The sequence below is a fragment of the Notechis scutatus genome, chromosome 13 (genome assembly GCF_049901735.1).
Source record: "Notechis scutatus isolate UNSWTSFEM ecotype Mainland chromosome 13, rNotScu1.2, whole genome shotgun sequence".
NCBI lineage: Eukaryota > Metazoa > Chordata > Lepidosauria > Squamata > Elapidae > Notechis > Notechis scutatus.
The window spans coordinates 7,995,473-8,281,142 of record NC_142021.1 but is presented as its reverse complement, the minus strand read 5'-3'; the positions used below and the strand labels follow the sequence as shown (position 1 = coordinate 8,281,142).

The window sequence follows — 285,670 nt, the reverse complement described above, 5'->3', positions numbered from 1 at the left end:
TCAATTCCAATGCAAGGCTGTGTCAGGGATTTAATTGGAGCAATTAATAACTCAACAGCCAGGTGGGGAATCGATAGCCGGATTTCCAAACAGGGAGAGAAGGAAAGCAGCAAGGGAAGGAAGCGTTTTCCCCCACCCCAAGACACACACACACACACCCCCCTCCCCTTCTGTAATGTGGCAGCTGATGGTTGGATGTTTGCACTTCCTTGATTAATTAACCTCCCCCCGTCACCCTCCAACGCTTGATAGATAATTGAGTTGTGTCTTTTTAAAAGGCTTTTGACCTGATTACTCCGTACACCGGAATTGTCTTTGTGCTGTTGATTTGAGCCATCCCGAAAGGCCCCCGAAACACCCCAGCCAGCCATTAAAATGCCTTTTTTCTGCCTGCGGTTTTGATTTATTTGTTTTCTTTTTTTAAAAAAACAACAACAACAAGAACAACAGTGACAGGAAAAGCAAAGCTTGTCTTCCTTTTTCTAGTCAATGGCCTCTTGCATCATGGGTGTGGGAAGCCGGTTAGCCTCTGCTTAAGAGCCAGATCGAAGGGATTTAACCCTGCTGAGTTTTGATCCGCATTCAAGGCCCAGATTAAAAAGCCGCCATGAAACTTCCAATCTCATTACCGAAGCCGCTTCTGCCATCGGTGCCTGGGGTCGAAAATCCCATTTTAAGCCCTGCTCTGGGTGCTTGGCAGCCGCGGACTTCCGTGCAAACATGGCGTGACTTCATTTTTATTTTATTTTTGCCTTTTTTTTCAATCTTGTCCCTCATTCCCTCAGTCCAGGGCCTGCTTCTATTCATTTCTCCTGAGGTCTTTTGTTGCATGCTTCCAGATAATCCCTTCCCCGGGAACATCTTCAAGGCCTATAGAAGGACAGAGCTCTCCACCAGGGTCCGTAATTGCTGCCAGAGGCACTTTCAGATGAACAGAGTTGCAAGGGACCTTGTAGGTCATCTAGTCCAACCACCCCACCCAAGCAGGAGACCCTTACACCATTTCTGACAGATGGCAGTCCAGCCACTTCTTGAAAGCTTCCAGTGATGAAGGTCCCACAATTTCTGAAGGCAACTTCTGTTCCATTGGTTGATTGTTCTCACTGTCAGGAAATTCCTCCTTATTTTCAGGTTGAATCTCTCCTTGATCAGTTTCCATCCATTCTTCCTTGTCTGGCCTTCAGGTGCTTTGGAGAATAGCTTGACCCCCTTCCTCCTCTCTGTGGCAGCCCCTCAAATAATGGAAGACTGCTATTCTGTCTCCTCTGGTCCTTCTCTTCCCTAGATTAGCCAGGCCCAGTTCCTGCAACCGTTCATCGTATGTTTTAGCCTCCAGTCCCCTCATCATCCTGGTTGCTCTTCTCCGCCATCTTTCTCAAGTCTCAACATCTTCTTTATAGCGTGGTGACCAAAACTGGATGCAGTATTCCAGGTGTGGTCTTACTAAGTAAAATGAGGATCCAGCTTGTCGGGGACAAGAAGCTGACTCTGTAAACTGCTTAGAGAGGACTCTAAAGCACTGTGAAGCGGTATATAAGTCTAAGTGCTATTGCTTGTGGTATTTCCTGCTCGCAGCATCTGAGCTAACTAGTGCAAATGTCCTTTTGTCGTGCATCATGTGTCCAGCTCAGCCACACCGCTAAGACTTTCACGAGAGCAGACCTCAGGCATCTCACGAAGGAGCTTAGAGGGCGATCGAGTTTCCTTTGAGTAGATTATTCCTAAATTTGGAGGGCGCTCTTTGGAAAAGGGCCATCAATTAAATTCATCAAATGAGCTGTAATCCATTAATCCAAGGCAGCTGCATGACTTTGGGGTGGGATTACAGCAGTTGGTTTGGCGACAAAAGAACCCATTTTCGAGACAGCGTAAACCATGCACGTGGGAGCCGGACGTTGTGTTGGATTTGGTTGAAAAGAAAGGTTCTGGAGCAGATGGGTAGGAGAAGCCAGCATCTGGGTGGAAGAAGCTTCTGCTTACAGCCTTACTATCTTGAAAACAGATGTGGCTGCTTTAATGAGTCGCAGAGAGTATTGTCGCCCGCCAGCAGCTGACGGAGCTGGCATCAGAGTTGGACAGTGAGGAGATTGGGGAAGAACCTGGGCCAGTCCTGGAGGCTGAGGAAGGCTCGGACGAGGGCTCTGCGTCAGAGGCAGAGATGGGACCAGGGCAGGCTGCCTTCGGAGTTAGACAACAGTGACGCGGAGGAGCTTCTCCAACCAGTTCCCAGCCTATGCATGAGCAGAGCTGCCAAAAGGAAGGAAGAATTAAGAACTCAGGGTCGACTCCGGAGTAAGGCCACACCTCTGAGATGATTGGCCCCTCCCATAGGACACAAAAGATGAGCGAACGGGACAGGAGCTGTTGCAGGAAGCAATTAGTTCTTCTGGCCGATTCAAGATTCTGTTTGACCCTGTGTCAAGTTTGGCCTCGCCCTGCGCTTGGCCATTCGTTCTCTGGCAGCCTTCCAAGTGGGATAAGGTGGGTGTTTATCAACGTTCCCCTGAAAGACTGTTTGTGAAGCCATTCAGGCTGTGAATGGATGTAATTCACAGCCGTGGAAGTAAAAGAGGTTTTTGCCGGGACTAAGGTTGTGGTTTATGCTTTCTAAAGGAAGCCCAGGTCAGAACAGAGGGAGGCTGCAATTCATGGTCTCTCCTTAATTAGCTTCCATCCTTTGCTGTTGTACTGGTGCTTTGGGGAATAATTTGACCCTCCTCTTCTTTTTCTCGGCCGCTAAGATACGGGAAGACTGATATCCTGTCACCCCTAGTCCCAGAGGTGAACTAGAGCAGGGGTCCCCAACCACTGGGCCCCGGACCGGTACCGGTCCGTGGATCATTTTGCACTGGGCCGCAAAGAATGAATAATCGTGATTAAAATATATATAAAAATGCGTTTTTGCTTCCGGGTGTCTTATTTTGAAAGACAAACACTTCCGCCCTCGCCTAACTTCCGCGCTTGACTCTTTGGTGCGTATTTATCCTGCATCAGCAATGCAGGAAGAAGCTTCTGCTTACAGCCTTACTATCTTCGCAAAATGAGCCAGAAACAGAGCTCACTGGAGACTTTTTTTTGGAACGGGTAAGTTACGGGTTCATCGCTTATTTATTTACTGTTATTGGAACCTTCACACCCCTACCCGGTCCTTGAAAAAGTGTTTCTGCGTGAAACTGGTCCCTGGTACAAAAAAGGTTGGGGACCACTGGACTAGAGGACCTCCCGGGTCCCTTCCAACTCTGTTCTTCTGTCCCTTCCCAAGGCTCCGTGGCTTGTTACAGCCCCACCGACTGCAATCTAGCAGGTTAAATGATTTTAGCCGCACAGTTTATTAAAACTGGCAAGTGCTCGCTCCAGTTCTTTTCCTGTTCGGCAAGGCTGTCAGAGAGAATAATTGACAGTGGCAGCTGTTCAGGGATTGTTTTAGATGGGGCAGGATGATGACTCTTGATGGACAGCTCTGCGCAAAGGAAGAGAAGGGTTAGAGGTGGGATTTGCGTCGGGCTCCAGGAGAAGCATCGTCCTTAGAAGGAGCAAATGTGTGTCTGTGGGGGGGGCAATGCAAAAGGAACTCAGCACAATGTCCCCTATGCAGGATTTGGATTGGAAACAGACATCCCCAAACCCACACCAGAATTTTAAATGCTTCTTTTTGAATCCAGAACCTTCTTGACATTGCTTGGAAAAAAACCGCAATGGAAATATTTACGTAACTGTGGGATATTCTGTCCTTTCCCCAGCCATCTGGGGACACCGTTTTCCAGGCCTTCTCCTTGTTAAATCATGATCCCTATTTCACTAAAGCCCCACGGAGTTTCATGATGGTGCATCCCAGTTTTAGAACTGCAGTGTTTTTACAGATTAACAGAGTTGGAAGGGTCCTTGTAGGTCATTTAGTCCAACCCCCCACCCCACCCAAGCAGGAGACCCTACACCATTTCTGACAGAGGACAGTCCAGCCACTTCTTGAAAGCCTCCAGTGGTGAAGCTTCCACAACTTCCAAAGGCAACTTCTGTTCCATTGATTGATCTGACTGTCAGGAAATGTCTCTTTATTTTCAGGTTGAATCTCTCCTTGTTCAGTTTCCATCCATTATTCCATGTCTGGCCTTCAGGTGCTTTGGAAAATAGCTTGACCCCCCTCATTCTCTCTGTGGCAGCCCCTCAGATATTGAAAGACTTCTATCCTGTCTCCCCTGGTCCTCCTCTTCCCTTAGACCAGCTATGCCCAGTTCCTGCAACCGTTCATTATATTATTATTATTATTATTATTATTATTATTATTATTATTATTATTATATATTTGTTTTCTTAAGTTTTCGCGGGTACTTACATGTATGGTATTCAGCTTTGTTCGGGTATTTTCCCACGTCATTATAGTTGTGCTTTTAAAGTTATAGCAACGTTTCGGCAGAATCTCATCTGCCATCATCAGGCTTCTGTATTGTGTTCGTCTGTGAGTCAGACTTTCACAGCCGTTTCTGTTTTAAATTTGGTGCTAGCCTACTGCTGTGCCAGAATGGTTTTTTCTTCATCCTAATTGGTTGGGAGTCTTGGTCTGTGTTTATTGGTCTTGGAGTTTACTGTGTTCTGCTTGATTGGTGTTTCTAATATCTTCTGTCTGTTTTGTGGCTTTTTTTGTCTTGATTGGCTGGCAACATTGTGTTTCCTGTATTGGAGGCTTTTAGTGCAGCTTGGCTCCGAGTAAATGGACGGCTATCATTTATTAGGAAGCTAAGTTTCGTCTGGGTGCCTGGTTGGTGTGTGTTTGAGCTGGAGGTATCAGGAGGAGTCTGTTTGTGCCCAGGTGTTTGCCTGGCTTATGGTGTGGATATTTTTTTGTTTGAGAGTGCAGGCTTCCAGATAATTGACAGTCTGGTGGAGTCATCTATTCATGCTTTCATATATATAATTTTAGTTTCCAGGCCTTTGATCATCTTAGATACATTCAGATTAACAGAGTCAGAAGGGACCTTGTAGGTCATCTAGTCCAACCCCCCCACCCAAGCAGGAGACGCTACACCATTTCTGACAGATACGTATGAAGAACGGTTGCAGGAATTAGGCATGTCTAGTCTAGTGAAGAGGGACCCGGTGGCTCACTGGCTAAGACGCTAAGATTGTCGATCAGAAAGGTCAGCAGTTTAGCGGTTCGAATCCCTAGCACCACGTAATGGAGTGAATTTTCGTTCCTTTTCCCAGCTTCTGCCAACCTAGCAGTTCGAAAGCACGTAAAAATGCAAGTAGAAAAATAGGGACCTTCCCTTTGGTGGGAAGGTCACAGTGTTCCATGCACCTTTGGCATTTAGTCATGCCGGCCACATGACCACGGAGACGTCTTCGGACAGCGCTGGCTCTTTGGCTTTGTAACGGAGATGAGCACCGCCTCCTAGAGCCAGAAATGACTAGCATGTATTATGTGCGAGAGGAACTATTACTTTACCTTTTACAAGGAAACTCACTGAGCCAATGTCTCACTTAACAACAGAAATATTGGGCTCAAATGTGGTAGTAACTCGAGGACCCCCTTTATCCTATCCATCCCGTAGTGGAAATAGCCTATAGTGTCCGCCTCTACAAGGAGAATTGCAACTCTCCTCTCTACTTAGTGGAAATCTCACTGGGAAAAAATACTTTCTTCAGATGTTGCAATGAAAAGAGGCAGGATCGATATAAAGCCACATGGGAGATGTCTCGGCTGCCGGTGTCGACACGTCTAATGGGATGTAGGAGATAACATGGTGCCTTTTTGTTAAGGAACATTTGGTTGTATCTGAAATGCCTCTGGTGGACATCTCGGAAGAGCAGCTAAGATGATCAAAGGCCTGGAGACTAAACCATTTGAAGAACGTCTGCAGGTTTGGGGTCTGGCTAGTCTAAAGAAAAGGAGAATTAAGGGGTGACATGATATCAGTATCCCAGTATTTGAGGGGCCGCTGCCCCCCAAAGAAGAGGAGATCAAATTATTCTCCAAAGCACCAGAGGGCAGGATAAGAAACAATGATTGGAAACTGATCAAAGAGAGAAGCAACCAGGAATTAAAGGGAAACTTCCTAACAGTGAGGATAATTAACCGGTGGAACAGCTTGCTTTCAGAAATCATGGGCGCTCCATCACTGGAGGTTTTTAAGAAGCGACTGGACAGTCACTTGCCTGAGATGGTATAGGTTCTCCTGCTTGAGCAGGGGGCTGGACTAGAAGACCTCCAAGGTCCCTTCCAGCACTATTCTATTCTAAATCTGTCCTGCCAGGGGGTGGGGGGAAAAAAACTATATTGGCAACGTGTTTCTTGATTCTAATATCTCCTGGGAAGTTTCTAAGTGGTCTACTTGAGTTAGGAAGAAAAGAAAGAGCTTTATCTAATCCCTAACCGAGTTTGTGCCAAGACACAATTCATGATAACTGTCAAGCAGGCTTGTGAAGGGAAAGAGCCGAAGCTGATGTGAATCCAGCTTTAATTAAGGTTGAAAAATTGGAGTTGACTGCTGAGTCTTTGGCAAATTAGCTCAAGTGTATTATTGCGATGGAAATTAACTACTCTAGAACTTGGGGAAAATAAACAACGTGTCTGCCTTTGCAGGGTTTCCATAGAATTGCCAGCTTGTTTAGGACTGGGCTGGAAATCAGGAAGGCAGAATTGGGACCGTCAGATGCCAAGATGGAAGCAGAAGCTCTGGATATGTATTTTTTGTTGTTGTTGTTGAAAGCCTCCAAGACGTTTAAGAGAGCCAGTCATCCTTGGGGCTCTTCCAGACTATAATGATGAAAAATGGAAAAGACCATCTGTTAGGTGATTTATCTTTGTGTAGTTAACAGCAGGTTGGCCCGGAAACTAGTTTGCAAAGAGGTTCACCTTGACCCCCTCTAAAAAAAATAAAAAAAATAAAAAGGAACTTGGCTTGTCAAATGTAAACAAGGTTTCTAGAGGTTTTCCCTGTTCTGTAGCAATAGCACTTAGGCTTATATACCGCTTCACAGTGCTTTCCGGACCTCTCTAAGCAGTTTGCAGAGTCAGCCTCTTGCCCCCAACAAGCTGAGTCCTCATTTTTGGTCAGGATTGAACTGCTGGCAGTCAGCAGAATTAGTCTGCAATACTGCATTCTAACCACTGGGAGGGAAGGAAGGAAGGAAGGAAGGAAGGAAGGAAGGAAGGAAGGAAGGAAGGAAGGAAGGAAGGAAGGAAGGAAGGTCAATAGCAATAGCACTTAGACTTATATACCACTTCCCAGTGCTTTACAGCCCTCTCTAAGTGGTTTACAGAGTCAGCCTCTTGCCCCCAACAATCTGGGTCCTCATTTTACCCACCTGAGAAGAATGGAAGGTTGAGTCAACCTTGAGCCGCTCAGAATCGAACTGTTGGCAGTGGGCAGAGTTAGCCTGCAATACTGTATTCTAACCACTGCACCACCACAGCTCTGTACCTATAATACGAATGCTGGAAGCTAAGCTTCTTGTACGTAGAGTGAAGGAGAAGGTTTATAAAAGAATAGCAGAGTTGGAAGGGACCTCGGAGGTCTTCTAATCCAACCCCCTGCCCAAGCAGGAGGCTGCCATTCCAGACAAGTGGCTGTCCAGTCTCTTCTTAAAAGCCTCCAGTGATGGAGCACCCACAATTTCTGGAGACAAGTTGTTCCACTGATTAATTGTTCTCACTATCAGGAAATTTCCACTTAGTTCTAGGTTGGTCCTCTCCTTGATTAGTTTCCGTCCATTGTTTCTTGTCTTTCCTTCAGGTACTATGGAAAATAGGCTGACCCCCCTCTTCTTTGGCGGTAGCATTGTTTGTCCTAACCTGTGGAAGACATGATCCATTTTGTAGAAAGGGGACCTTCCTAGTTTGGAGATGATGAGAACTTCCTTGATCGATTTCTTCTTGATGGTTCTTCCTGCAAATAAACCTTCAATGAGCATCCATTCCGGTTTTAGTTTTGCTTTTGAAACAGGAATTGAAAACCGCTGGGATCCATCTTTTAAGTTGAAAGCAAAGGATGTTGTCGTGGAACCATAACAACAAAAGAAGAATAACCTTGTTTGAATAATGGGATGTTCTCTCCGGCCACAACTTTCCTTCCATGAGCTGAGAAAAAAAAAAAAAAAAAACTTGCGTGTAACCTTTTTGCTTTTATATCCCCTTCCCCTGTCTTCTTGTTGTAGGTCCAACGTCGAATGACAAGGCCGAAACAAAAGCAGGAAACCTCCCTAAAATCTCCGGGTTAGAACGCAGCCAGGAACTGAACACAGACCTGCCATTCGTTCTACCCCTCTCCAGCCCGCCACCTACCGCAACCATCGTGACGTCCAGCTCTTCGGTACCCACGTCAAGCACCCGGGCTAGCCCGCTCTTGAAAAAGGAACCCTTGGTCCCAGCACCAGCACCTCCGAGGCTCACCCCTCAGCCACAGCCTCGTCCGCAGTCACAACCTCAGCCTCGTCCGCAGTCGCAACCTCAGTTGTTGCCCGAGCTCCGGACACAGCTGCCGAGTCATATCCCCCCACCTCTCAGTTATCAGGTCCATCACCAAGTGGCCCACAACGGAATCAATAATATCAGGTAGGGACCGCCAAGGTTGATTGGAAGGCGCTCTTCTCTGCAGCCTTTGTGTGTGTGTGTGTGTGTGTGTGTGTGTTTGCTTTTGCGTGTTTTCAAGCTAGCACCCAACTCAAGGGTTTGGACCATCGTTGGCAAGGGCAAGCAACCAGGACAGCTCCAAGATTGGGCCAGATACATTTCTTTATTGTTGATCCACCAGTTTACAAGAAATTCACCAGGCTGTCTGCCTCCCCTTGGGAAAGGCACATATATAGACCTAAGGATTTGACTTCAAACACTTCCTTCCCCAATTCATCTCTAAGCTGGAATGTCTTTTAACTCCCCTAACCAGGGCCTCCAGCCAGCGGTTCCACCACAATCGTTTCCTGGATTCCTACCCCAAATTCCTCAAAGTTTGTGGGAGCAGGAACGTGGCAGTGAAGGTTTTCTGTGGATTTTGCAAACCCTTCTCTATCTCCATGCACCGGGCTTGAAAAATCACATGAGTTTTTGACAGCATTAATAGAATAGAATAGAATTCTTTATTGTCCAAGTGTGATTGGACACACAAGGAATTTGTCTTGGTGCAAATGCTCTCAGTGTACATAAAAAGAAAAGGTACATTCGTCAAGAGTCAAGAATCATAAGGTACAACACTTAATTATAGTCATAGGGTACAATAAGCAATCAATCATACTAGGAAACAGTCAATATAAATCGTAAGGATACTAGCAACAAGGTTACAGTCATAGTCACAGGTGGGACGGGATGGGTGAAAGGAAGGGAGGATTTATACTTATAGTGTAGCGTAGGCTTAGTAAATAGTTGGACAGTGTTGAGGGAATTATTTGTTTGGCAGAGTGATGGCGTTCAGGGGAAAACTGTCCTTGTGTCTAGTTGTTCTGGTGTGCAGGGCTCTATAGTGTCGTTTTGAGGGTAGGAGTTGAAACCGTTTATGTCCAGGATGTGAGGGGTCTGTAGATATTTTCACAACCCCCCTTTTTGACTCGTGCAGTATACGGGTATAAAGAATACAGGGGAGTTTTTCCAGGTCTCCCAGCTCCTGGTGGGTTAAGTGGGGGGATATGATAAAGGTAGAGGAGGCAAGTGCCAGGATAAGGAGACCAAAAGTTGTGGAGGATATTTCTCATTCTGTTCTTGAGGGAAGACCCTCAGAACATCACGGTTAACCCGAGCGGAGGATAAAATATCACGAAGAACGTCAAGTTGGGAACAGCGAGTCCATCTCAGATGCACCGAACTGGAAGGAAGGTTCAAGGAAGAAGAGACTTAAGGTCATCCGACTAACGCCGGACCTAATTCAGTTGTCAGAAGGAGCATTTCTCTGTGAGTTCTGGAACAAGAGTGTCCAGAAGTTCTAATTCTGAAAAACCTGAAGTCCAAGAAGAAGGCTAGTCTACCCACTGCAAAAACTTTTGTTTTCTCGGCGATAGAGTGCTTGGGATGCTTTCAAGAATGAGGGTGTTATTTTGTAGACTACCTGGTCCTTCTCTAACCATGTTCTTCTTCTTCTTCTCTCCTCCCCCCCCAACCCCGTTTCTTCTGTTTCTCTTCACAGCAGAAGCAGCAGCGCCAGCAGCGCCACGAGCATTAGCCTCCCCAAGCACCTTTCTCTCTCCCCACAGATCCCACCCCACCATTCCTCTGGCCCCGTGGTGCCCCTTTCCATCTCCAACCTTGCCGCTTCGCACTTCCCTCTCCGATCGCAGTCCCAACACCAGCATCATCCGGCCATGTTCGCCACCCCTCCCACGCTGCCGCCCCCACCTCCAGCCTTGCCCACCAACAGCCTTGTGATCCCGGGACACCCTGCAGGTAAGTCCCACCTGGCTCTCTGGACGCTAGACTAAGATACGTTGGCCACCCCTTTGAAAGAGGTACGTGATTAAGTACCTCGGTCAAGTACGTCACTAACCTTTGGGCCCAAGAGACCAGGTCCGTGTGCGAAGGTCCAATTGAACTACTCTGTTGCTAAAAGACCGCGCGCAGGAATCTTCTCAACTCACGCTAGGAATCAAGAACGGGAATCTTCTCAGTTTCTGCTAGGCATGAGATAGGAGTCAGCGGAATTTAAGGGACGTTGTTCGCTTGTAACTACATAGGGATTCGAGGCTGATTCCCCCTTTTCACTCTGCCCTCAGGTTCTGCCACTCCTCCTGCAGTAACAAGAATCAAAACCAGCCAGGAAAAATGAGACAAGAAACTAGGGCTCTTTTGAGTTTTAATCTCAATGTCAGGCTTCTGAGTAATGCTGAAAGCAAAACTGAAAGCAAAACTCCGAGGCAGGTAGATTCCTCAAAGAACAGGTCTATTGGATACACCGTACTGGCGCCACTGGCGAAAACCAACTCTAAAAGTTCCTGCAGTTTTCACCTAATTAAAAAGAGAGTTATTTTTTTCCCCTTTCCCCAAGCCATCAGCCAATAGAGTCCAATAGAGATCAATCAGCCACATGGTCCAATAGAGATGCTGGCAGGTTGCTTGGTTACTCCGCTCCTCCTCTCTCAGCCACCTTTTGGAATGACCTTGGATCCCACAAGAAAAACTTGGCTTTGACGGCAAAAGCCAGCTATTTTCCCCCTTCCCTGTCCCCTCTTTTGCCTCGAGGCAACTATGACGTCGCAAACATGGCCTCAGCCAGGTTCGCTCCAGGGTTGACACTCAACTTTCTTTGAACAGACATAACCCCGCAGTGGCTCAAAAAAAAACAACCCATCATCTCTTTTGAGTTAAATGTTCCACTCTGTCCATCCTTTTTTTTTCCTGCAAGTCTCGGCCTCTGCCCCCGGATAAATAGTAGCATGCTGCTGGAGCAGAGAAATGCTTAGCCCCGTGGAGTTATAAAATAGGAGTGAATTAAATCTGATATCCTCCAGATGTGTGGAGCTTCCTAGCCAAGATGGGAATTGGGACTTGAGCCATGAAATTCCAGCACATGTGGAGAAGCACCGAGAAGTTTTGCATCAGAGATGCCATTTTACATAGAATTCCCCTGTTCTACCTAACATGCAGGTTTCATCCTTAGTAGTAGATGGACCATTTAAAAAAAAAAAAATTAAACCTTACCACACATCCCTTTTTTGACAATTCCTTCCCAGCTGCAAAATTCTTCCAGCAAAAACACTGATTTTTATGTGCCATCACTGTGGGAAAACAGTGAGACCCGGCATTCATCGTTATTCATTTATGGATGCAAAACGAATTCCACAATAACATTCACAGTTGGGAATTAATCAACGTACGCAAATGACATTGCTATCCTTTTGCAGGACAAGCGAAAATTCAGGATTGAGCCTACATATGAAGCACGGCTAAACTAGGAAATATGGGGGGAAATTGTTTTGGTGGACAGCAGTCCTTCCTCTAGAAGGCAAATAAACATAGACAATAAACATTCACACATGCAATAATATTATTTCTCCATGTTCCAGATTTTGGGCACATGCTCCCCCTTATAAAGCTGGACACCTGTATTCCTGGAGGAAGCAAAACTTCTATTGATTTTTTGATTCACAAGATTTGAAACTTTCCCTGCATATTTCAAAGTATGGGTGCATTTCAGGGCTGTCTGTGCCCTGTAAGATCCCCTTTATAGTTTTCCATTGCCTTACATTTGTTCCTGCAGCAGCTGGGATCTCTGGTGGATTTCTCCAGAGTTAAAGGCCCCCTTTTGATCTGACTCTGTAATTCACGCATTCGGATTAAATGGTGAAATCCACACACGCACAAAAGCAACAGTCCTAAAACACCAACAAGAGAGAGAGAGGGAGAGAGAGAGAGATTGTAGAGCGAAGAAAGAAAACCAGATCGCTCGGGGATTAAAATAGCTGCCCATGTATGCCAACACCTTCTCCTATTTCCTATGCAAAGCTAGTTCCGAAGTGAGAAAGAGGAGCTTGGAAGAGGGAGATTTATAATCACTAATAGCAATTATGATTTTTGGTTCTCCCATTTCCTCCTCGGAAGGTTTTGCAATTCAACAGATAGGAAATAAGAGAAGAAAGTGGCCGTCGCGGTGCTGTAGGCTGAACTTCCGTAGTTCCCATCTCCATTGGACCTTTTTCTTATAAGTTTGCCTTCAGTCCCGGAGACTTAAATCAGAAAGATGTCGGACTGAATTTGTCCATCCAGACCTGCTTATCCAGAACCTTATTCAGTGGGGCAACTCCAGAGTGGGGCAGAAATGTTGAGGTAGAGCCATGATGGCAGGTGCCACAGGTGGCACTTAGAGCCATCAGTGTGGATATGCGAACCCCAGCCAAACTTACCTGCACTGCGCATGCGTGCGCCTCCTAGCTGATTTTTGGCCCATTTGAGGCCATTCTTGCCCTCCTGGAGGCTCAAGGGCAGCCTTGGAAGGCTGAAAAATGGGCCTTCCAGAAAGTGAACTGCCGAAACTGGCCTGCCAGCCTCCCGAGGCTACAGAGGCTTTCCTTGAGCCTCCAGGAGGGTGAAAACGGCCTCCCCTGGGCTCCAGAGGCCCTCCGGAGGCTGAAAACGGGCACTTCTGGTATTTCCGGAAGGCCCGTTTTTCAGCTTCCCGAGGCTGCAGAGGCTTCCTTCGAGCCTCCGGGAGGGTGAAAGCAGCCTCAAACGGACCGAAAATCAGCTAGGAGGCACACGCATGCAAAGTGCAGGTAATGGGATGGGGTGGGGGGTGTTGTGCGTGCATGCGCAGGGGGCAGCACATTGTATGGTGGGTGCCGGCACGTGTGCATTTTCGGCACACCACAACCAAAAGGTTCGCCATCACTGAGGTAGAGGCGGGATGACCCATCTATCAGGGTTTCCTCCCCTGACTAAGGTTGGATATGACGCCTCCTTCATTTCTTTGAGCTCAGGGATCCTAGCACTGAATGATGGGTCAGGTAGCAGGTGAGGACCAAGTCCTCGGTCTAGAACCCTGCAAAGCTGCTGCTAATCAGGGTCCTCACCAAATTGTACTACTTTAATAATAAGCCCATTTTCTGTTCACCTCCCCAAATCGCTCAACATTGCTGTAGCGAGGAAGTCCTGTTTTCTGACCCGGCTCCCAAACAAGACAAACCCACTGTAGTTAAATAAATGTTCCATTTATTAGGAGCGCCAGCAGCCCTGGGCAAAAAGTCTTTCTCTCTCACCACAGGCTAACAAGTCTGTCCAGCAGGGAGATGAATAGTTTTCTGTCACATCTATTCCTCTCCGCCCCCTGCCTTTTATCCCCAGAGCTAGCAGCAGTGGCTCTTCTGTCCCAAGGACCGGCCCATAGATTTCCACTGCTCTCCTCTCCTCTGCTTTCTGTGCATCCACGCATCAGACACTGGACCCAGCTGTTCCTCCTCTTCTTCATCAGCCACCTCCAGACCTGAGGGCTGTTGACTCTCCATCTGAGAGCTGACGGACGGCCCAGGCTCCGCCTCTGTCTCTCTCTCTCTCAGCCAGCTCCATTCCTTCTTCCCCTTCAGAGCTCTCAGGTTGCCTTGATGCTGCCCTGATTCCCACACCACCTCCTCCTGATTTAGCTGCTGGAGGAGCCGGTGGCCAAGAGGCCACACAACAGGTCCTGAAAAATTGGTTCTGACCCAGTTTAAATCATTAATTTGACTCCAATGCACCATTCAGGTCTCTGGCATTTGTTTATTGGTACAATCCGATGCTTCAAACCCACATCACTTTAGAGAAACAAAAATCCAAGGCACGAGATCATCTATTGCCCAAAAGGAGGCTTGGGAACAACCTCATTGCAACCCAAGTCACATCACATTAATATTTCATCCGGGTATTTCCAGCAACGTAAGAAATCTGGATTTCAGGTTCAAGCCACTTTGAGGACTCTTAATGGCTTTTATCCATCGCTTGGGAGATAACTCTCAGGTCTCCATTTCAATGCGGCTTGCAATGTTGGCTTTGCATGATCTGGAAGGGGTTTTGAAGGGCGGCTTTGAAAAGATGGACATGCAAGGAGGGAGTGGGGTTGAGTGGGGTTTGGAGGGAGTGGGGTTGAGTTTGGGTTTGGGTTTGGGAGGTCCACTTCTAGAAGAAGATAGGAGAAGCCATGACTTAGTTGTTTTTCCCTGGCCCATTAAGGACACGAAACATAATCTGGTTGATGGGCCTTATCTGTCCCACCAACCTGAAACCAAAGTTGCAAGGAACCATGTAGACTTTTAAGGACCAACCTCTTATTCATCGCAATGCATGAAGTTCCTCCAGAGATGTTGGTGGGGTTGGAAGAAGAGATGGAGACATCGCTGGGTTGCCCTTCTCTCGGCTCCCAAATTTGTTCTCCCGAAAGCAAGATCAGTCATGACCCCTCGGGGTCTCTGGGGTTGGTCAGTGGTGGTGGGAAGGGGCTGAATGTTGCTAAAAAAAACAACCCACCCCCCAAAAACTGTTTTCTACTGTGGTGGCTCATTGTATTCTCTCTTGTTCTTTAGATACCAGCCTGTTGATATCATTCAACCAACCAATCATGTATTGCCAGCCTCATTCGGGGATTCTGATTGGTACATTGTCACAGGCATCTCTCTTACCTCCACCAATGAGTTCTCACGTAGAAAACCATCACAGCATGACGTGCAGAAATAGGGAATGCCAGGTGAATGTTTTGAATTATTTTACCTCTACGTTTTTTGTGGAACTCACAGGCTGCTGGGCCCTGGTGTCTTTGTTTGTTTGTTTGTTTTCCCCTCCTCTCTCCTCTCTCTTTCTCTCTCCGCCTCTCCGTCCCTCTCTCTTCCTCTTGCTCCCTCTCTCTCCCTCCTCTCCTGTCCTCTCTCTCTCTCCTCCTTTCTCTCTCTGCTCCCTCTCTCTCTCTCCTCTCTCTCCCACTGTCTCTCTCTCTCTCTCTCTCCCTTTCTCTCTCTCCCTCTCTTTCCCTCTCCCCTCTTTCTCCCTCTCCCCCTCTCCTTCCCTCTCTCTCTTCTCTTTCTCCCTCTCTCTCCCCTCTCCTCCTCCTCCCTCTTCCTCTTGCTCTCTCTCTCTCTCTCTCTCTCCCACTGTCTTTCTCTCTCTCTCTCCTTTCTCTCTCTCCTCTCCCTCTTTCTCCCTCTCCCCTCTCCTTCCCCCTCTCTTCTTTTCACCTCTCGTCCTCTCCCTCTCCCCCTCTTTCCTCTCCCTCCCCTCTCCCTCCTCCTCTCTTCCTCTCTCCCTCTCTCTCCCACTGTCTTTCTCTCTCTCTCTTTTCTCTGCTCTCCCCTCTCTCCCTCTCTCCCTCCCCTCTCTCTCTTCTCTTTTCCCTCTCCCCTCTATTTCCCTCCCTCCCCCCTCCCTCCTCCTCCTTCCTCTTGCTCCTCTCTCTCTCTCCTCTCTCTCCCACTGTCTTTCTCTCTCTCTCCCTTTCTCTCTCTCCCTCTCTCTTTCCCCTCTCCTTCCCCCTCTCTTTCTCCCTCTCCCTCTCCCTCTCCCCCTCTCTTCCCTTCTCCTCCTCTTCCTCCTCCTCTCTTCCTCTCTCCTCTCTTTCCCTCTCCCTCCCCCTCTCCCCTCCTCCCTCCCCTCTCCTCCCCTCTTGCTCCTCCCTCTCTCCTCTCTCTCCGCCTCTCCTCTCTCTCTCTCCTCTCTCCCTCTCCCCTCTATTTCTCCTCCTCCTCTCTCTCTCCCCCAATCTCCCTCTTTCCCTCTCTCCCTCTCTCTCTCCCTCTTCCCTCTCTCCCCTCTCTCTCTCTCCCCCTCTCCCCTCTTCCCTCTCTCTTTCCCTCTCTCCCCCCTCTCTTTCTCTCTCTCTTTCCTCCCCACTCTTCTAGATCACGAGCTGCTTAGACAAGAACTGAACAATCGGTTTTTGATTCAGATTGCGGACAGGACTGGCGGCTTGCTCGGTCTGGTGCCGATGCTGAGGGCGGAGTTCCATCAGCACCAACACACTCACCAACACACCCATCAGCACACAATCAATCCTTTCCCGTCCAGCCTGCCCCAGAAGCCGCACTCTGCACCTCCCCTGGTGCGTACCCCTTCCCCAAACGTGTGGATAAGTAAGAAATGCCTCTGGTTGACCCTGGTTGAAGGATGTCCCAAACTGGTCTCTTTCCGCTAGTCCAAAGGATGTGTTGCTTTTAAGACACAGTTGTGGTTGCAGCTTTTTGCCACAAAACAAACATGGGGTAATTTGCTACTGCCATTTCTTAGTTATTACCTTTATTTTATCTGTTTGCAGGCAGGAGGGAGGGTTGTGGTCTCCGATATTCTACTAAGGCAGACCTGGGCATTTAGATATGTCTAATCTAACCCTTGGTGTGACATGATAACAGTATTCCAATATTTGAAAGGTTGTCACAAAGAAGAAAAGGTCAAATTACTCTCCAAAGCCCCTGAAGGCAGGACAAGAAGCAACGGCTGGAAACAAATCAAGGAGAGAAGCAACCTAGAACTAAGGAGGAATTTCCTAACAGCGAGAACAATTTAATTAGTGGAACGAAGTGGCAGTGCTCCATCACTTGGAGGTTTACAAGTAGAGGCTGGACAACCATTTGTCTGACATGCTATCGGGCAGGGGTGTCAAACTCAAGGCCCGGGGGCCGGATCCAGCCCGCGGTGCCAGAGAAATTGGAGCTCGGGAGGGCTCCTCCCAAACTCCGTTTTCGCTGGCCATAGGTTGCAGGAGGCCATCGCAGCTGAAAACGGAGCTCGGGAGCCGCTCAGGCCACCACAGGCGCCCCCGACACGAGTGACGCTGAGCTGGCCACACCCACCCAGCCTCCCAAGGTCAAACACAACCCCGATGCATCCCTCAATGAAATCGACGCCCCCCCCCCCCTATAGAGTCTCCTACTCCATCAGGGAGTTGTGACTAGAAGACCTCTCCAGGTCCCGTCCAACCCTTTTGTTCTAAGCCCCCTGAGAATCAGAAGAGCCAAACAAAGAGAGTCTTGAATGGCGAAAGGCATTTGGCGTGTCGGGGAAACCCGCAACCCCCCGGCATGTTCTTAAAACTCCAGAGCAGCCATCTTCCTTCCTTTCATGGGGCCCCCTCATCCTGCCGTAATCATCCAGCCGCCCGTGAAAATATTCTCCCCTCCGTTGCTATCCCAATCAGTGCCACCCAGTAGCAGTGGGAACGTTTGTTTCTGTCCCGAATGTTAATATTTGGCTTGAGGAAGCCAAGACCCCATCAATAAGTGTCTGTACGTTCGACACTGACCAGGCTCTGTGTGGCTGTTGTGTTTGTTTACGGCACGGCTGAAAGGCTAATTCAGGTATTCGGGTTATTTGAACGTTTCCTTCCCAAGAAGCCCGGCTAGTCGAATTGCTGCCCACCCACAAGCAACTTCCTGCTTTGCCCCCCCCCCCCACCCCCAAAATGTCACAGCCCGTTAGGGTCCAAATTGGTTGGTTGGAAACACAGCGACTCTTTGACTCGGCGGGGAAGGGAGATCGCTTCTCCCGTCCTTTGGCCTTTTTTAAAAAAAAGAAAACTTCACAGCAACTTCTGTGCCTTTAGAAAAACAGGCTACCGGAATTGGAAGGGACCTTGGAGGTCTTGTAGCCCAACCCCATCGTTCCATTAGGAGACCCTATACCGGTGGTGGCTAACCTTTTTGGGCTCCTGGGCCAAAAATTGTGCCTGGGCTGGCACTTGCACGCTCACGTGCCAAGACCCAGAAGGCAATGCGCGTCCCCCGCACGCCCCCTGCACATGTGCACACAATGCCCCCAAGCCGCCGCCCCTTCCCTGCACTGCACCTCACAGCTAATTTTCAGCTGGTTTGAGGCCTTTTTCGGCCTCCCGGAGGCTTGAAAAAAAGCCTCTGCAGGCCGAATAGGCCCGTTTTGTCACTTCCGGTATTACGGGAAGTGACAAAACAGGCAGGGGTGCGATTCAAATTTTTGACAACCGGTTCTGTCCGCGTGGCTTAGGTGGTGGGCATGGCTTGGTGGTCATGTGACTGGCTGGGCATGGCCAACTCCAATATCCCTCACATCGAGGCACGCATCTCCTCGCCTGGCCTCTCATGACTGTGGGGATGCTGCAACAGTCATAAGTGAGGAAAATGGTCATAAGTCACTTTTTTCAGTGCCATTGTAACTTTGAATGGTCACGCCACACAAGCAAAGTGCCAGCAAAGGAGGGGGAAAAAACTCCAGAGAAGTTCCTGAGACAGGAAGTCTAGTCCTGCCAAGAATGTAATAAGGGTTAACCGAGAGGCAGTTTCTGTAAGCAACACCAGAATGTTTCCTTCCTGCCTTCCTTACAGGATTAGCCCTGTAATTTCTTCTAACAACCAGTTCTCCCAACTGCTTAGAATGTTAACAACCGGTTCTAGCGAATAGGTGCAAACTGGCAGAATCAAGCCTATTCTATTCTCTTGTTTTCTTTTCTGAAAACAAGCCTATTCATCCTGCAGAGGCTTTTTTCAAGCTTCTGGGAGGCTAGAAAAGGCCTCAAACCAACCGAAAATCAGCTGTGAGGCACGCGCATGCACAGTGAATCCTGTGGCTCGCATGCCAGCACAAATGGTCTCCGTGACACCTGTGGCATGCGTGCCATAGGTTTGCCATCACGGCCCTATACCATTTCACATAAACGACTCTCCAATCCCTTCTTAAAAAACCCCCAGTGATGGAGCACCCACTCTTATTTATCACGGTTTGTGTTCATTGGCCCAGGTAATTATACAACATACTATCCACAGGCTGGAAGGGACCTGGGAGATCTTCTAATCCAACCTCTTGATCGAGCTGAAGACCCTATACCAGGGGTCTCCAACCTGTGACTCTGGAGCTGCATGCGGCTCTTTGGGCCCTCTGCTGTGGCTCCCTGTTGGGTGATCCCACCCCTGGCTGGCCCCGCCTCTCACCCTCTCCTCCCAGTCACTCCTTTCCTGGCCTGAGAAGGTAAAACACAAAAGACAAAAATGAGAGGGAGGGACGGGGAGAGAGAGAGAGAGAGAGAGACCCATTTCCCACAGAAAACACCGGGAGCCACAAAACCTGGCTAGGCAAGGCGGGTGTGTGTTTGTGTGTCATGTGAGTGGGTGAGAGTGAAATTGAGTTGGCCATGCCCACCCCGGGTTTGTGGCTCCTGGTGTATTTTGTTTTCTGTGGGGAACGGGTCCAAATGGCTCTTGGAGTGTTTAAGGTTGCAGACCCCTGACCTTTTCCAGCAGTGGGGAACCTTTTTGGCACCGAGTGCTGAAAGCACGCACATATGCAAAATGCAACACACACACACCCCATGCATGCATGCATGCACCCCGCCTCCCGTGCATGCACGACAGAGGCCCGAAGACCAGCTGGCCAGCGGGGAGTACACATGCATGCGCGTTGGAGCTGAGCTGGGGCGACAGGGCACGTGCCCACAGAGAGGATTCCGCATGCCACTTGTGGCACGTGAGCCATACGTTTGCCACCATGGTCCTGTACCATTTCAGACAAATAGCTGTCCACTCTCTTCTTTGGAGCATCCTCAATTTCAGGAGGCCAGCCCTTCCACTGATTAATTCTTCTCACCGTCAGGAAATTCCTCCTTAAATCTCTTTCCTTAATGATTTTCCACCCATTACTTCTTACCCTGGCTTCAGGTGTTTTGGAAAACACGTCAACCCCCTCTTCTCAGCCCCTCAAGTACTGGAAGACTGTTATCATATCACACACACACACACACACACACACACACGGTCCTTCTCTTCCTTCGTTCCCTGTAAAACGGGGCAAAATTCACTTTACAACTCTCTCACTTAGCCCCAGAAATTTGGGGCTCCGTTGTCATAAACCGAGGACTCCCGGTAACTAAATAAAATGTGACTGACTCCTTCCCCGGCCCCTCAGTCCTGCCTTTAGCAAAGGCCGGGCTCAACATTTCTTCCCAACCCTGTCAAAACAGGGTTCAGGGTTTTGCAACTCTGCGTATTATTATTATTATTATACACAAAAACGACAGTATACACAGCAAACGAGATAACCATGCTGGGTTTCGTATCACAAATCACTAGTCGAACCCTTCCCGAGAGTTTATGATTGCGTGATGTATCGGCGGATTATGCGAGCAGATCCCAGTAAGGTGGCCTTTCTGCAGCTGACCAATGGTGATCTTGTCAGCGCCAATTGTTTTCAAGTGCTTGCCTAGGTCTTTAGGCACAGCACCCAGTGTGGCCAGTACCACTGGAACCACCTGCACTGGTTTATGCCAGAGTCTCTGCAGTTCGATTTCTCAAGTCCTGATATCTGGTGACTTTTTCAAGTTCTTTCTTGTATTATTATTATTATTATTATTATTATTATTATTATTATTATTATTATTATTATTATTATTATTATTATTATTATTATTTTCCCCAGCCTCCTTCATTTGGGGGAGAGTCAACCCGTGGGAAATGACACTTTATCCTTTTCTTCCCCCGCCTTGTCATCCGTTTGGCGGCACTAATCCGCTTAAACCCAAAGAACAAAGAACAGTTTCATCCACCCTCGGAGCACCTTCAGGTGTTTGAACGCTGCCCAAGGACCACCTTTTTTTTTTCTTTTTTCCCTTTCCTCCTCCCAAGAGAAACACAACAAGCTCGGCATGACATTTTTAAGAACTCAGTCACCTGATCCCTTTGCGCCACCCACGCCCCACAGATGTGGGGCGAAGAGCATTAAACACACACACACACACACACACACACACACACACACACACAATTGTGCCCCCTCTTTCCTTGTGACGCCCGATCTCCCGTTTTCCCGATCTTCCACTTGGCAGGTTTATTAATCCGAACACTGGAAAGGGGAGGAGGGACTCACCAGCTGCATGTGTTTTAGTAATTTCTGGCTATTTACACTGGAGGGTACATGACTCCGATAATCACTGTAATTAACCCAATTGCAAAATCTGCACTCCAGCACGGTGGAGGATGCACAAGGGAGCATGACAATTTGGCTGTGGGGGGGGGGAAAGAGGGAGGGCATTTTAGGGAGACCCCTTTCTTCCCATGGTAAGGACCTCTTCTGCCTGCTTGAGGGTTTAATTGTTCTTGGGGACGTGATCAGAATACTAATAAGGAGAGGAGGGTGTTCGGGTCAAACCGAGCATGGAGAGAGGAGATCAAATCGCAGAATAAAACTAAAGAGGGTCGAAGATCCACCGCGGCACAAAACCTCTGACTTTTGCTGCCTCCTTTGTTAGGCTGACCATTGTGCCATCCCCTGCGGCCACGTGGTCAACAGTCAGGCGCTTGGCCACTGCTTCATGTTTGTGACAGTGGCAGCATCCCGGAGTCAGGGGTTTTTCGTTTTGTTTTTTGCGACTTTCCAACAAACAAGCCAGATTCACTAAACAACCCTGTCCCTAACTAAACGACCAGGAGTCACTTAGCAATGGGGGGGGGGGGGCAAGGAAAGGCCATCAAATAGGGAAAAAACTCACTTAACAATGGTCTGGCTTAGCAACGGAACATTTGGGCTCAGTTGTGATCGTAAGGCGAGGACTACGGTGCTATCTGTTGTAGCACTGTTGTCGGCGTCCCAACTAACCAACTCCAAACCAATAAACTCCGAGACAGGCATTTTCTCAAAGTTCCATTTTATTAAGAGTTGTCCTAATAAATCTGAATCTGAGAGTTCCGGGTTTTCCCTTCCCCAAAAGAAATATCCAAGATCCATCCCCCCCTGCGCCCATCAGTCCATCACATGGCCCAACCAGATCTTCATCCCCGTTGGAGACATCCCTCCAGTCACTCTCCTCCAGGTGCAGAGCAACACGTCCTTGACTCTCTGAGAAAGAATGTTGTTGTCTCTAATCTTCTACTCGGTGGGATTCAACCAGTTCGCACCAATTCAGGACAACTGGTTGTTAACTTTCAGAGCAGTTTGGTGAACTGGTTGTTGGGAGAAATAATTAGGACACAGAACTGATAGTTAAATTATTTGAATCCCCCCACTATGAAATCCCCCCTCCCATATTTCCAGGCACTGAATGTAGCAGCCTCGACGCTTCTAAGTAAAAAGTATGGCTTCCAAGGCTGATGACTGTGGCTGTTGACTCACTGCCTGTCAAGACCCTCAACTGCCTGTCTCAAAGACCCCCCAGCAAGCACACACACACACAGACTGATTTTCTAGATCAGGAAGGAAGTCGTGTACTTTGCTAAAATGTTTAAAATGCAAAGTGAAACCCAACTCATTTAGTGACGGTCCATCGTCACAACGGCCCTGAAAAAAAGTGACCTAGGGCCGTTCTTCACGCTTACAGGCTCCCCGTGGTCACAGGATCAAGATTGGCAACTGTTTCATATTTAGGATGGTTGCAATGTCCCCAGAGTCACCAGATCCGCTTTTGCGTCCTTCTGACAAGCAGAGTCCATGGGGACTCACTTAATGACCGGGTTCCTAACTTAACCCAAATGGCAGCAGTTCACTTAAGGACTGTGGCAAGAAAAGCTGTATCACAGGGCAAAACTCACTTAACAAACGTTTCACTTAGCAACATACATTTCGAGCTCCATTGTGGTCGTAACTGGAGAACATCCTGTAACAGCAACCCACCGCCACCGTGTCTACGAACTACCCCCAAACCATCCTCCTCCATACTGTAGGTTTGGTGATACTTCAGTTGCCTTCCAAGGCTTATAGCAAACCAACCAATTTTTCTTCGACTTTCTCTTTTTTTTTCTCTCCAGTTCGACAAGTACGCACCCAAACTTGAGAATCCTTACTTTCGACATTCCAACGTAAGTGCCTTTTATTCTTAATATCCTTAAAACGTGTTAGAGTTTGTTCTGTGCTTGATGTTTTCCTTACCTGTTTTCAATGCAGCTTCACCTGCGTGGGTTTTATTTAGGATTAAGAAAAGAACAATTTTAAAAAACGGTTATTTTCATTCTTGGAGAGTTTTTACAATTGTCTGTGTCAATAGTTTTTTATTAGTTTATAATATAGCATACACAGAAAAGAAGCATACAAAGAAAAGAAGAGAGTAAATCGTAGGGAAAATTGTTGTGGTTAGCTGGCAACAGGTGTGGACGGTTGAGGAGAGCGAGGACTCAGATGAGGGGCCAGGACCATCAGGGAGTGGACTGCTGCCTTCAGAGGTTGTGGGGGCTGGCAGCAGCGATGAGGAGGTTCCCGAGGAGCCTGTGCCAAGTGCGCGTGAGCACAGGATTGCTCGCTGGAAAGAGCAACTGCAACAGTACAGGCGACCCAGGAGTAAGGCTGCAAGATAATGGCCCCTCCTTCAAGAAGATAAAAGCCAGCTGTGAAACTAACCTTCTTTGCAGAAGGCAAAGACGTTTTGAAAGTACAGCCTCGTGGACATTCTAGTATCCTGAGTTTGTATTTGAAGATTCTTATTTTGCAAATTATTTCTTGTTTGTTATCTTTTGGCAAGTCTCGCACAGTTTGGCAAGGCTTGTGCTGATCACAGCTAATTATTTTGTAAAAGCATTACAAGGTTTCTGTTCTATTTGGATTGTGTTTGATTTGCCGGAAAAGGGCGTGGGTCAGAACAAAAATAGGGAAGGGGAAAGGAAAAGCGAGGGAAAGAAAAAGGGGAAATGAAAACAAAGGCATTGACTTCCAACTCCCTTTGGTGCAGTAGAATAAGGCATTAACATCCAACCTCAACTTTTTACTTTTACACAATAATATAAGCTAGCCATTTCTATGACAACAAATCTATCAAATCGGTAAAACCCAAAATCAAAGTTCCTTTTTTTTTTTGTTCACCTCAAGGACAAAGTCCTGAAGCATTTTTCAAGGAGAAATAAAAGTATCTGTATTTTTTTCCCCCCGCTTGATCAAAACAGCCATTGTACAACTTCTTTCCTTCTCTTGGACTTCTCAGTTCATTCTGCCTTTCCAGATAGATAGGTTCTGTTTCGTATCTAATCTGTGATGTGTTTCATTTTTTTTTCCCCTGGAGACGTTTTGTTCATCCAGATCCTCAATCACTCTCTCTCTCTCTTTCTAGCACTCCAAACTTCAAATTGGGACTTGTCCAGAAATCTCCCCCAAAAAAAAAATAGCAAATCAGGAAAGGTTAATATCCTGTGACTTGGCATCTGATTTTCCATACAGAGTCCGGAAGGCAAGCTTATGACCATATCAATTGAATGGCTATCAAATTGTAATTCAGAGCCCTATATATTTGGGATTAAGTGACTTGCAAGCCAAAGGCAGGTTTATATAAAGCAGAAAGATAGTTGACCAAGGTGAGAACAATGTGTTAGAAAAATGCGGGGGGAATGGTACAGAATTTGCAGGATGCTTACCAAATTTGAGCCTCTATAGTAGAGTTTATTCATAAATAAAAGTGGACAAATGTCATTTTTTTTCATAAGTGATGTCCGTTCTGCATTTTTTTAAAGCAGCATTCCCTCTTGTGAGTTACTGAAAAGTTTTATGGATCCAAGAAGCTTTTTAGTTCTAACTGAAAGGCACAATGGTGCATTTCCCAACATTCCGAAGTTTTTTGAGATGAGAAGTCAAATGTTTTGGGAAGAAAACACTTAAGAAAGTCCAGTTCCTTTTGGGAAAAAAAATATTTGGGACAAATCTCAGTGTTATATCCCAGTTTATGGAAGCTGCTGATTTCCAGAACCTACTTTTGAGGAACCGGTTAGACTTCGAAAGTTTGAAAACCGATCATGCACAATTCATGCCGAAATTCCCCCTTGGCCTTGCCGTGACACACCGAAAGACAAGACAGCCCATAAAAGGAACAAGGGAGACCAACATAAATCTACATTTATGTCTACTTTCTGTTAAAATGAAATCGACTTAATGCAATTACACTCTTGAGTTGCGCATTTAATCATTGTTCCCTTCCACGACTTGGGGAAAAAAAGATAATAATCAGAATTTGATAACCAGTCTCAGATTACTGGTTCTTTGTGGTGAGCCCCTCTGCCCTAAGGATTTTAGACATGTTTTTGAAGAATTATCTATATTTTAAGGTTAATTAACTTGGTGAGTACAAGAGGGCCTTTCCATCTATCATTGCAAGCCTTCAGAAAGGCATTTTATCCCAAATGTTCATTTTTTATTTTTGGTGAGAAGTATATTTTCCTTCTGGTAATTGGTCTAATCTTCAATGATTATTATTTTTTGTTGTTGTTAATAATAATCATCATCATCATCATCATCATCATCATCATCATCTCAAGGACATTGGTTGGCCAAACAGGGCTGATTATTACAGCTCTGACATTATTTTTATTTATGTTACTTTACTTGGGATGGGCTTTGGTAGATGGCAACACCTGGACAAACCTTGGACGTTTCTGGAATTGGCTACAGATCATCCTTGTGTTGTGGCCTACCGGCGGCTAGCAGAGCTGGCAGCAGAGTCAGACAGCGAAGAGGTTGTGGTGGAACCCGGGCCAGTCCTGGAGGCTGAGGAAGGCTCGGATGAAGGCTCTGCGTCAGAGGCAGAAATGGGGCCAGGGCAGACTGGCAGTCATCAGCTGCCTTCGGAATTGGACAGCAGTGAGGCAGGGGAGCAGCTGGAGCCCGTTCCCAGCCTACACATGCACAGAGCTGCCAAAAGAAAAGAACAAATATGAACTAAGGGTCGATGTGGGAGTAAGGCCACAGGTAGACAGTGAATGACCCCTCCCGTAGGGATTAAAAGAGGAGGAAAAGGGGAGGGGGCTTTTGCAGGAAATAATTTGTTAGTTGCAGCGGTGTGAAGATCTGTCTGTGCGTCTCAGAGACTCTGTGCTGAGCCCTTCCTTGTCAGCACTGCGATTGGAAATATTTCCTTGGCATCTCTCCAGGCTAGATAAGGTCTGTGCTCCTAATTATCCCTTTGAACGACTGTTTGCCAGGCCTTTGGCTGAAGGTGAATGCAAGAAATTCACCTTTGTTTAATAAAAGAGGTTTTGCCGGGACAAAGTGTCAGTTTAGTGCTTTTTGGGGAAGCCTAGGTCGGAACACCTTGGATGAGAGACTATCTCTGCAGGGAAGCCCATGGCTGTCGAGTAACCTTGGAGGGTGAAGAGAAAAAAAGACATCGCAAGGAAGGCAGCATCAAAACACATCAGTGTCACTGCCAATAAAACTGCACAATGTCATCTCCAACAGCTTATCTCAAGGATATTCCTTTTTTTTTTTTTACAACCGTATGAGAGAAGCTGACTTAACAGAATTGCAGGATACCAAAGTTGGAAGGGAACCTCGGAGGCCTTCTAGTCCAACCTCCTGCACAAGCGGGAGACCTTGGACCATTCTAGCTTGCAGAGAAAGATGGCCAGGCGTTCTCAAAAACAGACATCTTTTAACCCCGTGGGCATCAGGAAAGGGAAGTCTAGACAGAACCTCCTGCCTTCCTTGTTTTCTGTCAGTCGGTTTCTCGGCTGGCTGCACCAACAGCAGCACTGAAGGAAACCAAGATGTGGTTTAGGTAAAAGTTTGGGCTTCTTGGCTGGCCCCTGTGTGAATGAAGATTAAAGGGTTGGTCTGCAGGAGGCTTGTGAAGGCCAACCCCAAGGGAAAAGTGGCCGAGTGAAGTATCTTGGCTTACGTCAAAAGAGCATCAATGGCGCAGAACTGCTGCTTCAGTAGAAATTGGGAAGAAGGGACAGAGGGGGAGAAAGGGAGGAGAGAGGGAATGAAGGAAGGAGGGAATGAAAGAAGGAGGGAGTGAAAAGGGAGGAAGGGGGGAGGTAGGGGGAGAAGGAAGGGTGAGGGAAGGGAGAGGGAGGGAGAAAAAAGGAAGAAAGGGAGAGGGAAGGAAGGAGGGAGGGAGCGAAAAGGAAGGAGGAAGGAGGAAAAGGAAGGGAGAGAAAAGGGAGGAGGGAGAGGAAGGAAGGAGATTGCATAACTCTATTCCTTCAGAGCTGGCTACCTGATCTTAAATCTGGCTATATTATGTTATCCTGACCTTGTTACTTTGTAAGTAAAAGGAAGGAGGGAGGAAGAAAAGGAAGGAAGGAGGGAGAGAAAAGGGAGGAGGGAGAGGAAGGAAGGAGATTGCATAACTCTGTTCCTTCAGAGCTGGCTACCTGATCTTAAATCTGGCTATATTATGTTATCCTGACCTTGTTACTTTGTCAGTAACTCAAGGCAACAAACATATATAATTCTCCTTCCTCCTCCTCCTCCTCCTCCTCCTCCTCTTTTTCCCGAAACATCAATCCCGTGAGCTCCGTTGGGCTGAGAGAGAGAGAGGTTCTGGTCCACATTTAAAAGAAGAGCATCTTGTTGTAGATACTGTTTTATTTTTATTTGGACTCTTAAGGAGGTACGAGAAAAAAGGTCCCTTCGGAATCTTGCTTTTTTGATGCCAGCTTCATTACCACTTCCGGAAAAAATGAAAAGTTTCACCATCTGTGTAGCCCTGTTTTACGATCTAATGCACCTTCTCTCTTTTTTTCCCCCTCTCCTCAGTTCTTTCCAAGTTACCCCCCCAATGTGCCAGGGATGCCTTCCATGCTCCCCCACCCAGGCCCTTTCGGGTCCCTCCAGGGAGCTTTTCAACCCAAGGTAAATATGGACCGGGTTTCTTCTATCCAAGCTGCTTTTATTTTATTTTATTATTTATTTGGTTCTTTCTCCAAACAAATCGGGGCAGAGACTCAACTGGCGCGTTCAGAAATGGTTATTAATGGAGAAGAAAAAGAGGAAGAGGAGAAAAGGAAGAAGGAGGGAAGGAAGGACAGAGAAATGAGGAAAGGAGATGGGGGGAGGGAGGAAGAAAGGAATGAAAGAAAGGGAAGGGAAGGAAAAGAGAGAGGGGGGGAAAGGGAGGAGGAGGAGGAAGCAGGGAGTAGATTCTGAACGCATGTGGCCAGAGTCTTTAATGAGCCTGGGGCTTTGCAGGGCAAGAGGCCTCCGGCAGCTCTCAAGTCAGCCATCAAATTGATGGCTGCAGTGAAACCAACCAAAAACACAAGGCCATCTGTGAAACTGATCAGTTAACAGCAGCCTCTTTCCCATTAACCCTTCTCTCTCTCCCTCTCCCCCTCTTTGTTTCTCTCTCTCCTTCCTTCCTTCCTTTCTCTCTCTATGTCTCTCTCAATCTCTCTGTCTCTCAGTTTCTCTCTCTTTGTCTCTCTCTCTCAATATGTCTCTCTCTGTCTCTCTCTCTCTCTCTTTCTGTGTGTCTCTGTCTCTCAGTTTCTCTCTCTTTGTCTCTCTCTCTGTCTCTGTCTGTCTCTCTCTCTCTTTCTGTGTGTCTCTGTCTCAGTTTCTCTCTCTTTGTCTCTGTCTCTCTGTGTGTCTGTCTCTCTCTCAACCTCTCTCTCTCTCTCTCTCTGTGTGTGTGTGTGTGTGTGTGTGTGTGTCTCTGTCTCTCTTTCTCTCAACCTCTGTGTGTGTGTGTGTGTGTCTCTGTCTCTCTTTCTCTCAATCTCAATCTCTCTCTCTCTCTCTCTCTCTCTTTCTGTGTGTTTCTGTCTCTCGCTCAACCTGTCTCTCTCTCTCTCTTTCTGTGTGTCTCTGTCTCTCTGTCTCTCTTGCTTCCTCCCTCCCTCTCTCTCTTTAATAATTTTAAAACTTTTTAAAGGAACTTTTTCCTTTCCAAAGGAAAAAGAACTAATACAAACAAATGTAAGCAAGAAAAAAAAATCATAGCTTAAAAGCACAAGAAAGAAAATGTAACCACAGAAGAGATGGAAAAAACGTTAGGCTCCAAATGGATGGATGGAGATAGATGGATGGATGGATAGATAGATAGATGGATAGGTAGATAGATGGATGGATGGATGGATGGATGGATGGATGGATGGATGGATGGATGGATGGATAGAAGGATGGATGGATGGATGGATGGATAGATGGATGGATGGATAGATAGATAGATGGGTGGATAGATGGATGGATGGATAGATGGATGGATAGAAGGATGGATGGATGGATAGATGGATGGATGGATAGATAGATAGATGGGTGGATAGATGGATGGATGGATAGATGGATGGATAGAAGGATAGAAGGATAGATGGATGGATGGATAGATAGAAGGATAGATAGATAGATAGATAGATAGATAGATAGATAGATAGATAGATAGATAGATAGATAGATATAAATGGATGGATGGATGGATTGATTGATTGATTGATTTTCTATTGTACTTTAAAAAGTGCATGAATGAAAGTAGATGAAAAAACATAAAGTTAAGGAAAAAAGAGATGAAAGAAGAAAGGACTGAAGGTCCACTTTTGATGCATTCCAATGGCTGCCAAAAGAAATTCTCACTCAACTGAAATCCTGTAGAAGCCGTGTAGGATTGCAACCGGCCGTTAAAACCAAGGCAAGGGATGGCTGGTTTCACACATGTGGCTATGTAACGTTCTGCATACCATGGTTTATGGTGGAGACACACCACAGTAAATAAATCAGGGCTTAACAAACAGACGGTGGCTTGTCCCCCAAACAACCCAGTTGATCAGGATTGATTTTTTTTATGCCAACACGTTTCAGCTTTGGTTCTTAGTGACTGCGCAGACAGGCGTTTTCTGGGATGGAAACAACCTACTACTAAGCCAAATGTGTGAACTCAATCAATGAATGCTTCCTCCCCCCCAGTTCAAGCATGTGTGGAAGATACATTGCCTCACACAGCTCTCCTAACTGCCCATGAATCTTTTGCCTTGAGAGTTCCCATCTTTTTTTTTGTTGTTGCTATATTTTTTTTTGCTATATTTGGCTGCACTTACATTATCTCTAACTCTCGGTGCAAGAGAAGGGACTGAGAGAGACACAGATAAAGAGACAGAGAGAGAGCACAAGAGAGAGAGGGAGAGAGAGGGAGGGAGGGAGAGAGAGGGATAGAGCAAAAGAGAGAGGCAGACTAAGAAAGAGAAAAAGGAGAGGGAGACAGAGACAGACATGCAGAGAGAAAGAGAAAGAGGGGGGACAGAAAGAAAGAGACAGACAAAGAGAGAGAGAAAGAAAGAATGAAAGAGGGAGGCAGAGAAAGAGAATGAAAGAGAGAAAGAAAGAAAGACAGACAGATGAAGAAAGAGACAAAGAAAGAGAATGAAAGAGGCAGCGAGAGAGAGACGAGAGAGAACAAAAGAGAGAGACAGAAAGAGAGGGGGAGGGAGAGAGACAGACAGACAGACAGAGGGACAGAAAGAAAGACAGACAGACACAGAAAGAGAGAGAGAGAGAGAATGAAAGAGGGAGGCAGAGAAAAAGAGAGAACGAAAGAGAGAAAGACAAAAAGAGAGACATACAGACAGAGACAGAGAAAAAGAATGAAAGAGGCAGAGAGAGAGAGAGACAAGAGAGAGAACAAAAGAGAGACAGAAAGAGGGGGGGGAGGGGGAGAGAGAGAGAGGGACTGAAAGAAAGAGAGACAAACAGACAGAATGAAAGAGAGAGGCAGAGACAGAATGAAAGAAAGAGAGATAGAAAGAGAGAGACAGACAGAAAGAATGAAAGAGGCAGAGAGAGAGACAGAGAGAGAGAAGCAGAGAGAGAGACAGAGAGAGAGATCGTGATTAATCCCCTTGGAAGAGAGACAGAATGCAAATCTTCCAAGCAGAACCAAACTCTGCACAAATCATTCTAACCTTTGTTGTAAGGCTCAAACTTTCCCTCTTTCCTCCCGGGCGGCCCATGACTTTAGCTCTACATCATCGTGACAGACACGTCCGGGAGGGCTGACTGGGGGTGGGGGGAGGTGAGTGGGTGTGTGTGTGTAATGAATCCTCTCTCTCCCCTTGCCCTCCGAAGCCAAGAGTTTGTTTTGGTTTCCCTGCCTTTGGTGTCCCGTCCCCAAGGCCTCGCCTGTAAATCCTGGCCCGAGTGAGCCCAGCCCCGGAGTTGCGTTTTCCCAAGGGCCGTTTTCTCATGAGCTGAGAACTCGGGAAAGGTCAAAAGTATTCAATTTGCTTTGCAGAAGGAAGCTTTCCCATCTGTCTTGGAATGGAGGGCTGGAGGGGAACAGAAGACTTGCGGGGAGGGGGGAGGACTCTGTTATCATTCACACTATTAATGTAACATGACCTTAAAATACATCGCAGCTGTTCGTTTGGCCTCCCCTGCCCATCAGTTTGGAAAAGGATCTGATGATGGGGCTTTCTCTGCTCGGGCGATAGAGGCCGAAGGTCCACCACATCCTTTCCTTCTTCCCCCAGCCCTGCTATTTTTTAAAAAACCACTCCTTGATCCCTTGAGGTTTGACCCTGTGATCAGGCCACTCCGAAAGACCTTCCTCTTTGCAAACTTGACAGGGATTTGGCTTGGCTTGCAGGGGAACTTGACGGCTCTCCATCTTGGAAGAGGGGGAGCAGGTGCCAGGGCTGTGGCAAGGAAGAGCTATAGTGGTTGGCTCGGAGTTCTTGCTCCATTCAGAGAAAAAAGCTGGCACAGGGGCTGCCGGTTCCAGAGACACACACACACACCCCAAAAAAACAACCTCATCACAGGCAACAGCACGTAGGAGGAGAAAGATGGTTGAGGTAGCCTTGAGGGATGATTGCAGGAGCTGCAAAGAGAGAGGAAACTGCTTAGTCCTGGGGTGAGGGAGGGAGGGAGGAGGGAGGAAGGAAGGACAGTGGAAGGAGGACAATGGGAGGGAGGGAAGGAAGGAAGGAGAATGGAAGAAAGGAAGGACAATGGAAGGAGGGAGGGAGGGAAGGAAGGAAGGACAATGGAAGGAAGGAAAGGAAGGAAGGACAGTGGAAGGAGGACAATGGGAGGGAGGGAAGGAAGGAAGGAGAATGGAAGAAAGGAAGGACAATGGAAGGAGGGAGGGAGGGAAGGAAGGAAGGACAATGGAAGGAAGGAAAGAAGGAAGGAAGGAAGGACAGTGGAAGGAGGACAATGGGAGGAAGGGAAGGAAGGAAGGAGAATGGAAGAAAGGAAGGACAATGGAAGGAGGGAGGGAGGGAAGGAAGGAACGGCAATGGAAGGAGGGAGGGAGGGAGGACAATGGGAGGGAGGGAAGGAAGGACAATGGGAGGGAAGGACAATGGGAAGGGAGGACAATAGGAAGGAAAGGTAGGCAGGTAGGTAGGTAAAATAACCACACCTGGATTCTGTTTGTCTAAGAAAAGACAAAGGAAAATTCAGACAAACTTTCACGCTTCTGTTATTATAACCAGCAACATTAATGTGGCCTGAACTTCAGCTCCCAGAATCCCCCAGCCAGCAAAGAATGCTGGGAGTTGTCCACACACCTCTTAGAGTTGCTATGGTTGAAAAACACGGGCTGTCCTTCCTGATGTGGCTCAACTTCCTAATATTATTTATTTATTCAACATTTCAATGTTTAAAAACAGTTTCCACTCTTTACAACGATTCTGTAACAGTGTTCACACTGATTAACAAAGTCTATAACTATATCGATTACTTCTCCATTCTGTTTACTTATACTGTTATTTCCCAATTTAACTTATAACACTATTAACATATATGTGTGTGTGTATGTATGTGTGTATGTGTATGTATATGTATATGTATATGTATATATATGTATATGTATATATATGTGTATATATGTATATATGTGTATATATATATATATATATATATATATATATATATATATATATATATATATATATATATATATATATATATATATATATAAAACATTAAATAACAACTTCCATGGGTGACCCATTCATGGGATGCAGCCTTGTGAGTCATCTTAACTACAGCATTTGGACCATTTCTGAGCCACTCCCGAGAGCGGAAGAAGACTGATGTACTCTGCTTTTATTTTTAATTAAAATTAAAACAAGGAAGCGGAGGAGATCCATTTAACTTTTTGTGGAAGGAATTAACGTCTCTGGAGCCGGCTGCATTTAGCTGACCTGGCTTGATTCCTAAAGAGCTCAGCAAATCAAACCTGATTAGCCTTCAGTTGGCATCTTCCAGTTAGGCACAAAGGCTGCAGGCGAGGCTGAGATGTTGAAAAGGGAGAAAAAGAAATGCCAGATGAAAGAAGGGATAAAGCTGTTCTGCACGGCTGCCAAGACCAAGTCGTCGAGGGTGGCAATTAAAAGGGGGCGAATTAAAAAGAAATTCACCTGGATCCAGCTGGGGCACAGCTAATATTTCCAAGAAAGCAAAAGTCCCTTTTAAAAGGGGAAATGGAATTGACACAGTTCCAGGCCTCTGAACATTACAGATTACAGATAATCAGAGTTGGAAGGGACCTTGTAGGTCATCTAGCCCAACCCCTCTGCTCAAGCACCATTTCTGACAGAGGGCAGTGAAAGCCCTCTTGAAAGCTTCCAGGGATGAAGCTCCCACAACTTCCAAAGGCAACTTCTGTTCTATCAGTTGATTGTTCTCACTGTCAGAAAATTCCTCCTTATTTCCAGGTTGAATCTCTCCTTGGTCAGTTTCCATCCATTGTTCCTTGTCTGGCCTTTGGGGGCTTTGGAAAATAGCTTGACCCCCTTCCTCCTCTCTTTGGCAGCCCCTCAAATACTGGAAGGCTGCTATCCTGTCCCCCCTGGTCCTTCTCTTCCCTAGACCAGCCAGGCCCAGTTCCTGCAACCATTCATCGTATGTTTTAGTCTCCAGGCCAATGATAATCTTACATAGATTAAGATTAACTGAGTTGGAAGGGACCTTGTAGGTCATCTAGTCCAACCCTCCACCCAAGCAGGAGACCGTACACCATTTCTGACAGATGGCAGTCCAATTCTTCTTCTTGAAAGCCTCCAGGGATGAAGCTCCCACAACATCCGAAGGCAACTTCTGTTCCATGAGTTGATTGTTCTCACGGTCAGAAAATTTCTCCTTATTTTCAGGTTGAATCTCTCCTTGATCAGTTTCCATCCATTGTTCCTTGTCTGGCCTTCGGGTGCCTTGGAAAACAGCTTGACCCCCTCTTCTCTGTCATCTTCAACTTACGACCACAACATGACAAGTCGTCCTTGACTTATGACCGCAACTGAGACCAAAATTTCTGTGGCTAAGTTGAGATTGTTGTTAAGAGAATTTTGCCACATTTTTAGCACCTCTTTTCCCACTGTTGTTAAGGGAAGCACCACAGTTGTTAAAGTCAGCAACGTGCTTGTTAAGTGAATCTGGCTTCCCCGTTGAATTTGCTCATCTGGAAGGTGGCGAAAGGGGATCCCGTGACCCCCTGTCATAAGTGGCCAAGCATCTGAATTTTGATCACGTGACCAAGGAGATGTTGCAAGGGTTGTTAAGTGTGAAAAATCACTTTTTTTCAATGCCGTTGTAACTTTGAACGGTTGCTAAAAGGAATGATTTTAATTTGAGGACTATCCTTATTCTGGATGGATGGATGGATGGATGGATGGATGGATGGAAGGAAGGAAGGAAGGAAGGAAGGAAGGAAGGAAAATGAAATTTTGAGCTCAATTGTGGCTTTATTGCTCAGGGTCGTTGAATGTTCCTTCCTGTTTGCTAGCGTCACATCGAAGCATTTTGCTAGAACGGTAAACTCACCGACATTTTCATTTTTTTCTTCTTCTAGACTTCGAATCCAATCGATGTGGCCAGCAGGCCTAGCACGGTGCACCACACGCTTCTGCAGAAGACACCAGGGGTAAGTACCAAGTCCAGTGAGGTTCTTTCAGGAAAATTATAGATATAGTTTTTAAACAGATCTGTATCCGGAGTTACGGGATAGACTGAAATAAAGGAATTGCACACTTTAGAATTAGAAATATTTGTTTTCTAAGTCTTGATGCAATTATGGTCTTAACGCTGAAATAAATAAGGAGCACTTTTCACGCTTGTTCCCTGGCTTGTTCCACACCCTGAATTTTTTTTTTAAAAAAAATCCTTTTTATAATCCAGGTTACGTAAAAGGTTGATTTTTTTCCCCCCTCATGTTTTCCCTAGGTGGCGGACGCCTATCGGGCTCCTGTACGAGTAAGTAAGGTTTGTCAGGGATTTTATTTTATTTTTTAATCTATTTTTTATTTTATTTTTTTTTAAATTGAAGGGAGGGAAAGAAATGACACATATGAAGACTCTTCAAAATGCTTTCCTTAAAAGGGTGAGGGAAGAAGATGTAATTTTAAAAATATTCAATTGCGCAGAAATAGATAGACCGACATTAAAGATAAAAGAGAAGGAAAATGCAGAATACTTTCAAATATGGGATTTGTTTTATAAATTTTTGGATAATAGAAGTAGAAATGAGGAGCTGGGAAAACTTCATTATGTAAGCAACTGACCCAGACAATACACCCACACTTCACAAAGCACATATAAATATGTTAATTGAAAATGTATAAATAAACTATATACATAAAAAAAAGAACGGGTGAGATTATAGATTGCAGCTAGCTGACATTTGTCAATTTCACTAAACGAACTGTTGTAAGTGGACTGTCAACTCATAAAATATTTCTATGGTCTTTTTAGAATAGAAATAGGAACAGAACAGAATAGAATAGAATATTGGAATAGAGTAGAACAGAACAGAACAGTATAGAACAGAACAGAACAGTATAGAATAGAATAGAATAGAATAGAATAGAATAGAATATAGAATATAGAATATAGAATAGAATAGAATAGAATAGAATAGAATAGAATAGAATAGAATAGAATAGAATAGAATAGAACAGAACAGAATTCTTTATTGGCCAAGTGTGATTGGACACACAAGGAATTTGTCCTGGTGCAAATGCTCTCACTGTACATAAAAGAAGGACAGAGTTACTTTTTTTTAGAGTTGCCAACTCTAAAAAAGCAAGGGAGAAAGGGGGTTTGAAAGAGCAGTGCAGCAGCTTGGAAATCAAAAGTGCATTCCATAAATAGTTTTCAAAGATAGTAACTAGGTGACCAAAGTTTCTGCCAGGCAAAATTCTAACTGGAGAACATGATGGATGGCTCTTGGCTATGGATGTGTCCCATTGGAGAATATGAATTACGATACACCCAGGGGGTGGGGGAAAACCAGGGTCAAGGGTGGCAATGAATGATGTGTCTCAGAGTCAGCTACACCCAGGCAGTGTAGGACATGTTAACTCTCAATAAATCCTTTTGAAGTTTTGGAAGTTTGGCTCGAGACTCCTGATTTAAATGGGGGTAACTGCTGGAATCCTGACATATTAGAGTATTAGGATATTAGAAATATTAAGGCAGCCTAATCTACGCATTAGGGCAGCCTTTAAATCAAACCAATGATTTCAGGTAGTCCTCGACTTACAACAGTTCATTTATTGATTGTTTGAAGTTGCAACAGCACTGAAAAAAAGCCACTTACGACTGTTTTTCACACTTACGACCGTTGCAGCATCCCCCGTGGCCATGGGGGTCAAAATTCAGACCCTTGGCAACGAATTCATATTTACAACGGTGGCCGGGATCAGGGGATCCCCTTTTGCGACCTTCTGACCAACACAATCAATGAGGAAGCCAGATTCACGTCCCCATTTTACGACCTTTCTCACCACGGTCGCTAAGCAAATCACTGCAGTTGTTAAGTGAGGAGCACCTGGCTTCCTCGTTGGACTTTGCTTGTCAGAAGGTGTTGATCCCCGGGACACTATAACCCTCATAAATACAAGTTTGTTGCCAACTCGCTGAGCAAACGTCTCACTTAGCAACGGAAGTTCTGGGATGAATTCTGGTCGTAGGTCAAGGACTACCCGTAGTCAGTTGTACAAAGGAGAGAGAGCGAGAGAGCAGTGGACACCACAGCTGCTTAAAATTAAATCTCGGTCCTTGTTTTATTACAGAAGCCCGGGAAATGGTGCGCTGTCCACGTACAGATTGCTTGGCAGATCTACCATCACCAACAGAAGATAAAGGTAATCAGGCAGATTTATTCAGAAAACCAGCGCTTTTCTCTTCTGGCTTTGAGGCTGACAATTCCCATTTTCACCACCCCTGATTTGCAAAGATGTCTTATTTTTCACACTGTTGCTTTCCCTCTGTAAAGCATGGAAATTAATTAAGCCTTTATATTTCCGAATATCAACCTAAGAAATCTTAAATGGCTGTGTTTCTCTGGTGAGGCAGGGCACCCTAGCAGCAATCCTACACAATCCAGAAGAGGAGATCGGAATACAAAATAACACAATTGGAAGGGACCTTGGAGGTCTTCTAGCCTAACCCCCTGCTGAAGCAGGTGGACCTTATCCCACTCCAGACAAATGGCTGTCCAGTCTTTTCTTAAAAACTTCCAGTGTTGGAGCATTTACAACTTCTGGAGGGAAGTTGTTCCCCTGATGAATTGTTCTCACTGTTAGGAAATTTCTCCTTAGTTCTAAGTTGCTTCTCTCCTTGGTTACTTTCCATCCGTTGCTTCTTGTCCTTCCTTTCAGGTGCTTTGGAGAATAGCTTAACTCCTTCTTCTTTGTGGCAGCTGCTCAAATATTAGAACACTGCTATGTCTCCCCTAGTCCTTCTTTTCACCAAACTAGATATAATCCCAGTTCCTGCAACCGTTCTTCGTATGTTTAGCCTCCAGTCCCCTAATCATCTTCATTGCTCTTCTCTGCACTCTTTCTAGAGTCTCAACATCTTTTTGACATCAAGATGATCAAACCTGGATGCATTATTCCAAGGGTGGCCTTATTACCAAGGCCTTATAAAGTGGTATTAACACTTCACGTGATCTTGATTCTATCCCTCTGTTTATGCAGCCTAGAACCATGTTGGCTTTTTTTTTGGCAGCTGCTGCACACCACTGGCTCCTATTTAAGGGATTGTCCACTCGGGCAATTTTGCTTTCCTTTAAAAAGCGTGGAATTAATTAAGCCTTTCTATCTTCGAATATCTATTTTAGAAATCTTAACTGGCTGTGTCATCCTAGTAGCAATACCAATCCTACTCAATCCAGAGGAGAAGATCGGAATACAAAATAACCCAGTTGGAAGGGACCTTGAAGGTCTTCTAGTCTAACCCCCTGCTCTAGCAGAAGACCCTGTGCCATTCCAGACAAACGGCTGTCCAATCTTTTTCTTTAAAATCTCTACTGATGGAGCAGCCAGAACTTCTGTTCCACTGATGAATTGTTCTCACTGATCAGTGATTCCTCATTAATTCTAGGTTGCATCTCTCATTAATGATCTTCCGTCTGTTATTTCTTGTCCTGCTTTAGGGACAGGAGAATAGGGGTTGACATCTTTGGGACAATAGGACATCCCCTCTTCTCTGGGACTGCCCCTCAAATATTAGAAGACGGTTGGAGATTGCCAAGAGTCCTTTTACCCTTTGGAAGAATGACAGGTTGGAGAACATAACAGAGTTGAAGCCGAGAGAAACTTTGTGGTAGCGCCTCTGAAACTGAGATATCTCTCATCACGAGATGCTTCTGTGGTGAGGGAGAAATTCTGAGACAAACCAAGCACGAAATGGCAGAATTCAGAGTTTTGGCCCCAACCACAGAAGTCAACATCTAACACCCGGTGGTTGGTGGTTGGTTGTTGTAGAAGCCGCTTGGGAAATGGTTGGAGAACGCCCAGTTGTTTTGTGAAGAGGGTGGTTGCAGAACCACCCTGCTTCTGAGGAGGTGGATAGTCAAGGAAGTCACTTTGACAGCCTCCTCCCTATTGTAATCACCACAATCTGTGTTTTGTTCCGTGGTTCCATCCCCATTGTTTACCGCTCTAGTTGAGTAACCACAAAGCGGGGAGGGGAGAGAAGCAGAAAATTGGTCAGGTCTCCTTCCTTATTGAATTGTTCGAAGAAATATCCATCTGGTTCAGTTCCAAGTGGGGAGAAAGACACTGGAAACATGGAGGCTGATTGGGAAGATGGTTTATTGACGGACAGGACCACATGGGTTTGAAGTCCTGGGCAGCTGAACACATGGAGTTGAGAGAGAGGGGTATTTATGCCCTCTCTTGGGCCTTGTCCTTGAGCTTCCTGTTCCTGTGCAAGAAATGTATATTCTATTAGTTGTCAGACTCTCATGGAGCTATGCAGGGGTCATAGCCAACTTTTTAGGTTGTCTGAATTAAGTTTGATTGAAGTCTGGGCACTCTGAGATGATGTAATGAGGAGGCTTGTGTCCTGAAAGGGTGTTGGACCATTTAATCTATTGTGTCTTAATGGCTTTCCTGGTTTGGATCTTGAGCCAGGGCTGATCCTACCATTCTACCTAATTCTGCCTTTGTTCAAAATATCCTGTCTTGAATGGATTACCAAATCTGCATGTCTAAAAGCTGGCCTCTCTGCTTGGGGGACAGGGAACTGTGACTCTGAGTTTTTGTTTCCTTTAAGATTTCTATTTCTCTTTGAGGGGCAATATAATATTCTGCCTTTTTAAATATTTCTCAAAAGTGTTTCATTCTTTTAGGAGAGGGGTGGGTGCTAACTTTCTACAGTATCATTCTGATTTTCATGGAACTTTGCTTCTGGTGTCAAGAGATTAGAGAGTGATCCTTTGATTTAGGAAGTGGTTTGAGGAGCAGATCTACTCTTTTGTAAGCATGATGAAAAACCAACGTGGCTCAATTTGGCTTTTTTAGCAAGTTTCCACATTACAGAGCTCTCGGTACCAATTATGCCGACCTTACCTGGTTTTACATCCAGTGGTAATCAAGGAGAGGATGGAACCAACATGTACAACACCAAGCCCAGAAAATAGAAATGGATAGTGAGAGGTTGTTTTTTCTTTTTCTTTCTTCTTTTGACAGCAAATGCAGCTGGATCCCCACAAGCTTGAAATCGGCGGAAAACTTGACCTCTTCAGCAGACCGCCAGCTCCCGGCGTCTTTCCTGGTTTCCATTATTCTCAAGATCTTGCCCGACCCCTCTTCTCCAGCACAGGTGAGGGAAAATCCCTGTTGATGCACACATGTCTATTCTGTTGCCAAAAATAAGGGGTGGGGGGCTAGATCAGGGGTCTCCAACCTTGGCAACTTTAAGACTTGTGGACTTCAACTCCCAGAGTTCCTCAGCGTTCTGACCCAGGCTTCCCCAAAAAGCAGTAAGCTGACTCGTTGTCCAGGCAAAACCCTTTTTATTAAACGAAGGTGAATTTCTTGCATTCACATTCAGCCAAAGGCCTGGCAAACAGTCTTTCAAGCGTGTAATTAGGAGCACAGACCTTATCTAGCCTGGAGAGATGCCAAGGAAATATTTCCAATCGCAGTGCTGACAAGGAAGGGCTCAGCACAGTGTCTCTGAGACGCACAGGCAGATCTTCACACTGCTGCAATGAACGAATGGTTTCCTGCAAAACCCTTTTGCTCCTCCTTTAATCCCTATGGGAGGGGCCATTCACCATTCACCACCTGTGGCCTTACTCCCACATCAACCCTTAGTTCATAATAGCTCTTTCCTTTTGGCAGCTCAGGCTGAGAACCGTCTCCTGCTGCTCCTCCACCTCACTACTATCCAACTCCGAAGGCAGCTGATGACGGCCAGCCTGCCCTGGCCCCATCTCTGCCTCTTATGCAGAGCCCTTGTCCGAGCCTTCCTCAGCCTCCAGGACTGGCCCATGTTCCTCCCCAACCTCCTCACTGTCCGAGTCTGCCGCCAATTCCACTAGCCGCCGGCGGGCCACAACACTCAGCCAGCAAAGCTTGGCTGAGGAACTCTGGGAGTTGAAGTCCACAAGTCTTAAAAGTTGCCACGGTTGGAGACCCCTGCCCTAAATCAGCAGCCCTCAACCTTTTGGGGACCATGGACCGGTTCCGTGGAGAGAGATCTTTCCACGGACCAGAGAGGGCCTGGTTTGGTGTGTTGCCTGCATCCCATGAATGGGGCCTTGCTTGTTGGTGGGGCCCGTTTTCTGGCATGCCGTAGTTGGTGTTGGGCCATAGACCAGAGGTAGGGGACTTCCCTGCCCTAGATCCTTCAGGAAACGAATACAGCATCTTTAACGAGTTTGGCAGGTGTGTTCCTGATGCTCTAAAATATCTTCTCAGAATCAAATCCGAAGCCCCGTGTGGCTTATAAGTTATGCCTTTCCATCTGCGAATACCCAAAGCTGCACTGGGCAGTAAATCTCAATAAAGTTGGCTATCGTCAGAGAAGAGGTGGAAGGAACTTGGTTGACTCAATGGAAAGAGGCATAAATCTGTGGATTTCCAGCTTCTGAGGTTTCCTCCTGGCCTTGTTGAAGGAGAAGCCATGGAGAAGCCCAGCTTCTCCAGGCTGTAGACGTTGCCGCCAAAAGCATTAAGTTATCTCAGATTCCCTCGTCCCTGGGATGGATGTACAGCTGCAGGCAAACATTCAGTTTAATAGCTTCCACAGCTACATTCCTGGTTTTTACTCTGGAGGAAGCCTCTCCTTCCCCTTTCCTCCTCCTGACGATTATCAGCCCGGAGTCGTCAAGGCGCAAAGAGGTCTCCTTCCAAGAAATCACCTATTTGTGATGCACCTTCTGATATCCTAAAGGATTTACGGGGTGACAGCCTCCATCCATCTCAAAGTACGTCGATAACAATGGGTGCCATTCTCCAGGGCTGCTTTCAACACACACACACACACACAGAGAGAGAGAGAGAGAGAGAGAAATGATTTCTTCTTTGAGTTGTTGGGAACCAGTTCAGTCTCGATCACTGTTAGATCTGATGATGGAGAGACCATGTGGCAACAAGTCCGAAGGACGGCCTGATCCTTTCTCCAGCCTTCTCAAAATCCCTTCACAATCTGTTTTGACCAAGGCTTATTGAGACACTAACAAGCACACGTTAGTTCCAAAAAAAAACTTTTTTTTTTTTTACAAAATTTCAACGGCTGTGAATTAAAGTCAATCACAGCCCATAATGAGTCTCAAACAGTTCCACAGAAGTGTACCAATATCCTTCCCGATAAGCCCGCACCTTTATCTTCCTTGAAATGCTGCCAATGACTAAATTTCCAATTAGTTGTACGAGGCTAAGCAGAGCACAAATTCAACCCAGAGCTTCAGGTTTCAAACCGACGAGTACGAACAAAGTTGCTTCCTGCAAAGATTCCTGTCCCTTTGCTCCTCCTTTATGTCTTATGGGAGGGCCAATCACCTCCACGCCTTACTCCTGAGTCGCCCCTTTTGTCTTAACTGTTCTTGCCTTCTGGCAGCTCTGTGCACAAGCACACTGGGAACAGGCTCCCCTTGCTCCTCTGCCTCGCTGCTGCCAGACTCCAGAGGCTCTGAAGGCAGCACCCCACTCCCAGATGGCCTTGGCCCCATCTCTGTATCAGACACAGGACCCTCGTCCAAGTCCTCCCCAGACTCCAGACTGGCCCATATTCCTCCCCACTGTCCGACTCTGCTGCCGTCTCCGCAGGCTGCCGGTGGACCACGACAGAATCTTAGGAAGGGTTTTCAAGATGGATGGGGAGCGGGGCGGTGAAACAATGGCAGATAAGGTTCTTTCAGCAGGGGGATTGCTTTGTTATAATTCACTCTTGTAATGTTATATGGGAATGACCTTTGCAGACAAGAGTGAAGAGATGCTCTCTAGGGAATAGTCAGATAAGAGTCATCGGCAACCCGCAGCCTCTGGAGCCGCATGTGGCTCTTTCATCCCTCTGCTGCAGCTCCCTGTCACCAGCTGGTGCCACGATTTTGAGATTAGCTTCCGGTTAAGTGGTGGGGGGAGAGGAAGCACGGCGCTCCAGGAGGAGACTCTATGGCAAGGGACGGGTTTTCCGGTTCGCTCCACAATTGATAGGGCATTCGGTTAGGACAAGTAGAGGAAAAAGGACACCATGCTAGGAGGAGACTATGGTGTGGGAACCGGACTTTCGGTCAGCTCCAGAATTGAATGGGGGGCTTCTGCTTAGGACCTTTGTGGCTCTTTGAGTGTTTAAGGTTGCCGACCCCTGGTGTAGCCCACAATTTCATAATGGGTGGAGAGAGAGAGAGAGACTCAAAAGAGTCCCTACCTAGTTTCTTATCCTGTGAAAGAGGTGGCGATAACGCTTGTGAGAAGAACTTTGGGAGGTGAAGGGAGGAGATAGCTGCCTCTGGAACAATCAGATAAGAGACGGCATAGTCCTCAGCTGTATAATGGGCCAAGCAAGAAGCTCAGGAGGGACCCTCCCTAAGTTACCAGGCTGTAAAGACGATTCTCAGGTGCTGCTACAAGCTTATTTTGCGGTTGCTGTTGTTGTTGTTGCAGGATCTGCTCATCCAAACTCCGCTCCATTTGGATCCTCGCCTCATCATAGCAGCTTCCTGCCCACCAGCCATTTGGCAGGTAGGTGTAAGTACACCTTATTCTTCCGATTTACTAGCCTTTTGATATATGCCTTGACTTTTCCTACATCAGACCACTGGTGGCGCAGTGGTGAGAATGAAGCATGGCAGGCTAATTCTGCCAACTGCCAGCAGTTCGATTCCCCAGTTGATTCAGCCTTCCTTCCGAGGTCGGTAAAACGAGGACCCAGATCGTTGGGGGCAATAAGCTGACTCTGTAAACTGCTTAGAGAGGGCTGTAAAGCACTGTTTAACAGATTAACAGAGTTGGAAGGGAATCTTGTAGGTCATCTAGTCCAACCCCCAACCCAAGCAGGAGACCCTACACCATTTCTGACAGTGGGCAGTCCAGTCTCTTCTTAAAAGCTTCCAGTGATGAAGCTCCCACAACTTCTGAAGGCAACTTCTGTTGATTGTCAGAAACTATATCCTACGAAGCAGTACATAAGTCTAAGTGCTGTTGCCATCAGGACCTGGGAAGGAAAAGGAAGACAGGTGTGCAGAAGGGTGGTGATAATTTTATCTACCTCGAAGAGCAATTCCTGCGTAACATTCCTGGGCTTGGAAAATATTATTTATAGATCAGGTTTAGAACAGAACAGAATACCAAATACAATTACCCTCTTAAAGCTAAAAAAAAAAAAAACCAACAAGAACAACCTTCTTTCTAAATGAAACGGATTTATTTGCCATTGGGGGAAAAACCAGCAGTATCTGAAAATCTTGATCGTGTTTCTGAATCAACGTTTGAGTTCTCCCAAGGATTGGGGAGCGGGACACAGATTTGAAGAGGCGATGTGTCCCAACCTTTCAGCCCAAGTCTCTTTGGTAGATCACACCTTCTGCTTTAAACTGTGTTGGCTTCTTTGGGTGAGCCATTTAAGGACAAGCTAGGTGCACAGCAAATAGGAGATCTTCAACTACCATTGCTAGTGAATGGTGAAGGACACAATAATTAATCCACAATCCTGAATCATTAAGGGAAGCTGTTGATGCAGCTTGTAAAAAAAACAACAACAACACACACACATCCATTTCAACCCAGCTGGTCGTTTAGCCAGAAGTATTCTTTGTGGATAAAGAATCTCTGTGATATAATTCACGGACTTTCATCAAGCGCGCCACGCCGGCCCTAACCATCTGGCCTGGCTTTAAAATTAAGCTTAGGAGAGACATCATTTTGGCCTAATTAAATTATTAATCGGTCTGTTTCCCAGAGAGAACCCGGTCTCCATTTCCACAAGCTCCCAATTTGTTATTCCGAGCCCGCCAAGCAAGGCTACGTTCATTGGAGTGGTGCGGTGGGCCTAGAGCGCCACAATCAGGAGGCTGTGAGTTCGATCCTAGGTAGAGGCAGATATTTCTGTCCCTGGGCTGCTGAACAAAACTCCGCGTTGGCAACAGGAAGGGTAGCCGGCCCTTCAAACAGTCTGCTAACTCCATTTCGTCGTCCAGACTCCTCTCCGCAAGGGATTATGGGGTCGTTTAATGAAGATGAAGCAAGGCTACCCTCAAAAACTAGAACATGAGTTTCAACCATCACTCCATCGCACACCTGTGTGTCTTGTTTGCGTTGCCCAAATAAGAATGTTTCCCTCTTTGGGAACCAAGGGGTCTTTTTGTAGTAGACTATAAAGTATCCGAATGAGGAAAAAAAGCTTAAAACGATAGGGAATAGGTAGATGCTACAAGAACCCGGTTTTAATTCAAGAACGTGGTTTCCAGGTGATGCCGCTGTTCCTTGCCACCCCCAAATATCATTTGTAGGTTCTGTCCAATTCTTGCTCTGTGATTCAACCAAGACGATGAAGGAGAGGGCTGGGGAAGAGAGAAAGAATCGGTACAGGTAGTCCTCAACTTAACAAAAGCTCATCAAGTGACCATTCAACGTCACAACGGCACTGAAAAAAGTGACTCGTGACCATTTTTCACACTTATGGCCATTGCAGTGTCCCCCATGTTCACCTGATCAAAATCAGATGAAGAATATCAGAGTTGGAAGAGACCTCGGAGGTCTTCTAGCCCAACCCCCCGGAGCTTGGCAACTGACTCGTATTTATCACGGTCGCAGTATCCTGCGACCGTGTGTTCCCCTTTTGGGACCTTCTGACGAGCGAAGTCAACGGGATAAACCAGAATCACTTCACAACCCTGTTACTTACTTCACAACGGCAGTGATCCACTTAACAAACCATGACAAGAACAGTCAAAAAAAGGGGGCAAAACTCGCTTAACAATTGTCTCACTTAGCAGTGGAAATTTTGGGCTCAACTGTGGTCGTAAGTTGAGGACTACATGTATTCCAAATGTCTCCATTAGGCCTTCTTGAGATCTTCTCATGAAGATCACTGGTTGTTGGGCCCTCCATAACAGGGGTCTCCAACCTTGGCAACTTTAAGACTTACGGACTTCAACTCCCAGAATTCCTCAGCCAGCAAAGCTCTGGGAGTTGAAGTCCACAAGTCTTAAAGTTGCCAGGTTTTCAGATCCCTGAGGAATTCTGGGAGTTGGAGTCCACGATTGGCTGAGGAACTCTGGGAGTTGAAGTCCACAAGTCCTAAAATTGCCAAAGTTGGAGACCTCTGCTCCATAACACATTCCCACCAGAAACTAGTTTCCACCTTCTTACTTTGCTCTCGCAAATCTGACCTTCTCGGATTCCATCTCGGTGGCCACCTTAGTCCTCCTGGCTCTTCAGCCTCAAACATTTGGTTTCTCCCTGGCACGCTGAACCTCCAGCACCTGTTTCCATGTTAACAAGTTCTCCGACCCACTCTCCGTTTTTAACCCGTCAAGAATGTTCTACGCAGAGGGCCCCGCCAGGGAGAAGGATTAGCTGAAAGCCTGGCCTTAATCCCACTTGGGATTCAAACCATGAAATAAAACAAATCAACAAGGGGGCGGGTAGGAAAAAAAAGGGGGTACATTTAGTTTTCCCTTGCATTCTTGGCTAAATGCCGGCTAAAACCCTGTTTGCCTTTCCAGATCCGTTTACAAGGTCAAGCACCTTCAGCGGCCTTGGAAATTTAAGCAGCAATGCCTTTGGCGGATTAGGCAGTCATACTTTGAGTAAGTACGGATGGGTTCCTCAGACTAGCTTCTTTCCCAGAGAAGAGAGCCATGTTCCTATCGAAAGCAACCGGTGGCCGTTTGTTTGAAGCTTCTTAAAAACATCCCCCCCAAACAACGGACTGAGGCTACAAATATTCGTCCGTAGAGGACTTTCCCATAATTGATGTCCCAGGTCCATCAAGAATGGCGACTTCAGCTCACTTCTCCAGAGAAGGAGTGGGGGAGTCCAACAAAATTTATCCCTCCCCCTTTAACTATTCTTTGGGGAGGGGGGTGTTTCAAGTCCAAGGTTTGAGGAAGTAGTTCTTCAGGATCTACCATCTTACTGGAAGAACTGAAGAGAAAGTATCAGGAAGATCTCAAAGGGGCTTTTAACTGGACTTTCTGGGTTTTTTTCTTTGAAGTCGTTTTGCTTCTCACCCAGGAAGCTTCTACAGTTCATGAACTGAATTGGTTCTCATCCAAGAACTGAAGAAGTTCCTTGGATGAGAAGTGAAACATCTTCAAAGAACAAAAAAAAAACACCAGAAAGTCCAGCTGCTTCTTGAGAAAAAGCACCTTTGGGACAACTATGACCTGGATGATTGAGAATCTCCATAGACGCATCAGGTAGATACCCATAGCACCCGTTAAATGGCATCACTGTAGAGCAGCGGTCACCCACTGGTGGGCCGTGAGAAAATTTTGGTGGGCCACAGAGAAATCTCACCCCCAGAGCACCCTCCCCCCCACAAAGCAATTAATCCAGGCTGCACCGAAACACAAGGCTGCTCAGCCCACATGGCCCACGGGAACCCCCCCCCCCGCCCACTTACTCCTTATCCAGCAAACTTGTCTGCTAAGTTGCTATTTTTCCTTTTTCCGACCATCATCTGTTCTGCTGTGCCGGGAGATTTAGATTAGCTAGGAAGCAGGAAATGGTTGGATTTTCTAGCTTTCTAGTTAAGCACAGCCGAACCTCCCTTAGGACTGAAGGTTTGTTTGCAGGCAAATTCAGTGCAGACTCACGGCAAGCAAATTTGAGAGACTGAGCTAGCCGATGGCAGATAGATAGATCCCTGAATGATTCTGTGAGCAACTCAATCTGCCTGCCTGCTTTGCCTGATTTTGGATAAAAGTTGCTTTTTTTATTAAAAAAAATCAACATTTACATGCATGGTATGTTGAGTTAATTTTGTGAGTTTGCTTGCAAGCAAATTTTATGTGACAGGTTGAGCTAGCCAATGGCAGATAGATAGATCTCTGAATGAATCTGTGATTCTGTGAGCAACTCAATCTGCCTGCCTGCTTTGCCTGATTTTGGGTAAAAGTTGCTCTTTTTTAAAAATAAAAAGTTCAATATTTACATGCATGGTGTGTTGTGAGTTAATTTTGTGAGTTTGCTTGCTAACAAATTTTATGTGACAGACTGAGCTAGCTAATGGCAGATAGATTTCTGGATGAATTTGTGATTCTGTGAGCAACTCAATCTGCCTGCCTGCTTTGCCTGATTTTGGGTGAAAGTTGCTCTTTTTTTTATAATAAATTCAATATTTATATAAATATTCATAACATTTACATACAAGCCATGCCCAGCCAGTCACATGACCACCAAGCCACACCCACAAATTAGGCTATGCCCACAGAACCAGTTAGTGGTCCCTGGGATCTAAAATTATGAGTTTGGTGGTCCCTGAGGTCGAAAAGGTTGGCAGCTTTAAGTCTTGTGGACTTCGACTCCCAGAATTCCTCCTCCAGTCATGCTAGCTCAGGGATTCTGGGAGTTGAAGTCCACAAGTCTTAAACTTGCCAAGTTGGAAGACCCTTGCTGTAGAGGCAAGAGAACATACGGCTTGGTACGGGGTTTACCTGGGGCACTGTCTGCTTCCAGTCATTTCTACCTGTCCAATCTGGTCCAGTAAGGATGGGCATGTTCCACTCCTGGAATGGTGGCTGGTGGGCACTAGGGAGTTTGCCTCTTCTGCCATAGTCTGAGTTCTGGAACATCCTTTCTCCTGAGATTAGGATGGCACAACTCTGTTGGTCTTTTGGAAGGTTTCTGAAGATCTGTTTACGTGCCCAGGCCTGGAGTCCCGAACACATGAATGTTCCTATTACCTGGGGAAGCTGATACCGATAGATTGTAATATTTCTTGGCTGCTGTTTGCGTTTAATTTCTTTGTGTATCGTGTTCTCATTGTTTTTATGAATGCTTGCTGCCTGCCTTGAGTCACTGGTTTGAGGTGGATATGATAGAGAGGCAGACAGACAGATTATCAACTCTGTAGTTTCAGTCAAGGCACCACGTTCTCTTAACTCCATTTTGGAGGGGGAGGGAACTGGATGATCCCCCAGATATTTTGGACCGTCCGTGCTGAGAGGCTAAGATGGCTTCCTTCATTGGGTTGAGCTTTCTGAAAAGAAGACCTGCTGGAATGGGATTCATAAGGAAGGGAGCTGACATCTGGAGGACATCTGGTTGCCAAGCCTAGGCCTGCATAGACCAGAACTACGGATCCCAAGATAGAAGTGTGAACGTAGAATGATTGACCCAGACAGCTTGAACTCTGCTGTAGCTCACCTTTTCCAACGTAACTTATGCGAGCATGTGCAAAATATACGATAGGGAAGGACAGAACGCTGGGGCGTTCTGTTTTTTCCTTCAGGTCACGCTGTCCTGGATGATTGAAGGGTGTCTCGCCCATCCCTCTTATTCCTGGTTGATCACATGGTCCTTGGAAAATAGCTGCACGTGCCGATTGTTGTCTCCAGAAAAGAATATAACTAAACATAGACTCAGACGCTTGAATTCCACCTCTGCAAACGTAAGGGCTGTTCCGGTGTTCTTGTGTCTTCCAAAAATACCCTGGAGGTCATTAGCATCGTGAGAGGTTAACAAGGGTTTCTGTAACCAAGGCCAGCTTCCTGGAGAGACGGTCTGCTGGATTGAGGCTCATCAAACTAGAAAATAGAAGGAACTTGAAGGGGTGAATCTTTGTGGAAGGAAAGTTAAGCGACCAAAGAGACACTGGAACACGCATTGCTACATGTGTTGAGACTGGAGCTGTCTACATGTTTTCAGGATTATGTTTCGGTGTGCGGTCGTAAATACAGACCCCCCCAAACCAAGAATTTTCAAAAGCGTCCAATTTATTTAATAACAACCCCCACCCTTCCAAAAAAAAAAAAAAACCCAGAACACATGCCATAAAGCTCTCCATCCTTGGGGACAATTTCATGAATACAAAAAACTTCTAGTAGATGATGTTCTTCAAGAAAGCTCTGTCATCTTCCTCAACGTCTTTGAGATGCATGGAGACAGGAACTCCTCAATTTAACCACTGCTCCCAGTTAGGGATTTGGGAACGGTGTTCCCAGCACAACTGGGGAACGCCAAGCTGGATGGCCAACAGAATTAGGAGCACCGATAAAAGAGAGACTTTGTAGCTCAGGGTTCAGCTGTGGGGTCCTTGGCACTCTCGGAGCTTGTGGTGTTCCTTGCAGACGTTTCATGATCCAATTGGGTAACACTATCAGTGCTAGAAGGGAGTGGAACAGGGAGCAAACCCCACTCTCTCTAGCACTGATGATGTTACCCAGTTGGGTCATGAAACGTCTTCAGGAAAACCGCCCAGCTCAGAGAGCACCAAGGACCCTACAGAATTGAGAGAGAGAGACGCTTGTGGCAGATCTGGATTATTGTGCTTCCGTTCAGCCTATTCATGCCCCCAATAAAGGATCTCAATCCCTACTTTATCTGATGTTGACCCTCTTCCATGAGTTGCATTTTCACAATAAACATCCATAACCATCCCCATCGGCTCAGTTTAGCTCTGGGTGTCCCAGCAGCAGCGTGATTTGGGATTCACCTGCAAACTTTGAGACCAAATACCCTCTTCACCAGGGGTGGGATTCAATTTTTTTTTTACTACCGGTTCTGTGGGCGTGGCTTGGTGGGCAGGGCAGGGGAAGGACATACTGCAAAATCCCCCTTCCCTCCCCACCCCACTAACCTGCTTTCCAGCTCTGTTCTCCTGTGCAGGGCAACCAAAGGAGACCAAGCCGATCAGCTGGGACTCAATGGAAGGCAGAGAATAGATGGGGTTGGCGGGGCCAGTCAGAGGCGGCATTGGCTGGTTCTCCAGAACTACTCAAAATTTCCATTACCGGTTCTCCAGAACTGGTCAGAACCGGCTGAATGCCACCTCTACTCATCACCCCACTAACCTGCTTTCCAGCTCCGTTCTCCTGTGCAGGGCAACCAAAGGAGACCCAGCCAATCAGCTGGGACTTGGGAGGCGGAAAATAGATGGGGGCAGGGCCAGTCAGAGGTGGGATTTGCCGGTTCTCCCAAACTACTCAAAATTTCCACTACCGGTTGTCTAGAACCAGTCAGAACCGGCTGAATACCACCTCTGCTCATCACGTCCACGTAGTTATGCAGATTTCTTTGCCGGCCGAGACTTTCGATGGGTCCTTGTTCCTTATTGCTATTTCCAAGGGTTTTTGTTCCTTCCCCCCCCCCTCCCCTTCCTCTTTTTTCCAGGCCGAAAAAGAATAAAATAAGTGCACTTTTTTAAAAAAAACAATTGGCCTTTTTTTTGTTGTTGTTATTCAACGTCCTTCCTGTCACCCAGGAGCGAATCCAATCTTTTCTCCCGCTTTCTCTCGGTCTCCAGGTCACAGCAGCATCTTCGCTCACAAGGACGGGCCGAACGTCCAGAGTTTTGGCAGCCCCCACGAGCCCTGGAACCGTCTGCACCGGACGCCGCCCTCTTTCCCTACGCCGCCTCAGTGGCCCAAGCCGGGGGACACCGAGCGGAGTTCCTCGGTGACAAATCACGACAGAGACCGAGACTCTGAGAAGAGGGAGCTTTCCTCCAGTAAAGAAGAGAGAGAGAAGGAGAGGTAAGGGAGGTGGCCTTTGCAAAATGGACTGGTGTCCATGGCTTGGGGGAGGTTCAGTGTGTTGCGGGAACTCACCTCTTGCCTGCTTCTTTCCTCTCTTCCTCCCTCCCTCCTTCCTTCCTTCTCTCTCCCTCCTCCCTTCCTCTTTTCCTCCTTTCTCTACCTTCTTTCTTTCTCTTTCTCCCTCCCTCTTCCTTCCTTTCTCCCTCCTTTCTTCCTTCCTTTTCTACCTTCCTTCTCTTTTTCTCTTGCCTCCCGCCTTCCTTCCTCTCTCCCTCTTTTCCTTCCTTTCTCCCTCCTTTCTTCCTTTTCTCCACCTTTCTTCCCTTTCTTCCTCCCTCTTTTCCTTCCTTTCTCCTTCCTTCTTTCTCTTCTCTCTTCCTCCTCCCTTCCTCTTTTCCCTCCTTTCTTCCTTCTCTCTCCACCTTTCTTCTCTCTTCTCTCCCCTCCCTCCCTCCCTCCCTCCCTCCCTCTTTTCCTTCCTTCCTTCTCTACCTTCCTTCTCTTCACTTCACTTCTCTTCTCTCCCACCTTCCTTCCTCTCTCCCTCTTTTTCTTCCTCCTTTCTCCATCTCTTTCTCTCTCTTTTCCTTCCTTTCTTCCTCCCTTTCTATTCTCTCCACCTTGCTTATCTTCTCTCCCCCTCACCCCTCCCTCCCTTCTGCTCTGTTTTCATGCCATCCATCTTACTAACTAGACCGACTTAGCCTGTGATTTGAATCAAGCCATGTATTATAAGAATACATGGGCACATCACATGTTTTTTTCCACTGGCACACATTACACATACTCAATATATATAACCACGTTTACGAACTCTGTTGAATAATAATGCAAAAGGGTTTTTTTACGGTGACACCCATTGTCTCAATCTCCTTCCCTCCAGGGATCTTCTGGACAAAAGCAGGCATTCAAACCGATCCTCACCGGCTTCAGCTCCCGTGACCCACCAGATCAGCAACCTCATCCGTAGCAACAGCCAGGCGGCGAGTGATTCCAGCCGGCAGGTTGCCCTCCTGGAACGAGACCGATCTAAAGATCTAGAGAGAGAGATTCCCGACCGGCTCAGAGATCCCCCTCCGGTGGTAGAGCAGAAGATCAAAGAAAGCCGCTCACCGGTGAAGGAACCTCCCAGCCATGAAAAGAGATCCCTGGAGGACAATACCAAGCCCGTAATCCAGTCGGTTTCTCCCTACAGCAAGCCGGCCTTGAGCGAGAGCTTGAAACTCAGCAGCCTGATGAACAAGGACGTGGAGAGGAAGCCGGAGCTGCTGGCGGACCTCCAGAAGATCAAGAACGACGTCAAAGTCAAAGAAGAGCGCAAAGAGGAGAGCGATGTCTTGGTGGTGAGCTCGGAAACTTCGCAGCATCCCCGCGGCGCCGAGCACCCGCCACCTCCTTCTCTCCACGGGTTGCCCCTGCCTCACACCATGGCGGCCGCCATGCCCATCTCTATGGGCAGCGTCCATCAGATGAACAACATGAACGTTTTGGAACGTAGCCGGATGATGACCCCACTGATGGGCATGAACCCGCTTGCGGGACGCGAGAGGCTACCCCACCCGGGCTTTTCCTGGGACCCCATGAGGGACCCCTTGCGCGACGCCTACCGCAGCTTAGACCTCCACCGCCGGATGGACTTCCAGCTCCGATCGGATCCCATTCACCGGTTTCCCGCCGCCTCGGGATTTTATGACCACGAGCGCTCTTACCGGGACCGCGAACCCCACGACTACAACCACGAGAACCTTCTGGAAGCGCGCCGGGAGCAGGAGCGTCTCCGGCAAGCGGAAGAGCGGGAGAGGTTGCACTTACGGGAAGAACTCGAGCGTGTCAGGATGCACCACTTGCACACCTCCCCCATTGAAAGCCACCTGGCCCACATGCCTTCCTTCATGTCTCATCTCAGCAGCATGCATTACCCCAGGCTCAGCCCTTCGGCCGCCATGCACAACGGGATTTTGAGCCGGAACCCGCCCACTGCCGCGCTCAGTGCTCCACCCCCATTGGTCCCAGCGAGTAGTACGAGACCCTCCTCCCCCCGTCGGACTACCCCGCTCACAAACCCGGAATCCCGGGATTATTCCCCTTCTAGCAATGCCAAAGAAGTCGAGGCACGATAGCTCCCGGCCCGCCTGCAGGATAATTGTTTTTTTTTTTCCAAACTTACCTGTATAAATAATAGAGGAGGACGGGGGAATGGGGTTGGGGGAACCCCCTTTTTAAAACAAAAAAATGCACTGCTGTAAAACTTTTTTTAAAAAAAAAACTGTAAAATTTGTAGAAATGAAGCACAGTTGCGAAAGGCGATGGAAGGGAGGGGAAGTGGGGATCGCGCAGAAGGAGGCATCCGAAGGTTACAAACCTTTCGAGACCGCACGGTTGCTGACAAAGAAAAAGAAATGGAAAATTTTAATATATAGGTCTTTGGTTTTTTTTTTTTTTTTTCTTGTTTCCTGGTTTTATTCTGTTCTTTTTTTTTTTTTTTCCTCCTCCCCTTTTGCTTCTGTGCTGAGTTTAAACTATTACCAGGTTTGTACATTTTATTTTATTTTTATTTTTTGTTGTTGCCCCAAATGCCAGGAACATTTTTAATGAATGTATTTTTTTTTTAATTTTGTGCTCTTTGTTCATACACACACACACACACACACACACACACAACACATGCAAAAAGAAAAAAAAAGGAAGTTTTTGTTTCTAGTTTAAATTTTGTGGCCTCAGATCCTTAAGTAAAAGAAAAAAAAAAAAAACCATACATCCAGGGTTTCTTAAAAGTATTATTTATGGAGATTAACTGTAGTTTCATACAGTCCACTGTGAGGTTCCTGAATTGAGGCCACTGGTTTCTCTGGTACTTTGAAATTGAAGTTACAGATATATATTAAAAAAAATAATTAATAATAATAATTAATAATAATGTACAAAAACTGTTTGTTTTTTGCCTTATATTATGGAGAAAATTAGAGTTTTTTGACTTCTTGTTTTAAATACAACAACAAAAGAAAGCAACATGTAAATATTCTGTTAATATAAATGTACACCAATATTGAATTCTTAACATAGGTAGACTTTATAAAAAAAAAACGGTTTCTAGAACCACTCTCTGGTTATTGGTTAACGTTATTCCAACTCAGTCTTCTTCAGTGTCTCTAGGAGAAAAAAAACAGAACCACTGATACAAATGCAATCTAGGGATTAATTAGAGCATATAACCTAATTGTATGCATATGCAAGAACCTTGCATATTAATACAGGTAATCCTCAAGTAGGTAACATCAGCAGAGCTAGAAGTGGGTGGGGTTTGTGGAGAGGAGGGGAGGAAGACAGGAATCCTTAATACTCTCTGAGATTGATTGGTTGTTTCTTTTTGCAGGCGTTTCATGACCCAACTAGGTAACATCCTCAGTGCTGGAAGGGAGTCATGTTTTTAAAGTGAAGGAGGGGAGGAAGATGTCCTTGGTGCTCTCTGAGCTTGGCTGTTTTCTTACAGACATTTCATGAGCCAACTAGGAAACATCAATTCTGTCAGATTAACACCGCTCCCTTCTAACACTGATGATGTTACCTAGCTGGGTCACAAAACGTCTGCAAGAAAGCAACCAAGCTCAGAGAGTACCGAGGAGCCCAACACAGACCAATGTTTTTACAAAAACGTTTCAATTTCTACTTTCTACTTTGAGTAGAGAAACTGGAAGGCACAATTGGGTTTCTGCCCCAAATCTTTTGTGCTATCCTTTTGTAGTCATTACTCACAATTTATATCAATTTTCACATTGTCAGACTAACGTATATTTATATATTTATCAGTTATTAATCATCCATGACTAAACTATTTATTCCATCATTTTATACGAGATATTCCAAATTCCAGCAGTTCCTCGTTTTTTGAGGGTTTTTTTTTTTTTTTGAAACTGCTACCAGAGAGTGAGCCACAAAGAGTTTGCATAACATGGGATCAATCCATTGTGAGTAAAATTCACTATCAAATAATCCTCCAGCTTTTCGCGAGGTTCTGGAAATGGGTTAGCTCCAACTGACCCATTTTATTCAAAGGCAAAAAATTCTCAAGATCTCGTTCCCCACCGTCGAATGCAGAGTTGAGGAAAAGAGACTTGAATTCAGAGCAAGGTAATGCTCAGTGGTGGGATTCAAAAAAAATGTACTACCGGTTCTGTGGGTGTGGCTTGGTGGGTGTGGCATGGCTTGGTGGGCAGGGTGTGGTGGGTGTGGCAGGGAAAGGTGACTGCAAAATCCCCCTTCCCTTCCCTCCCCAACCCACTAACCTGCTTTCCAGCTCCGTTCTCCTGTGCAGGGCAACCAAAGAAGATCCAGCCAGTGATCAGCTGGGACTCAATGGGAGGCGGAGAATAGTTGGGGTTGGTGGGGCCAGTCAGAGGTAGCATTGGCTGGTTCTCCGAAATACTCAAAATTTTCACTACCGGTTCTCCACAACCGGTCTGAACCAGCTGAATACCACCTCTGGCGACACTGCACCAAAACCAAAGATTTTTATTTTATTTTATTTTATTTTTGCCGGCTGAGCAATTCTCTTTCCGCTGCCTCTTCCAATTTCCTTGAAAACCCCTGAAGGAAATTGGAGCGCATCAAAGACGGTTGCCAGAGCTGAGTCCGCCACTTTATAAAAGCTGCTGGGATCGATATTTTATCAGGCTCACGCTGCTTCTAGCAAGCGCTCTGCATTAGCAGGGAAGAGAAAGGACTCAGGTGAGAGGCAGCAGGAGAAAATTACAGATTTCCATTTTGTAAAGTAATAGAACATCCGAACTTGAGGAGAAGGAGAGCAGGAAGCAAAGGTGCTTAGCGCCTTGACGTAAAAGGAAAATAAAGGTATGAAAGCTACACACAGCTTAAGCAGAGGAGGTTTAACTTCCTGCATCATAAAGCCGGTTATATTATACAGGTAGTCCTTGACTTGACCCCAATTGACCCCAATTTCTGTTGCTAAGTGAGACACAGGTTAAGTACGTTTTGCTCCATTCTGCGACCTCGCTTGCCACCACGGTTAAGCAAATCGCTGCAGTTCTTAAGTTAGTAAGACGGTCCTTAAGTGGACCTGGCTTCCTCACTGGACTTCGCTGGTCAGAAGGTTGCAAAAGGGAGAATCCCCTAACCCCAGGATGCCGCAACCCTCATAAGTCGGTACTTAACCCGTACTTAACTCACGGTTCAAGGTGACTGTGAGCCCCATCATCCCCAACCTGCTTAGCTAAAGGGGAAGAGAGATGATCCTGCAACGTTGGAAGAATCATAGGTGTGGATGTTGGATTTGGTTGTTCTCTGGGTTGGTGTTTTGGCTATTGGAACAAAAACCACAAGGGCTTGTGGCCAAAACGACAGATGAAAACCTAGAACCCAATACAATTTTTTTCTCCCAAAGTTATCTTTTCCTGACACTCTTCGAAGTCGGGAAGCCGAGATGACTTTCTTGAACGTTATTTCTTGAACACCAGCTGAGGAGCATTAATTACTAGCTAAAAGATGAAGATTGTTCTCCCAGCAGATGGCCAACAAGGACATTTATTAGACTTGCTAGGAAAAAAAAAATCCAGTTAAGAAAGTGGGGGGAGGGGCCTGAACAAAAATCAAACCTTAATTTTCCAGAAAGTCCCTTAAGAGAGGTGAGCAAGCAAGACACGAGCAAAAGATGGACATAAATCCGAACATTGTTAGCACAGTGTGATGTTGCAGCGTGACGATTCATAAAAATGGTCCCTCACTTTTCAGATGATGACTTATTTCTAAATTGTACAATGTAGGACTTTTCAAAGTCCTATAAACAAGAGAAGCAATAATTTGCTTGCTTCTAAGGTGCCGGTTTTTCCCCTTGACAATGCAATTCAAGAATGCAGAAGGCATTTTTTTGGGTGGGGGGGAGAACATGATTTTACCCAAGGTTTACTCAACTGATCCATCCATGGCCACATCTACAAGCAGCCAATATCAATCGACTCTTCTTTAGATCTTGATTGGCTATCCAGCCGACAGATTTCTGAAAAAATCATCCATGCGTTTCTGTAAGTTACTATAGGGGAAGGCCTGAGGGTGGAGTCAAGAGAGAAACCAGCCTAGAATCCCTACATAGACACAAGCAAAGACTTAAGTCCAACTTCCCTTGAATTCCACTGACCTTCTCTAACTCCTAGCAGGTGATAAATGTTAGTTGAGAAGATTCGTGTGCATAGGCAGGAGTAGCAATAAATCAAATGGGACTTTCAGGCAGAGAACTGATCTTTTGTGCCTGACAGTTACAAAATTTATCTTGACTTCCATCCAGGTCTGGAAAGGACGGACCCAAATTCTTTTGGAATGAGAAACTTCCAGCCTGGTGCTGAGCACATAAAAAAGTGTTTATATTATCCAAAATAGCCAGGACAGGATAAGCCGCTGATACTTTATCCCTCCTTCTATTGACCTCAACGTTTAGGGAGTTGGTATGAAGCCCAACTCCTGAATGGAGACATCCAAATCAGGGGTCAGGCCATTTAGCCTCTTACTATCTGCCTGACTGCAACCACTGGAGTCCCAAGCTGTTTATCCTGGCCTTGTAAAACTGGACTACATTTTTCAATCTTTTTTTTTTTTCCTCCTCCCTTTCTTGAATTTCTGGCAGCTTTGTAGGTAGCTCTTTAGCTCATTAGCTGCTGATGCAGCTCAGTGTAAAAAGGGATTATTGACTGCAATTCACACCCAACGCAAACCAAGTTTATTGTCGGAACCAGTGGTCTTAACATATAGCCTCCCATAAAACGCAGTGCAATCGTGAGATTATAAAATAAAACAATAAAAAAAAGAGTACAAGATGTTAAGAAGAAGAAAAAAGACTGCTGTAAGATGAAGTCAAAGCTACAACTAAGAACTTCAGTATTTCTATGTTTCCATGGAAGTGGCTGAATATTGGGATCAAGAGGGGTCTGGGGGCCTTTGAGTTCAGCTACCACCAATAAGTTGGCCCTGATCTTATTGTAAACCGAGTAGCGGAGGTGGTAATGGTATGTGCAAAAGTCCTTGAAAGATGGGGTGAAGATGAAGAGCAACCAGGATGATTAGGGGACTGGAGACTAAAACCGATGGAACAGAAGTTGCCTTCGGACGTTGTGGGAGCTTCATCCCTTGAGACTTTCAAGAAGAGATTGGGCTGCCATTTGTCAGAAATGGTGTAGGAAGGGTTTCCTGCTTGGGCAGGGGGGGTTGGACTAGATGACCTACAAGGTCCCTTCCAACTCTGTGAATCTGTAAACTAGGGAGGGTCCATTTTGAGCCTCTTTCTCTGCCCACTGTGCAGCTGTGGGCGATGTCCTGCCTTATCGGAATATTCCCTTGGCAGTATTTGTTTTCTCCTCTCTCAACATTTTTTCTCATGTATCGTTTAACAGATGTAACAGATAATCAGAGTTGGAAGGGGCCTTATAGGTCATCTAGTCCAACCCCCTGCCCAAGCAGGGAGACCCATTTCTGACAGATGGGAGTCCAATCTCTTCTTGAAAGCCTCCGGTGATGAAGCTCCCACAAACTTCTGAAGGTTTCATGGGTTGATTGTTCTCCCTGTCAGAAAGTTTCTCCTTATTTCCAGGTTGAATCTCTCTCCTTGTTCGGTTTCCATCCATCGTTCCTTGTCTGGCCTACAGGTGCTTTAGTTACAGGACAATATTTAGTTACAGGACAATATTTAGTTACAGGACAATATTTAGTTATAGGACAATATTGCAAGGATAGAGACTTTGTTGGGCCGGGAACTCACAAAAGCTCATTTCGAGATAGGCCAGAGGGGAAAGGATGTTAAAACCCTTCTCAATGAATGAGCCATTTTGAAACTTTGGCAAGACCACAGTGCATTCTGGCTACATCAGTGAAGCCAACTGATGTAGGGGTGACTTTCCAAACAAGAAGGAAAGTGAGGCAAGGATAATTCCCCCAAACTGACCTCAATTCCCTTGACACAAAAACCTGCAGATTTCAGCCTCCCGTTGAGTCCTAAGGACCACGTAGTCCTGTTCATGATGTTTCATCGTCCTCCCAAATCTTTTTTTTTTTTTTAACGAGGTCTAACCAGGCCTGACCTGCCTGGCTGGTGTTGTTTGAACTCTCCCAAAGTCAACCACATGCTGCTTGCGGAAAACCACTTTAATGTTTGTTCCCGCACGTAGGCCTGCTCTTTCTTCCCTGTGTGAAAGAAAGCAAGAGTCAAATTAATCTTGGCATTCCGCTTGAAGGCTTCCTTTAAACAGGAGCAAGATAGAGAGCAGGATTAAAGGGTAACAAGGCAGCAACCTCAGCACAGCTGGATAGATACAGTGCATGTGTGTGTGTGCATATGTGTATGTGAGCACACACACACAAACACACATAGAGGACTGCTTGGATTGGAGAGAGAAACCAACCACTGTCTGTATCAGCATTATCCAGAAAAAGATAACGCCCATTCTTGACTGTGCCTTTTTCTAGATAATTGTGGGAGAGAGAGGAGAGAGAGAAAGAGGGAGAAAGATGACAACGTAGACAGAATTACAGAAAAAGATGATGCACATTGCACAAGAGTCATAAAGGATGGATGGATGGATGTTGTTAGTTGCGAAGTCATGTCCGATCCATTGCAACCCCATGGACAATGTTTCTCCAGGCCTACCTGTCCTCTACTATCCTCCAGAGTCCATTGAAGCTCAAGCTGACTGCTTCAGTGACTCCATCCAGCCACCTCCTTCTCTGCCATCCCCTTCTTCTTCTTTTGCGCTCAATCATTCAGATGGATGGATGGATGGATGGATGGATGGAGTGGTATGGTAGAAGTGGAGCTCTAGCGTCACAATCAGGAGGCTGTGAGTTTGATCCTAGGTAGAGGCAGATATTTCTCTGGGCACAATGGGAATAGATCTGCTGGAAAAATCTCCATATTGGCAACAGGAAAGACCAGTAAACACTCAGCTCCATTCAGTTGGCCAGACTCCACCCCGCAAGGGATTATAGAGTTGTTAAAAGAGAATGATAATGGATGGATGGAGAGAGAGAGAGAATTGGAGAACTGTATCAAAGAAAGAGAAAGATGGATGGTGGAAATGGCTTAGTGCCTTGCTCCCAACCTACATACAGAGCATTGACACATTAAACCCAGCCATAGTCCATGGTTTACCAGCCACGTTAAGCTACACTGAACCCAAACACTGCACAGTCTTGTTCATAACGCATAACGTAGGAACCAAGACACTCCTCCGTAATTCCCCAGGTGCTGTTTAAACGTTTCCCTTCCCTTTGCAACGTCGCATGACTGGAAACAATGAGGTGGTTGTTCAGCTCATTCAAACAGAGCCTCGAGTGGGAACTTCAGCCCAGACTCTCGTAATGTTGGTCAAGTGAGGCTCTTGACGATACCCAGTCAATGCAAGACTTTCTACCTTGGCGCTGAATGGAAATTCAGCAGACAGAGACGAGAGAGAGATTTTTTTTCCTTTTTGCTAGAGCTTCGCAAAGTCTCTCTTCACACAACCTGGCTCTCGGTAGAGAGGTGACAAACGCTTGAAATGCGCCTTCAGTGCTTGGTCTTTTCACAGTTTTGCTAAACCAGAGGGTGGAAAATTGGCCGTGGGCGAAACCCCAACGGGTTCAAAAATGCCGCAGCAAAACAGCACGTATTACACCTCTTGGGTCATAAGCTGCATTGCTTGACAGTTTGCCTCTGAGCTCAGGTTAGGACATCCAAGAAATCACCAAGATCAGGCTATTTTCCATTTCACCCCAAGTGAGATATCAAGCCTTTGGGGCACTGATGCCACGTGTTGTGGCTAGCCAGCAGCAGGTGCTGTCAGCTGTTCGTCTTCTTCCTCGGATTCAGACTCCGACGGGGGCCTGACGCTGCCTTTTGGACAGGTGCTGGGCCCAAACTAACTCATTTGCAGAACTCCAGAAATATTGAAAGGCAATGACCGAGGCCATTAGAAAGACACACCAACACAGGGCAGGCTGTTCTCTCCAAAAAACAACAACCCATTCCTTCTAAAAGGTTGCAACTGCCCCCTTTCATCTTTGGCAAGGCTAAATAAGAAATGTCAAAGGTCCCCACCCTCTCGCTTTTCACCACCACATTATTAAAGCAATAAAGCTACTTAAAAGGTGTGGTTATTGGAGCCAAAAAGCCCCTGCAGGGGATTGCTCCTGGCCCCCAGAAACATTTTAATCGTGCTGGGTTTTTCTCCTCCTTGTTGTTAAAGGTTTTTTCCTCTGTGCGTGTGTGGTTTTTTTTTGTTTTTTTTCCCCTTCCCACAGTCATTCCCCATTATCTAATTTTGGAAAACATGTGCGGGAGGCTCCTTCTCAGCACAAGGGATCTCAGGGCGAGTTAAAATGACTGCAAATTGGAAACAACTCCTGAAAAGAGGGTTTCCCTTCTGGGTGGACACAAAGAAAGCGTGAGGGGAATGGAAGCAAACAGGAGACACTCCCCCCCCCCTGAACCCGAGAACTGTCTCTGAAAAGGGATTCTCTTTCAGGTGCCATGTGGAGGAAGGAGGAAAGAGAGGGGAGAGGGGAGGAGAAGGAAAAGAAGAAGAGAGGGAGAAAGGGGGAGAGGAGGAGGAGAAGAAGAGGAGGAAAAGAGGAGAAGGAGAAGGGAGAAAGAGGAGAGGGAAAAGAAGAAGAGAGGGAGAAAGGGGAGAAGAGAGGAGGAGGAGGAAGAGAAGGCAAAGAAAGAGGAGAGGAGGAGGAAGAAGAAGAGAAGGAAAGGAGGAGAGGGAGAAAAAAGAAAGAGGAGAAGGAAAAGAGAAGAGGGAAAGGGAGGAGAAAGGGAGGAAAAAGAAAAAGAAGGAAAAGATGAAGAGGAGGAGAGGAGAAGGGGAGAAGAAGAAAGGAAAAGAAGAGGGAAAGGAGGGAGGAAGGAGGAGGAGAAAGAGGAGAAGGAAGAGGAGAGGGAGAAAGGGGAGGAGGAGGAAGGATGAGAAGGAAAAGAAGAGGAGAGGGAGAAAGAGGCAAGGAGGAGAATGGGGAGAGGGAGGAAGAGAAGGAAAAGAAAAGAAGGAGAGGAGGAAGAGAAGAAGGAGAAAGAAGCAGGATGCTTCAGTCTTGCTCATGTCATCTAAAACAACAGCAAAACCCTTGGGGAACACCATGGTGCCCAATGCTCTTGGCTGGCTGGAGTTCTCTTGCCCCAGCAGCCCGAGCCTGCTGGGAACCGGACTACATCGAGTCCAGCCACCGGCCTTGGCCGTTCCAAAGGGGCCCTTCCTCTCCAGAGGACCTCCATTGCCTTCGAAGCGGCGAGAGAGGCGCATCCTTTTTCGAGACGGGGAAAATTGACTTTGAGAGAGTCCGCCAGCCTGACTTGCGAGCATCACGAGCCGAGATGCTTAAATTCGTGCTGACAAGCCGAGCCACGTGCCGCCAGCAACGTCTTTGCCTGCCAGGATGAATAACGGCATGTCTTCTCCCTCGTCTTTCCCCCTGGGGGTCCCCTCCCCTCCGCCTGACATTCTCCATCACCTTCCTGTGCCGTCACCAGAAATTATACATTTGTTTTAGCACCTGCTGGGGTGTGAAAGCCACAGCTACTTAGCACCATCAAAAACACCCCCGTGCGCCGTCTTGGTGTTTCAAGAGCAGGGCTGAACAGAAAGGAATCCCGCATCGCTGAGGCTACTACAGTTGAAGCTCTCCTCTGGGGGACATCGCTCCACAAGCTCACCTGGATGCTACCTATCCTTCCAGGCCTTTGCCCTTCTCGGAGAAGGTGTTCTGACCAAGGCTGATTGAGACACTAACAAACACACATTAGTCCCAAAACCCTTTTTTCTTTATTTCAACGGCTGTGAATTTTAGTCATTCCCAGCCCGTAATGAGTCTCCAACAGTTTGTAAATAGTCCCATAGAAGTCTGCCAAAGTCCTTCAGGATAAGTCTGATAAGCCCGCACCTTTATCTTCCTTGAAATGCTGCCAATGACTAAATTTCCAATTAGTTATACAAAGCCAACCGGAACACAAATCGACCAGTACGAACAAAGTTGCTTCCTGCAAAGGTTCCTGTCCCTTTGCTCTTCCTTTATGTCTTATGGGAGGGCCAATCACCTCCAAGCCTTACTCCCGAGTCAATCCTTTTGTCTTAACTTGTACACATGCATGCACTGGGAACAGGCTCCCCTTGTTCCTCTGCCTCACTGCTGTCAGATTCTGGAGGCTCTGGAGTCTGCACATAACTCCCAGATGGTCCTGTCCCCATCTCTGTATCAGATGCAGGACCCTTGTCCGAATCCTCCCAAGACTCCCGGACTGGCCCATGTTCCTCCCCACTGTCCCAACTCTGCTGCCGTCTCCACAGGCTGCCACAACAGGAGGGACAGATGGACCCTCCCATCTCCAGAGGTCGGGGAAAGAGAAGGAAGAGATTGGTCCTGCAGCCATTTCAAGACGCCAAGTGTGAACAGCTTGCCACAACTGTTAGGCCAGGGGTCGGCAACCCGCAGCTCTAGAGCCGCATGTGGCTCTTGCATCCCTCTGCTGCGGCTCCCCGTCGCTGGTCGGCTCCAAAATTGATAGGGCTTTCGGTTAGGACAGGTAGAGGAAAAAGGATGCTGTGCTAGGGAGGAGACTCTGTGGTTGGGGAACCGAACTTCCGGTCGGCTCCAGAATTGAATGAAGGGGGGGGTGGAGGGCTTCCGATTAGGACCTTTGTGGCTCTTTGGATGCTTAAGGCTGCCAACCTCTGTGTTAGGCAAGTAACTGCAATTGTCAAGTTAGTCACACGGTTAAGTGAATCTGGCTTCCCCCATTGACTTCCCTTGTCAGAAGGCCGCAAAAGGGGACCCATATGGGACACTGCAACTGTCATAAATATGAGTCAGTTGCCAAGCTCAGTTTTAATTTTGATCTCGTGACCCTGGGGATGCTGCAATGGTAGTGACTTTTTTTTCCAGTGCTGTTGTAACTTAAAACAGTCACTAAATGAATTGCTGTAAGTCAAGGACTATAGGTATTGCTTTGTTAACCCTGTGCAAGATTCTCAACGCCCTTGACATGTGCTTAGGAACCCACGCAATTCCTTTGTACCCCTTTGTGCTCACCAAAAGCAGAGCTATTAAGGCGGGCTGAAGGGGTCTGGAGGTTGCAGCTGCTTTTAGAAACGCAGGGGAGAGGGGAAAATCTGTAGTTGTTACAGGGGTGTAGATAATGAAGGTGGTTGAGAAATTCAGCCTGGGGCTTCCTTTCCCCCTCCCCTATTCTCATTTTATCTGTAAAACTGCCAGAGGGCTTACAAAGAGTTTACAAGAGGAGGAAGGGGAGGGAAAGCCGAGAAGATAACACACAGCCAAGCCCGAAAGGGCTAAATTGAAATCTCCAGAAAGAAGGAAAAGACTATTTTTTTTTTTTTTTGCAAAAATAGGATGGGTGAGAGTTTCAGAAGACCCACAGTGCCATCTAGTGGCCAAGGTGCTGCATTAATGCCTTGCCTTAGCTTTGTGGCCTGCTGTGACTTTTGCACATTTGTGACCAGGTGCATTTACAAACAGAATGGCTTCATTCGTCCAAAAGTTGGCTAGGAAGACATGATCTCAGGACGCTACAACCATCCTAAATACATGGTTGTCAGGTATCTGCATTTTGATCACATGACCACGGGGTCAACAGTCATAATGCAAAGACCAATTGTAAGTCATCTTGGTTTCTTTAGCGCTGTTGTAATTTCAAGCAGTCATTAAACACATTATTGTAAGCCTAGGAGTATCTGTACTGCCTCTTGGGAGTATATAACCTCCAGTATTAGACAAAGCAACTGGAGATGTGAATTGTAATTCACCTCTGGAAGGTGGGCTGTTCCCCACCTCTGTAAAGTGGTCTTCCATACTTGGTTAAAAAGCTAAGACAAGTAAAAACCAGAATAACTTCTGACATGGGACTTTTTAAAAAAAAATAAAAAAAACAGCAACCAAGATAAACCCTGTTTCATGATGGGGACTGGAGGCTAAAACATATGAAGAACGCTTGCAGGAACTGGGCATGGCTGGTCTAGTGAAGAGAAGGACCAGGGGAGATAGGAGAGCAGTCTTCCAATGTTTGAGGGGCTGCCACAGAGAGGAGGAAGGGGTCAAGCTGTTTTCCAAGGCACCCGAAGGCCAGACAAGGAATAATGGATGGAAACTAACCAAGGAGAGATTCAACCTAGAAATAAGGAGAAATTTTCTGACAGAGGACAATCAACAAATGGAACAGCTTGCCTTCGGAAGTTATGGGAGCTTCATCCCTGGACGCTTTCAAGAAGAGACTGGACTGCCGTCTGTCAGAAATGTGTAGGGTCTCCTTGTTGGGCATGGGGTTGGACTAGATGACCTACAAGGTCCCTTCCAACTCTGTTAATCTGTAAAGGAAAATGATGCAGTAAAGCTGAGTGTTCCCAAAGAGAACCATTTCCCTTTTGTGGGTCTTAATCTCTGTTCAATCCCTTTATGCATCTCTCAGCCGACCAATGCAGAAGAGAATGAGAAAGCCAGATAAACCAGGTTAAAAACCTGAGAAGAAGGAAAGGCTGGCAGAGAAATCTTCTGTTAACCGAAGCTGACTTTTTATCTCTCTGCCTCTTTCGACTGACACTACATTAGGGAAGCTGACACCCCAAATCCCTGGAGGTCCAAATCCAATTTGAAATCAAATGGAAAAGACCAGCCTAGGTTGGAAGAGAACAAATTGATTCTGTCAGGAGAAAAATTAGCACAGAAACAGGTTTATCTCTTCTTTCGAGACTCTTAAAATAACCGCCTGGAGGCTTTAATAAAAGGGAGGGAAGGGGTCAGTCAGTCAGCCCTGACCTGATTTTAAAAATTAACAAGAGTTTCTAAGCCTGAATTTGACCAAGCTGGAGGTCACAGTCCATTGTGTGAATGGGAAGAGAAGTTGGTTAACTCTGAATTATATTTAGAAGAAAGAGAAGCTGTCTCTTAATGCTGTGATTTGTATTCAGCGGACAGGTTTGGCTCTGATTAGCAAGCCATCATTGGCATCCCTCTCCTCCATCCATCAAAAACCTTACAGGCTTCAACCATTCATCAAAGCATCACAACCAGCAATGTTGGACTCTATCCCACAGGCCTTCCTGGTTCTGCAAAGCCACGGATTAGATATAATAAAATGGAAAAAGTATGATCTGTCGGGGATCATCCTGAATATATTTTTAAAAAGATAGTTGCCAGCTTTTGCTGGTCTCCTAAAATACAAGCCCTTGCTGAGTTTAGAACACCTGAGGGGTGGGTGGAATTGGACTTAATCCCAACATAAAACCAGTAGTTTATGTTTAAGAATTTACTAGGATTATTATTTTTCTTCAAGAATAAAATTTGGAGACGAGTCTTACCAGACCCCTCCTGGTTTTGGATCGTCCTTCAAGGTCTACAATATCTTCTGGTATTTTTCAAAAGAGAAATCTCTCCACCTTTACAATGCTACAAAATTAATTGTTTATGTGCCATCAATTTGTTGTTGACTCTTCAATAGATACATTTCCCCCCATCATGTCAACTTTTACATTTTTTGATCCCTGTGGTTTTGTTGGCTTAAAAAGAAAAGGAGTTTAACCACTGTCATCTCTTGCAAAAGTCTGTTCCAGTGGCACCAGTATTGGTTGGGAGACAACATTGCTGGTTGTCTTGGTGGTTTCTTGATCAGGGTGTCGTTTACCGGAGCCACCTAGAACTCTCCCACCAACACAAATAGGGCAAGCCACTGGAACAGCACAAACCCCACTCAGATGTCTCCTGGTTGGGTCATAAAACGTTTCAATGTTTAGCTGTCTGGATTCTTCAATTCATTCTCTTTTTTTTGGCCCCAATAATTAACCTTGGCAATAGCCAGCAGCTGTTTTCATTCCAAGTCCCTCCTTTTAATTTTCACAGCCAATGAGGGAACAAGGGAGAATGGACTCTTAATTTGTATTTATATAAGAAGCCTGCCTTGCTAATCCTAGTTGGGATTGGTGAATGGTGGTTTCTTTTTTCTCTGTCCTTGAGACCTGGAAGCATTGGGCCAGAGTGATACTTTGAATAGGTTAGTGCATTTGAGCGTATAGCTGTATTTCATGTGATTATGTTATTAGAAAATGCTATTATGGTACACAAATGGGATTTCTAATTCTTGGGGATTGATGTAGTTATCTAAATGCTATGTGAACAAACTCACAATTTATCAGATATAACATACTGTATAAGATATATATTTCAATATATCTATCACCCATTTGAATATATTATACAGTATACAATATATGAATGATTGTATTTGTATTATATAATCATACTTTGCATGTATATTACAATGGTTTAATTCATAAAATGTGTGTATGTATATGTATGTATATGTATGCATATATATACACACATATACATATACACATACACATTTTTATGAATATATATACACACAAACATACATACATATATAGACATATAGACATATATACGTGTGTATATATGAAAACGTGTATATATGCGTGTATACACACATACACATGCGTACATCTGTTTATATAAAAGATATAGAGGTATAATAGATGCACATGTCTTTGACCAAAGAACGCCGCTCTAGCGTCCCCTCTATGGCCCTCGCGGGACGCTCTAGCCTCCGCCTCGCGCACGACCGCCGCCGCCGCCGCTTCCTTTCCCCGCCCCCGCGGCGCCACGCAGCCCTGCCGGCCAATGAGCGCCGAGTCCCCGCCCCAGGCCCCGCCCCTTCGGATCAGCTGAGGGCTGGCCGGGTCTGTTGACAGCGGCGGCGGCGGCGGCGGCGGCTTCCCGGCCGACTGGAGTGGGGCGTGAGCGGCGGGGCCCGGCGCGGCTCCCTCGGGCTGCTCTTGGGCCGCGCTCCCAACGCGGAAGACGCCGGAGGGAGGCTCCGACCGGCCGCCCCCGCCTTCCCTGTGGGGCAGGACTACAGGTCCCAGCATGCACAGCCAGCGGGGGCTTGCTGGTCAGGGAGGCCCGGGAGGGGAGGGGCGGGGGAGGAGGAGGGAGACACCCCCCCCGAAGGGGCTGAAAGAGGCTGGGGGGGAGGAGAGGGAGGCCAGCCCACTCCCAGGACCCCCTGCCTGGAAAGAGGGGGCCGAGCTGGGCTTGCAGAAGGCGGTTCAGGCGGCTGGGAGGGCGTGCAAGCGTGTGCAAGGCGGACGAGTGTGCAAGTGTGCAAAGGGATGAGGAAGAGCCAGCGCAGCTGAGAGGGCTTCCTTAGCAAAGACATTTCTTTTCCCAAGTGTGTGTGTGTGTGTGTGTGTGTGTGCAAAATGTGCAAAGGGAAGGAGACGAGTGTGTAAATGTGCAAAGGAATGCGGAAGAACCAATGCAGCTGAGGAATATGAGGATGGAACTTCCTTATCAAAGTCATTTCTTTTCCCAAGAATGTGTGTGTGTGTGTGCAAAATGTGCAAAGGGAAGGAGACTAGTGTGCAAATGTGCAAAGGGATGTGGAAGAGCCAGTGCAGCTGAGGAATATGAGGATGGAACTTCCTTATCAAAGTCATTTCTTTTCCCAAGCATTTTTGCAAAGGGAAGGGATTAGTGTGCAAATGTGCAAAGGGATGTGGAAGAGCCAATATGGGGGATGGGGCTTCCTTAGCAAAGTCATTTTTCATCCATTATTAGTCACACACACACACATGCAAAGGGAAGGAGACAAGTGCGCAAATGTGCAAAGGGAATGCAGAAGAGCCAATGCAGCTGAGGATTATGGGCTCGGGGCTTCCTTAGCTGGATCCGTTCTTTTCCCAGACGAACGTGTGTTGTATAGGTATGTGTGCAGGGAGTTGTGCGTGAGTGTGTGTTGTGTGCGTGTACAAATATTTAAAAAGCTGGGCCCTCTCTCCAGGTTGTAGAGAAAATAGATGTCATTAGGTGTGTTTGAGTGGAGCATATATCTGTGTCTTTGTATAAAAGGCAGGATAAAAATGCCGTTGTGAGATTAATTTTAGCCTATATGACAATATCATGCAAATATGAGATAATCTAATTCTTATATTTGAAAGTGTGCAAAACTAGGAACTGGCAAGATCCTGCGCAGAACCTTCAGACTCCCAGCCACGCATAGCTCTGAGAAGGGAAATACCTATGTAAATGCCTATGTTTCAAATGCATATATTTGCCCCTCCCATATATATGGTTCTGGGCTGCTTACAATGGGACACCCCATCTTCCTATAGCTCAGCTTTTCAAACGCATGAAAGCGGTTGTTAAAACCCACCCCTCTCTTGCATCCAACGTATTTCTTCCCTTCCTTTTGCAGATGTAAAAAGTCCAGATGGAGCACATGGAGCTCGGAGGGCAGATACAACCCGTCGGAAAACCTCAACCTTGGGGGAAGCTGATCCGGTTGGGGGTGGAACAAGCCGAGCCCCACGTGTTGCTGATGAAAAATGAGTGGACCATCGGCAGAAAGAAAGGTGTCCAAAACTCTAGTCTTTCTTTTTTTAATAAAACAACTTTTATTAAACAATTGTTCTTATATGCAACATCATTTCCATTCATTACAACGCTTTTGTGACAGTATGCATACTTTTACATAAATCTTGACTATCTATACCCTTTTCTTGGTTGCTTTATCTTTATCCACTGTATCTTTTATCTTATTATCTTATTGCCTTCTTTTCTGTTTAACTTTATATCTATTATTTAGCCAATCATACAGTACATTCCACGTCAAATAATAATCCGCTTCTTCTCTTTCCTTTATCTCCATGGTCAATTTATCCATCTCAGCGCACTCTAGTATTTTTCTTATCACATTTTCCTCTGGTGGCATGCTATCATTTTTCCAACTTTGTGCATGTTATTCTTGCTGCCATTAATAAACGTAGCATTAAATACTCTGTTTTCTTATCATATTTTCCCATTATTATACCTAAGAGAAAACTCTCCGCTCTTAATTCAGTTTGTTGTTTATTATTTCTTCTATCCATTTTTTTTTGTCCTTATCCAATATTTTCTTGCTACAAACTCTAGTCTTGCACTCGTTGCACGGCACTTCAGTGATGAAATCATGTGCAAAATTGGGGGTATTGGAGAGAAATGGCAGGAGACTTTGTTGAATGTTCGGGTGAAATTAGCAAACTTAGCAATGTTCTTTTTTTTTTTTTTTTACCCCTCTCTCTCTTTCTATCCAAGGTTGTGACTTATCTTTCCCTGGCAATAAATTGGTGTCTGGTTATCACTGTAAAATAATAATGGATGAAAAATCGGGTCAGGTTTTGCTACAGGATACCAGGTCAGCACTGTTCTTATCCTTTTTCTGTGGTTCTTCGGGTCAAAACGAATGTGTCTTGTGTGTCTCTTTTGTAAGGCTTGATTTTTCTTTGGAAATGAGCTGGCTGGGTGAGCTTCCTTGTATTAATACAAGTGGTCCTTGGCTTAATGGCCACCATTTTGAACCCAACATTTCTGCTGCTCATCCGTGTGTGTGAGTCTGCGTACCGAGATGAGGTAGATCGGTTGCTTTCGTGATGTGGAGACAATAACTTGGTCCTCAACACTAATAAGACCAAGGAGCTTATAGTGGACTATAGAACAGATCAGACATCCAGCCCTTGCTTATCAATGGAAACCAAGTGGAGCACGTGGGCAGTTTTAAATTTCTGGGTGTTACCATAAAAGAGGGTGCTCACATTGCATTCCTGGTCAAAGGGCCCAGCAGAGATTAGACTACCTGAGACTTCTCAGAAAACAACAACTGAATAAAAACTGCTGGTGATGTCCTCTTTTATGGTAACACCGAGAAACTTAAAACTGTCCACTTGCTCCACTCCGTCTCCATTGATAAGCAAGGGCTGGATGTCTGATCTGTTCCTTCTATAAGCCCCTTGGTCTTATGGGTGTTGAGGGCCAAGTTATTGTCTCCACACCACAAAAGCAACTGGTCCACCTCATCTCAGTAGGCAGATTCACACACACACACACACCGGAGGTGAGTCCCACCACTGTTGTATCAAGTTCCTTTGTAACTTTGAACAGTCACTAAACGAACTGTTGTAAGTTGAAGACTACCTGCAGCGACATTAACCTAGATCAGCCGCGGTAAAAAGAAGACTGGATGACCATCTTACGATGATCATTATCATCTTTACGACAATTATGGTCATGATTTATCACTTATAACTTGTGTGGACAATGAGAGCTTCTGCACTGAAGACACATTCCCTGCGTGTCCAATCACACTCGGCCAATAAAGATATTCTGTCTTGATAGCATTTCTTACTTTCCCTCTGCAGCACGAATGGAACAGTGATCAACAAACAGAAAGTGGTGAAGAGACAGACCTGCCCTTTACAAACTGGGGACGTGATCTATATTGTTTACAGGAAATACGATCCAGAAAACAGTAAGAGAATCTTATTCCATCCCCTGTAACAGCTTTATACAATAAGGGAAAGGATTTGGCAGCTTTAAGACGTGTGGATTTCAGCTCCCACTTCCTCAGCCCCAGTTAATGTGGTCAATGGGAGTTGGAGTCCAAAGGGTCTAGAGGAGTACCAATTTGTCTGCCCTTGCTTTGACTGTTGACCCATGTTGGCTCAACATGAAGTATTGATAGTTAACCAAGTTCTTGGTTACCATTCAACACTATTGTATCAGGGCTGATTATGGGACCTTCAGAGGTTTGGGGTGCTCAGATGAAGGTCTTTTGGAGCTTAACGGGATGATCAGACTTACTCATTTGCTTGGTAAGAGTTTATAACGGAATAACTGATTTGGAAGGGACCTTGAAGGTCTTCTAGTCCAACCCTCTACTCAAGCAGGAGATCGTATACCATTTCAGACAAATGGTTGTCCAATCTCTTCTTAAAAACCTCCACTGTTGGAACACTCACAACCTGTAAGGAGGGCCATCTTGCTTTGGTCTGTTGAGCTCCACCATCTTCTCTTCTTTCAGATGTTGCATACCTGTACGAATCTTTGCACCCCAATAAGGATGGAGCTAATGATCCAGGAGGTGAGTAAAGACTAATGGCATGAAAGAATTCAGCCATGGACCTACCAAGGAAACATTTCAGCTCCTTGCAGGTCTCCTGACCTTGTTGAGGTCACACACTCTCTCTCTCTCTCCATCCCCAGAAGCCAAGGTTGACAGTGCGTGCCACACAACCAAAGATACCTCAAGCACCAGAGAAAGCAATGATGGGACCTCAACAGCATTGCCACTGCCAGCTTCTCGGACAAGCTATGAAGAACCGCAGCCATCCACTTCGACGTCAAACCTCTTCGAAATTGTTCCTACCTCTTCCACTGAGTCCACATCCACTGAGAAGGCGAACCCTTCAGTAGTTGGTAAAGGTTGAGCCTCTTTGGCCCAAGGTTGAATCACCCTTTGAAGGGTTGATCATAGTATTGCTGGAGGTAGAAAGGGATGAACAGGCAAAGATTGGCTCGGGAAGTCTGTAGAGATTCTCAGTCATCCAGGTCATGGTTGTCCCAAAGGTGGTCATTTGCATCCTTTTAGAGGGTCGTTGAAGCTACTTGGAAGTTTATCTGTGTCCTCAGGGTCACCTGAGTGGTGCTTCTGGTTCCTGTAGTCTGCAATTTTTGTCCTCTGGAAATCTGTTCCTACTCCCACACCATTCAAAGAGTGTTCATCCCAAACTGTATAGCTAAAAGTCTGTAGAGATTCTCAGTCATCCAGGTCATGGTTGTCCCAAAGGTGCTTTTTCAGGAGGCATCTGGGCTTGTTTTCCTTTTGAAGACGTTTTGCTTTTCATCGAAGAAGCTTCTTCACCTCTGACTGGATGTGGGGGGCGGGAAATGGAAGGGTTTATATTCCTTGCTGACAGCGGGTCATTGGCATCCTTTTAGAGAGTTCTTGAGGCCACTTGGGAGGTCTATCAGTGCCCTCAGGGTCACCTGAGTGGTGCTCCTTGTTCCTGTAGTCTGCAATCTTTTTTCTCTGGAAATCCATTCCACGCCATTCCAAGGGGCTTCATCCTTCCATTCCCCACTATTCTGTCAGAGCTGAAAAAGCTTCTTGGAGGAGAAGCAAAACATCTTCAAAGAAAAAAACAAAGTCCAGTTGCCTCCTGAAAAAGCACCATTGGGATTGGCTCAGAAAGTAGAGACAGGGAACTCTTCCTCCAGAGCAGGGGTCTCTAAATGTGAGGGACTTCAGCTCCCAGAATGCTGACTGAGGGATTCTGGGATTGGAAGCCCAGAAGCCTTATTGTGGTCAAGCTTGGAGACCCCTGCTCCAGAGTATTTGGTTGTGTCCAAAGTTCCTTCACCATGACCCTCAATTCTTTCCATGATTGCAGGACCCCAATCTTGCACCTTAATTTTTGCACCTGCTTTGATCAAATTGGTACCATCCGGACCAGAGACATTGCTTCAACTCAGTCAGCCTGTTGTAAATACAGAAACATCTGGTGCTTCTTTGAGGGACCCGGAGAAAACAGCCATGTTCCAGCTTTCGGGAAGGGAAGGAAATGATTCACCCTACCCCGTTAGAAAGAAAATCAGAAGAGGTTGGTATATAGGACGAAGTATTTTTGAGTTCTGCAGAGAGAGATTTGATACCTTCTTAGCAGCAGCTAAGATCACAACCCTTAGAACATGGAACATAGAATCATTGGGATCTTTGAGATCTTCTAGCCCAACCTTCTGCTCAAGGCAGGAGACCTTATACCATCCCGGTCAAATGGTTTTCCAGTCTATTTTGGACAATCTCCAATTATGAGCCCCCACAGATCTGGAATTTAAGCTATTCCATTGATTAATCCGGGATTGTGAACATTAAAGAGCTGCCCTCATTTCTGTGGCCAACACTCAACCTCTTGATTGTTGAGCAACAATGTGTTGGGTTCCATGCTGTCTTTCCTCTACATGCCTTCCCCAATGTGACATAAGAACCTCTCTTGCAGATGATGAAGCCAGCTCTGCCCTTCAGGTGGTCACCCCAGACGGACACGTGATGGGACCTGACCCCGGAGATGCCAAATCAGCAACCATGAAGCCTGACAAAATGGGAGAAAGCTTAAGCTGCATCATCTGCCAGGAACTGCTTTATGACTGTGTCAGGTATAGATGGATGGTCAGTGATCATAGGTTGACTAAGAGAAAAGAGAAAAATCCATATGAGCTGGAAAAAGTATGTCTGGTGGAAAAAATAAAGCGAAGAAGGTTGAATGGAGGGAAAGAGTTGAACTAGCTCATTTTCACCCCAGTAGAACTTCAAAGAGAAGCAGTCTTTGTCAGGAGGACAGTTGAGAACCTTGGTTATACCTCACCTGTGTAGCCATTGAATGGGATTGAGAATAGACAAGGTTGCCCTGCTGCCTCTATTTTTGTCTTGAAGCCCAAGAGCCAAATGTTGGTTCAACTCAAGCAGCGTTGAGTTGATTCAACTCAAGATGCATTGAGTTGATTCATCTTGAGAAGTGTTGAGTTGGTTCAACTGAAGATGCGTTGAGTTGGTTCAACTCAAGAAGCATTGAGTTGCGTTGAGTTGATTCAACTCAAGAAGTGAAACTCATGTTTCTTGGGAGGGACCTGTGAGTCACCTAGTGACCATAATGCTTAGGAAGCCAAATGCTGCTTACTGAGGTCTAAAGCAAAACAACCTGTGATTTCTGAATGTTGCTGAACCACTCACAGAGTCTGGAAGAAGCAGGCTGAATGGAGAAGACTGCTAGGGGTAGTAGCCCAGGCATATTTGGAATGCTACAAGTTCTCAATTTCTACTCAAGGTTTAAAATTTGCACACACAGGTTGTTTTGGCTCTTTCTCCTCCTTGAGGACTCCCATCCTATCGGCAGTTAACCCTCTCTTTCTTCACTTGGACTATATGTCCAGTTTAGGTCCTTAATCCTTCTGCTTTTAGCTCCCTTAGGTTCATCGCCTCACTTTCTGTAGGGTCTTTTTTCCCCCAAGCTCCACTTTCCCACCCAAGGGTTCCAATGCTCCTTTGCTCTGTGGCTACTTCATAGCCCTTCTCCCTTGTTGCGTCAGTTCCATGCATGAGCCATGGAACATTCTGAAACGGGCCTTCTGGCTCAGCCAGTCAGTTTCCAATTTCAGTGGACAATGCAGTGGGCATTCCTGGTTGACCACCTAATTATATGTCAGCCACGTCATGAGAGCCAGTGTGGTGTAGTGGTTAAAGTGTTGGGCCGAAATGCCACCAGTTGAAATGCATTGGGACAAGACAAAATTCCAGACCTTCTCAACCATGCGTGTGTTTTGATTGTGAGAATTAAATGCACAGCCATTATACATGGCCATGAGATGAACCTTGATTAACATGTGAATCAGCAGTGAGTACTAACTTCCCATTTTTTTAAAAAAAAAAGTTGAATTTTGTAATATAGGTGATTTGCTTTGATGGTGTATGGGGATGACCTTTGGAGACAGAAGGCGGTCTTCTAGCTGAGGCAGCAAATTTTCTTCCTGTCTCCCAAGACAGACAGACAGACACACAGACAGACAGACACTGACTGACTGACTGACTGACTTTATTGGCCAAGTGTGATCGGACACACAAGGAATTTGTCTTGGTGCATAAGCTCTCATTGTACATAAAAGAAAAGATACATTTGTCAAGAAGCATAAGGTACAACGCTTAATGACAGTCATAGGGTACAATAAGCAATCAAATCATACAAAGAAATAGTCAATAAAAATTGTTAGGATACAAGCAACAAAGTTACAGTCATACAGTCACAAGTGGGAGGTGAGAGGTGATAGGAACGATGAGAGGATTGATAATAATAGTAATGCAGACTTAGTAAATAGTTGGGCAGTGTTGAGGAAATTAGTTGTTTAGCAGAGTGATGGCCTTCAGGGGAAAAACTCCCCTTGTGTCTAGTTGTTCTAGTGTGCAATGCTCTATAGCATCGTTTTGAGGGTAGGGTTTTGAGGGTTGAAACAGTTTATATGTCCAGGATGTGAGGGGTCTGTAGATATTTTCACAGCCCCTTTTTGACTCATGCAGTATACAGGTCTTCCATGGAAGGCAGGTTGGTAGCCATTGTTTTTTTCTGCAGTTCTAATTCCTCTCTGGAGTCTGTGTCTGTCTTGTTGGGTTGCAGAACCAAACCAGACTGTTATAGAGGGGCAGATATGACAGACTCAGTCATTCCTCTGTAGAACTGGATCAGCAAGGATTAGACTGTTGACCAATCAGGTCCTCCTTCAATTCATTTTTTTTCTTCCCCCCCCCCCCCCTCAATCTTCCTGTTTTTAGTTTGCAGCCCTGTATGCACACTTTCTGCGCTGCTTGCTACTCAGGGTGGATGGAGCGATCTTCCCTCTGTCCGACATGCCGCTGTCCTGTGGAACGGATCTGTAAAAACCACATTTTGAACAACTTGGTAGAAGCCTATCTCATCCAACACCCAGGCACGTGAGGAAGGTGGAATCTCTGCAAGCGTTCTTGCCGTTAACAATAGTCGGGTTATTTTTTTTTTCGTCGTTAACAATTCAACATTGCTTTGGACGTAGGGTGATGTGTGGACGAACAACGAACCCAATAATTGGCACTCTGGGTCCGTTTTTTTAAAAAGGAAAATTGGGAATACTTTGGGAATGGACTACAGGTAGTCCTTGAATTACGACCACAATTGAGCCCTTCCCCCCCCCAAAAAAAAAATTCTGAGAAATTTGTTAAGTGAGGTTTGCTCCCCATTTTACGATTTTTCTCACCACATTTTGTTAAGTGCGGTTAGGATAAGCAACGTCGTTGTTAAGTGAACCTGGCTTCCCCATGGATTTTTTTCGTCAGAAGGTCGCAAGTGATCAAATGGCCCCAGGTCATAAATGAGTCAGTTGCCAAGCACCTGAGTTTTGATCACATGACGATTGGGGATGCAGTGGTCGTAAGTGTGAAAAATGGTCGTAAGTCACTTTTCCAGTGCTGTTGTAATGTCGAATGGTCACTAAACCAGAACATCGCTCAACTGCTTTGGGACTTAATCCCAAGGAAGTGCCACTGAGATCCAAAGCGACAGTTGTCTATGGAGATTCTCGGTCATCCAGGTCATGGTTGGCCCCAAAGTGCTTTTTTTTTTCAAGAGGCAACTTGGACTTTCTTATTTTTCTTTGAAGACGTTTTGCTTCTCATCCAAGAAGCTTCTTCAGCTCTGGCTGGATGATGGGGAACGGAAGGATTGATATTCCTTGCAGACAGCTGGTCATTTGCATCCTTTTAGAGGGTCCTTGAGGCCACTTGGAGGTTTGTTCGTGTCCTCAAGGTCACCTGAGTAGTGCTCCTGGTTCCTGTTGTCGGTAATTATTTGTCTGGAAATCCATTCCTACTCCCACACCATTCAAAGGGGGTTCATCCCAAACTGTATAGCTAAAGTTCTGTAGAGATTCTAGTCATTTGCATTCTTTTAGAGAGTTATTGAGGCCACTTGGAGATTTGTCTGTGTCTTCAGAATTGCCCGAGTAGTGCAAATGGGTGTGGAGCCTTCTGCATTTACAACACAGTCCTTTCAGCAGTTCCAAGAAGTTTCCACACCCATTTGTACTATTCAGGTGACCCTGAAGACAACCTCCAAGTAGCCTCAACGACCCTCAGGAAGAGTACTAATGACCAGATGACTGCAAGGAATATAAATCCTTCCATCTTCCACCCTTCAGTCAGAAACTGAAGAAGCTTCTTGGATGAGAAGCAAAACGTCTTCAGGGAAAAACCCAAAAGTCCACTTGCCTTTTCGAAAAGCACCTTTGGGACTAAGCAACAGTTAGTTCTCTGACCTGCATCTTGACCATAACAAAAGTCTCTTATCTTTCTAGATAAGTGTCGTAACGAAGAAGATATTAGAAGTATGGATGCCCGGAACAAAATCACTCAGGACATGTTACAGCCGAAGGTGCGAAGATCCTTTTCAGATGAAGAAGGAAGTTCAGAAGACCTGCTGGATCTGTCGGATGTAGACAGTGAATCTTCTGATATTAGGTAAAAAGATCACGTGGGTAGCGGATCTGTCTCGGTGGGTTGCCTTAAAACCCAGGTGTCAGCATTCCAGGTAATAACACCCATAGCAAACAGAACTCCGAGGCAGGTGGATTCCTCAAAGAACAGCTTTATTTGGAGAGATCATATTGGCACAGACTGGTGAAAACCGACTCTAAAGTTTCCCGCGGTTTTCACCTAATTAAAAGTAAAAGTTATTCCCACTTTCCCAGTCAGTCAGTCCCATGGTCCAATCAAGGTGCTGTCCAGTTGCTTGGAAACTTGACTCCTCCTCTTTTCAGCCACCCGTGGGGGAATGTCCTTGGTTCTCAGGGGAAACTATTTTATTTTGGCTACAAAAACCCAGCTATCTCTCTTCCTCGCCTCCTGATCCTTCAGAAGCACCATTGTGGCACACACCGAAGCCTCCAAGATGGCTCCTCAGTCAGGCCAGCTTCAGTTGACTCCAGGCTGATGTTCTCAAATTTGTAAAAAACCATTTCCATAAAAGCAGAACAGGTAGTCCTTGACTTCTAACAGTTCACTGAGTGACTGATCAAAGTTAACAACGACACTGACAAAAATGAATTGGGACCGTTTTTCATCTTTACAACCGTGTAATCCCCCTGGTCACATGATCAGAATTTAGATGCTTTGCAACCGGCTCATACTTACGACGGTTGCAGTGTCCCGGGGTCACATGATGAACATTTGTGACTTCGTTGGCATCCCCTTTCTGATAACTGCAATAGCCCGTTGACTTATATACCGCTTCACAGTGCTTTCCAGCCCTCTCTAAGTGGTTTACAGAGTCAGCCTCTTGCCCCCAACAATCTGGGTCCTCGTTTTTCCCACCTCAGAAGGGCAGAACGCTGAGTCAACCTTGAGTCAGTCAGGATCGAACTGCTGGCAGTGGGTAGAGTTAGCCTGAAATCCTGCATTCTAACCACTGGGAGGGAGGGAGGGAGAGTAAGAACAGAATCTGTATTGTTAAACAAATTAAATACCCAGAAAAACACAATGTTTATTAAGCAATTGTAAAAATGTAATAAATATGAAATTAGTAAAATTTATTTTTAAAAAAGCTGCTCCATTTTGCAGCGTCAGGGTGGGACTTGTGATCTCGGAAGAGAGATCAAAGTAGGAAAATTAGAGTCCAATTAAAGTCTGGCAGCCTGAATGACTTGATCATTCAGCTCTGTTTTGCATTGCCTTAAATCTCTTCCTTAAAAAGTTTACAGATAGAGAGAGAATCCTTGACTTACGATCACAGTCGAGGCGAGAATTTCCATCGCTAAGCAAGGCAGGTGTTAAAGGAAGGACACCCGATTTTACGACCTTTCTAGCCACCCTTGCTACGCAAATCTGCCTTCCTGAATTGACTTCGCTTGCACTAAGCTGGCTGGGAAGGTTGCAAATTGGCAGTCACGTAACCCCGGGAATCCTGCAAGCGTCAAAAAAAAAAAAAACCTGTGGGCTGCCAACTGCCCAATTTTTGACCTGGTGATGTTGCAACTTCAAATCTGGGCCCTACGTAAATCCTTCATATCTTGGTCTCTTAACAACTGGTTGCAAGTCAAGGACTACCTTGTAGAAGTTTCCAGACAAGGAAATCACACAATGACAATTGAAGTTGCTGCTTAACAGAATAACAGAGTTGGAAGGGACCTCGGAGGTCTTCTAGTCCAACCCCCTGCTCAAGCAGGAGACCTTCTAACATTCCGGACAAGTGGTTGTCCAGCCTCTTCTTAAAAACGTCCAGTGATGGAGCACTTACAATTTCTGGAGGCAAGCAGTTCCACTAGTTAATTGCCCATTTTGTAAATGCTGTAATGAACCAGTTAGACTTCAAGGCGACTGGAGGCTATTTGGGCTGGACCAGAATTTAGTTTGTGGCAATTACCTCGTCAGTTTCATGAACGTGACTCTCCTTTTTTTTTTTTTTGCAGTCAGCCATATGTCCTATGCCGGCAATGTCCTGGTTATCTTCGGCAAACCGTCCTGCCTTTAACCTTTCCCGAGCAGGAAGAAAATGCAGCACCTGGGCAGGTTCCTGGAGATTCCCCATCGACTTCTTCCAGCTTCCCAACAGGTGAGAGCATCCAGGTATTATCTTCTGGGGTTCGAAAGGTGAGGTGGGGCTTGTACATTTCTGACAAGCATATCAAGATCTTGGCTTCTCTGGGTGCACCATTCAAACATGAATTGGTGCTGTTTGTTCTGCCTTTGCATAATATTTCTGACATTGCGCTGTGCTGGTGTGCATTTGTGTGCTCCAATGCTGCACACAATCCTTCTTGGAAATAGTCATTGGAAGTAGAGAACGGAGATGAGCTTTCTGCAACAGCAAGGCAAGTCGTTTAACGTGGGAGCTTCAGCACTGGAGGCTTCCAAGGGGAGATTGGATGCCATTTATCAGGAATGGTGTAGGGTCTCCTGTGTGATGACCTGGGGTGTGGCACAAAGGCAGCACAGCCAGATAAATAAGTATGAGCTCCTTTATTAGCTCCAACTTTGCCCCCAACGTTCCGGTTACTCTCCGGTCTGGAGAAAAACTTACCCACTAACCTGCAACAGCCTTTGGCTGCAGATACTTCAGTCCGAACGTTGTAAACAGAAAACTTCAAATTATAAATCCAACAAGGCAAGATAAGGTAATAAATCCCGCAGAACAAGATAAGGAGTTCCAGAAGTGAAGTAACACGGCAGTAAATCAAACCAGTTGGGAGGATGCCAGGAACTCAGATAACAGCAGCCAACACTAGGTGTTTGTTCCTGACAACTACCCCCCCATCTGACTCTCCTTTAAACTCCATTCCCAGGTGTGCCTTGTGAAGGGAATCAGGGCCCTCTCCTCCCTCGTAAGCCATGCAACCCGCATTGCTCCCTTCTTTGTTCTTCCCTGCATGCCCTAGGATGAAGAGGGAGTGGGCCTGGGTCTTCCTCCGAACCCCCTCTCCCTTGTTCTACCTCTCCCCCTGCTCTGCCCAGCCTGACTTTGCCCTTCCTCTTTGGTTTCCTCCACAGCCAACGGAGCCACTCTCCTGCTCCCTGTCAGCTGTTCGTCTTCCTCCTCGGATTCAGACTTCGATGGGGGCATGACATCCTGCTTGGGCGGGGGGTTGGAGCAGATGACCTACACGGTCCCTTCCAACTCTGATAATCTATGTGATGCGAAATGCTTATCAGCGGCTGGATCTGAAACCGTTTTGCACAACCTGTTCGTGGTCATTTCTCCTCCCACAGCAGTCCAGGAATATGTCTGTCCAGCTCAAGGGAGCCACATCTTCTGCACTTGCTGCTTCCAGCCCATGCCGGATCGTAGAGCGGAAAGGGAACAGAACCCGAACATTGCCCCACAGCAGTGTAAGCAAGAGAGCTTCCCCGGGGAACATGTGGGCCTTTCAACCTGACCAGCGATGGAAGGAGAAGCAGATGTCTTGAACACCGCCATGGCTGGCCAGCCCAACTTCCTAGAAGCCTTTTTTCTTCCACTTCCTACTCCATCTGTGGTCAGATCTTTAGTTAGAGCCAGGTCTAGTGGTTAAGGCACCAGGCTGGAAAGCCAAGGATGGTGGGTTCTAGTCCCGCCTTAGCCATAATAAAAGCCAGTTGGGTGACTATGGGCCAATCTACCAGGAGATGGTGAATTCCAGTCAGTGATGGGATTCTAATTTTTTGACTAGTGGCTCTGTGGGCGTGGCTTAGTGGGCGTGGCTTGGTGGGCAGGGCAGGGGAAGGATACTGCAAAATCCCCATTCCCTTCCCCACCCCACTAACTGTCAACTATAGATGGATTAGATAGCTAAAGCTTCTGCCGCGAAAAAAATCTAATTGGAGAACATTGATTGATGACTCTTGGCTATGGACGTGTTTCGTTGGATGATACACCCAGAGGGGCGGGGGGGTGGGTGGGGGGAAGCAGGATCAAGGGTGGCAGTGAATTACGTATCTCAGAGTTGGCTACGCCCAGGTTAGTGCCGGACGTAGAACGGTAGCTTCAAATAAATCCCCTTTTGTTTTGGGAGCGTGGCTCGAGGCTCAGGTTTTAATTGGAGTAACTGCCGGAACCCTGATACTAACCTGCTTTCCAGCTCCGTTCTCCTGTGCAGGGCAACCAAAGAAGACACAGCCGATCAGCTGGGACTCGATGGGAGGCAGAGAATAGATGGGGTTGGCAGGGCCAGCCGGAGGCAGCATTGGCCGGTTCTCCGAACTACTCAAAATTTCCACTACCAGTTCTCCAGAACTGGTCAGAACTGGCTGAATACCCACCTCTGGTTCCAGTCCTGCCTTAGGCATGAAAACTGACTAGGTGATACTGGGCCAATCACCAGGAGACTGGGAGTTCTAGTTCCACCTAAAAATGTTGATGATATTTTCAGTCCGGGTGGGTAGGGGAATCGTGCCAGTAGTATATCTATATATTTTTCTTTTCCATGCTCACAGGTACCATTTGTCTGCAGTCCTTCTGCCATCTGTACTGGGGATGTGTGCGCGTATCCTGCCTGGGCTGTTTAGCCCCATTCTGTGGTATGATCTTGTTTGCAATCACCCCCTCTTCCCCCCTTGCAAAAACCAAACTGTTGTAATTTATTGGCACTTAGGATATTCTTCCGCTCCTAGGGGTGCAAGACTGCCTTTTGCAAGAGCATTCTGACCCAAACCCTTTTCCAGTAACACAAACACGAACCAAAGGGAACAGAAACCTTTTAATGAGTCTTACGAATCCCCGGTTAAAAGACTGCTGCAAACTAATTAACTTTGATAAGCACAAACCTCGCCAAAACTGTGCGAGGCTGCCAAGAATCACAGATAAGAAATATTTCACAACACAAGCGTCTTCAAATACCAAATTAAGATGCTGTAATGTCCACGAGGCTGAGTTTAAAAACGTCTTTGCTTCCTGCAAAGAACGTTCGCTTCACAGCTGGCTTTTATCTTCTTGAAGGAGGGGCCATTACCTTGTAGCCTTACTCCTGAGTCGCCTGTGCTGTTGCAGCTGCTCTTTCCTGAGAGCAATCCTGCGCGCACACGCACTTGGCACAGGCTCCTCGGGAATCTCCTCATCGCTGCTGCTAGCCCCCACAATCTCTGAAGGCAGCAGTCCACTCCCTGATGGTCCTGGCCCCTCATCTGAGTCCTCGCTCCCCTCAGCCATCCACACCTACTGCCAGCTAACCACAACAAAGAGGCAGTTAGCTTCCACGAATAAGTTTTTACCACAAATAAAAACTGGCTAAATGAAGTAAATAGAATCCCTGTTCCTTAATATACAAATACAATACAATACAATTCACTATACAGAAGCCTGATGATGGCAGATGAGATTCTGCCGAAACGTTGCTACAACTTTAAAAGCACAACTACAATGACGTGGGAAAATACGCGAACAAAACTGAATACATAATATAAAATATATTAATATATATATAAAATATAGGATAGAGCCTTGGTGGCGCATTGGTTAGAGTGCAATACTGCAAGCTACTCCTACTGCAATTTGGCAGTTCAAATCCCACCAGGCTCAAGGTTGACTCAGCCTTCCATCCTCCCGAGGTGGATAAAATGAGGACCCAGATGGTTGGGGGCCATAGGCTGACATTATAAACGGCTTAGAGAGGGCTTTAAAGCACTATAAAGCGATATATAAGTCTAAGTGCTATTGCTATATACCGGCAGCATCTGTTTTGGGAAAACTGCAGCTCAGTCCTAAGACCTGCCTAATTCAGTAAAACACCTTGCAAGCCTCTTCAGGGTGCTCAAAATGTTCTTTTTCTTTTCTTTTTTAAACAGAACTCAACCTTGGGGACAAGTGTTTAGACGGCGTTCTTAATGGCAATAACTATGAATCAGATATTCTAAAGGTATGGGCAAGTTTGCAAAAGGTTGAGGGTGATAATTTTGGGGTTGCTTTTTTTTGAGATAAGCATTTTGTAAAAAAAAAACAAAAAAAAACGCCCGAGCTCCACTCTGTTGTTTTAGGGATGGTCACTTTTATTCTCGCCTGTTCCCGAGGAGTTTCAAATCTCCACTTGAAGTTCTTTTGAACAGTTTTAATTTTAACCTGTCTTCTCTTCCAGGATTACTTGCAATCTAGGGGGATGACATGGAAAGACATGCTGAATGAAAGCCTCCTGGCTCTTCAAAAAGGAACTTTTATTTTATCAGGTAAATCTTTCTTTTCAAAAAAGTTTTTTTAAAATTTTATATGTACAATAATTCCATTCCATTTCAACCGTGTGTCGACTAGGTAAATATTTCATGTACTTACAATTATAGTGAATCCTTTTCTTACCAATATATCAATAATCACATTTTCTTATACATTTTATACATCTTATCTAATATATCTATTTTTAGCATCTTATTACTTTATATATTCATCTAATAGAATAGAATAGAAAGAATGAAAGAATAGAATAGAAAGAATGAAAGAATAGAATAGAATGAAAGAAAGAATAGAAATAGAAATAGAATTCTTTATTGGCCAAGTATGATTGGACACAAGGAATTTCTCTTGGTGCATAAGCTCTCAGTATACATAAAAGATACATTCGTCAAGAGTCAAGAATCATCAGGTACAAGACTTAATAATAGTCATAAGGTACAATAAGCAATCAAATCATACTAGGAAACAGTCAATATAAACCGTAAGGATACAAGCAACAAAATTAGAGTCATACAGTCACAAGTGGGAGAGGATGGGAGATACGGAGTGACGAGAAGATTAATAGTGATAGTAATGCAGACTTTGTAAATAATTCATGTAATTTGTTTTATTTTCAAACCATTGATAAAAAATAAATCCCATACCATGTAATACTCCGTTTCTTCTTTTTCTTTAAATAACAACGTTTATCTGTTCCATTTCTGCACATTCCAATATTTTCTCAATTACTTTCCCATCTTTCGGTATCTTATCGCTTTTCCAATTTTGAGCAAATAAAGTTCTAGCTTCTGTTAATACAAGTATGATTAAATATAAACCTTGATCCCCTCCAACCACGTATTCCTGAGAGACATTTTTCTGGATTCTGCTTCTGTTTAGTCCAAGTGTTAATGCCACTTTGTAACGCCACTCTGCAAGACCGCCCTTGGAATATTGTGTCCAGTTTTGGTCGCCACGCTATAAAAAAAGATGTTGATACTCAAGTAAGAGTGTAGAGAAGAGCAACAAAGCTGATTAGGCTAAAGCTAAAACACATGAAGAACAGTTGCAGGAGTTGGGTATCTCTAGTGAAAAGAAGGAGTAGGGGAGACATGGTAGCATCATTCCAATATTTGAGGGGCTGCCCCAAAGAAGAGGGAGCCAAGCTATTCTCCAAACCCCCTGAGGGCAGGACAAGAAGCAACGGGTGGAAATTAAATCGAGGAGAGAGGCAACCTAGAATTAAAGAGAGGTTTACTGACTGTTAGAACAATCACTTGGAAGGCTTGCATTGGGTCCTCCATCACAGGTTTTTAAGAAGAGATTGGACAACCATGATCTGAATTGGTATAAGGTCTTCTGGTTGAGCAAGGGGGCTGGACTAGATGACCTCCAGGGTCCCTTCCAACTCTGTATTCAATCCTGTATTCAAATATTTGCAAGCTCACAAGGACACCTCCTAAGCCCAGCTCACCTGCCGAATTCCTTCCGAGAGGCTTATTCTTATATATGCTAATCGATCCAGTTCCCAGTGTGGTAACGGCATTGTACAGGGTTGTATGAATGGGTTCAGATGTACATTCATTTAGTGTCCAATTTATAAGAGGTAAGTTGAGGTCACCAAGGAAAATAAGAGGGTGTGGGCAAGAGGCAGCCCACGTCAGTAATGTAGTTAGCTTGTTTGCATGAATTATATATCATAGTCAGGGGCTCGATAGCAAAAGTAAGAAGCAGATTGAGGTGTTTTAAGGACAGTTCACAGACGATGGTCTCGCGAAGAGCTTGTATAGTTTGGATCTTTTTTTAGATTTGGGAGGCTTTTTATAGAATATTGCAACTCCACCACCTCTACGGAATTTGCGATCAGACCGATAAACTTGATACTCTCTTACAGTGGTAATGGATGCATTCAACCACGTCTCACAGACAAATATAATGTCGAATGTGGCTGTGCTTAGAAGGACGAGGAATTCGTGCATTTTATTCGCCAGGCTTCCTCAAAAGAATATCCTCAATTTTCTCCTTTCAGATTACCGAATCACGGGAGAAACAGTGATCTGTTATTTTTGCGGCCTGCGGACTTTCCGAGAACTCGCTTATCAGTACAGACAGATTATTCCTGCTTCGGAATTGCCAGGTAGGAGGAGAACGAGCGAGGCCCTCACAGAGCGATGGAGTCTTTGTTTTTTTTAACCATGTCTATTGGCTTATGATATTACATACCAACAAAAAACAAACAAACACAAAAGCAAATAGTAAGAAAAACAGGGAAGGGAAAAGTGTGGAAAAGAAGAGGACGAAAGAAAGAAAAGTTTGTAGAGATTCTCTGTCCTCCAGCTCGTGGTTGGCCCAAAGGTGCTTTTTTTTTTTTCTTGTTTTCCTTTGAAGATGTTTTGCTTCTCATCCAAGAAGCTTCTTGGATGGTGGGGAAGGATTTATCATTTACAGTTGGTCCTTTACATCCTTTTAGAGGGTCCTTGAGGCCACTTGGAGGGTTTATCTGTGTCCTCAGGGTCACCCGAGTGGTGCAAATGGTTCCTGTAGTCTGCAATTCTTTTTCCCCTGGACATCCATTCCTACTCCCACACCATTGAAAGGGTGTTCATCCCAAATTTTATAGCTAAAAGTCTGTAGAGATTCTCAGTCATCCAGTCCCTGGCTGTCCCAAAGGTGCCCTTTCTGGGGGCAACTGGACTTTCTATCCTGTCAGAGCTGAAGAAGCTCCTGCTTAAGCAGGGGGTTTGACTAGAAGACCTCTGTGGTCCCTTCCATCTCTATTCTGATTGAGTTGGATGCTATTATGGTCACAAACGCGAGGACCTATTTGTAAGTCCCCTTTTTTCCCCCAACGCCATTCTATTAATTTTATTTAATGTTTTATTTTAGTTTATTTTGTTTATCCTAACTACCCATTCTCCACATGGAGGGGCTCTGGGCAGGGATTTAAGCTTTAAGCTTTTCAGAGTTTTAACTTTGGGACGGCTGCTGGTTGTAAATCAAGGACCAGCTGTAGCACACCTTTCCATTTTTTGCGCATGCAGAATTCTTGCTGCGGTCAACAATATCCCATAACACGTTCCAGATTGTTTTTTCCAAGTTCCTTGTTCAGTAGTCCTGAAAGAAAAATCTGTGGTTTCCGTTTGAGATTCCATTCGAGAACCTTCTGCAAATAAATCTGGGCCCCGATCTTATTTTACTTTTACCACAAGTCCACCAAAGATCACATTCCCCTGGGTTTTTTTTAGCCATGCATGAACTCTGTGGGTTTTTTGTTTTTTTTGTCTTGCAGCCACCATCACATCCCGTCCCGACTGTTACTGGGGTCGCAACTGTCGTACTCAGGTGAAAGCCCACCATGCTATGTGAGTGAGCCTCTTCTCGAGCTCAGAGTTTGCAGGCGCAAAAGAGATAAAATTTTCTCATCTGGACCGAATAGAATTCTGTTGCTAATCTGTTTATCCACCTGAAATCAGTAGATTTTATTTATCAAATTTATTAAATAGATGGGCATGGAGTGAAGGTTATCTCTCTTCTGTCTATCTGTCTATTGCCTAAATTCCTATATCTATCTATCTATATCTTTCTATCCATCCTAAACTCTCTTCTCTTTTTCTCTCTCTCTCTGTATCATCTATCTCTATCCCCTCTATCATCTATCTTTATCATTTCTTTCTTTCTATCCATCTATCTATCTATCTATCTATCTATCTATCTATCTATCTATCTATCTATCTATCTATCTATCTATCTAAGATAGATAGATAGATAGATAGATAGATAGATAGATAGATAGATAGATAGATAGATAGATAGATAGATAGATAGATAGATAGATAGATAGATAGATAGATAGATAGATAGATAGATAGATAGATAGATCTATCTAATCTCTATCCCTTCTATCATCTATCTTCTATATCATCTTTCTTTCTACCCATCCTAATTATATCTTCTACTACTATCCCCTCTATATTTTATCTCTATCCTCTCTATCATTTATCTTCTATAGACTATACCATCTATCTATTCATCCTAATTCCTCTATCTCTCTTTCTTTCTTTCTTTCTTTCTTTCTGTCTGTCTGTCTGTCTGTCTATCTATCTATCTATCTCTATCTATCTATCTCTATCTAATCTTTATCATCTATCTTCTATATCAATCTTTCTTTCTATCCATCCTAATTATATCATCTATCTCTTTCCCCTCTATCATCTATCTTCTATATCATATCTATATCTATCATCTATCTCTCCTATTCTATTCTATTCTATTCTATTCTATTCATCTATCTATCTATCTATCTATCTATCTATCTATCTATCTATCTATCTATCATCTATCTATCTATCTATCTCTCTCTATTCACCCTCCTCCCTCTCTTCTCATCTATCAAATCTATCAAATGTATTGGCAGTTCTTGGCAGACTGTCCTGGCTGTTGCAGACTGTAGATATTCAACCCAGAATCGCTAGTAGTGGTATGCAAAGTATTTTCAGCTGTTCCAGTTTTAGCAAAATTATTCCGAGCTCAGAATGGGTCTAGAATTGAAGGAACGAATTAAGAGGTGCCAAATATTTGGAGGCCCCAGGGTATTAATTAGGAAGCCAAGCTGCTCTCCGTTGTTGAAAATCTCTTTCATGTGACATTCAAAAAAAAAACCCAAAACCCTAACTAACTTTCTCTTCTTGGGTTTTTAATTTCAGGAAGTTCAATCACATCTGTGAACAAACACGATTCAAAAACTGAGAAGGATTCCCGGGGCGTTTTAACTGGTCTCCCTGCTTGTAGAGGATGGGAAAATTAAACCAGAAACGCCAACTCTACAGTTTTTGCCAGGTTGTTCCCACAAAAAAAAAGGGGGGGGATTGGCAACTTTTTACATCAGGTACTCTGATGTGCTTTTTTTCCCCCTCCTTACCATTATTGTTTTGTCATTTTTTTTCTGCCACCCTGTATTCTCCTTGGCTTTATTTTTTTTTCTTTTAAAAAAAGTGGTTTTGTTTTGAAGGCCAGAAAGATGTGGCTGCCCCTGTTTTCTTCCTGAATTTGAGCGACTCTAGGAATTGAAGGACTCGCTGCACGAGGCTGAATGGTAGAAATGGAACAATTCTCGGGAACATTGATTGTGGAACGAAGCAAGGCCTTATTGAGAAGGCAAGAAGGAAGCATGTCCTCGGTTCCTTGTTGGGCATTGCCGTGCGTCTTGTCAATTTCTTGGACCAACGCAACATCTTGCCGGAATTGACGGCCTAGACTCCTTGGCTCCTCGGTCAAAGATCACAGCTGGATTGACCAAGGTCTGTCCAACACTAAGCACTGACTGCTTAAGGCCGTATTTCTCTGCCGTGGGCATGTTGACATGAGGACTTCAACTCCCAGACCTCCCCAGCCAGCCATGTTGGATAAGGAACTCTGGGAGTTGGCAGTCCACCCGTCTAAAAATGGCCGCCGTTGAGAAACACAATCTTAGGGTGCCTTGTTCTTCCTTGACACACTCCACATGTCTCTCTTAAATGCTGCTGTCCAGTATTTGTCTAGCCTCCTTTGATAGGAAAGATCCAATTGTTTCATTCTTTTCTCTTTTTATTCTAGTCTTTTTTTCCTTCTTCCTCAGATCCTGTCGTTTCTTTTCCTCCTGCTCAATTCTAGGATTCAGACTGGTGCTGAATTTCACCTCCGCCACCTTTTCTTTGGGCTCCAAGAGAAAGTCCCCACCCCACCCCAGGAATTTCTGTTCTTAGCAGTTGGGAGTTATGCTTCAAAACAACTATGCATCCCCCCCTTACTGGTCAAATTCCACTAGAAATTCCTTTTTTAAAAAAAAAATCCCCTGATGATAAAGAAGTCTTCACGATGGAAGGGGATTTGGCATAATCCAACTGATACTGAAGACTCTTCAATACCGTTGCTGAGCACAGGACGTGAATATTACCAGCTTTTATCCTGATTTCTCCAGGGCTATTCCTGATTTCTCCAGGGCTATTTTTGTTGTCCCTAAAATAGAAGCAGCACCATCAATTTTGGAGGATGGTAAGACAGGAAAGTGTATCTCTGCATATATCCATATCCATTGTTTTAATCAGGTCAGAGTGACCTCTCTCCTAACTTAACGTTTAAGGCTGTCCTTCAACAAGAGCAACTGTGAATAATGGATAACTTGCATAACCAGAATTGCTTTTGAAATAATTTAGTGCTTGCACAGAGTTCTGCTTCCACTGTTGGGCACATTTTAAGGAGAGAGAGGGAGAGAAAGGGACCAATGTAACCCTTAGGAAGCCTGGATAAAGATAGACAAGCCTTTTTCCCTCTTCTTACAACTCCCAATGTAGCTTAAATTCAGCCATAACTGTATCCAAAATGGATCTTTTCTAACCTGGAGTCTTTCAGATGTGTTGGGAATTCCATGCACCAGAATCCTGAGATAGTTTAACCGTGGCCAGGACAACTCATTGATTTGTAAGTTGCAATCTCAAAAGCTTACCGATTGATTGGGAGAAGGCTATGCCGAATCCCATTTCTCTGCAGTCTTCCTATTGTTTAAAACATTTGCATCTATACGCTGGTTCCGTAGCCAGGATCTTGTCTTCCTTTATAGCTGTGTTTCTTAACCTTGGCCACTTTAAAGATGGGTGGACCTCAACTCCTGGGGGATTCTGGGAGCTGAAGTCCACCCATCTTAAAGTGGCAGGAGAAACACAACTTTATAGTAATAGGAGCCTCATTTCCAATACACTAAAGTTACACGCTATTTTTTTTTCCTCTGCTCTCAAATTCAAGAGGATTTAACAGAATAATGTGCTGGGCGCAGTTATTCAACATTGAACCCAATCCGCCTTATATTTTTATGCACTGAAATAGTAATCTTTCAGTGCTTGGTCTTGAAGAGCTAGCGTGAGGAGTGGTCCAAAGAGAAAGCCACAGGTCCCTCCAAGATTTAATGCCCTTTATGTTAAAGATGTTCGGTAAGGATTGGTTCGTTTTTCTATCTGCAGACTTTTTTTTTGCTCCCCTTTAAAAAAAATATAGAGCTTCCAAGGATTATCCTGTTACAGCAGGGCTCTCCAAAATTGGAAACTTTAAAACTTGTGGACTTCGACTTCCCCGTGCTGGGGGATTCTGGGAGTTGAAGTCCACAAGTCTTAAAGTGGCCAGATTTTTTTTGGGGGGGCTTTCTTTCTAATCATGAGCCTGTTTCAGTAAAAAGCCACGTAAAGGCTTCCACAGCCGTGCCTCCTTGTATTCACAAACCATGTTAAGTGGACTGCTAGACACACAGCCTGTCTCTCAGACTTCCACGCTGGCTGCAAGAGAATTACAAAAGCAGGATCTTGCAGCCATCAATGTTGGCATGGAACCGTTGTTACAACGGGTGCGTTTTTCCCGTCTCAGGGAATGGAGAAACAACGGAGACTGCAAAAAAACCACACACAGCCATGTCGGTTTCCCCCAGGTTAGCTGCTGGCTAGGTCCAGGTGAGGTGAAGGAGAGAGAAGAGAATTCTGTTCTCTTCTCTCCGTTGACGTGGCCGTCCAACTGCCGTGTCTCTCCGTAGCCAGCCAAAATGTAAATAGAAGAATAATAAAAACAGCGGTTTTGGCTTTTCCCACAGCTAAATTTCCCCTTTCCTCCCTCATTCCAATCATACAAGTGTCTTCCAGGGGATTTAAGGGGGTCCACCCCACGCTTAGGATAGGCGGTGGGGACTTTACAAAGTTTTGTTATCTGCTCTCCAGAAGAAACGTTTTGCTCTTTTGTTTCCTTTGTACGCGAGGTGGCGGCTTGGGGAAATGGGGTGGGGGAGAAAATTCCAATAACTGTTGGGCTTTGGGGTTCATGATTTATCTTTGGAAAATATTAAAATGCACAATGTTTGACTTCATTGCTTTGCTCGTCCTTGGATGTCATCTCAGGCTTGGGTTCATTGGGGGAGACCTTAAATGCACCCCTGGGGCTGGCTCTTGCCTTCCAGGCCAATTCCCATCAAAATATTTCTGTGTGATTGATGGAAACGCATCATTATAGTTGTGCCATCCCAAACAAATATTGGCTTGATAGACTTAGCCGATGGGAGGGAGCTTGCTTGCTCTGTGGATGAGAAGACCACCTCATGAGTGCAGGTAGTCCTCCTTGTATGACCCCCATTGAGCCCCCAAAATTTCTGTTGTTAAACGAGACAGTCCTCAAGTCATTTTGGCCCCGTTTTACAGCTTTTCTTGCCAAAATTGTGAAGCGAATCTGGCTTTCCATGAACTTTGCTTGTGCAGAAGGTTGCAAGAGGTGATCACATCATAAATACAAGCCAGTTTGCCAAGCATCTGAATTTTGATCACCTGCCTATGGGGATACTGCAACAGTTGTACGTATGGGAAAAACAGCCATCGATCACTTTTTTTGAGTGCCGTAGTCGTTACTCCAAATAGACAAACTGTTGTAAGTTAAGGACGACCTGTAATAAGAAAGGGAATTGTTGGCTATGCCACTCGCCTCTCTGTCCGTTGACACTAAAATTTATTTCTGTAGATGCTGCTTCTTCCCTTTTACAAAAGAGTAAATCAGAGGTAGGCACTTCCAGAATGTTTAAAACAAAAAATTTTCCCCTTCCTATCAAGAATGAAACTAGCATCTTTTGCATTGCAAAAGGCAGGCAATACTCAACTTACACCCATTACGGAAACTAATCGAGGAGAGAAGCAACGTAGAATTAAAGATAAATTTACTGATCGTTAGAACAATCCGTGGAAGGCTTGCATTCAGAAGCTGTGGGTCCTCCATCACAGGTTTTTAAGAAGATATTGGACCACCATGATCTCAAGATTGGTATAAGGTCTTCTGGTTGAGAAGAGGGTTGGATTAGAAGACCTCCAAAGTCCCTTCCAACTCTGTATTCAATCCTGTATTCCTCCAGCTGTTTGAAGTTATAACAGGACTGGAAAAAAAGTGACTTACAACCAGTCTTCCATTTGTCCTGCCTTCTGGTACTTTGGAAAATAATTTGACCCCCTCTTCTTTGTGCCAGCCCCTCAAATACTGGAATACTGCTATTATGTCACCCCTAGTCCTTCACAACATCCCCACGTTCATAAAAATTTGGATGTTTTGGCAACCAACGTTTATTTATGGCGGTTGCAGAATCCCGGAGTAATTTGATCACCATTTGCAACAACTTTCCTAGCCAGCTTCTGATAAGCCGTCGATGAAGTCAGCTTCGTTGAATGACGGCATAACTCATTTAGCCACAGCTTTTAACAACCATGATGCAAAAAAAAAAAAAAGTCATAAAATCAGACCTGATTTTCTTAAAAGCCTTAACTTGCCTTACTTAGCAAACCGAACTTCTGATCCCATCTGCTGGTTAGGGAGCTACCTGTGGTAACCTGTGGGAGAGATTGCACACAAGTGACCCAGTTCTTGCCCTGTGTGTGGCTTAGAATTTAGACGCACAAATTTGGAACTGCATGCAACCAATTGAGGCAGTTTTACAAATATGGACTCCGTTACCAGCTTGCTTGCTTTCTACCCAAACCAATAATGTATAAAAGCTGGAAAGTATTTTAGGAATTTTGTATTTTAAGTTTTTTTTTTTTTACACATAGGCATACCTTCTGCACTGATCACAGAGCTATAATGTGTGAAAATGTCTTTTTTTTTTTAAACGTACAAATACAAAAACAACCCCCCCCCCCAGCTTTTTGGAGAGACAAGAAAACTCAAACAAACTTCTTATAAATTGAATTATTATATTATTTTTTTTGCAAAAACAGCACGAAACAGTAGGGGGAAGGAGAATCCTTCAATTTGATTGTCCTGCTGAAACCAAACCGGAATTCCTAGCAATGTTGAACGATTAAAGTCGGATAGGAAAAACTAGGTTTCAGTTCAAAGGCACTATAAATTCTGCTTGCATTTCCCCATACTATCATCAAATCTTCTGCTGCTATAGATGCTACTTCATTTCAAAGTGCAAATGTGCACACAACACACACACACATAAAAATCTTAAGCCTTTCCACAACTGTGCCCGGTATTCTACGCTAGAGCAGATGAAACTTAAAACAGCAGGTGAAAACAATGCATTAATCTGAGTTAAGCATTTTAGGAGCCAGTTTTAAAGCTCCCAGACAGCGCCTGAAAAATGCTAACAAAAAAATGCTCTATTTGATAGAGCTGGATTTTTCCCATTCCTTCCCTCAGCACCTGTTTTTCAGCCAGATATTTCAGGGACTTTCTCCAACAGCTGCCTGAACCAAATGCAGGGCTTGGATAACATTCCCTTCTATTCCAGCCTCAGAAGAGTCTGAAAAGCTAAAAATCACATTCCAGGACAAGGCCATTAAAATACCAATCAGGCTGTTAGATGCAGCCGGGTTTAAAAAAAAACACCAAAACACCTTTGTTTTGATTCAGGTATGAAGTTGTGCGATTAAGACCCAGAGGTGCCCTGTTTTAGTGGCCCATGGAGAAACTTTACAGGTAGTCCTCAACTTACGACCATTGCGGAGCCCAAAATTTATGTCGCTAAGTGAGAAACTTGCTAAGTGCCCTGTTTTACATCTTTTCTTGCCACGTTTATGACAGTGAATCTCTGCCATTGTTAACATTAGTAATAGTTAGATAATTTGATCTCCCCATTGACGTTTATCAGAAGGTCGCAAAGGGGGATTGTATGACCGACCGTCATAAGTGCAAGTCCATTGCCAAATGTGTGAATTTTCAACAGGGATGCTGCAACGGTCGTATGTGTGAAAAGTGGTCATAAGTCGCTTTTTTCAGTGCCTTTGGTCACTAAATGAACTGTTGTAAGTCAAGAACTACCTGTAGTTGCTAAAAGTCAAGGATCTTGCAAATAAAACATGCACCTTGCTGTAAAAATCATAGCAAAGTTTACTTAGCATCTTATCCATCACCTACCGTTCAATTCAAAACCCTCAACCAACACAAATCTGGAGTGTGCAACCCCACATTCTAATAATACTGTAATTCCAAGTGCAATTTATTAAGGTGTCACGGACTGATCCCCTTCTTAAAAATCTTCTCGAGTGAGGAATTTGAATCAAACACCAGGCTTAAAAATGGGGAGCAGGGTCGATTCAAAATATAGTGCGTTTAAAACGGCAAACCTTTAAACCAGCCGCATCTCTTTCCCCGGATTCTGTCATTGTGCGATCCCCGAAAAGATGCAGCTGCTTTAAAGAGCTACATAGGTAGGCGTGGCGTGAGAACCATCGTCTGCTCCAAAACATATCGCGGTCTTCAGATCTGAAGAAAGTAGCCTTCTCAAAAAAAAAAAAAAAAAAAAGGCTTAGCCCCGTTTTCAGAATGTCACCGAAACGTCCTTCCTTGGCACGGTAACATTTTGGCAATCTCACAACTTCGGCGGATTTTTTTTTTTTTGAGCGCATTGCGACACGCCAACCCACCCAAACTTGAATCCAAGTTCACACCAACTGGGCGTGATGGGTGATTGTGCGAATTGCAAACCCTGTTGGTGTGGTGGCGGTATTTTCGTTGGCTGGCTTTGGAATTGCTATCCACAGAAACGGCATCTTCTCACTGTAGTGGCGGGGGAGAGAGAGGATTCGCAAAAGCCGGCGCCTTTGAATAAAACATGTTAATCTAAAGTTCTCCCCCAATTGCCTTCTCGCGTGCATTGTTTATATTTTTAGTTATCCCCAGAGGTGGGCTGCTGGGGTCTGCAGGGGTTCGGAAGAGCCCCTAGCTAAGATTCTGTGCAGTTTGGAGAAGCCCCACATCCCACTCCTGGCTGGCCCCGCCCACCCCTCCCAAGGAGTCCCCACCTGGCCCGTTTGGGATGCAGGTAAGTGCAGGGCACATGAGGCTTGGGGAGGGCGAAAAACAGGCCTCCTGGAAACTCGGGAAGGCCAGAAATGGGTCCATTTCTGGCTTCCAAAGAGCCTCTGTAGCCCGTTTTTAGCAAGGGTTTCTCTGCCCAATTGCTGGGTGGGCGTGGCCTAGTCAGCCTCCAGAGCCCAGGGAAGGCAAAAACGCCCCTCACTGTGGGGCAGGAGGCCAACTAGGCCACGCCCACCATGGCCACGCCCGCCCAGCAACTGGGCAGAGAACCCCCTGCTAAAAATTTTGAAACCCACCCCTGGTTATCCCAGCTCTGTCCATAAGTTGCCCTCTTTTTTTGAAACTATAGTCAAGCCTCAGTAGACCGTTCCATCCATCGTGGCCAGAATTTGGTGGATCTCTTGCTAAGGATTGTATCCAGAACCGTCTCTTTTTACCTAAAGCCCGATAGGCTTTAGATCTGGTCACGCACCCCAAATTCAAACACAACTTTAAAAAAAAATAAAAAGCTTATTTCAGAGGTGGGGAAAAAAAAACATCAGGCGGGTCTTTCTTGCATTCAGGACCGGAAAATGGTGCTCCGCAGCCACATCCGTCGTCATCGTTGCATCCAACTTAAGACAAAAGTTTTTGGGCAAGCGCTGTGGAGCGCAGCATCCAAAGGCCGTCTCTCTGGATGTCTGTGGGCAGAACCACTCAGTTCCATCTCAAAAGGATCATTCGGTCGTCTCCACTTCCAGTTCCACAAAACAAGGACCCTTCCCGATCAAAAGAGCACGTTCGGACAAGCCGTCGAATCGAAACGGGCTGGGAGCTCTGGTTTTGGGCCTGGAGCATAGGTTTCAACCCCGTCGCCCAGAAAATCATCTTGGGAGGAACTGGAGGAGGGGTCCCCCCACAGACCCATGCCCAACCTGCTTCCGGGGGCCTCCTCTGAGTCTTCTTCAAGCGATAGGTCCACCATCTGCTCCTTTCTTGTGGCCGGTCTGCCTTCACAGAGGACTGCGTTCGTCTCGGACAAAACGTCAGCGCACTGATTGGCGTGCTCTGCCAAAACCAAAGGCTGTTGATCGTCTCCTTCTTCAGAAATCGCAAACACCACTTTGGGCCTGTCCACATCTACAGAAGCCTCCTTGGGCTTGGAAGAGTTGACGGTGCTGCTTTTCAATCGGAAGGCGGCAGCGTCCAGGGCATCCTTCCCTCCCAGGCGGGGATTTCGGACAAGGGACAGAGGGGCCTCAACTTTGGAGTGCTCAGGAAGCCTCGGGTGGCTGCAACCAGGAGAACCGGTCAAGAGATCGAAAGAGGGGTTTGTGAATTGGGACCTCCTTGAGTTAGAACCACTGGTCAGCTTGTGCGGTTTCTGGGCCAAGGGTGTCCATGGGTTACTGGCCAAACCTTCCAAGCGGGGCCCTTCGGACGTTCCTTCAGCTTCTCCAGGGGAGGTAACTTTCTGAATTCTGATGGGCTGGTTTGGGGTGGAGGTCGAAAAACCCTGGCAGGGAAGAGAAGATCCGTGTCAAGAACTTTTTGAGAGAAAATGGAGAAGCAACATTCCTTTAAGGTGTATGGATTAGATCAAGTTTTAAGACTTGCGGACTTCAACTCCCAGAATTCCTGAACTAACACGAATGGAGGAGGAATTCTGGGAGTTGAAGTCCACAAGTCTTAAAGCGGTCAAGTTTGAAGACCCCTGGGTTAGATAGTTACAGATGAGAGAGAGGAAGAAATAAAGATGGAATAGAGAAAGTGTGAGGTTGATAGATAGATAAATGGATGGATGGATGGATGAATATGGATGGATAGTTATGGATAGAGTTGTAAGTAGAGATAGACAACACAGATATGGATAGCTAGCTATGAATGTAGACAGATGGGTGGATGAGTAGATAGATGACAGAGTTGATGGAGAGAGAGAGACAGAGAGAGAAACAGAGAGAGAGACCGGTAGATAGATAGAGATACAGAGAGAGAAATATACGTATATGTATGTATATACACAGAGAGAAAGAGAGAGAGAGATGATAGAATATACGATATATATGCTGGAGCATATAATGCCAGTTTGGTTCAGCACAGATTTTGTTACACTCTTATGTACAAGTAGAACTTGACGTACGACTTAGAACATCCATCCTTGAGTTGTGCCTGATTTTACGGCCATTTTTCTACAGCCATTAAGCGAATCACCTTGATTATTAGGCCAATCCAGCTTCCCCCACTGGGTTGGCTTGTTGGAAGGCCCCCAAATGGAGATCCCACGTGATCCCTGGATGGTACCCGCCACCGTCAACGCGTGCCAGTCCCCAAGCTCGATCCCGTGACCATGAGGTTGCTGGGGTGGGTGGATCCCCAAGGCGAGAACGGCCGTTAAGTCGAGGACTATCTGTGCCTTGAACCCATGGTGGAACCGCTGGTTTCAAGCCCCTGGATTCACGCCTGCCTCCTTTCCTCCCCAGGCACCAATACTCACTCCACTTTTGTCCGCTTTGGGGAAAGGACCATTGTGGCTCCAGCGGCCCCATTGCTCCTGCAGCTGTGGGAAGGGAGCCAAGAGATTGTGGAAGGTCCGTGCGCGCCACGCCTGCTGCTTCAGGGAGTTGGACATTTGGCTGCCGGGCTCCGTCTGCTTGGGGATCAGCCATTCCGACACGGAAGTCGGGCTGGTGATGCTTCTCGTCAATGCCTTCTCCTAAGGAGAGAGGGAAACCCCCCATGGGAAGGTGGTGTGGGGTTTTCAGGCAGCGCACGTGGCTGGATGGAATGCTTTCTCTTGAGCCATGGCATGTCTTTCTGGGGAAACGGAGGGTCACTGCAGCCAACCGGTCCCCAGACAATCCCGTCTGTTTGGGTCAGAGCAGTGGTGAGATTCAGCCGGTTTGCACTGGCTCAGTAAAACCAGTTGTTAACTTGCTGAGCAGTTTGGTGAACTGGTTGTTGGAAGAAATCATTAGGGCAGAGAACCGGTTGTTAAATGATGTGAATCCCACCACTGGGTCAGAGTAAGAATCCATGCAGGAAAAATATGGCTGGATATTTATTTATGGATGAAATGCAAGGAAAACCAAAACATTTGGCTGGCAAAAACAAGATTAAAAGCAGGCAAAATCTAAACAAGGAAACCACCTTTCTCTCTCTCCTTCTATTTCTCTCTTTCTTTACCTATTTATCTCTCTCTATCTCTCCCTCTCTTTCTCCCTTCTCTCTTTCTATTTCTCCCTTTCTTTACCTTTTTATCTCTCTTTATCTCTCCCTCTTTCTCCCTTCTCTCTTTTTCTCTCCTATTTCTCCCTTTCTTTACCTTTTTATTTCTCTTTATTTCTCCCTCTCTTTCTCCCTTCTCTTTTTCTCTCTCTCCTTCTATTTCTCTCTCGTTATCTTTTTTCTCTCCCCCTTTCTTTCTGCCTTTCTCCTTTATTTCCTTTTTCTCTCTTGCTTGCTTTGTCTTTCTTTCCCTTTTTCCTTTTTCTCTCTCTCTTTCTCTTTTATTCTTTCTCTTTTTCTCTCTTTCTCTTTCTTTTCTTTCTTCTTTCTTTCTTTCTTTCTTTCTTTCTTTCTTTCTTTCTTTCTCTCTCTCTCTCTCTCTCTCTCTCTCTCCCTCTCCCTCCCCCCTCTCTCCTCCCCCCTGTTCCTTACCTGTATTTTACAAGAGGTAAAACTCAAGCGACCAGGTTCTGGATTGGCAGAAATAATGAACACCTCATCACCTCCCATCACTGCTGAGATTGGAGGGGAATCTAGATCAATGATGGGTTCCAGATTGCCAGGGCAGGAAGTGACTGGAGAAAATACCAAAATGTATTCATTCGCACCAAAGAAATAGCAAGCACATTTTCAGAATCATTTGTAACCTATTTGGCATTCTTTTCAGATGCTTTACAGCCGTGCTTCTCAACTCTGGCAGCTTTAAGATGGATGGGTTTCAACTCCCAGAATTCCCCAACCAAGTTCATCCAGAGTTTCATTCTTCACCACCACCACTCTTTGCTGGGCTGGGAATTCTGGGAGTTGGAAAGCTTACTCATCTTAAAGTTGAGAAATACTTCTCAATAGTCACGGATCTTCTCTAACAATCATGAATCTTCTCCTTGGAAGACTTCCAGAGTGCCTCTTCATGTCTTCTATCAACTTTCCCTAATCTTGTAGGACCTCTAGATACATTGGACTTTGCTTCTCACAATTCCCTCGCAGTGGTTCAAAATAACCAGATACTATTATAGGATGTCTCTAATGTATTACCGGTAGCAGATCATTCCTTAATCCACACACAAGAAATTCGTAATACTCTTTGGTTGCGTGATATCACAGCAAGGATGAAATGGACTATGAGGTCCTAAACAAGAACTCTCTAGTTACAAAGATGGGACAACAAAGTCTGCTCACCCGCGCCATTTCCCCCAAGAGAATGATTGTTGTTTTCATTTTCTTGACATGGGATCACCAGCTGGAGTTCACTGATGTCAACCCCGGAGTTCTGGATCTGATTCTACAATTCCAAACATTTCCAAGTTCAAGCGATCGAGTGGCAACCAGGTTCAAAATTGGTAAACAAAGTCCACAGAAGGACCTGAAATAATTATACTTACTTCTTGATCACTGTGGACTTCCAGAGAACTTCTTTTGAGACATAACCTCCACCTGGAAAATAAAGGAACAGAAAACACATCAAATCATTTAACATAGTAACAGAATAACAGAGTTGGAAGGGACCTTGTAGGTCATCTAGTCCAACTCCCCACCCAAGCAGGAGACCCTACACCATTTCTGACAGGTGGCAGTCCAGTCTCTTCTTGAAAGCCTCCAGTGATGAAGCTCCCACAACTTCTGAAGGCAACTTCTGTGTCCATGGGTGGATTGTTCTCACTGTCAGGAAATTCCTTCTTATTTCCAGGTTGAATCTCTCCTTGGTCAGTTTCCATCCATTATTCCTTGTCTGACCTTTGGGGACTTTGGAAAATAGCTTGACCCCCTTCCTCCTCTCTGTGGCAGCCCCTCAAATATTGGAAGACTGCTATCCTGTCTCCCCTGGTCCTTCTCTTCCCTGGACTAGCCAGGCCCAGTTCCTGCAACCGTTCATCACGTGTTTTAGTCTCCAGACCTTTGATCATCTTAGATAGATTCAGATTAACAGAGTTGGAAGGGACCTTGTAGGTCATCTAGTCCAACCTCCCACCCAAGCAGGAGACCCAACACCATTTCTGACAGATGGCAGTCCAGTCTCTTCTTGAAAGCCTCCAATGATGAAGCTCCCACAACCTCCGAAGGCAACTTCTGTTCCACGGGTTGATTGTTCTCACCGTCAGAAAGTTTCTCCTTCTTTCCAGGTCGAATCTCTCCTTGCTCAGTTTCCATCCATGATTCCTTTGTCTTGCTCAGCCACATAAATCCTGGGCTCAATTGTGTCGTAAGCTGAGGACTTCCTGTAAGTTGGCCGTTTTGGCTATTCCACAATTTGCCAAGTTGGGAGATCTTTGTGGGCAACTTCTTTGTTTGTCTTCGCCAACGAATCGAAATGACCCCATCCTGGATTCTACAGGGCATCCATGGTTTGTATTCACGAAGGTGACCAGATGAATTCTGGGGCCAGAAAGCAATTAGAAGGATTGGCCAACCAACAAGGGAAGCTTTCATTCCTTCTCCAACCGGTACACAAAGGGAGCAGTGTGGCAAAAATCTTGGAGAATCCCCAGAGGGTGGTGGAGGAAAATGAATCTTTGGACATTTCACTGGCTTTTCCTCACCCCCCACCCCACCCACTCATTTACACACACAAACACACACTATTTGAATAGTGTTAGGTGACCACCTACACAACCAGAACTGGAGAAATATGTCTGGGACAGGTTTGCCGACTGGGACCAAGCTGCTACTTTTTAGCCTCACCAATGAATACGAGGAGGAGGAGATGATGGAGAGGAGGATGGAGAGAAGTAAACTCCGCCGCGGGGTGGCTGCTTGCTGAGGCTTCGGAAAAGCACGGCGGAGCAACAGGGAAGGAGAACATATCCCATGCTTCCCAAAACTGATTTTGTTTTCCTTCTATCACTGAGCAATCAAGTTTGGGACTTTCAGATCAGTGTTGCACCAAGGAAAGGAGCTTGAAGCTTGGGGTCTCCGAGAATCAATCATGAGTCAATCCGGAGGGTTGGACTGGATGACCTACCAAGGTCTCTTTCAACTCTGTTAATCTGAATCTATCTTAAGATGATCAAAGGCGAGGCTAAAACTTAAACAGTTGAACAGTTGCAGGAACTGGGCCTGGCTAGTCTTGTGACAAGAAGGACCAGGGGAGACAGGAGAGACAGGAGAGCAGTCTTCCAATATTTGAGGGGCTGCCACAGAGAGGAAGGAAGTGGGTCAAGCTGTTTATCAAAGCCCCTGAAGGCCAGACAAGGAATCATGGATGGAAACTGAACAAGGAGAGATTCAACCTGGAAATAAGGAGGAATTTCCTAACAGCGAGAACAATCAACCGATGGAACAGAAGTTCCCTTTAGAAGTTGTGGGAGCTTCATCCCGGGAGGCTTTCAAGAAGAGACTGGACTGCCATCTGTCGGAAATGGTGTAGGGTCTCCTGCTTGGGTGGGGGGGGTTGGACTAGATGACCAACAAGGTCCCTTCCAACTCAGTTAATCTCTTAAGACTGAAAACACCAAACGGTGAAGAATCTACCACCTCTCACTTACCTACATGCAATGCAGAGTGAGGACAAAAGAACCATCGCAAAGAACAGGATGCCCGTGATGACCACCAACATCATAGTATTCTCTTCTCCATCCTTAATGTCGTTTGTGGGCGTCACCTCCGTCCCATTCTTGTACTCAAAGAGCATGGCGAAGCCTCGCCCACGGTTGGTTGTGGTGATCAGCTCCACAATAACTTCCACCATCTTAAGAGAAGACCCAAAGGTCATGTTTTGATTCAAGGGCGATTTGGTCCCACAGAAGCGAGAAGAAAAAGCAATGAGGTCTGAGACGTACAAGACATCATCTGGACAAAGATCAGCGGAGAATGATGGCGTGGAAGAGATGTTGAGTGGCAAGATCACGGTTGAAATGGCAGCCTCATCTCCAAAAATCACCTTTCCTACATGTTTCTGAGCACCTTCAGCGTTCTCCTTAGCAGGGTAGCGAGCAAAGAATATTTTGTCCAACAAGTCCTCCTTCTCCTGTTTTCCACCTTGTCTCGTCAAGGTATCGTTGGTTCCTTCCTGGATTGGAAATTTACTTGGTTGAGTGACAGCTAAGTCTTTGGGTTCTCCACTTGGATGCAATACTTTCCACTCAAGGTTTTGAGAAGTGGCTTCCGGAAAGCCATCATCAAGATCTGTTGAGTCAAGATGAGGGTCAACCGAAGTCTTGGTTGGAACGACGGTGCTTGAATACTGTGCGATTTCTTCTCTGGGCGAAGAATCCTTGTTTGTATTTTGGGTTAAAGCAAAATAGCCATCCCAGGCGTTTGGGTCTTCATCACTGATGCTTTCAAACACATCGAAGTCAAAGATCTCCAACAATAAGTAGGCCTTAGCAGGGATAAGAAATCGCCAGACGCAGTGCATGCCCGATGAATAATTGTTGGGAAAGCCAGGAGATAAAATCAATCCTCTTTCCCAGGAACTGAACTGAGCCCCACAGGAATAATAGACCTGAAACAACAAAAATTTAAATATGAGCCAGCCGTGTGCTGCAGCTGCCAAAAAACAACCAACAGTTCTAGGCTGCATAAACAGAGGGATAGAATCAAGATCACGTGAAGTGTTAATACCACTTTATCATGCCTTGGAAATGCCATACTTGGAATATAGCATCCAGTTTGGGTCACCACGATGTAAAAAAAGATGTTGAGACTCTAGAAAGAGTGCAGAGAAGAGCAACGAAGATGATTAGGGGACTGGAGGATAAAACATGAACGGTTGCTGGAACTGGGTATGTCCAGTTTGATGAAAAGAAGGACTAAGGGTGACATGATAGCAGTGTTCCAATATTTGAGAGGCTGCCAAAGAGAAGAGGGTGGGCTCAAGCTATTCTCCAAAGCACCTGAAGGCGGGACAAGAAGCAACAGATGGAAACTAATCAAGGAGAGAAACAACTTAGAACTAAGGAGAAATTTCCTGACAGTTAGAAAAATTAATCAGTGGAACAACTTGCCTCCAGAAATTGTGAATTCTCCAACACTGGAAGTTTTTAAAAAAGATGTTGGATAACCATTTGTCTGAAGTGGTGTAGGGTTTCCTGCCTAGGCAGGAGGTTGGACTAGAAGACCTCCAAGGTCCCTTTCAACTCTGTTATTCTAATATCCTAAAATGAGGAAAATTCATGCTCATTTCCTTCAACAGAAGCATTTGCTCTGTCAACTGACCAAGTTCTCCTCCTTTTGGCCCCATCAGTTCTAAGTTGCTCATGGGTACAAAACAAAGTTTTTCCTCTCTTGAAAAAAAACATTGGGACTCATGCTGGTTCAGTCTTTCAAGACCTGCAACCCAAACACAACTGGTTGTGTTGAGGAAGTCAGTGGAACGGCTTGCCACCAGAAGTTGTGGCTGTTCCATCACTGGAGGTTTTTAAGAAGAGACTGGACAGCCACTTGTCCCAATGGTATAGGGCAGGGGTCCTCAAACTTGGCAACTTGAAGACTTGTGGATTTCAACTCCTAGAAGTTGAAGTCCACAAGTCTTCAAGTTTGGAGACCTGACTGGGGAATTCTGGGAGCTGAAGTCCATAAGTCTTCAAGTTGCCAAGTTTGGACACCTCTGGTATAGGGGGTCTCCTGCTTGAGCAGGGGGTTGGACTAGAAGATCTCGAAGGTCCCTTCCAGCTCTATTCTCAATTGAATTGAGGAAAACTAGCCAGTGTCTTCTCCATCAAGAGAAGAGATAGTCTGTCTGATGTGTTAAAGCTATAACATAAAAAAAATCTACAGGGAGTCCTTGAAATACGACCACGAGCCCAACGTTTTTGTGGGTCAGTTATTGAGTTTTGCCCCATTTTACATTTACTTGCCACCATTGCTGAGTGAACCCTTCAGTTGTTAAGGTAGCAACACAGCTGTTAAGTTAATCTGGCTTCAAGTGTCTACATTTTGATCCCATCGCCATGGGAGAATGCTGCATCGGTTATATGTGTGAAACTCGGTCGTAAGTTGCTGCATTGAGTGCCTTGGTAACTTCAAACAGTCACTAAATGAATAGTTGTAACTCAAGGACTGCCTGTATGTTTTACGGTGAGGCTTCAGTCCAAGGATACAAAACATCCATGGAATTTCAGCCTCAACCAAAAAGATATAAACCCTCCTATATTTTGCTATTTCCCCACTCACTATCAAGCTTGGATAGAGCGAAGTTATACATTAACAAGACTTTCTTCTATTTTATTTTTAGTTATTTATTATTTGATTTGTCAATCACTTACAAGGTAATAGGTATAAGTATAAACATGAGTAAGAATACAGGAAATAGGTACGAATAAATGGGGACAATAGGATAGGGATGGTAGGCACGATGGTGCACTTATGCACGCCCCCTTACAGACCTCTTAGGAATGGGGTGAGGTCAGTAGTGGATAGTTTGAGGTTAAAGGAGTGGGGGGGTTAGAGGATGTAACAACAGAGTCAGGTAGTGCGTTCCCGGCATTGACCACTCTGTTGCTGAAGTTGTATTTTCTACAATCAAGTTTGGAGCAGTTAACATTGAGTTTGTATCTGTTGTGTGCCCTTGTATTGTTGCAGCTGAAGTAGTCATTGACTGGTAGGACATTGTAGCAGATAATTTTGTGTACTACGCTTAAGTCCAACCGCAGGCAGCGTAGTTCAAGATTGTCCAAGCTCCATCTGTTCTCTGACATTAATTGTGGAGGAAAAGAGGGTTTAAAAAAACAAAAACTACACAGGGATTAAGTCATTTTTAGTCTGTTTAAACACAAATGAATCTTGGCAGGAGAACAGAGAAGTCACACAGAGTTTGTATATAAGCCCAGATGTGAAAATATTGCAGATTCTTTCCCCTTCAGTCGGAAATTAAAACTCGCTGGAGAATAATAGGAATAACAGGGTTGGAAGGGAGATTGGAGGTCATCTAGTCCAACCCCCTGCTCAGCAAAGACACCCTATACCCTCCTGGACAAATGGCTGTCTAATCTCTTCTTAAAAACCTCCAGTGATGGAGAGCACCCACAACTTCTGGAGAAAGTTTTTTTTCCCCCCAAGTTTTCTCTCAGCTTCATACACAGAGCCACCTTCTTCTTCACGTCATGGTTTGTTTCTGCTCCAAATCATATTATTTGGCTTAGAACAAGGATTGACCCAAGATATTTGATTGTCAGAAAAAGAGACAGTGATGAAGCCCTCCTTCTCCATTCCAGGGTAAGGCAGTTCTCTCGGGACTGATCCAAAAATATACTTTACTAGCTGGATACCTGTGCTTCACTACGAAACAATGTGATTGGTGCTTAGTTTTTTGGGAGGAAAATAAAGAGGAAAAAATTCTGCCTCTGCCTACCAGCATCCATCAGTATTCATCTGGCTGGCGTCCTGTCAGTGTGTGAGAGAGTTGAGGGCTGTTTGGAAACTGAAAGAGTATTTGCTGTATGAGCAAGGAGCCAACAAGGAGCCTGGGTGTGGCTTAGCTCAACTGTTCTGGACTAATGCTGTTTGGTGCTGTGAAACCGAAACTCCTCTGCTTGTGTTTTGCATTTGGAAATTTCTTTTTTTCAGGTGGGGAGGGGGAGTAGAACTCCTTAGCATCAGAGCGTGTTAATAATAATATACGAAATACTAATGCTCTGATGGTCATTTGGAAAAATCCTTTCTTAGTGAGCACCTAGAAGCCAAGAGGAACATAGGTGCCAAATTTCAAGTTTGTAGGCTTTACAATTCTGGAGATTTTGTGATGATGCGTGAGGAGCATTTCGCTTTTATATATATAGAAGAAGAAGATTTACAACACCTGATGCCTCTTGATGTTCTTTTGGAATTATCACCCCCCCCCCCCCAAAAACAAGTTTTCTTTTTTAAAATCATTGGTAACGAATGTGGTATTTTAGGATTTTATTGTTTCTCCTATTTTTTTCTTGAAGACCCAAACAATTCTGGTATCAAGATTGATACCCATTTTACGGTAATGAGATGCAAAAATCTATATTATATGGTGTAAAAATATCAGAGTGGTGCGGTGGCTTAGAGGTGCAGCTCTCACCTCACAATCAGGAGGCTGTGAGTTCGATCCTAGGTAGCGGCAGATTTTTCTGTCTCTGGGTATACTGAGAATATATATCTGCTGGGGGGAAAAACTCCGCACTGGTGACAGGAAGGGCATCCGGTCCGTAAACACAGCTTCATTTAGTTGCCCTGACTCTACCCCGATGCAAGGGTCATTAAAAGAAAAAGAAAAATAGTGTATAATATAAAATGGCCACAAGATGGAGCCAAAGAGTTATCCCAACATGTCTCTGCTGCCATCTTGTGGTCATGAAGAGTTTTACACCCCCCGATCTGGTACCCTCTGAGCTTGCTGAAGATCTGTCCCCAAGAATAAGAACAGCACTGCTTACATCTGATGCTGTTCTTATTCTTATTTGCTCGAAGCCACACTAGCTGGTGTTCCGCAACATCGTGTGATCTTCTCTTCTTTCAAATCTTTTACACAGAAATGCTTAGAGATGAGAAAGCGTGGAAGCCTAATTAAATCTATTAGATTTAAAAAAAAGAATTAAAAACCCTAATCCAATCTAGTAGATTATCATTGTGTTTATACCGCCTGCTTTGCATCGTAACCAGATGGATTTTATACAGTTAAATGCCACTGTCTCTTTAATTAGGAAAAAGCCCAGCAAGATTTAGAATTTACTTCTGATCTTTGGGCTTAGCCAGAAATTATTTTTTTCCCCCATAGCACCAAATTACTTGAGCTTAGTTGACATGTTTTTCTCTCGCTGATTACAGCTTCAGATGCCAGTAAAGTCTGCCTGGTAATTGCACAGAAAGAGAAAATTGCCCGTGAGTCAACGCAGACTGGCTTACTCATTCAGAAAAGGTGTGGTTTTCTTCACAACCACCTTGAATATCAAACAGCTTGTTGTTTCCTCGTGAAACTTTTCTTTCTTTCTTTTTCTTCCTAGTGGAGGATTCCAAACACAGGTAAGTCCTCGACTTGCGACTTCAGTTGAAGCCAGAATTTCCCTGGCTAAGCAATGGCATTCAACAAGCCATACCAATGTTACAACGTTTTTTTTTTTTTGGGGGAAGGTTTTGGCACAGTTGTTCAGCAAATCACTGCGTTGTTAAATGACTCATGCAGTCATTAAGCGAATCCAACTTCCTCTTCAGGTAGCCTTCCACTTAACAACGGTTTGTTTAGTAGCCGTTCATAATGGCACTGAAAAGAGTGACTTACGACCGTTTTTCACCCTCACGACCGTTGCAGCATCCCTGTCCTTGCGTGGTTAGAATTCAGAACGTTTGACAACCGACTTGTATTTATGACGGTCGCAGCGTCCCCCGGGGTCAAGTGATCCCCTTTTGCGACCGTCTGACCAGCAGAGTCCGGGTGGAAGCCAGATTCACTTAACAACCGGGTTACTAATTGAACAACTGCGATGAAATGACTTGACAAGGGTGGCTTGAAAGATCGTAGAACGGGTTAAGACTCACTTAAGAAATGTCTCGCTTAACAACGTGACTGTGCTCAATGGGGGGTCGTAAGTCGAGGACTACCCCATATTGGGCGTTGGTTGTCCAAATCTGGCTGGGATGGTCGCAACTGGCAATCTCATGATCCAAAACAACAGCTAGTTCCGGATTATTTCTTCCCTGCCTTGTTGAGCGTAACACAAAGTTTAATGCAAGAGCGATCTTGCAGAACTTAGATCGATTTACAACATTAAACTTACTTCCTTATAGGTGGTCCTCAACTTACAACTATTCGTTTGATTATAGAATAACAAGAGTTGGAAGGGACCTTGGAGGTCTTCTAGTCCAACCCCCCCTGCCTAGGCAGGAAACCCTATAGCATTTCAGACAAACAGTTTTCCAACATCTTTTTAAAAACTTCCAGTGTTGAAGCAGCCACAACTTCTGGAAGGAAGTTCTTCCACTGATTAATTGTTTTGATTGTCAGGAAATTCCTCCTTAGTTCTAAGTTGCTTCTCTCCTTGATTAGTTTCCCTCCATTGCTTCTCATCCTGCCCTCAGGTGCTTTGGAGAATAGCTTGACCCCCTCTTTTTTGAGGCAGCCCCTGAGATATTGGAAGAGTGCTATCATGTCTCCCCTAGTTCTTCTTTTCATTAAACTAGATATACCCAATTCCTGCAACCGTTCTTTATATGTTTTAGCCTCCAGTCCCCTCATCATCCTGGTTGCTCTTCTCTGCACTCTTTCTAGAGTCTCAACATCTTTTTTTACATCGTGGCGAACAAAAACTGGATGCAGTGTTTCCAAGTGTGTCCTTACCAAGGCCTTATAAAGTGGTATGAACACTTCACCTGATCTTGATTCTATTCCTCTGTTTATGCAGCCTAGAACCATGTTGGCTTTTTTTGGCAGCTGCAGCACACGACTGGCTCCTATTTAAATGATTGTCCACTAGGACTCCAAGATCCCTCTGACAGTTACTACTATTGAGCAAGGCATCACCTATACTGTACCTGTGCATTTTGTTTTTCGTGCCTTTCTTGCTTCCTTGTTTGAAGCCACAGCACTGAAAAAAAAACAAAAACCTTTGGCTGTTTTCTACCCTTATAAGCTTCCCCATGATCAAAATTGGGATGCTTGGCAACTGGCTCATCTTTATGATGGTTGCAGTGTTGCCCGGGTTCGCGTGTTCCCTTTTTGCGATGAAGGCAACGGGGGTGTGGGGGTGTGGAACCAGCTTCACTTAACAACTATGTTCCTAAACTTCAACGATTGCTGTGGTGAGAAAGGTTGTGAAATGGGACAAAAAACAACTGTCTTCGCTTGGCGATGGAAATGTTGGGTTTATTTGCGGGCGTAAGTCAAGGACTACCTATGGATATCTTGCAAAGCTTGCTCTGTATTCCTGGCGATTTGGGAGGCAAAAAAAAAACAGAGAGTTCAATACTTAGGACAATTTCGATGTTGGAATCTTTCATAGATGTTTCATTGTCCTCCAGGCAGCCTTGCCTCAATCAATCAAAACGAGCGAGAAGGGAAAAACTGGGTTGCTGTATCAGAATAACAGAATAACCAAGTTGGAAGGGACCTTGGAGGTCTTCTAGTCCAACCCCCTGCTCAAGCAGGAGACTTTACGTCATCCCAAACAAATGGTTGTCCCATCTCTTCTTAAAAACTTTCCGTGATGGAGCAACCCAGAACTTCTGGAGGCCAAGTCATCTCACTGGTTCATTCTCTCCCACTGTCAGGAAATTTCTCCTGAGTTCTAAGTTGCTTTTCTCTTGGGTAGGTTTCTTCTAATTAATTTATCAATTCATAATTTAGTGGTCTTCTCTTCAGGAAACCCAGTCCGGCAGATCCCCTTCCGTGATCACAATCCTGGGAATCTGCTGAGAAAATCCCAAGCAATGCTCAAATCAAATCCTCAGGGGAAATTATAGGAGAGGCTCTTTGGGAGTTGTGTTGGTTTTTCAAAGCTCAGTTCATTCCCTTCCCTTCCCTTCTCCTCTCACCCCCATGCTGAGATAAAAACAGAAATTGTACTTTGTTTTCGAAGAGCGCAAAGTAGACTTTCTTTCATGTAGACCCCAGGATGTTCCCACATGTTGAGCATGCTACAGAAGGCCACACGGGTAAGAAAACAACCCACATGTGGGAAATGAAAAGGGCCAGGCCGTAGAAGATCATTTTGATCACTTCCTCTGGCTTTCAACCTCCCCAAATACCTTCAATAATTTTATGTCCCCTCCCTGCTTCCTCTTAAGAAAGTTAAAGGTTCCCCTTGCACCGAATATGTGCTAGTTGTTTCTGGCTCTAGGGGGTGGTGCTCATCTCCGTTACAAAGCCGAAGAGCCAGCGCTGTCCGGAGACGTCTCCGTGGTTATGTGGCCGGCAGGACCAAACGCTGAAGGCTCACGGAACGCTGTTCCCACCAAAGGGGTCCCCGTTTTTCTACTTGCATTTTTTTTACGTGGTTTCGAACTGCTAGGTTGGCAGAAGCTGTGACGAGGAACGGGAGCTCATTCCATTACGCGACGCTAGGGATTCGAACCGACGAACTGCCGACTTTGCTGATCGACAAGCTCAGCATCTTAGCCACCGCCTCCCTTAACTTAACTTAAAAAGTTACGGGCCACCAAATTCTGGAGTTTTTGATCATACATTGTTTTGATGAATATTGGTTTTGATGAACGTTAGTTCCTTGCATTAGTTTTAGTTGCAGCTCTACAAGTAGACCAACTTGCTCTTACAGCAAGTACAAAAACACTGGTTCCATCCTGGATTTCCCAAAAGAGGAACTCAAAAAAAAAAAAAAATAGCATCCTTTCAGCTCCATGCCTCCGTCTCCATATCACGAGTCTTTACTGAGAAATCTGGGAGTCGAAGTCTCCCTTATCTAGAAGGTCTCCAAATTGAGAAGAACCAATATGGAGATGAAAGTAGGACAATCTGACTTTTATTTGAGGAACTGGAGTGGATCCACTCTACTGAGTGGATCCAGGATATCAATGCCTTGCTGAAGGCAAATTTTCTATATGTTGGTCATTCTTGGTCATGGTTGACCCAACCTCTCTCTTCCCCCATTGTGTTGTTCCTCATTGTGGTGGTCTTGTACAGATGTACCGATTAACAGAGCTGGAAGGGACCTTGTAGGTCATCTAGTCCAACCCCCTGCCCAAGCAGGAGACTGTACACCATTTCTGAGAAATGGCAATCCAATCTCTTCTTGAAAGCCTTCAGTGATGAAGCTCCCATAACTTCCGAAGGCAACTTCTGTTCCATCGGTTGATGGTTCTCACTGTCAGAAAATTCCTCCTTATTTCCAGGTTGAATCTCTCCTTGGTCAGTTTCCATCCATTGTTCCTCGTCTGGCCTTTGGGTGCCTTGGAAAACAGCTTGACCCCTTCCTCCTCTCTATGGCAGCCCCTCAAATATTGGAAGACTGCTATCCTGTCTCTCCTGGTCCTTCTCTTCCCTAGACTAGCCAGGCCCAGTTCCTGCAACCGTCCATCGTATGTTTTAGCCTCCAGTCCCCTAATCATCTTCGTTGCTCTTCTCTGCAGTCTTTCTAGAGTCTCAACATCCTTTTTTAGTGACCAAAACTGGATAAGGTACTACAGTACTTATCTCACTAAGGCTTTATAGAGTGGTACGAGTACCTCACTTGTAGTCTTTGTTGGTTACAAACAACCCTACATCTATTATAAGCCAAAGGGGCCCATTTTTACCACTTGGCCGGCATTATTTATTGCATAGATTTGGCTTCTATTATTTGCTTGGTTGATCTGGCAAGAGAGCTAATACAGCAAGCTGTGATCCCGGCCTGGCTGCCAGATTGAATAGCTGAAATGTCAAAGACTTTATTAATCAAACTGCATTCTTTGCTAATTGAGGGACATAGTTTCAGAGTGGAAGGCATTTTCCCCCCCCCCTCTAACCAAATATTTTACTGAGCTTAGGAACAAGGCTGGGTGGAGGAAGGGAAAACAAAATCCATCTTTCTTCGCAATGCTTTCTTATTAGGGTTGGTCACCCAAGCCAGCTAGATGTTTAGACTGCAGTTGGTGTTTCTGTCATCCCCCGTTGATTCTTTCCCAAGGACCCTGGATAGGCAAATGTGGTCGTTTGGTGGTGTGAAAGGTTTCCTTGCAGGATGTCAGCTGTTCCAAGCCAAGCTGCCTTCTTGCAATTGACTTGTGGGGATTTTGTCAATGTTGATGGTGCTCAAGGGTTCCTCCAGATGTTTTGGGATGGGATTGCATCCAGGGTGCCTGTCACTTATGGGCGCTGTCTTGGCTTTCTTTTTTGGCCATAGTTGTCCCCTTCTATTGCACATCTTTGTATTTGGTGATTTTCCCTCCCTCCAGTTCTTTCTCTTCTCTTTTGCTGTCTCCAGCTAATGCCACATCCACTGTCCAGTATTTTTGTGTTTCCTGTCAACAACTGTTAAGTCTGTGGTGTTGTGTGGCAGGTGCTTGTTTGTATGTATTCTAAAGTTCCAGTGCACTTTAGGTTCTCCTCCTCCTCCTCCTCCTCCTCCTCCTCCTCCTCCTCTTCTTCTTCTTCTTCTTCTTCCTCCTCCTCCTCCTCCTCCTCCTCCTCTCTTCTTCTTCTTCTTCTTCCTCCTCCTCCTCTTCCCCTCTCTCCTCCTCTTCTTCTTCTTCTTCTTCTTCTTCTTCTTCCTCTTCCTCCTCTTCCTCTTCCTCCTCCTCCTCCTCCTCCTCCTCCTCTTCTTCCTCTTCCTCTTCTTCATCTTCCTCTTCTTCTTCTTCCTCCTCTTCCTCCTTCCCTTCTTTTTCCTCCTCCTCCTTCCTCCTCCTCATCTTCTTCTTCCTCCTCCTCTTCCTCCTTCCCCTTGTTCTTCCTCCTCCTCCTCCTCCTCCTCCTCCTCCTCCTCTTCTTCTTCTTATTCCTCCTCCTCTCCCTCTCCCTCTCCTCCTTCTTGTTCCCCTCCCCACCCATTATTTTAATACTTATTATTTTGTCTTTTCTGTAGTCCCACCAGTTCTTATTATTATTTCCAAGAAGCTCAATAGGCTGTAGATGACCCTGTTTTCCCCTTCCTGTGCATGGGTTCACAGGTCCCTGGAGGCTTTCAAGAAGAGAATGGACAGCCACTTGTGTGGAATGGAATAGGGTCTCCTGCTCGAGCAGGGGGTTGGACTAGAAGACCTCCAAGGGCCCTTCCAGCTGTCTTATTCTGTTCCATGAAGACGCTAGGTCGGAATTTTTCCCATCAGTAGAACATCCACTCAAGTTAGAAACCGTTGGGTTACCTTGTGGGGCCAAATCGATTCTAACTTTCATACTTCAGTGGAGATTTAAATCCAGAACTGCTCCCACTGACCTGGGTTTTCAAGAACCAAAACCATAACAAGACCAGAGCACACAATAGATACAAACTCAAGGTTAATCGCACCAAACTTGATTGCAGGAAATACGACTTCAGCAACAGAGTGGTCTATGTCTAGAATACTCTACCTGACTCTGTGGTTTTTTTCCCCCAAACCCCAAAAACTTTAACCTTAGACTGTCTACTATTGACCTCACCCCTTTCCTAAGAGGTCTCTAGGGGGCGTGCATAAGCGCACCAACGTGCCTACCGTCCCTGTCCTATTGTTTCTTTTATTTTTCTTATATGCATCCATGTATTCATAACTATGTTTTTACTTATACCTATTGTCTTGTAAGCAATTGACAAACCAAATAAAATAAATAGAATAGGAAGCTGACAACTCTTGGCTATTTTAGGGCGCTAAATTAATTGCTCCCCATTCCACCCCTCCATCAAACCATCTCCTGCTTCCTCTTTCTCTGTTCATCCCTTGAAAAACCTCCAGAAGGTGGCTAGTCCGTGGCTTGCAATGCCATGGCCATGGCGCGGGTACAAGCCAAGGCTTTCCAGCACCGTCCAAGCGGGAAAGCGCGCTCCGACGCCCCCGCAGCCTTCGCCCCCTCCCCAAATCTGCCCTGGCTTCGTTTGGGGGAGGAATTTGAAACCAAAGGGAGTCCTGTCCGCCTCTGTCCTCCCCTCCCAGCTCAAAGGATCGTAAACAACCCCGAATGGCTCTTCCTAACAACCCCCCCCCACACACATACACACCCGTTTCCTCCTCCCCACCCAATTTTCCTTTTCAATGAAAGCCACATGGGCCCTGTTTGGAAATCCAACCTCCCCGCTCTCGTCCGGCTCTACCTCTCCCCTTGTCTCCCGCACGCAACTTTCCATCGAGCCCCAGGAAACGGAGGAAGATTGGGGGTGGGCGTTGGGGTTGGGGAGAGAGAGAAGCCACCCCGACTTGTCCGGATAAACTCCCCCTCCACACACACACACACACACACACACACATTCCCCACTCCTTCCTTCCCTTGCCCGCTCGCCCAAAGTCTCAGCAAGGCGAAGCGCAATTACGCAGCGAGTGCGGCGCTTTGGAGAGGGTGCCCCCGGCTCTCGCGGTCGTCGGGAAGAGGCTCTTTCTTTGCAAGGTTAGGGGGTTGCGGGTAGTTGGTGGCAGAGTTGTTGTTTTTTGAGGGTGGGGGGGAGAACAGGGGAGTCCCCGGCGTCGGACAGTTTTGCCAAGGGGAGAAAAAGCAGCTTTAGAGGAAGAGGAGAAGAAGAGGGCAGAGGAAGAGAAGCGAGAGACCGAAAGGGGAGAGAGACCGAGACCGAGAGACAGACACAGCACACACACACACACACACAGAGAGAGAGAGAGAGAGAGAGAGAGAGAGAGAGAGAGAGAGAGAGAGAGAGAGAGAGAGAGAGAGAGAGAGGGAGGGAGGGGGAGAGAGAGAGAGAGAGAGAGAGAGAGAGAGAGAGAGAAAGGGAGGGAGGGAGGAAGAGAGGGAGGAGGGAGAGACAGACAGAGAGAGAGAGAGAAGAGAGAGAGAGAGAGGGGGAGGGAGGGAGAGACAGAGGAGGAGAGAAGACAGAGAGAGAGAGAAGAGAGAGGGAGGGAGAGAGAAAGGGAGGGAGGGAGAGACAGAGAGAGAGAGAAAAGAGAGAGAGAGAGAGAGAAAGAGGGAGAGAGAGACGCACACCCCCGCTTGGCAGAACCCTTTGCCCCCGGGTTACCTGGCCTTGAGCCCCCAGGACCAGCACAGGGCGGCCGCTGTCAGCAGAGGCAAGCAGGCGGGACGGCCCATCCTCGCTCCTCCGGTTGGGACGCTGCCTGCCTGCTGGGCGAAGCGGCCAGTGGCCGCGGAGGCTCAGCCCCTTATTCGCTCGGGCTGGCTGGCTGGCGGGCGGGCGGGCGGAATGGGTGGGCGCCCCCGCCCGGCTCCCCTCTCCCGTCCTCCCCCGACGCTGCCCGGTTGTCCGCTTCTCCCGCGCTGCTGTCCAGTCGCCTTCCTGGCCGCCTCCCCGGGGCGGGCGGGTCACCTGCGACGGGAGGGGTGGGGGCTTCGAGATCTCCCTCCCCCCTTCCTCTACCCAGCCCTGTTTGAGGCGGGGGGCGCGGGCGCAGCTTCGGTTAACGGGAGAAGGAAAGGAGGCGCCGTTGTGCTTGTCCCGGCCGGCTGCTTGGGGTCCCCCTTTTTCTGTTTTGGGGTTCCTTTTTCTTTCTATAGAGTCTAAGAAAGAAGGGAGAAGTCCGTCCCGCCCAAGGTGGCCCCTTCCTTCCCCTTCTCTTTCCCTTTTTTTTCTTCCCGTTTTCTTCTACTGCTTGTTTTTACTTCCTTCTCCCCCTCTCTCATTCAATTTTCCCTTCCTTCTCTCTCCTTTTCTCTCTCTCTCTCTCTTCCCCTTTTCTTTTTGCATCCCTTCCTTCTTCCCTTTCATCCTTTCTTTTTCTTTTTCCCCCGTTTCCCTCTTCCCTTCCTGCTTTCTCTTTTCCCTCTTCCTCCCTTTCCCTCTCAATTCCTTTCCTCTTTTCTTTTCTTCTCCCGATTATACTATTTTCGTGTACAGCTGGGCCACCTTAAGACCAACAAGTGAGGAAAAGGCAGAAAGTTTTTAAAGACGCCCCTTATGTCTGAAATTTTTAATAGCGCAAATAAACCAGTAACTGGGGGCTTCTCCCTTATTCCCTTAGCACATCTATTGAGGAACATGAGCCATCGTGTTATTTCGTCTTCTGCACATAAATATATATATTTTTTCCCCTCGATGTTTCTCATTCCAACATCCACCACAAATTTCAGAAGCAGGAAAGAGGAAGGGAAGAAACAAGAAGGCTCTGTGGAAGCATTGCTAGAAAAAACAGAAGACAACGCTCAGCTTTGTGCAGAAATTATGTTAATGTGCAGGTATAAATGACCCCTTAGAAATGACAACTGCGTTGAGAATAGAAAGGCCACCCATCTTGTGTTGATGGGACCAACTCAAAACCTCTTCCTCGGATACCACCAACCGTGAAAGGGTTTTCATGGCATATTTTTTTTTTATTTCCATCTTACGGTTCTTATTGCAAGTTAGACACCTTCTGCTTTGACTCACGGCAGGCTGAGAAGATGCTCATTGCCCGGTTACAATTGAGGGAGGGGTCAACTCAAAGAGGGGGATTTATCCTTTGGGTTGATGGTGACCCCCCCCCCAACTGTTAACAGAATAGAAGAATAGAATAGAATAAAATTCTTTATTGGCCAAGTGTGATTGGACACACAAGGAATTTATCTTTGGTGCACATGCTCTCGGTGTACCTAAAGAAAAAAATAAAATACGTTCATCAAGAATCATAAAGTACAACACTTAGTGACGGTCACAGGTTACTAATCAGCAATCAGATCATACATAGGCTACTAATATGCAATCAAAACATACTAGGAAAACAAATAAAACAATATAAAGTGTAAAGATACAAGCAACACTGGAAGAAATAGGTAACAGGAAGGATGAGAAGAAGAATAGTAATACAGTCTTGCTAAGTCATTTGACAGTGTTGTGGGAGTTAGTTGACTCCGTGGTGGTTGAACCAAGTTCAAGTCCAGGAAAATGATTGGCCTTCTTCCAACAGGAGAGAAGCTCTGTTACTCAGAGTTACTTCTTGTTGTTGGTATGATATTAATCCTGGGATTCATCTATGCTCGTAAAGGAGAACAGTTGCGGCTCAGGGTCCTTGGTGCTGTCTGAGCTTGGTGGTTTTCTTGCGGATGGTTCATTACCCAACTAGGGAACATCATCAGTACTAGAAGGGAGTGGACATTGTGGAGAAAAACTGTGGCATCCTTAGTGCTCTCTGAGCTTGGTTGTTTTCTTGCAGACGTTTCATGACCCAACTAGATCACATCATCAGTGTTAGAAGAGAGGGAAGTTGGAGGAGGAGGAGAACTATGGGGTAGCTTGGTTGTTTTCTTGCAGATGTTTTATTACCCAACTGGGTCACATCATCGGGGCTAGAAGAGAGGGAGGAGGAGGAAGAGGAGGAAAGGAAGGAAGAAGAGGAGAGCTGTGAAGTCCTTGGTGCTCTCTGAGCTCGGTTGTTTCCTTGCAGACATTTCATTACCCAACTACGTGACATCATCAGTGCTAGTGAGTGTGGGGTCCTGTTGTGTAGAGCAGGGGTCCCCAACCACGTCGCGGACGGTACCGGTCTGTGGAACAACTCCTATCAGGCCTGGCTTGCTGGCGCGCCATCTTTTTGATGAAAAGTGCTTCGGTGAGCTTTTCGGGTAGAAAGCTCACGGGCATTTTCATCAAAAGATAGCGCCCTCGTGAGCTTTTCCGGGTAAAAGCCATTTCTCCGGAAGCTCACGAAGCTAGCGCCATCTTTTTGATGAAAAAGTGCTTCCGGTGAGGTCACGGAGCACTTTTCATCAAAAAATAGCTGATCCGGTACCGGCGCGCGCCAGCTGATGCGGTACCGGCTGCGGCGTAAAAGGTTGGGGATCACTGGTGTAGAGTTGTAATTGCAGGAATGTTCCAATCTCGGATGGCAAACCTCAGATAAAAAATACAACTCAGGCAAACAAAGTCACTAATCTAAAGGAGGATTAGAGAGAGGAAGTAAACATATGTTAGACTTTAACTAGAGATAATTAATTGTATTAATTACTGTGCTAAACAGTAACGAAAGTTAAGCAGTAACCAAAGTTAACCAATGATGGAGGATAACTAAAAATGTGTATAAATGCAAGACTAGACTCCAATAAAGATCATCATGATTCAGTTGTTCATGATCAAACAACCCGACTGCCTCGTCATTACAACACTGTTGTCCCCACAAGCTGCTTAAAATCTTAGTGGGCAGAAAATGCTGGCCTCTCCTACACAACACCGTTGCTTGGTTGTGGCTTTTAGGAAACTGCAGACTTTTTCCGAGACTCTTGAACCAAGAGTCCTGGGTGACTTTCTGAGTTTTCCTGGGGACCCTCTCTTGTGTCAACATTCAGTCTTAAGAGAGAGATGAACCGAATTGGAAGGGACCTTGTAGGTCATCTAGTCCAACCCCCTGCCCAAGCAGGACGGTACAGGAACTGGGCTTGGCTAGTCTAGTGAAGAGAAGGAGCAGGGGAGACAGGATAGCAGTCTTCCAGTATTTGAGGGGCTGCCACAGAAAGGAGGAAGGGGGTCAAGCTATTCTCCAAAGCACCCGAAGGCCAGACAAGGAATAACGGATGGAAACTGACCAAGGAGAGATTCAAACTGGAAATAAGGAGGAATTTTCTGACAGTGAGAACAATCAACGAATGGAACAGAAGTTGCCCTCGGAAGTTGTGGGAGCATCATCACTTGAGACTTTCAAGAAGAGACTGGACTGCCATTTGTCAGAAATGGTGTAGTAGGGTCTCCTGCTTGGGCAGGAGTTGGACTAGATGACCTACAAGGTCCTTACCAACTCTGATTATCTGTTATCTGTTATCAGGAGACCCTACTACACCATTTCTGACAGATGGTAGTCATTCTTGCGATCAGGAGAGGAAAAGAAATGGAGGCTTGAGCTGGAATTTTGAAAGGACGCATCACGAGAAGGGGCCACTCCATGCTTTCAATGCCTTAATCCTCCAAAGCAACATTTCAGAGAAAACATTTTGACATCTTTCGGGTGACAAGCTCATAATTTGATTGGAATATCCTGGTGAGTCCAGAACAATTAACAGAGAGAGGATGTTTTTCTAAAAAAAAAAAAAGCAAAAACTGGCCTTCTTTGGATCTGAAAACCTTCCCAGGGGTTTAGCAGAATAACAGAGTTGGAAAAGACTTTGGAGGTCTTCTAGTCTGACCCCTCAAGCAGGAAACTGTTTCAGACAAACGGTTGTCCAGTCTCTTCTTAAAATGTAATTGCAGGACATTTTCTGGTGTTCCTTGAAAACAGACCCCACTTTGCAGTGCCAAAGGTGAGGCATTCGGACAGCTTCCACCGATCCAATCTGTGTCCTTTGTATCTCGGCTTAAGCAGCTCCCAAACCCAGGATTTCCCTCTTCTTGCAAATGCTTCCAGTTTTGTTGTGGTTTTTAAGGGATGCCAAGAAAAAGAAAGCGTCTGCTTATGGACTAATTTGGAAGACATGGGAGTGGAATACATCTCATTAGCAGCTCTCAAGCAGAATAATAGAATAACTCACTTAGCAACATACATTTTGGGCTCAGTTCTGGTTGTAAGTTGAAGACTATCTGTACGATGCAACCTACAGGGCCATCCTTGCAAAGATCTTTTTTAAAAATAATAATAATTGATTTTTGTATTAATTACATTTCTTAGTGCTTAATAAACATCGTGTTGTCTGGGTATTTAATTTGTTTAACAATTCTGATTATATTCTTAAACTCCACCCCATTTTTCCCAACCATTGGTAAAATAAATCCCATGTTTGATAGTATTCTGTGTCTTCTTTCTACTTAATTTTCCATGTCAGTCTATCCATTTCTGCACAGTAGAATAGAATAGAATAGAATAGAATACCTTTATTGTCATTGCATTCCATGAATACAATGAAATTTGAAAGCTACTCCAGCACAGTGACCCAAACACCACATCACAATCACACTACAAAGTTTTAAAAATTAAAAATAATTATAATAATAGGACTAGATCACAAATGCACTGTTTGATTCAAGACAATTACTGTCTTGGAAAAGAAACTGTTTCTCAATCTATTAGTCCCCATTTTAAGACACCTATAACGCCTCCCTGATGGTAACAGATCGAAATAGGAATGTCCAGCATGAGAACGGTCTGTGGAGATTTTTAGTGCCTGGTTAGTATCTTCTTAATTATCTCTTCGTCTCACTGTGTTTCTTCATTTTTTCAATGTTACGCGAATATTATAACATGTAATATTAAATACATACTTTTCTTATCCAATTTTTCTGTTATTATACCTAATAAAAACAGTTCTTGATTGACAACCTTCAGCAGAACCAGATCAGTTCTATAGCCACTTATCCCAGGATTGCAGAAATACAGAATAGGAGTTAGAAGGGACCTTAAGAGGTCATCTAATCCAACCCTCCTGCTCAGGCAGGAAAACCCTGTTTTCATTTCAGACAAATGATTGTCCAATCTCTTTTTAAAAACTTCCAGGGTTAGAACATCCTCAGCTTCTTCTGGAGGCGAGCCTTTGTTCTTTTATTCCACTCGTCTTTCCAGAACACAGGTGACCTGAAAGAGTAAAATTGTGGTTTAAAAAGAAAATAATAATTGGTGATTAATTGTTCTACCAACCAATGTTTAAAGTACCAAAGTGTTTAGTCCTCCAAAGTTGCCTCCTCCATTTTGTGGGACAGATTCATCCTCTCCCACCAAGTCTCAAATATGTGGGTGCACAGATGCTTACATAGTTGAGGAAATTCCACAAATTCCTGCAAGGAGAAGTAGAAGCATTTGCAGATATATGTCTCCAGCTGTTCCAAACGGCTTAACCTTGAAGCAAGGATGGAGTAAAAACATTGGGTGGCCTTACAATATCTCGGTAACTCCTAGAATTGTCCAGACTCCTACAATAGGCAAAGCACCCATGAATCAGGTCATAAATTTGACCACCCGGTGTAGAAGATACCTTGAAAACTCTCCAGAAGACAGACCTTAATGCCTTCGACAGCTTCATTCGCCCCATTATAAGTTTCTTGAAATTGAGGGAGAAGAAAAAGAAGGCAGTTTTAAGGCTGAGAAGAGGTACATTCTGGATACCTTCAAAAATCTTGCTTTTTCTCCAAGTGTTTTTGGCTTTATTCCCTTTTTAAAAAATGCATTCCTCAAGAGCAAACAATAGATACAAACTCAAGGTAAACCGCACCAAACTTGATTGCAGGAAATACGACTTCAGCAACAGAATGGTCAATGTCTGGAATACTCTACCTGACTCTGTGGTTTCTTCCCCAAACCCCAAAAACTTTAACCTTAGACTGTCTACTATTGACCTCACCCCTTTCCTAAGAGGTCTGTAGGGGGCGTGCATAAGCGCACCAACGTGCCTACCGTCCCTGTCCTATTGTTTCTTTTATTTTTCTTATATGTATCAATGAATTCATAACTATGTTTTTACTTATACCTATTATCTTGTAAGCAATTGACAAAAAAAATAAAAAATAAATAAAAATAAAGAGTCTTGAGCATCTCCAATACTAACTTATTATGGAGAGACAAATCTCGCAACTCATTTCAAAGGAAAAGAACAGTGCCCTCTAGTGGACAAGGTTCTATATATCATCAGGTTTGGTTGTTTTTTAAAAAATTGTTTTGAAAAAAAGGAAGGTGTGTGTTTGTGGCTCTTTATATATATGTATCTCTGTGTGTGTGTGTCTACGTATAACTGTGCACTTATCTGTGCATATGTTTGTGTATATATGTGTGTGTGTGTGTGTGTGTATAACTGTCCTACTGTCCCCATTTATTCGTATTCATTTATTATGTACAGTATGTATGTATACCAATTTATACTTATGTTTATATGTTATGTTCATACTTATATTGTTTTCTCATACATGCTTGACAAACAAATAAAATAAATAAATAAAAATATAGGTGTGTATAAACTACGTTTCTGTGTATTTGTGTATATCTGTGTGCATACATATATATGTGTGTGTAAATATCTATCATCTACTTATCTATCTCTATCATCTATCTATCCATCCTCCATCCATCCTTTCCCTTCCCCTCTCTAATCTCCATCATTCTATCACTCTATATCTACTCTATCTATCCCTCCCTCCATCCATCCATCCATTCACCCACCCACCCACCCATCTGTCTTTAACTTTCTGTCATTCACCTCTGTCTGTCTGTCCGTCCATCCATACCTATTTGTCTATCAACTATGATCTATCTACGTATATCTCTGTCCCTCTCTCTGTGTGTGTCTGTATGTATATGTATATGCATATGTATTTGCATATGTATAAGTAAAAATGTGTTTATGTGCATGTTAAACTGTACATGTATTCATGTGTATATTTTGTGTATATCTGTGTGCATACATATATATGTGTAAATATCTATTATCTACTTATCTATCTCTATTATCTCTCTATCCATCCTCCATCCATCCTTTCCCTTCCCCTCTCTTATCTCCATCATTCTATCACTCTATCTACTCTATCTATCCATCCATCCATCCATCCACCCACCGACCCACCCACCCGTCTTTAACTTTCTGTCATTCACCTCTCTATCTGTCTGTCTGTCCGTCCATCCATATCTATTTGTCTATCAACTATGATCTATCTACGTATATCTCTGTCCCTCCCTCTCTCTGTGTCTGTATGTATTTCCATATGTATAAGTATAAATGTGTTTATGGGCATGTTAAACTGTACATGTATTCATGTGTATATTTTGTGTATATCTCTGTGTGCCATATGCACATAGGCGTACTCATGCATATAAGTGTGTGTCCCCGTGTGTATGTGTATTTATATTGCACGTGTGTGTGTGTGCGTGCATGTATGCTTGTATATACAACTTCCAAAAAGGCTGCTGCTCCATCGCTCCGTCCTGAAAGCAGCTTCCCCAACCTGGCGCCCCGAGATTTGCTGTGGGAGGGGGACAACGGAGACCCCAAACCCTCTTTGCAACGCTCCCTGCGCGGCAGCCAAAAAGAACTCAGCCACCAGAGGGCGCCCCGTTGGGGAAAGACTAAGCTAAACCTTCCCGGAGGCGGAGAGGAAGCGGAGGCGGGGCAAACTCAGAAGGCGGGGCGAGGGCGCGTCATCCCCCCTCGCTCCTCCTTTCTTCCTTCTCTCTCTCCCCCCTCTCCTCCTTCCCGGAAGTTCCATCGCCAAAACCCATCCGACGCTCGGGAGGAAAAAGCGCCCCGCTCCTTCCGTTCCGGTCTCCATTCGGGCCCCCCCCTCCCCCCCGACGCTGGTTTTCCCCGATATCCAGGCAGGTCGTCGGTGCGGCCGCGGAGCGTCCCGAGGCGCCTCCGGGCGGGCTGTGGGCGGAGCAGGAGGAGGAGGAAGGGGAGGCCGTCCGGCGGGGAAGGGGGCGGCGTCGCCCCGCCTGCGCCCCGCCTGACTCCGGCGCCACGTCTCGGAGGAGGAAGGGCGCCTCGGGCCGAGCCGAGCCGGGCAGGTCAGCGGGGCGAAGGGCCGGGCCGGACTTGGGAATAGAGGGAGCGGGGGCTGTGGGGCCTGCAGGGCTGGGAAGGGGGCTGTATGTGTGTGTGTCTGTGTGTATAAAAGTCACACCCTTGTGCAAACACACACACACACACACACACACTTCGAAATAACGCCTCCCTGTCTGGGGAGACTGGAGGGGGGGCTGTCTCTGGCCATGGGGGGTAGGTGGGGATGGCCTGCACACGTGTTTTGCAACACACACGCGTGTCTCTGGGTGTGTGTGAGAGAATCTGTCTGGGTCCTTCCCTTGTGGGGGTTGGGTTGTGTGTGTGTTTGTGTGCTTTGTAGGTTGCGTTGTAGGACAAGGGCTTTATGGGCTCTGTAGAGCTGGGTAGGTGTGAAGTGGAGAATAGGGTTTTGTGTGTGTTTCTATGAAGTTGGTTTATGGGTTTTATAGACCCTGGAAGGTTTAAAGGTTTGATGTGGGGTGTGTGTGTGTGTGTGTGTGTGCTTGCTTGCCTATCTGTCTGTCTGTCTGTGTATGCATCTACATTATGAAGTTGCTTGATGGGAGTGATGTAGAGGGCAACTTGTGGGTGTGGGTGTATTTGTGTGTATCCATGTACAAAGTTGATTCATGGACTGTAAGGTTTGATGTGTGTGTGTACATTAGTATGAAGTTGATTTATGGACTATATAGAGCTGGGTAGGTGTGATGTAGGATGTACATGTGTGTGTGTGTGTGTGCCTGTGTGTATGTGTATAGGCCTGGGAGTGGGAAGGTTTGATCAGTGTGTGTGTGTTTGTGTCTCTGTCTGTTTGTGTGTGCATCTATGAAGTTGCTTTATGAGCCGTTTAGACTTGAATAGGAGGGATGTAAGGTGTGTGTGTGGGTGTGTATTTGTGTGTAACAGTGTACAAAGCGGCTTCATGGACCAGGGTAAGTATAAGGTTTGATGTGTATGTGTGTACATCATTGTGAAGTTGATTTATGGATTATATAGAGTCAGGTTGGTGTAATGTAGGGTGTGTGTGTGTGTGTATATAAAGTTGGTTTATGGATTAAATAAACTTGGGAAGATTTAAGGTTTGATGTGGGGGTGTGTGCATAGGTGTGTACATGTATGAAGTTGCTTGATGGACCATACTATAAAGACCAGGTAAGTGTAAGGTTTGATGTGTGTACATCTTTGAAGTTCATTTATGGACTATATACCTGGATAGGTGTGATGTGTGGTCAAGGACTCTGAAACTGGTGGTTGTTTTAATGGATGGGTGGATTGAACACAACTAGTGAGGTCATCCATAGAGGTTAAAAGTCACTGTTGTGAAGCATTTGTCAGAGACTGGTGTTGTGAACAGAGGCTGGCAATCTGACCCCAAAAGGGGAGGTTGAGTGTGCCAATGGCTTTGACCCCGCTCCTTTCCCAAGGAACATGGGCTTGGATACACCGTCCTTTCCCTTCTTCCATCCCAGCAAGTGGTGTTAAATTAAAGCTTCTTGCCTCCAGAAGTTGTGAATGCTCCCATACTGCAGGTTCATAAGAAGAGATTGGACAATTATTTATCTGAAATGGATATAGGGTCTCCTGCTCCAGCAGAGGGTTGGACTAGAAGACCTCCAAGGTCCCTTCCAACTCTGTTTATTTTACGTTCTATGTTCTAAAGCCCGCCTGCCAAGAGAAGTCACCTCTTCCAAGATGGACATCAAGGCTTGAAATCTTGAGCATCTAAAACTGTTTTCTAAATCAGGGATCCCCAACCTTTTCGGCGCTGCGCCCGGTTCCGGCGTCAGCTGGGCGCCGCGCCCGGTTCCGGCGTCAGCTGGCGCCGCCATCTTTTTGACGAAAATCACTTCCGGTGACATCACGGAAGTGATTTTCGTCAAATCAGCGCGCCAGCGCTCTGGTGAGCTTTTTCGGGTAGAAATGGCTTTCTACCCGAAAAGCTCACCAGGCTGGCGCCGCCATCTTTTTGACGAAAAATTGCTTTTTTACCAAAAAGATGGCGGCGCCAGCAACCAGCGGCCGGTAAGGCTTGTTCCGCGGCCCGGTACCGGTCCGCGGACCGGCGGTTGGGGACCCCTGTTCTAAATGACATGAAGGAGAGGACTTGAATGTCTTTCTAACACATTTCTAAGAGATATTTTAGGTTGGCCAGTAAACATGGAACTTCTTGAGATCTTCAATAAGGTCCCACAAAAATCTTCTCCTCTTAAGTGCCCCATTTAAAGACAGCCATTGCTAGTTGCTTTCTGCATTTTGAGTAAGGAAAATCTATAATTTACCCTACCTATACTGTTCTAGGTAGTCCCCTTTACCTTGATTTTGGCTCTAGAATTAATTGTATGTGAGTTGATTCTGAGGTTCTTAGTCCTTCTTTGGCAGGATTCTTCTATACAAGTAGTCCTCGACTTAAGACCTCAACGGAGCCCAACATTTATGTCGCTAAGCAAGACATTTGTCAAGTGAGGTTTGCCCCATTTTACAACCTTTCTTGACATTTGTTAAGTGAACAATATTTGTTAAGTGAATCCCTGCAGGTGTTTAGTGGGTAACCCGATTGTTAAGTAGCTTCTCCACCAACTTTGCTTGTCAGAAGGTCGCAAAAGGGGATCAAGTGACTCTGGGATGCTGCAACCATCATAAATATGAGTCAGTTGCCAAGCATCTGGATTTTGATCACGTGACCATGGGGATCTGCAATGATCATAACTGTGAAAAATGGTCCTAACTTGCTTTTTTCAGTGCCGTTGTAACTTGAGACAGTCTCTAAATGAACCGTTGAAGCTTAAGGACTACCTGTCATCTTTATCTCTTTGCTTTCTTCACGCAAAATGAAGCAACCTTAACAGGCCATAGGCCTCTTTTCCCGTCCTCGGTTAGTAAGGCACGCATCTGCAAAAAGAGGTATTTTAATCTCTGCCAAATCCGTAGCCTCGTAAACAAATGCATGGTCCTATAAATCAAACTGCCCCTGTGCTTGTTGGGATAAAATAGTCCGGCTGGCAGTTGCCCTGATGAAAATAAAAGGCAACTGGTAACACGATTAGGAAGTGAAAATAGTTTTTTGTTTCCACTCCCCGCAGGAGCGATCGAAAGGGCCCCGATCCAGCCTGCATCACTCATAGGCAGCCACTTCAAGAAAACCTGGATGAATTCCATGTGTGGCTGAGAGGTCCGTACGCATCCTGCAGGGTTGGATTTGATTTAAATCAAGTCGATGATTTAAATCAACGATTTCAATCCATAGTTTAAAAAAAGGGGGGGGGCTTGATTTAAAATCAACTCCATTTCAATCCTAATTTTTAAAGAGCCACCGTCATCTCTGTCCCCACAGCGACCCCCCTTCCGACCCACGGTTGACTGGCAGACCGTCCCAATATTGCAGAATCTGCAGCCTCATGCTGCACAATTAAAGCTCCATTTCACGCCGAATAAACTAAATTATTAATGGATCTTAAATAGAAAGCTATCTTTAGATAGATTGTTTTTTTTACTCCTTTTATTGTTAAAATAAATTCGATACAAATAAAAAACAATTTGGTTTTAAAAAAAAATAAAAATCTGAATTTTTGGAATTTTTTTTCATTGATTTTTATCCCCCCTGAGTCATCCTGAAATGTTTAGTTTGTGAATTTCCTCTCCCCGAGCTCCTTAGTTTTACCATCCAGGCTGAAGAAAGTCCAAACAAGCTCCCACCCACCCATTATTAAGATGGTGCCAATTACGTAAGGATTGGCACTCGGTGAGATCAGAATTATATGTGGCAGATGTAGGTGATCTCCGGAAAAGAAAAGAAAAAAAAAAAACCCACAAGGAACTATTTTTAAAAAGGAGTGTCGTCCTGTATGTGTGTGTGTGTGTGTTTGTGTCTGTTTATCTCAGCGTTGTGATGTAACCCCAACCATTGTTTGCTTTTCCCTTGCAGCGACTCTTAAATGATTTCCAGAAGTTCTTCAGTCGTCCGTCAAGTGGGCTGGAACTAAACCAAATTGCTTGTGGCTGGGAAGGAATTGGTGCAGAAGCCCCCTAACAATGTGCAGGCTGTTTGGGGGGCTCCTAGCGGTATTGATGGAGAAAAAGTGGACTCTGTAGGTTCGCTTGGAAAGTTTTCCGCCGGGGAAATATTTTCCTTGGACCGTATCTCCCATCAGCCATGGACTCCTCAGTGGTCATTCAGGAAGCCAGCCATGGTAACCTGGGCAGTTCTGAACCCCAACCAGACCCGGAGGTCAAATCGACGATGGAAGGAGAGGATCTTAACTGTAAGCAAGTTTCTTTGGATATGGATTTTTTTTTTTTAATGAGCATTTTTGTTACTGTTGTTGGATTGTAATGGTGGGGAAGGTGAGGAAGAACTTGGACAGAGGAGGTTGTCATTCCAGATGCATTTGGAAGGTTCAAGGCGGTAATTGCTCCTGAATTTCCCTCCTAGTGACTAAGTCAGTGGTATGTCCCAGAGGTGCTTTTTCAAGAGGCAACTGGACTTGCTTGGTTTTTCTTTGAAGGCGTTTTGCTCCTCATCCAAGGAGGCTTCATCAGCTCTCAGGGGTATCTTTCATCATCATCATCATCTTCATTTAATGACTCCATAATCCCTTGCAGGGTGGAGTTTGGGCAACTGGAGCTTGCAGAGTGTTTGAATGGCCAGATGCCTTTCCTGTTACCAGTACGGAGTTTAGTTCAGCAGATATATTCTCGGTGTGTCCAGAGAGAGAGAGAGATATCTGCCTCTACCTAGAATCGAATTCACAGCCTCCTGATTGTGAGGCGAGAGTCACTGTTACCACTCCATGTCTTTCATGGCTAATGCTGTGGAGATATCTACCATTGTCCATGTATTCGTCTATTGCAAAGTAGAAGAGGAAGAAGGTCTTAGAACTGTGTCTAAACTCCAGATGTGGTTCTAAGAAAAAAAAACTTTGTTTTTTCCACCCACTTCTTCTTCCATCCTCCCTTTTTCTCTGGAAAAAGCTGTGGCTGCTCCATCTCTGGAGGTTTTTAAGAAGAGACTGGATAGCCCTTTGTCTGAAATGGTATAGGGTCTCCTGTAGAGCAGGGGGCTGGACTAGAAGACCTCCAGGGTCCCCTCCAGCTCTATTCTGATTCTAATCCTGTTAAATCAGCACTGGATTGGGGTGGGGGGGGCTTTAGTCAGAAAGGTCTCTGTCTTGGAGTTGCATCTTAAAATAACTCAAAGTAATGAGGAGTAGAACGAAGTAGAACAAAGTTGAAAGGGGCCTTGGAGGTCTTCTAGTCCAACCCTCTGCTCAGGCAAGAAGCCCTACACCATTCCAGACCAACGGCTGTCCGGTCTCTTCTTAAAAACCTCCAGTGCTGGAGCGCCCACAACGTCTGGAGCCAGCTTAAATTTTGGCATTTTAAGATTTGAGAGCCACAAATGCCCGCTCTGCCTCCGAAGAGCTGACTCACAACCAGCCAGCCTGAAGAATGACAACCAGGGAGGAGAAAGGGTGGCCTCAGAGCATCTGTTTTTATCAAACCCCTCTGTAATTAAAAGAAGAGCATTAAGGGAGACAGGAAGAACATCTGCCTGAGACAGTCTCCTAACTTATTGCCCATTAAGATGGAGGATACCAAAGCGCATGGATCCGAATTAAGAGAACTCTATTCCCTCTGCCTGGTGAGGTTTTAGAAACATCGGGAAGGAGGGAGAAATAAATTGACTCTCGGACCCAGCGAGGGGAGGGATGTGCTAGACATTATGGTTGATGCATAAAACAAATCTCATCTCCCTGTCCAATACTTCGGAACGTTTCCAGATTTTTATTTGCAAGAGTCGTGTGGTGCAGTGGTTCAAATGCAGTGTGGCAGGCTAATTCTGCCCACTGTCAGCAGTTCGATCCTGACTGGCTGAAAGTTGACTCAGCCTTCCCATCCTTTCGAGGTCGGTAAAATGAGGAGACCCAGATTGTTGGGGGCAAGAGGCTGACTCTGTAAACCACTTAGAGAGGGCTGGAAAGCACTATAAAGCGGTATATAAGTCTAAGTGCTATTGCTCTTCCTTCCTTCCTTCCTTCCTTCCTTCCTTCCTTCCTTCCTTCCTTCCTTCCTTCCTTCCTTCCTCCCTTCCTCCTCCCTCCCTCCCTCCCTCCCTCCCTCCTTCCCTTCCTCCCTTCCTTCCTTCCTCCCTTCCTCCCTCCCTTCCTCCCTCCCTCCCTCCTTCCCTCTCTTCCTTCCAAAGTTGACAGTGGTTAGAGTTTAGTTTTGCAGGCTAACTCTGCCCACACACCAGGAGTTCAGTTGTGACCGGCTCAAGGTTGACTGGGCCTTCCATCTTTCCGAGATCAGTTAGACGAGGACCCAGATTGTTAGGGGCAAGAGGCTGACTCTGTAAACCGCTTAAGAGAGGGCTGTAAAACCCCGTAAAGCGGTATATAAGTCTAAGGGCTATTGCTATAACCGTTAATGTTTTTATTTGTTAAGCTTGCTTTCATCTGCAGTGATGCTTAAAGCGATTTAGAGTATATTGGGTGTTTCTGGGTGTTTGTTCTCTCCGTGGCTTCCTGAGCATAGGAACAGGTAAGAACATGGCACCCATCCTTAACCCCTGTTCTTTTTTTTTTCCCCCCACCCCAGTGTTTCGTGTAAATAACGGCCGAGGGTCAACCGAAGGGGACACCTCAGCCCTCAAGAGCACCCAAGAACCTTGCGCAAACGGACCGACGTCTTACGACCCCGAACAGCCTGTGCCTCTGGGCCCCACCGAAAGCTCCCGGGTGAAAGAACCCGCTTCAGGTGTGCCTGGTTTCCGTGAGCACCTAAAGGCGTCTCGGGGTGATAGTGATGAGAGCTTAACTCTTAGGAAGGACGCCCTGCAGTCTCTCAAACTAAGCCTCCCTTTGCAAGAAACTGAATTGTGTAAGCATCTCTTCACAGTGGAGCCCACCTGTTTCTTTCTCGCTCCGCCTCAAAGAAGTTTTTTTTCCCCTTCCTCTCTTCCTCCTCATCTCCATTTCTCTGCCTCTGCAGAATTTCTTCTGAATGCTGCTGCTTTTGAAGCACGAGCTGATCCTTAACCCCTAAGCACGTCTCACCTTGCCTTTAACGAATTGGCTTGATTTTTTTTTTTTTTTTTAAATGAACCTGGTGGGCTCGGAATCAAGGTTGCCATTTGCTATTTCTCTTAAAATCAAGGTGTTTTCCACCCCCCTCTGATCAATGTGGTTACCAAATTCCATGCCAGGGGTGTCAAACTCAGGGCCCTGGGGCAGTGATGGGATTCAATTTTTTTTTACTATCGGTTCTGTGGGCGTGGCTTGGTGGGCGGTGACATAAGTTACACGCCGGTTGCCAAGCGTCTGAATTTCGATCATGGGACCACAAGGGGGCGGCCTGTAACGGTCGTAAAGTATGAAAAACGATCATGAGTCGCCTTTCCTCAGCGTTGTAACTTTGAACGGTCGCGAAACGGACTGTTGTAAGTCAAGACTCTATATGTGGTCGTTTTCTTAATTGTCGAGACGGATGGTGCTTGGTTTGGGATTTGTCGCTGAGCGGCCACTTGAAGTTCCAAGGGAGCTACTTGGGGGTTACTAAGAACCTAGATTTGACATACAGACAGACAGACAGACAGACAGACAGACAGACACACACACACACATCAGATTTTGTATGCTTGGCAACCGGGCTGCATTTACAGCCCTCTGCAGCGTCCCATGAGGCCACATTTTACTTCTAAGTTGACAATCCTATTTCGATTTTAAACACCCAAACAAGGATGAAAAATTGAGTCACGCTTCTCCGGTGACACCTTGTGTGTCATCCATGGTCATTTCCCCGTGACTCTCGGAGGCTTAAAAAAATTCCAAGGGGGGGAAAAAAATCTGCCAGCAGTCTTCATGCAGATTAGACAGTGGTGCAAAGCTTCCGTTGGGCTGGAAGGGCTTGCTAGACCCTGTTTTGAGCGGAGGGGCAACCATTATTCACAGATTGATCGGTTGAATCTATATAGATATAAAAGCAAAATATCACTCACGCATCATCCCAAAATCTCCAGAACCATAAAGCCTACAAACGTGACATTTGTCACGTATGTTCCTCTTGGCTCCTAGGGGCTCACTAAGAAAGGATTTTTCGAAATGACCATCAGAGCATTAGTATTATCTATATTATTATCATTAACACGCTCTGATGCTAAGGAGTTCTTCTCCCCCTCCCCACCTGAAAAGAAATCTCTTCCAAATGCAAAACACAAGCAGGGGAGAGGAGTTTCAGTTTCACAGCACCAAGCGGCTTTAGTACAGAACAGTTGAGCTAAGCCACGCCCAGGCTCCTTGCTGTCTCCTTGCTGACACAGCAAACACTCTTTCAGTTTCCAAATAGCCCTCAACTCTCTCACACCCTGACAGGACGTTAGCCAGATGAATACCAATGGATGCTGGTAGGCAGAGGCAAAAATTTCCCTCCCTAATTTTCCTCCCCAAAAACTAAGCCTGACCACATAGTTTCATAGCGAAGCACGAGTATCTTTCTAGTCGATGTATTAATTAATGGTCTCCCATCTCATGAATGAGACTTTGGGTGGCTAATCACGCCTTGACAGTTAAAAGTGACGTTAGCAAAGAATAAAACAATGGTTCCTTTGAGGCTTTTGGGGCTACAACCGTCATCTGTCTCACTTGGTCAGCTAGCAAACGAAGACTCCTTCCTGGCTTGAGATTTTTCCAAGATTATGCTTTATTAGAGCAATAAGTGGCTAAGAGAAGTGGAATCTGGTGAATTGGCGTGAAAACTTTACAGCTAACTTTTCCCTTCTCCACCCCCCCCAGCCACTCCCCCCCTGCAATCAGTCAGTGTCCAATTAGCCATGCTTATTTCGTTTTGGGAAAGCAGATGCCTCCTTGCCCGACCCAATGTGGATTCCAAACACACAGACACACACAGAGAAACCTCCTTCCTCCCACATTCCAATTTCCCGTCCCGTTGCAAAGATCGTCAGGCTGACAGGTTGCAAAGCGAGCAGGCTGACAGCGGTGATGGTAATATCCTAATTAAGTTAGTATCCAAAACATTTGGAAAGCATGTGGCTGTCGCTCTCTGGGATCCTGAAGATCCCAGCTCTCTTCTCTGGCTCTCTCCTCATGAAATACCTCGCTCCAGCAAAAATCAAATCCCCTCTTGAGAAATTTTGAACCTCTTTTTTTTTTTTTTTTTAAACCTGGTATCTAAATTTCTGGCGACTTTGCAAAGAGCGCTTCCTGTCTGTCCTACCTCCTTGTTTATTGTTTATTGTCCCCGAGCGACTTAACTTGCTCCTTCTTCCTCGCAGGCTCAGCCGATGCTCCTCTCCCGCTGGAGAAGGAAGAAGTGATCCGACTTCAGGCCCGGAAGCGCTTGGAAGAGCAGCTGAAGCAGTATCGCGTCAAGAGGCATCAGGAGAGAGTAAGTGCCTAGCAAAAAAGATTCCGGAGGTGGGTTGTTTTTTTTTTATTCCTCTGCGTGGTCAGCCAGATGTTGAGGCTGGAACTGGCATTTTTTTGTCCACTGAATTTTGAGTCCTTCCCAAGGATCCCAGAGAAGCACAAGTTGAAGTTTAGGAATTCTTGCAGGATGTCAGCTGTTCTGAGTAAAGCTGCCTCGGGCAATTGACTGATGGGGATTGTGTCAATGCCGCTGGTGTTCAAGTGCTGTAGTTGACCAGTGGTGGTGATGTCAATGCCAGTGGTGCTCGAGATGTTTTGGGATTGCACCCAAGGGACCTATTCCCTATTGGCACTACCTTTGCTTTCTTTTGCCGCAGTGGTTCTAGTTCTGTCTTATCTTTATATTTTGTGATTTTTTTTCTTCAGTTTTCTGCTATCTTTAGGTATTGCCACATCCACTATCCAGACTTTTTTGCCTTTGTAATGGACAATTGTCAAGTCTTGGGGTGTTGTGTGGCAGATGCCTGTCTCTTTGAATTCTAAACTTCCCGGAGCACTTTAGCTTCTTCATTTTCTGTGACTTTATTATGTGGTCCCACCAAGTCTTGCTTGCAGTCAAGTGGTATTTCTTGCATCATCATCATCAACATTTAAATTTAATCTTCAGTTCGATTCACAGTCTGGGATTGATTAAAACTTAAAGAGTTCAAATCCTAACCAAGGACCTAAGAGCTGTTGAGGTCATTTCTAAGTATATATTACTTAAGATTTAATATTCAATTTGGGACTAGTAAAAACTTAATATTATTATTACTATTATTACTATCATCTTTTATTCGTTAAACATGAAACTCAGTCAACTGAACGTTTAAAAATGTATCACAAATATTATTAACTGGTGCTGATGGTTGATATGGGTTGCTGCCAGCATCTTAGGTATCAACCAAGTCTCTTCTTAAAATATACGATGTTCCGAGTAGCCCAGTTTTTTGCACTTCCGCTGGTGTTATTGTAGGAAGCTGCAATTTCTTGATGTATTTTATAAAATTCTTGGACATGGTACTAAGTGCCCCGATGACAGTGGGTGTCACTGTTACATGTTCCATCCATAATCATATCATTTCGATGGCCAGGTCACGATATTGCGTGATTTTTTTCCAGTTCTTTTTCTTCGACTCTGGCATCTCCTGGTACAACGATATTATTATTGTTGTTATTGTTAATCTTTAGTGAGATTCACAGCCTTTGGGGGCTGGTTGGTAGCTCAACAGCTCGAGTCCTAACCAAGGACCTAGGAACCGTTCAGGTAACGTCGGAGGATATAAGCTGTTCCAAGTAGGGTGGTTTTTTTGTAGAATCAGGGTATTCAAGTCTGATAAATTCAGGATTTCCAAATAGCGAGGCAGCCTTTTAAGTATTGCTCCAAGGGCTCCAATTACAATTGGGATAAGACACGATTCTTTTTCCAAAGTTGCTTAACTTCAATTTGTATGTCCCGATACTTTGTGATTTTTTTTCTTGCTGCGTGTCTTCAATTTGTGCATCCCCAGGTATTGCAATGTCTAGTACTACTACTGTTACTATTATTATTATTATTTACTTTATTCATTAAACATGAAACTTAGTCAACTGAACGTTTAAAAATGTATCACAAATATTATTAACTGGCATGATGGTTGATATGGGTGGCTGCCAGAATCCTAGGTATCAACCAAGTATTTTCTTAAAATATACAATGATGATGATTTATTGTTATTACTATTTCTTTTACTCCAGCTGTTTACAGCTAAAAGCCGCCCCTCCAGCACCCTGGATCCTGAGCTGATGTGGAATCCGGAGATCTTACCAAGGGCCAGCACTGTGGCGATGACCAAAGAATACTCCTTTTTGCGAACCAGCGTCCCACGAGGACCGAAAGTGGGCAGCTTGGGCCTCCCAGCTTCCTGGAAAGAGAAAAAAAGTTCCAAATCTTCCCGTACAAGCCGGATTCGGTCGCTGGCAGATTATCGAACGGAAAACCCAGACGGAAGTGCCGGCGGGACCATGCCGGTGGCCGATTGCTCGGGCGGATCTCTGAAGCCGAACTCCAACAGCCTGACCTCGGTGGTGTCTTCCATCAGTCTGAGCCCCGATTCAGACGACCGGCTGGAAGCTTTGTCCTTGACGGGAGACAGCCTGTCAGAGGTGGATGGCAGCGAAGCGGGGATGAGGCTGGACGGCAACGAAAGCGACAGCTCGACCTACAGTAGCGTATCGGGAAGGGGCCTCGCTTCCTTCAGCCCCCGAAGCAAGCCGGGTATGGCCTTCGCCGTCAACGGGCAGGAGGTCCCGTTGGATGCTGTTGGGCAGTTCCCTTCCATCAAGGAGGTATTGCAGGCTGCGGCAACAGAGCAACGGGCTCAAGACCAGGAAGTCAACGGGGAAGCCAGAAGCCGGCGGGACAGTATTTCGAGCAGGTAAAGCTGTTATGGCATCTTCTCCAACTCTGAAGGCTCCAGCTTGGACTCCTTTTGTCCCAAAGGTGCCTTTTCAAAAGGCAACTGGGCTTTGTTTGTTTGTCCTGGAAACAAGGAAAACTCCGTCCTCCTTTCAGTTCTGAACTGAAGAAGCTTCTTGGATGAGAAGATGTTTTTCCTGGAAGATGTTCCATTTCTCATCCAAGAAGCTTCTCCAGTTCAGTTCTTCTCATCCAAGAAGTTTCTTCATTTCAAATTCTTCTCATCCAAGAAGCTTCTTCTTCTCATCCAAGAAGCTTCTTCTTCTCATCCAAGAAGTTTCTTCAATTCAGTTCTTCTCATCCAAGAAGCTTCTTCAATTCAGTTCTTCTCATCCAAGAAGTTTCTTCAATTCAGTTCTTCTCATCCAAGAAGCTTCTTCAATTCAGTTCTTCTCATCCGCAAGAAGCTTCTTCAATTCAGTTCTTCTCATCCAAGAAGCTTCTTCAATTCAGTTCTTCTCATCCAAGAAGCTTCTTCAATTCAGTTCTTCTCATCCAAGAAGCTTCTTCAATTCAGTTCTTCTCATCCAAGAAGCTTCTCCAATTCAGTTCTTCTCATCCAAGAAGAAGCTTGTTCAAATTCTTCTCATCCAAGAAGCTTCTTCAGTTCAAATTATTCTCATCCAAGAAGTTTCTTCAGTTCAAATTCTTCTCATCCAAGAAGTTTCTTCAGTTCAAATTCTTCTCATCCAAGAAGTTTCTTCAGTTCAAATTCTTCTCATCCAAGAAGCTTCTTCAGTTCAAATTCTTCTCATCCAAGAAGTTTCTTCAGTTCAAATTCTTCTCATCCAAGAAGCTTCTTCAGTTCAAATTCTTCTCATCCAAGAAGCTTCTTCAGTTCAAATTCTTCTCATCCAAGAAGCTTCTTCAAATTCTTCTCATCCAAGAAGCTTCTTCAATTCAGTTCTTCTCATCCAAGAAGCTTCTTCAATTCAGTTCTTCTCATCCAAGAAGCTTCTTCAATTCAGTTCTTCTCATCCAAGAAGCTTCTTCAATTCAGTTCTTCTCATCCAAGAAGCTTCTCCAATTCAGTTCTTCTCATCCAAGAAGCTTGTTCAAATTCTTCTCATCCAAGAAGCTTCTTCAGTTCAAATTCTTCTCATCCAAGAAGTTTCTTCAGTTCAAATTCTTCTCATCCAAGAAGCTTCTTCAGTTCAAATTCTTCTCATCCAAGAAGTTTCTTCAGTTCAAATTCTTCTCATCCAAGAAGCTTCTTCAGTTCAAATTCTTCTCATCCAAGAAGCTTCTTCAGTTCAAATTCTTCTCATCCAAGAAGCTTCTTCAAATTCTTCTCATCCAAGAAGCTTCTTCAATTCAGTTCTTCTCATCCAAGAAGCTTCTTCAATTCAGTTCTTCTCATCCAAGAAGCTTCTTCAATTCAGTTCTTCTCATCCAAGAAGCTTCTTCAATTCAGTTCTTCTCATCCAAGAAGCTTCTCCAATTCAGTTCTTCTCATCCAAGAAGCTTGTTCAAATTCTTCTCATCCAAGAAGCTTCTTCAGTTCAAATTCTTCTCATCCAAGAAGTTTCTTCAGTTCAAATTCTTCTCATCCAAGAAGCTTCTTCAGTTCAAATTCTTCTCATCCAAGAAGTTTCTTCAGTTCAAATTCTTCTCATCCAAGAAGCTTCTTCAGTTCAAATTCTTCTCATCCAAGAAGCTTCTTCAGTTCAAATTCTTCTCATCCAAGAAGCTTCTTCAAATTCTTCTCATCCAAGAAGCTTCTTCAATTCAGTTCTTCTCATCCAAGAAGCTTCTTCAATTCAGTTCTTCTCATCCAAGAAGCTTCTTCAATTCAGTTCTTCTCATCCAAGAAGCTTCTTCAGTTCAGAACTGATGGAACATTTATTTGTATCTAGGACAAACAAAGTCCAGTTGCCTTTTGAAAAAGCATCTTTGCGACAACCATGACCTGGATGATGGAGAATCTCCATAGACATCATGGATTCTTGCCTTGCATTTGTTTGATCTGCTAAGGAACATCTTAGTTTTTTTGTAATTGGCATAATTTCACAAAGTGTTTGTTTTGTCTCGCCACAGCATATCCATGGAAAGTTCAGTCACAGGAACCCATGATGAGCTTCTTCAAGTCCTCAAAGAGAAGATGAGGCTCGAAGGACAATTGGAGGCACTGTCATTAGAAGCCAATGAGGTACAAAAGGATCTTCTATTGAAAAACTCATTCTCCAGTGTCAAGAGAAGCATATCACTGCTCCATAGGTTCAAGGATGGGTTATGGAATGTATCGGGTATCTGTGGAAGGTGGGTGGCATTTCAGGTTACTGTTGATAGACCTAGTCTTATCTGCAGATCTCAGAAGTTCTTGAGATGGTAGGATCTTAGACTGGGAAGAGGCCATTTAAGCCACAGGGTTCCATTTGCTTCCAGGTGCAGGAATCCCAATGAAAGCATTCCCAGGAGACCGGAGTTTGGCCTCTGTTCTTCCTAGAGAGTGAATATGAAAATAATATGGGGTGGTTTGTGATCTTGATGGCGGTTGGGGGTTGTTATCTACATCTACCATCCATCTGTAAAAATTCCTTCTGAAGAGGTGCCATGGACAAGAGGTTTGGTCTTGTGTCCAAAACATGGAAGGTATTATAGAAGGTTTTGAAGGCCTACCTCAACCCAGTCTCGATGATGACACCTCTGTCACTGCCTTGTGTTGACACCAGATTTATCTTTGTGTAGGCCCTCAAAGAAAAAGCAGAATTGCAAGCCCAGCTGGCTGCGGTCCAGATGAAACTCCAAACCCTCATGGAACATTCAGAGACCAGCCAGCAGAAACAGGACTCCCTCAATTCAGAGGTGGCTACCTTGAAGCAGTCCTGCTGGGAGCTGGAGCGTGCCATGGCTGAGTTACAAACCACCTTGGAGGCCAAGAATGCTGGCTTGGTTGCTTCCCACAATGACCTGCAGTTGGCGGAAGAACAGTACCAGAGGCTGATGGGGAAGGTGGAGGACTTGCAGAAAAATGTCCTCGGCAAGGATAGCATGGGTGAGTAGGACCAAGCCAAGTGCCTTCAGTGCATCTGCTCTTGCGTGAGGATCCTACAAAGCGTCAAGTCCCAAATAGATTGATTGTAAACCTGACCGCAGGCCGCCTTCTTTGTGAGTCTGTACTGAAGAGAGAAATCAGAAAGATCATAAAATCATTCTGATCCATCCTTGCTTAATTATCATGTCTTTGGTAGGTGGTTGTCAAGATTCCAGCAGTTACCCCAATGACAGCATGAGTCTCGAGCCAAACTTCCAAAACTAAACAGGATTTATTGGGAGTTAACATGTCGGCACTACCTGGGTGTAGCTGACTCAGACATGTAATTCATTGTCATCCTTGATCCTGGTTTTCCCCCCAACCCCTCTGGGTATATCATAATTCATATTCTCCAATGAAACATCTCCAATAGCCAAGAGTCATCAATCATGTTCTCCAGTTAGATTTTTGGGTGGCAGAAACTTCAGTCACCTAGTTACAATCCCTGAAAAACTATGCATGGAATGCACTTTTGATTTCCAAGCTGCCGCACTGCTCTTTCAAACCCCTTTTCCCTCTCTCTTTCTGTTGGCAACTATAAAAACAGCCATAGAAATGTTTTATGAGTTGACAGTGGTAAGATGAAGAACTTTGTCAGGGTTCCAAGTAATACGCCCGTAGTAAGTAGAACTCCGAGGCAACTAGGTTCCTCAAAGAACAGGTTTTATTAGACATATATAAGCGCAGACTGGTGAAAACCGACTCTGAGTTTTCCCACAGTTTTAACCTAATTAAAAGTACTGTAAAAGTTATTCCCCCTTTCCCTGACAGTAAGTCACATGGTCCAATCAAGATGCTGTCTGGTTGCTTGGAAACTTCACTCCTCCTCTTTTCAGCCACCTGTGGGGGAATGTCCTTGGTTCTCAGGGGAAACTATTTTGTTTTGGCTACAAAACCCCAGCTAACTCTATTCCCCTCCTCCCGATCCCTCAGCACCATTGTGGCCCACACTGAAGCCTCCAAGGTGGCCTCAGTCAGGCCAGCTTCAGAGTGGACAGACTTCCTGTGAAGGTCCCAAAGATACCTTCTCCAAAAGGCCACTGAATCTGAGGATGCACATAACCCACCACATGGTCTCAATGATTCTCTGAGATCCTCAGGGAGGGTTGGAAGGATGCTAACAACCGGTTGACTGCAAAACACATAAATCCTTCCATTCCCCACCAGTCAGCTAGACCTGAGGAAGCTTCTTGGATGAGAAGCGAAACGTTTTCAGCGGAGGGAAAAAAAACAAACCAAGAAAGTCCACTGGCCTTTTGGAAAAGGCTTTTTGGGACAACCATGAGATGTGGATGATTGAGAATCTCCATAGACATTTCCAGTGGAGTTAGCTTCATGATCGTGGAGTTATCTTCTAAGAGAAGTCAATTTAAGAGCTTCCTTGTGCTTTGACGGCCTGTTCCATTCCATCAGATGTCGTATGATTTATTTTAAACTTTTCCCCGGCTGTGGTTTTGAAACATACACTCCTTGATTGGCCAAATATTTCATTTCCTCTTCAATTAGCTATCCCGGATTTTTCAAAAGAAGGAATAAATCAGGTCTTCGTTGCTGTTGGGCAGCTACAGACGGAGTTTCCTAACTCTATCCTTCCTTTATTTACATTTTTTTCACCCTGGCCTTTTAGTTCATGATCTCCGGCAGCAGCTCTCCTCATTACAAAGCCAACTCCAGCAAGTGGAGCTGGACCGCACGTCCTTGACCGGTAAGCTGAAGTCATCACAGGCAGAGATCTCATCCCTTCAGAAAGTTCGGCATTGGTACCAACAACAGTTGACTGTGGCTCAACAAGCAAGGATTCGTCTGCAGAGCGATATGGCCAACATAAAGGCAAGCGCAGTTTTCTTTCCTCCTGTTCCCATTCAGTACCCAGACCTCATTTCCCTCATGTGAGGTATTACCGTGTCAATTCAATAGATCCGAAGGGAGATTGGCTGACTGTGGTTTCAAACGGGGGTGATAATCGCTGTTTTCAATGGGAAACAATTTTCTCTCGATGTGATGGGATGCAACCAGGAGGTGGAGGGAGGGGCTGGATTCAACCTGGGAGAAAGTAGGTGAAGACGGTCTCTTCCTAACAGTTCCCAGACTATATTGTAGATGCCTATAGTTCAACCTGGCAAGAGTCTGTCTATAGGTGTTAAAACAATAGAAGAACTCAACTTGGAAGAATCACCGCATGTCATTCTGGGTTCGGGTCGTGACACATGTTTGACTGTGAGCAAACCAGTTGTAGACCAGTAAGACTCTAGAAAGAGTGCAGAGAAGAGCAACCAGGGTGATTAGGGGACTGGAGGCTAAAACATACAATGGACGGTTGCAGGAACTGGGCCTGGCTAGTCTAGGGAAGAGAAGGACCAGGGGAGACAGGAGAGCATCTTCCAATATTTGAGGGGCTGCCACACAGAGGAGGAAGGGGTCAAGTTACTTTCCAAGGCACCCGAAGGCTGGACAAGGAACAATGGATGGAAACTGAACTAGGAGAGATTCAACCTGGAAATAAGGAGGAATTTTCTGACAGTAACAATCCATCAATGGAACAAACGTTGCCTTCAGAAGTTGTGGGAGCTTCATCACTAGAAGCTTTCAAGAAGAGACTGGACTGCCATCTGTCAGAAATGGTGTAGGGTCTCCTGCTTGGGCGAGGGATTAGACTAGATGACCTACAAGGTCCCTTCCAACTTTGTTAATCTGTCTGTAGAGTCTTCCGTAGCTGCCCCAATGAAGGCTATTCTTATTCCTCGTTCATTTATTTACGGTAATTGGTTTATATGGCCATCTATTCATGTCACAATGGCATCTCACTTAGGCAGCTAACTCCAGGCAAACTCACAGTGATATAAAAATGCATGACAGTAGCTGAAAGCAACACCAGTCAGCGATAAATGGTTGCTTTGAGTCTCTTCGTAAGGCCATCAGAGGCACAAATTACAAGCCTTTTAATCTAAAGAAAAGAAGGCCACAAAGTTTTAACTCTTAATAGCTGGGAATTGATTTCTTCAGATGTCTCTAAATGCAGTCCTTTCTCTCATTCCACTCTTTTTTCCCCCCCCCAGGCTGGACAGATGACTCAAGTTGGCCTGTTGGAACATCTGAAGTTAGAGAACGTAACCCTGTCTCATCAATTAACGGAGACGCAGCATAGATCGATCAAAGAGAAGGAACGCATCGCTGTGCAGCTGCAAAACATTGAGGTAACGATGGCAGAGGTTTCTCTATGCCATACACGTTTTCTGAACGAGGCCTATTTGATTGACAGTCCCGTAAACCTATATTAATGGGTAAGGAATCAGTTCTCTGGAATATCCCAGTCTTTAAACATTTTATTAGAGTCTAGGATAAAATAGAAAAACACAAAAACAACTAATAGGACACATGGAGAGGGGAAGGAGAAAGGAAACTGAGGAGGAAAGGGAAAAGAAAAAGGCATAGATGTCCGACTCACTTTGTTGTAGTAAAGCATTAACCTCGAATCTCAACTTTTTACTTTTCCACAATAATACAAACTAGCCATTTCTATAACAACAAATCAATCTAATCAGTAAAACCCAAAATCAAGGTTTCATTTTTTTCCCCCCACCCCAAGCACAAAGTCCAGAAACGGTTTCCAGGTAGAAATAAAAGTACTGATATTCTTTTCTTTGATCAAAACGGTCAATTTAATCATCTCTGCCGTCAACTTCTGTAGCCATTCATCTTGAAATGTCCTTCCACTTTTGTGCATACAGACGTTTTGCTGCCATCAACATATATTATAAGATCAAAGTTCCAAATTTTTCCCCCCAAGTCTCTTTCCATTAACCCCAAAAGAAAGATTTCTGGTTTTATCTTGATCTTTGTTTTAAGAATTTTCGGCATTCAAAAATATGACTCTTAACGCCAAAATTTCTCAGGAATGTGCATCTCATTTTGAAATGCTATTTCTGGCCTCTGCTGCTTGGCCAACCGATGGTCCTGAACACCTGAAGGACTTTAGTTCAGTTACTTTTTAAAAAAATCAAAACCAGAAGCTCATTTGTCCATGCAGACATGGATAAACGCGTAAACTTAACAAATCTTGTGTGGATTCAGGTAGTCCTAGGCTTATGACCACAATCGGAACCAGAATTTATCGCTGTAAGCAAGATAGTTGTTCAATGAGTCATGATGCCTTTTGTCAAGATCGTTGTAACTTCATTTTCTAGACAAATGGTTGTAAGTCGAGGAGTTACCTGTAATTAATGCTGTGATTTTATATATTGGTATCAAAGGAAGCATGTTTAACACTAAGCCCCTCACTTGGATCTAACGGCAAGGTGCAGTTAACCCAAAAGTGCTTTTTCAGGAGGCAAATTTCTTTTTTTTTCCTTTCGAAGACGTTTCATTTCTCATCCAAGAAGCTTCTTCAGCTCTGACTGGACAGTGAGGAATGGAAGGATTCATACTCCTTGCAGACAGCTGGCCATTTGCATCCTTTTAGAGGGTTGTTGGAGGCCACTTGGAGGTTTGTCTGTGTCCTCAGGGTCACCCGAGTAGTGCTTCTGGTTCCTGTAGCCTGCAGTTTTTCCCTCTGGAAATCCATTCCTACTCCCACACCATTCCAAGGGTGTTCATCCCAAATTGTATAGCTGAAAGTCTGACTGAGAATCTCTACAAAGGTGGAGTTAACTGCATGCATACGGTTCCTGTTTCTCAGCATCGCCTTGGCAGCTGTTACCACCATTTTAACAACTTCTGATGCTTCTGCACAGGCCGACATGTTAGACCAGGAAGCAGCCTTTCTGCAGATCCAGGAGGCTAAGGGTATGGTAGAAGACGACTTGCAGAGGAAGCTGGAGGAATTTGAGGAAGAGAAAGAACAGCTTCAGAAGATGGCTGATTCAGCGGCAGCGTTGGAGCAGGAGCTAGAAAAGGTACAAAAGTTTTGTGCATTGTATTGCAGCCAAAGATATGGGACTCTTGTGTAAAGGTTGAGGTTGATTCCTGTGGTGGAATGTAGTCTGGATTCCCAGGAGGTAGGGGCTGTGTGCCAGAGGAGTTAAGCGGCAACTCAGTTCACATAGCTTGTGTCTGAGAAAGAGGGTGAAGACGGCTCCTCGTCAACAGTTCCCAGAATATATGCTTATGGGGATGGTTGTTGTTATTGTTGTTAGTCGCAAAGTCGTGTCTGACCCATTGCGACCTCATGGACAACGTTCCTCCAGGCCTTCCTGTCCTCTACCAGCCCCTGGAGTCCATTGAAGCTCACCCCTACTGCTTCAGTGACTCCATCCAGCCACCTCCTCCTCTGCTGTCCCTTTCTTCTTTTGCCCTCAAATCGTTCCCAGCGTTAGGCTCTTCTCCAGTGAGTCGGGAACGGTGAGTATGGGGACGGTTGTTTGCTTTAATCTGGCAAGATTCTGTCAGTAGGTGAGGAACAACAGCAAAATTCTGCTTGGAAGAATCATTATGTGCCTTTCTTGGGTTTTGGAAGCTGACAACTCTTGAGTTAAGAGTCTATGGAGATTCTCAGTCATCCAGGTCATGGTTGTCCCAAAGCTGCTTTTTCAAGAGACAACTGGACTTCCTTGTTATTTTTTGAAGACGTTTTGCTTCTCATCTAAGAAGCTTCTTCAGAGCTGAAGAAGCTACTTAGATGACAAGCAAAACGTCTTCAAAGAATAACAAGGGAGTCCAGTTGCCTCTTGAAACAGAACCTTTGGGACATCTTAAGTTAAGAGTTAAGGCCAGGTGGAAGGATGCCTTCTTTTACCTTGAGAGGAGATCAGGGTGAGGGTGAACTTCTTCGTGTTCTTGGCTCAGGTCAAGCTAACGCTTCAACAGCGAGATGTTCAGGTGGAGACTCTGCAGCAGGAGCAGCTGGACCTCATGAGACAATTGACCTCCACCCAAGAGACGTTACAGACCCGAGACCAAACCGTGGGGGAGCTTCAGGTGCGCTACGACGAACTGGAGGCCAGGTTGGCTGAACTGCAAGGAGAGGCTGCCTCGAAGGACGACTCCATCCGCTATTTGCAGAACGAGAAGATCGTCTTGGAAGTTGCCCTGCAGGTGGCAAAGGCGGGGCAAGAAGGACTCGAAGAGTCCATCCAGCATTTGGGAGGCCACACCAAGGAGGCCTCAAATGTTCTGGACCAGCTCAAGCAAGAAATAGCCATCAAATCAAGTCAGGTATAATTTCCCGTATTTCCTTGCTGTTCTTCAGTGTTGGGATTCAAAAATTTTTACTACTGGTTCTGTAGGTGTGGCTTGGTGGGCGTGGCTTAGTGGGTGTGGTAGGGGAAGGATATACTGCAAAATCCCCATTCCCTCCCCACCCCACTAACCTGCTTTCCAGCTCCGTTCTCCTGGGCAGGGCAACCAAAGAAGACCCAGCTAATCAGCTGGGACTCAATGGGAGGCAGAGAATAGATGGGGTTGGTGGGGCCAGTCAGATTTGCCGGTTCTCCAAACTACTCAAAATTTCCACTATCGGTTCTCCAGAACCCGGTCAGCCAAAACTTTCACTTCTTATCTTCCTCCTGCACGTTTTTTTCCGATTGAGTTCTTCTTTGAGGTGGCCATTTCTGACCACTGCTCCTACCGCCTTCGGGAAAGGGAGTTTGGCCAGCTGAGGAGGAGAGATGCGGCTCTCCTCGACCCTGCTGGCGGTCTCCCCCCTCTTCACCACCTCTACAGGGTGGCTTAGCCCCGAAACCAGCTGGCTCAGGGGCGCTCCAGCGGCGAGCCCAGGCAGAAACCACGCACGATCGCGGATTCCTGTCTGTCACCGAAGCCCTTCAAACCGGAAGTCTCTTTCCACTGTTCTTAAGTGAATCGCTGCAGTTGTTCAGTTAGAAAAATGGTCAGCGAATCTGGCTTCCCTATTGACTTATTGTTGATCAGAAGGTCCTGATCCTGGGACACTGCAACCGTCATAAATATGAGCCAGTTGCCAAGCGCCTGAATTTTGATCAGGTGATTGCAATGGTCATCAGGGTGAAAAACGGTCATCAGTTGCTTTTTTCAGTGCCGTTGTAACCTTGACCCACCAACAGCCAGCAGAGCTGATGGCAGACTCGGACAGTGAGGAGGCTGGGGAGGGACATGGGCCAGTCCTGGAGTTTGGGGAAGGCTCTGATGAGGGCTCTGCGTCAGAGGCAGAGATGAGGCCAAGGCCGTCCGACAGTTATCAGCTGCCTTCAGAGTTGGAGATCAGTGGGGCAGAAGAACAGCTGGAGCCTGTTCCTGATGTGCACATGTGCAGAGCTGCCAGGAGAAGGGAACAGTTAAGGAAGAAGGATCAACTCGGGAGTAAAGGCAGAGGTGGACAGTGAATGGCCCCTCCCATAGGGAATAAAGAGGAGCGAAAGGGGAGTGGTGCTTGCAGGAGAAAATTAGTTCGTTTAATTAGTGTGAAGATTTGTTCGTGACTCTCAGAGACTCCTTGCCAAGTATTTCCTTGTACAGCGTTGCACTTGGAAGCTATCGGCCTGGCAACTCTCCAAGCCTGATAAGTTCTGTGGTTGTAATTCACCTTTGAAAGACTCTTTGCTGGGACTTTGCTGGATGTGAATGAGAGGAATTCACATATAAAAAGGGGTTTTGTTGGGACAAGGAGTCTGTTTTGTGATTTTTGTGAAGCCTAGGTCAGAAGAAACAGTCACTAAACGAACTATCATAAGTCAAAGACTACCTGCATTGGCTAGAATGATGGAGATTAAAATGTTGGTCTCATAGGTTGAGTCCACCTTTTATTTTGTCCTGGTAGGTGGAAAACTTACAACAGGAAAGTGCACATCTGAAGAAGCAAACCCAGAGAGTGAAGGAACAGTATCTTCAACAGAAGGTGAGTATGCGTGTGTTTTTTTTTCCAAATTTTCTCACTTTGGAGGAAGTGGGAAAAATATTCAAGATTCATATTCAAGATTCACAGGGCTGCTTATTGGATCTCCAAAAGTGTTTTGGGCTTGCAAATTTCACACATCTTTACACCATCTTAAAGCCGTTGCATTTTCCCCGCCTGGGATCCCAACTGCCAGCTTGCAGTAAAACACAGAGTTTTTTGATAATAATCTATATATATAAAAGCCAAAGACCACTCACGCATCATCACAAAATCTCCAGAACCGTAAAGCCTACAAACTTGTAAATTTGGCCCGTATGTTCCTCTTGGCTTCTAGGGGCTCGCTAAGAAAGGATTTTTCAAAACGACTATCGGAGCATTAGTATTATCTATATTATTATTACAACGCTCTGATGCTAAAGGGTTCTACTCCCCCTCCCCACCTGAAAAGAAATCTCTTCCAAATGCAAAACCCAAGCAGAGGAGAGGAGTTTCAGTTTCAGTTTCACAGCACCAAGCAGCTTTAGTCCAGAACAGTTGAGTTAAGCCACGCCCAGGCTCCTTGCTGTCTCCTTGCTCATACGGCAAATATGCTTTCAGTTTCCAAGCAGCCCTCAACTCTCTCACACACTGACAGGACGCTAGCCAGATGAATACCAATGGATGCTGGTAGGCAGAGGCAGAATTTCCCCCCCTTATTTTCCTCCCCAAAAACTAAGCCCGACCACATAGTTTCATAGCGAAGCACGGGTATCGAGCTAGTATTTCCCATTAAACCATAACCTTACGTTTGCTTCTTGACCCGCAGGTGATGGTGGAAGCCTACCGCCGAGACGCACTTTCCAAAGACCAGCTCATCAGTGAACTGAAGTCCACAAAGAAGAAGCTGGATGCAGAAATCAAAGAGCTAAAGCAGCAATTCCTTCAGCTTCAGGGTGAGAAGAGATCCACGGAGCTGGAGAACTCCAAGCTAGCAAAGGAACTGACACGGATTCAGCAGGGGATGCAGGAACTGGAGAGCCAGCTCCAGCTGGCCCAGAAAGAACGAAACGACCTGGAGGCAGAGCTGCAGGTGGGAAGGAAAGCCGAGTTTAAGAAATAAATAGATTAAACGAGGCATTTCTGTGGTTTTCCCCTCCTTTTTAAAACCATTCCTTTTTTTCATACTTAAGGGTAGATCATAGGGGTGACACCGAAATATACTTTTATCATGTTTTATTTATCTATATATTAAATTATTGCATTTTATTCCAATTTCATTTTAAATGGTATTTTATTTCAATTGCATTTTAAAATAAAATAGAATAGAGTAGAATAGAATAGAAATAAGGAATAGAACAGAACAGAACAGAACAGGAATGAAATGAGAATAGAATCCTGGTCATTCATATTTCGAACCGTTACCATCAGGGAAACGTTATAGGTGTCTTAAAATGAGGACTAATACACTGAGAAACAGTTTCTTTTCCAAGGCAATAATTGTCTTGAATCAAACAGTGCATTTGTGATTTAGTCCTATATATATAGTGGCATTTTTAAACTATTTAACTTACTAAATGTTTTAGATAGGTTTTAGACTAGGATTATTATTATTATTATTATTATTATTATTATTATTATTATTATTATTATTATTATTATTTGTTGTTGTTGTTGTTATTAATTTTACTTTTTAAAAAACTGGTGTGATTGTAATGTGTTTGGGGCACTGTGCTGCAGAAGCTTTCAAATTTCATTGTATTCGTGGACTGCAATGACAATAAAGCTATTCTATTCTATTCTATTCTATTCTATTCTATTCTATTCCAGAATAGAATAGAATTAGAAAGAGAAAGAGAAAAGAATAGGAATGAAATGAGAATAGAATAGAATAGTATAGAATAGAATAGAAATAGAAATAAGGAATAGAATAAAAATAAGGAATAGAATAGAAATAAGGAATAGAATAGAATAGGAATGAAATGTGAATAGAATAGAATAGAAATAGAAATAGAAATAGAACATTGAATGAGAATGAGGATAGGATAGGATAGAATTCTTTATTAGCCAAGTGTGACTGGACACACAAGAAATTGGTCTTTGGTGCAAATGCATTTTAAATTGTTTTTATCAGATTTTAGTAATAATTTATGTCTGGTACTCTGCACTTTGATATGGCCCAAGGGCTAATCAATAAAGTAAACTAAACTAAACATAATTCACAGTACAGGTTAGTCCTCAACATACAACAGTTCATTTGGTCACGTAAAATGGGGCAAACTTGCTTAAATAAAACGTTTCCCCTAGCATCGTAAATTTGGGGCTCAATTGTGGTCGTAACTCGAGGACTGACCGTTTTTTTTTCTTTAACCCAGCTTTCTTCCTAAATAGGTAAGCTCGCTGCATTAAAAAAATGAATCCTTTCAATTTTTCTTTCGTGCTTTTTTACCAAATTTCCCAGTCTTCGAGGTTCGACCAAGAACAGATGTCAGCTCTGGTCAAAGTCAACGAAGACTTAAAGCAGCAGGTCGACGAAATGCAACAAGAAACAAAGATGTGAGTATAGCTTGCGTTGGTTTAGCTGAACCTAACCCATTACCTGTATCCGTTCTTAGTCTCTTCTCCCTTTCGGCCATTACAACTTGATGGACCAAATGAGGCACGTTATGTAATACTGTTGATTCTGTCCTAAAAATCATATATTGCACACAACCTCATTAAGTTGTCGTGTTATTGTGACATTGTGCTTTACAACCTTCCCTCTGTCATGAAACAAACTGTTGTACGTCAAAGACTAACTGCTCACATTGCACTCGGAGTCTTAGTGAGCTAAATAGGAGCCAGCCGTGTGCAGCGGCAGCCAAAAAAAGCCAATGCAATCCTAAGTTGCATTAACAGAGGGATACAATCAAGATCAAGGGAGGTACTAATACCACTCTATAAAGCCTTAGTAAGACCACACCTAGAGTACTGCATCCAGTTTTGGTCACCACACTATAAAGGAGACGTTGAGACTCTAGAAAAAGTGCAGAGAAGAGCAACCAGGATGATTCAGGAGACTGGAGGCTCAAACATACGATGACTGGTTACAGGAACTGGGCCTGGCTAGTCTAGGGAAGAGAAGGACCAGGGGAGACAGGAGAGCGGCCTTCCAATATTTGAGGGGCTGCCCCAGAGAGGAGGGAGTCAGGCTGTTTTCCAAAGCACGTGAAAGCCAGACAAGGAATAATGGATGGAAACTGATCAAGGAGAGATTCAACCTGGAAATAAGGAGAAATTTTCTGACCGTGAGAACAATCAACTCATGGAACAGAAGTTGCCTTCAGACGTTGTGGGAGCTTCATCACTGGAGGCTTTTAAGAAGAGACTGGACTGCCTTCTGTCAGAAATGGTGTAGGGTCTCATGCTTGGGGGGGTTGGCCTAGATGACCTACAAGATCCCTTCCTACTCTCTCAATCTGTAATTAATCTGTAATTAGCACCAAGGTGCTTCCCGGTTGAAAGGATTACCTGGTGACATCACTGGCGATTGCCCAGTTGTGGGGTTCCTTTTATGTTCCTGGAAGGAGCTAGAGCTAAGGACGGGAACTCACCCCGTCCCACAACATTTCTCGGGTCTCGAATGCGACCTTGCTGCTTTGTCCTAGCCACATGAGCCATCGTGTCCCTTTACTGACCGCCCCTTTGCTGTTGGGTTCCCTTTGCCAGGGCCATAACCGAGCAGAAGCAGAAAATGAAGAGGTTGGGTTCCGATCTGAGCACGGCCCAGAAGGAGATGAAAGCCAAGCACAAAGCTTACGAGAACGCCGTCGGCGTCCTCAGCCGGCGCCTTCAGGAGGCCCTGGCCGCCAAGGAGTCGTCCGAAGCTGAACTGAACGAACTCAAGGCCCAGTTCTCCGAGAGCAAAAATAACCAAGCTAGCCTAGTAAGCAACCTCACTTCTTTCCTCTTCTAAAACCGTGGCATCCTTTGACGCTAACCCCCGGCATGTGCCTCTTGGCCTTCAGGAAAGGATACGGACTCTGGAGGCGGAATTGCAGTCTCTCATCCACAGCAAGATGGTTCTGGAGAAGGAACTTCAAGAAGTCATCTCGGTCACCAGCCAAGAACTGGAAGAGTACCGAGAGAAGGTCCTTGAGCTTGAAGATGAGGTAATGGCTAAATGGCTTGTTGCAGGGGTGTCAATTTCACTGAGGGCTGCGTCATGGCGGTGGTTGACCTTGGGGGAGGGGGGAGCCTGGGCCTGGCTGACTGGGGTGTGTGTGTGTGGCCGACTGGGTGGGCGTGGCTAGTTTGACGCCACTCCAAACTGCTGACATGTTTCCTCTTCGCATTGGATAGACTGGGCCGAAGCCAGGCTGGGCCGATCTTTCCTCTTCACATTGGGTAGAGCCAGGACGGACGGACCCCAAAGTAGTTGGGCCAGATCCAACTACATTGCAAGCCAGATCGGGCCTTAAGTTTGACACCCTTGGCTTATTGGGTTGCTCTGCCATCTTCCGTGGACATAAACCGAGCCATACTGAAACTGGTTTTTGACTCCACAATCTCTGGTGAGGGTTGGTTAAGTTGGATATGGCCAACGGGTTGCTTGAAACCCGGTTGAAGCCATTCTTGGTTCTTGATAAGGACTGTAAGGAGTGACACGGTCAACACGTTGGGCCTTTCCCATCAGCCATGTTCAACTCGAGTCCTTTAACCCCAATTCCTGAAAATGGCGGGGGTGTGCTGTTAGAGGCAAGCGGTCAATTCTTAGCCGAGTTAGGAAGAAAACTGCGAGGTCCTTGATGCTCTCTTAGCTGGGTTGTTTTCTTGCAAATGTTTCACGGCCATACTATGCAACACCATCAAGTGCTAGAGTGGTGTTTGTGGAGGAGGAGTTGGAGGACCGTGGGGTCCTTGGTGCTCTCTGAGCTTGGTTGGTTATTTTCCTCCGCAGATCTTTCATTACCCAACTAGATAACATCATCAGTGCTAAAAGAGAGTTGAGATTGTGTATATACAAGGAGTTGCCCTATTAAATTTAAGAAAAACAAAACTCAGGTTTTATTTCCAAGAGTTTAAGAAAAGAAACAAAAGGGGCTCCTTGGAATCATTCATCTAGCTTATCTGTCTCCTCTTCAAAATCAAGTGTGGTCTCCAGCCATCCAAATCTTGCTTTGGGCCCAGATAGGTCTTCAGGGAAAGAGGTCAGTGTTCTTCTTTTAATGGAGGATGCAGTGCAGTGTGGTTAATGGGGGGGGGCCGAAATGGTTTGTGTGGCCACACAGCTTCAAGAAGCGAGAGGCTTCCGGAGGAAGATCAAGCGCCTGGAAGAGGCCAACAAGAAGCTTTCGCTGGAACTGGAACACGAGCGTGGAAAGTTCACCGGCCTGAGCCAGTCCAACGCAGCTCTGCGAGAGCACAACCGCATCCTCGAAGTGGCTCTAGCCAAGAGAGAGGCGGATCTGGTGCAGTTGAATCTCCAGGTAGCTTTCTCTTTCTCTTCCTTCTTCTCCTCTCCTTCTCTTTCTCTTCCTTCTTCTCTTTTTCCTTCTCTTTCTCTTTCTCTTCTCCTTCTCCTTCTCTTCCTTCTTCTCTTTCTCCTTCTCTTTTTCTTTCTCTTTCTCTTCCTTCTTCTCCTTCTCCTTCTCTTCCTTCTTCTCCTTCTTCTCTTTCTCTTTCTCTTCCTTCTTCTTCTCCTTCTCTTTCTCTTCCTTCTCTTTCTCCTTCTCTTTTTCTTTCTCTTCCTTCTCTTTTCTCTTTCTCTTCCTTCTTCTCCTTCTCCTTCTTTTTCTCTTCCTTCTTCTCCCTTTCTCTTTCTCTTCCTTCTCCTTCTCTTTCTCTTTCTCTTCTTCTTCTTCTCCTTCTCTTTCTCTTCCTTCTTCTTTTCTCTTTCTCTTCCTTCTTCTCCTTCTCCTTCTCTTTCTCTTCCTTCTTCTCTTTCTCTTCCTTCTTCCCCTTCTCTTTCTCTTCCTTCTTCTCCTTCTCCTTCTCTTTCTCTTCCTTTTCTTTCTCCTTCTCTTTTTCTCTTCCTTCTTCTCTTTCTCCTTCCCCTCCTCCTCTTCCTGCTGCTCCTCTTCCTCCTTCTCCTTCTCTTTCTCTTCCTCCTGCTCCTCTTCCTCCTCCTCCTCCTCCTTTTTCCTTCTCCCCCTCTTCCTCCCTCTTCCCTGCTCCTCTTCTTTCTCCATTATTATGAAAACATCTCCTCTTTCTTTTCTTCCTCCTCTTCCTCCTGCTCCTCTTCCTCCTCCTCCTCTTTTTCCTCCTTCTCCTCCTCCACTTTCTCCTCCGCATCCTCCTCCTTTATGAAAAAAACTCTTCTTCTCTTTTTCCATTATTATGAAAACTTCTCCTTCTCTTCCTCCACCTCCTCCTCCTCCTCTTTGCTCCCCCAGTCTACTCCTCCCCAGTGGTGAAGATGCTAGACCATTCCTAGCTCTGTGCTAGTTATAGGAAAGTACAGGGAGTCCTCAACTTAAGACCACAATTGATCCCAGATTGTCTGTTGCTAAGCGAATCATTCATTAAGTGAGCTGTGCCCCATTTTATGACTTCCCTCGCCACAGGTATTAAGCGAAGCACTGCAGTCATTAAATTGGCAGAATGGTGGTTAAGCGACTCTGGTTTCCCCGTTGACTTCCCTTGTTGGGAAGGTCGCAAAAAAGGGGAGCACGCGACACCGCAAACCGTCCTAAATATAATCCGCTGGCCAAGCATCCGAATTTGGATCGCGCGACCACACAGAGATACTGCAACGGTCCCGATTTTACATTTTTCAGTGGCGTTGCAACTCTTGAGTGGTCGCTAAACAAACTGTTGTAGGTCGAGGACTATCGGCGTCATGAGATGCTGCATTCTTAAATCTAATCCTGGCTCCATCTGGCCTCCTCCTGCAGCTTTCCGAGGGGACGGTTCCCAGAGGTTTTAGAACAGGGTTTCTCAACCTTGACAAGGTCACGATGAGTTGCTATCAACTCTCAAAATTCCCCAGCCAGCCACCAATTCGAGTCGCTACATCTTAATCCTTCCGAGATTGAAACACACTCCTTTAGACCAGCGGTTGCCAACCAGTGGTTGCCGGGGACCACTGGTGGCCTGCGAGAAAATTTTGGTGATCCACAGAAAAATGTCCCCCCACAAAGCAATTAATTCAGGCTGCGTGGGAACACAAGGCTTCCCCGCCCACATGGCCCACCCACTTGCTGGCCTCCACCCTTTGGCCAAGTGCAAACCTTAACCTTGAGTAGAGCCACGCGAGCTAGAACTGGAAGGTAAGACCAACGGCGGGGGAGGGAAATCCGCCCCGGGGTGGCTTGCTGACGTTGGTGGGAAAGTCGGTCCCATATTCCAGAGCTGCAGGAGTCCCAGGATTGGCCCTTTGGTCATCCTGGAGCAGCTCCTCCAGTCCATGGCAGGCTGGTGCACCCGGGCGGAGGAGCAGCCTCTGCAGAATGACCAAAGGGCCAGTAGCCTGTGGCTACTGCAGCTCTGGAACACGGGACCGACTTCCCCACCCACGTCAGCAAGCCAGAATTCATATTAGTGGTCCGTGGGATTTAAAATTACGGGTTGGGCGGTCCCCTGAGGTCCAAAAGGTCGGCAACCCCTGCTTTTTAGACCATGGCTCCTCCCCTGACTCATCCAGCAAGTCCTCCGTTCATGCGGGAGAATGAAATAACAAACGAGCGCAGAAATAAACAGCGCCTTTCTCTGCTTTCGATCTTCCCGCCTTCCAGGTCCAGGCGGTTCTGAGGAGCAAAGAAGAAGAAGATCAAAAGATGAAGCAGCTGATTCAGACGTTGCAAATGGCTTTGGAGAAAGAAAAAGCCAACGTCCTCAGTCTTAAGGAGCAGGTACAGTCCTGGCTGAAAGCGTCCGGAGCTTTTTGGTAGGTAGGTAGGTAGGTCAGGATGGTATACACGCAGGGGTCTCCAACCTTGGCAACTTTAAGACTAGCGGACTTCAACTCCCAGAGTTCCTCAGCCAGCTTTGCTGGCTGAGGAACTCTGGGAGTTGAAGTCCGCTAGTCTTAAAGTTGCCAAGGTTGGAGACCCCTGCGTATACAGTATAAATGAGTTGACTTTGCTGAGTATTACTGTGAACATTGCCAAGACGTAAGATCTGGAAATGTGGTGTTGTGCAGGTTGTTGTGGCCCACTGGCTCAGAGTTAGACCTGGAGGAGGTTTTGAGAGGGAGCCTGGGCCAGCTTCAGCGCCCTTGCAAGGCTCTGTTAAGGAAACAGCATCGGAGATAGAGGGAGCGTTGGGGCCTTCCGTCCTCCCCCAGGTAGAGAGGCAGCTGTCTTTGTGGCCTGAGCTGAGTGAGGGGAAAGGAACAGATAGGACCCATCCCAGATGCATGTATGCATAGAGCGGAGAGGAGAGCAATGGAAAGCAATAAGCTGGCTCTCGGGGAAAGGGCAGACCTAGACGCTAGCCAGCCCTCCCCGGCTGGGAAATAAATAGGAAGGGTTTGGAAGTGGCCGGTTGTCACCGACAACCAGTGGTTTTTAGCAAGCAATTCAGATCCCTTGGCTTAACCCAGGCCGGTTCAGAACACAGGTTTTGCCTGATCAGGTACCCCAGACGAGGAACACAACCTGATACACTAATTCTACTTTACTGTAAAGCAACCTCGACACAGAATCTTGCAAAGTTTGAAAGTGCAATTCTCCCACTGTCTCCTTTACAGCCTGAGAAACTAGGGTGGATCCCTTCTTTTATCTCTTGCCCCCCACCCATTATGCAGCTGTGGGCTACGCTGCCTCTTATCTGACCATTTCCTAAGCAGCATCTCTTCTTCCTGCCTCCTAAGGTTTCCCCCCCCCCATACACCGCCCTACAAATGGGCTGGACTTCAACTCCCAGAATCCTTAGCCAACCTGGCTGTAACCTTCTAGTGTGGGGAGCTGAAACCCGACCCCTTGGTAGGGCACTGAGGTTGGGAAAGGGGCTACGTTTTTGCCTGTGAGGTAACGATGCAACGTGCCGTGGCAGGTTACAACGACTAAAGCGGAGTCGGCGCACAACCGTCGGCATTATAAAGCTGCTGCGCTGGAACTCGGCGAGGTCAAGCGGGAGCTGCAAGCCAAAGAAATCCTGATCCAGGCTCTCCAGGTTGAAGTCGACAAGTTGCAGTGAGTGTCGAAACACTGCCGTTTCTCAGGCTGTGTGCCGTTGGCTGCCTTAGTCGTGTGTGCAAACTGTGCAAATGAATGAAGGGAAAGGGACCTGGTGTATCTTGTGTACAATGAGCTAGAGAAACAACCTACAGAAGGACTGGAGGAACCTGGGGGGGGGGGAGTTAAAAGAGCTATCAGCCTGGAATCCTTACGTAGTCACAAGCGAACTAAGTCCAACCCGGAAGTGGTATTCAGCCGGTTCTGACCGGTTCTGGAGAACCGGTAGCGGAAATTTTGAGTAGTTCGGAGAACCGGCAAAATCCCACCTTTGACTGGCCCCGCCAACCCCATCTCTTCTCTGCCTCCCGTTGAGTCCCAGCTGATCGGCTGGGTCTTGTTTTGTTGCCCTGCACAGGAGAACGGAGCTGGAAAGCAGGTCAGTGGGGTGGGGAGGGAATGGGATTTTGCAGTAACCTTCCCCCAGGAGTGGGGTAGGGGCCTCTGTGGCGCAGTGGTTAGAGTGTAGTACTGCAGGCTACTTCTGCTGCCTGCCGGCTGCCTGCAATTTGGCAGATCAAATCTCACCAGGCTCAAGGTTGACTCAGCCTTCCGTCCTTCCGAGGTCGGTAAAATGAGGAGACCCAGATTGTTGGGGGCAAGAGGCTGACTCTGTAAACTGCTTAGAGAGGGCTGTAAAGCACTATAAAGCGGTATATAAGTCTAAGTACTATTGCTATTGCCATTTTACAGTATCCTTCCCCTGCCACACCCACCAAGCTACGCCCATAGAACCAGTCATAAAAAAAAAAAAAAAATTGAATACCACCACCGGGACGCCAACCCCTTGTTTGAGTGCCATTGGCCCTTATCTAACTTCTAACAGGCGTCAACTGTGAATTGAGAAGATTCCTGTGTCTCACTTAGCAACATAAACTTTGAGCTCAGTTGTGGTCCTAAGTCGAGGACTATTTGTAGCCCACATTGATTACAACGCGGTCGTTCCCGAGAACATGGATGTTCCCGAGGTGATTTGAGACTCTTTGTCCGTTCTAGGGGAGAAGACGGAAAGCACTCCGAGGAAGTCTCGCAGATCCAGCGGGAGCTGGTTGACGCTCGGTCTCACCTTCAGCTTCTGCAGAAGCAGCTGGATGATCAACTGGACAAGCAGCCTGTGGAAAATCAAGAGGTGAAAGCTCGGCCTTGGCTTTTCCCTTCCTCCTTGACGAGCTTTACGTGTTTGCAGTAGAAAAACACCAAGGGAACACAAGTAGAAGAAGGCCAATCGGCAACGAAAAGGAAATTGGGTGGAGAAAATCTGAATTGGTGAAGAATCTGTGGTGCAACTGCATTGGAAATGTTTTAGGTGGGGTCCTTGGTGCTTAATTTTCTTGCAGATGGTTCATTACCCAAACTAGGTAACATCATCAATGCACTGATGATTTGGGTCATGAAACGCCTGCAAAAAACAACAACACAACAACCTCAGAGAGCACCAAGGACCCCTCATGTCAACCCTGAGCTACAGATACTCTCCTTTATTAATGTTCAGTGTATTCTGAAAAGGCATTTCAGAATTGGGGGGGAAAAAAACACAGAAGGGCAACCCATAATTATTTCACGTTTCCCTTTAAGGGTAAAGTTTACATGTTTGGATTTTTAACTGAGGTGGGGAAAGACAAAAGCATTGTTAAACGTTTTGTTTTCATTGTCCTATTTTATAGCCCATCAGTACTTGGAATCTGAATATAGGGATCTTATTTGCCCTGCCCCATACAATATATAATAAAATTGTAGATCTGGCTGCCACAAAATGCCTTCTGGATCAGTTGGCGCTCCCAAAGGTTGTGTCAGGCTCCAAAAACCGAGAAAGACACACAAGAGTTAATTCCGAGCAGTGTCCTGTATTGTTCCCTGGCCTGTAGACAGAATCTTGCCAAACTCAAGCAAACTATTTACATCATGAAAGACACACACTGAGAACTTCTAGGAAGAAGCTATCTTGATTCTCTTTCTCCTAAATTTTGTTGTCTCTGGGTCCTCTGGAATGCAGACTGCATTCCACCACATTTTGAAATCACTTCTTGGAGAGGGAAGGTCTTCATTGGTTTTGAGCCAGGATTGGTAGGTGGATCGTTCGAATTCTTGAACTGTATTCCTCTGAATTCCTTCATGGATGATTGACTGCAGGAATGATTGACTGAGGAAAGGCCCGCTACTATGCTTTGCACTGCATGGAAGCCCACACTTGTGCTATTGACCTCTCCTATAGGAAGAGTCTGTCCAAAGCTTGCGATGGTTTTGACTCGTCTGTTTGTCCTTGCAGTTGGAAGACCTCAAATGGGAAGTTGAACAGAAAGAGGGAGAACTCCAAGCTTTGAAGCAACAGCTGGATTTGACGGAGCAACGCAGTCAGAAGGAGTTGGAAGGCGTGCAGTTAGTTCTCCAGGTATTCTCATTGGATTCTACAGATGTTTCCTGTCCTAGTGTCAGTCTGTGCTCCATTCAAAATCCAAGAAAGAAATACTTAGACTCCATAGATTAGAGGAAAGAAATCTTTTACTGAAATTTGAAGTGGTAGCTTCAGGTAAAATTCTGAATCTAAGAAATTAGGCGCGCAGATCACATATACAAAGGGATGGAATTGTTCCCACCCCACCCCCCCCCAAAGTTCAAAAGATTGTTCCAATCAAAAGTTCTGGATATGGTCATGTGGGCATCTTCAGGTGGTGATGAGGCCTCTGTCCGTTGACCTTGACATATTTTGATAAAGATTTGCAGTTGCGCAGAGAAAAGAAGGCTAAGCAAGGAATAGAAACTTAAGAGCAGGAATTTATACTCCCCCCCCACTCCTCATTTATACAGGACAAGAATGTAACACCTCCAGCTCTCTTCCCAGACATTACCCCTCCCCCCTTTACTTATGGCAGCCAAAAGATGCAAAGCAGTAGTAGAAGATCTTGAAGGCTGACACCTAGACTGGTCCTTCTGAGAGAATTAGAGGCAAAATAGGATTCCAAATGAATAAAAACAAGATCAGAGATGTTCCAGGCCTGAATTCAGATTCTGTTTCAGAATTTTCAAAATCTTAACGAAGCCGCCTGTTCTAGAAGCACTCTCTCTCTCTTGGCAGTGAAAACTTTGCAGCAAGGTTGACACATCACACTGAGCTAACATGTGGTTCATTTGGCCTTGGGTTCAGTGCATTGTATGAAGCCAGTGATCATAGCTGAAAACCACCACACTGGGGTGCTGTGTGAACCCTTGTGATGTAGTCAACACCTCCTGGTGGAAATAAATGTTGCCCTAATGTCTGAGCGTTTGCAGTGTCACTACTATTGTGAGACAACCCAAGAGCAAAACACAACACACAGAGGCGTTGTCTTTTTTACACAGTAGTTTATATACAAGACAGCTGTATACATACATATTCATGATAGGCAAATACCTGGCAAGTAAAGAATCTTCTTTACTCTGTACTGAAAACTACAATGTAGACAGAACATAAGGAGAGAGAGATACCCCCTCTCATGGCTTTATATATATAGACAACTTCTTAAAGTGACAATAACCCTGTGGACCCATCCTCAGTCTTAAAGTGGCAATAACTCTGCTGACTCATCGCATCAGCATTTACAGCAGCCTTACAGCAGCTGGTCAGCTATTAAATCAATACCTTAACAAAGTATGTGAGCTCAGCCAAGGGTCTCCTGAGTAGATATGATAAAATTGTGCTTGAATTAGACTTATTTTTTGTGATGGTCATTGCTTACAGTTTGTCATGCCCCTGTTGGACTCTGAATCCAAGGAGGAAGCCGAACAGCTGACAGGGAGTGTGGGAGTGTGGCTCCGTTGGCTGTGGAGGAAACTGGGGAAGGGCAAAGTCCGGTTGGGCAAAGCAGGGAAGAGGTAGAACAAGGGAGAGGGAATTCAGAGGAAGACCCCCCTCTTCATCCTAGGGCAGGCAAGGAGGAATGGATAAGAAAGCAACGTGGGTTGCGTGGCTTATGGGGGAGGAAAGGGCCCTGATTCCCTTCCTTAGCCACAGCTGGGAACACAGTTTATATGAAAGGCAGGCTGTGTATGGCAGGCTGCTGGGAGCAAACATGACTGTATCTTGTGTTGTCGTTGCTTATCTGTGTTCCTGGTGTCCTCCCAACCCTGTGAGTTTTGCCATGCCTTCAAAACTGAAATTCTTGCTCCTGCCCTGCCAAACTAATTTACTTCAGTTTGGCTTGATTGGACTTTTAAGTTACAGTTTGTGTTAACCATGTTTTGGACTGAATTTTCTCCAGTTAAAGGCTGTTCCTGGGAGAGTTTTTCTCCAGTCAGAAGGTAACCTGGACATTGGGGGCAAAGTTGGAAATAATAAAGGGACTCTTATTGATTATCTGACTGTGTTGCCTTTGTGCCACGTCCCTTTGGGTCATCACACTGTTTCTTGGCTATCCATTCTTCCTTCTAGAACCTCAAGGCGGAGTTGGAGATGGTTCGGGACGATTTGTCCATGACTCAGAAAGATAAGTTCGTGCTCCAAGCGAAAATGTCCGAACTGAAGAACAGCATCAAGACTCTGCTCCAACACAACCAGCAGCTGAAGCTGGACTTGAAACAGGGGAAAATGAAAAAGGTACCTGGAGATAACGCGGACTGTCCCTCCGCTTTCATACCCACAGCTTTCCCGTTAGCCTGGATCCCAAGCCTGCAATCCAGATGATGTTTTGATCTGGAAGTTGCTTTTCTGTTTTTAGCCATCGTGCGGGATTGGATTTATGAGGGGGGCCTCCTGGTTGCTGCAGTCCAGGACTGCTTACAGGTAGTCCTCAATGTACGACCACACAGTGAGATATTCTTTAACTGAGTTTTGCCCCGTTTTATGGTCTTTCTTGACACCCTTGTTGAGTGAATCATTGCAGCCGTTAAGTTATTAAGACTGTTGTTAAGGGAAACGGGCTTCCACATTGACTTCGCTTCTCCGAAGGGGATCGCATGACCCCAGGACACTGCAGCCGTCACAAATCCATGCCAGTTGCCAAGCATCCAAATGTTGGTACACATGACCACGGGGAGGCTGCAGCGCTTGGAAAAACAATCATAAGTCCCTTTTTTTTCCGGTGACATTGCAACTTCAAGCACTCACTAAAAAAAAAAAAAATACTTGTAAGTTGAGAACTACCTGTATTGGGGCTTCTGGATCTAGGGAGGATCTGATCATTCGTGGCCAAGGCTTAAGACATCTAAGTTCTCCACTCTTAACTGTAATAGCAATAGCGCTTAGACGTACATACTGTTTCACAGTGCTTTACAGCCCTCTCTATAAGCAGTTTACAGAGTCAGCCTCTTGGCCCCAACAATTTGGGTCCTCATTTTACCCACCTCGGAAGGATGGAAGGCTGAGTCAACCTTGACCCGGTCAGGATCAAACTGGCAAACTGCAGGCAGCCGGCAGTCAGTGGAAATAGTCTGAAGTACAGCACTCTAACTGTACTAGGAAGGAAGGTAGGAAGGATGGAAGGGAAGGAAGGAAGGAAGGAAGGAAGGAAGGAAGGAAGGAAGGAAGGAAGGAAGGAAGGAAGGGAAAGAAAGGAAAGGAAAGAAAAGGAAAGGAAAGGAAAGGAAAGGAAAGGAAAGGAAAGGAAAGGAAAGGAAAGGAAAGGAAAGGAAAGGAGAAAAGGAAGAACAATAGCAATAGCACTTAGAATTATATGCCACTTAATAGTGCTTTATAGCCCTCTCTAAGTGGTTTACAGAGTCAGCCTCTTGTCCCTCAAACAATCTGGGTCCTCGTTTTACCCACCTCGGAAGGATGGAAAGCCGAGTCAACCTTGAGCCGGTCAGGATCGAACTCCTGGTAGTGGGCAGAATTACCCTGCACTACTGAATTCAGACTACTGGATGATAGATAGATAGACAGACTAGGCAGACAGAGAGACAGACATGGAAAGAGAGACAGAGAGAAACAGTGAGGGACAGAGAGAGAGAGAAACTGAGGGACAGAGGGACAGAGACAGATAGCAATAGCCCTTAGACATATACAGCATTACAGGACTTTTCATCCCTCTCTAAGCAGTTTACAGAGCCAGCCTCTTGCCCCCAACAATCTGGGTCCTCATTTTACCCACCTCGGAAGGAGGGAAGGCTGAGTCAACCTTGAGTCAACCTGAAAGTAAGTTTGTTGTTGATGGTCTTTTTGTTTTTAAAAGAAGAAACTCAAGGGGGAGACCGGTTCAAATCCGGTGACCCCAGTGAAGATTCCTGATTGTCCTGTCCCTGCTGCTTTGCTAGAAGAGCTGCTGAAACCTCCATCGGCGGTGAGTAAAGAGCCACTGAGGAACCTCAACAGCTGCCTCCAGCAACTCCGGTGAGTCACGTTTTCTGCCTTTTTCAACTCCAAAAAAAATCAAAAATGGCCACGCGCAAAAACGAAAAGCACCTAGAAAGAAATAATCACAAATTATGCTGCAAATAATTTGGGAATCACAAGTGCTATTTTGAGGGTTGACTCATTTTTTACTGCCAATGAATCTCCTCACATTCCTAAAACAAAGGATTGGGGTGAGGGGCTGTTTTTCCGATTTGGGGGGCCTGGGAAATGAATACAGTTGGTTCAGCAGGATTCTTCTTAATAGCAACAGCAGTTAGACTTATACACCGCTTCACAGGGCTTTACAGCCCTCTCTAAGCAGTTTACAAAATCAACATATTGCCCCCAAGAATCCCCATTTTACCAACCTTGGAAGAATGGAAGGCTGAGTCAACACTGAGACAGTCAGGATCAAATCCCAGGCTGTGGGGAGAATTAGTCTGCAGTACTGAATTCTGATAGAAGATAGGTAGGTAGGTAGGTGGGTGGATGGATAGATGATAGACAGACAGACAGACTAAACAGACAGACAGACTGAACAGACAGACAAATGGAGTTGACAGGCAGAGAGTGAGAGAGAAACTAAAATACAGAGAGATAGACATAGAGAGAGAGTGCAACATAGATAGCAATAGCCCTTAAATCAGAGCTCTCCAAACTTGGCAACTTGAAGACTTGTGGACTTCAACTCCCAGAATTCCTCAGCCAGCATAGGTGGTGAGGAATTCTGGGAGCTGAAGTCCACAAGTCTTCAAATCGCCAAGTTTGGAGACCTGACTGGGCAATTCTGGGAGCTGAAGTCCACGAGTCTTCAAGTTGCCAAGTCTAAGCCATTTACAAAGTCAGCGTATGGCCTCCCAACCATCTGGGTCCTCATTTTACCGACCTCACAAGGACGGAAGGCCGAGTCAACTTTGAGCCAGTCAGCATCGAACTCCTGGCATTTGGCCAGTGAGTCAGCCTGCAATGCAGCATTCTAACCCCTGCACCATCACGGCTCTAAACCGTTGTTGTTTCTCTTCCATGTTTCTGACCTCCTGAAAGGCAAGAGATGGACAGCCTGCAGCGTCAAATGGAAGAGCACACTGTGACGGTCCACGAATCGATGTCTTCCTGGACGCAGATCGAAGGCCAGTTGACAGACCTCACTACTAATCTTTCTGTAACTCTGTTAGCCAATGAGAGTCTTCCTCACAGAGACCTCCAAGATCATAAGCCAAACACGGACGTCCAGGAAGAGGTGACCCAGTGATCCCAAGGCCCACGGATTTCCATCAGAACTGCTTTAAGTATGTTTAAAAAAAAGAGAGAGAGAAGTATTTATCAAAACCCTATTTATATTTTGTTCTTAAACCTTTTAGAGTCTTCGGTCTACGGTTCGTTTTAGCAAACGGGAAAAATTTTTTTGAAGGCCGTAGCTTGATCAGACAAGCAGAAATAGAGATGGTGGGCTGGAAAGGATGCGAGGTTTGCTGTATTAAACTTTTGAGAACTAAGGATTTGGATTAGGATGGCTGCAGAAAGAAGACAAAACAGGGTCCCTTTTAGTTTCCACTTTTTTGGGAATTTTGTGACTGTTAATGGATACTCCACCAAATCCAGTATTTTTTAATTATGGTATCTTTTGATTCATATTTCAACACATCAAGCAACCAAATTGCTCATCGCGAAACCACAGTGAAGCTGTTTATCCAATGGCACCAGTTGGCTCCTAAGCAAATAATTTCCCAGTAAAATGTTTGGATTCCTCTTCTGACAGATGCTGTTTGCACATTTTTCGTTGTTGTTTCTCTTTGCAGACATCTGCAGGATGGAGTTGTGGGTGAGGTTACTTTGTTCTGGAGCCTCTTACATATATATGGATTCTTCTATAGATTATAAAGCACCTGGGTCGGGGTTGTTGTTGTTTTTTGTCTTACTAAAGGTGATTTGTTAAGTTTTTGGTGTCCTGCAAAACATGGTGTGGATATGGGCCTGAGAAAGCTAAAACCAGAGCTTTTTAGACATTTAATTCACTTATTTATCTTTCAAAGAGAAATGTTCTATTTTGCCTATAAAATCCTAGTTTCTTAGCTTTAATTCCATCCTCCACCCCATGGCTTCCTCCTGAGACTTAACCAGGAGCCAGAATTCATGTACTGTTTTTTTTGCAAATGCATCTTCATTTATAATTCATCGGTTGAAATAATATAGTTTCTTTAAATTGTTTCTCGACAACTGACAGCACCTTTTTGTGCTCTGGGTGGAAACACAGGATTTTTTACCCTGGCCAAATTGTACTGTAGGATATGCTAGGAAATAACAGGAAGCGTGAATGGAGAACACAAAGGTAGGAGATATTGTGATCTTGGCTGGAAGTTATGGATGCTTGAGGTGAGAATCAGGTGAGGGAGTCTCGTCCAAGATCTTAGCAGATGCAATTGTGAAATCAGCAGCTATGAGTCTCACTCTGTCTTCATGCACATCACATTTATGGGAGCATACCAGACTGCCCCTACAATGCCACATTGTCCAGAGATAAACCTAAATCTAAAGTTTAGATAACTTCACGGATTAAACGTGATGAAGGAAATTTTGGAGCAGGACTAACAGATGGAGACAATCTATAAATGAAATATGTGTTTCAACAGTCTGACCAAAAAAAGCTCCCAACTTTGAGTGGTATGGATTGATTGAATGCGGAAGGATTATTTTTCCCAGTATTTGTAGAAATGTCACTCTGATTTTCCTGTTAAAGCCAGGCCTTTTTTTTTCACTAGGTATTCTGCTTTTTTCTCAAAACAGACTTTAGATAGGCACTTTGATTGTTCAGCTTTTTCCAACCTGAATTTCAATATTTTTAATATTCTGATTCTGAAACTTCTGTCAGGCATTTTTTTATTTTTATTTTCATCTAATACGTGAAGGAAAGGTGGTTTTTTAAATGTAAAGCTTTCTACATTTGAGAGGAAGGAATCTCAGATATGCTTAACTATTTGATAAGACTAATCCAAACTTATCAAAACACCATCTTGAAGGCTTTATGGGTCAATTTAGACAGGTGGTAACTTTTATTATAAAGTTGGTTTTATACAGTAAAATAGCAATGTTTTTTTTGCCGCTCATATCCGTGAAGCTTATATATTTGCTAATGTAAGCAAGAAATACTGTAGTATTTAAACACCAAAGTCAATATTACGTAATGAATAATATGTATATGATCACTTCCAAACTTTGCTGTTCCACTTAGTTGTTTGCATTTTACAATTTTTGATTTACTCATGAAGAGTTTTCTGAGCGTGCTATCAACAGTCATAGCTGAATGCAATGTAAAAAATACTCCTTCAACAATTTGGGTGAGGTGAAGGGGCAAAAACAGAGTTGCTGTATTTTTACTAAATGAAAAATCCATTTCTCCCGCTTCCCTTTTCCAGACCGTCTTATTTATACTTCCCGTGGCTTGTCATTTTGACTAGGAAAGAAGTGGATTGTATAAGTCTGGGAACCCCTGACTCGGCAAATTTCCTCTCCGGAAAAAAAATATTTAATGTCATTCTCTCTTTTTAAAAGTGCTATCATTTAATTCATACTTTGAGAAACCAGGGTTGTGAAGGGCTCTCCATCTGCACTTTCAGGCTAGTCAAGATCTCTAAATCATTCAGGGTGGTCCCTTTTGGTTTTTATTTTTAAATATTCAAAATAAATAATAGAGCCATTATGGTTATTGCATTTTTTTTACAAAATGTACGTTTATTTATCCCTGGAAGGTAACAGCTAGATGTGACTGTTCTCAGTGTTTTTCTGAATATTAGCAGAGGTTGGTTCTGAAAGGCTTTAAATCTGTCATTGTTCACAGCAATTTTCTGCAGTGCAACAATATGGTGACTATTAATTCACCTGACGGTCTTCCAGGTTATTTGGAGACTTAGGCGTTCTGCGAACTTTTTCCTTGTGCATCGTCGGTTTCATTTTCCAGTCTGGCAATGCTTGTCTCATTCTACCAGGAAAAAAAAAATTCTGCTTGAAAGAAAAATACTTTTCCCAGAGGGAAGCAGGCTTTGAACGATGCTTTGGGAAAACTGGTCCTTTTCTAAATCAAAATTGTAATTTTTTACTTTTTGGGTAAGCAGCTGCACTAAGTCAAAAGGGAGCACTGATGCTAGCTATCACCTTTACAATTATGTCACTGGCTTTTTGAGTGACAGATATGTAATAAAAGTAAAGTTGCCTTAATTTAGAAATTCTGGTCAAACGGTCCCATTTATAATGAGGATCTGTTTCAAAGTAGTTTCAAAGTTTTTCTCCCCCTTGCTTACTCATAGGAATCTCTTCTGTTACAGTAGCCAATGCAGAATATTCTTTTCCCAAAAGAGCATCTTATGCATATCATTTTATCACATTTTTTCTTGTTCCCGGCAAATGGTTGTCTCATTCTATTTAATGAGGGGAGGGGAAATGTCATTTTCATAACATGTTTGAGTGAGTGTTCCAAAGGAAGAGTTAGATGTGTTTGATTCAAGATTAATAATTGTGCTTTAAAAAAACAAACAGGGCATGTTAATTTAAGAAAAATCTTTAAGATACGCTAAACATTCTTGAAAGGTTTTGTGCAATAAACTATTTTTCATTAAAAAAAAAAAAGATGTGCCCACTGCGTATTTTAACTCTATGGTGTGTATTTTAACTTTATAGGAGAGCCATGTTAAGTCGATGCCAGTCTTATTGTCTGTGATAATTTGAGTCCAGCCATTTGTATCTTGAGTGGGAAGGCTAGGATGGTTTGGTCAGTGATCTATTGATTTTTTTTGGCTGCCTACTGTAATGCTCGTGTGTCCAGCTTTCCTTGAAATTGTTGGAAGAAATATCTGGGTTCAGTTCCAAGTGGGGAAAAAGACACTGGAAACATGGAGGCTGTTTGGAAAGATGGTTTAATGGTGGACAGGAACACATGGCTTGGAGTTCCAAAGAAGGAAGGGATGATCACATGCTTCAAGATGTTGGGGGAAGGAAAAGAAGGGTGGGCTGAGATGCTGAGAGTCCCTTATATACCCTCTGTTGGGCCCCACCTTTGGGTTTCCTGTTCCTGTGTAAGAAACGCATCCCACTGGCTGTCAGACTCCCAGGGGCAGGAGGGCCTTAGCTAACTTTGTAGGCTTTGTCTGGACCACAAGGCTTCACCTGAGTGCTGGCTGATCTTCCCAGGCCAGGTGGTGAGGTGGGTAGAGGCCTTTGTTATGTAGAATACTCTGGCCCAGGCCTTAATGACCCACCCATTAACAAAGCTTCTGCCTCTCTGAGTTTCTACTTCTCTTTTTAGGGGAAATATTCTGCCTTTTTAGTATATCCCAAAATATTTCATTTTCCTAGGAGAGGGGTGGGTTTTAACGTCCAACAAAATCTACATCCGATCAATTGTACAGGTAGCCCTCGACTTGCAGCAATTCATTTAGTGACCGTTTGAAGTTACAGCACTGGAAAAAGCGACAGGGCCATTTTTCCACACTTGTGACCGCTGTAGCGTCCCCGTGCTAACGTGATCAAAATTCGGATGCTTGGCAACTGACTCATATTTACGACGACTATCTCGTCCAGGGATCAGGCGATCCCGTTTTGCGACCTTGTGGCAAGCAATGTCAATGGGGAAGCCAATTTCACTTAACCACCAGGTTGCTGGCCTAACAATGGCAGTGATTCACCTAACAACGGTGGCAAGTCGTAAAAGGGGGCAAAACTCAAATGAACAAATGACTCACTTAGCAACGTAAATTTTGGGCTCCGTTGTGGTCATAAGTCAAGGACTACCAGGACCCTTTTTAAAAAAATAATTGATTTCTGTAATAGAAATAATTGATTAGAAATCAATTATTAGAAATAATAGAAATAATTGATTTCCCTTTGATTGTTTCCTGTTTCTTTGACCTTAACAAAACAAGGAGTGGATTCTGGTGAAAAAGACCAGATCAGATGATTTAAAAAATTGGCCAGAAAGTTGAACTTTAGTCAACTCATAATAATTTGGAACCAGCCATTTGCAAAGATAACCCACCTTTGCAAACCCAAAAGCTAGAAAGTTATACACCTAAGAGTTAAGCGCAACGTGGCTTTGCTGGAGAACTTGGCTGCATTCTCCACTTCCGGTTTCTATGCGGCTCCGCCGACGCCACTCATCTCCAGCCTTTGCGTGGCAGCTTCGGAGGCTTCAATCGGAAACCGGAAGTGTTTCCCTGGCGGATCCTTTTCTCTGCCCTTCCACTCAAGCCGTTGCCGGGGGCAACCGAGCTGCCACTTTCTCAAGGCGACAGTTGGGGTGGTTGGGGCTCGTCCACAAGATTGGACTACACCTCCCATGCCCCGCAGGGATTATGGGCTTTTCTCCTATTCATGGCCTGCCCTCCCCCTCTCTCCTTGCGTGTGACGTAGCGGCCCGCGATTGGTCACCTCGGCGCCCCTTTCAAACACCCAAAGGGCGCGCGAGAGGGGCCGCTTCGCTGTCGAGGCCTCGGGACCACCGGGGAGAAGCCAGCACCCGGCCTCGGTCTCCTCCTCAGCCCCTCGACGGGGCACAAGAGCCGATGCCTTCGGCGCAGGCATTCTCGCGGACAACCCCGCGCGCGGACGTCCGTTGGAGCGCCGGGGGGGGATTCGTGGCCAGGAGTCGCCTGGCGCACGCGCGCGCGCGCGCGAGGCCGTCTGCGCCTGCGCGGACCTCGCACCGGCGCGTGGGGAAGGGAGCGCGACGGACGCCGGGAAGTCCCTCACGAGGTACCGCCCCGGGGTTTATTTTCCCCCCCCCTCCCTCCGCCTGCTTGTGCGCCTGCGTAGTGGCGTCTGTCGGCCGGGGAAGCGATGGAGCGCTGGGTGGCGGGCGGCTTGTGGCGGGCCGGCTGGGCCGGTTGGCCCGCCTGGGAGCTGCTGGCCGCCTGCGCCGTGATCGGCGCGCTGGGCTGGCTGCTGCGGCTGCTGGAGCGAGGCCCGCGGGGTCGAGGCCCGAGGCCCAGCGCGACGCCTCCGTCTCCCCCGCCGCCGCCTGCTGAGGAGAGGCCTCCGCGCTGCTTCGACCGCTGCGACGGAGGTGAGAGGCCTCCCCCCGCGGCTGCCTTTCCGCTCCCTTCTCCCAGCACCGCCTCCCTGCCAGGTAGGCCTCGGGCCCCGCGCTGGGGATGATGGGGGCGGGAGTCCCCAAGCGCCTTGGGTGTGGGGCGGGGGGGGTGGTGCCTTGCGATCCAAAAGGGAGGAGAGAGAGCGAGCGAGAGGTTTGGTTAATTCCAGGAATAGGGGAGAAAAAGAGCGGGGGGGGGGAAAGGCCGGGGGGATGGGAGACCACCGGGTGATCCTGGAGGAGCAGGTGGGGCGAGCAGAAGGGAGCCTGGATGGAGGCCGGGCTGCTCTTCTCCCATGGCCTGAATGGTTTAGCTTGCCTCGCTTTGGCATCGAACCACTTGGGAAGAAGCCCTCTGGGCGTTTCACAGCAGAACAGAGTCGGGAGGGACCTTGGAGGTCTTCTAGTCCATCCCCTCTGCTCAAGCAGGAGACTCACACGCGTGCATTTATAATGTTGGACCTCATTTCTACTGTTTCACCGTTTTCCTGCCAAACCATCTGAAGAAGAGCTCTTGTTCCCCGCCCTAATCCCACCTAAGGCTCAAGGAAAAAGCATAAACCCTTTTTTTTTTAGCCAGGTTGGCTTAATGGTTAAGGTGTACAGCGGTGAGTTCTAGTCTTGCCTTAGCAATGAAAGATGGCTGGGTGACTTTGGACCAATTACCAGGAGTCTGGGAACTCTAGTCCCGCCTTAACCATAAAAACCAACTGCGTAATTTTGGACCAATCACCAGGAGACTGGAAGTTCTAGTCCTACCTTAACGATGAAAGCCAGCTGGGTGACTTTGGGCCAATCACCAGGAGTCTGGGAGCTCTAGTCCCGCCTTAACCATAAAAACCGACTGCGTAATTTTGGACCAATCACCAGGAGACTGGGAGTTCTAGTCCTACCTTAACGATGAAAGCCAGCTGGGTGACTTTGGGCCAATCACCAGGAGACTGGGAGTTCTCGTCCCGCCTTTGGCATGAAAGCTACCTGGGTGACTTTGGACCAATCACCAGGAGTCTGGGAGTTCCAGTCCCGCCTTAACCATAAAAACCGACTGCGTAATTTTGGACCAATCACCAGGAGACTGGGAGTTCTAGTCCCACCTTAGGCATAAAAGCCGCCTGGGTGACCTTGGATCAGTCCTTCTCAACCCACCTCACAGGGTTGTTGTTATGGTGGAAATAGGAGGAAGATGTATTGGGTATATTTGCTGCCTTGGGTTTTTATAAAAATAAATAATAATCATACACTTCCCATAATACGCCTATGAAAAACATGGCATAAAGTTACCCTTTCCTTTTCCCCCTCCTTTCTTGTTCCTTGTATCCCGCAGCATCCAAGACCAGCCATCAATGCAAAAAGATGGCAATTATGACATCTGATGCAACTACACAAATTGCATCATGTGCCAGTTGTCAGGATGCCTGTGCCTTCACTTGGTTTCTCACCCCCTCACACCCCCCCCCCTCCCCGTGTGGATTCCCATGCTATATTTATTTTGGTTATGAAGCCTCTGGGGATGCACAGACTATCACTATGTAGGCAGATGAGACGGCCCAAATGTCAAGTAATTCTGAAAAGCTTCCTATTTCAGGGATATTCACATGGAAGTGCAGAATTTTTAAAGCAAAAAAGAAAAGACATTCTCTCCATGGTAGTTCCAGTTTAGATTCTTGGGTTCGCTAAACACGGTTGTTTAGATTTAGTAACATGTAAGCATACTAAGAAAAAATCATTAGTGCCTAAAAATAGTTAACAATATTTCTGTTCTCTGGTGTTTGTTTTGGTTTCACATCAAAGCCGGTACTTTTTCTTGGGAAAGTTAAACATGCTTGGGATATAAAAACATCCTAGTTCCCTGGTGAAATTAGATTAATTAACAAATATTTATTCAGACTGCTTGAGTCACTAGCAAAGGGTTTGCTTTCTGGATGTTGATTTTACTGTTGCACCCAATGTGGTCGATGACATGAAAGCAATATGTATTTATACATTTAGATTAAAACTTTTATTGAGTGGTATTCTCCATTTGTGGTCAACAATAATAACGTTTGCAAGGATGTCAACATATCTTTGAATATTCAAATTCCGTTGAACCCAAAGATGTATCTAGTCCAGAGGAACTATTTAAAGATGACTTGACATTTTGGCTGGATTCCCAAGAAGGTACTAAATAAATATTAAATTAGCATTTCTTTGGCAGTGTCTTCAATTTGAAACAATACGGGGGGGGGGGACACCCCAAAAGAATCTTATGGCAGGAGGACCAATTTATTTTCCATTTTAAAAGAAATCAATTCACTTTCGAAATCCATGATTTTGTGGAAAGTTGGTAGCAATTTTCTATTCTAAAACATTGGTAAAATTAATATATCCAATATTCTTACTCCATCAAAACATTCTGCTTATTTATGTCTATTTCCAGTCTTCAGCTGCAGCTTTCCTTTTACGGTTGAGATTTTCCTCTTATTTCGTTCTATTTTTAAATTAGGAAGCAGAAGTGTATTTAAGCATTCTGCCAGATGCTTAATGATTAAGATCTAGAATAATTCTCAGAATGTTGGCTGCTAACATTAGATCCTGTGCTAAAGCAGAAATAGATTAAGGGCATCCATTAAAGGTCTGACCTGCTTTTTTAAAATACTACAGTAAATTTGAAGATTGAACATATTTAATTAATTAGTTATTAAATGCATTTCAATCCAGCTGTAACCGAGTTTATCAAACTGTTCTTTTTTAAAGGTGTTTTTTTTCCCCTGAGTCTTTTAAGTATGATGCCCACAAGTGGACACAGTGTTTTAGGGGGTGTCTAGCCCCATCAGCATGCTGGCTGGGGACTTCTGGGAGTGGAAGTCCTCGCATTTTATAGTTGCCACGGTTGAAAAACACTCATCCAACCAACGTGGAACATAATGGATCAATACTTCTTTTGACGCTGGCTATATTTGCATAGTTTTTTAACCATACAGGTTAATCCTCAACTTAATGACCACAATTGAGCCCAAAATTACTGTTGCTAAGTGGGACATCTTGCCAAGTGAATTTGGCCTCGTTTTACTTGTTTTCCCGTTGACTTTGCTTGTCAGAAGGTGATCACATGATCCCGGAACTCTGTGTCCATTGCCAAGCACCTGAAGTTTGATCACGTGACCATGGTGATGCCGCAATGGTTGTAAGTGTGAAAAACGGTCATAAGTTGCTTTTTTTCCCAGTGCCGTTGTAACTTCAGTCCCTAAATAAACTGTTGCAAGTCGAGGACTACCTGTATTTCTGACTAAACTACCTTGTACTTCTGACTAAAAAAAATGGCCTCTGCTTTTCCTCCCCCCTTACAGGGAGGATAACAATGGATGAAATCTTCTCCCGATTAAAGCAACTGACCCCCGATGAGCTGAGAGAAGAGATCGTCCACGCTGGCCTGAAATGCGGGCCCATCACCCTGACCACCAGGTCCATTTTTGAGAAAAGGTTGGCCCAGGCTTTATGGGACCAGCAAGGACCCTCCGAGGCCACGGCTCCCTTTTCGAACGGCGTCCCTGGAACGGCTGCCAGTGGTGGGAACCAGCCAGAATCCGGAAGAACCAATGGCCACCTTGCCTCTCCCGAGGAGGGGGATTTTGGCTACAGCGTGGGACTGAACCCTCCGGAGGAAGAAGCCCTACTGCATGAAGCGAATGGCTCCCCCGCTCGTTCCCAGAATCCCTCCAAGGAGCCTGTGCTCTACTATGGGGTGTGCCCGGTGTACGATGACATATTGACCAGAAACGGTAAGCGTTTCTTTGATTAAGAATGGACGGTCGTTGATGATCTCTTTGTGCAGTAGCTCGACTTAAAACCATTCATCTAAAATGTCTGTGGAGGTTCTCAGTCATCCAGGTCATGGTTGTCCCAAAGGTGCTTTTTCTTTTCAAGAGGCAGCTGGACTTTTCTTGTTGTTTTTTTGTTTGTTTTTTTTCTTTTGAAGACGATTCGCTTCTCATCCAAGAAGATCCTTCAGCTCAGACCGGATGGTGGGGAACGGAAGGATTGATCCTCTTTGAAGACAGCTGATGATTTGCATCCTTTTAGACCAAGGGTCTTCCAACCTGGCAAGTTTAAGACTTGTGGACTTCCAACTCCCAGAATTCCCAAGCTAACACGACTGGAGGAGGAATTCTGGGAGTTGATGTCCACAAGTCTTAAAGCTGCCAAGTTTGAAGACTCCTGTTTTAGAGGGTTCTTGAAGCCACTTGGGGGTTGATATGATCAGCTTGTCTGCAAGGCGTATAAATCCTTCCCTTCCCCACCATCTAGTCAGAGCTGAAGAAGCTTCTTGGATGAGTAGCGAAACGTCTTTTTTTTAAAAAAAAACAAAACACAAGAAAGTCCAGTTGTCTCTTGTCCCCGTGGTCACATGATCAAAATCTGGCCCTTTGGCTTAGTCATATTTATGACACTTGCAGCCTCCTGGGGTCCTGCGATCACCATTTTGCGACCTTCCCAGACAGCCTCCGACACACGGAGTCCATGGGGGAAACCGTTCACCGCTCAATTCCCTTAACTGTGGCCAAACAGGTCGTCAAATAAGGCAGAACACAGTTAAAACAGCCACCTTGCTTCGTAATGGAAGTTTGGGGCTCAGTTGTGGTCGCAAGTCGAGGACTAGCTGTCCTATAAACACGTAACTCCTGACAGCCGCTCCCTGAAACTAGCCAGGCTGCTTGGTGCTGATGGATCTTGTAGTCCCAGCAAAATCTGACTTTCTGCAGACAGTTAGCTGCCTTAAGAGTCTTGAGACTCCTTCATGTGAGGCAAATGCCAACGAGGCTTAATTGATGGCTTTCTTACGGCCGGCCAATGAAAAATTCACCAGGCGGGCATCGATTTCCCGCGCTTAATGTGCACACAGCACCCGCGTGGTTGAATTACTGGAGAAGAAATGGGCGTTGAAGGAGACCTTTTAGTGCGATAGCAATAAATGCTCGGCATAAAAATAGCAGCGGTACATTTTCAAGGATCGATTCTTTTTTCTTTTTCAGGGATGTAGTACTTAGCGAAAATAAATTTCCTAGCACAAATTATGTATTATGATTTTGAATTTGTTTGGTGGCTCATGTGTGTCCTCCCCCTGTGCAAAATTCGAACATTTGGGGTACAAAAATACTGGGGTGTATGTGTGTCTTTACCAAAGAGATCAGCTGGATATATGAAATGATTTAATATAGCTGTAAAAGGAAGGAGATAACCCTGCATGAATCTTAAGCTTGGAAGCTTCCTCCATTCCTACCCACCACCGCCTTGCTTGTTTTTGGAATCGCAACTATTTCTGTTTCTGTTGTTAAGAGGAGCCCAGTTGTTGGTTAACATCCAAAACTGGCAATCTTCAGTTTGCTGAATTCAGGGATAACCCCATAGGCTAAATCCATCTTGCCCAATTTTTCCCTTCTTGAAAGACGGATTTTCTCTCCTTCCAACTCTTAGTTCTTACCTTAATAGGCCCTTCAGGCTGAATTCCCAATTCTGAATTAAAGATTGGTTTGTTCCAACAAGATAAGATCAAGCTGTTAATTGCAACCTGTTTTTGAACTATAAAATCTTGAGCATAAATGGAAGAAATAACAAGGCCCCAGGAGCGGCAACAGATTCTTTGAGGCTCCTTACAACAGTGCCGGAGGACATGAAAACATACACTGTGGGGAAAAAAATCGCTTTTTTTAATGTTGTCTCTGACTTGGAGCCATGATTTTAAGCAAATTAAGTTCCTTTCAAAAGGTTGTTTAGTTTCTCAGGGAACAAAATCGACTTGCTGATGAAAAAACAACCCAGTGTTGCATCATAATCTTAGTGAGACGATTTTAACTTGTTTAGCTGTTGTTTTCCAGTATTGATGGTGTGTCCTGTGGCTTTAATTAAATTCCTCTTCGCAATTTTGACTAGAATTGATCGGTTAGGTGGAAGGCCCTAGAAAAAAAATGCAGATGTTGTTCTGTGGTATCGTAGTTATTTGCCCCCCAAAGTAAAACTCGCCAAAAAGCAAGATTTAATTGATCTGTTTTCTGCTATAAATCATCATCTCATAAAGTAGCCAAACAGGACTTGGGATTAAAAGTAGAAGGACAGATTTCTTGACTTGCCGTTGCCTCCTGCTTTCATCGGAGCTGAATTTACTTCACTGCTGTTTTGTTTTGTTTTGTTTTTTTCCCCCCAGAGAGGGTACATGTCTATGAGGACAAAAAGGAAGCTTTGCAAGCTGTAAAAATGATTAAGGGGTCACGTTTTAAAGCTTTCTCAAACAGAGAAGATGCAGAGAAATTTGCCAAAGGTGTATGTGATTACTTCCCGTCTCCAAACAAGTCTGCCACCTCACTGTCTCCTGTCAAAGTCTGTTCGGTCTTTGGTAGAGGTAAGCGGGGAGGCTTCAGCGTGTTCCACAAGGGCTTTTAGAGTTAAATGGCTTTTAGACTGCTTTAAACGCCGGCTATTACTATAAAGAAGGATGGGCTGGGCTTTAGAAATGAACTTGCAGGGTTATGAAAAAGAGCAGCCGCAAGGAGAAGCTAATCGAGGGGCAGTCAGCAGCGAGAGCGGCTTAGCAGGCTTAACAACCAAGCAGAGGGTAAAAATGCTGAAAGTTAGCATTTAATCCTATTATGGAGGGCTGCAGGTGCTTGTGCCTGCCTTAGTGTTTTAAAAAGTCAAATTTTAAATGCACACTATTGTTCAGTTGGCGAATGAACCCAAAGCTAACGGGGTCCCGCTTCAGACCTTTGTATGTAGAAGTAAGTTTTGCACTTTGCAAATGCCGATGTGTGTCTTTGAACCTGCGTTGCGTCAGGAGCGCATGCCCAATGCTATTTATATCTCTCTTAACAGATGGCTTGTGCTCTCCGGAACTGGAAACGGTCAGTAAAGAAAGAGCCAACAGCTACAAAAGCCCTCGTACCCAGGATCTGACTGCAAAGCTCCGGAAAGCCGTGGAGAAAGGAGATGAAAGTACTTTCTTAGAACTCATCTGGAGTAACCCTCGCTATCTCATCGGCTCTGGAGACAATCCGACGATTGTCCAGGTAAAGAAAAAAAAGTTTTAAAAAATGGTGTTTTGGCCATTATCAGCTGCAGGACCAACAGATCCTTTTTTTTTTTTTTCCTCCTCTCCCCTCCAGATGTGATTGTTAAGGAAAATGTGTAGCTGCCTTGGGCCAGTCTTTGGCATCCGAGTAATTTATTTATTTGTATTCCACCTTTATGACAAATAACTCAAGGTGGTGAACATACTTAATATTTCTTCCTCCTATTCTCCCCTACACACACACACACACACACGCACACAAAAACAATCCTGTGAGGTGGATTGGGCTTAGAGAAAGGGACTGGCCCAAAGTTACCCAGCCAGCTTTCATGACTAAAGTGGGACTAGAACTCCCAGTCCCCTGGTGATTGGCCCAAAGTCACCCACCTGGCTTTCCTGCCTAAGGCGAGATTAGAATTCCCAGACTCCTGGTGATTGGCCCAAAGTCACCCACCTGGCTTTGATGCCTAAGGGGACTAGAATTCCCATTCACCTGGGTGATTGGCCTAAAGTAACCCAGCTGGCTTTCATGTCTAAGGCCAGACTCTCAGTCACCTGGTTTCTAGGCCAACACCAAACTGACCCCAAATACACCAGTTTGGTGTGACATCCAGTTTCTCTTTATCAGCTAACTTTGAGGCTGATAGCAGAGTCTGGAAAACAACACACACACACACACACACACACACACACACACACACAGAGGGGAAAAAAGGAAGTTACGTTTATGTTGGACTGGAGGAATCCCAAATGGTGACGCCCTCTGTTCCTTTTCTAGGAGGGGTGTCGATACAATGTCATGCATGTGGCTGCCAAAGAGAATCAACCTGGCATCTGCCGGCTGCTGTTGGACACTCTGGAAAACCCAGAATTTATGCGGCTGATGTACCCTGACGACGACACCGTCATGTTGGAGAAGCGCATCAGTTACATAGTGGACCTTTATCTGAACACGCCAGATAAAACGGTGAGCCTAGAAAGCAGATCCGCCCAATCCGCACAGGAACAGGATATAATAATGGATTATTCATACATTTATTTTTATTTTATTTTATTTTTTTTGTAGGTGTTTGATACTCCGCTGCACTTCGCTTGCAAGTTTGGGAATCCAGAAGTGGTCGGTGTTCTTGTTTCCCATCCGGGCATCGTAAAGAATCCAAAAAATAAATATAGTCAAACTCCAGCAGATGTAAGTTGCATGTGATAAATGTCTTGATTTCACTTTATTCACTTTACACCTCAGCAACTTTAAGACCTGTGGATTTCAATTCCCAGAATGCCTCAGCCAGCATGGCTGACTGAGGCATTCTGGGAGTTGGAGTCCACAGGCCTTAGTTGCCAAGGCTATGAAATGATGCTTTATAGCTCAGTTCCCCTTTTATTTTTAAGTATAAAATACGAGGCGTCTTAGCTTAACTAACACACCTTACGCCTTCTTGCCTAAACAGGTAATCTGTGAAAGGAACAAAAACAAATCGGCAGATCTGAAAGCAAAAATCAGGGAACACTTGGAAGGTTTGTATTTCACGTTGGCGGTCTGTGGGGCATCGTTTTACCACATCGGCTTTGGGGCTATTCGAAAAGCAAATGGCACAACTCAGAACCAAAAAGATTATTTAGTGCAGAATGTATTTTTTGACTGATATCAAAGCGGCCGTATTTAAGCGAATAAATATTTTAAAATGTAAGGATTTGCAGGCGGTGATGAAGTTGAGAAATATTTCATACACCAGCAAGCAGAGATGGGGGGCGGGCAGACGCGTACAAAATTCTGCCGGTTCTTTGGAGGCTCTGCACCTGATTCTCCCTTTTGATCCTTTGTGAACCAGGTCAGTGTTACGTGCCTCTCTTCAGAGCGGAAGATAACGCCACTTCCCCCATGATTGGCACGCCATGGTCCCCGGATCAAACGGAGAGCAGCCCACTCGCTTCTTTGCCCAGATACCTCGGCAGCCCCAAAGACCCAATGCTGACAGTGAGGGCTTACGCGGGGCCTCTGAGCCCTTCCAAGGTAAGGAGAGCAAAGAGGCTCTTCGCTGAAGCGCCTCCTTCTGTTTTGATGGCGTATCGCGAGACGGTGAGAATGAGCAGCATGGTGGCCTGGTGGTGGAGACGCTCGGCTCCCACTCGGAAGATGGAGAGTTAAATCCCAGGTGTTTCTCAGTCAGATGTTTCTCAGGGCACGAAAGAGGAAAATATCTGCTGTGAACACCGTGTAGGTGTCAGGAAGGGCACCTGGCCAGCAAACGCTCAGTCACCCCGCCTCTACCCTGATTTAAGGGATTACAGGATCGTAAAAAGAATGTTATTTTTATTGTGGGACTGTGAAACTGGGCTGAAGATGCCATGTCTTAAAAGATGAAGGCAGGCATGGAAGTTGGCCGGGCCAGGGAGCTATAGGCAGTCCTCAGCCTATGACCACAATAGAGCCCAATTTTTATTTTTATTTTTTGGTTGCTTAGCGAGACAGTTTAAATGTTGAGTTTTGCCCCGCTTTGTGACCTTTCTCGCCACTGTTAAGCGACTGCCTGCGGTTGTGGAGTTAGTAGCGTGGTAGTTGGTTGAATCCAGCTTCCCCATTGACTTCGCTTGCCAGGTCGCAAAAAGTAATCACATCTCAAGACGCTGCAGCCGTCATAAATATGAGCCAGTTGCCAGGCATCCAGAGTTTGATCACGTGACCACGGGAATGGTGCAACCGTTGTGTGAAACACGCCCGTAAATCCCCCCTTTTTTTAGTGCCGTCGTATCTTTGAACACTGGCTAAGTAAATGGCCGTTAAGTCAAGGACTGCCTGTGCATAAGTTAATAACCATAACAATTTAACAATATTATTATTGGAGCCTCTGTGGCGCGGTGGTCAGAGTGCAGTACCGCAAGCTACTTCTGCTGCAGCCAGGTGCCTACAATTTGGCAGTTCAAATCCCATCAGGCACCAGGTTGACTCAGCCCTCCTTCCGAGGTGGGTCAAATGAGGACCCAGATTGTTGGGAGCAAGAGGCTGATTCTCCAAACCGCTGTAAAAGCACTCTGAAGTATATAAGTCTAAGGGCTGTTGCTATGATGTTAATAATCATGATTTAAGAGGCAGGGCTGTGCTACCCTGAGAGTAATGGCCCACAGGGGACTTCTTCTCCTCTTCCCTGAAGCATCATCGGGGCCAGCTGGCTGTCCGAGTTGGATTTTGCTCCTTTCATCTCTCCTCTCCCTTTCGACAGGCAGAAGATTTCCGCAGGCTTTGGAAGACTCCACCTCGCGAGAGGGCGGAATATTTCTACCACCTCCGAAAATCCGATTTGGAAAGAGGGGTCGAGCGAGTTGGAAGGTATTTCAGACTCGGTGCCCGAAGCCAGATGGCAAAAGGCAGGGAAGAGTTCTGTTCCAACATTAAACGTTTTAAAAAAAAAAACCTTTAAAACACACACGAGCACCAAATAGACTAGGAAGAGCTGCAAGTAAATCATTATTATTACATACTCAGGTTGTATTTATAGGGTGGACAGACCATTTATTACAGAGATTAAATGTTTGAGAGGGTTGACATTTTCTTCTAAATACTCCTTTGTGGTTTGACACGTTGCCATGGACCATTCCTAACTACAATGCAGGTAAGTCCTCGACTTAAGTTTGTTCAATGACCAAAGCTACAACGGCATTGAAGAAACGTGACTTTACGTTTCTCACAGTTGCAACCTTTGCAGCAGAACTGGCTCACATTTTTGACAGTTGCAGTGTGATCCTCTTTTGCGACCACCTGACCAGCAAACTCAATAACAGCCGTGTTAAATAACTTAAGAACAGCATGATTCACTTAAGAACCGCGGTGAGAAAGGTTGCAAAATGGGGAGAAAGCTGACTTAACCAATATCTCCCTTAACAGCAGAAATGTTGGCCTCAGCTGTGGTCATTCAAGTCGAGGGCTACCTGAAATGTTTTCTCTGAAAAACAATGTATTGGGATTAGTCTGCGAGGCTTAAACACTGTCTGTCCAGTCGTTCCTGTCTTAAAATGGTCCCTTTTGGAAACACTCTTATTTTTAAAAAAATTATTATCATTCAGTGTCATGTCATACTTTTGCATTAAGGGTATTTCATATGCTGGAGATCTTTTATAAAAGTTATAGAGGAAAAGAAACGTTTTTGGGGGTCAAACTTCAGTAATTACTGAAATAAGTTTCTTTTGAGGAAGGGGACAGGATGGTGTGAGCAGACAAGTTGTTAGAAACAAAAGAATTGGTATGAGTTGCAATTGGCTACAGAATTAGCCCTGTAAAACCTGGATGGCTTTGAAAATTAGCCAGAAAATGAATGTTTGGGAAGATTGTGTATCCTAGTGAATTTAGTCACTGAAGTACCATCTAAATCAATGTCTCTTAACCTTGGCAATTTTTAAATAGGTGGCCTTCAACTCCCAGAATTCCCCAGCCAGCATGGCCACCTATTTTAAAATTGCCACGGTTAAGAAACGCTGATCTAAATTGTGTTTTTTCCTTCCCTGTCCAATTTACCCCTATTTTATTTTGGTCTATCCTATCCTATTATGGCTGGGAAGAAGAGACAATGGTGTCAACCTTCTTGTGTATGTGTGTGTGCATGCAAATATGTCACCCTATACTTTCATAACATCAAGGGGGAAGATGCTGAGAATTTGAATCTATCCCAATTTTTTTACTTACCTGTTTACCTGATCTTTCATTGTGACTTTTCTGAAATTTGGCAACACCTTCTTTTTTGGGGTAATTATGGTAATATTAAAGGGTTAGGGTTTTTCTTCCTCTTTGATGTGCTAGGAGTGCATAAAACAAACTGGCATTTTAGTGTGTGAATGCGACAAACACGAAAACTCGGTGTGGGGTAGTTTTTATATCACACTGCAATCCTGAGGCGGATTTTAAAAAATGTCTTTCAGTGAATTTGTTATCCAAATTAATTTCATACTGTCACAAATGATCCGTTCTGTCTCCTTTATTGCAGGGAGTTAGCTCACGAGCTGGGGTTCCCATGGGTCGAATACTGGGAATTCCTGGGCTGCTTTGTTGACCTGTCTTCCCAGGAGGGGTTGGGACGGCTAGAAGACCACCTGAGCCAACAACAGGAAATGAGCAATAATGCTCAGCTAGGGGAAAACGAGGCCCACAACAAACCTCCACAGGCTCATGGTAAGATTGAAAGCTGAAAGTTGAGTGGTTTAAATGGATTAAACCTCCAAAGCAAATTTAGCCAAACCTCCTAATGCTTTGAAAAGTCCCAGCTTGCTGGTTGAATATAAAATGGCCCCCTTACAACCTGTGGACTTCAGCTCCCAGAATTCAGTGGCTGACTCAGTAATTCTGGGAGTTGAAGTCCACAGGTCGTTAAATATCTATGGAGATTCTCAGCCACCCAGGTCATGGTTGTCCCAAAGGTCTTTTTTTTTTTTTTTTTTTAAAGAGGCAACTGGACTTTCTGGTTTTTCTTGGAAGACCTTTCGCTTCTCATCCAAGTCAGAGCTGAAGAAGCTTCCTGGATGAGAAGTGAAATGTCTTAAAAGAAAAACCAGAAAGTTCAGTTGCCTTCTGAAAAAAAGCACCTTTGGGGAAAAGGGGATATTAGTTGCCCACCCCTGGTCAAAAAAGCATTGGTGGTATCTGCGTTACCTATTGCATTTTCTGGGAGTTGAAATCTATACATCCTCAAGTTGCTAAGATTGAGAAACAGTTTTCTCTGTTAGACCAAGTTCTTTAAAAAATGAAGGATACCTGTCAAATCAGAGCATGGCGACCCTCCCGTAGTTGCAACCCACTGCAGGGAATGGATTGGGAGAGATTTTAATTTAAATGTAAAATAGATTCAGAGGAACCTTCAGCTCTCTTTAAATAGGAACACTAAGAAACAAAAGCACTTGTCAACTCATAAAATATTTCTCTGGTCTTTTTAAGAGTTGCCAACAGAAAGGGAGAGGGGAGCAGTGCAGCAACTTGCAAAACCGAAAGCGCATTCCATAAATGTCTTCAAAGATAGTAACTAGGTGACCGAAGTTTCTGCCAGGCAAAATTCTAACTGAAGAGCATGATTGATTGACTCTGGGCTATGGGTGTGTCCCATTGGAGAATATGAATTACGATACACCCAGAGGGTTGGGGGAAAACCAGGGTCAAGGGTGGCAATAAATGATGTATCTCAGAGTCAGCTACACCCAGACAGTGTTGGACATGTTAACTAACGCCCAATAAATCTTCTTTAAGTTTTGGAAGTCCAGCTAGAGACTCATGATTTAAATGGGGGAACTGCTGGAATCCTGACAGCGATAGACAAGATCAGTGGGCTGTATATAGTCCACCCAAAAGCCTACAGTTTGGTCCACACCGTTTTTATTTCTGTGGTTGTTACAGGTAAAAGTAAAAACTGCAATTCTGTCTCTGTTGGCGCGTTCCTCGATGATGATGATATGAGTTTGGAAGAAGTCAAGAACAGGCAAAACGTGGCCAGAAATTACAGCCCTGTGATTGCACCCAACGAAGCCGCCATCGGTCCCTTTGGAAGCTCCAAGTGCGACATTCTCTCCATCGAACATACGGGGGCTATCATGCCTAGGACAAAAACCTCCCTCCGGCCGGCCGAAAAAGGAGACCCCGTCAGTAAAAACGGATACTGCAGCCCAGCCGCTAGCGACGATAGGACAGGAAGCCACAGGAGGCATCCCAGCCAGGAGGAGAACTTTCAGTCCCCCGTGGCCAACTTAATGGATAAATTTGGCCAACTCTCTTGCCAGGATCCAGCCGCGGCAAGGGAATGCTCGCCAGGCAAGCCGAGCCAGAAGGCAGCAAAAACTTGGAAATGTCCAGAGCAACTGCCCAAAATGGGCTCCCTGCTTTCTAAGGCAGGGGCAGCTGCCAGGAAGGGCAAGGAGGCCAAGAGCAGAAAGGAAGAGGGGGACCCCCAAGAGGCCGAGGGACCCTCAGCGGAAACCGAGGTCAGAACCGGGGAGAGAAAGCCGCCGGGCACTTTGGAATCACCACCCGGGATGTCCCCTCCTGGTTTGCTAAAGACGCCGCCCTCAAATGGGAGAACGAAGCAGATGTTCCTCTCAGGGTACGAAAGGGGTTTGTTTTCTCTTCCCCTCCCCCCCATATATATATGTTTTATTTTAATCCCTAAACATTTTGAATACAGTGTATTGTCAGAGCATGTCATTAACCAAAAAGCAAAAGGAAAACCAGCAGAAGTATCACGATATAGACTAATAATAATAATAGAGTAACAAATTAATTTAATTCACTAAGTTCTTCAGTATTGTGGCCAATTGATCCATGTGCACAAAATTAAAAGCAAGAGGTATAGCAATAGCCCTTAGACTTGTATACCGCTTCACAGTGTTTTCCAGCCCTCTCTAAGCGGTTTGCGGAGTCAGCCTCTGGGTCTCCTCGTTTTACCCACCTCGAAAGGATGGAAGGCTGAGTTAACCTTGAGCCGGTTAGGATCGAACTGCTGGCAGTGGGCAGAGTCAGCCTGCAATACTGCATTCTGACCGCTGCGCCACCACGGCTCCTTTAATTTGGTTCACCGTGAAAGAGCTTGTACAGATGTAGGAGCCTGTTGGTGTTATCTATTCACTCCGGGGGTCATCCAAGGGGAAAATTGCTCAATTGGAGACACTCTCAGCAGAAGCCCAGGCGGGGTTTTCCCTAAAATGCTGAAATATTTCTGGGAGATAAGAGAGTAAAAGCCTCGGCCTTCGGTGGTGCCTAGCTGCCTAATCCAGCTCTCCTCTCCTCTGCTTAGCGATCAGCCGTCAAAATGGGACGACGACGTGTTAACGGCGTTACTCGGCGTAGAGATCGACCCCCAGAGGTACCCTGCTATTTCCAAGTGGAGCGAGTCCGTGCGGGCCTATCCTGCTTCCGAACGGCGAAGGTACATCCATAGGAAGCGTGAAACAGTTTGCTAGGCAGGTGGAGGAGCACGTATCCCTTTGAGTTGGGGTCACATCCATCCTAGGATGCAGGGGGTAAAAAGCTGCACCCTACCAGTGTTGCCTGTTGTCCCCGGTAATTAAAACTACTCAGGCGACTAATTTATCTTCTTGAGAAGCTGATTTGTGCAGTTGTTGTGAAAGATACCGAACTAAAATTAACCACTAGTTGGGTTTTTTGCCAACACCCACCTCTCTTCCTCTGAAAAAACCACATATTTGAAAGGACACAACTGCTTTCTCCTCCAGATAACATTTTAGGTGCAAAGGAAAGGGGGTTGGAGCCAATTTTGGGCTGGTGTTCCTCAATCTTGGTTACTTGAAGATGGTGGACTTCAACTCCATGCCTGCTGGGGCATTCTGGGAAGCTGAAGTCCATCCATCTTCAAATGGCCACGGTTGAGAAACAATTTTGGGCAAAGACACCAGTGTTTTGCATCTCTTTGCTTTTCTCTGGTGCCTTGCTATGGTCAAGGAACTGTTGGTTTCTTCCTACTAAGACCTGCACTTAAGTTACAAACCATCTATAAAAGCCACAGCAACGTTTTCCCGTCACAACCAATCGCTCTGCATCAAGTCGGAGAGCCGTTTCTCCCACGTTTTGCACTCTTAACAAAAACGCTGCCTTTTCCCGACAGGTGGTCCAGCCCTTCCCTGAAAGGATTCGCCAAGGGCCAAGCCACCACCAGCCCTGCCAGAAACCTTCCGTACTTCAGCCCAGGGAAGAACAGCCCCGGGAAGTATAACGCGGCGCCAGCCGGCTTCTCTCCAGATTTAGGGAGCCCAGGGCGGTATACGCCGGCGTACGTGAACTACATCCTTCTGTCCAAGAGGCAACATTTCTCAGGACTGTCTAATCATTAGGGTGGGGAATTAGCCACCCTTGGCCATGAAAACGTGAAGGAAAATTTGGATGGTGGAAACCTTTGACAGGATGGCTTTTGTGACCACTTTTAATTTATTTATTCTTGGAAGAGGGGGCTGCTGGAAGGAGTGGGGAAGCATTCCATTTACCAGATCGTCAAGAGTCTTGTAAGGTTAGGAAGTTAAACCTGAAAGGCCTCTGAATGGGAAGCCCTAAATCTCGAAGTTTAGGGATTCATAGATAGAAGGGGCGTTTTTTGGACTCAAAGAATTACAAATTGAAGTCCAGTCTACCTGTAATTTTCTTTCTTTCCTTTCTCTCCCTTTCTCTCTTTCTCTTATTCCTCCCTCCCTCTTTCTCAATCTCTCTCTTTCAGTCCTCTTTCTCACTTTCAATCTGTTTCTTTCACTCAATCGCTTTCTCCCAATTTCTCTCATTTTTCTCACTTTCAAAGTCTGTCTTTCTCCCAATCTCTCTCACATATTGGGATCCCTGTGACTCTTTTTAACACCTGAATTTCCATGATCATAACCCATCTTCCAGTTGAGTCGAGATAGGAATAAGCCTCTTTAATCCCAGTGGATACTAGGGCAGATTCAGTTTGCAATCTGGTCTAATTAGGATCGTTAAGCATAAGGGGGCCTACACTGAAGCTTTCGGGGAAGCTAATGAAAGTTATAGATACCACAAGTTAATTATTATTTTTCCCCCCATTCGCCCTTCTTCATTTCTGGCTTTGGGGATGGGATGGGGGCAGATTTTGCAGCTTCCACAGAAAAGCTCCTAAGTGGCAATAAAGCAGTTTTCCTTTCACAGCTAAATTCATCACTGCAACTCATGGGAGCACAATGGCATCGATAGTGACTCCATGTTTGATGAAACAGCTAGAACAGATTACAGCTACTCTGCTGTTATTTTAAATCTCACGCTGTTTTAATGATGGCTGGTTTCTGAGTTTCCAACATTTAAGGATGAGCCTGCCCAAATAATGCTTATATTCCACTGCAGGCCATTTTTTTAAAAAAAAAAAAAATAGCCCAGTTCCATACTGCAAAGGTCTATTCTTGTGCAATTGGAGATAACCTCTATAGCAGAAAATGGGAGAAATGGTTAAATCATAGGACTTGGATGGGAAGTTATTTATGGCACACTAACTTGAAGTAATCACAGCATCAGGAACTGCATGGTGGTTTCCTTACCCATGTGTAGCCCACATTTTATATACTACCTGTTTGATGTTTTTGGTACTAAAACTTCAGAACTACACTCAAAGACTCTTCCAGTTTTATTAGTGCCTTTTGTAACTTTTACGTTTGGTATTCCTGTCTTGCTTTTCAATGGGTAACGTTCCCTTATGTATTGAACACATTTTAACTTTCCACTTTTTGCAGTTTTTTATAGTTTGATTCCAAGAAGTACTGTAACCATCTATTTATTTTATATATGTAATATAAGTGTCCTATACATAAAACAAAAATTAAAACAAAGTGATTTAAGAATCATTTGGAATAGAAACCAGCTTTAGCAGCAGCTCTCTCTTTGGGTCACCCAGCTTTTGCTACCGATATCAATCATTCTCCAGAAAGTAGTATAAAACCTCTCCAGGTTTGTACTGAATGACATATCAAAGGCCAACGTGTATTAGAGAGAAAAAGAGGAATGCGCCAGAGTTCTGTTGAGATAAAAAAAAGGCAAGTTTCTAAAAATCCCTTTAGTGTAGCATGGTTTCTGAAATTTGGCCTTTGTGCTTAAAAAAGTGCCCTACGCGCATTACACCTGGTCTACATAAATGGTACAAAGCCAGATAGGGCTATTGTAGACAGCTACAGGTTTTGTGTAAAGCTTACTCCACAGTATAAAAGGAAAGCATTCCTGCTTAGCCACCGCAAATTAAAACAGGCAACTGACCAATTTCCTTTGCTTTTGTTTATACTTTTGTACTCAAAAGATGTTTACGGGAGCACAAAATGTTCAGTTGATACTTTTTTTGTTGAGATGTCTGAAGAAAGGTCAAAGAATTGCTCTTGAAAATATTGTCTAAAACGTGTATTATTTTTTTTTGTCAATGTGTTAATGTGAATTTTAAACGAGCTTATTAAATTTGTTTATTTAAAAACATCTTCTCTCCATTGATCAGTGGTTGTTGGTAGAAGGGACTAGCTCCATACTCTGAAGACAGCTGTCCAGGCCATAGGAAGCATGTTAATAATCCCGTTCTACTCAGCTGCGGATCTTAGATGCTGAAAAGGATCAGGCAATTTTAAAAAAAATAACTCCTTTGAAGTACAGCCTTTAAAATGTCTGAAGTGTTTAAGATGAGAAACACCACGGATGACAACTTACATGTTCCAAGCCTTTTCAGAATCTGACCCAATGCAGCAGCAGCAGCTAAAATTAACGTTTCATAATGCCTGTTATTTTCAATTCCACCTTCCCACCAACAAAATAAAAATCGGATGTCGCACTGCGTAAGTAGCAAAGACCCAGACAAATGTCACACTTCTATTTTTTGCCTTATGTGAACCTTGGTATTCAGAATTGAAACCTTCGCTTAAAAAACTAGGGACCTATTAAATTTTGAAGCAGTCTTGAGTGGAAATCATTTTTTTTTAATTTTCACAGATAAAGACAAATAGAAATAACTTACATTTTCCACACTGACACAGATCCACCGGTGTCTTCTCTGAGCACAGAATAACCCCAACCTCCTGCCATTCCAGTTCTGCAACCCCACAAGCATTCACAAGAAGCCCTTGAATCTGTCTAGAAGTGGCAGATTACTGGCTGAGGGTTCAGCTTCCCACTCCCCAATAAAAATTATATTTTGCGGTATAAGAAGTACAGAAGTGTCCTGGGCCCATCGGAGCCTGGTTTAGAAGAGGAGTTGGGAACTGGAACCGTCCGACAGGGATGGACCGGCCACCTTGGAGAGGCTGGAGGGCGATGCTGTTCCGGGTCCCTCAGACATGGGGAGGGAGGTCGACCGGACGGAGAGCTGCCTGCCTTCCCAGACACGGAGGATCAGCTGTTGGCCAGCAGTGGTGCTAACAGTCAGGTCCCCTCTGGTGAGGAACAGCTGCCTCCTCCACTGATCCAAGGGCAGAGTGTAGGCAACCTCAGAGAAGGGCTACTCGGGAGGAGGCCACCCCCACCGCTCCTCACAAAGGACATCTGGAGGGGAGTAACTTAAGGAGAAGCCATGGGGAGTTAGTCCCTGCCAGGAACCGTGGTTTGCTTTGGCTTGCTTGCGCTCCCCTGGCCTCTTGCTGGTTTGCCTTGCCTCGCTTGGAAGATTTGCTCTTCACCTTTTGGTCTTCGGCCTTCTCTTGTGGATGGTTTCTCGCCTTGGGACCTTCTCTTTGTGCCTGGACACTCTGCCTTGTGGACTGGACTTGGAACCCTGGGCCTTGCCCTGTGAGGGTACTCCCACTCTGGGCTTTTTTTTTGTGCTACAGGGAGACTGAGGGTGGGGTGGGGATGGATCCTTACCGGTCATTGGCCGGACCATTTGTTGAGAGAAATAAAGGGACTCTCCACCTGGGCCAAGACACAGAAGGATAAAACAGAATAGCTTATCCTTCCAATTGGATGGTGGCTTTAGGGGAATCAATGGTAAGCCGTGACAATTATTAACGGCCAAGAAAGGCTCCTGTTTAGGGTTGGTTGGTTGGTTTATTTTTAGGAAACAGACACTTGTAGCAAAACGTCTTCCAATAAAAGACCAAGGAACTAGACAGGGCTTGGAAGAGAGGAGAGCGCAGACAATTCTATGCTTTTATTCCAGCGCTGCTTTGGAGGGCAACTCTAACTACAGATGCTGCCTCCCGATTTTTTTAATCATAAAAGTGTATTTTCCGAGCCCGTGTGCAAATCGGAGCGCTGCTTTCAAGACTTCGTCTCCCTCATCTTCGGAATTACCGGATCTGGTGGCTTCTGGCTTTACCCTGATTTCAGTACTCAACATGTAATCGCTGGACTTCGGAGCACTTCTGACCACCCCCCCCAAAATATGAAAGGGAGAAAAAAAATAAATCCTTGGATAGCCTTTGGTCAGAGGCCACCAGCACTGTGGTTTTGTAGCTGCGAAGGAGGCGAGTCCTCTCCAATTCTCTCCAACGGTCAGTATTGCACGCCACGAGCTACTAGTGCAAAATCTTAGCGTGTAATTAAACAGTCTGAGACTGACAAAAGTCCAGCTGAGGGAGCCTGTAGCTTTTGAGGGAAAGGGTTGGCCTCATCTGAAAGGAGCTTTGTCTTCTTGGTTGGGAGATCCTCCCTGTTTACAACGAGCTTGAAAGGACAGACGGACGAGAAAGAGGCGTTAGTTGGTCAACTCTGTATCCCACACAACAATAAGGTTCCAATATTACAGGTAGTCCTCGGCTTACGGCCACAATTGAGCCCAACCTTTCTGTCACTAAGTTTTGCCCTGTTTTACGACCTTCCTTGCAGCGAAGGGACTCACTGCAGTGGATAAGTTAGTAAAAACCCCACTGTGAAGCGAATCCAGCTTCCCTGTTGACTTTGCTTGAGAGAAGGCTGTAAAAGAGGACACGTCACCTCAGGACACACCAATGGTCGTAAGTGTGAACCAGTTGCCAAGTGTCTGAATTTGGATCACGTGATCATGGGGATGTTGCAAAGGTCCCGTGAAGAACGGCCGTAAGCCCTATTTTTCAGCACCGTTGTAACATTGAATGGTCGCTAAATGAACGGCTGTAAGTCAAGGACCCCCCGTAATAGTGGTCCCAATATTACTGCATGGGTTCAGGGCTGATGGGGAAACTCCAAAGGAGGCTTACTCAGTTGCGGGTGATCTTCTCTGGCGGCATAAACCCCGTGTCACCCAGCAGGCGGAGGGCCACCCGACCGTTGGGACGGATCACCAGGTGAGTGATGCTCCCGTTGTTGAGGGATATCCGTAGCCAGCCTTCCGGAGGAAATTGCAATGCTCTTCAAACAGAGGTTTAGAAGAAGAAGAGAAAAAAAAGGGGGGGAGAAACGGTTATTGAGTTATTTATAAAAAGAAGAAAAGGCGGGATAAAAATAAATAAAAATCAGGATGCACCTTAAAGGAGGCGAGTTTGTGAGTTCAACTGTTGTCAAAAGCGAACTGGCCTCCCGAGACTAGCATTTTTCAGGAATTCATTATACTGGGATTAAATAAGAGCCGTATGGAGAATCATAATTAACTCAGCAAAAGCTTTTTTTTTTTATCCTCCCCAGGAGAGCTGAAAGAATCTTTAAAAGAGGGAATGGTTGTTTCAGCAAGATTATAAATATTTCTACAGCCATTGCCCACTTTATCTTTCTCCTCTTTGAGATAACTGTTTCTGGAACCAGCCTCCAACTCAAAACAACCTTGGCAAATACTAGAGCAATCTTAAGTGTAATCTTAAGTAATTAAAAACACCCCGGCTCAAAGTCTAACAATGTGGTCCATAATCTGCACAGTTAGATAGAAACATGGGTTCAAGCACAGATCCATTCTCCTTGAAACTGGTACAGCTTTAAATTTAATGTGCCACCAGGACAATTCCTGAAAATATAGTACATAAAAAGCTTCCAGCATGTTTGAAATAACCTTTGATAGTGGAGCAAGTGATTCCAATCCATCTATTCATCTCTTTGGTTCCTTCACTTGCAGCCCTTCATGTAAGAAACTACAACTCCCATTAGCCACTCCCCTGGCTGTTGACTGAAGCACCAGAACTATCAGCAAGGCTGCTTACTGGGGGGGGAATGTGGAGGCAAAGCGAAGTGTGGAAATTTACTTGCTGTTTAATCCAGAAGGGCTCCAAAGCCAGGAATTAAAACATTCTCTTCGTTTCTTCCGTCCGGTTTTTAAATACTACATTTGTTTAAACGATTCCTTTAAATCCCGCTACTTAAGAGCGAAAAACCAAAGCTCTGAGATAATCCTGCAGACAACTGTTCCAATTACTGGGCCTTCCTAAAATTCCCAACCGTGTGCTAAAAGCATCCGATCTCTATGTCTAATCCAAGGCACAACGTGCTAAACCCCACTTAAGAACCACAAGGCTTTCAGAGCAGTGTTGCCCCAACAAACCCCTCCCTGTTACCTGCAGACAATATAGCGAATAACGTTCGCGTGACAAACAAAGATTTCGTAGCTGTCCGTTTCCTGCGTGATATCGGCTCGGTGAATGTAGTTTCGGAAGGCGGCCTCAATGCGAGCGCCATCTTCGTAGTACTGCTAAAAGCAAAAGTTTGGTGATAGGGGACAGATAATTAAAAGCTGCACAGATTCCCACCCACCCCTTTTGCTAATCAAAACCAGTGATCGGCTCCCCAACAGATTAAAATCTAGAGGGCCTTGATATTTAATATTATTTAGATTGCTGGAATCTGCAAGAATTAAGGGAACAGGCTGCCTAAGTTCTTGAAATCCAGTTTAAGGTGCTGAGCCTTCCTTTTTATTTAAATCGTGCTTTGGCTGTCCCAGAACCATTTCACTTCTATTTCAATATTCTGTAAGAGGCTAAGCTCCTACATTTGCCAAATTACAGAAGAATAGATGAACTGAAAAACAACACACTAGAACAATTCTGGATTTCTAAGTAACAATCAATGAACTTTTTTTTGGTGGTTAATGCATTATTCTTTTAATCAATATATGCCCATTTTAACAAGAAACACCGGTTTTGATTTAGCGTTGTCAACAAGTTACTGTTCATTTATTGTCCCTAAAAGAACAATGAATGGTAAACTTGGCCAATCACAACCTGCTTATCAGTGTGCAAAACTCACGAGATGACACACGCACGTGGAAAGAGAAGCCAGCCTTAAAAGAAACCCTGAAGTTATACCCACAAAAGCTAAATCCTGGAATAGATATTACCACAGCTTCAGGCTTCCAGTGAGAACTGGGAGGATTTGGTTCAATGGGAGCTCCTTCGCGCAGGAGATCCGTGCTCAGCTTGGTCACCCCTGAGGAAGACAGAAAAGAAGGATGTGGGCTACCCTTGTGGCCTGATTTGCATACAAGCCAACGTACACAAGAGGATTTACAGGCCTTTTGGTCCTAGTGTCTTTCCATAGACACACACACGCAATTCTGTAACAGACTTAGGAGACAGATTTCCTAGAGATGTTTGCCGCCATTGCTCTGACACAAGTCTTACAAGTGAAAGAGGGCCATCACTAACCATGGATAGATATTCTGCAAATCTGTGCCAGCTCACCAACTTCCTAAAATGATCTGTCTTGCTTTAATAGCCTTCAAGGAAAGACTTATGATGGATTCCAATCAATCAATCAATTTTTACTATAGTCACAGACCAGCACGCACCCCAAAATTAATTCATCTTGTCACAGATCCTAAAAACTGTTCCACAGCCTGTTTTCCTCCTGTATTTTCAATGTAAAATCTTAACTCCCCATGAAATAGTGGTTTCAACCCTCCTAGATGCTTTCTTGGTGTAAGTTGTTGATTCTTTAAAAATGGTTTGCAGTGTTTCTAGCACTCTTCAATGAAATGGGCGTATCAACCTCCTCCACTTATATTTTAATATTTTGATCCTTCTCCTGTTTGTCACTTCTAGGCATCTCTGGTTGGTACTATATTTTCCTTTCAACCCAATTTTATCTTCTGATAATCAGTCACAGCTTCTTTGCAAATACACCAGAACAAGCAAAACCAAGACAACATTTCAAATTTCCAAGTAAATGTTGCGGTCGCTCTGACACAATATTATCTCTCCGCTCTCAAATCAGCAATTAAATCAACACCAATCTTAAATGTCCTTTGGACTAATGCTTCTTGTTTGCCTGCCTTCAAAAAGGCATCATGTGGTTCAAATCATTTTGTATGATGATCAGGGAATTGGCTTACACCGCTGCTGACTTGGGACTGCAGGGGTAAACTAGTTAAGATTAGAAGTAGGAACAAGAATAGATGTGACTCAGGCATTAACTTAAAGAATGCTATCTTTCTCTGACATGCACAAAGAATCTGTATCGCAACTGGAAAAAAAGAGACAAAGGTCAGAGTTTAATCTGACACAATGCATTCCAAAAGCTTGATGAAAGCTTAACAAACATAAAAGAATGAATGTTGCAATTATTTTAAAGATACTTTCCTAACTGCAGCCACATCTGGTGAAAAATAAGTTTGCAACAGTTATGGAGAAGTCCCAGAGGTCCAACTCCCAGAAGGTAACATGGAAAACAGGTCATGGAGAGGATGTGTCGCATCCCAGACAATCCTGCAGATTCTGCTCAAGCATCGCTTGTTCCATGTCCTGGATAGAAGGGAGGGAACTGCCAAGAACCTTTTCTGCTGTCCTCACCACTCTGTACCGCCTTCCTGCCTGAGGCAGTAATGCTTCCAAACCAGGCTGTAATGCAACAGGGCAGGATGCTCTCTACAGAAAGTGGTAAGGACGGGAAAGGAAGATGTGCTTTTCTCGTGTGACACAGAAAATGCAGGCGCTGCTGTGCCCACTTCTCCAGTGTCTCCCTGTTGAGCAACCAAGCCAGCCTACTCGTTAGCTGCACACCCAGAAACATGATGCCACTAACCACCTCCACAGGTGTGTCATTAATACATAGAGGTGTGTGGCTGTGCCTGCCTTTTCTGAAATCCACGACAAGCTCTTTAGTTTTCCCTACATTTAAAAATGAGGCTGGGTTTTTTTGTTACACCGGTTACACAAAAAGATGAGATGTTCCAGTGACTAGTATGCAGCAAGATCCCTAACCTGGATCTACATTGCCTTCTCTCAACTGCTGTTGATCTTGCTAGCGTTGAACTAAATCTCTGAGCATCTGCAAAATCTCTTGGATCGCTTTAGGGCTACAGACTTCGAATCCAACCCTCCAGATATAACGGCTCAGAGTATAAGCAAATCAGACAGCTGGTCCTGCCGGCAAGTAGTAAAACTACATAAATGTTGCTTAGCCCAAACTGGGTTCCAAAAAGACACTCACCAGGAAGATGTTTGCTAATAATGTTGGTTGTTTCCGTCGCTCTGGCCATAGAAGAATAGACAATTTTATCAAATTTCAGCCCCAGACTTGCAAGTCTCATCCCGGTCAGCTCAGCTTGCTCGCGACCTAAAAAGTACATTTGTGGATAAATTCTTAAAAGGCACAGAGGTTTTGTTTTTTTCTGCTTCTTCTCCTTTCGGCACAGTATTTTAAAATCAGTACTTGCTGCTTTTTTTCAGCTTTCCTGTTTGCATTCTTCATATAAAGGATTATTTTGCATTGCATGCAGAAGTCGGCAAGCAATGGAAGCAGAACATTTTTTTGAATAAGGAGTGTATTTAGGCCTCCTTGGCTTGAAAACAGATAGCAGAATGGGCTAAGTATGCTCAAAGCAAGCAGGAGTCATTTGACTGAATGGCCACTAAGCAAATCAGTCCAAAGAAAAACCTACATTTAGGAAAGAACAGAAGGCTAAATTATACACCAAACAAGCAGCTTCCTCCGGCCTAAATTGCATCCCGAAGTTGCTTTTTAAAGTCCAGTTGCCTCTTGAAAAGGCACCTTTGGGACAACCGTGACTTGGAAAGTGCACCTCTGCCCATTATCCCATCATACCTACCCAGCTTCGTTAAGATTCTGTCCTTGTCCTGTTGCCCTTCCAGATTGTACTGAGAATGGCGTATGAGGAATATATGCCTGGTAGCTTTTGTTTTATAGCGGGCTAAGCGAGACGACGCCTCCAGTTCACCGGTCTCTTCGTTTTTCTTCTTCTTCAAGTTCATGAGAGCCAGGGGTTCCCTCCTGAAAAGCAGGAACCCGAAGTTTATATTCTTGCATTAAACACAGCGGACATGCTCCTGGGCTGCACCTTTGTTTGAGAAAGTCGGCCTTAGCCATTCAAATTGCATAGATATCTCCTTTGTGCCATTTACTATCTCGAAAAGGCAGAAGAGCAATGGGCAACTAGAACCTACAGACAGTCCTCGAATTACAACAGTTTGTCTAGGGGCCTTTCAAAGTTAACAATGGCACTGAAAAAAGTGACTCATGACAGTTTTTCACACTAATGACTGTTGCAACGTTCCCAATGGTCATGCGATCAAAATTTGGGTGCTTTGGTAACTGGTTCATACTTACGACAGTTGCCGTGTGCCGGGGTCATGTGATTCCCCCTTTTGCGACCTTCCAACAAGTAAAGTCAACAGGGAAGCCAGATTCACTTAACCGGGTTACTAACTTAACTGAAGTGATTCACTTAACAACTGTGGCAGGAAAGGCCGTAAAATGGGGCAGAACTCACTTAACAAATATCTTACTTTAACAGCAGAAATTTGGGGCTCTATTATGGTCGTAAGTCAAGGACTACCTGTAGTTACATTTCACATCTTGTATCACTGATCTGAAGTGTGTGCATCAAACACTACCAGATATATATATAAAGGCAGAAGGCAGTTCCTGCCACATGAGCAGCCAGATTGCAATTCCAGCAATTTGACTCATTTCCCATCGCTGGATTATTTTTGTTCATTTAAGAGCAGACCCAGTTTTGGCATTTTATTCCTGCTTCTACCCTTCATAATTTATTAAGTACAGTAGAGAAATAAAGGCGAGTCAGAACAAAGCCTTGAGAGCTGCCAAAACAAAATGCAGTCAGAAAATGAAAGATAGCTCATCCGTTTGATGTGACGGATGTTTGTGGTGTTAATACACTTTCAAGTAAGCAGATACTGTGTTTCGCTTTCACAACAGCGGCCACTGTGTTGAAAAAATAATACACATCTCAATGTAAATGCTAAAAATGGAATCCATGGCAAGGTAAATTTACAGGGGCTAGTTATTAATATCAATTCGCTATATGCCTTACTTTCTGATTTTGCAGAAACAATATTTTTTTCTTGAAATCTGTATCAATTCCTAGTTTTAAAGAGAAATTTGAACTAGTTTTTTTCAAAAAAACTTGTGTAAATAAAAATACAAATATAAAAAAAAATACCACCTATTTAAAGGGAACCCCACTGAATTAAGTCAGGCCCAATGCATAGAGGCTCTGGTCATATTAACTATTGTTAATCCCAGTAGCATAGGATACACAGTCATACCAACTAACTATTCAGAAAAGCAGCTAGGGACACGAACAACATACAAGCAACATCATCCTTAAAAGAACTACTTGCCCATAGCTAAACAAAATTGCCAGATATCTTTAAAAAGTTCTACAAATGTGACCACATGAGAAACCACAAATGAGGGCTCACAGGTTCAAAATAAGACATTCTGCATGTCACAACAAGCCAACCCTTGGCTTGGATTCAAGAAATGATTTATTCAAGACATTTCTCTCTTTCCTAAAGCACAACCACTCCTGGACATAAGCAATTAGAAAGCATGCACCGGTTAGTTCAATTCTTCCCAAAAGATGCTGATTTTAGAGTTTGTTGTTATATGTATGAACCCCGTGTAACCAAGCTGCAAACCTAGACTGGAATCCAGTGTCTCCACATAAGCCGATTAAGGGCTTTTTGCTTACCCATACCTACACTGAGACCAGCAGTTCCAACCCATTATGAAATTAAATGTTAGGAAGGCTTTCGTTCAGATTTAGTGTTAATCTCGAAGGGATCAGGCAGAAATTAAGGCTTAATTCTCTTTTCTAAGTGAATTAGTAACTGCAGCATTCTGAAAAGCATAGGTATTATTTCATATATAGCAGAGAAACAGAAGGCCTTAGGCAATTACTTTGATATCTGAAATTCCCAATAATTGTGAAGTGGCTCTGTGTATGCACAGATTAGCAGAGTTGGAAGGGACCTTAGAGGTCTTCCAGTCCAACCCCCTGCTCAAGCAGGAGACCCCGTGTGTGTGTGTGTGTGTGTGTGTGTGTGTGTGTGTAAATATAACATGAACTGCCATAGATTATTATAAATTTAAAGGTTCTCCTGAATGGGTAAGGCTTAAGGCAATTATTCAAAATGTGTTCAGCAGAAATGACACCCAATGCTTAGAGGTTGGTAACATTTATTTATTTTTAAAAGAATGGTATGATTGCTGGATCCTAAACCACCCTATAATTTAAGAGTATGGTTCCAGTTCCTATGATATTAGTAGAACGCAAGCCAACTGGCTGTGCTCTGCAAAAATGATAATGATGTCAACAAATCAGGGACGAAGTGACATCTACTAAAGTTCATTCACACTGTTTATCTTCAGCAACTCATGCCGTGGTCATTCTTAAGGCAAACAGCAGGATGTGGCAAGAGAAACCTTAATTACTAACATTTTTGAATGTATATTCAGCCAGAAGGAAACAAGGACCCTTATACACAGCCTTCTGTGTATCCAGTGATCCAAGTGATCCAAGACGGTCACTTACACAGGACTAGCATCCAGAACATCAGTTTTGAGAAAGTATTTCTAATCGGTCAGGAACCTTGCACAAGTAGAGGTTTTGGAGAGAGAAGGGGAGGGTTTTCTTTTAAATAATTCAAGCATTCACAGTAGATACAGATTAACAGAGTTGGAAGGGACCTTGGAGGTCATTTAGTCCAGGGGTCGCCAACCTTTTGGACCTCAGGGACCACCAAACTCATAATTTTAAATCCCGCGGACCAGAGACCCTGGGAAAATCCCCAAAAAGGTCTGCAGGAAAATTCCCCACCCCGTTTTCCTACTGATCGATCGTTCTTTATTTGGGATGGCAGGATACCGTCTCCAGCTCCATTCTTGGGGGAGAGGAGGAGGAGGAGGAGAGAGACTTCTGGCTTCATGTAAGGAAAGTAGCAGGAGCAGCAGAAATCTTTCTTTCTGTCCCCCAAACTCCACCAGAAATGAGTCTTGGTGAGACTTATTGCACCGGCACAGCTTCTTGGAGCAGGAGGCCTTGCAGGATCCCAAAGGCTCATTTCTGGCGGAGTTTGGGGGAGAGAAAGAAAGACTTTTGCTGCTTTCCTTGCATGCAGCCAAAAGCAGAAGAAGAAAGAAGCGGAAAGAAGCAAACCGGTGGACAGGACAGGCGCATGGGGCGTGTGAGGCAAGTACCCCCCCTCTGCCCTTTCCCTCTCCCCTCACTACCTCATATTGTTCGCAATGCAAGTGACACAATCCTTGTGTTCCTGTAGGCAGTATAGGTGGTGCAGCCTTGTGTTCCTCTGCAGCCTGGATTAATTGCTTTGGGGGGGGGGACATTTCTCTGCGGACCCCCCAAAATTTTCTCGCGGACCACCAGTGGTCCCCGGCCCACTAGTTGGCGACCACTGATCTAGTCCAACACCCCCCCGCCCCGCCCAAGTGGGAGACCCTAGCATATACCATTCCAGACATGGGGGACACTCCGGCCATTGGGGGGAGGGGAGGAGTTCAGGCATTTGGGGCTATAGAAGTGGAGGGGAGGGCTCTGGGAATGAGGGGAGGGGGGAATTAGACCGTGGGGTGGGCTCAGAGCATAGGGGGCTCTGGGAGTAAGGGGGTCCTCTGGGCATTGGGGGATTAGACTGTGGGGGAGCTCTGACCGTGGGTGGAGGGCGCCTCCAGGCATGGGAGGGGTCTATATAACTGGGGGTGTCTGTGTGGGAGGGAGGGAGGGGGGGATCTGGGAGTCGGGGGAAGTCCAGACAGGGGAGCTATAGAAGTGGGGGGAGGTCTGGGTGGGAGGGAGTGTGGGCGGGGAGGGCTCTGGGAATACGGGGGGCTTAGACTTTGGGGGAGCTCTGAGCATGGGGGGACACTGGCCATGAGGAGGAGAGTCCAGACCGGGGAGGGGGCTATAGAAGTGGGGGAGGTCTGGGTGGGAGGGAGGGAAGGATCTGGGAGTGGGGGAAGTCCAGACGGGGGGCTATAGAAGTGGGGAGGTCTGAATGGGAGGGAGTGTGGGCGGGGAGGGCTCTGGGAATACGGGGGGGCCTTAGACTTTGGGGGAGCTCTGAGCATGGGAGGGGGGACACTGGCCATGAGGAGGAGAGTCCAGACCGGGGGGGGCTATAGAAGTGGGGGGAGGTCTGGGTGGGAGGGAGGGAGGGATCTGGGAGTGGGGGGAAGTCCAGACGGGGGGCTATAGAAGTGGGGGAGGTCTGGGTGGGAGGGAGTGTGGGCGGGGGAGGGCTCTGGGAATACGGGGGGCCTTAGACTTTGGGGGAGCTCTGAGCATGGGAGGGGGAACACTGGCCATGAGGAGGAGAGTCCAGACCGGGGGCTATAGAAGTGGGGGGAGGTCTGGGTGGGGGGGAGGGAGTAGGGGGATCTGGGAGGGGGCAGTCCAGGTGTGGGGGCTCTGAAAATAGGGGCCAAACTCTGAGTAGGGGGCAAACTCTGGGATTGGACCGTGGGGGTGTCGGTCTATGGGAGTAGTGGGGGGAGTGTAGGCGTGTGGCGTAGGGGGGCGTCTCCTCACCTGTCCCAGTTGTTGTCCCAGTAGCCGCAGCCATTGGCCTTCTCCAACCAGGCGGGCGCGCCCGAGCCGGTGGGCGACGGCAGCAGCAGCAGCCCCGGCGGCGGCGGCGGGGGCGGCACAGGTCCCGTCAGGGAGGCGGCCAGGGTCTCCGGGAGTCCCCGCCGGCCTTCTCCGCCCCTTGCTGAGGAGAGACGACGGCGGCGGCGGCGAGTGCTGCTTCCCGAGCGCCACGGCGGAGAAGAGGACGGAGCCGCCCGCCAAGCCGCAGGCCGCGGCAGCCGAGACGGTGACGACCCGCCGGAACGCCATGTCGCCGCCGGGCTGCGTGAGGAGGGACGGCCGCGCGGCCAACCTTTTCCCGCCGCGGACGGGGCGCGGCGCGGGACAAAATGCCTCGGCGCCAGCGAGGACGGGCGTCGGGGGCGGGGCCCGGCGGCGAGGGCGTCCGTCATTGGATGGCTTGAAGGGAGGGAACAAGATCGGGCAGGAGGGGGCGGGGACTTGATGGTGGGGCGTGGCCGAAGGAGCGTCTTCGGCTGACAGCGGAGCGGAGGGGGCGGAGCCTCCCTGGAAGGAGAAGATCCCTCCGCCGAAGACTCGCTGCTCCGTCCCGCAATCCCTCCGCTCCAAAGGAGAAGGAACTATTTTTGAGTAGGAAAACCAGCTCAGCATCTCCGAGTCTGGTGGATTCCTGCACCCATCATCCACAGTCAAGGCCGGAGGGGAAATGAATGGAGCGGTAGCCTAAGACGGGGAGGCACCACGTTGCTCCATGGGTCATTACATGGCAAGAGTGCTCCCCTCCCACCCTAATGCATTGGGCTTCCCCTTCCATGGTGCTTTGCTATGGACCAGGATGATGGGAGGGTGTAGTCCTTTCTGCTTCCCTAAGAATGTGTCTACTCTTACGCCAGTGCTTCTCAATCTTAACAACTTTAAGAGGGGTGGACTTCAACTCCCAGAATTCCCTAGTCGACACGGAGAATTCTGGGAATTGAAGTCCATGGATTCGGGCTGGGGAATTCTGGGAATTGAAGTCCACCCCTCTTAAAGATGCTGAGATTGAGAAACAGTGGCATAAACTCTCCTCATCATTGGAATGGATGGAGAGAAGCAGCTTTAGAGAAAAAAAAATGCCCACCCAGAGAAGCATTAAATATGAGGATAAATGACTGGTTAATTGTCAATTGTGCCAGCAAAGTGGACATCTAATTTCTAATCTTGCCAAATGATGTGGTTTTATATCTGCATAACCGCATGGATCCTTTCAAAATGTTGTGTGGATGCTGATGACAGAACCTTCCAACTGTCATTTAATTTGAGCCTTTTTTGCAACTGGTTTCCATCCGAACTGTCAAAAATCCACAATGACTTGATTGGCAGCAAGGCTGATATTTTGGTACGAATGACAGGCAATTCCATTTTGTAGCAGCAGGGCGTGTGGGATTTAAAATAGAACCATTTAGATGTGAGAGATAATTGGAAAAAAAAAAGACCAATTTAGGACAAGCTTGTCCAAATATTTTTTTTTTTAATACACAATTCACTGGCACGGAGCAAGCGACACCATATTGTGTTTAATTCACATTCTTCGGAGGGATTTCCCAATTTTCCATATTGTTTGGGGAAAGATATCCAGAAACAAAGGCAACTTGAGATTTTATGAACGATGAAAGTCTGTTTTGTACCATCCATTGTCCACAACAATTTTTTTCCACAATTATTGCTCTCCATAAAAAGTGGAGCTAACCCTGAGTTGGCAACATCTTCAGAGACCCTTCTTTCAATTAAGTTGATTTTAATTTATATTGAAATGGTCAGAAAGCAGAATAAGGTGATTATTCTCCAGTTCTGTTTCATGGTTTTCCCTTTCCGTCCTCTTAATTTTTCAGATCTTTAGGGACGGAGTCAGAATTTGACCGAGGCCCACTGAATCTGTCGATCTGTAGATGAAATCTTCTCCAAAATGTGATGATGATGGACCACCTCTGTTAAAATAACCGCATATATCCTGCAGTATTGTATATTGTATAGTACAATACTATACCATCAGCTTTTCATAGGCCAATGCCCTGGAGCCTCTGGTGAAAACAAAATGGTCCTTTTAAGGTGTAAATATTATGAGCCAGCTGCATTCTCCATTCATTCAGTTCCTAATTACTTGGCAGTTCCAACCAATATTATTTAGAAGCTTTCTTAATGATACCTTTTAAATTGATAAATGTTATATCTTGCCATAAGGCCATGTTAGCCTTGCCAATAGAAATATACCAAGTAATAAATTGTTAAGACTAATTCTTATATTTTGAGACTGTAATAAACTCTGTATTGATATTGGACTGTTCTTTCTATCTACCTATCTATCTTTCTATCTATCTATATCTATCTATCTGAGCTCTAGCCCTTTCATCTCTATCTCTTTCTCAATCTCTCTCACCTATCTATCATCTATCAATCTCTCTCTATCATCTCTCTCTATCATCTATCTCTATCTTTCTCAATCTCTCTTGTGTGCTTATCTACCATTTATCGATCTAGATATCTATCTATATCCCATCTATCTATCTATTTATCTATCTCTATTTTCTATTTATCAACTTTCTCTCTCTCTTTCTCTTTCACTCTCTTTCTCCACACACACACACACACCCCTTACCTTCCTTACTAGTTAGCCCACAACTAATGACATTCTCTATCTTTTTTGTTTTCTTACGTCTTTTGATGTCCTTGTAGAGTCTTGAAGCATTCTACAGAATCAAAGTTGACGTCTTTTGTTTCATTTCCAGCACATCAAAACACCACCATTGATTTATTCAAATTGAAAGAAGCTTAGCCATTGTGATGAATCAGGCTGGCAAGAAAGCTAGTGATGTTAGGGTGGTTTATCCACGAGCCATCAAGGACGCTTAGACGTCTACATTAGACAGAGAGATGATTGATTCCTTGATTCAGCCTCCCTCCATTTGCTCCTTCTGTCTAAGACCAACTGCCTTCCTAGACCATCCCTTTTCTTCGTTCTCTTAAATGGGTTGGAATGAGAAGGATTCCCAAGTTTGTCATTCCAGGATGCCAAATAAAAATCTGAAGCGCTCCAGATTTGGACAAGGCAGCAAATTTGTGGTGCTGAGATGATGGTAGTGATAGATCCTTCTTCCAACATTTCAGAATTTCCCAACCTGGGCATTCAAAACTGAACACCCTTCCCCTTTGCCCCCACCCAGCAACAGTGCGATTCAGCAGCCAAAGAAGGAAACAGTAAGGAAGCCACCTTCAAACCCGGATTGAAAAATATATACATATGTATTGAGACTAAAGCGACAGAGATGAGAATTACAGAGACAAGTTTCACGAAGCCTGCACAGATTACATTCCAAACGGTTTTTGAGATAGGAGAACAGGTGAATACAGACTGTTTTAGGAGGTCTCTCCGAGGACGAGGTCCTCAAACTGTGATTTTAATAGCAACCTCTCTCTCTCTCTCTCTCTCTCTCTCTCTCTCTCTCTCTCTCTCTCTCTCTCTCAGTCTTCAAATTCTTTCTGTCCCTAATCCCAGGCTTGGGTGCAGGGCCAATCCACAACATTGTGGCCCCTGTTTAAGCTTTTGTCTGTAAGACCGTGATCCTCACCAAGAGGGTCTCACTTATAGAGCCCCCCCCCCTCTCCGTTGTACAAATACGATGAGCAGATATTTACAAAACCTTGGGTACACTTTTCTTATTTTCTTTTCTAAGCAGACCCACTTGGCTGCATATCAGGGTTTTTTTTTTTCAACGTTAAAGCATACATCTGCATAGTTTTGTCTGTGTGTTTGTGTGTTTGTGTTTGTGTTTGTGTGTGTGTGTGTGTGTGTGTGTTGAACTTTACCAGCTGTTCCCACAATTATATATATACATCCCTAAGGAATCCTCTGTGAGCTATCCCTGTGTCTTTGATGCTTGGTGTGTGTGTGTGTGTGTGTGTGTGTGTGTGTTTTAACTGCAAGGGGTGTAAGTCTATTATTAAACCCAAACAGAAATAGAGCAGTGTCTGGTTTTCTCCACTCTGCCCTCTGTTGCTTATTCAAAGAAGTAAAATATTAAGGCTTCAAGTTAAGAAAAAGAAAGAAAGAGAAAAAAAAACCAAACTAAAACTGTAAACTTATTCCTCTTCTGTTTGCTCTTGCAAATATAAAAAAAAAAAACCACCGAAAATGCCAGAAACGCCACTATATATATATAGTATTCAGCTTTGTTCGGGTATTTCCCCACATCATTATAGTTGTGCTTTTAAAGTTGTAGCAACGTTTTGGCAGAATCTCACACAGCAAACTCCAAGACCAATAAACACAGACCAAGACTCCCAACCAATCAGGATGAAGAAAAAATCATTCTGGCACAGCAGTAGGCTAGCACCAAATTTAAAACAGAAACGGCTGTGAAAGTCTGACTCACAGACGAACACAATACAGAAGCCTGATGATGGCAGATGAGATTCTGCCGAAACGTTGCTACAACTTTAAAAGCACAACTATAATGACGTGGGAAAATACCCGAACAAAGCTGAATACCAAATATACATATACATATACATATATATACACACACAAGGATTGCAAAAAAGTAAACCTGCAGTTTGATGGAAATAAAATAAGCATATTAGTCAAAAGAAAGCAAAGTGTAACAGTTGATGGATGAGATGAAGAAGTTGACCCCTAACACAAATTTGTTGAAGTTATCTAAAGCACGCATGTCCCTGCAGTTCACAGTTTCAAGGTGAACCATGTTTGGGTGAGAAAGCTTTCAAGAGTTCAAGCTGAACTCGTAAGTGATTACGTGGGCATGTCCATGTTGTCCCTCTGGGCAACAACACAGAAATTATCTTCTGTGGCCATCTTCTTTTGAGATATTATTGTGAGTGTACACCTTGTCTACACTCCAGACATTTCCTGATGAGAACAAGGCCTGTGTCTACTGGGGTGGAATGTAGTCTGGATTCCCAGGAAGGAGGTGCCACATTCCAGAGACAGTGAAGTTTAGACAGTTTGATTAGGAAGGAGAGAATTAAGACCGCTTCTCCCTAGAAATTCTCAAAAGTATATCTACAATGATGCAAGTAGCTTGATTTTAGTTGGGCAAGATTCAGTCTACGGGTGAGGAACTGCTCAGAAGTAATTCCATTTGTCTTTCTTAGTACCTATTTTCAAAAATCAGTCAACATCAGCTCCTTCATGAATAATAATCATGAATAACTTTTGGGTTTATAGGCCAACACATGAGTTGTGATATCATGAATGGGGGGAAAAAAATGTTGATCAACCAGATCATTCAACACACACCGAACCAAACCAAAGTCTCTAACATAACATAGCAAACCAGCCATCTGTAAAAAAAAAAAAAAAGTCAGAGAGCTGGACAGAGCTAAAATCCTTCATATTTTTGGCAGATCTTCCAACCTGGCATCAAACTGTCCACTAGAAACGTTCTCCTAACCGCAAAAATAAAATCTGAGTTAACATCTACGGTCCTTTCTTCCCAAGTGACCCGCATTGGTTGGAAATAAGCCCAAAGGGAAGAGATCTGTGGTTTCCAGGGTCTGCAAATGGGTTGATGCCAACTTACTTCAAAGATCTGAATAATGTACTGCCATCTGAAGGCTATTTAGTCTATTTCAAACGCAGACTTCAAAGAAAAGACGAAAGAGAAAAGCACAGCTTCATAACACTATTAATGCAAAAGGTAACTTTTCCCCGTCGAAGGAAGCTCATGCCTGTTGCAATTTTTGTGCACCCGGATCCATTTTATATCTTTAGCCTAATGAGACACATCTCCTGCGCCTCTGCCTTCTTTAACGGGCCTTGCTGGAGCTAAATCAACCTGGCTAAGATAAATAACCACTTTTAGGTCCACACCACCCTTCGGCATAGAAATCTGGAATGCATTTACTACTGGAGAGGAACTATTTGAACAGTGTGGTGAGCGTCCAGGTGTGCCTCTTTTCTTCCTCTTTAGAAGAAGAAGGAAAAAAAAACCTGATGCCATGGACCTCACAGAATTCAGCCCTGACCTGAGTTTTAATTCTTACCGTTCGGCATTTTCTCACCGAAATTAAAAGGGAGAAAACAAATTAAATCAGAGGGAGGGAGAGAAAAGGAGAGAGAGGGGGAGGGAGGGAGGGAGGGAGGGGGGAGAAAGAGGGAGGGAGAGGGGAGAGAAAGAGAGACAGAGAGAGAAACAGGTGGGGAGGGAGGGAGGGGGAGAAAGAGGGAGGGAGAGAGACGGGGAGAGAGAGAGGGAAAGAGAGACAAAGAGAGACAGAGGTGGGAAGGGAGGGAGGGAAAGAGAGAGAGGTGGGGAGGGAGGAGAGAGAGAGAGGGAGGGAGAGAGGGAAAGACAGAGAGAGAGAGGAGAGGGAGGGAGGAGAGAGAGAGAGAGACACAGAGAACACAGAGAGAGAGAGAGAGAGAACAGAGAGAGAGGGAGTGGGGAGAGAAGAGAGACAGAGAAGACAGAGAGAGAGGTAGAGAGGGAGGAGAGAAACAGAGAGGAGAGAGAGAGAGAGAGGGGGAGGGGGGAAGAGGGAGAGAGAGGGAAGAGAGACAAGAGAGAGAGGTGGGAAGGAGGGAGGAAAAAGAGAGGTGGGGACACAGAGAGAGATGGAGGAGAGAGGAAAGACAGAGAGAGTAAGAGGGGGAGGAGAGAGAGAGAGAGAGAGAGAAGAAACAGAGAGAGAGAGAACAGAGAGAGAGAAGAGAAACAGAGGGAGAGAGAGAGAGAGAGAGAGAGAGAGGGGAGAGAGAGAGAGGAGAGGAGGGAGAAGAAAGAGACAGAGAGATCGATGCACATCAACAACTGAGTGGTTTCACAACTGGAAATGACCTGTATGTATCCCAGCAAAACATCAGCTCAGTTACACACATGTGTCTGTGTGTCTATGTATGTGCTTGCTTTGAACTATCTGCCCTTTTGCTTTGATTTCAGAGGCACTACAGAAACATCCATGTGTTTCTCTGATCATATAGCCTTATTCACACCAGGTAGGCATATTTCTCGTGGTAATGAGGCTTTTGCGAGCTTTGCAAATTTCGACAGAAAAAAAAATATCACCTGATCTCTGCTTACTAAAGTCTTACAGTCATCTGCTAAGTTTCATACTTCCCTAAATATGCCCCTGTGTTCCTTAGTTGCTTCCCTCCCCCTAAAATGGCTCGGGAACTTTCAAAATGTGCGTTTATTTCACAGATGCAAACCGTCTTTCCTCTAGACTAGTCTCCTCTAGTTTGAACTTGGTCCCTGTTTAATGGGAGATTACAGAATTACAGAATTACAGAGTTGTAAGAGATCTCAGAGGTCATCTAGTCCAACCCCCTGGGCAAAGGGCTGTCCGGCCTCTTCTTTAAAAAAAGTCCCAGCGATGGACATTTTTTTTCCAACTGGCAACTGGACTTTGTTTTTCCTTGAAGAGGTTTCGCTTCTCATCCAAGAAGCTTCTTCAGTTCTGACTGTAATCAGAACTGAGGAAGCTTCTTGGATGAGAAGTGAAACCTCTTCAAGGAAAAACTAAGTCCAGTTGCCTTTTGAAAAAGCACCTTTGGAACAACCATGACTTGGAAGACTGAGAATCTCCTTAGAATTCCAGTGATGGAGCACCCACACCTTCTGGAGGCAAGGAGTTCCACTGATTAATTGTTCTTTCAGAAAATTTATCCTTAGTTCTTGGTTGCTTCTCTCCTTGATTAGTTTCCATCGATTACTCCTTGTCCTGCCTTCAGGTGCTTTGGAAAATAGGTTGACCTATTTCCCTTCTTTGTGGCAGTCCCTCAAATATCAAAAGACTACTATCATGTCAACCCTAGTCCTTCTCTTTGTTAGACTGGACATTCCCAGTTCCAACAAAGGGAAGATGTTCATATAAAAGGAAAGAGAAGCTAGAAAAGAGAAATGGAGAGGGATAAATAGAGATAAATTTTGCTTCAATTCACTAAGCATGAAACTGAAAATTAAAGCCAGCTAATGTAAATGGCTTCCCCTCCTGCATAATAATTTCCACTTTTGCATTTCAGTTAAAATTCAGTAACAACATTTGGAGGGAAGCTCTGATTTAAATGCAAACTTTGGGTTTGGTCATGGATAAATTCTTCCATGCTAATCTGTATTAGACGCACCTCTTCAGAAATGCTATATCAGTTTTGGATGCCATGCTGTTAAAACAAATCGAGTCAAATTGGAATAGATTCAAAGAAGGAAAATGATTGGGGAAACCAGACAGAGGCTGTCAAGCTATTTTCCAAAGCACGTGAAAGCCAGACAAGGAATAATGGATGGAAACTAAACAAGGAGAGATTCAACCTGGAAATAAGGAGGAATTTTCTGACAGTGAGAACAATCAGCCCATGGAACAGAAATTGCCTTCAGAAGTTGTGAGAGCTTCATCACTGGAGGCTTTCAAGAAGAGATTGGGCTGCCATTTGTCAGAAATGGTGTAGGGTCCCCTGCTTGGACTAGATGACCTACAAGATCCCTTCCAACTCTGTTAATCTGTTACAAGAAGTTTAGGTCAGCTTTGAGAAGACCAAGAATGGAAGATATGAGATAATAGATTTAAAGTCGCAAGAAGGATGGTCCCAGTTAAATTTTAGGAAAAACATCCTAGGAGGAAGACGAATTTCAACAGAGGAAATTATGACCAAGAATATGGTGGGTTCAAGATGGACATTTTGGGATGTTTCAATTTGCATCCCAACACTGAGCAGGTGGATGAAATCCATGGCTTCCGTTTCAATAATTCTGTGCTTCTATCGTGAGTAAACATTTGGGAATCTGTCAATCCATTACATCTCGTGGTTATCTGGGTAAGGAAGAAAAATCTCCCTGGACAAAAGAAAGTTTTCTTCTATAGATATAGTGTCCTTAGACCATTATGGGCAACCTGGAATGAAAATAGCTTACGAGAAGATAGAGAAATATAGCCACACCCTAAAACAGTTGGTTAAAAATAAAATCCAAAGGGGTGACTTGAAATATATCTTCTCTAGGATTTCCTGAAAACTGTTTTAATCGCTTTGGAGTGCCATCCCTGGAGTGGCAAAGTTATCATTTTGGTGGCGGTGTTGGTTTATTATTCATTGTGGAATTTGGAATGAGTGTCTGTTGGTTTTTACTCTGTGTAACTACAGACAGTTCTTGACGTACGGCCACAATGGAGCCCCCAATTTTTGCCACTAAGCGAGACAGTTGTGAAGTGAGTTTTATCCCCCGTTTTATGACCTTTCTTGCCCCAAGTTGTTAAGTGAAATCAAGTTAGGAACAGGGTGGTTAGGTTACTCTGGCTTCCCCATTGATTTCGTTCACCAGAAGTTTGCCGAAGAGGAGCACATGATTCCAGGACACTGCAACCGTCATAAATACGAGTCAGTTGCCAAGCACCTGGATTTTTGGCCACGTGACCCTGGGGGTGCTACAAAGGTCGTTAGTTGTGAAAAATGGGCACCAGCCACTTTTTTTCAAAGTCACCGTTGTAACTTTGACTGAGCACTAAAAGAACTGCTGTAAATTGAAGATTATCTGTGTACGTTTTGAGAATTCCCGTGCAAAATAACCTATGCTGGAGAGACAACGCTGGTCAGCTTCTATTGGGGAAAGATATACAATTCTCACTTCTTAAAATACAATTTTGTTTTGCTTGTCATAGAGGAAAGAGATGCAAGCATTTGGTTCCCGGATCTGGTTCTCACACGAGAACACTGTCCCTCTTTCCAGAACAAACCACAACTCGTATCCAAGTGATTGGAACTACAACATTTGCATTAAGGCATCCCTCCAGGGGTGGGATTCAAAAAGTTTTACCACTGGTTCGGTGGGCGTGGCTTGGTGGGCTCCAGGGATGGGATTCAAATTTTTAACAACCGGTTCTGTGGGCGTGGCTTAGGTGGTGGGCGTGGCTTGGGGGTCATGTGACTGGGTGGACGTGGCTTGGTGGTCATGTTATTGACTGGGCGTGGCCCACTCAATATCACTCACATCGAGGCACGCATCTCCTCGCCAGGACTCTCATGACTGTGGGGATGCTGCAACGGTCGTAAGTGTGAAAAATGGTCATAAGTCACTTTTTTCAGGGCCATTGTAACTTTGAATGGTCACTCCACACAAGCAAAGTACCAGCAAAGGAAGGAAAAAAAACTCCAGAGAGTTCCTGAGACAGGAAGTCTAGTCCTGCCAAGAATGTAATAAGGGTTAACGGAGAGGCAGTTTCTGTAAGCAACACCAGAATGTTTCCTTCCTGCCTTCCTTACAGGATTAGGCCAGTGATTTCTTCTAACAACCGGTTCTCCGAACTGCTTAGAATGTTAACAACCGGTTCTAGAGAATAGGTGTGAACTGGTAAAATCCCACCCCTGGTGGGCGCGCTTTGCGTGCGTGCACACACTTTGCTTGCGTGCATGCGCCACACACACACTTTTGCGCAGGCGCAGGGGCATTTTAACTCACCTCTTGCAAGCCTGCACTCTCCCGGTTGCTTCAGAAGCAGAGGATAAGGTAAGTTTGGGAGCCTGGACAGGCAGGTGAGCCCAACAGCAGAGCAGTGGAGAGAACTGGCTTGGTTTCTGTGGCTCATCGCCGCGACTGGCTCGGCTGAACCGGGCCAAACCAGGCCGAACCGGTAGAATATTCCCACTGGATCCATCCATTTCCTCCCCGTCTTCCTGGTTCTTCCAGGCCATACAAACACACACAGATGCACCGAATTTGGCAGAAAAAAAAGGGGGGGGCAAAAAAACAACAACCCCAAACCCACAACATTTTTAACACTGGGATCTTTTGCAGCATTCAGTCTTGAAAGGCAGTCACCCAACTTTATATTATTATTATAGATATATGTATAAAAAGAATTATTTAAGGCCATTATGCTAAGTATCGGCATTCTAAATATACTACTATTTTCTGCTTGTTTTCTAAATTGAAACATGAGATTAATTTACACCGAAAGGGAGAGGCAGAACGAGGAAGGGAAGACATCCTAATTTCGAGGAGAAATAGTTAAGAGTTTTTGTAAACAGTTTTTTTTATAGAGCACTTTTCTTTCACAAATTCTCTTTCGGGTCAACTCTTAAACCCAAGCGATCAGCGGTCTGGCTGCCTCCCTGGATATTCAGTTTGTCCCATCTTCCAATAGGCCACCAACGTGTCTCCCGTAGACGTGCGTTCAGCTGACCGGCACACACAACCACACATGCGCACACGCATACACACGGACACACATCGCGAAATTCAACAGATCAAAGAAATACCTTGCGTTGAGATTATACACGCTGCACCAATGCAAGACAATTTAACACCATTTCACAGTCCCCAGGAGTGAGTGGGAAGGAGTATGGCTGTTTTAAAATCATAAGTTACCTTCTCAAATATTTTGATTTTGTTGTTGTTGTTGTTTTTCCTTCAAAAGAAGGACGTGGTTATTGGTAATGTCTGAAAACCTACCTAGAATTGTCCAAATATGGGCGGGGGGAGATAAGTCCTTTATTTGTGCAACTCTTCATGGGCCATTATAGTTTCAGATACTTTAGCAGGTGGTAAGAAGATGGCTAGAAAACTGTCCCCATTCTTGGCCCAAAGGATGGCATCTAAGAGACTGCACAAGACTCAAGTGGTGTCCATCAACCTTCCTTTGGTAGATTAGGATTCTTGTGAGTGTATGGTTATGCCAGTTTCCATATGCGCATGAATTTCCCACTCATCCTAACAGGAGGAAGATGTACGTGTGGCCCAAAGCATGGATGCACAAACCTGATTCCCTTCGGCCACCCCCTGAAATGAATTAAGAAGACCACCACAGCTAAGGAAACGGTTGAGGGCCCAGAAGACTATAAATTAGGTAGCGCTTGCTTGCCTCAAACACAGGTCTTCCGAGATTTGTATAGATCACAGATGGGCTGAAACGAGAAAACCAGAAACTTGTTGGGTTCCATCCCTTCTTCCTCATGAGTTCCATCCCTTCTTCATCTTGGCCTTCAACCAGCCTGGAGACTTGAAGCAAAGGGTGGAGGAGAAAGCAACAAGATCTAAGGACAGGATGGGATGGACAAAGACAAATGCACAATGGTTTTTGCTGTTGTTTGATACAGCTGGCATTGTCGGTGGTAGGCGGGTCAGTCTGCCCAGGAAGTATCCAATGAGCTGTGCCAAGTGCATCATCCTTTGAAGAATAAGGCTACAGCCGGCCTTGGCTGGCAGAGGGGGACCTCCATGTTACCTTTTCAAGATGGTTGGGGGGGAAAAAAAATCATAAGTCCAGCCATGAAATAATACCCAGCAGTTGGTTTCCTCCTTCTGTTCCTCTTGGATCTTCACAGTAGATATAGCTCCACAGATGGACTTTCCAGGAGTGTCTTATTTTCCCATAATTCTTACTCTTCTTCTTTTGTTTACACTGAAATTTCATACGTTGTTCCACCCACCCCAGAAACCTTCTTAACGTTTGAGTGTCTAGCTGGGCTCACAGGAGCTTGGACATTAGACATTGAGCCTATTCGACCCTCGACTCTGGAAAGGCCCTTTGGCTGTCCATTGATTTTACTGTGGGGAGTCTTCAGCGGGACGTCCTCTCTGTGGCCGGAAGAAAGAGAAGGTCCAAAGTTAGTAGACAGAAAACAAGGCAGCTTGTTAAGTAAATCACACCTGATTTTTGTGGCTCTTTTTTTTGTTATGGTTGTTCAGCAAACCACTTGCAGTGGTTAGCGCAGGTGGCTAGATTTTGCGCGGCAACACCGGGGGATTTGTCAGAAATACGAGATTCATCCATCATAGCCATTTGACACAATTAGCACGTTTCGCTGAAAATAAGATGGAGTCTTATATTAATTTTTGCCTCAAAAGATGCATTAGGGGCTTATTTTCCGGTTTTAGGTCTTATTTTCAGGGAAATATGGACTAAATGCATCCGTCTGGCTGACAATCTTAACTGGGGCTTATTTTGGGAGGTAGAGCTTATATTAGAAGCAACCTGAAAAATCGTGCTAGGGCTTATTTTCCAGTTGGGACTTATTTTCAGGGAAACATAGTAATGCAGCAAAATCTTTGGCGTCACTACTCTTTTGCATTTTAGTATTTAATGACTATGGGCCCCACAGTTTAAGGATTGGTTTATAGATATTATAGTACAGTTAGGCCATGCTGGGTGTTGCACGTCAAGTGTAATTGACAGATTGGATGCCAAATTGTGAGTTTAATGCCGACAAGTTGACCACCAAGCTCCAAGAGCACCAAGGACTCCACAGTCATTGTCCTCTTCCTCCTCCACCTCTTCCTCTATTCTACAACCCCATCAATCCCTCCTAGCACTGATGATGTTACCTAATTTGGTAATGAAATGTCTGCAAGAAAACCACCAAGCTCAGAAGGCACCAAGGACCCCAAATGTTAGAATCTACTTTTCTATTTAATATATATGGATCTTTGGTTATTCGGGTTTTCTCCCGTGTAAAATTGGAAGTATCTAGGTGACGTTTCGATGAAGTCTCATTCATCATCTTCAGGCTTGTGTCTTCGGCTTTGTGTTTCTTGAAGTAAAACTCCGAGAAGCACAAAGCCAAAGACACAAGCCTGAAGATGATGAACGAGACTTCATCAAACGTCACCTAGATACTTCCAATTTTACCGGGAGAAACCCGAATAACCAAAGATCCACATCAATACCGAAAACCTCAGAAAACAAACAAATTATATATATATATATATATATATATATATATATATATATATATATATATATATATATATATATATATATATATATATATACACACATATACATATACATATACATATACATCATATACATATACATATACATATATATATATATATATATATATATATATATATATATTATATATATAAATTATATATATATATATATATATATATATATATTATATTATATATATAATTATATATATATATATATATATACATATACATATATATATATATACATATACATATACATATACATATTTAAGCAACTCATTTCACATCCTCATTGGATCTAAGTGCCGAAATCTGAAACTTGATACTTACGTCTAGTAGCCAGACTTAAGTTATTTTACATGCAGTGTGCTTTCTAGTATGTTACTCTTAAATATTGGATGAGTCCAGGGAATCACATCCTATTTCTGAGTAACAAACGAGATTATAATTTAGTCTTGGCTTAACTCTTATTTCCAGGTAATTTAATAAGTGCACATATACATTTTTGAGACCTCCCACCGGCTGAAAAACCATCCAGAAATGTTAAAAATAATCCACAGGTTGAACTCTGCACCCAGTTTTCCCACACACCACTGCAGCCATGCGAAAACTCTCCATACCTCGCAGTGCCTATGGACTGAGCTTCGGTCAGCTCCATCGTGTTCACAAAGGAGATGGATTTTGGAGCCCCGTACGAGGGAGACCGGGGGATCCCACTTGGAGATGAAGGAACTTGGTGGCTTGGTGATTTGTAGGAGCCGTTACTCATCCTGCCCTGCAGCGCCTGATGGGCTTGGATGTTGTTATTGGCTAGGTCTGCTTGGAGAGAAGGTGTGGAAGTCCTTGACACTCGGGTCATGGCGCTGGAGAGGGAAGAAACAGAGGTCTGCAAAGCTGGGTTGCGTGCACTGAAGCTGCTGTGGGGCATCAAATTGTCCCTGGAGCCGTATCTCAGGACTAAGCTGCGGGGATCGTCCGAGAGCAGGCTGACTTGCTGAAGGCTGTAAGAACTTGGGGTGTCGTACACCCCTGAATCTGCAAACACGGAGTCTGGGTGAGAGTGCAGGAGCTTCTCCCTCTCCTCCATCTCCTTCCTTTCTTGAATGGACGCCATAATTGTTTTCGACAGGTTGTCGTAGCGGACCGGGGAGGGGTCTCGCGGGTGCTGGGTCAGCCCACCTTGCCCGGGGCTAAAGGTCTGGGGAGACGGGCGCTGGAGTTCCCTGCCCCTCAGATGGCACATTTTGGCAGACAAATATGGCGAGTGGTACCCGACGGAGCCCACCGCGGCGTGCGCGATGCACCGCTTCCCGGCTGGGGAGATGGGGTTGAGCAAGCTGTCATAGGATAAGCTCCCATTCCTGTTGGAGAGGGAATTGGGGGCAAAGATGCTTTTGTAGGGGGTGGAGGTCGCCCCTTCGGATTTCATGGGGTGGAGGGGCAGTTTGTCGGGGCCTCTCCGGCCACCCGCTTTCAGACTTAGGGATCTGGAGTTGGCCGCAAAAGAATCCGCTTGGAGCGGAGAAGACTGATAGGTCTTGTGAAGGGAACTCTTCCGATAGTTGGGGAGCTCCATGCTGGGCTCAGATTGATAATCCAGGCTGCTGTCATTGTCATCGGCCAAGGAGCTTTGCCTGAGTCCTTCGTGGAGGGAGATCTGGGATAAAAGAAAAAAGTGTCAGGTGGAGGTGCAGGAAACATGACCAGATGAGCTAATTCAACTTTATTTGTAAGGCTACTTTAGCAGAATCTTGCAAGTCTGAAAGTACAAATCTCCCACTGTCTCTTTTTTAGCTTAATAAATTAGGGATAATCCTTTCTGAGTTTCTGCCTTTGCTCTTTATGTCGCTGAAGGCTATGTCTCTTATCTGATTATCCCCTAGGCAACCTATCTTCCCCTGTATTCCCAGATCATTCCCACATACGTTAGTAGAAGCAACTGATCTCTTTCTCCCTCTCTCTGCTTCTCTGTGTGTGTCTGTGTGTGTGTCTCTCTCTCTCTGTGTGTCTCTGTTTGTGTGTGTGTATCTCTCTCTCTCTCTCTGTGTCTCTGTTTGTGTGTGTGTGTCTCTCTCTCTGTGTCTCTGTTTGTGTGTGTGTGTGTCTAATCTGTCTGTCTGTCTCTCTGTGTGTGTGTCTCTCTCTCTGTGTGTGTCTCTCTCTGTGTGTGTGTGTGTGTGTGTGTGTCTGTCTGTCTGTCTCTCTCTCTCTCTCTCTCACACACACACACACACACACACACACACACACACACATCCAAGGAACAAAATCCCTGAAAAAGGATTTATGAACCATTACACAGCTTTCTTAAAATGGCCTTTTCATTGGTGCTGTGGCCTCATTGTTCAAAGGGACAAAGAACAATGATTAAAGGCTGGAGAGGAAATTACTGGAGAGGAAAAGGAGTAATAACCAGGGGAGGGATTCTACCGGTTCGGACCGGTTTGGGCGAACCGGTATTTCTGATTATCATTTGGCCCCGCCCACCTGCCCCTGCCCTAGCATCTCTTTTATTTCCCCGTTGTGCAGTTCAGCTGATTCCCCCTGGCCTCAGCTGTTTTATTCACAAGGGCTGCAGTAGAAGGTAAGTATTAGAGCTGAAAAAAGGTGCACACTCACCGAACTAGTTGTTACACCGGTTGAATCCCACCCCTGGTAATAACCATAGCATAGCATAGCATAAGCACAGCACAACATCCCTTTCAGACACGTTATGTAAAGATCTGGTTGAGAAACACTGTTCGACCTGCTATCATTCCACTGTAATTTTTATTTTGACCGAAGGAAGAGGCAATTACATAGACAGAAAATATTTAAAATTGGCCATTTTGTTTCATTCGGTCAAACCTAAGATTCAACCCACAACCATGCCATCTTACCTGCTCAGATGTTCCATGATAATGGACTTTAGAGTTGTGGCTGAAAGCAGGGCGATATTTGTACATGGCAGGTGTAGGAGGGCTGATCAGTTTGGGAGAAAGGCTGGTCTCTGAAAAAACAAACAAAAAAACAAGCCATTGCTTATGACAGGCCCAAAACATGATTGAGTTTCACATAACCCTTAATATTGTTTGCTTATTTACAACTTAGCAAACTACGTAAATCCAGCTACCACATTTTTCAAATCTTAGCTTATGGCTTAAGGTATTATACGGACCCAGTCAATGATGGCTTGGCCAGTAAACTGTAGTTAAACAAACTATGCCTTAGTTTCTATGAATCCAATAGTTTCTGCATCTACGGGCTCAACCAATCATAAATTTTGCACCATTTTAAAAGAGAGAAATCCACACGTTCACTTGATTTTAAAAAAAACAACAACTCACCTTCAGTGCAAGAAAAAGAAAAAAAGAAAAATAGGGAAATTCACACAGAGAGAAGGTAAAAGAGAGAAATTCACAGAAGTTCACTTGAAAAATAGGGAAATTCACACAGAGAGAAATTAAAAGAGAGAAATTCACTTGATTTAAAAAAAGATAATATCAAATCTTGTACCTTCATTGCTTCCCAGTTCACTGTATTTACTGGAATCCCCCTTGGGTGGAAGTGGAGGCTGTATATCCATGGTATTTTCGTCCAGCCCTTCAAGGCTAATTTTAGACTGGAAAAAAAAATCACAAAACAAAGTTAAGCATTGCGGAGTAGTTTATTCTAACTTTTAAAATCATGCATTTTCTCCCCCTCCCCAGATGTCTCTATAAACTGTACAGGACAACAGTGGTCTTCACCCATTGTGTTGAACTGCAGCATTCTTGGTTCCGTTTGAGTTTAGCCAGAGTATGAAAACAACTACTGTTGATTTGCTCATTCTGGTTTATGGCCTAATGTGTTGCCTGAACTCATCCCGTTGAGGCTTGTTCAGCAAACCATGGTTCAACAAATCACTGTTTCGTGAAGTCTAAGAAGCTTTGCTAGGAGCCAGTTTGCTCTAGTGGGTAAGGCATCAGGCTAGAAACCAGACCATGAGTTCTAATCCTGCCTTAGCGATGAAAGCCAGGTGGGTGTCTTCAGGCCAATCACTAGGAGACTGGGAGTTTTAGTCCCCCCTTAGGTATGAAAGACAGTTGGGTGACTTTGAGCCAATCACCGGTAGACTGGGAATTCCAGTTCCGCCTTAAGTATGAAAGGCAGCTGGGTGACTTTGAGCCAATCATCAGGAGACTGGGAGTTCTAGTCCCGCCTTAGGCATGAAAGCTGACTGGATAACTTTGGGCCAATCACCAGGAGACTGGGAGTTCTAGTCCTGCCTTAGGCATGAAAGCTGACTGGATAACTTTGGGCCAATCATCAGGAGACTGGGAGTTCTAGTCCCGCCTTAGCCATAAAAGCTGGCTAGATGACTTGGGGCCAATCCCTCTCTTTGAACCCACCTGACCTCACAGGGTTATTGTTGTGGGGAACATAGGAGGAGGAAGAAGTGTTATGTATGTCGGCCACCTTGAGTTATTTATAAAAACAATAAAGGCAGGATACAAACAAACAAATGCAAATAATTACACAAATCCGGCACCTAGAATTTTTGCTTTGCAGCGATGGAAACCTGAAACAAATGACTAGCTTTGATTTCAGCCTGGATTGACTCGGATTCAGCTATCATGCTAGACCATAATTTAGCTTGTCTGGCTTTGGCTCAACATGTTGTACAAACCCAGCCAAAGGTAAAGCTAATGGTTCCCCTTGCACATCCGTGCTACTCGTTTCTGGCTCTAGGGGTCAGTGCTCATCTCCGTTACAAAGCCGAAGAGCCAGCGCTGTCTGAAGACGTCTCCGTGGTCATGTGGCCGGCAGGACTAAATGCCGAAGGCGCACAGAACGCTGTTCCCTTCCCACCAAAGGGGTCCCTATTTTTCTACTTGCATTTTTTACATGCTTTCAAACTGCCAGGTTGGCAGAAGCTGAGACAAGGAACGGGAGCTCACTCCGTTAGGCAGCGGTAGGGATTTGAACCACCAAACTGCTGACCTTTCTGATCGACAAGCTCAGCATCTTAGCCACTGAGCCACTACGCCCCCTGACAAACCCAGCTAGTACAAGTTAACTAACCCCTAAGGCTTAAATAGCATGTTTTATGAATTCACCCCAATGTAGGAAAGTTTTATGGAAATCTTTCATCAGGAAAATATGGAAACAAATCTCTATACGGGCGGATCCAGCGTAGAAGATAGCTCATAGGGAAGGCTTCACCTTGTTCTGGTTGAGGTTGGCTTGAACACCGTTGTCACTTATTTTGACAGTGATCTGTCGCTCCTTTAGATCCGGCCTCAGGAAAGGGGGCTTCACACTAACCATCTCCTTCTTCTTGGGATCCACAATGTACCTGCAAGATCACGGGATCGTGAAACGGATGCTTTTGCATTAAAAGATACAACCTCATGAGTGCTGCAGCAGACCCCCTCAACGGTCCGGCTGTGGTGAATGCCTGCAAGTGGCTTACACAAAGGAACAATTAATAAGCCACTAAGAGAGGAAGTTAAGAGTGCTTCTAAAATATTGGTTAAAAATTCAAAAATGGTTACAAGAGATTACCAGTGAGCAAATAGAATTAGAACCGGAATTGTTTTTATTGGAGATATTCAAAAAGAAATACGGGAGAAATATAAAATATTTAATATTGCATATTTTAACTGTTGCCAGAATTGCCTACGCCCAGTATTGGAAACATGCATGCCTACCACCAGAGGAATTGATTATCCAGAAAATAATGAGCTGTGCTGAGATGGACAAATTAACCTTGAGTTTACAAGAGAAAGAGGAATTGGACTATTATAAGATTTGGGAAAAATGGTATTGAACAGAGATAGATTTATGGATAGATAAATAGATTGTAAAAAATAAGGATAAGATGTAGATAAAGATTTATATCTGCACAAATTTTATATATTTGTAAATAATGCACAAAATATTAGTATAAGATGAACGTCACAAACTGTTGTTAAAAGATTTATATTTTTGTTGTTTGTCTTTTTAAAGTTATAAAAGATTAATAAAGTTTTCAAAAAAAAAGAGTGCTTCTAAAGAAATAAAATGTATAGCAGCAAAACGGGTCATCTACAAGGATGGATCATCTGAAGGGACGCCATTTTGGTGTGAAAGGCCACAGACAAAGGCTTGATGGGTGATGAAGTCACGTGATAGTAGCGTCAGCATTTCCTGCATCGGATGAGGAGAGCTCCTGGCCACTTTTGACCCAGGCACGATTGAGAACATTTTAACAAATTGCATCTCTGTTTAGTTTGGTGGCAGCAGTGCCTCAGATAGAAAGTCCCTAAAGTGAGTGGTGAGGACAGTGGAGAAGATTATAGGAAGCTCGCTTCCCATTATTCAGGACACTGCTTATCAGTGCTATGTACTTAGAGCTCAAAGCCTTGTTAGAGACCCCACACACCCAGTTCATGGTCTGTTTGTGTTGCTCCCCTCTGGGAGGAGGTTTCAAAGTATTTCTAGCAGGACAACTACATTCTGTAACTGCTTTGTTCCCTATGCCATCTGTCTGATAAACTCGCAGGATCCGTTTTTCTCATCACGTACATGTATACATCTAAACTAGACTGTGTTGTTTCTCTGTGTCATATAATATAGTGATCAATACCCCGGTACCCAAAATTTTAAAATGGTGCAAAAGAACAAAAAAAAAAAACCACCATAAAAAAAAAAAAAAAAAAAAAAAAAAAAAAAAAAAAAAAAAAATTTTAAAAAAAAAAAAAAAAAAAAAAAAAAATAAATTAAAAAAAATTTTAATATATACATAATTTTGTATTTATTTATTTATTTTGTCATGTTCATGTAGTGAATATTGGAGGCAGTGATCTTTTGAGAGCTGCATGCAATGAAATTTCATTTTAACATACACCGATTAGTGACAATTGTCATGCCCCTGTTGGAGACTGACTCCAACGGAAAGGAGGAACAGCCGACAGGGAGTGGAAGTGTGGCTCCGGAGGTTGTGGAGGAGGCTGGAAAAGAGCAGAGGCTGGCTGGGCAATCAATCAGGGCATGCAGGGAGGAGAGGATAAGGGAGAGGTGTGAATGGCATGGTCTACGGGGGAGGAAAGGGCCTTGATCCTCTTCATGGGCTGCAGCTGTGTTTAAAAAGATGTACGTGTGCATGGGCCAGTGCTGGAAAAAAAACTTGGCAATATCTCTAGTCTGTCATTCCTCTCTGAGTTTGGCGGTCCTTTCCAGTGTGTATTCCGATATCTGTGGACGTCTTCAAGCCCTTATCTTGCCTGGTTCCCTTATTGCTTCAGTGTGGTTTGTGTTGTTTTTACTCTTTATAATTTATAGGCATTTTTTAGTTTAAACGGCATTTCCTCCTTTTCGTAACTGCTTGTGGGGGAGTTTTTTGTGTCCAGTCAAGGATATTTGGAGCTTTGAAGCAAAGTGAAGGAATAAAAGGGGCTTCACCTGTTTTTGTGCCTGTGTTGTCATCACACAATAAAATTTATTCTATTCCATTCCATTCTATTCTATGTTAATACACGAAGGTGCCCAAGGCAGAGGTTAAGATCTGCATCTATCATTTCTACAGATTCAAAATATAATCCATAAATCAGTGGAGACCAGCTTGTCCAGTCCCCAACCTCTCATCCCCACAAACCCAGCGTTGGTTAAGGACCAATCTTCTGTGTTTCTCCTTAGATCTCACCTAGGAGCCAGGGGGCTGCAGAGGACATGTTCCACGTTCCCGCAGCATCCTTGAGTAAAAGGATTGACTCCTCCACGGAACTTACCCGTCACCTGGAATTAAAAGCAAAGAGGGCAGTTTGAAAAAGGAAGGAAAGCTCCCATTCGCCTGAGGAAGACCTGAATCTTGACCATTTGACCACGGGGGATGCTGCAATGGTTCTAAGTGTGAAAAATGGTCCTAAGTAAAAAATTTTCAGTCCATTCACTGTAACTTTGAATGGTCACTAAATGAAATGTTGTAAGTTGAGGACTACCTGTACCTTCAGGTTTGCAAGGTTCTGTCAATTAGCTATATAATAAAATAAAATTAGCTGATCTGATTGTATTTGCTTTTTGGTCCATCTGGTAAGGCTGACAACCCCCTGTTATGCATTATTTATTATTATTATTATTATTATTATTATTATTATTATTATTATTATTATTACTACTACTACTACTACTACTACTACTACTACTACTGGGAGTCCTCGACTTACAATAGTTCATTTAGTGACCGTTCAAAGTTACAATGAATGGACTGAAAAAAAATGACTTAGGAGCGAGCATTTTTCACACTTATGACCATGGCAGCACCCGCAAAATTCAGGCGCTTGGCAACTGACTCATATTTATGATGGTTTGCAGTATCCCAGGAGTGCGTGATTCCCTTTGTGATCTTCTGGCCAATGAAGTCAATGGGGAAGCTGGATTCACTTAACAACCGTGTGACCGACATAACAATCACAGAGATACACTTAACAAATCAGGCAAAGAGAAGACGTAAAATGGGCCGAAACCCGCTTAACAAATGTCTCGCTTAGCCACAGAAATTTGGGGCTCAATTGTGGTCATAACTCAAGGACTACCTTTAAGTAATCCCTTGTGTGTCCAATCACAAGTTCCTTGTGTGACAAATTCCTGGCGTGTCCAAACAGATTTGGCCAATAAAGAATTCTAATACGTTGACAACCCATGATTTTTAATCAGTAAGCTGAGGACTACATGAATGGTCAACTGCTCTGGCGGGGCAGGAAATAGAATAGAATAGACTACGGTAGGGTAGGATAGAATAGGGGGAAGGAGGAAGAAGAATGGGATGGGATGGGATGGGATGGGATGGGATGGAATGGAATGGATGGACTGGACTGGACTGGACTGGACTAGACTAGACTAGACTAGACTAGACTAGACTAGAATAGAATAGAATAGAATAGAATAGAATAGAATAGAATAGAATAGAATTCTTTATTGGCCAAGTGTGATTGGACACACAAGGAATTTGTCTTGGTGCAAATGCTCTCAGTGTACATAAAAGAAAAGATACATTCATCAAGAGTCAAGAATCATCAGGTACAACACAATGACAGTCATAGGGTACAATAAGAATAGAATAGAATAGAATAGAATAGAATAGAATAGAATAGAATAGAATAGAATAGAATAGAATAGAATAGAACAGAATAGAATAGAATAGAATTCTTTATTGGCCAAGTGTGATTGGACACACAAGGAATTTGTCTTGGTGCAAATGCTCTCAGTGTACATAAAAGAAAAGATACATTCATCAAGAGTCAAGAATCATCAGGTACAACACAATGATAGTCATAGGGTTCAATAAGAATAGAATAGAATAGAATAGAATAGAATAGAATAGAATAGAATAGAATAGAATAGAATAGAATAGAATAGAATAGAATAGAATAGAATAGAATAGAACAGAACAGAATAGAATAGAATTCTTTTATTGGCCAAGTGTGATTGGACACACAAGGAATTTGTCTTTGGCGCAAATGCTCTCAGTGTACATAAAAGAAAAGAGACATTCGTCAAGAGTCAAGAATCATAAGGTACAACACTTAATGATAGTTATAGGGTACAATAAGCAATCAACTCATACTAGGAAACAGTCAATATAAATCGTTAGGATACAAGCAACAAAATCACAGTCATACAGTCATAAGTGGGAGGAGATGGGTGAAAGGAAGGATGGAAGGATTAATAATGATAGTTTTGGAATAGCAAATAATCCCAGGAGTGAGAGGACAGATACAAAGCCGTCTTACCTGCTCGTTGGTTGTGCGTCCTCGGGCCACCAAAACGATGTGGAAAGCAGTCAAGCCAATCACTGGAATGAAGAACAGCCCAGCGATACACATGACTGTCATCCTGGATGCTGGCGTTAAGGAAACCCTTGCAAATGATTGTGCCACGGGCACTGGAGTACGGTAGGAAGAATCACAGGGTTCAACCTGAGAGGACCCCAAAAGGAGGATACGTAACGGCAGTATGGGCCACGCCCACTTTTTCAGCATGGTGTAAGACATAGATAAGCCCGAAGGTGAACACGCCGACCATGTGGGCACTTAAAGACAGCAAGAAAAGGAAAAAATAGCGGTAGTTTCGTCTTCCGATACAGTTATTAACCCAAGGGCAGTGATGATCAAAATCCTGGTGAGACAACAGGAGAGACAGTGTAACAATGCAGGCATAACTTGGAGTACATACAGGGTGTTAACTCAAGAATAACGGGAAACATAATAATAAAAATAAAAAGAATAACGGGAAACGTAAAAATAAAAAAACACTGTCAGCTTGTCAGGCCTCCAAGAACCAGGAAAGACCCATGGAGTTTACTTCTGAGCAAGGCCCTTTATTGTTCCTCACCTATAGACAGAATCTTGCCAAACTAAAGCAACTGTTTCCATCATGATAGATTTACTTGGAGAATTGTTAGGAAGGAGCCTTTTTAGCTCTGTTTCAAACGATCTAAACTTGACTGTCTCTTCACCCTCCTGAGAATCCAGACTGTATGCCACCACAACTCCAGGTTTTTAGTTTTGCAGTGTCCACTATCCACTAAAAGGAGTGGTGCAGTGGCCTAGAGGTGGAGCTCTCGCCTCACAATCAGGAGGCTGTGAGTTCGAACCTAGGTAGAGGCAGGTATTTCTCTCTCCGGGCACAATGAGAATTTATCTGCTGAACAAAACTCCACATTGGCAACAGGAAGGGCATCCGGCCATTAAAACTTTCTGCTAGCTCCATTTTGTTGCCCAGACTCCACCCCACAAGGGATTATGGGGTCATTAAAAGATGATGATGAAGACCGATGCTACTTAAAAGGAGTCAAAACAGCTACTTGAAAGCGCTTCAAAAGCAAGTCGAGGGAACGAAGGTTGAAGAAAAGAAAGACTATGAAGATCATTATCTGGATGGAGCTGGTGAGGTCCTTCAAAAAATAAAATAAAATAGAAAGGTGGAAAGTTTAAAAAACAAAACAAAAGACAAGGTATGAAACGCTGGATGGATAAAGGGGAAGAAGTTAAGAGAGAAAGGAACAGAGAGGTAAGTGAATGAAACTAGCTTAAATCAGAGCAGATTATTATTTTTTCCCTCTCCTTTTCTCTTTCCTCCTGCCTTTAGTTTCTCAATGCTTCTTTCTTTCCAGAGGTGGTTATGTATGTAAGCGTGTGTGAGAGAAAGAGAGAGAGAAATTGCACACATTTAAGGGATATATGTGTGACAAAGAGGATTTCCTGGCAATAAACCTCCTGCTCAATAAAACACTATTACAACCGTGGCATAAAATCCTTTTGTCTTCTCGGCCAATAAATTCTCCTCGCTAACCTTCACCCCAGCCATCCCTCTAATGAAGAGGAGTGTGTTTTACCTTCTGCTCTGGCCAACTCCTTTTAATGAATTTCTCTGCCCAGAGTTGGATTCTCATCTCCTGTTTTAACTGCACAACCGACGACATCAGGAAAGGGTTTTTAAAAGACATTGTTCCTCTGCCAAGGCGGCCAAAATCGTCTCGCAAGGGGAAAGAGACTTGGAAGCCGCCAGGTGAAGAAAAAGGAAAGAAGTCCCTCGCTTAAGAATAAGATATCTGTGCATTTGCAGGATCATTTTGGTCTGGCTGCTTAAATATCCAGTGAGTATAATTAAGGCATCTAATTTAACACAGAACAGAGAAACAGAGAGCTGGAAAAGGACATCGGTGGTCTTTGGTTGGGGTGTTAGTCTCTTTGGCAGTTCCTTCATTGGGGTATTACTTCTTGTTTCTTGGTAGGGTATTAATCTTGGTGCAGATCTATCCTCATTTGGGTGTACTGATGAAGGAGGGTATTTGTAGCTCAGGGTTGAAGTGTGGGGTCCTTGGTGCTCTCTGAGCTTGGTGGTTTTCTTGCAGACGTTTCATGACCCAACTAGGTAACATCATCAGTGCTAGAAGGGAGTGGGGTTTGTGAAGAGGAGGAGGAAGAGGAGGAGGAAGAGGAGGAGAACTGTGGGGTCCTTGGTGCTCTCTGAGCTTGTTGGTCTAGCAAACGTTTCATTCCCCAACTAGGGAACATCATCAGGACTAGAAGAGAGTGGGCATTGTGGAGAGGAGGAGAAAGACTGTGGGGTCCTTGGTGCTCTCTGAACTTGGTTGTTTTCTTGTAGATGTTTCACTACCCAAACTAGGTAACATCATCAGTGCTAGTCTATATGTCTATCAGTGCTATCACTGATGATGTTACCTAGTTGGGTAATGAAATGTCTATAAGAAAAAAAAACCAAGCTCATAAAACACCAAGGACCCACAATCCTCCCCAGCTTCCTCCTCCTCCTCCTCCTCCTCCTCCTCCTCCTCCTCCTCCTCCTCCTCCTCCTCCTCCTCCTCCTCCTCCTCCATCATCACCACCAACACCTTCTCCACTCCCTCCTAGCACTGATGATGTTACCTAATAGGGTCATCAAGAAAACCACCAAGCTCAGAGAGTGCCAAGGACCCCACAGTTGTCCTCCTCCTCCCCCCTGCACACCTCACTCTCTCCTAGCACAGATGATGTTACCTAGTTGGGTAATGAAACGTCTGCAAGAAAACCACCAAGCTCAGAGAACACCAAGGACCTCTCACTTGGGTGTTAGATTATTAGTCTACAGTCATATGAACTTTCAATCCAAAATATCGCAACAGGACACGTCCTGATCGTGCAAGTTAATTTTTCAACCTCCAATTGCAAGGCAATTGCAACCATTTTTTCCCCTGATACATCCACTATACCAAAAACTGGACTATAAAAAGATGTTGAGACTCTAGAAAAAAACGCAGAGAAGAGCAACTAAGACGATTAGGGGACTGGAGGCTAAAACATACAATGGATGGTTGCAGGAACTGGGCATGGTTAGTCTAATGAAGAGAAGGACCAGGGGAGACAGGATAGCGGTCTTCCAATATTTGAGGGGCTGCCACAGAGAGGAGGAAGGGGTCAAGCTGTTTTCCAAAGCACCTGAAGGCCAGACAAGGAATAATGGATGGAAACTGATCAAGGAGAGATTCACCTTAGAAATAAGGAGGAATTTTCTGACAGTGAGAACAATCAACAAATGGAACAGAAGTTGCCTTCGGAAGTTGTGGGAGCTTCATCCCTGGAGGCTTTCAAGAAGAGACTGGACTGCCCTCTGTCAGAAATGGTGTAGGGTCTTCTGCTTGGGTGGAGGGTTGAACTAGAAGACTTCCAAGTTTCCTTCCAATTCTTATTCTGTTCTGTTCTGTTTGACGTATCTCATTAAACAGCTACGCTAGAAAGAACGCAGCAACCAGGATGATGAAGGGGCTGGAAGCTAAAACATATGATGAACAGTTGCAGAAATTGGGCATGGCTAGTGAAGAGAAGGACCAGGGGAGACAGGATAGCAGTTTTCCAATATTTGAGGGGCTGCCACAGAGAGAATGAGGGGGTCAAGCTATTTTCCAAGGCATCTGAAGGCCGGATAAGGAATAATGGATGGAAAATAATCAAGGAGAGATTCAACCTGGAAATAAGGAGGAATTTTCTGACAGTGAGAACAATCCATCAATGGAATAGAAGTTGCCTTCGGAAGTTGTGGGAGCTTCATCACTGGAAGCTTTCAAGAAGAGACTGGACTGCCTTCTGTCACAAATAGTGTAGGGTCTCCTGCTTGGGCAGGGGGTTGGACTAGATAACCTACAAGGTCCCTTCCAACTCTGTTCAATTATATTGCCTTTACTACAAAATCAATACTCGAGGGATCGCGTTTAGCTATATTTCTACAGCAAGTTACAACTCTGTCCCTAAACGGCAGGTCATGTGTGTCCTTACCTCAACGCAGTTGTCGCAAACGCTGCAGTGGGAGCAACGCGGAGGGCGGTAGAAGTGGCAGGTGGCGCACCATTTCATCCGAACTTGGATGCCTTTGATCTCCACGTTCTTATAGAGCGGAGCTCGGAAGTCGTCATCTTTATCCTCGTCTTCGTCGGCTGCTCGGGGATCGGATGACACAAAGAAACCGTTTGATGAGACACAAGTTCTTGATTCAGGCAGTCCTAGACTTTACGACAGCCCCAAATTTACGTCGCTAAGTGAGGCACATCTTCAGTGAGTTTTGCCCCATTTTAACGGCCTTCCTGGGAACTGTTGTGAAGTGAATGCTGTGGGTTGTTCAATTAGCCATACAGTTGTTACGAGAATCCCACATACCCACTTCATGGTCTGGTTGAGTTGCTCTCCTCTGGGAGGAGGTTTCAAAGTATTTCTAGCAGGACGTCCAGATTCTGGAACAGCTTTGCTCCCTAAGCCATCCCTCCATCTGGTAAACTTGCAAGATTAATTTTTCCCACCATGTACATGTATACATCTGAACTAGACTGTATTGTTTCTCTGTGTCACATAATATATACGGACATATAAATAATTTTTGTATTTATTCTGTCATGGTTATGGAGTGTATATTGGAAGTGGTGACCCTTTGGGAGCTGTATGCCACAAAATTTCATTTTAATGTATGCTGATTAGTGTACATTTAAAGTGACAATAAAGTGATTCTGTTTATCTATCTATCTTCTATTTTCTATCCATCTTTCCCTTTTCCTCTCTGTAATCTCTCTATCATTCTTTCTATCTATCTATCCATCCATCCATCTTTCACTACCACTCTGCCACTCACTCACTCATCTATCACTATCTATCTACTCTATCATCTATCACTCTATCATCTACTATCTATCTATCTTCTATCTATTTTCTCATCTATCTATCTATCTATCTTCTATCTATTTTCCATCCATTATTATCCCTTCTTCTATCACTCACTCACCACCACTCTGTAATCTATCTATCTATCTATCTATCTATCTATCTATCTATCTATCTATCTATCTATCTATCTATCTATCTATCTATCTATCTATCTACTATCTACCACTATCTATCACATTATCTATCTATCTATCTATCTATCATCTATCTATCTATCTATCTATCTATCTATCTATCTATCTATCACAGATAACAGATAATCAGAGTTGGAAGGGACCTTGTAGGCCATCTAGTCCAACCCCCCGCCCAAGCGGGAGACCCTACACCATTTCTGACAAATGGCAGTCCAATCTCTTCTTGAAAGTCTCAAGTGATGGCGCTTCCACAATTTCCGAGGGCAAGCTGTTCCATCTATCTCTATCATCTATCCATCCATCCTCCATCCATCCTTTCCTTATTCCTCTCTCTAATCTCTCTAGCAGTCTATCATTCTATCACTCTATCTGTCCATCCATCCATCTATCCACCTATCTATCCATTATGTAGCAGGGCTACCAGATTCTGTAACAGTTTCGTTCCCTACACCATCTGTCTGGTAAACTCACAAGATTAATTTTTCTCGCCATAAACATGTATACATCTGAATTAGACTGTGTTGTTTCTCTGTGTTATGGAATATATGTGGGTATATGCATAATTTTGTATTTATTTGTTTGTTTCATGTTTACATAGTGTATACTGGAGGTGGAGACCCTTTGAGAGCTATATGCAACAAAATTTCATTTTAATGTATGCCGATGAGTGTACATTCAAAGCCCCAATGAAGTTATTCTAAATCTAAGTCTAATCTAGCTTCCCCACTGACTTTGCTTGTCTGAAGGTTGGGAAGCTTGATTTTTCCCCCAATAATTTTCAAACAGTCACTAAACAAACTATTGCAATCCGATGACTAGTATAGTTTTTTTTTGTCTGCCTCCAACCTCTAACCATCAATAGAGATTGGATGTACCCATGGCTGCAGGGTGGTCCAATTATGTTCCAGTTGGTCCTTTTTAACCTTTTGGTTGCGGGAAGCCAAACACACAGGTCATATTTCTATCTCTTGATGTACATTGGGCCGTTCCCGTGAAAACATATCCCAATTCAAATTTGCAAAAAACTGCTTACGTGCATATCTGCCAATCTAACACCCAGCAAAGAGCATGCGCCAAAACTCTCCCATGCCACAGACAAGACTCTGAGTCACTGGCCACAACAATAATGAATTGCAAAATAATAACAAAAGCATCCAAGGGATGAATAGCACATTCAGACCCCCCAAGTATGGACTAAAGCTGGTGTGTGCAAACAAGAAGGAGATTAGGAAATCCTAGAGACTTATTAAAGCCACAAAGTTAAGTTTCCAGGAAATCTAAAGGTTTCTCAGATCCGCTGAGAAGATTCCTGTGTGTTGGCTTTTAGCAATTCAGTAGTTTAACTGAAACGTCTCGTGCAGACCTGGTTCTTTGCACTCCTGACACAGGCTTGAGGTTCGTACAACGTCATTTGGAAGGAATTTTACAAGAAACGACAGGATAGGCCCTCCTTCCTTTCTGCACTGCTGAAATTCCCAATTTACCTCGTGGGAAGACGCCCGGGTCCATAAACGTGGCCATACTGAAGTTTGCCAGGACAAACAGGAATACGAGCCCATTGTAGAGTGGAACAGCTGGGGAGATGGCTCTGGTCAACCACGGGCACCTGGACAAAAGTTGCACAAAAGACACGAGGGCGTTATTTGTCAAACCCAACAGCTGACATTTTCGCCACCAAACGGAGCAGGAGGCAAAAGGTTAATTGTGCCACTGCAATCTTCTGCCTGCTTCTGATTTCTTAAAGGAGCTCCCATGATGCTAATTTCAGGTCCAGAAGGTGAAAAGGGGAATCAAAATGATAGGACACCGGAGGTGGTATTCAGCCGGTTCTGACCAGTTCTGAAGAACCAGTAGTGGAAATTTTGAGTAGTTCGGAGAACCGGCAAATCCCACCTCTGACTGGCCCCGCCCCCATCTCTTCTCTGCCTCCCGAGTCCCAGCTGATTGGCTGGGTCTTCTTTGGTTGCCCTGCACAGGAGAATGGAGCTGGAAAGCAGGTTAGTGGGGTGGAGAGCAGAGGTGGGCATTCAGCCGGTTCTGACCAGTTCTGAAGAACCGGTAGTGGAAATTTTGAGTAGTTTGGAGAACCGGCAAATCCCACCTCTGACTGGCCCCGACCCCATCTATTTGCTGCCTCCCATTGAGTCCCAGCTGATCAGCTGGGTCTCCTTTGGTTGCCCTGCACAGGAGAACAAAGCTGGAAAGCAGGTCAGTGGGGTGGGGAGGGGAGGGGGATTTTGCAGTATCCTTCCCCTGCCATGCCCACTAAGCCACGCCCACCAAGCCACGCCCACCAAGCCATGCCTACTGCTGATTGGCTGGGTCTGCTTTGGTTGCCCTGCACAGGAGAATGGAGCTGGAAAGCAGGTTAGTGGGGTAGGGAGGGAATAGGGATTTTGCAGTATCCTTCCCCTTCCTCGCCCACCAAGCCACACCCTCAGAACTGGCAGTAAAAAAAATTGAATCCCACCACTGCTACAGACCATAAACTGTTTCAACTCCTACCCTCAAAATGACTCTGTAGAGCACTGCACACCAGAACAACTAGACACAAGGAGAGTTTTTTCCCAAACGCCATCACTCTGCTAAACAAATAATTCCCTCAACACTGTCCAACTATTTACTAAGTCTGCACTACTATCACTATTACTATTAATCTTCCCATTCCTCCTTTCACCCATCTCTTCCCACTTACGACTTTATGACTGTAACTTTGTTGCTTGTATCCTTATGATTTATATTGACTGTTTCCTAGTATGATTTAATTGCTTATTTATTTATTTATTTATTTATTTATTTTATATTGCCGCCTGTTCGCCCATGGCGACTTATTGTACCCTATGACTATCATTAAGTATTGTACCTTATGATTCTTGACAAATGTATCTTTTCTTTTATGTACACTGAGAGCATTTGCACCAAGACAAATTCCTTCTGTGTCCAATCACACTTGGCCAATAAAGAATTCTGTCTGTCTGTCTGTCTGTCTGTCTGTCTGTCTATCTATCTATCTATCTATCTATCTATCTATCTATCTATCTATCTATCTATCTATCTATCTATCTATCTACCTATCATCACTGTGAAACATAAAAATAGCATGGATACGGATTGAAAAAAAGAAAAGAAAAGTGAATAGGATAGTAATTTGCAAGAGGAGGAGTGGATGCAGAAAAAAAATAATTCGTCCAAGATTGGATTTCACAGAATGTTCTCTGATTCTTTTATTTCTTTATGTTCTTTTCTTGTGCAACTGGCTACAGCAGAAAGGTCAGAAAATCCGAAACAATTGTAAGCGAGGATTATTCTACGCCTTATTGGCTTTCTTTGCAGGGTAAAATAAATAGCATGTTTGAATGAGTTCAGCAAAGTTTAAATAAAGGACAGAGTGAATAATTATAAGCATCAGCCAGATGTCCTGGTCCCCACCCTTTTGCTGTTTTTGGTATAATTTGTTTTCTGGAAAAAAATTTTTTACAAGCACTTAAAGTGTTGTGAAAACTTAGAGTGTTGTGCAAAATCTTTGAAAAATAAACTATCTCCCTTTGTAAAATGTAATTCAATCCATTAAAGGACTAGAATCCTTCATTTTATACAAGTGAAAACTTTTTGTTCTTGGAATCGTAGAAGCTGACGGTAACTTTATACCTAGAATGAGACAAACTATTAAAGCAAAAAACCCCAATACCTCAATCAAGGAACTACAAAGGAGAAAATCATACTTCCACCCCACGCCGGCAAGGCAAGCTTCTGTGTATAAATAGGGAGCAAATCCCACTCAGTAGCACTGATGAAGTTACCTGGTTGGATAAGGAAATGTCTGTGAGAAATCAGTCAAGCTCAGAGACCAGCAAGGAGCTCACAATCTTTCTCATCCTCCTCTCTGCAAACCCCACTCCCTTCCAGCACTGATGATGTTACCTAGCTGGGTTATGAAACGTCTTCAAGAAAACCACAAAGAGCCCACAATTCTTCTTCTCCTCCTCCTCCTCCACAAACCCGACTCCCTTCTAGCACGGATTATGTTACCTAGTTGGGTCATGAAATGTCTGCAAGAAATAAGCAAGCTCAGACAGCACAAGGACCCCAGTCCTCGTCTTCCTCTTCCTCCTCCTCCCCCCACTCCTCCTCCACAAACCCCCCCTCCCTTCTTGCCCTGGTGATGTTACCTAGTTGGGTCATGAAACGTCTGCAAGAAAAGCACCAAGCTCAGAGAGCACCAAGGGACTCCAGAGTTGGAGCCTATTCTCTTCTACTGAAACTGTGTTTTCATAAGTCCCTCAAGATATCAGATTTGCCTTTCCTTACCATGAATTTTTTTTGGGGGGGGAGGGAGCAGGTGTGGGAGAGCAGCCTCCCACTACTCCATAGCCACCAACTTCTGATTACAAAAAGCATAACAGTTCTTCCAAGAGCAGGAGCGGATTAGTTTTCTTTTCCTTCCCACCCTTGGAAATGTTCCAATTTCTCTGTTGACTAAATGCCAGGCTGTGTTTTTCTATTTTGTCTGCAGAGCTGGTACCCTTTGGCCAAACTTATCTCTCCCCTCCCTCTCTCCCTCTTTCTTTATCTCTCTCTCTCTCTCTCTCTCTCTTTCTCTCTCTCTCCCTCTCTCTTTCTCTCTCTTGCAACCCACTTTGCTCCAGGAAATGTCACCTAGCAGCTGCCTTCGAAAGCCTGATTTCTCCCACTGGTTTTACGGAGCCCATCAAATCGACGGAGTGGGCTGCTTGGATGAACAGAGAACAATGGCCTTGTTCCACCCAACAGCGTAGACAACTTCCTGAAGCCACAAGCCATAAACACACATAACTGTGCAACCTCTCACCTCCCTCAAATGAAGTTGAGGGATGGTCTCTCCTCCAGCCTCGCAATAACGTTGTAGGCTAGCTTAAGGTGGGGTCATCATCAACCCAGGAATCCAGGACAATCAGGATGAAGGAAGGTTTAAAATCTCATGCGTTCTCACCGGTGTATGAAAAAAAAAAGTGTCCCTTCAGAATAACAGAGTTGGAAGGGACCCTGGAGGTCTTCTAGTCCAACCCCCTGCTTAGGCAGGAAACGCCATACTAATTTAGACAAATGGTTGTCTAATCTCTTCTTGCAAACCTCCAGCGATGGAGCACCCACAACTTCTGGAGGCAAGTTGTTCCACTGATTAATTGTTCTAACTGTCAGGAAATTTCTCTTTAGTTCTAGGTTGCTTCTCTCCTTGATTAGTTTCCATCCTTTGCTTCTTGTCCTGCCTTCTGTACACTTCTGTACACTTTTCTAAGTGTGTTTGTTTATTCTTTCTACTGCAAAGGTACTGTTCTATTGATGTCAAGCTCCCAAAACCAAGAACCGCATGCAAAGTAACTTCTAAGCGGTTTCCTTTATGGTTCCTCACCTACAGACAGAATCTTGCCAGACTGAACAACTAAGAGCCATGGAATGCAGTACTGCAGGCTAACTCACTGCTCACTGCAGGAGTTCGATTCTGAGTGGCTCAAGGTTGACTCAGCCTTCCATCCTTCTGAGGTGGGTAAAATGTCGACCCAGATTGTTGGGGCCAAGAGGCTGACTCTGTAAACCGCTTAGAGAGGGCTGTGAAGCGGTATATACATCTAAGAGCGATTGCTATTGCTACTTGTATCCTTAAAGATATAACGAGGAGCTGACTTGACTTCCTTACGCTGAAACAAACTATCTAAGCTTTGGTGTCTCTCGGTCTCTTGGAATGCAGACCTTCCATCCAGGTAATCCAGACTACATTCCACCACAATTAAGTGGTTCTATTGATTGACTGAGAGAAGGGCCATTCTCCAGAAACCTTCACCTGAAAATCCCACAGCAGGTCTCCAAATGTTCCAGTGGTTGATTTGGGAGGGCAGGCTATCTCCCCCAACAACCTGCTCTAAGATCTCCTCCAATGGCCTCCAAGCCTCCTTTAATAAGTATGTAGAATTGCTGGAGAGGTCTATACATTCCTAAATCATGTAGCAAGAGGTGGACTGGATCTTCAGACCAGCCACAACTTTCATTCAAATGCTACTTGCTGTTCTGAGGGTGTCCCCCGCTACCCTTGTGATGGATGGCACAACCAGGATTAAAGCAACGGGGTGAACTCAAATCATAGAGCTGCTATACAGAATTGAGCATGGGATGGGTGGGATTAAACCTATCCATATCTCTCTCTCTCTCTCGTCATTTTTCCAACCAGGTATCCAACCAGGGCAACTTTAAGACTGGTGGATTTCAACTCCCAGAATCCTTCAGCCAGCATCATCCTCAAAGATCTTCTGAGTTGTGGTTGAAGGGCCCATGGAGATGAACCTACGTCATGCAATGTAGAGCACCACGCACTTCAAGGTGTCGTTTCTATCCTCAATTTGCTTGGAAATTTCCCCTCTGGGGAAACATCTTATCATGCGAGACGCAATTGCTCACGGAAACGATAAGGAGAATGGAATTGGAGCTATCAACCGAGATTCCTCGGAACAACAGGGGAGCTGTTAATTTCCCTCTGCCAAGTTTTGAATAGTGTGTGTGTACATTTGTATGCGTGTGTGTGTGTGTGCATCAGTCACACCATAAAAAAATCTTCCTTTGTACTTCTTAGGAAACACATTGTGGGCTTTTTGGACTGAGTCAGTTTCAAACAAAAATGGAAAGTCAGCACTATTATTTGGCTGAAATTCTTCTAATAAAATAATAATAATAACCCCATGTTTTGAATCTCGATGATAAACCAGTCTGTAGCTACCAGGAAATTACTCCCAGATCTGAATAGCTCCCAAATATCCCAACTGGGTTCAACATTATATTGATTGCTCAAGTTTAGCATTCCGGTCCCAAGGACTAGCCTAGAATGATAGTTTGCCCTGATTCATCCGTGATCCCAAACTTTTACTTGGTTTCTTCGCTTAAACCTTACAATAGGGTTTAGCTCCATTGTGAACACACATTTCTTCCATGACTTTGCAGCTGTGCCGTGAATTGCTCTCCGAAATAATTTATTTAAATATGCAATTCACATGGTGGCTCATCTCCCAGCACTGACCAAAGAGAGACGGAACCAATCCCGAAAGAGATTGGATTTTATTCCTACTGAATTCCAGGTCAGTAAGAATCAAATCAATATCATAATAGAAGCCGGAGTATAGGTAGCTAAGAAGTTGAGCCTTCTGTCCCGTAAAAACAACAAGAGAGTGGGTGGTTTGGTCATGTTTGATAATCTAGGTATCAGCCTTAGAAGCCATATTTTACTTGGAAGCTTTGAGGCTGCCACATTCAGTGCCTGGGAATTTGGGAGGGGGGATTTCATAGTGAGGTAGAAGATTAGACTCAACAACATTCCTTTCTCAGAGAGTCAAGGACATGTTGCCCTGCACCTGGAGGGGAGTGACTGGAGGAATGTCTCCAGTTGGGACGAAGATTGGATTGGGCCATGTGATGGACTGATGGATGCAGGGGATGGATCTTTGATTTCTCTTTTGGGAAGGGAAAACTCGGAACTCTCAGATTTGGGTTTTCCCAGATGTGCCAGTAGGACAACGCTCATAAAATGGAACTTTGAGGAATTGTTTGTCTCAGAGTTTATTGCTTTGGAGTTGGTTAGTTGGAATGCTGGCACTAGGTTTGACATCCGTGTTTCTGGGGATCCCCACACAAGGTTTTTGTCTTAGTGGTTAAGGCACCAGGGTAGAAAGCAAGAGACCATCTAGTCCTTCCTTGGGCATGAAATCTGGCTGGAGAAGTTTAGGCCAATCACCAGGAGACGGTGAGTTCGAGTCCTGCCTTGGGAATGAAAGCTGGCTGGGTGACTTTGGGGCATTCCCTCTCTCTCAGCCCAACTCACCTCACGGGGCTGTTGTTGTGGGGAAAAGAGGAGAAAGGATAATAGGGTATGTTCACTGCCTTGAGTTATTTGTAAAGGTAAGAAAGGTGAGATAAGATAGATGATAGATGGATGGATGGATGGATGGATGGATGGATGGATGGATGGATGGATGGATGGATAGATAGATAGATAGATAGATAGATAGATAGATAGATAAGTAGACAGGCTGGCAGGGAGGCAGGCAGACAGACAGGAAGGAAGGAAGGAGAGTAGAGGGGAAAGGAAGAGAGGGAAGAGGAGGAAGGAAGGAAGAAAGAAAGAAGCAATACAACTTCAAAAGGATGCAAGATTAATCCACATGTCCCTTCAGATCTCCCTTGCAGTCATCTCTGAGTTTATTGCTCTAGCCTGGTATTAATCATTTCCCCCCCTTTCATTATAAATCATGCGGAGGGAGCATTGATGTGCCAGCAGCATTAATAAGCAGGGGAATGCAGGGAACCAAACATTAAAGGTAATGTTGTATATACCTCTCCCTCCCTCCCTCTCTCTTTTTCTCTCTCTTTCTCTCTCCCCCTCTTTTCAGTAGCAGTTCCGGCTTATTAGCTTCTTCGGCTCCTAGGGTTTGGTGCAGGAAACAAAGACATTAAATCTTAATTGAAACTACGGTACCTTTCTTCCAAAGGTTTAGTGGAAATAATTAAACCTTGCAGCCATGACTCAAGGGAATTGCTACAGCATTTTGATTCATCGCGAAACAAAGGAGCTACTTAGGTGTCACCAAACAGAAACACTATTTCATCCTGGGGAGAGGCCAGAGGAGAAACATGTGTTTGATTGCCAACCGTGATTCTATTAGGTATGACAAGCTGTGAAAAACCAGAACTGTACATTGGCTGAATGACTGTCCCGGTGCTTACAGATATACTGTATAAGCTCGGATTGCAAAACACAGTGAACAGAATCACAAGGACTTCGGCTTACACAAACCGCTATGTTAGAGGGTAGCTGTGTTCACACTCCACACCACAAAGGAGCGAGGCACATTTTTATTCTGGTACAATAAGAGGGGGAGGAGGAGGAGGAGGAGGAGGAGGGAGGAGGAGGAGGAGGAGGAGAAGAGGAGGAGGAGGAGGAGGAGGAGGAGGAGGAGGAGGAGGAGGAGGAGGAGAAGCAGGAGGAGGAGGAGGAGGAGGAAGAAAAGAAGAAGAAGAAGAAGAAGAAGAAGAAGAAGAAGAAGAAGAAGAAGAAGAAGAAGAAGAAGAAGAAGAAGAAGAAGAAGAAGAAGAAGAAGAGGAGGAGGAGGAGGAGGAGGAGGAGGAGGAGGAGGAGGAGGAGGAGGAGGAGGAGGAGGAGGAGGAGGAGGAGGAGGAGGAGGAGGAGGAGGAGGAGGAGAGGAGAAGAAGAAGAAGAAGAAGAAGAAGAAGAAGAAGAAGAAGAAGAAGAAGAAGAAGAAGAAGAAGAAGAGGAGGAGGAGGAGGAGGAGGAGGAGGAGGAGGAGGAGGAGGAGGAGGAGGAGGAGGAGGAGGAGGAGGATGTATCCAATATCGTTTCTGCCTTTCATATTGTGATCATGGGAATGCATTTCCTTTTGCCATCCTTCCACTTGTTCCTTGTTTTTCCACCACTTCTAAAAATATATACAGTATATTCATGCTTTATGGGCATGTTCCTTCTTAACATGGATCCTTATCCAGCCCCTGGGTTAGTGAAACCCAAATAAATTGCAGCAGACACATGTTGACAGAGGTTGTGAATTTGGCTACATGTCAGCAAGATCTCCAACCAATTTGTAACCAAACATATACAAGGAAGTCAGTAAAGAAGTACTCTTAACACAATACTTTTGTTAATCTCTTCACCACATCGATACTACATGTTGAGTGATGTTCTAACCAAGCATGTGGGAAAGAAGAACACTGGATCCATGCCTCACATTAAAATACAGCTCTAGATTTATATCTATAGTTCTAAATAGTCATATTTTTTTGATCAAACTGCAATGAGATGAGTCCGCTCATTGCAATAAACCACCAACCACACTCATAACAGTCTGGGTTCACACAAGGGTTGTCGTGCATAAGCGCACAATTGTGCCTACCGTCCCGGTCCTATTGTCCCCAATTATTCATACCCATTTCCTGTATTTATACTCATGTTATTACCTTGTAAGCTATTGACAAATAAATAAAAAAGTCGAAACGAGAAACAAGTCACAAGATGGCTTGGAATTTTGTGAGAAGCAGGCACTGGGACAGGATTCATATTTTGCTTAATCCCGCTAATGGTAGTTTGTTTTTTTTAACCGTGATTGCTCAAAGGCGCCCAGATTGGTTCACGCAACTTGCAAAGCCATAAACCGTGGTTTGAAAACCATGGTAGCTGGGTTTCACCAGCATGTCCCAGCTCCCAGCCCAGCTCCTGTAATTTAGCACAATGTTGTTTTCCCCAGTGTTCGATATTGATTAAGACAGTCATCTCAAGAAGTTTATATATATATGCAAATTCAACTGATTTCTTCTGTATTCAGTGGGGGCTGACTTCCAAGGAAATAAACAGTTTGTAAACACAATCTGGTTCAGACAATAAACACAATCTTTCCTCTAAGTGGGCTGGATTTTTATTCCTTTGCAGAGAAATGTGGAAACATTATGCCTCTCTGCTTATCTACCTACCTATCTTTTCCTTCTCTTTGGTGGTATTCAATATTTTTTTTAATACCGGTTCTGTGGGCGTGGCTTGGTGGGCATGGTGTGGTTTGGTGGACATGGCTTGATGGGCGTGGCAGGGGAAGGAAACTGTAAAATCCCCATTCCCTCCCCGCTAACCTGCTTTCCAGCTCCATTCTCCTGTGCAGGGCAACCAAAGAAGACCCAGCCAATCAGCTGGGACTCAATGGGAGGCAGAGAAGAGATGGGGGCGGGGCCAGTCAGAGGCGATATTTGCCAGTCCTCCAAACTACTCAAAATTTCCGCTACCAGTTTTGCAGAACTGGTCAGAACTGGTTGAATACCACCTCTGGAAGAATCTATTTTGTTGGGGGGGAAAATACTAAGGAAGAGACGCTGGGAAGGCCGACTCCTGAACCTTAGTCACAGTTATCCTATGGAACAAAGAAGGCCTGCACTAAAAACAACCTAAAAAGCAAGATAGAAATTTGGGGATGGAAAGGTGGAAGAACTTCAGAGGGAGATGCAACCTGGAAATAATCAAGAATTTCCTGACAATGTGAATGATTAATTAATGGAACCATTTGAATGATAGAGTAGTGGGTGCTCCATCACTGGAGGCTCTCAAGAAAAGACCAGAGAACCACTTGTCTGGCAATGGTATAAGGACTCCTGCCTTGAGCTGAGGGTTGGACTAGATGACCTCGAAAGTCCCTTCCAGCCCTATGTTTCTATGAAGATCCCTGAGAATAGCCAAGAAAACAAACAAACAGAACGCTGGACAAAAACAGTCTAGAGTTCTCACTTGGGCACAAAAGACCAGGCCCCTAAGTCATTATTTTGGACACATGACGCTAAATCCCAGTTGTCTTAGGAAGGCCATAAATGCTAGAAAAGGTGGAAGGAGAGAGAAGGAGAGATGGATGGATGGACTCAGTTACTTTAGGGATAGGCACGCCATTGGAAGACTTGGAGATAGCTCAACCTGGAGAAAAAAAATCTATTTAAATAGTTGCTAAGCATCCACACGGATTTGAAAGCAGATCACCAATTTTTGGCTAGGTTGTGCTCTACCTGTTTTTCTCTACCTAACCAATCTGTTTTTCCCATCTGGTTTCTTTGCACCGCCCTCTCAAGTTAAGTAGTCGATCTGCTAGTGACACAGTCAGGGGGCCCAGGGCTCCACGATGCCAACCAAATTCTTATTTAACTCCAGAAACTGTTGCCTAACATGCCACGTCCTTGGCAACAACAAGCACAAGAGCCCAGATAGAGAACATTTAATACAGCGATGCCAGTCCCGATATTTGGGACTGAGAACTTTGTCAGGAAGTGCCCCTCCCTCTGGTCCGTAAAATGAGAATTTCATGAATGGAGGGTCCCTGGTGCCACCAGGGTTCTTGCATTAATATCTCCACTGGGCAAATCAACTAAAACCATTTTTTGTTTGATGTCGGCCCCGAGAGTTTGTGGGGTTTTGTTGTTGTTTTTTCTGAAGAAAAAAAAAAAAGGAGGTGGGATTGTCACAATGCAGAATGAGGAAAGGGAGAGAAGCAGACGTAAAAATTATAGAGGGGAGAAGGAGAAGGATAAACAATAATTAAAAGGAGGACGACCTTTTCTGCTACTGCAGCGTTACTTTCCTCTCAATTAGGACTGCAGAAAAAACAATGGCTACCAACCTGCCTTCCATGGAGGACCTGTATACTGCATGAGTCAAAAAGAGGGCTGTGAAAATATCTACGGACCCCTCACATCCCGGACAAAAACTGTTTCAACTCCTTCCCTCAAAATGATGCTATAAAGTCCTGCACACCAGAACAACTAGACACAAGGGGAGTTTCTTCCCAAAAGCCATCACTATGCTAAACAAATAATTCCCTCAACACTGTCCAACTATTACAAAGTCTGCACTACTATTACTGTTAATCTTGTCATCAGTCCTTATCACCCATCCCCTCCCACTTGTGGCTGTATTACTGTAACTTTGTCACTTGTATCCTTATGATTTATATTGACTGTTTCCTAGTATGATTTGATTGCTTATTGTACCCTATGACTATCATTAATGTTGCACCTGATGATTCTGGACTCTTGATGAATGCATCTTTTCTTTTAAGAACACTGAGAGCATTTGCACCAAAGACAAATTCCTTGTGTGTCTGTAAGCAATGGACTTTTCCCCTTCAACCGAAAAGAATGAACTTCTGAAAGCTAGGTATTTCAAAAGGAATTTTTTATTGTAAGGAAGTGAATCAAGTACTAGTAAAAGCAGAATCTAAGATGCTTCCAGGCATACAGTCATAGGTAAAGGGAATTAGAACCTCTCACCAACATGTTAATTTCCCCCCCCTCCCCTTCTCTGGGAACGTATCTTAGAAGAGTTTCCCAGGGGTATCTTCCAGAGCTGGAATTTTTATGGTCCCTTCTCCTCTTGCTATCTCTCCAAGAGGTGACAAGTTTCTAGACATCTGGCTCTAGTCCTCCAGTTGTATATCATGTGCAAGTTATATAGATTCAATATAAGATTTAAGATATTCAGGTGACATCAAAAAGGATTACTTGTACCAACTTCTCCCCCCTTTTTCTTCCATTGAAGAATGGCAGATACAGGATCTGACAGTGTCCAATCACACTTGGTCAATAAAGAATTCTATTCTGTTCTGTTCTGTTCTATTCTATTCTATTCCCATTGTCCCCTCAAAAGGGTCGCATATCGCATCGCTGTGTAACCTGAAGTCTGTAAAAGCTAGACTGAAACCTTTGCAGTATTTATGTAAAATAAAATGCATGTAATCCAAAGGCCTTCTGTGACATTAGATTGTACCAGATGTGGTAATTCAACTGGTTCTGACCAGTTCTGGAGAACCAATAGCAGAAATTTTGAGTAGTTTGGAGAACTGGCAAATGCCACCTTTTGCAGTATCCTTACCCTGCCATGGCCGCAGAACTGGTAGTAAAATAATCTTGAATCCCACTACTGGATTGTACTGAATACTGACATTCTAATATAAATCTAATATATTAATACTAATATAAATAGAGAGAGAGAGAGAGAGAGAGAGAGAGAGATAACTTGGTGCTCTTCAATGCACTAATGCTATAATCTAATAATAATTATCCACCTAATTAAATGGCAGCCTCTATTTGACCTTGGCTGATCTCAAAAGGCTAAACAGGATTGGATCTGATTAATATTTCCATGGTTGAACACCAGGAATTGGTGTGTGTGTGAGAGAGGAAGGGAATGGAAGGGAAGAAAGGAAGAAACAGAGAGGGGGAGGGAAGAAGGGAGGGGGAGAGGGAGGGAAGAAGGAAGGAAGGAAAAAAGAAAGAAAGAAAGAAAGGGGAAAGGGAAGGGAAAGAAAGGAAGGAAAAGGAAGGGAAGGGACGGGAAAGGGAAAGGAGATGGGAATCAGAGGTGATATTCAGCAGGTTCTGACCGGTTCTAGAGAACTGGTAGCGGAAATTTTGAGTAGTTCGGAGAACCGGCCAATCCCACCTCTGACTGGCTCCGCCAACCCCATTTCTTCTCTGCCTCCCATTGAGTCCCAGCTGATTGGCTGGGTCTTCTTTGGTTGCCCTGCACAGGAGAACGGAGCTGGAAAGCAGGTTAGTGGGGTGGGAAGGGAATGGGGATTTTACAGTATTCTTCCCCTGCCACGCCCACCAAGCCACGCCCACAGAACCGGTAGTAAAAAAAAATTGAATCCCACCACTGATGGGAATAATAACTCATGCTGTATTGTTAAGAAAAAAGAAACAAAGGCACTGAACTTCAATATATTCAACTTCAACAATAACAATGGCTACCAACCTGCCTTCCATGGAGGACCTGTATACTGCACTAGTCAAAAAGAGGGCTGTGAAAATATCTAAGGACCCTTCACACCCTGGACATCAACTGTTTCAACTCCTTCCCTCAAAACAACACTATAGAGCACTGCACACCAGAATAACTTGATACAAGGGGAGTTTCTTCCCAAATGCCATCACTCTGCTAAACAAATAATTCCCTCAACGCTGCCCAACTATTTACTAAGTCTGCACTACTATTGCTATTAACCTTCTCATCGCTCCTTATCACTCTTCTCCTCCCACTTGTGACTGTAGGACTGTAACTTTGTCACTTGTATCCTAATGATTTTTATTGACTGTTTCCTAGTATGATTTGATTGTTTATTGTACCTATGTCTATTATTAAGTGTTGTACCTTATGATTCTTGACTCTTGATGAATGTATCTTTTCTTTTATGGACACTGAGAGCATTTGCACCAAGACAAATTCCTTGTGTGTCCAATCACACTTGGCCAATAAAGAATTCTATTCTATTCTATTCTATTCTATTCTATTCTATTCTATTCTATTCTATTCTATTCACTGAAAAGAGACTGTACCTTCACAAATATCCATGCTACTGTATTTTAAAACCGACCCTAATTTTTATAGCAGAAGTACTCCTCCATCTTTCTAGGCCAATTAATCTCTTTTCTCCAGCCCTGGTACATATGATGGGGAACCCCAACAAACAATGGTTTAACCATGAAACCTGGATTCAGCAGCAAGTTATTTCATCAGGATAAACTCCAGGCGTCCAGGCCAAGGGGTGATGCTTCCGTTACAACACACCTTTCCTTCCCTCTTCCCGCCCCCCGCTTTGGGTTTTAAAGGCGTTAGAAACTCCGCTGTGATTTTTGGCTGCGGTCTTAAATGGCGAAAACAATGGGACTTCCAGATAAACAGGGACAGGGATCAAACTGTCATGGTGCATTTAATGAAATCACGGAAGCAGCTGCTAGGTTCGCTTTGGAGAAGCACTCTTTGTGAGCCAAAAGGCATGAAGGCGAACACACAAACTGTGTGCTCCTGTCCTGCTGTGTCTACAGTACAATCACAGGGAGTCGTGGGATTACAACCGTTCGTTCAGTGACCGTTTAGGAGTTACAATGGACTTGAGGACTGTTTTTCACACTGACGACCGTCACAGCGTCCTCAGGCCTGGTGGATCCAAATTCAGACGCTTGGGACGTGTGGCTAACTTAAACAGCTTGCAGGGATTCACTTAATGAGGGTCGTAAAGTGAGGCAAACCTCACCGAATTGTCTCGCTTAGCAAATGGAAATTTGGGGCTTAACTGTAGTCATAGCATAGGTGGGATTCAGCTGGTTCTGACCGGTTTCTACAGAACCAGTAGCGGAAATTTGGAGTAGTTGGGAGAACCGGCCGAATCCCACCTCTGACTGTCCCTGCCAACTCCATCTCTTCTCTGCCTCCCATTGAGTCCCAGCTGATTGGCTGGGTCTCCTTTGGTTGCCCTGCCCAGGAGAACGGAGCTGGAAAGCAGGTTAGTGGGGTGGGGAGGGAAGGGGGATTTTGTAGCATCCTTCCCCTGCCACACCCATCAAGCCATGCCCACCAAGCCACACCACGGCCACAGAACCGCTAATTTAAAAAATTGATTCCCACCGCTGGCTCGTAGGTTGAGGACAAAATCTCACAAAGAAGAGATGCATTGTGAATGGGATTGATCTCTCTCTCTCTCTCTCTCCCTCCCTCCCTCTCTCTCTCCTTAGTAAGGCATTGAGACGAATCCTGCATTTTACATAAATTACGAAGACAGTTTAAGTTTTGTCTACAAGCGTGCCTTGCAGTGTAATAGATTAATTACAATGACTAAATCGCTAATTACGATTCAGGTAATTAGGAAGAAGGGAGCACTGTGGCAACAGTGCAAACAGCTGGCCTTGTATTGGGTATATATATATTAATTTGTTTCGGTTGTTTTATCTGTTTTGATGATATTCATCATCCTATTGTAGACCGTATCGCATTTTTTTGGGGGGGGGGGCTTTCTTTCCTAGTTGTTTCCCACGTGCTTTTATTTCAACAACAATGTTGTGAGGTCTCAGCTTGCCAGATTCACTTCACAACCGTGTGATTAACTTGAGAACTGCAGTGATTCACTTTACAACGGTGGCCAGAAAAGTCACAAATTGGGGCAAATCTCAGTGAACGACTATCTCCTTTAGCAAGAGAAACGTTGGGCTGTAAAGTCGCTGTAAGTCGAAGATTACCTGTAGAAGCCTGCTTACTACAGGTAATCCTCGGCTTACAACCACAATTGAGCCCAACATTTCTGTTGCTAAGTGAGACATTTGTTCCATGAGTTTTGTCCCAATATACGACCTTTTGTCCTGCAGCTGTTAAGTGAATCACTTCAGTTAATAAGTTAGTAACCCAGTTGTGAAGCGGATCTGGCTTCTCCTTTGACGTTGCTTGTCATAAGGTTGCAAAAGGGCGAATCATGTGACCTCAGGATGCTGCAACGGTCATAAGTGTGAACCAGTTGCCGAGCCTCTGAATTTTGATCATATGATTATAGGGAGGCTTCCAAGGTCGTAACTGTTAAAAAAAAGGGCCGTCAGTCACTTTTTCCAGTGCCGTTGTAACTTTGAATGGTCACTAAATGAACTGTTGTAAGTCAAGGACTACTTGTATACAGATTTAACAGATTAACAGAGTTGGAAGGTACCTTGTAGGTCATCTAGTCCAACCCCCTGCTCAAGCACCATTTCTGACAGAGGGCAGTCCAGTGTCTTCTTGAAAGCCTCCAGTGATGAAGCTCCCATAACTTCTAAAGGCAACTTCTATTCCATGGGTTGATTGCTGTCACTGTCAGAAAATTTCTCCTTATTTCTAAGTCGAATCTCTCCTGGATCAGTTTCCATCCTTTATTCCTTGTCTGGCCTTCGGGTGCCTTGGAAAATAGCTTGACCCCCTTCCTTTCTGGGGCAGCCCCTCAAATATTGGAAGACTGCTCTCCTGTCTCCTCTGGTCCTTCTCTTTCCTTGACTAGCCAGGCCCAGTTTCTGCAACTGTTCATCGTATGTTTTAGCCTCCAGGCCTTTGATCATCTTAGATAGGTTCAGATTAACAGAGTCAGAAGGGACCTTGTAAGTCATCTAGTCCACCCCACCCTTGCCCAAGCAGGAGACCCTACACCATTTTTGACAGATGGGCAGTCCAGTCTCTTCTTGAAAGCCCCACAACTTCTGAAGGCAACTTCTGTTCCATCGGTTGATTGATTCTCACTGTTAGAAAACTTCTCCTTATTTCCAGGGTTGAATCTCTCCTTGTTCAATTTCCATCCATTGTTTCTTGTCTGGCCTTCAGGTGCCTTGCAAAAAAGCTTGACCCCCCCTCGCCTCTCTGTGGCAGCCCGTCAAATATAGGAACACACCGAACTTCTCTACTTCGCCCTCCAAACATGGACTAAACCCTAAGATGGTAAGAAGAGGCATCGCCCAAAAGATGCCCCTCCCTCCCTTTTATGGGGCTGACCTCTTAATGGAATAGAATTCCTTATTGACCACGTGTGGTTGGACACACAATTTGTCTTGGTGCACTCTCAGTATACATAAAAGAAAAGATACATTCGTCAAGAATCATAAGGTACAACACTTAATGATAGTCATAGGGTACAATAAGCAATCAAAGAAGCAATAAGCAATCATTAAGCGTCACGTATCTCAATAGGGACTGTGTATGTATTTTTTAAAAAATCAATCCAACAAGTCACAGCCTCATAAGTCCTGAGCATTGTGGGTTTGCAACAAGAGTGTGAAGGCCGGCACTTCCAGCATTGATCAGGCGTGCAAGAGCCGCCGAAGAGGGAAAGAAATTGGCGTGTCACTTGCTAATGGACTTTGTGATCTATCTACGGACCGAGGAGACGTTAATGAGCAGACTGTTGCAGGCAAGAGCAACGCTTCTACTCAAGTTGTCAACTTGTGGGTGTGACTGGAAGGAGGTGGCAAGGTTGATCGGTCTCTTGCTGTTGAAATGTGTGGCTGCCAGTGACATCTTTGATGTGGCAATTAAGATCACAGATCACAGATAATCAGAGTTGGAAGGGACCTTGGAGGTCATCTAGTCCAGGGGTTGCCAACCTTTTGGATCTCAGGGACCACCAAACTCATAATTTTAAATCCCGCGGACCAGAGACCCTGGGAAAATCCCCCCAATCAGTCTCCTACCAATCAGTCATGTTTCCTACCAATCAGTCATTCTTTATTTGGGATACCGTCTCCAGCTCTGTTCTCAGGGGGAAGAGAGAGAGAGAGAGACTTTTGGCGAGTTGCAAGGAAAGCAGCAGAAGCAGCAGAAGTCTTTCTTTCTCTCCCCCAAACTCCGCCAGAAATGTGTCTTTGCTGGTGCAGCCTCTTGGAGCAGGAGGCCTTGCAGGGTCCCAAAGACTCATTTCTGGCGGAGTTTGGGGGAGAGAAAGAAAGACTTTTGCTGCTTTCCTTGCATGCAGCCAAAAGCAGAAGAAGAAAGAAGTGGAAAGAGGCAGCCCGATGGCCAGGTGAAGCGTGTGGGGCAAGTGGGGCAAGTTCTCCCTCTTCCTCTGCCCTTTCCCCCCTCTCCTCACTACCTCGAGTTGTTCGCAATGCAAAGGACGCAAGCCTTGTGTTCCTGCAGGCCATGTGGGCAGCACAACCTTGTGTTCCCGCACAACCTGGATGAATCGCTTTGGGGGTGACATTTCTCTGCGGACCACCAACATTTTCTCATGGACCACCAGTGGTCCCTGGCCCACTGATTGGTGACCACTGATCTAGTCCAACCCCCTGCCCAAGCAGGGGACCCTACTACACCTTTTATGACAAACGGCAGTCCAATCTCTTCTTGAAAGTCTCAAATAATGGCACTCTCCAGCAATTTGGTGGGAATATTCATATCCTGGGTTTGAGTTTCAATGAGTATTATGGGTTTAGGAAGACCCTCGCATGGTTGTGAGGTCACCTAGAAGGGTGTTGTGTAAGTACCAGTAGTCCTCGACTTACAATACTTCATTTAGTGACTGTTTGAAGTTACAACAACCGTGAAAAAAAGTGACTGAGGGGTGTTTTTCAGAGTTATGACCACTGCCGCATCCCTGTGGTCCATGATCAAAATTCAGATGTTGGGCAACTAGCTCATATTTATGATGGGGTCCGCATTTGGCGACCTTCTGCCAGTGGGGAAGCCAGATTGACTTAACAACCGTGTTACTAACTTAACAACAACAGCAATTCGCTTAAGCCGAGAAAAGTGATACAAAATTCACTTAACAACTCTACAGCTTAGCAAGGTGCATTTCGGGCTCATGGTCTTAATTTGAGGACTTCTTGTACAGGGGTTCCTCAAGTGACAATCACCACTGAGCCCACAAATTTATGTCGTTCGTTGAGAAATTTGTTAAGCAGGTCTTGCCCCATTTTACGACTTTTCTCGCCACGTTCGTTAAGAGCGAATCGCTGCAGTCTTTAAAGTGAGTAACCTGGTTGTTGAGTGAGCCTGGCGTCGCCCGTTGACTTTGCTCATCGAAAGGTCGCAAAAGGGGATCACGGGACCCCAGGGGGACACTGCAACACTGTCGTAAATGTGAATCAGCGGTCAAGCATCCAAATGCAAATCGCGTGACCGTGAGGATGCTGCAACGGTCATAAGTGTGGGGAAAATGGTCTTCGGTCGCTTTTCCGAGTGGTCGTTGTAGCTTCGAACGGTCACTAAGTGAACCGTTGTAAGTTGAGGACTAGCTGTACAGATCGGGCTCCTAGTTGTACGTCGGGCTCCTTCCTGCATTCAACCCAGAAGTTGTGGGTGTTCCATCGCTGGAGGCTTCTAAGGAGAGATTGGGCAGCCATTTTGGTCTTGGAATGATGGTGTTTCAAGAGCCGGTTCGTCCTTTAATCTTCATAGTTTTCAATGGTGATTTCTTTTTCTTTTTCTTTCCCATCCACCCCCCTTCTTCTTTTTTGGCTGAAACTAGCACAGAAACACATCAAGTCCGGCGGGAGGATGTTTGGGAAGGGGAAGGCCGAACGGGATGAGGTGTGGTTCAAAAATGCCTTTTGCAACATGTAACCCATTTCTTGGCGTTCTCTCTTTCTCTTTCTCTCATTCTCTCATTCTCTCTCTCTCAATTTCTCTTTTTCTCTCTCTCTCTCTTTCTCTTTCTCTCATTCTCTCATTCTCTCTCTCTCAATTTCTCTTTTCTCTCTCTCTCTCTTTCTTTCTCTCATTCTCTCATTCTCTCTCTCTCAATTTCTCTCTCTCATCTCTCTCTCTTTCTTTTCTCTCATTCTCTCATTCTCTCTCTCTCAATTTCTTTTCTCTCTCTTCTCTTTCTCTTTCTCTCTCTCATTCTCTCTCTCTCAATTTCTCTTTTCTCTCTCTCTCTCTCTTCTCTCATTCTCTCATTCTCTCTCTCTCAATTTCTCTCTCTCATTCTCTCTCTCAATTTCTCTCTCTCTCATTCCCCCACCCCTCTCTCTTGCCAGATACTTCTTCCCCGTCTCCCTTGCACCATAACACAAGATGTAACGTGATCTCTGAGGCCTGGAGGAAAAAGATCAACGCAGATTTCTTCCTCAAGAGACAGGCTAAAAAGAATTACATTTCAATGCAGTGCAGGCAGGCAGGCATCGCTTCTGAGGGTCAAGAAAAACCTTTTCAACACTTTGGAGGGTTCGCTAAACCCAGGGATTTTTGTTTAAATCAAGTTTTTTTAAAATTTTATTGTTTATGCATACCAATGCATGAATGGTATGGTAACTGGGTATCATGCATTGCAATACAAAGAAGCGTAATATTGCTACTCGTGGTTGTTACCTTTCTTTCACAATTTCACATTATTTACACATACCTCCCTTCCATTCCTAAACCTTCCTCTTATTCTTTCATATATCTTACTCTCTTAAAATATATGTACTATTATTCCCCTCTTATTTACATCTCCATTTTAACTTTTGTCTCAACATACGTCCACACAAAAATCCTCACAACGACAGAATCCCCAATTATAACTTCAAAAAAGGCAACTATGATCTTATAATCAACGATTTCTCATCCCTTGATTGGCCATTTCTATTCACTGGATGCAATACTGTAGAAGACCATTACAACATATTTTTACTTGAAGTCAAAAGAGTCATCAAATTATATGTACCAATAACAACTCCAAAAACCAGAAAAAAACAAATTACCCAAAACAATAAGGAAGCTTCAATCTAAAACGAAATCACTTTGGTGGAAAAACAAATCTGGTCACGTTGCCAATTTCAAAAGCTGATACAAAAATTTATGCCACCAGATAAAAACTGAATGCACCAATTATCACATTAAACAAGAAGAAAATCTTCTACGCACCAATTCCACCCGTGCTTTCTACAATTTTGTAAACAACAAACTAAAAGACTCAAGGTCCATCCCACCCCTGAAAGGACCTAATGGTAAAGATTGCAACAACGACACTATTAAAGCCAACCTCTTTAACACATTTTTTGGCTCAGTACTTGTAAACAGCAATGGATCATGCCCAGTATTTCCTAGCCGAACCACAGACAACTACAATGATCTTATACATATTGATTTTACAGAAGACAATGTTGAAAAAGCACTGCGCAATCTAAAACCATCCCTATCTATTGGACCAGGTGGAATATGTGCCTACTTCTTAAAAAAGCTATCCACTGCCATAGCAGAACCTCTAAACATAATCTCTGAAAAATCTTTCAGGACCAGCTCCTTGCCAAAACTATGGTCACAAACCACAGTTATCCCCATCTTCAAAAAGGGAGACCCCAGCCTAGTTGAAAATTACAGACCAATCTCTTTATGCTGCGTCACCTGTAAAGTCATGGAATCAATTATTAACCAATCCATCATCCTCCAATTAGAAACAAACAACCTACTCTCTAATAAACAATTTGGTTTCAGAAAAAAACTATCCTGTAATCTGCAACTCTTACACTGCAAAAACATATGGACTACACAACTCGATCAGGGCAAAGCAATAGACACAATCTACATAGACTTCTGTAAAGCCTTTGATTCAGTGGTACACGACAAACTACTCCTAAAACTAAAATCTTACGGTATCTCTGGACACCTGCATTACTGGGTAGAAGCATTCCTGTCAAACAGGCAACAAAATGGTCAAAATTGGGAGCATCCTATCAAATTCTGTACCTGACAACAGTGGTGTCCCCCAAGGCAATGTTCTAGGACCAACTCTTTTCATACTCTACATAAATGACCTCTGTGATCACATCAAGAGTAACTGCGTTCTCTTCGCTGATGATGTAAAATTATTCAACACCACAGACAATACTGCTACCCTTCAAAAAGACCTTGATTATGTATCAGAATGGTCAAACAAATGGCAACTTCAAATCTCAACAAATAAATGCTCTGTCCTACATATTGGCAAAACAAAATCAGAAAATAAAATACAGGCTGAATAGTCAAGACCTCGTTGATGATCCAAACTCTGTCAAGGATCTTGGAGTACTCATCTCTAATGATCTAAGTGTTAAAGCCCACTGTAACTACGTAGCCAAAAAGGCGTTAAGAGTTGTTAACCTAATCTTACGTAGCTTTTTCTCTGGTAATATTACACTAATAACTAGAGCATACAAAACATTTGCTAGACCAATACTTGAATACAGCTCATCAGTCTGGAACCCACATTACATATCTGATATTAAAACAGTTGAGAAAGTCCAGAAATATTTCACAAGAAGAATTCTCCACTCCTCTACTCATTGCAGAATACCTTATGCCACCAGACTCGAAATTCTAGACCTAGAAAATCTAGAACTACACCGTCTTCGGTCCGATCTAAGTATAGTATATAAAATCATACATTGCAATGTCCTACCTGTCAATGAATACTTCAGCTTCAACCATAACAACACTAGAGCAAACAATAGATACAAACTCAAGGTTAACCGCACCAAACTTGACTGCAGAAAATACGAATTCAGCAACAGAGTGGTCAATGTCTGGAATACTTTACCTGACTCTGTGGCTTCTTCCCCAAACCCCAAAAACTTTCACCTTAGACTGTCTACTATTGACCTCACCCCCTTCCTAAGAGGTCTGTAGGGGGCATGCATAAGCGCACCAACATGCCTACCGTCCCTGTCCTATTGTTTTTTTTATATATATATATTTATTTTTCTTATATGTATCCATGTATTCATAACTATGTTTTTACTTATACCTATTATCTTGTAAGCAATTGACAAATAAAAATAAATAAATAAATAAATAAATAAACTTTTTTCTCCCCTCTTACTAACCCCCAGGTTTTGAGGGGCAGTCACAAAGAGGGGCTACTGCATTGAATCTTCACCTCTGCCTGGGTTTGAAGGAAATTAGGGAATTGGAAAGAAACTTGGAGGAGAAGTAATTGGCCTGTTTGGAAGATCCCCCATTGTCCTAAACCCCGATTTCTTTCCATATCCTTGATTTCTTTTTTAATCGAAGAATAATAGATTAACGGAGTTGGAAGGGACCTTGGAGGTCTTCTAGTCCAACCCCCTGCTTAAGTAGGAAACCCTATTCCCTACAAATGACTATCGAGTCTCTTCTTAAAAGTCTTTAGTGATGGAGAACCCACAACTTCTGAAGGCAAGTTCTTCCACTGGTTAATTGTTCTAATTGTCAGGACATTTCTCCTTAGTTCTAAGTTGGTTCTATGCTTGATTAGTTTCCATCCGTTGCTTCTTGTCCTGCCTTCAGGTGCTTTGGAGAATAGCTTGACTCCCTCTTCTTTGGGGCAGCCCCTGAGATATTGGAAGACTGCTATCATATCAACCCTAGTCCTTCTTTTCATTAAACTAGACATACCCAATTCCAGCAACCGTTGTTCATATATTTTTAGCCTCGAGCCTCCTATTAGTTTTAGAATTATTAGAAGAATATAACTTTATTACAGTCTTAGACCAGCAATAGACATCACTATTTACAATATATTAAAAATTAGTACTGACACATTATAATAGTGGATAAAAACATCCCTGTAAAGAAAATACATGTTCTCAAACAGTTAGGGTCACTCCCTGGTTTATATGAGTGGAGAGCCATTAAGTATGTGTGTAAATATCATTTTCCAAAGATTGTTCTATCTCCAAAACTTGGCACAAATTGACCGCTATTATTCTGTAACCAATTTTTTTTCTTGTGGACATTACAGCAACACACAATTATTAGAATATTATTAGAATTCAGAAGTTGTGGGAGCTTTCATCTCTGGCAGCTTTCCAGAAGAGACTGGGCTGCCATCTGTCAAAAATGGTGTAGGGGTCTGCTTGGGCGGGACGAGGGGATTAGACTAGATGACCTACGAGGTCCCTTCCGATTCTGTCAATCTGTAATTAGATGCAGTTGTGAACTTCAGGCTGGCCAGAATGACCAGCCTCCACGCATTTGACGTAAGCGGAGGGCGTCCCACGGGACATGGTGTTTCGTGCACCTGGAACCAATGTCAGGCCTGAAGAAAAACAATGATGCGTACGATGTGTTATGTCCTAAAACGTTGCTGACCCACAAAAGTGCACTGACACACCTTCTTAATGAACGTGAGGCGTGTGCTGGAGACGTCTTCAAGGACCATAGCTGGGCCCCACCATTCGCTTCCAACGAAGGCATCGATGGGGCAGTTGATCCTCCGTTAGATGTCTCCATAGCAAAATAAAAACAATGGCAGAGGGTTTTTTTTTTTTGAGTCACTATGGCAATAAACGCACATTTTCCTACCATGAAATCATTTCTGTGCAGAAATGTCTCTGGGTTTGTGTGTGTGTGTGTGTCTTACACCGTGTATGAAATAGCACTCATACTACGGAACATATGGCTCTCAGGGGCTGATATAATGTTTTGAAGAGCCAGTTCTCTAAGAACTTTAAAAGGAGAATTTTTATTTTATTTTTCCTTGCCCCGGGACGTATGTAAGATCACCTCCTTCTGAAGTGGGAATTCTTGCCACTGGAAAATTCCAACAATGTATAGACCAGACATCATCATCATAGTCATCTTCGTTTAACGGCCCCATCATCCCTTGCGGGGTGAAGTCTGGGCAACTGAATGGAGCTAGCAGAGTGTTTACTGGCCGGATGCTTTTCCTGTCGCCAATGTGGAGTTTTGCTCAGCAGATATATTCTCAACATGCCCAGAGAGAGAAATATCTGCCTCTACCTCAGATTGAACTCACAGCCTCCTGATTGTGAGGGGAGAACTTCACCTTCTAGGCCACCGCACCTCTCCAAGGTATAGATCAGACATGACCCAAGGAAAATTGTATGTCTACCCCGGAGGTAATCTATAGAACGTCTTCATATAGGTAGACCTCGACTTACAACCATTCGTTTAACGACTGTTCAACGTTACAACAGCATTGGGAAAAGATTATGACTGGTCCTTGCACTTACAACCATTGCAGAATCCGCCCCCCCCCCCAGTCATATGATCAAAACTCAGGGGCTTGGCCACAGGCATGTATGTTGTAGAGTCCTGGCATCACCATTTTTGACCTTCCCAACTGGCTTCCAACGAGCGAAGTCAATGGGGGAAGCTGGATTTGTTTAATGATCCCCTTAACCACTATTACAAAAAGGGCCGTAAAATTGGAAAGAACTCACTGAACAACCTTCCATTGCCGAGCAATGGAAAATCTGGTCCACCATTCTGGTCCTAAGTCAAGGACTACCTGTAATAGTCAGGCAGGTCCTGGTTCAGAAACAGCACTGAAAAGATGTGATCTATGACAGATCCTCTGTAGGAGAAGAGCAGGCAGAACTAGGAGGGTGGAGTTAAGCGAGTCATCCGCCTAGAATCGGTTCGTTCCTACAAACAGTCCAAGCCCGCTTGAATTCCATTTATGCCAATTTAGTATACAACTTTAGTTGACTAGATTCTTGGGGATGGGATAGGATAGGATAGAATGAGGAGAGGAGAGAATAGAATATAGAATAAAAAAATATAGAATAGGAATAGAATAGAAATGGAATAGAATAGAATAGAATAGAATAGAATAGAATAGAATAGAATAGAATAGAATAGAATAGAACAGAACAGAAAATATGAAATGGAATAGAATGGACTAGTCTAAACTACAAATTAGAGTAGATTAGACTAGAACTAGACCAGAAAATACGGAATGGAATGGAATGGAATGGAATGGAATGGAATGGAAGGGAATGGAAGGGAAGGGAAGGGAAGGGAAGGGAAGGGAAGAGAAGAGAGAGAGAGAGAGAGAGAGAGAGAGAGAGAGAGAGAGGAGAAGAGAAGAGAAGAGAAGAGAAGAGAAGAGAAGAGAAGAGAAGAGAAGAGAAAGAGAAGAGATTTATTGGGAATGTGATTAAGACACACAAGGAATTTGTCTCTCGTGCAGAAGCTCTCAAAGTCCATGCAAACCAACAGAGTGTAATAATCATAATGAGGGGGTAGTAGAGAAGATGAGAAGAACCCAAGTGGTCCAATCCCAGCTCCTCTTGAATTCCTTTGACTTATCTGAAGCCAATTTATTACAGAACTTTCCTCAACTAGATTCTTGTGTACTGATTTGAGCAATCAATCTTCTGAACTGCAGCTTACAGTATGATCCCGATCCTTGGCGCCTGACCTCCTTACCCTTACAACTATCACGGCATCACAATGCATTATGCGGGCGTGAGGATGAACGCGTACAGAGCCACCTTGTTTTGAAGAACACACAATCAGTCCTCATCACCAAATTTCAAAACGTAAGATGAGAGACCTCAAGGAAAAGTGACAACGCTCCCTCAAGGTGGCCGCCTTCTCAGAGGCTAGGAAAGCAAAGGATGCCTTCCCTCCTTCCAAGGGGTTGGAAAGATGTTGAGACTCTAGAAAAAGTACAGGGAAGAGCAACCAGGATGATTAGGGGACTGAAGACTAAAACATACGAAGAACGGTTGCAGGAACTGGGCCTGGCTAGTCTAGGGAAGAGAAAGGACCAGGGGGGACAGGATAGCAGTCTTCCAATATTTGAGGGGTTGCCACAGGGAGGAAGGAGTCAAGCTATTTCCCAAGGCACCTGAAGGCCAGACAAGGAATTATGGATGGAAACTGAACAAGGAGAAATTCAACCTGGAAATAAGGAGGAATTTTCTGACAGTGAGAACAATCAACCGATGGAACAGAAGTTGCCTTCGAAGTTGTGGGAGCTGCATCACTGGAGGCTTTCAAGAAGAGACTGGACTGCCATCTGTCAGAAACGGTGTAGGGTCTCATGCTTGGGTGGGGTGGGGGGGTTGGACTGGATGACCTACAAGGTCCCTTCCAACTCTGATTGTCTGTTATCTGAAAGCCACTGTAAGCAGCTGTTCTTCTCCAAGAGCCAATGGCCGTCGCCCACCGAAGCTCTTTGGGAGCACAGAAACTGTTTCTGTTTGCTTAATTGAGCCCGGCTTGGCCAAGCCAGGACGTGCCAGAGTACTGTGTAAATAATGAAAGCTAATTTGCAGCTAAGCACCCTGGCTGGAAACATATTTATATAAATATTGTGCGCGGCTAAGGCAACCAGAGCTTGCCAAGGAGAAGGAGGGAGGAGAGGTGGCACAACACTGAACATGACGGGCAATCTCCACGGGGACTTCCCGAGGAAAGTTTGAGTGACAGCAGGAGCGGCAGAGGTGGTATCCAGCAGGTTCTGACCCGTTCTGGAGAACCGGTAACGGAAATTTGGAGTAGTTTGGAGAACCGTCAAATCCCACCTCTGACTGATTCCACCCCCACCTCTTCTCTGCCTCCCATTGAGTCCCAGCTGATTGGCTGGGTCTTCTTTGGTTGCCCTGCCCAGGAGAACGGAGCTGGAAAGCAGGTTAGCGGAGTGGGGAGGGAATGGGGATTTTGCAGTATCCTTCCCAAGCCACGCCCACCAAGCCACACCACGCCCAAGCCAAGCCACGCCCACAGAACCAGTAGTTTAAAAAAAATTGAATCCCACCACAGAGGAGCGGCCCAGCTTTTCAAGCAACCACGAGTGATTTCGCACCGTTGTCAAGAGGGCTCAAAAATATCATGTACTTACGACGCGGTTATTCCATTAATTGGCATTTTTAAAAGTTTTCCCGTTTAAAATAGCCAGAGCTCATGAGGGATCCTCACAAGGGATCTGAACTTCTGAAGACCTAGCAATGTCACGAGATGTTAATTTTTGTTGTTGTTGTTTAAATTTTGTTTGTGAAAGGGGAAAAAAAGGGGGGGTGAGTTATTGGATGCCATTTTAGGGTCCCTGTCTCCAGCGTCAACCCTGAAGCTGATCTGACTGGAGCCATATTGGAGCTTCAGTGTTGCCACACTGGAGTTGAGGGGAAAGGGAGGGGGGAATAGAGATAGCTGGGGTTTGTGTAGCCAAAACAAAATACTTTCTCTTGAGAACCAAGGACATTCCATAAGAGCCTCAGTGGCGCAGTGGTTAGCGTGCAATACTGCAGGCTACTTCTGCTGCCTGCCGGCTGCCTGCAATTTCACAGATTGCATCTCACCAGGCTCAACTGACCAAGTCCTCCTCCTTTTGGCCCCATCAGTTCTAAGTTGCTCATGGGTACAAAACAAAGTTTTTCCTCTCTTGAAAAAAAACATTGGGACTCATGCTGGTTCAGTCTTTCAAGACCTGCAACCCAAACACAACTGGTTGTGTTGTGGAAGTCAGTGGAACGACTTGCCACCAGAAGTTGAGGGTGCTCCATCACTGGAGGTTTTCAAGAAGAGATTGGACAGCCACTTGTCTTTAAACGGCAATAGGTCTCCTGCTTGGGCAGGGGGTTGGACTAGAAGACCTCCAAGATCCCTTCCAGCTCTATTCTGATTGAAGCGTTTGAGTCCCCTCCCTTATTTGGCATAAAATACTCTATTCCTTCCTTTTAGGGACATGAAAGAAGTCGATTCTGTGTGACCCGCAAATAATTTCGGCTTCAAGTTTTAATTTTAATTTCAGCTGAAGGGAGAAGCCTCCATGAAATTAGGCATGGGTTGCTTCTTCCTCTCCTTCCTCTTCTTCTTCTTCCTCCTCTCTTCCTCCTCTTCTTCTCTTCTTCCTCCTCTCCTCCTTTTCTTCTCTTTTTCCTCCTCTCCTTCCTTTCCCCCTCCTTCTCCTTCTCCTTCTTCTTCTGGAATTTTGAATTCCACATCTATGTATTGTGGTTTCGTTTGAAACCCTCGTAGCCATCTATGGCAAAGCATCGTGGCCCAAACCATCCAAATGCAACTCAAAATTAAAAAAAAAAAAATAAGAAAATGCAAACCCCTTTTTTTTGGCATAAAAATGTGAAGGAAGAACAAAGAATCCAAAACAATGTTCTTGAAAATAACTGGAAAAAGAACACGATGCTGTATTGTTATCTTCTGCTTGAAAAACACAAAACAGTGTGTTACTGTTTTCTCCCACAGTTTGTTCCCTGTTGTATGACCAGAGATTAGATTTATGGGTAGCGTCAGCTTTGGTCTTGTGCATTAATCTTCCAGAGCTGCTGGACATAAAATGATCACAGGAAAACACCCCCCCCGCTCTTTTTTTTAATATCAAGCCAGGGACGGAGCCATATTTTTTTTAGCACCTTGCAAAGATTTTGGCAGTTGGATGCCTTCATTGGGTAACCTTATCAGCTATATCTGAAGACCTTCTGGCTACTCTCATATCTTCCTTTTTTGCTTCGTTTTCTTTGTGATAAGGTGCGACTTTGCTGGCAGAAGGGAAATCTGGAGTTGGTGTGATAAGAGCAGTGAAGCAGCGAAGGGGGAAAGACTGCAGGTTTTATAATAGAAGTTTTGAGAAGATGTGAATTTAGGAAATTGCTGGACACTGATATATTCGGGTAGCTCTTGACTTACAACCAGTTGAATAATAGAATAACAGGGACATTGGAGGTCTTCTAGTCCAACGCCCCTGCTCCGACAGGAAACTGTACACCATTTTGGACAGATGATTGGGGGACTGGTGGCTAAAACATATGATGAATGGTTGCAGGAATTGGGTATGTCTAGTCTGATCAAAAGAAGGACTGAGGTGACATCATAGCAGTCTTCCAATATTTGAGGGGTTGCCCCAAAGAAGAGGGAGTCAAGCTATTCTCCAAAGCACCTGAAGGCAATGTCCCGTAATCATTTAATCACGATGGATGATGCTTTCACCCAGGGGTGTGGGATTCAAGATCTACAATTCTCACTTCTTAAAATACAATTTTGTTTTGCTTGTCATAGAGGAAAGAGATGCAAGCATTTGGTTCCTGGATCTGGTTCTCACACGAGAACACTGTCCCTCTTTCCAGAACAAACCGCAACTCGTATCCAAGTGATTGGAACTACGACATTTGCATTAAGGCATCCCTCCAGGGGTGGGATTCAAAAAGTTTTACCACTGGTTCGGTGGGCGTGGCTTGGTGGGCTCCAGGGGTGGGATTCAATTTTTTAAACAACCAGTTCTGTGGGCGTGGCTTAGTTGGTGGGCGTGGCTTGGTGGTCATGTGACTGGGTGGACATGGCTTGGAGGTCATGTTGACTGGGCATGGCCAGCTCAATATCACTCACATCGAGGCACGAATCTCCTCGCCTGGCCTCTTGTGACTGTGGGGATGCTGCAACAGTCGTAAGTGTGAAAAACGGTCATAAGTCACTTTTTTCAGTGCCATTGTAGCTTTGAACGGTCACTCCACACAAGCAAAGTACCAGCAAAGGAGGGGGAAAAAATTTCGGAGAAGTTCCTGAGACAGGAAGTCTAGTCCTGCCAAGAAAGTAATAAGGGTTAACGGAGAGGCAGTTTCTGTAAGCAATACCAGAATGTTTCCTTCCTGCCTTCCTTACAGGATTAGGCCAGTTATTTCTTCTAACAACCGGTTCTCCGAACTGCTTAGAATGTTAACAACCGGTTCTAGAGAATAGGTGCCAACTGGTACAATCCCATCCCTGATTTCACCCCAAAGTGTCATTTACTTCCAGTTTTCAGCAAAAATCCCCCTTAGCAAACAATGAATTCACTTAATGTTCATTTTGCGACTGTCACATTCAGTGCCGCAAAAAAAGTTACAAAATTGGATTGGTTCCATGGGTCAGCTTTACAGCTTTACGACCTGCCCATAATGGTCACAATGCATGACCTTTATGGGCCATCTCCTTACAGTCATTAAGTTAAGGAGGATCTGTACAATTATTACTAACAGTCTGCAAGGAAAGCAACAACCGTGGTTGGTTACACCCACCACTTGATCATCAGAGGTATATATTTTCTAATTTTGTTAAATTAACTGATCAAAGGAAAACATGAAATGCATACAATACTATTTCAAGAGTAATGCAAGAGAATCCTGCCCAGAATAGCAATAGCAATAGTACTAAGACTTATATACAGCTTCACACTGCTGTACAGCCTTCTCCAAGCAGTTTACAGAGTCAGCATCTTGCGCCCAACAATCTGGGTCCTCATTTTACCCACTTTGGAAGGCTGGAAGGCTGAGCCAACCTTGAGCCTGGTGAGATTGGAACAGCTAAATTGCAAGCAGCCAGCAGAAGTAGTGCAGTATTGCACTCTAACCACTGCACCACTGTGACACTTATCAAAATCCTCTCAAAATCCTGAACGAATGGCTCAAAAGTTTTCTTCCTTGCATCTGTCTCTCTCTTTCTCTCTTTCTCTCTCTGTGTGTGTGTTTTTAGCATTCATGTGAGGGGGGGGGGGGGATTAAAGATGAGTACTTGATCTCTGCAACGCCTTTTTGTTTGAAAAAAATGGAGAGCCCAAAACAGAATCCTCTTTGTTTCCACAAACAACATTTGCAACTTGCTGGTTAAAGTCCCCACTGACTAATAAATGGCAATAAAGTTTAATAGAAGGGAGACACAATTTTCCCACCCACTTCCTCTGCAGTGTTGCCCCAATTTCTCACAGTGGTTAAGTGTCTACGGAGATTTTCAGTCATCCAGGTCACTGGACCTTCTTGTTTTTTTCTTTTGAAGACATTTCACTTCTCCTCCAAGAAGCTCTGACTTCCATTCCCCACCATCCAGTCAGAGCTGAAGAAACTTCTTGGATGAGAAGCGAAACGTCTTCAAAGAAAAAGCAGAAAGTCCAGTTGCCTCTTGAAAAAGCACTTTTGGTTAAGTAGAGACTGCTGTCAGCCTGTAAAAATGCCATCAGCCACTTTCTTAAACTAAAAACCTTTTGTTTATTTCAAGAGAAAACTTTGTTTCAATGCCCTTGAACCAAACTTATATAAACTTTGTTGCCTGTATCTTTACGATTTATATTGTTTCACTTAGTTTCCTAGTATGATTTTTGTTGGTTGCTTATTTAGTATCCTATGACTATCACTAAGTCTTGTATCTTATGATTCATGATGAGTGTATTTATGATAGAATAGAATAGAATAGAATAGAATACTTTATTGGCCAAGTGTGATTGGACACACAAGGAATTTGTATTGGTGCAAATGCTCTCAGTATACATAAAAGAAAAGATACATTCGTCAAGAGTCAGGAATCATCAGGTACAACATTTAATGATAGTCATAGGGTACAATAAGCAATCAAATCATACTAGGAAACTGTCAATATAAATTATTAGGATACAAGTGACAAAGTTACAGTCATACAGTCACAAGTGGGAGGGGATGGGTGATAAGGAGTGATGAGATTAATAGTAATAGTAGTGCAGACTTTGTAAATAGTTGGACAGTGTTGAGGGAATTATTTGCTTAGCAGAGTGATGGCGTTCAGGAAAAAACTCTCCTTGTGTCTAGTTGTTCTGGTGTGCAATGCTCTACAGCGTCGTTTTGAGGGAAGGAGTTGAAACAGTTTATGTCCAAGATGTGAGTGGTCTGTAGATATTTTCCCAGCCCTCTTTTTGACTCGTGCAGTATACAGGTCCTCAATGGAAGGCAGGTTGGTAGCCATTGTTTTTTCTGCAGTCCTAATTACTCTCTGAAGTCTGTGTCTGTCCTGTTCGGTTGCAGAACCAAACCAGACAGTTATAGAGTTGCAGATGACAGACTCAATAATAACCTCTGTAGAACTGGATCAGCAGCTCCTTGGGCAGTTTGAGCTTTCTGAGTTGGTGCAGAAAGAACATTCTTTGTTGTGCTTTTTTGATGACTATGATCATGATTAATCACTTGTATCTCTGATGTACACTGAGAGCTTATGCACCGAAGACAATTTCCTTGTGTGTCCAATCGCCCTTGGCCAATAAAGAATTCTATATCTAAGGCAGCGGGTCTTCAAACTTGGCAACTTGTAAGACTTGCAGGCTTCACTTCCCAGAATTCTTCAGCCCGCTGGGGAATGCTGGGAGTTGAAATCCACAGGTCTTCAAGCTGCCAAGTTTGGAAGAGCCCTGATCCAAAGGGTCTGACATTCGCAAACCTGCCCACTGTTCTATTTTATTTTATTTTTATTAAGACGAAGGGAGGAAGAGCACGGCTTGATCTGTTTGTTCCTGATCTGTCCAGTGATTCCAGAGAGGGGATGAATTGGCATTTTGTGGGATGATGAATTCACAAGCTTTGTTTTATACATCTGATGAAGAGGTGAGGTCAGCAGATTGCTGAGCCGCCCTGTACAATTATGGCTGCGGTTTCTCTCTTAGTTGCTGAGAATGTGCTTTGTGCAATAAAACCCACAGCTGGTGGAAGATCAGCTGTGTCGAAGGAAGCCACTGGAAACCATTGCAAAGTCCTAAACACTTCGTTTTCTTAAGCGCCCCTCTCTATCGTCTAAATTTCTAGGGCAGCTAGTCCTCGAGTTAAGACCACAGTCAAGAACCAGAACTTCCTTTGCCAAGCAAGGTGATTCTTAAGTAAGTTGTGCCCGATTTTATTACCCCCTTTTTGCAATGGCTGTTAAGTGAATCATTGCAGTTATTAATCGGATCGTGTGGCCGTTAAGCAAATCCAGCTTCCCCAATGGACTTTGCTCGTTGGAACCCAGCTGGGATGGTCGCAAACAGATGATCACTATACATGCCGATTGCCAAGTGCTTAGATTTTGATCCCATGGCCATAGGGATGCTGTGATGGTCGTAAGTGCGAGGATCAGTCCCCAGTCACTTTTTTCAGCCCCGTTGTAACTGCAAACCATCAGTAAATGGATGGTTGTAAGCCGAGGATTACCTGTACGCAGACGGGAACGGAGTATGGTGGGAAAATAACTGGTGTCTCTAAACGTTGAGAAGTTCTCCTTGTCCACGTAAATACCATTACGATGTTGTGTCTGCAGAACACATTCTTTTGGGGTGAAAGAAATTTGAAAATTGTCCCCTTAAAGCTTTTTTAAATGGGCGCGATGGCTTGGCGGTTAAAGACACTGAATTTGTCAGCTGGAAGCAGCCCAGGTTTGAGATCCGAGCGCTCTGTGACGGGGTGAGCTCCCATTCCCTGCTTCAGCTCCTGCTCACCTAGCAGTTCGAAAGCATGCAAATGCGAGGAGATAAATAGGTACCATTTTGGTGGGAAGGTAACGGCGTTCGGTGTGTGCCTTTGGCCTGGAGCCATGCTGGCCACGTGACCACAGAAATTGTCTTCGGACAATGCTGACTCCCTCTGCCAAGAAACGGAGCTGAGCACTGTGCCCTAGCAACTGGACGCAACTGGACGCAACTGGATGCAACTGGACGCAACTGGACAGGGAAAGCATAACCTAAAGCTGTTTTGGAAATCAAAACTTCCAGGAGCTGCACAGATTGTAAATAGATGCTGTTCCAACTCATCCTTCGGTCACCAGAGAAGTGATGACAAGCTCTCTAACACGACATTTTTCTGTCACTTTGCTACCTTGAGGAGACAAATGTCATGGCCTCTATGGTATGAATGTCTGGTTGATGCTAAGTCTGGCTATCTTAGTATCTCTGCTATTTACAGATATGGTTCGTCACGCAAAGCACACATGTAGGTAGGAGAAGTTCTTGGTCTGAGCCTTGGCATCTCAGCTTAAAGAAATCCATTAAAGAAATGGATTGAGAAAGAAAGAAAGAAAGAAAGAAAGAAAGAAAGAAAGAAAGAAAGAAAGAAAGAAAGAAAGAAAGAAAGAAAGAAAGAGAAAGAAAGAAAGAAAGAAAGAAAGAAAGAGGGAGGGAGGGAGGGAGGGAGGAGGAAGGAAGAAAGAAAGAAAAAGAGGGAAGGAAGGAAAGAAGAAGAAAATTAAAAGGAAAGAAAGAAGGAAGAAAAGAAAGAATCAGGGAGGGAAGGAAGGAAGGAAGGAGAAGGGGAGCAGAGGGGAAAGGAGGGAAGGGGAAGGAAGCAGAGGGAGAGAGGAAAGAAAGAGAGAGAAAGAAAGAAAGAGGGAGGGAGGGAAGGAAGGAAGAAAAGAAGAAAAAAATTAAATAGGAAAGAAAGAAGGAAAGAAAGAAAGAATGAGAGAGGAGGGAGGGAGGGAAAGAAGGAAGGAGAAGGGGAGCAGTGGGAAAAGGAGGGAAGGGGAAGGAAGTGGAAGGAGAGGAAAGAAAGAAAGAAAGAGGGGGAAGAAAGAAAGAAAGAAAGAAAAGAAAGAAAGGAAAGAAGAGGGAGGAAAGAGAAGAAAGAAAGAGAGGAGGAGGGAGGGAAGGAAGGAAGGAAGGAAGGAAGGAAGGAAGGAAGGAAAGAAAGAAAGAAAGAAAGAAAGAAAGAAAGAAAGAAAGAAAGAAAGAAAGAAAGAAAGAAAGAAAGAAAGAAAGAAAGAAAGAAAGAAAGATTTTATCCAGAATCTTTGAAGGGAACTTATATAATTGAGTCTCTGACTCACTGGAGTTCAGAGAAAAATAAAAATAGATAAAAATGTTCAGGGATATAAGTTGTAACTCAACTGGATGGAGCTCGCCTGGGCTTTGAAAGTGATCTGCGTGGTAATGGCTAATTTCGTGATGAACGTAACCTGCTTTATTAATAGCCAAATTCCATCCTGATTTCAAAGCCCTTCATTTAGTTAATGAAAGGAAAAGAAGGGATGTGGGGGGGCACGTTGTTTGGAGCTTCATTTTCAAATGTCATGGACGGAGGCAACGATCCAACTGCAGGGAGAATTACATATTTCCTGCATTTTAGGAAAAAAAAAATGGAATAATGCATTTGCTTTTGCTACCTGAGATCCTGAAACCAAACAGCTTTCATTGCCATAGCTCAATGGTCGCTCTTATAAATCTGCACCCCCTTTCTAAATCTGCATTGTCTCAGCTTTGAAGCTTCTCTTCTATTCAGAAAGCAAGCAAAGTTAAGCTAGAATTAATGAAAGCAGATTAAAGAAGGAAAGCGCTGGTGAGACTTGCCAGCTTTTCAACTCCTTTGTAAATGTATAAGAGATCCCCATGCCTATCGTGCAGAGGTGGTATTCAGCCGGTTCTGACCAGTTCTGGAGAACCAGTAGAGGAAATTTTGAGTTGTTCGGAGAACTGTCAAATCCCACCTCTGACTGGCCCCGCCCCCATCTCTTCTCTGCCTCCCATTGAGTCCCAGCTGATTGGCTGGGTCTCCTTTGGTTGCCCTGCACAGGAGAACGGAGCTGGAAAGCAGGTTAGTGGGGTGGGGAGGGAAGGGGGATTTTGCAGTATCCTTCCCAAGCCACGCCCACCAAGCCACACCATGCCCAAGCCACGCCCACAGAACCTGTAGTTATTTTGAATCCCACCATTGCTACGGTTTTAATAGACTCTAGTCCCGATAGCAATGGCTGTCAGTTTTGGAATCCTTATTCAACGCTGCCACATAACTTGAGAAAGTGGGAGGGGGGTGATTTTAATTGAGTAGCTCTAAGTGGACAAAATAGAATTCTTTTGTTAGTTCAAGGTCATGGAGTGTGGCGCAGAAACAAAAAGGAACTTACTTGGGGATTGGTTCATGTGGTGTGATGATGAGGGGAAACGGGGATGGTTTGTAGTTTGCGACATTGTGGGAAGTCCGAGAAACTTTTAGTTTCGAGATTCCACAGATGTGCCAGGTGCTATGCTAATAAAGGTACTTTTGAGATGACATCTGTCTTGGAGTTACTGATTGGAAGGAGGTTTGCGGGAATGCTGACAATGACACTTAGACTTATAATTATTTATTAGATTTAATTATTTATAATTATAATTATTATATGTTTTACAGTCCTTTACAGCTCTAAGCGGTTGACAGAGTCAGCCTTTTGCCCCCAACAATCTGGGTCAGGGGTGGGATTCAAATTTTAACAACCGGTTCTGTGGGCATGGCTTAGGTAGTGGGCGTGGCTTGGTGGTCATGTGACTGGGTGGACATGGCTTGGTGGTCATGCGACTGGCTGGGCGTGGCCAACTCAACATCACTCACATCGAGGCATGCATCCCCTCGCCTGGCCTCTCATGACTGTGGGGATGCTGCAACAGTCGTAAGTGTGAAAAATGGTCATAAGTCACTTTTTTCAGGGCCATTGTAACTTTGAATGGTCACTCCACACAAGCAAAGTACCAGCAAAGGAGGGAAAAATAACTCCAGAGAAGTTCCCGAGACAGGAAGTCTAGTCCTGCCAAGAATGTAATAAGGGTTAACGGAGAGGCAGTTTCTGTAAGCAACTCCAGAATGTTTCCTTCCGTCTTCCTTACAGGATTAGGCCAGTAATTTCTTCTAACAACCGGTTCTCCTAACTGCTTAGAATGTTAACAACCGGTTCTAGAGAATAGGTGAGAACTGGTAGAATCCCACCCCTGATCTGGGTCCTCATTTTATCTACTTTGGAAGGAGGGAAGGTTGAGTCAACCTGGAGTCCAACATTTCTTCATCATCCATGTCCATTGCTAGTTAGCAAATGGCAGGTATATTGATATATTCAGGGATGGGAACGTAACTCTATGTTACTCGGTATCTGACTTCATATTCAAACCCAGCCTTGCTCAGTTTTGAGTTTTAGTCACCGGCCAGCTGCTAATTTATTTATACAATCTGGAGCACAGCATGGATGCATGTGTGCCGAGGATAAGAAAGAAAATAAATATGACTTACAACGCCAGGGATGAACAGTGAAGGCAGATGTGGGGAAGATATTGGGCTGAGATCAAAATTTCAGGGTTTTGTTTTTCGTTGATGGCTTTTGGGTTTTATTTATAAACTCACCCAACTGGACGTGACCAATGTGTGCCGTCGTACGTTCACTGAAATACAAACTACAGATAAAGTCCCTGACTTACCACAGTTCACTTAGTGACCGTTTGAAGATACAACAGGCAGTGAAAAAAGTGGCTTATGACCGCTTTTTACCCTTATGACCATTGCAGCATTCGTGATCAAAAGTCAAATGCTCGGCAACTGACTCCTAGTTATGACGGTTGCAATGTCCAGGGTCACGCAAATAATCTTTTTCTGATTAGCATATACTCAACGGGGAAGCCAGGTTCGTTGAACCACCATCTTACTAACTTAAGAAATTCAGGCGTTCTTTTAACAACTGCGGTGAGAATGGCTGTAAAATGGGGCAAAACTCGCAGGACAAATGTCTTGTTTAGCCACATAAATTTTGAGCTAAACCGGGATTGTAAGTGAAAGAAACACCTGTATGTGCCATCATATATCCACTGAAATAGAAAACTATTGACTTACTGGTTAAAAATAAGGCATTCCACAATGTTTTCTAGGTCAACCACTAATAAAAAGCCTTTGAGAATCTCTCAGGGTTGAAGAACACTTCATGGGCTTAAATGTAAAATCTCTATTTTTCACGATGCTGTTACTATCAGCCCAACCTTCTGAGGAAATGTCCTAATCCATCTTCCTGTGTTCCTAGCCAGGTTTATGGCCTGTTTCGCTGACTTGATCATGGTTTCTTGAGCCACAGCAAGTCTTCGAGCCTTGCATAGCATAGCATAGCATAGGATAGCCTGTTTATAGCTAACCCAGCATAGCCTGTTTATAGCTAACCCAGCTAAAAACACATTTTTGCGTTAGTAATATTAATTGTATATGCTGCATCCATTCTTTGAATAGAGGCAATTGTGACGAAGGAAATAGATGGAGATGGATGGGCTAACTAGCCCCATATCTAATTCTTAAATTATTTAATGCTGGGTTCACACAAATGCTGTGAGAAATGTATTTAGAAACATTGCTTTCTATGCATGTAAAAATGAAGAAGTTGCAATGTATATCTGCTGGAAAGATCTTGGGAAAAGATAGCTGTCTCTAATTACAGTTAGAAATTTTACAGACCCATTAAAACATGGCTTTTATCTAAAATTACTTTCATTACATTAGTATTATCCAAATAAATGAAGCATAGCCTTAAACTATACTCTGTTGAAAGCAGCAGAAAATACAAAAATGGTGGGAAGGGAAGGAGGGAGTGATGGAGGGAGGGAAAAACAGAGGGAGGGAAGAAAGAAGGAACAGAAAAATGGAGGGTGGGAGGGAGGAAAGAAGGAAGGAAACCTTTCATTAAGTAGATCAATTCATAATGTAAAGACTTTGACCCATCAAGACCTCATGCATTTTCTAAGCAGTTGAATATGAAGAGCAAACTGGATAACATTCACACAATTATCAGGTATGTAAACAGGTTGGTTGTGTGTCCATTTTAAATAATTTTCTGTAGGAAACGGAAGACCAGAAATCTCCTACCAAACCCCATTTCAATCCACAGTGGGGGAACTGGGCTGGTAGTGGAACAAAAGCTTCTGTAAGCATCTAAAATAGGTTTAGGGTCATTACTTCTTTTGCTTCATTCTCTTGCTTGGAGGAAAGACCATTCCAACATGCCAGCCCAACTTCCATAAAACCATTAAAAAGTTCTTTACAGTTTCAGATTTAAGACTTGAAGATTTTGCCAGTGATACTTCCCTCAACTGATTGAAGGAAACTTCAAGCGATTTGTGTCATCCTTCATCCTTGCCACCAACAAGAATAAATATCAAATATTTTTTTTAAATGATATCACCCGTATTTTGGGGTGTAGAATTTGACCAAATGTTTTGTTTTTTTTCTGCTGAGTTGCAACGAAGCTTCCAGCGATGATGTCAGGGGATAATTACATATAATTTTTACAACTCAGTGCATGCAACTCCACACACAGATAGAAGCCTTTGAAGAAAAGTTAAGTGTGGCTAGATTGTCATGGCAAATCAGCAAATGTAGATCCTGTAAATCAATCCCATGCCAGATTCAAGGGAGGGCTTGTGTGATGCTGCAATTTTCGGGCCTCAGAAAAAAGAAAGGGTTGGAATGGAGGAAATTAAGAGGGATTAGCTACTTGGGCAGTTTAAATTGATTGATATTGCATCTTTATTGTCATTAACAACTCAAGGAAATGAACACATATCCAACACGCCTTAGATGAAAAATTTGGGTAGAAATCAATCAAGGAAAGAAGAACTAGAACTAAGAAGAAATGTCCTAACAGTGAGGACTATTAACCAGTGGAACCGCTTCCTCCAGAGTTTGTGTGAGCTCCAACACTGGAGGTTTCTAAGAACAGACTGGACAGTCATTTGTCTGAAATGTTGACCACTGGTATAGGGTCTTCTGCTTAAGGGGGTTGGACTAGAAGACCTCCAAGGTCCCTTCCGGTTCTGTTATTCTGTAACACCTCCCCCTTGTGTTTGTTTCAGCTGTCCTTCAAAAGCCATCAATAAGAACTTTCCTCCCATATATGTATACATTCGAACTAGACTGTGATGTTTCTCTGTGTCATATAGGTGTGTGTATGTGGGTATATGCATAATGGTTATCTTTTGAGAGCTGAATGCAACAAAATTTCATTTTAATGTATGCTGATTAGTGTACATTTAAGTGACAATAAAGTCATTCTGTTCTGTTCTATTCTATTCTATTCTCTATTCTATTCTATTCTATTTCTTATTCTTCTATTCTATTCTATTCTATTCTATTCTATTCTCATTTCATTCCCTATTCTATTCTATATTCTATTCTATTCTCATTTCATTCCCTATTCTATTCTATTCTATTCTATTCTATTCTATTCTATTCTATTCTATTCTATTCTATTCTATTCTATTCTATTCTATTCTATTCTCATTTCATTCCCTATTCTATTCTATTCTATTCTATTCTATTTCTATTCTATTCTTTTCTCATTTCATTCCCTATTCTATTCTATTCTATTCTATTCTATTCCATTCTATTCTATTCCAATTCCAATTCCAATTCCAATTCCAATTCCATTCCATTTTTATTCTATTTTCTCCTTCCTTTGCTTCTACTTCTCCTTCTTCTTTCCCTTCTCCTTTTTTCTCCTTCTCCTTCTCCCTCTCCCATACTCTACTCTACTCTACTCTACTCTACTCTACTCTACTCTACTCTACTCTACTCTATTCCCAAAGTTTGCGGTGCTATGGACAACTTTCCGGGTCTACCATACAGTATGTAGTGCTGTAAAAATTATGAGGAATTACAGTATGTTGCAAAAGGCAGAATTTTTTAAAAAATGAGCCATTTTATTTTCCTGAACAGGAAATCCTTCCAATCCTTTGCTCACCGACATCCCAGTGCGGATGGAGCTTCAGTTGTCCCTCACAAATACAATCAACCCGCTAGGATTTGTGCCTGCTGGTGATAGTGGCTGGCTGCAAATCCTGCATCAATCCTACACTAACCCCTCAAATTCTCTCCAGCAAAATCTGAAATCAATGCCCCCCCTTCCCTCCCACCCAGCAAACCAACTGCTAAAACCTTCTTTCTTAGGCTACTTAAACCCAGTGTTATCTTTGTGTTGTGACAGATGAATCCTTTGGGTGAAAAACCACGGATTTGGAGAGAAGATTACAAAAGTCCGGTACCGGAAGCTTGTGAGGAAGTCACAGACAAGTATCTTCAGCAAAATCAAATTATCCCTAGAAGAAGGAGACCGAATCATGTTTAAACAAGCCAGCATCAGTGTTCTTAAACCTTTTAAGCTAACAGCTGGAAAAAGCTGGAGGATGAGGCTGTTCTAATCATGAATTTTTGGTGATTTAATCTACATGAATCATTACTTTGGTGGTTAGCAAACAGGAGCAGAAACACCAACCTGCAAAGATGGAGAAGAAATTTCATAAGGAATCATTTTTGGTTAAATCAGCTCGATCGCAGCCATTTAGGGGGACAGTTTGTCGTTGAGAAGCAAGCATCCTTATAAACTGGCTAATGCTGAAATATTTCTTGGCCACCTCGAGAAATCAACCTATCGGTTTCCTTTGAAGACCTTTGTTCTATTATTTCCATCCAACCAACAATATATTTCTTCAGTTGTTGGTTTTTTCTTTCAATTGAGACAAACTTGACAGCTTTAAGACTTGTGGACTTCAACTCCCAGAATTCCTCCTCCAGTCGTGTTAGCTCAGGAATAATTCTGGGAGTTGAAGTCCACAAGTCTTAAACTTTCCAAGTTTGAAGGTCCTTGTAATAGGAAGAGACCTTAGAGGTCTTCTAGTCCAACCCACTGTTCAAGCAGGAAACTCTGTACCATTACAGACAAATGGCTGTTCAGTCTCTTCTTAAAAGTGATGGAGCACCCACAACTTCTGGAGGCAAGTAGTTCCACTGATTGGTTGTTCTCACTGTCAAGAAAACACCTTATTTTTTGGTTGTTTCTCTCCTTGATTAGTTTCCGTCCATTGCTTCTTGTCCTGCCTTCAGGTGCTTTGGGGAAGAGGTTGACCCCCTCTTCTTTATGGCAACCCCTTCGATATTGGATCACTGCTATCATGGCACTCCTAGTCCTTGTTTTCATAAAACTAGACAGACCCAATTTCTGCAACCGTCCTTCATATGTTTTAGCCTCCAGTCCCCTAATCATCTTTGTTGCTCTTCTCTGCACTCATTCTAGAGTCTCAAGATCTTTTTTTACATCGTGGTAACCAAAACTGGATGCTATATTCCAAGTGTGATCTCTTTAGCCTCTCAACATCTTCTCCCACATCTTCTGCTCACCTTAAGCTGCCCTAGATGACTCAAGGAGATAGCCCCCTCTTCCAAACTGAGGTGGTTCGGTCCAGAAGGGTCTGTGCCCCCAGAGGAAGAGCATCTCTGTTCCCTGATAATGATCCAATTGCCATTTTTAGACATTCCAATGAGTATGACCAAAGGTTTAGAGCAAAGGTCTTCAAACTTGGCAACGTTAAGACTTGTGGACTTCAACTCCCAGATATTCCTGAGCTAACAAGACTGGAAAAGGAATTCTGGGAGTTGAAGTCCACAAGTCTTAAAGTATTCAAGTTTGAAGACCCCTGGTGTAGTGGTTAAAAACGTGCCAACACCTGTAGGCCAGTATACAGTGATAATTTTTTTCCTGGAGTGTGCCATTTCAGGTCACGGAAGGCAAAGGAGATTTTGTGAATCAGCCAAGGTTCTTTCTTTTTTTAAAAAAAAAAAAACCTTTATTAGGGATTGTGTTAACAAACAAGCAGCTGTTTTAAAGTTGCACCTCTAAACCTCTAAAGATAATATCTTTCTGATGAGCTTGGGTTTTGAGCTTGAAAACTTTGGATGTTCTGTTGACACAGCCCTCTGTAAGTTCAATTACAGGGGCTTAACTTAATTAGAGGCGCTGCTAATTAGTTTCAAAAAGAACTGGCAACTGCTGTAAATACCCAAGTAGATCAAGAGAGTAAATGTTACTTTTTGGGAAAGCAACCTTTCAAATGCAAGGGCAATTTCAGATCCACCTGATGGAATTGGGATGGCTCTTGAGCAGAGAAAACCACAAGGAGACAGATCGGTCAGCCTTCCAGCCCAATGAGCTAAATTTAAGGCTGCCTTAACAAAATCTTGTAGGTCTGAAAGTACAGCTCTCCCGCCGTCTCCTTTACATCCTTAGAAACTAGGAAGTGTCCCTCCTGAGTCTCTTTTTCCACCCGTTATGTAGCTGTGGGCTCTTATCTGACCCTTCCCTTGGCGGCATTTCTTCACCCAGTCTTCTAAGGTCATTCCCATATACCATCGCAAAATCGGAAGCTGCAAAAGAGGTAGATCCTTCTTAGATCCATCTTAGACTGCAGGTCTGTTTACAATCAGTCCAGCACGTGTGCAATTCAGCCACATTATAAAAAGAGTATTCCAAAGTTGGGTACAGGTCAGATATAACCCTCACATTTCATTGGCGAATTATAAAATGAATGACCCTGTCCTACAATTCCACAGAGACCAAAATTATGTCTGGTACTTAAGTATCTCAAAATTCCACTAGGGGAAAATGATTGGATAAATAGGTAGCCATGAAGCTGAATTTGCAAATCTCTTGATGTCCCTTTGTACACTCTCATTGTACCCATGTTGTACTCTGACAATAAAGGTAATTAATTATTACACATACGAGTACAACAGCGCAGGAAAGCCACATCATCCTGTGGTGGGTTGTTAGATTGCATCCCTATTCTTCTTCTTCTTTTTAATTTAAATCCTGCCTTTATTATTTTTAGAAATAATTCAAGGTGGCGAACATATCTAACCCATCTTCCTCCTCCTGTTTTCCTCACAACAACAACCCTGTGAGGTGAGGTGGAGAGACTGGCCCAAAGTCACCCAATGGGCTTTCATGACTAATGTGGGACTAGAATTCTCAGTCTCCTAGTCATTGTCCCAAAGTCTGGGCTTTCATACCTAAGGTGGGACTAGAACTCACCATCTCCTTTTGATTGGACCAAAATCGCCCAGCTGGCTTTAATGCCTAAGCCAGGACTATAACTCACTGTCTCCTGGCAATTGGCTCAAAGTCACCCAGCTGGCTCCTAAGGCAGGACTAGAACTCACCATGTCCTCGTTTCTAGCCTGATGCCTTAACCACTGGACCAAACTGACTATATCTAATACTTGCACTTCTTGGTTGGGCTGTTGTGCTGCTACTGGAACAGAGTTAAGAGGACAGGATATGGTCAAAAAAGCCACCACAAAGCAATGGATACTCCATCCGGTTTGTATGGACACAACAACTTTAATGGTCTCGTTGCAGCTGCCATTTTTAAAAATCCTTTGGGCCACCTCTGATACAGACCTGGCTTGCTTCTAATGTGGCAAACGTAGAATTACGCATTCGCACATCTTCGCTGATCAGGAAAAAATAAAATACACGCTTAATTTCCAGCCCGAAATGCTTAAGCCGGATATGGCTACCTACCTTACACAGGGGGACAAAAATATTAAAAACTAGCTGGATCCCCGTGCTTCGCTACGAAACTATGTGATCAGGCTTAGTTTTTGGGGAGAAAAATAAGGGGGGTGGAAATGTGCCTCTGCCTACCAGCTTCCATCGGTATTCATCTGGCTAGCGTCCTGTCAGTGTGTGAGAGAGTGGAGGGCTGTTTGGAAAGTGAAACAGTATTTGCTGTGTGAGGAGACAGCAAGGAGCCTGGGCATGGCTTAGCTCAACTGTTCTGTACTAAAGCTGCTTGGTGCTGTGAAACTAAAATTGAAACTGAAACTCCTCTCCTCGGCTTGTGTTTTGCATTTGGAAGAGATTTCTTTTCTGGTGGGGAGGGGGAGTAGAACTCCTTAGCATCAGAGCGTGTTAATAATAATAATAATATAGGAAATACTCTAAATGTTCCGATGGTCATTTCGAAAAATCCTTTCTTAGTGAGCACCTAGAAGCCAAGAGGAACCTACGTGCCAAATTTCATGTTTGTAGGCTTTACAGTTCTGGAGATTTTGTGATGATGCGTGAGTGGTGTTTCGCTTTTATATATATAGATATACAGTCACAGAGCCCTTCCAAAGATGGAAAAACATAGTTTGCTTCTAAAACAAGGAAGAGGCTGGCATTTAAAACCCTGGTACTATCATTTGGGTGAACCTTTGGAAGTCAATTTTTTTTGGGGGGGAAGGAGGGATAAACTTCTTGCAAATAACGTGGGAAATGTCCCGAAGAGACAAACGAAGGATGACAGATTAAAATCAATCTCTGCAGGCAAAAAAACAGCGGATTTATCGCCAGGCAAAAGGCAATGTTTGCTTGCTTTTTAAGGATGTTTAGCTTCCCCCCTTCTCTGCACTGGAGGACTGTATGGTTTGGCAGAAAGAAAAGGAAGAAGAATCTCCGCGGAGAATTTCCATATAAATGGCTCCTTCTATTTATAAATGGAATATTCCCAATATAGTTGAACGAGCGTGGTCCAGCATACCAGAGAAGATAGTTTGAATGCAGTGGAGGTGGGGGGGAACCCATGGAGGAGCAAAGAGGCAGGGAGGGGGGGTCTTTGAGAATGTTGACCCTTCCCCCTTTGTTCGTCAGCCTGCTATTTTGGCTCAGCGTGGAAACCTCGGTCTCTGGTTAGCTAGCTGGACGAGAAGTCACCAACAGCATAAATCATGCTTCTCTGCAGCTGGAACCAATGTCAGGAATAGCTTTCCTAAATTTACTCATTTCAATTCTTTTTGGGGTGGGGTGGGGTCTGTAGAGAGAAGCCAGCCATTGTGGTTCTCCTGGTGGGCCCCTTAGGCATCGAAATTGGGGGCTGGTGTATGTAGGATGTTGATTTGGGCTCCTTTATGAGTTCTTTCAAGGTCTCACATCCATAGTTTGATCTAGTGGTTAAGGCAGAAGGCTAGAAGCTGGGAGACAGTGAGTTCTAGTCCTGCTTCAGGCATGAAAGCTGGCTGGGTGACTTCAGACCCAATCACCAGGAGACGGTGAGTTTTAGTCCTGCGCACGGAAGCTGGGTGGGTAACCTTGGGCCAATCACCAGGTGATGGTGAGTTCTAGTTCCACCTTAGCTGGCTGGATGACTTTGGGCCAATTGCCAGGAGACAGTGAGTTCTAGTCCCGGTTTAGGCATGAAAGCCAACTGGGTGATTTTGGTCCAATCACAAGGAGATGGTGAGTTCTAGTTCCACCTTAGGCATGAAAGCTAGCTGGGTGACTTTAGGCCAATCACCAGGTGACAGTGACTTCTAGTTCCACCTTGGGCATGAAAGCTGGCTGGGTGATTTTGGTCCAATCACAAGGAGATGGTGAGTTCTAGTTCCACCTTAGGCATGAAAGCTAGCTGGGTGACTTTAGGCCAATCACCAGGTGACAGTGACTTCTAGTTCCACCTTGGGCATGAAAGCCGGCTGGGTGATTTTGGTCCAATCACAAGGAGATGGTGAGTTCTAGTTTCACCTTAGGCATGAAAGCTAGCTGGGTGACTTTAGGCCAATCACCAGGTGACAGTGACTTCTAGTTCCACCTTGGGCATGAAAGCCAACTGGGTGATTTTGGTCCAATCACAAGGAGATGGTGAGTTCTAGTTCCACCTTAGGCATGAAAGCTAGCTGGGTGACTTTAGGCCAATCACCAGGTGACAGTGACTTCTAGTTCCACCTTGGGCATGAAAGCTGGCTGGGTGATTTTGGTCCAATCACAAGGAGATGGTGAGTTCTAGTTCCACCTTAGGCATGAAAGCTAGCTGGGTGACTTTAGGCCAATCACCAGGTGACAGTGACTTCTAGTTCCACCTTGGGCATGAAAGCCGGCTGGGTGATTTTGGTCCAATCACAAGGAGATGGTGAGTTCTAGTTTCACCTTAGGCATGAAAGCTAGCTGGGTGACTTTAGGCCAATCACCAGGTGACAGTGACTTCTAGTTCCACCTTGGGCATGAAAGCCAACTGGGTGATTTTGGTCCAATCACAAGGAGATGGTGAGTTCTAGTTTCACCTTAGGCATGAAAGCTAGCTGGGTGACTTTAGGCCAATCACCAGGTGACAGTGACTTCTAGTTCCACTTTGGGCATGAAAGCCAACTGGGTGATTTTGGTCCAATCACAAGGAGATGGTGAGTTCTAGTTCCACCTTAGGCATGAAAGCTAGCTGGGTGACTTTAGGCCAATCACCAGGTGACAGTGACTTCTAGTTCCACCTTGGGCATGAAAGCCGGCTGGGTGACTTGGGTCCAGTCCCTCTCTCTCAGCCAAAACCCACTTCACAGGTGTGGTTGTGGGGAAAATACGGTAGGAGGAAGGAGTATTAGATATGTTTGCCCCCTTGAGCTATTTTTATAAAGCTAATAAAAGCGGGAAATAAATTAAATAAATGCATAGCTTGAAAGTAATCGAAGTCATGGACTCCATCTGAGATGGTGGATTGGCACTAGGCGGTCTCCAAGGGCCACCAGTTGAGTTCCCTCTGAAGAATATCCAGCTACCTACATCTGTTGAATGGAATAGGATAGAATAACAAGAGATGGAAGGGACCTTGGAGGTCTTCTAGTCCAACCCCCTGCTTAGGCAGGGAACCCTACACAAAGTGGTGTTTGAGTCCCAAATGGGACAAAATGGGTCTTTTTAACCCCTAAGGGTCAGTGAAAATAGGATAAAACAAATAGAGGAAAAAATAGAGAAATCCCCCACCATCATCATTAAGGGAGGAGCTGGAAAATGCGCAAAATACACTCATTGATAAAAAAAGGGCTATTTTTATTTGATTCATATGGATGCCCATCTTAGCTACGGGTAGTCCTCGAGTTACGACCACAACTGAGCCCAACATTTCTGCTGCTAGGTGAAGCGTTTGTCAAGGGCCCCATTTTACGGCTTTTCTTGCCACCGTTGTTAATGTGAAGCATTGCATTTGTTAGGTGAGTCACACGGTTTGTTAAGCGAACCTGGCTTCCCCCGTTGACTTGGCTTGTCAGAAGGTCGCAAAAGAGGATCGCGTGACCCACGGGGGACACGGCAACCGTCGTAAATGTGAACCAGCAGCCTGAATTTTGATCGTGTGACCACGGGGGGCTGCAATGGCCGTAAGCGTGAAAAATGGTCACGAGTCCCTTTTTTCAGTGCCGTTGTAACTTTGAGCAGTCATTAAATGAATTGTTGAAAGTTGAAGTCTACCTGTATATAAAATGTCTATAAACAAAGCAGAAAACCCCCACAATTCGAACAGTCCCCATAAAATGAGTGAGGCATATATCTAGTCAAGCCCTAAATCTATTCTTGCTCAAAATCAACTCAAAATCCATCTCAACCACGAAAAGAACCTTGTATGAAAACATGGACAAAAAGTCCCAGAGGAATATTGAGAATGCCTCAATTTTAAGAAAAGCAGTCCATAGGAAAAATCAAAAAGATTTGGAGCAAGGATAATGGTTTTTAAGTAAAAAGTAGATACAAAGTAAGTTGTATATAAATATTAGCCCTCATGGTGGTTGTTTTTTTAAAACACAGGCCTTCAATGTTTCCACCCACCCACCCATTGGAAGGGAGAACAAACAGACTTGTAACTTGGCTACTATTTGACAAGGGGAAAAGTGCTGCTTTGGGTTCAGATGGCTAGTCATTCCTGTAGAAATGTTTATTACTTTTGTTTTAAAGAGCTGGGACAATAGGTTTCAGTGAAAGTGAAGGATGCAATTAAGTCAGAAACAAATCAACCAGCAATTTAAAGGAAACGGAAACAAGAAAAAGAGAGAAAGGGAGGGAGGAGAAGGAAGGAAGGAAGGAAGAGGAAAGAGAAGATAGAGAAAGAAAGACACACAGAAAGGTGAAAGGGAGAGAGAGAGAGAGAGAGAGAGAGAGAGAGAGAGAGAGGAAAGAGGGAGGGAGGGAGGGAGAAGGGGGAAGTAAGGAAGCAAAGAGATAAAGAAAGAAACACACAGAAAGGTGAAAGGGAGAGAGAGAAAGAAAGAATGAAAGAGAGAGGAGGGGGAAAGAAGGCACAAAGGAAAGAAAAGATGAAGAGAGAGAGAGACAGAAACACAGAGAAAGGTAGAGAGACAGAGACAGACAAAAAGAAAGAAAGGAGGGAGGGAAGAAGGAACAAAGAAAAGAGAAGATGGAGAAAAAGACAGAAAGAAAAGAAAAGAAAAGAAAAGAAAAGAAAAGAAAGGAAAGGAAAGGAAAGGAAAGGAAAGGAAAGGAAAGGAAAGGAAAGGAAAGGAAAGGAAAGGGAAAGGAAAGAAAGAAAGAAAGAAAGAAAGAAAGAAAGAAAGAAAGAAAGAAAGAAAGAAAGAAAGAAAGAAAGAAAGAAAGAAAGGAGTCAGGATTAAAAAAACCAAGGAGAAAAAAAATTCCTACGGACAACATTTCATGAACAACCTCATGGGATCTTTTTTTTTATTATCCTGACACAGAAGCTTAAATCTACTGCTCTGTCACTGAAAATCAAAGTGGAGGTGAGGCAGTACACCTGAGCAGGGATGCTTCGGAAAAGAGAAAAGCCCATTTCAATTGCCTGGTGCCCCCATCCTTCACTTCCTCCACCCAACCTGGCCGAGTCTTTCAAAGGCACTTCCCCTTCCATCACTGCCCTCCAGGACAAATCTAGGCCATTTCTGCCAGACACAAACAGGCTAATAACCCATTAGAGGAGCGGAGATCGGCCAGCATTTATCTTTCTAGCTGACATGCCATTTTAGGATCAAGTTACAAGGGCTTCAAAAGGCATTGGAAAGCGGTCCACAAATGTCCACAAATATAGTCCAAATTGATAAAAACAAACAACACATTTCCAGTTCAAATCAAGTAAAAATAAAATATCAGAAGAAAATGAAGAGCATCACACACAGAGAGAGATACTTAGAGAGAGAGAGAGAGAAAGAGAGACATGCACTCCAATCTCCCCTTGGAATTATAAGATAACCTTTATTGTCACTTTTTTTTTCTGTGAACACACTGGCACACAATAAAAAATGACATTCTGATGCCCACTCTCAAAAGAAAATAAATATATAACCATATACACAATGCACACACATATACATATGATATATATACACACACACATTATATATATAGACACATACACACATATACATGCACACATATATACATACACATATTGTATGTATGTATGTATATATATACACACACATTATATATACATCACACATTATATATACATCACACATTATATATACATACACACATTATATATACATACACACATTATATATACACATACACTATATACCATATACCATATACATATATATGTTTTTACATATATATATATATACATATATATGTTTTTATATATATATATATATATATTGTATACATTACACACATTAATCACAGTCCATTTTGAATCCATAGTCTTCAGAGTTTATATGAATACGATCATTTCACAAGGAACATTGGAGGACTTATAAACAAATCTAAAGCGCTCTAAAATGCTGCTATAATGGAAGTTCCAACTCAACGTTTTGCAAATCAAATATTACAAGGCAAATCCTTTTTTTTTTTTTTTCACACCATGCCAACTCATGGCTGCATCTTTCTTTCTTTTTTTTTTTAAAGAGTCCCAACTTTGAAGATGGGGACAGGAAGGGGAAAAAAAACCAAAAAACATTTGGGGGGGTTTCCAAAGCAGAACTAAACTTTTCCACCATTAAAACGGTGATGGCTGATAATAATGATGGGTCGGGAGAAACAGTTTTGTAAGCAGTTTGTGCCCCCCCAGATCCTGGAAAAATTCACCCCCAATTACCACCCAGGTCTCCTAAAGGATTTTCTCTTCAACCTGACCAGAAATTTGGGGACCAAAAGGATGGGGAAGAAGACAGAGGGGGGGCGAAGGATTGGGTGGGGGTGGAGCAGTGGATGGAATGGGGAAAATAAACAAAACCTGGACGTTTTTTTGGCTCAACGGCCTGCTGATCAGGCTGGCATAGCCTACAGAACCAAGTCTTCATTTTGCAGCTCAAGTGCACCCAAGCTTCCCTACTTCCCAGAAGGTTGTTTACTCAAAATACACAGTTCGACACCCTCCTTTACCTCCCCACCCCACCCCCAAACGAAAGCGGTGGGTCGGTGAGAAATTTAACCACAGTAATTCAGGGTTGTTGGTTTTTTGTTTTTGTTTTAAAGAGGCCAGCAAGATCGTTCTCAATGAGAAAGGATGTATGTGCGCGAGAGAAGCCTTGCAAAGTCGGGAAAAAAAAACCTTTCTCCCCCTCCCTTTCCCAAATAGCCCAAGCATCAGTCCCAAGAGAGAAACCTGCCCTGTATTCTCAGCCAAAAATCTTTTTTTAAAAAAAAACAAAAACCTTCCTCCTTTGGAGCGATCTGCTTGTGCTGGCAGCTCACCAGCCCCACGTCCCAGAGGGTTAGAAACCTCCTTAGGTCCCTATTATTTACATACATACATACATACATACATACATACATACATACATACATACATGGAAGGGTGGATGGATGGAGGGAAGAGGAAAAGAGAGAGAGAGAGAGGACGGAGCTGCAATGGACTTACGTGAAGACGAAAAAGAGCGAAGTTGACCCCACTAGTAAGGCGGCTGCAGTAGAGACAGGGATGTATTTTGTCGGTTTAAATCTTTTTCCGATACTGCTGGGCATTCTGTGGATTATACATCACTGTGCATTAATCCAGAGTATCCAAGAGGCACTGGGGAGCCAGAGAGAGAGAGAGAGAGAGAGAGAGAGAAAGAGAAAGGGGGAGGGCTAGGTTGTGGGGAAAGCCCCCGAGATGAAGGTCTTGCACTGCAGCGAGAACAAGCGAAGGGAGGGGAAAAGGGGTAGGAAGAGGAGGAAAAATAAAAGGGGGAATTGAGACAGAAAAGGGGGAGGGAGAGAAAGAGAGAAGAGGGGGGGGAGGAAAGGGATGGGTAACAGCTGACCTCTTTTGCACAGGAAACTCAACCCACAGAAGCCAGCCCACTTGGCTGATGTCAACCAACCCCTTAAGGTAGCACTGCAGAAAGAGAGATGGAGATGATGGCGCTGGAAACAGATTTAAGAAGCAGCAATCGAGGGGTGAGGGAAGGAAACACCTGAAGCTCGTCAGATGCCTCCTCCTCCTCAACTTCCCGGCTCTGAAGGCCTATTCTGCGGCTGATCTGCAGGATTCCCTCCCTACACGATCTTCTTCTCCAGAGGAGATCCTTCAGATCCCAATGCATCTTGGCGACCGAAAGAGGAGGCGCCGAGGCAGAGCGAAGGAGAGATCCAGCAGACTGGGAGGAGGAAGAGGAGGAGGAGGAGGAGGAAGAGGCAGAAAGGGGGTTACGGATTTTGTCCGCTGGCCGTGGAGAAGTTTTTTTTTGGGGGGGGGGGCGAGGGAGATTTTCCCCTTGGGATGCTTCCCAAGGGTGAGATTTGAAGGGCCGAAGGACAAGTCAAAGAAGGAGGAGGGATTTTCTGCTTGGGCAGGGGGTTGGACTAGATGACTTGCAAGTTCTCTTCCAACTCTGTTAATCCGAATCTATCTAAGATGATGAAAGGCCTGGAGGCTAAAACTATATGAAGAACGGTTGCAGAAACTGGGCCTGGCTAGTCTAGTGAAGGACCAGGGGAGACAGGAGAGCAATCTTCCAATACTTGAGGAGCTGCCACAGAGAGGAGGAAGGGGTCAAGCTGTTTTCCAAAGCACCTGAAGGCCAGACAAGGAATTATGGATGGAAACTGACCAAGGAGAGATTCAACTTAGAAATAAGGAGAAACTTTCTGACAGTGAAAACAATCAACCCACGGAACAGAAGTTGCCTTTGGAAGTTGTGGGAGCTTCATCACTGGAGGCTTTCAAGAACAGACTGGACTGCCACCAGTCAGAAATGGTGTAGGGTCTCCTCTTGGGCGGGGGGTTGGACTAGATGACCTACAAGGTCCCTTCCAACTCTGTTAATCTCTGTTAAAAAAGGAAGAGGAACATAGCAGCTCCACCCCAGGTCCAGCTTGCTCCAAGGGGGGATTCTGGAGAACTTTGAGACCTTAACATTTTTTGATGTCGCCTAAATGTTATTAACCACTTTGGGGTGAAATTTGTGATCTCTTTTGGGCCACCTCAGCTACCAATGCTGCTTTTTAGGCAGTCAACGAGCCCCTTCCCCCAAAATAAAAACTTTTTTGTCTTTTCCATATGTAGGGTGTTACAACTCCCACAATTGTTGAGAGCTCTAAGGGGAGAAGGAGAGGATAAACTTTTCAACCTAGAACAACTGGGACCAGAATTCCCATTGCTACGACGGTTACTGAGCAGTGCTCCATTGTAGGACCCCCTTTTTTTCCTCTTTTCTGCAACAGTTGCTCAGAGAATCACATGGTCGTTAAGTGAAACCAGCATCCCCGTCTCCCCCCCATTGGCTTTGCTTGTTGGAAAGCCGGTTGGGGAAAAGTTGCAGACGGTGATCACATGACAGTGCAGCCATGGTTTTAAATACACACCAAAGTGACCAAATTTTGATCACGTGACTCTGGGGACGCTGCAATGATTGTAAATGCAAGGATCAGTGGTAACTCCCTTCTGTTGCTGCGGTTGTAACTTTGAAGGCTGGTTAACTGAATGGCTATAAATCGAGGACTACTGTATTTATAAAGGACTAGCAGAGTACCCGTGCTTCGCTACAAAACGATGTGATTGGGCTTAGGTTTTTGGGAGGAAAATAAGGGGGGGGGGATTGTGCCTCTATCAGCATCCATCGGTATTCATCTGGCTAGCGTCTGTCAGTGTGTGTGAGCTGAGGGCTGTTTGGAAACTGAAGCAGCATTTGCTGTGTGAGCAAGGAGAAAGCAAGGAGCCTGGGCATGGCTTAGCTCAACTGCAGTTGGAAGATATTTCTTTTCAGGTGGGGAGCGGGAGTAGAACTCCTTAGCATCAGAGCGTGTTAATAATAATAATACAGGAAATACGAATGCTCTGATGGTCATTTTGAAAAATCCTTTCTTAGCGAGCACCTAGGAGCCAAGAGGAACATATGTGCCAAATTTCAAGTTCAAGGCTTTACGGTTCTGGAGATTTTGTGATGATGCGCGAGTGGCATTTCGCTTTTATATATATATAAAGTAGAATTGTATGAATCCAGACTTTTAGACAATCTTATTGGCTTTTTAAGATTCCAAAGAAGTTTGGGTAAGATCGGTAAAGTATCATTTTCACCTCATGGATATTCCCCCAGCCCAAGATCATCAAATAATGGGGACTTGTGATCCATCACCCTTAAACCACAACGGTAACAAGTTTTCATTCCATTTCATGCAGTTGAGCATTTAGAGTAAACCTCCCCAAGTGAATGTATAGGATTTAAAGGGGAAAAAACAGTGATGGCCTTCCTGCCAGATTTTGGCACCGTGGTATATAAACCGTAAGCCACTGTTTACCACCCACAAAGGCCACGTCTGCCCACAGCGCATGCCGTAAACAAGCCGCAATGAACACGTTGGATCAACTGTGAACAAACCCAACCCCTCGTTCTTGGCCCTTGCATTTAAACTCTTCTCCGTTTTTACTTCATGTCCTCTGAGAAATGCTAATTCTCTATTTTATGGTTGGCACCTTTTGGCTTCAGTGAGAAAAAAAAGATTGCTTTGTTTGGGGATTTGGGGGTGTGTGGAGATGAGGGTGCGAACTACCTTGTGCATTACATAAATGTTGATATATAAATAGCATGACTGAATTGTACAGAACCCAGATGGATCTAACAACAGAGATCAGCCTGCATTAACCAGTCAGCCAGATTAATAAACAAAGAGGCTGAATTTTGCAATAATCTTAATTTCTCCCACCTTTAGCTCCAAGGGGTTGCAAAGGAAGCGAGGTCCATTTCTATTCAGGGTTGAAAACTTCAGAATGGGCTGTATGTCCACACTGTCTTTCTGGTTGTGTGCCACAGAACAGGGTGGGAACCAGAGACAGGCACCTGCCTTTAATTAGCCCAGTCAGAAATGTGAAGAATTCCAGTGCACCCATAAGCAAAAACAGATTTTTGTGTGTGTTTGTTTTTGCATCCATCCTAACTACTGTTGCAAAATATTGCAATGCATCCCGTTTGCAGCACAATGTTATTTTGGGGTGTTTTTTTTTCCACGGGTGGAGTTGGAAAGTTAAACCTTGGTTTGCGTATCAGCGTGGTCATTTGTCCGAAATCTATCCCAGGAAGATGACCTATGCACTGTGTGGACAGGCCTCAAAGTCTTTTTGGATTGCTGTCCGCAAGAAGTTAGGGAGGAAAAGCCACGGTGAGCAAGTTCAGAATTAGCAGGTTAACACCTCTGCCTTCCCAAACTTATCTCCCAGATGCATCTGCCTACACACGGATGTGTTCACTTCTGCATAATCCATGCGGATTTTGTACCCATGATGCAACAGCTGGCGCTTTGCTTTGGAGAATGACTTTTTTTGCCTATTGCATAGGAACAAACCTGATGGAGCGAAGAGCAGGGGGCAGATTAATGTCCCCACCTCAGTTTGATTGCAAAAACCTTCTAAAGCAGGTATCAGGCAAAAATGCTGGTGGGGAAAAAAAGGGATTGAAACTGCAGTTGTCCCAACAGGATCCCGTCAATTCCCCCCCCTCTATACACACATACACACACGGGGGGGCTGAAGGCCTTGGGGTTACTTTCACTGGGTTTAGAAGATAAGCTAGATCAGGGTTGATTCAATACTTAAAAGAGTAGCAGGAAGTCTGAGGCCATTAAGTAGATGCAGAAGTCAGAAAGCTTCCAAGATGGAGGAGATGGTGAAGCTTGCCAAGATGATATCACGATTCAAGTGTGAATTGAAGGACTTCTGACTTATATCATTCACTGACATGCAGCAATCATGGGTTAGGGCTTAGCTAGGCGACGTAGGTTCCACCCTCATCCATCTAACCGATTTCATACCACTTAAAAGTTGGGTCAACTTCTCTGTAGAATTAACTATACCAAAGCAGTATTGAAGCGTTGCCAACTCAGTGGATGCGATCCGTGTCAACTTACCTTGGTACTCTGGAGAATTTCTTGCAGATGTTTTATTACCTAACTAGGTAACATTATCAGTGGTAGTAGGGAGGTTTGTGGAGGATTGTAGTCCTTGGGTTCTGAGTTTGATGGTTTTCTTGCAGACGTTTCATTACCAAACTAGGCAACATCGCCAGGGCTACCTGACCTTGAGCAAGACATTTGTCCTCTGGAACAGTTTTACTCTCTTTCCTATCTTCCTTTTTATTTCATTTTTTTTATGGTTGTGAGCAGCCTAAAGTAGCCCATGACGAGATAGGCTGCAAATAAATTTGATAATAATCTTGTAATCTTGCCACTAAGAGCTAGGAACGTTCTTCCTCTGGAGATGATGGGGACTGAATTTATGACTCGGCTGTAACCTCTTCAAAAACTGAGGTAGCCAGTTTTCGATGTCATA

General features: G+C 44.6%; 7 protein-coding genes across 32 annotated transcripts in view; 4 read left to right on the top strand and 3 right to left on the bottom strand.

Annotated features, from left to right (window-relative positions):
- Positions 1 to 54,461, top strand: part of FBRSL1 (fibrosin like 1) — a 520,677-nt gene extending 466,216 nt beyond the window's left edge. For 4 of the 20 annotated variants that reach the window (XM_087942863.1, XM_087942879.1, XM_087942870.1 and 1 more), the window contains 13 exons: positions 8,155 to 8,551; positions 10,110 to 10,366; positions 16,273 to 16,472; positions 23,128 to 23,178; positions 27,836 to 27,931; positions 34,863 to 34,934; positions 35,234 to 35,272; positions 37,084 to 37,155; positions 39,991 to 40,123; positions 43,414 to 43,497; positions 46,476 to 46,559; positions 51,221 to 51,449; positions 52,336 to 54,112. In XM_087942863.1, the coding sequence (XP_087798989.1) occupies positions 8,155 to 8,551; positions 10,110 to 10,366; positions 16,273 to 16,472; positions 23,128 to 23,178; positions 27,836 to 27,931; positions 34,863 to 34,934; positions 35,234 to 35,272; positions 37,084 to 37,155; positions 39,991 to 40,123; positions 43,414 to 43,497; positions 46,476 to 46,559; positions 51,221 to 51,449; positions 52,336 to 53,572 (2,951 nt within the window). In that variant the 3' untranslated portion in view covers positions 53,573 to 54,112. Of the gene's footprint in view, positions 1 to 8,154; positions 8,552 to 10,109; positions 10,367 to 14,967; positions 15,129 to 16,272; positions 16,473 to 23,127; positions 23,179 to 27,835; positions 27,932 to 34,862; positions 34,935 to 35,233; positions 35,273 to 37,083; positions 37,156 to 39,990; positions 40,124 to 43,413; positions 43,498 to 46,475; positions 46,560 to 51,220; positions 51,450 to 52,335 lie in introns of all 20 variants that reach the window. The other 16 variants (XM_087942871.1, XM_087942885.1, XM_087942869.1 and 13 more) reach the window with 15 other exon arrangements.
- A 15,144-nt stretch (positions 54,462 to 69,605) lies between these two features.
- On the top strand, positions 69,606 to 92,384 carry CHFR (checkpoint with forkhead and ring finger domains). Of its 3 annotated transcripts, none has more exons than XM_087942898.1 (17): positions 69,606 to 69,862; positions 70,584 to 70,683; positions 71,684 to 71,793; positions 72,346 to 72,405; positions 72,528 to 72,740; positions 73,715 to 73,924; positions 74,321 to 74,477; positions 76,642 to 76,796; positions 78,195 to 78,357; positions 80,304 to 80,446; positions 81,382 to 81,720; positions 82,804 to 82,887; positions 84,151 to 84,221; positions 84,438 to 84,525; positions 86,535 to 86,642; positions 87,795 to 87,867; positions 89,209 to 90,441. In XM_087942898.1, the coding sequence occupies exons 1-17, from the start codon at positions 69,721 to 69,723 to the stop codon at positions 89,249 to 89,251; spliced, it is 2,259 nt and encodes a 752-aa protein (XP_087799024.1). In that variant the 5' UTR covers positions 69,606 to 69,720; the 3' UTR covers positions 89,252 to 90,441. The 3 variants fall into 3 exon arrangements, with proteins under 3 accessions (XP_087799024.1, XP_026540707.2, XP_026540706.2); XM_026684922.2 differs by having other exon boundaries at positions 69,607 to 69,862; positions 81,604 to 81,720; XM_026684921.2 differs by having other exon boundaries at positions 69,608 to 69,862; positions 81,601 to 81,720; positions 89,209 to 92,384.
- A 4,565-nt stretch (positions 92,385 to 96,949) lies between these two features.
- Positions 96,950 to 116,082, bottom strand: LOC113423504 (uncharacterized). Its single transcript, XM_087942899.1, has 7 exons — positions 116,014 to 116,082; positions 103,003 to 103,961; positions 100,903 to 100,954; positions 100,700 to 100,802; positions 99,953 to 100,095; positions 98,790 to 99,008; positions 96,950 to 97,811 (listed from the first exon to the last, which is right to left on the bottom strand). Exons 2-7 carry the CDS (start codon positions 103,872 to 103,874, stop codon positions 97,083 to 97,085), a joined length of 2,118 nt encoding a protein of 705 aa, XP_087799025.1. The 5' UTR covers positions 103,875 to 103,961; positions 116,014 to 116,082; the 3' UTR covers positions 96,950 to 97,082.
- Positions 116,083 to 128,306: 12,224 nt separating this feature from the next.
- Positions 128,307 to 167,167, top strand: GOLGA3 (golgin A3). Of its 3 annotated transcripts, none has more exons than XM_087942862.1 (23): positions 128,307 to 128,647; positions 130,983 to 131,141; positions 133,675 to 133,787; positions 135,545 to 136,224; positions 138,303 to 138,414; positions 138,954 to 139,260; positions 140,927 to 141,129; positions 142,356 to 142,493; positions 144,030 to 144,191; positions 145,081 to 145,449; positions 147,029 to 147,106; positions 147,912 to 148,175; positions 149,544 to 149,638; positions 150,791 to 151,007; positions 151,090 to 151,233; positions 152,353 to 152,550; positions 154,801 to 154,917; positions 156,062 to 156,201; positions 157,240 to 157,372; positions 158,510 to 158,632; positions 160,649 to 160,813; positions 162,387 to 162,544; positions 163,592 to 167,167. In XM_087942862.1, exons 1-23 carry the CDS (start codon positions 128,539 to 128,541, stop codon positions 163,797 to 163,799), a joined length of 4,392 nt encoding a protein of 1,463 aa, XP_087798988.1. In that variant the 5' UTR covers positions 128,307 to 128,538; the 3' UTR covers positions 163,800 to 167,167. The 3 variants fall into 3 exon arrangements, with proteins under 3 accessions (XP_087798988.1, XP_087798987.1, XP_087798986.1); XM_087942861.1 differs by having other exon boundaries at positions 130,983 to 131,264; positions 162,390 to 162,544; XM_087942860.1 differs by having other exon boundaries at positions 130,983 to 131,264.
- Positions 167,168 to 168,962: 1,795 nt separating this feature from the next.
- ANKLE2 (ankyrin repeat and LEM domain containing 2) lies at positions 168,963 to 187,595 on the top strand. 3 transcript variants are annotated; one of them, XM_026684935.2, is made up of 13 exons: positions 168,963 to 169,598; positions 172,952 to 173,383; positions 175,804 to 175,998; positions 176,469 to 176,662; positions 177,443 to 177,631; positions 177,731 to 177,853; positions 178,113 to 178,179; positions 178,494 to 178,675; positions 179,883 to 179,989; positions 181,638 to 181,822; positions 183,035 to 183,734; positions 184,425 to 184,556; positions 185,253 to 187,595. In XM_026684935.2, the coding sequence occupies exons 1-13, from the start codon at positions 169,373 to 169,375 to the stop codon at positions 185,476 to 185,478; spliced, it is 2,958 nt and encodes a 985-aa protein (XP_026540720.2). In that variant the 5' UTR covers positions 168,963 to 169,372; the 3' UTR covers positions 185,479 to 187,595. The 3 variants fall into 3 exon arrangements, with proteins under 3 accessions (XP_026540720.2, XP_026540719.2, XP_087798971.1); XM_026684934.2 differs by having other exon boundaries at positions 168,963 to 169,661; XM_087942845.1 differs by having other exon boundaries at positions 168,965 to 169,288.
- A 472-nt stretch (positions 187,596 to 188,067) lies between these two features.
- PGAM5 (PGAM family member 5, mitochondrial serine/threonine protein phosphatase) lies at positions 188,068 to 200,141 on the bottom strand. Its single transcript, XM_087942846.1, is given in 9 exon segments — positions 188,068 to 189,769; positions 190,282 to 190,432; positions 191,563 to 191,696; positions 192,342 to 192,430; positions 194,432 to 194,557; positions 195,051 to 195,232; positions 199,815 to 199,954; positions 199,957 to 200,007; positions 200,010 to 200,141. Coding segments are annotated over 8 exon segments (987 nt in total). The 5' UTR covers positions 200,124 to 200,141; the 3' UTR covers positions 188,068 to 189,769.
- Positions 200,142 to 211,083: 10,942 nt separating this feature from the next.
- Positions 211,084 to 281,198, bottom strand: ZDHHC8 (zDHHC palmitoyltransferase 8). Its single transcript, XM_026684924.2, has 11 exons — positions 280,787 to 281,198; positions 229,865 to 229,986; positions 227,311 to 227,468; positions 223,482 to 223,654; positions 223,270 to 223,372; positions 221,184 to 221,275; positions 218,723 to 218,855; positions 217,034 to 217,139; positions 216,418 to 216,527; positions 214,159 to 215,195; positions 211,084 to 212,395 (listed from the first exon to the last, which is right to left on the bottom strand). Exons 1-11 carry the CDS (start codon positions 280,888 to 280,890, stop codon positions 212,215 to 212,217), a joined length of 2,319 nt encoding a protein of 772 aa, XP_026540709.2. The 5' UTR covers positions 280,891 to 281,198; the 3' UTR covers positions 211,084 to 212,214.
- Between the last annotated feature and the right edge of the window lie 4,472 nt (positions 281,199 to 285,670).

Bases quoted from the DNA above. Each gene is read 5' to 3' on its own strand.
- CHFR (XM_087942898.1), top strand. From the start codon at position 69,721: ATGGAGCACATGGAGCTCGGAGGGCAGATACAACCCGTCGGAAAACCT. The intron at 69,863-70,583 runs GTGTCCAAAACT...TTTCTATCCAAG, and splicing joins GACCATCGGCAGAAAGAAAG to GTTGTGACTTATCTTTCCCT. The intron at 76,797-78,194 runs GCACGTGAGGAA...TTATCTTTCTAG, and splicing joins CTATCTCATCCAACACCCAG to ATAAGTGTCGTAACGAAGAA.
- LOC113423504 (XM_087942899.1), bottom strand. From the start codon at position 103,874: ATGCACTGCGTCTGGCGATTTCTTATCCCTGCTAAGGCCTACTTATTG. The intron at 99,009-99,952 runs GTAAGGAACAGG...CTCTCTCCTTAG, and splicing joins TTACCTCTTGTAAAATACAG to GAGAAGGCATTGACGAGAAG. The intron at 97,812-98,789 runs GTGAGTATTGGT...CTTCCCTGCCAG, and splicing joins CCAAAGCGGACAAAAGTGGA to GGTTTTTCGACCTCCACCCC.
- GOLGA3 (XM_087942860.1), top strand. From the start codon at position 128,539: ATGGACTCCTCAGTGGTCATTCAGGAAGCCAGCCATGGTAACCTGGGC. The intron at 128,648-130,982 runs GTAAGCAAGTTT...CCCCCACCCCAG, and splicing joins GGAAGGAGAGGATCTTAACT to TGTTTCGTGTAAATAACGGC. The intron at 133,788-135,544 runs GTAAGTGCCTAG...CTTTTACTCCAG, and splicing joins TCAAGAGGCATCAGGAGAGA to CTGTTTACAGCTAAAAGCCG.
- ANKLE2 (XM_026684934.2), top strand. From the start codon at position 169,373: ATGGAGCGCTGGGTGGCGGGCGGCTTGTGGCGGGCCGGCTGGGCCGGT. The intron at 173,384-175,803 runs GTAAGCGTTTCT...TTTTCCCCCCAG, and splicing joins TGACATATTGACCAGAAACG to AGAGGGTACATGTCTATGAG. The intron at 178,180-178,493 runs GTTTGTATTTCA...TTTGTGAACCAG, and splicing joins AATCAGGGAACACTTGGAAG to GTCAGTGTTACGTGCCTCTC.
- ZDHHC8 (XM_026684924.2), bottom strand. From the start codon at position 280,890: ATGCCCAGCAGTATCGGAAAAAGATTTAAACCGACAAAATACATCCCT. The intron at 223,655-227,310 runs GTAAGGACACAC...TTGTCTCACCAG, and splicing joins TTTGCGACAACTGCGTTGAG to GATTTTGATCATCACTGCCC. The intron at 216,528-217,033 runs GTACAAGATTTG...TTGTTTTTTCAG, and splicing joins TGAACTGGGAAGCAATGAAG to AGACCAGCCTTTCTCCCAAA.